General features: G+C 41.6%; 12 protein-coding genes, 1 long non-coding RNA gene and 1 other non-coding gene across 17 annotated transcripts in view; 8 read left to right on the top strand and 6 right to left on the bottom strand.

Moving 5' to 3' along the window:
- Positions 1-38,179: 38,179 nt before the first annotated feature.
- LOC119908987 lies at positions 38,180-43,316 on the top strand. The gene is made up of 3 exons (XR_005445359.1): positions 38,180-38,240; positions 43,074-43,159; positions 43,253-43,316. It is a non-coding gene; the product is annotated as an uncharacterized LOC119908987 (long non-coding RNA).
- A 2,900-nt stretch (positions 43,317-46,216) lies between these two features.
- On the bottom strand, positions 46,217-73,871 carry mtrr (5-methyltetrahydrofolate-homocysteine methyltransferase reductase). 2 transcript variants are annotated; one of them, XM_038726940.1, is made up of 15 exons: positions 73,768-73,871; positions 73,068-73,212; positions 72,731-72,884; positions 72,454-72,571; positions 71,840-72,356; positions 71,648-71,761; positions 71,399-71,558; positions 71,172-71,260; positions 68,286-68,466; positions 64,152-64,194; positions 61,605-61,785; positions 60,792-60,910; positions 54,442-54,534; positions 48,331-48,525; positions 46,217-47,312 (listed from the first exon to the last, which is right to left on the bottom strand). In XM_038726940.1, exons 2-15 carry the CDS (start codon positions 73,209-73,211, stop codon positions 47,168-47,170), a joined length of 2,253 nt encoding a protein of 750 aa, XP_038582868.1. In that variant the 5' UTR covers position 73,212; positions 73,768-73,871; the 3' UTR covers positions 46,217-47,167. The 2 variants fall into 2 exon arrangements, with proteins under 2 accessions (XP_038582868.1, XP_038582879.1); XM_038726951.1 differs by lacking the exon at positions 72,731-72,884 and having other exon boundaries at positions 73,076-73,212.
- Positions 73,872-74,049: 178 nt separating this feature from the next.
- Positions 74,050-80,263, top strand: cct5 (chaperonin containing TCP1, subunit 5 (epsilon)). Its single transcript, XM_038726963.1, has 11 exons — positions 74,050-74,286; positions 74,714-74,774; positions 75,064-75,228; positions 75,878-76,076; positions 77,886-78,078; positions 78,598-78,747; positions 78,841-78,960; positions 79,098-79,283; positions 79,385-79,522; positions 79,688-79,868; positions 79,978-80,263. The coding sequence occupies exons 1-11, from the start codon at positions 74,182-74,184 to the stop codon at positions 80,103-80,105; spliced, it is 1,626 nt and encodes a 541-aa protein (XP_038582891.1). The 5' UTR covers positions 74,050-74,181; the 3' UTR covers positions 80,106-80,263.
- Positions 80,264-80,552: 289 nt separating this feature from the next.
- On the bottom strand, positions 80,553-82,610 carry cmbl (carboxymethylenebutenolidase homolog (Pseudomonas)). The gene is made up of 6 exons (XM_038726975.1): positions 82,452-82,610; positions 82,067-82,281; positions 81,768-81,875; positions 81,423-81,565; positions 81,163-81,254; positions 80,553-80,977 (listed from the first exon to the last, which is right to left on the bottom strand). The coding sequence occupies exons 2-6, from the start codon at positions 82,279-82,281 to the stop codon at positions 80,798-80,800; spliced, it is 738 nt and encodes a 245-aa protein (XP_038582903.1). The 5' UTR covers positions 82,452-82,610; the 3' UTR covers positions 80,553-80,797.
- Positions 82,611-83,172: 562 nt separating this feature from the next.
- Positions 83,173-83,246, bottom strand: trnat-agu. Its single transcript has one exon. It is a non-coding gene; the product is annotated as a tRNA-Thr (tRNA).
- Positions 83,247-84,257: 1,011 nt separating this feature from the next.
- LOC119908938 (E3 ubiquitin-protein ligase MARCHF6) lies at positions 84,258-102,489 on the top strand. Its single transcript, XM_038726903.1, has 25 exons — positions 84,258-84,668; positions 85,227-85,326; positions 90,989-91,062; positions 91,198-91,341; positions 91,955-92,027; positions 92,107-92,275; positions 92,577-92,766; positions 93,658-93,719; positions 95,239-95,271; positions 95,365-95,416; positions 95,700-95,758; positions 95,856-95,936; positions 96,097-96,165; positions 96,532-96,606; positions 97,548-97,682; positions 97,835-98,055; positions 98,801-98,938; positions 99,079-99,295; positions 100,002-100,071; positions 100,311-100,492; positions 100,876-101,010; positions 101,176-101,265; positions 101,456-101,588; positions 101,731-101,866; positions 101,991-102,489. The coding sequence occupies exons 1-25, from the start codon at positions 84,650-84,652 to the stop codon at positions 102,076-102,078; spliced, it is 2,745 nt and encodes a 914-aa protein (XP_038582831.1). The 5' UTR covers positions 84,258-84,649; the 3' UTR covers positions 102,079-102,489.
- On the bottom strand, positions 102,451-103,918 carry LOC119908956 (arylamine N-acetyltransferase, pineal gland isozyme NAT-10-like). Its single transcript, XM_038726928.1, has one exon. It carries the CDS (start codon positions 103,648-103,650, stop codon positions 102,802-102,804), a length of 849 nt encoding a protein of 282 aa, XP_038582856.1. The 5' UTR covers positions 103,651-103,918; the 3' UTR covers positions 102,451-102,801.
- Positions 103,919-104,436: 518 nt separating this feature from the next.
- On the top strand, positions 104,437-115,142 carry LOC119908946 (palmitoyltransferase ZDHHC20-B-like). Its single transcript, XM_038726916.1, has 13 exons — positions 104,437-104,589; positions 106,228-106,254; positions 107,104-107,198; positions 107,295-107,415; positions 107,502-107,571; positions 107,748-107,780; positions 108,331-108,451; positions 109,300-109,432; positions 110,166-110,292; positions 110,564-110,653; positions 110,799-110,911; positions 111,013-111,060; positions 111,226-115,142. The coding sequence occupies exons 1-12, from the start codon at positions 104,472-104,474 to the stop codon at positions 111,054-111,056; spliced, it is 1,092 nt and encodes a 363-aa protein (XP_038582844.1). The 5' UTR covers positions 104,437-104,471; the 3' UTR covers positions 111,057-111,060; positions 111,226-115,142.
- Positions 115,143-121,402: 6,260 nt separating this feature from the next.
- Positions 121,403-130,080, top strand: slc51a (solute carrier family 51 subunit alpha). Its single transcript, XM_038726892.1, has 8 exons — positions 121,403-121,792; positions 124,433-124,584; positions 124,717-124,790; positions 125,047-125,205; positions 127,387-127,498; positions 128,032-128,178; positions 128,370-128,475; positions 128,568-130,080. Exons 1-8 carry the CDS (start codon positions 121,717-121,719, stop codon positions 128,714-128,716), a joined length of 975 nt encoding a protein of 324 aa, XP_038582820.1. The 5' UTR covers positions 121,403-121,716; the 3' UTR covers positions 128,717-130,080.
- Positions 130,081-131,002: 922 nt separating this feature from the next.
- pdk3a (pyruvate dehydrogenase kinase, isozyme 3a) lies at positions 131,003-142,072 on the top strand. Of its 2 annotated transcripts, XM_038726846.1 has the most exons (13): positions 131,003-131,370; positions 133,810-133,951; positions 134,071-134,142; positions 134,580-134,764; positions 134,863-134,952; positions 136,104-136,181; positions 136,425-136,501; positions 136,620-136,721; positions 136,830-136,937; positions 137,081-137,194; positions 138,313-138,356; positions 139,375-139,451; positions 141,422-142,072. In XM_038726846.1, the coding sequence occupies exons 1-13, from the start codon at positions 131,268-131,270 to the stop codon at positions 141,454-141,456; spliced, it is 1,227 nt and encodes a 408-aa protein (XP_038582774.1). In that variant the 5' UTR covers positions 131,003-131,267; the 3' UTR covers positions 141,457-142,072. The 2 variants fall into 2 exon arrangements, with proteins under 2 accessions (XP_038582774.1, XP_038582781.1); XM_038726853.1 differs by lacking the exons at positions 139,375-139,451; positions 141,422-142,072 and having other exon boundaries at positions 131,005-131,370; positions 138,313-139,217.
- A 751-nt stretch (positions 142,073-142,823) lies between these two features.
- pcyt1ba (phosphate cytidylyltransferase 1, choline, beta a) lies at positions 142,824-153,110 on the bottom strand. 2 transcript variants are annotated; one of them, XM_038726878.1, is made up of 8 exons: positions 152,654-153,110; positions 148,041-148,140; positions 146,191-146,307; positions 145,888-146,039; positions 145,109-145,187; positions 144,862-145,004; positions 144,299-144,487; positions 142,824-144,098 (listed from the first exon to the last, which is right to left on the bottom strand). In XM_038726878.1, exons 1-8 carry the CDS (start codon positions 152,732-152,734, stop codon positions 143,874-143,876), a joined length of 1,086 nt encoding a protein of 361 aa, XP_038582806.1. In that variant the 5' UTR covers positions 152,735-153,110; the 3' UTR covers positions 142,824-143,873. The 2 variants fall into 2 exon arrangements, with proteins under 2 accessions (XP_038582806.1, XP_038582795.1); XM_038726867.1 differs by lacking the exon at positions 152,654-153,110 and adding an exon at positions 151,290-151,441.
- Positions 153,111-155,166: 2,056 nt separating this feature from the next.
- Positions 155,167-213,761, top strand: pola1 (polymerase (DNA directed), alpha 1). Its single transcript, XM_038726833.1, has 37 exons — positions 155,167-155,215; positions 155,788-155,915; positions 156,402-156,498; positions 156,578-156,655; positions 156,790-156,905; positions 157,055-157,117; positions 157,915-158,016; positions 158,106-158,259; positions 158,354-158,513; positions 158,635-158,807; positions 158,928-159,040; positions 159,142-159,255; positions 159,360-159,434; positions 159,532-159,670; positions 159,905-160,059; positions 160,235-160,319; positions 160,478-160,539; positions 160,866-160,955; positions 161,097-161,213; positions 161,297-161,472; positions 161,780-161,909; positions 162,559-162,678; positions 163,674-163,764; positions 163,865-163,989; positions 164,199-164,348; positions 165,374-165,496; positions 180,463-180,495; positions 182,367-182,459; positions 182,553-182,758; positions 182,916-183,048; positions 183,294-183,425; positions 183,638-183,812; positions 184,438-184,619; positions 188,456-188,587; positions 197,313-197,429; positions 204,107-204,203; positions 212,831-213,761. The coding sequence occupies exons 1-37, from the start codon at positions 155,167-155,169 to the stop codon at positions 212,965-212,967; spliced, it is 4,422 nt and encodes a 1,473-aa protein (XP_038582761.1). The 3' UTR covers positions 212,968-213,761.
- Positions 213,762-217,508: 3,747 nt separating this feature from the next.
- Positions 217,509-225,028, bottom strand: arxa (aristaless related homeobox a). Its single transcript, XM_038726821.1, has 5 exons — positions 224,666-225,028; positions 223,761-224,322; positions 222,312-222,357; positions 220,362-220,693; positions 217,509-219,581 (listed from the first exon to the last, which is right to left on the bottom strand). The coding sequence occupies exons 1-5, from the start codon at positions 224,853-224,855 to the stop codon at positions 219,320-219,322; spliced, it is 1,392 nt and encodes a 463-aa protein (XP_038582749.1). The 5' UTR covers positions 224,856-225,028; the 3' UTR covers positions 217,509-219,319.
- A 13,917-nt stretch (positions 225,029-238,945) lies between these two features.
- The window catches only part of hgd (homogentisate 1,2-dioxygenase), an 11,225-nt gene continuing 9,368 nt past the window's right edge, over positions 238,946-240,802 (top strand). Inside the window, exon 1 of the mRNA XM_038726805.1 lies at positions 238,946-239,103. Coding sequence (XP_038582733.1) covers positions 239,086-239,103 — 18 coding nt within the window. The 5' untranslated portion in view covers positions 238,946-239,085. The remainder of the gene's footprint in view (positions 239,104-240,802) is intronic.

Genomic DNA, 240,802 nt, shown 5'->3' with positions numbered 1-240,802 from the left:
AAAGTAAAAGTAGGCAACAAAATGGACTTAAAGTATCAAAAGTTAAGTACCCATTTTGCAGAATGGCCCCCATCAGTGTTATGTTATTTTTATTAATTAATGTGTTAATATATAGGTAGTACTCAGTGGTGATCATTGTAGGTGGAGCCAATATTAACTCAATTCATATCAATGAACTTTTTATCTATCATCAGGTCAAAACTAAAGTTTGTCCAGTACTTTGGTTTATGACCAAATACCTGCAAAACTATCCCATCAGCCTCACCTGTACTTTGTGCTAATTGCTAATTAGCGAACCAAGCTAACGCGCCAAACTAAGATGGTTAACATGGTAAAGATTAAACCTGCTAAACATTAGTATGTTAGCATTGTCATTGTGAGAATGTTAGCATGCTGATCTTAGCTCATTTTTTACTTTTGTAAGAGTTTGTGCTCTATAAATAAACTTAAAACTTGAATTTGTAATTTGCGCTTTGTGTTGTTCCACATGTCTTTCTATTTTTATTTTAATGCACTACATTTCATTTTACTATGTGTAGATAGCATAGGCCTAAACTATATATTTGTTTTACTATAAATACTGTGAATCTCTGGTAAAGTTACTTATTTTCTCATATATTTAAATTTTTATCAGTTTTTATAACGAGTATCTTGACCAGCACATCTTTGATTAAGTGTGCCTACAACAGTGTTTTTCATCTTGAGATGGCTACATGAAGGTAATTAAAGATTGATTTAATCTAAACAAAGCAACCCATTTTGTTGACTTATTGTCTTCTTTGACAGAAATTCACTGATGGAATTATCTTTAAATTGACTTGTATTTCATTCAACTCAGGCTGAATCTTAACTTCAGGTAATTTAGCTCAGAACTGGGTCATTTTAGGGTTTTTCAATAATTTCTCTTTACGTTAAATACTTTGGGAGTGACTGGTCATTAGATGAACATTAAGTATTTGTCCACGTCTTGGTTCACTATAAACAAGAAGCTCAGTGTGATCACCACATCACCATCACTGCATACTGAAAAGTAAAAAGCTACTGAAAGTGTTGTGATTATTTTGATCATCACTAAGACGTACCCAGAGGGAAGCTGCATGTAGTAGGCTCCTGACTGGTGTGATGAACGTCCCTGAATAAGAAAATAAGTAAAAAGAGATTAGTATTTTACGACAGTCAGAAATGTGAGCAGTTTGGATCTGTTTGTTACTTGAACTGTACCTAATTTAAGCATTGCCAATGCTGGTAAAGATTTTGTTGTACTTCAGTTGGGTTTCTGTGTTGAACGGTCCAAGCTGACTTGTCAATTCTACAGAGAAAGCAATCTTGTCTGTAAAGTATTAATTATTTGTGAATGCCAAATTTGTTGATTTTTTGGGGGTCTAGATTTGCCCCCCATCTCCCACTGCCAAAAAGATACATCAGTCTCAGCACTACATGGACTGAGGAGCCTTCAGGTTAATGCTGGGGTGGAGGTGGAGCTTTGGAAAGGCTATGAATAGCAGCAGCATCAGCAGCTGCAGTGATAGCAGCGGTTAAAGGCTATCTTTCAGTTGAGCATTACAGTTACCAGCATGCCTTAGCAAAAGAGTGAGCAGAGCACAGTATGCTTAAAAGAGTGCTGTGCTAATTTAGCATTGCACTCCTATTGTCTACCCCAATGTCTCATTGTCGCACTCATGGACAGTTTTAGAAAAATCGATCAAAATCGATGCAGCTGAACTAGAGATATTATCTTTTTCATGAATTCTTCTTCCTTGTGCAAATCCGGTGCCTACATTACCCACAATGCAATATTTTTCATTTACAAACTTGTAGTTTCAGACCCAGACCTTAAGTGACACTACCTAAGGCAATTTATCATACTTTGCACAGGTTTTGTTTTTTTACAGTCATACTCCCTGAGACCTGTAAACAGACTTTGATGCGTAAAATCAGTGTAGTTCCCCTTTACGGACTCTGCAGCCATTCAAATGGTGAACTGTATTTTTGTTGCAACAAGAAGAGTATGTCATGGCACAGCAGAAACGGTCTCAAGTTGTCCACTTGAATTAGCTGCTTCAGTGGCTGTACAGTTAGTGGGATGTTTATGGACACCATAGTCCCACAATGCAGTGCACAATGGAGACAAGAGTGACACAGTGATTTTTTGTAAATTAATTTGTCTATGTTGCCCACAGTCTCCTTCTGCAGTCGCTCTATGTTATTTGTTTTGGAGCTGCAGTTTGATCGCGTTGCTGTTCAGGTATGCTCTCAGAGTCACCGCTCCCATTTTCTGCTCCTCTGCTTCTTTTTCATTGGCTTAGAAGCAAGTAAATATTTTATAATTTTATTTGTACTAAATACAAGTACAGTATATATTATTAATTGTAGGAATAGTCGTAAAATTAATGATGACGCATTCTAAGAAACATAAAAAGAAACATCAAGGTCAGCAGGTTCTAGCAACTACTGCTATTTTCCTTTTATTAGTGAAGGTCTTTGTATTATTCAGAAAGCTTTTCCTTGAATTACCTTACATTTGATCAGAAATTAAAGTTTAGAAGTATTAGTAAGGCTAGTTATACAGTACTGTGCAAGAGTTTTAGGCAGGTGAGGAAAAAATGCTAAATGCTAAAGTAAGAATGCTTTAAAAATTAGACATCTTAATAGATTACATTTATCAATTAAGAAAATGCAAAGTAAATAAACAGAAGAAAAGGATAAATCAAATCAATATTTGGTGTGACCATCCTTTGCCTTCAAAACAGTATCAATTCTATTAGGTATACTTGCACAAAGTCAGGGATTTTGTAGATATATTGTCAGGTGAGTCAACAAATATACCAAAGAGGTGCTGATGATCACCAATTCAATATTTAGGTAACATATTAATATGTCTATTTTTGAATACCTGCCTAAAACTCTTGCACAGTAGGCTGTAATTCTGAAATTTCAACACCAACTGGTGCCGCTCATTAAACAATGAGTCAGAAAAACATCAGATGCTCTTTCATTGTTATTTAATCTGAAACAGGCCTCACTCATGATTCGGACACAAGCGACACTGGAATAAAGTTAGGTTTTGGGTTGGGTTCAATCAAAATATGGGATACTTTTTGTTATCTTACCTGTTTATGCTTTCTCCAGGTCCTCAATTACCTTCTGGAGTTCCACTTGAGTTTCAGTTGCCACTTTCTGTCCAACACATGACAGTCCTGCTGACAGAACTGGAATTATAGTGGGAAAATGCATGAGCTGCTGATATACATTCAACAGATCTATTCAACAATCCAACAATCTCCAATCTCCATCTCTATTGTAAACACTATCATAACAAATCAAAGCATAGCCTCGGGCAAAAGCCACTTATAATATTCCTGAACTAGAATATTTGAAACAATATTTTAGAAAATGAACAGCGGTGGAAGTCATAAAAATGGATACCTTTAAACCAAACTTCAAACAAACCAAGATATTGACTTTGTGGAAACTTTTACATCACACTTGTATTTCACTGCAGAGCTGACAGTTATAAAGCGAGAAATGTGCCCATATACTTGTGAATCACTGTGGATATTATTTCTGCGTCCACAGAGTCAGGATCCCATTTATTGTCATCCTCAGAAGAATAAGCAATCCTTCAATGCCGTTATGAGTCATCTCTTTCTGATGTTTGTGGCAAAGTGTGCACCCACTTTCCCTCAACCTTACTCATTTGCATCGGGTTGTCCGTGTGAACATAACATTTAGAACCAGTCAAAGAGACATCCTTTTGTATATTGTCTGGTTATAATATTTTAACATATGCAGGATCATGTCATGTGATTGGAATGCATTATTACCACTGGTTATTTTTCAGATGAAGAATATACATAAAATAAACCGTGATAAGCTTATAAAATAGAATACACTGTTAATTAAAGCAGTGTTTCCAACCTTTTTGGCTTGTGACCTCTTACAAAAAAAAGCTGTTTGTAGCTGGGGCACTTTGTCACAGTTCATTTATCTATGAGTTGTCAGCAGTTCTACAATTGTTGCGTTTACACACACACACAAAAACTGAGCTCAGTACCTGCATTTTCTTTCTCCAGCACAGTCATCTTGTTCTTGGTGACCACCAGCTCTGCTCTCTGCTCCTCCACCTTCTTTGACATGTTCGCCAGTTCACTTGTCAGTCACTTCTTTCTTCCTCCGCCTGATCCTCTGCGTCTCTCATTCTAGTCCCCAGGCTCCTCAGCTCTGCCCTTTTGCTCCACCGTCATGGTCTTTAGGCCATGCACTACGTCTCTCAGCACTTTTCAGATAATTCAAGATAGCAGCAATGGAGGGATCGGGCGGTGGAGCCATCCCTGTTGACAGGAAGAATAGCAGTACTTTGTGAGCCACTGAACCCCTGATTCTTACACATTTGAGAAATTATTTTGTTATCTCTGCAGCTCACTTGCCTTATATATTGTACATATATATCATTACACTTGTCGGAAGAACAGTGCCAATAACAAATCTTGTCACTTGCAGTTTGAGAACATAATACTGTCAAAATATGTTACAGTAATATGATGTGCAAATATACAAAAAAGCTATTTGGACTGGGGTGGTGAATCAGTATTGTTGTATTTATTTCTCTTACCCCAATAGATGGTACTTTCCAGGTTGGTGGACCTTACAGAGCTTATTTCAGTGTTTTCCTCTCTGTAGTCCCTTTAAACTTGAGTTTTAAAACATGAAAGTGAGCTGGCGGAGTTTGGGGGCACTGTTGAATGACATTACAAAAATGGCTAATTTAAAAAGCAATACATTTCAGCGATCATATTCAACTCAAGTCTAAAAATCTAATTAAAAGTTAAATCAATAACGCTCTGCACTACTCTGCAATCAAAACGAAAATATACAATAGAAAGCAAGAAATGGTATTCTAAAGTATTTTGGGCTAAATAGAATGACATTCAAAACATATTAAATAAACATAATTTTAAGGTATACACGTTTGACATTTTGGAAAATATGCTTATTTGCATTTCCAAAAATAAAAAACTTTTCCTCTAAACAATAGTTAAAGTTGAAGAAACTCTCTTTGCCTTTATCTTTCCAAGGCAGTTTACGAGGGAGCCAACAGTTTCAGGCCCTGAGCACAAAAGTTACGTTCACAAGTTGAAAGTAAAGCCAGTACATTGAAGTGCTGTGTTCTAGGTCTGGGATATGTACTGTTGCCCTGCCAGCTCTTGTCTAAACAAAGTTTACTGTAGACTTACAGCTCTCAGCTGTAACTAAATCCTGCTCATTGCCACAGGTGAAAAATAGCTGATTACATACTTCATGCTCTTTGTTTATTTGAGCCTGCAAATGTGACGTCATTTGATATTTCCAGGAGTCAAATAACCAACTCCTCCTTCAAAATCCCTTCTTTTACCACCATTACCTGTTGGGCTTTGAAACACAATCTGTTATTCTCGTATAGCAGTTCAGTCTTTGGAGATTTAACACTGTCTGCTATGGCAACACGTGTATGCGATGGGTTTTTTCTCCTACAGTCATTTTCAGGCGCAGCAGGCAGCTGAACCCACTGTGCACAGACATAGCTAGGGACTCACCGGTGAACATAGTTGAGCATTAGCAGCTAAAGAACCAGATGTTTGCCTCAGTTGGTAAAGAGGCCAAAAGCAGAGCAGAAAATATCGAACACTGGACGTGCATTCATCTGGTGGTCAGAAACACAATTCTAAATGAATGGTAATGTTGCTCTGTAACTTCTGAATGTGTAAATAAGCAAGTGTTTGCAAACAAGTTATCATGTACAAAGATGTCAATGCTGTGTGTACAACTTGTTTCTGCTGCCCCTAAGTGGCCAAAAAAAAGCAGGTAAATGTAGAGGAGTAAAAAGCGCATCTTCTTAGTAAATGTATTTAGTTATTTTCCACCCCTGCAGACATCTGTGATACGTTAGACAGCTATATTTTCATGACATCATTCCTGGCACAAACTGATCCTGTTTCAGGGGAGACTTGATTTCAACCCTAGAGGTGTAAATTATTATGTTCAGGAAAGTTTCTGTCATTTTTAGAAAGTTTTTGAATTTTTGAAAGTTCAAGTTCCACCAACATCTTATGTCCCAAACACTTTTAAAAAAAGAGAAAATAAAGATTCCTTTTAATTTCCCCAAGGGACTGTAATTAATTTTCATTCCATTACAACATCCTGTCTCCTGCTGATTTGCTTTTTGCTGTGACCGGTCAAGTACAGAGCGAATGAGTAAAACCATGAAGACTGGCGGTGGCACGTTAGGTAAGACTTTTAATGATGATGTGTGTCATGGTGTTAGCCAAAGACGTCTAACTGTGAAGGCTCCAAGAATGTTTTTAGACTTACAGCCACACATTCTCAGACTCTGATGGCAGAGGACAAGGGAGGTAATACGTGTGAAGTGTAGGTGGTGGATTGATGATGCACCATCTCAGACTGATGTGGCTGCTATTTCATGAATTCCAAACTCTTATAATACTGTTAGTGTGACTGTATCGAAGTGGAATCAAGCAGTATTTGCACAATTAGCTCGTTGTCTTTCATGTGGCAGTGACAGCCTTAAATGTTTACCATTCATTACTGTCTCCCATCTGGAAAATTCTTCACATCTGGTACCTAAGAAGACTTAAACAAACCGAAAAAGTGTTTTCAAATATTATTTGACCCAGGTCTCAGTCTTGGTTGTGGGAGCATGAAGCTGCATAGGAGATATCTCATTAGTGGCAGAGTAGAGGTCAGGGTGAAAAACATTGCACTCGTCACCTGCTGGATGACAAATGAAGCCCTTCATGAGCCACGGGAAGGCAGGGGATGAGATAGAAAAGAAAGTTAGAGAAAGGGAGAAGTCGACAGATAGAAGAGAGTCGGAGGTGGAGAAAGATACAGGCAAAAGAGAAAACAAGACAGAGGGAGTTGCTCTTATTTTTCCCCTTTTCTGCGACATATTTCATTTTTACAAATTATGATTTTTTTGTGTTTTTGCCGCCGTTTTCAGACTTATACAATAGAGGACCAAGCGGGCCTCTGAGGTATGGTTTGTCTGTTTGATTAATGAAAGCACTCAACATAGGCCGTGAAACACTTAAGGGATTCATGCTCATAAGAAAATTGATTACCTTTAACTAGAAAACAATGGAGAGTGAGGAAGTGTAATGACTGGGCACCTGTTTTACTTCACAATCATTACAGGGTCCGGCAAAGCAATCACCATGTGTTGTGAAACTCTTATAAGTGAGAATAATACATCACAAAAACACTCATTTGCTCCGTAGAAGACTGATTACCAGCATCATACAACAAAATTCGACTTTAATATCACATAGACACGAGTCTAGTTCTTTTTGGTTAAAATGAAGCTTTGTTATGCACAGCTATTCTTTTCTTTCAAACTTGGATAACTTTTCAGTAACATTGAACATATGTGAATCTCTTAATTAATCTGTGTTAATGTATACCCATTTCAAAACCAACCCACCCTTCTCTGCTTCTTTACAGCTAACAATTAGAATCAGGCTTTAGTCTGGATTAAACCAACTCTTCATTTCACTACCCCATTAGATTCATCCTCCCTGCTAATGGGCCTTGTGATGAGCTATTGATCTACAGCAAGGTGTCTCAGGAAGTAAGAGAGAGGACTATGCCAGACAAAACAGAAAAATATGCAAAGGAGACAGTCTAAGTTTCAAAAAAAATTTGGATTCACTACTCATAACTGACAGTTTGCTAAGCCCTATCTCTGTTAGTTACTGTTGCCTGTCTGTTTTAGTTTCTAGCCAGGCACACAATGCAGCTTAATGATACCTGTAGCAAGTTTGGCTGCCATAGCTAGAATGTAAACTTGGATGTCACAGTCCTGAATTTTCTAACATAACCTGTAAGCCCACAAAATAACAGATATACCCTTGCCTTTAGAAATAATGCTAAGGTATTATAGGCTAGTGAGCCGGACATGCTAACATTTGAAGCTTACGTTAGAGCAGATACAGTCCCCAGCAGTGAGTAGTGTTCCTGTGCTGGTTCACAATGTGAACAGCTTACCTTTTTTAATAAATGTTAATCAGTCATTAACCCTTCTACCTTAAATGCTAGTTTGTCAACATGCCCTTTCCTTTTCTGCAAACAAATGGTGATTTATTCGACCTTTGACCACCTTGTTGAAGTAAAAGTATGATCAAATATCTACAAGAAATTGTCTTGCTTGGTAAAATTCCTCCTCAGCTATGTGATATCAGTTATTAGTGATGAGGTTTCTTTTTTTCTTTTTTTTTCCAGAAAAGGGTATCAGATACATTCGTGGCAAGAGTGAGTGATGAGGGTAATTAGGATAGAGTTGTCCTTTCTCAACCTCTGCCCTTCAACTTTCTCCAGACCTTTAAGGACTTTATTCTTTTCTGTCTCAGGCCAGTTCTGGATGAAAGATTAATAACATCTATCAGAAGGTTGGGATTATTAATAAGGCTTCAGACTTGTGTGAACTGTCATCCTGGAAGAGAAGACAGGAATGTTTTTTTTACTGTTCCCCCTTACAATGTTGTTTACAGAGCATATTGCCTTTCATCTACAAAGACGATGCCTACATCATAAGCAACTTTGCATGATCTCATTGATTACTTTCACTTGCAACTTGGCGAGACTCCCCCAAACATAGTTTATAGATACAGATGTCCAGGTTCCAATTGGATCCTAGTGGTTCAAACACAGCTCTATTATATTTCCTACAGTTCTCCATTTATTCGCTGTGTGCTTTGCCTGCTGCTTGGTAAGATTTGCAAGGCAGGTGAATTTGATCCCTCCCAGAACAAATTGAGATGTACTGTACTTGCAGCGCTCAGCAGTGGGGCTATCCAGCAGCTCAGAGAAGCCATGTTGCTGACTAGACTTGAGTGCTCACCTCGCCTCACACACCTCCACAATGGACCTTTATTCCCATGAGCTGCAGAGGAATCCAAAGAGTGTACATGCGAGTGCCTCTGCGTGTGTTTTTGTGCATGTGCTGATGTGCTTTTGAGTTTAAAGGGTACATAAAATGTAGATGTAGATGCACTATATATGCGGAAAGTATTATTTAAAGTGAGGATGCACATAATGCGATGCTAAAACAGAGGAGAGGTTTAAGAGTGGGCTGAGAAAAAGCAGGTGCTTGCATCTCTCACAGTTTTTCTCTCAGACAGTGAGAGCAGTGGACAGGATGATTCTGGGTTTTAGACACATAAACACCTCTGAGAGCCAGCCAGGGGCCTCTGAGTTCACAGGATTGATGTTGCAAAGCCCTCTCTCCCACTCACTCTCTCCCATGCACATATACACTGAAAGGCTCTTTCTCAGCCTCCCTCCACCTCTTTCTTTCTCCTGCCCTCCCCACTCACCTTTTCTCATGATTAGATTGACTGGCTTTGTTTTGGGACCAGCAGCTGTGGACTAGAGAAACACTATGAAGGGGAATTGCCTTTAACCGAGATGAGGTTTGTCTCAGCTTGCTGTCGGCTCCTGTTTTAAGCCACAGGGCATTCAACGTGCATTGCAGCACACCGCCTGGCCAAGCGAGGCAGATCACTTTGCTCAGGTTGACTCTATTCGCCTTTATTTGTGCATACCCCTTTTTAGATCCACCAAGGGAACATCAGTCAGAGCCACAGAGCTTGGAGAAGCATCCCTGCATCAGCCACTGAGCTGAGATTCAACTGCTAAGATAATTTTATTAGGAATCTATATTGACAGCAAATTCAAAATCAAAGCACATGATCCACTGTATCTGCTGCTGGCATGACATTGGGTCGTCCTAGAAGTTCTTTCTGTGTGACTGTTGTGGGCATCCTAATGAGGAATGGACACACTTACAGGGCAAACACCACCACAGTATATCAGTGAATTTATGCTCACCTTGCAGGCGGTTGCTGCTACTTTATTTTTTTTTTTTTTTCACTTCCTGGCTTCTTTCCTTGGGATTCATATCAATTTGTCCTCATTTCGCCTCATCCTGTGGTAGTGGTGTGAAAGCTGAGATGCAGACAAGGGAAGAAGATGAGATGTGTGTGTGTGTGTGTGTGTGTGTGTGTGTGTGTTTGTGTTTGTCAGACAAAGTGTGCGTGTGAGAGAGAGAGAGAGAGAGAGAGAGAGAGAGAGAGAGAGAGAGAGAGGCAGTAAGGAGAAAGAAAAGGAATAGATAAATAGTGGAGAGGATGGCAGGTGGAGGGGGGTAGTCTGGGTTTCTTTCCGTGTCACAGGAAGAGTGTCTGGCCCGTAACAAAATGCCAAACAAATGAGGACGGATCAGGGGGCCGAGCGTAAGCCACCCTGAGCCCCCATTACTGGGCACAGAAGACGGATGGGACGGCTGGTCCTGAGAGAGAGAGAAGAGAAACACACATGCATTAATGCACACCCTCACATTTACACCCACGTGCACAGGCCTCAAGGACACCGCCATACACACAAACACACACATATATACTACACACAAAGGCCCAGAGATGGGAAGAAATAGATGGGGGCAAGTAGATAAAGTACCCCAATCCTTGGAGAGGACACATACATGTAAGCTCCATTCATACTGACAGTCTGCATTCAGAATGAAACTCCCCATTGAGGATGCAAAGCCAAAGATATCAGGCAGCAAATAAAAAGCTCAGACACTGACTCACTGTCTAAGACACACATACTTAACACAATAAATGTCTCACTACCAACAGAAGCTGGCTATGCTAATTTGCAGATGGCAACTCATCAACCATGCAGCCTGCAACCAGGACTATATCCAATCATGACGAATGATGAAAGACTATGTGATAAATTTGTATCTCAAAACCAAATTTCAAATATTCATTTGCCATCTCGGAACACTTAGGAACCCAAATTGTTTGCTTGTCTTGGCTTTCATTAGACTCTGTGTTGTCTTTGAAACAATTCGCATCAAGAACACAACAAATAATTTCCTCCCAGTGTTCTTCAACGACTGCAAAGTGTAACTTTATGGGGTGTGACTAAAGCACTTCTTCTTATTAATGTTTCTGGTCAATAGCTTCCATCAAAAGGAGAACAGAGGATCAGAGGAGCAGAAGTATCTGAAGAAGAGAGATTTATGGAGCCACCCTGGCGGTAGTAGACCCATATCAAACGGCATAACGGCAATCAAACCTTTTACAATGGCTGAGCATCAGGCAGTTCTCACAGTGTAATACAATACTAATATCACCCCTGCTGAGGGGAAAGGAGGTCGGAGGGGTTTCAACTTGTTCAGTGACTATTCAAGAGCACTTACACCAACTGCTATTTATATCAAGTTTTAATGGAAGCACACAAAGCCTTATATCAATCCAAGTCAGTAAGGTGCTATTCTTTACAAAATGGTCAGACACTGTTTCTTTGTCACTATGTGCACATTATTATAAGTGGTAATAATTATGGAATTCGGCTGTTGAGATGAAAATTGCTAGAATAAGTAGAAAAATAACTTCCTAACTAAGGCTAAACTGCTGCATATTAACATATCATTTCATTAACCCATTGCCATCATAAATATTAAGGCCATGCTAATTGACTAACCCCCCTCCTAAGTAGCTAACATTAGCTTAATTAGATAGCTATAGCTGTTGTTAATTCAGCAGCTATAAATCAACGGTCACAGGCTACAATGAAGAAGCCTGCTTCTGCCTGCCTCTGTCTGAAATCAAGGATCCCTTGTTTCAAAAATAACTAACATTATTAGTGGCAAATCTGCCCCCCGTTATCATTGGCTCACATTAGCTATGTTTTGAGGCAAAGATAACCCACAACGCTATTATTCCTGTTAAGGTCAGGCATGCTATATGAAACACAGAGAATAAATACATATACAGGCATTGAAGTCAGGCAAATGTAGGTTATTTTAAGCAGGCCAGCAGCATGCTTTATTAGTATGAGCAATTAGTATGGATAACTATGCATGGGAGTTGTTTTGTTCTTCCACCTTTGATAAGAATGTATCAGGGCAGCCAAACCAAAGATAGCAATAAAGAGAGACACAGAGGGAGGTGAAGAGTGTGTGAAGCTTTGTAACCCTTGTTATTTCCACACTAGTCCCAGGAGGCTTGGTTCCCATTTCAATCAATCAATCCCTAATCAAACTGGGAGCAGCAAACATGATGTGATTTGGCCTCTTCACATAGGGATGCTCTAATCACTTTCCCCACCCAAATAAGATTTGGAGGGAGGCCAGAGGACACACACCTCCTCTGTTGCAGAGATTGTCCTCTGAGATATTATCACACACTGTGACATGTCCTACCCAGAGACTCCCAGTGTGTTTTGCAGAGGGCGGTGTCACCACGCATAGTTAGGCAACTGTAAACTTGAATGCAAGGTGATAGAGAACACTGGATGTATTCTGGCAATGTTATCTGTCCTCAGGCGAGTTGGTGGCTATTCAGTGTGTACAGCGCCAGATAGTGGAGGACTGGTGCCGACTGCATAATGGCTGTAGCCTGTAAACAAAATCTGATATATTATTCACACCTTGGCAAAAAGGTGTCCACCCGTGCCTGATGCTGTGATACGGTGACATCTCACATCTGCTATCTAATGAGTCAACAGGGCCGTCTCATCAAGGGCATCAGTCGTTGCCCCAAAGTGGGACAAGAGAAGGAACTACGTTGCCTTAAGGCCAAGCTTCTGCTGCAATAAAGCACAACAAGCAGCTGCAAAGCACCGGGAGAGCACTTAGATCAATCCATTAAGAGACTGAGACACAGCAGGAAATAAATACAGTGTACAGAGAAAAGTGGAGTATAAGAAGGAATTAAAAGTAAACTGAAAGGGACACACAGGAGGGGAGGAGGAAGCAATGAAGAACACAAGCCTACGAGGCAAAACAGGGAAGAAGCAGAAGCAAGTTAGACAGAAAGCCAAAAAATGCCGGGCATGTTAATTGATCAACTCCCTACTCACATTTTCCAGACTCAAAGTTTGTAAAGCAGCCATATTTTTAATACCACAGAGAGTGGACACAGGAGGTATTTTCGATTGGAGTTGTACCACAAAATATGAAACTAATGCAGGTGAGATGTGCATTAAAATGACAAGAAGAGTGTCTGCTGGCACCCTGTCTCGTAAATTATGTTGACCTGAGGTTAATTTGGTAGTTCAGTGCCCCCTGGAGGTTATTACTATATTTCAGCCGTTTAATAACACAGGCTTTGCGTCTACATTTCTACAATATTTTTATGGGAAGATACATTTTGACATATAATTGGCTCAACTCTGTCAGGCCAGAATGAAACCCAACCGACCGACTGCAACTTTAAAGCCCTGACAACAACGGTTGCTTAAATATTTCTCCATAACAATTAATATTCATGACTAAAACGTGCAAAGTCTACAGTTTAAAAAATGTTGAGTATTATTTATTAAAGGTTTACAACTTACCACAGCTTCTTCTTCAGGACTGTGTGTGTGTGTGTGTGTGTGTGTGTGTGTGTGTGTGTGTGTGTGTGTGTGTGTTTGATCATCTTTGATTAACAGTGCTGCCAAAATACGCACACAACCCCACAACTGTCATCGCATTTGGATTTAAATATTGTTGAACCTTGATCAGTGCACCGATGTAGATGAAATCTTCTTTACCCAGTTAAGTTTTGTCTGATTCAAAAACTGTTCAAACTTTGGCAGAAAACTGAGTTTTCGAGTAGTACACATTGCTCCCAGGAAGAAGGTGAAAGACATATTGTTGGCGGAAAAACTGTTATCCCTGTCTCCTTGGTGATGAACTCCTTGTTTGATTGCTGAATGTAAGAGCGAGAAGTTGAGCCTTGAAAAAACACCTGACATTTACCACTGATGGTTTATATAACTGGGCAATATTCTACAATAGAACTCAGTGGAAAAATAACATCCAAGTTTGATAATCTTATATTGTATACGTCTGACTCCTCAAGATCAGTATCACCAAATAACAAAATAGGCCCAGAAATTCAAAGGTGTTTGCAGGTAACCTTGAGTGTTTAAAGGTGGATTTTTCAGTACAGAGCGCTCGTACAAGCACACACTCACAAACAAACAAGCATTGTTCATCCTGTGGTTCTTATGAGGGGTCGTGTGCACCACAGTGTACTTAAACTTTCATAAAGTGCTATGGAAAACAAACACCCACTTCACTCAACTCTCAAAAGACGAAGCATGGAGGGAGTGCAAGCAAAGTGAGCGCCTCATTTATCAAACCCCAGTTGGCCACCGGTGGGCGGGCATCACTGTCAAAAGGCCAATTAACAAGAAGCCCATTGTGAGCACCACAGAGCAGCACAGGAGAGACTAACCATTAGCAGAGATTCATCATTAGGAAATAATGGGACCAGAACAGGAAATACGTCCTCAGCTTCAAATACTGTCAGACGTGAAGGCTATTTCAAGCTTGAGGATAGGTGTGAGGATGTCTATCTTATGATCATGGAAGATGGTATTAAAAAAAAATAAAGATAAAATGATAATAAAATCCTAAATCCTTATGATTACTTTTTTCATTCCTTTTTTGTTTTCTGTTCAGTTTTGTCGCAGTACGTGCAGGTACTGCCTCCAAAACACATCTCAATTACAAGTACACTGTTCAGAATCCAGCTAGAGCAGCTGCTTGATCTCAACATGCAGCTGGAGCTGGAGGTGGAGCTGCAGCATGTCCACCATTGCTCCTTGTCTTCAGCTAAACGTGAATTGTGAAGGAAAATCTCCAAGCTCAGACATGAATACAGGCAGGAAGAGAAGCAGGGAGATTTTTCAGCGGGCAATCAATATAGCACAGAGAATATCTGAAGAGAACAGAGATGGGCTCTGTGCTGTGTCAGCAGTCAGGGATTTTTAGTGTTTTGGGAGACCATTCATTTCATACCATATGTTGCTTGTGAGATTCTTTTGTTCACAATTGACAATAATGACTCCTAGAACCCGTAGGCAGAGGTGGGGGATTTTGTATACGTAACTGTGTATGTATTGTATACTTTCAGAGGAAGCTGTCTAGAAAAATTGTTTGTGAACTTATTTTGAGAACTTTGAAAAATTGTATCTAATGTGTCAAATCATTTTGAACTTATCACTTTAACATTGCTGCACTAACAAACATATAAAAAACATTTCTTAAATTTCTTAAAGTCTTTATGTCATTTATTTGCTTCCACAGTGAAAACATTATGGAAACAGACTTAATGTCAGGATTTCTTAACGAGAACCCAGAAGCAGACCGGAGACAGAGAGCAGTTCAGAATGTTTATTACAGGGAACAATAGGTGGATGGTAAGCAGGGTTAGAGAGGGTGGCGGGCAGGCAGGGAACTTGAGCTGAAGTCCGAGAGGTGGGTGCTGACGGGCAAGGGTTGTGTCCAGGGATCACAGAACCGATGGCTGGTGTAGATGACTAGAGACGGAGAGAAACAAGATTAACAAGGATCAGAACAACAGACTAACTCAACTAAGCAAGTTAACTTGAAGTTTGGCTGGTGCGAGTGCATACACAAATGACACAACGATCCGGTGGCAACTGGATGGCTGGAGGCAGTATAAGAAGGCTGAGATTGCTTGATGAAGAGCAGGTGAGTGAGTGAACCAGATCCGAAGACTCGCCTCCTCTCGCTGACTGTGCAGGGAAAGGGAGGGAGAACACAGACAGACAACACAAAAAAACAAAACACACCAAGCATCCCGCAATTGCACAAAAAGGGGAAAACAAACAAAAGTCATACATACACATACCAAGGCCCTTGGACAAGGGTTTGAGACTAGGGGGATCGTGACACGTAAGCTCCAAGTATATGTGCAGCGGAGGAAGGACGCCAAGGAGCTTTTACAGTCCTCCTAATTACAAAAAAAATCAATCAAGTGTAATCATAAACATTATACTGCACAACAAGACAAAGCAAACTAAAATAACAAGACATGATAAATGAAACATAAATTAAATAGGAAATCAGAAACATTAAAAGGTACCTAAAAACATTAAAAGGTCGAACTAGAAACATACAACGGAGAACATTAAAGATTATGCTTTTTGGCTTTTCCCCTCTCCTTTGTTGAGCTATATATCTTTTTTGTGCATGTAACAGGTTTGCAAAGTGAAAAAGCCCAAAGTCCAGCCCAAAGGGAGTTCCCATCTCCCACAGAAAGCTCTGCTTGAAAACAGCTCGTTTGTAGTCCAGTCCTTTCCTTCACTGTGACGTTACAATAAAAACGCGTCATACAGCTTGCCAAGCGGCTAGCGGGGTCAGGCATGCCCTCAAACCAAGTCTCTAGTCTGAGCGGAGGCCCTTTGATTTTAGTTAAGCCCCTTTTCCACTGCACATTACCAGCTCGACTTGGCTCGACTCGCCTTTGTTTGGTTTTCCATTGTAGAAATGTTGTACCTGTACCTGCTTCCAGGTACTTTTTTCGTATCACCTCACCTCCATTGAGGTTCCAAGTGATGTGAGGGATACGAAAATGTAACATGAAAACACGACAGACTGCTGATTTGTCAGAGAATATTCACTATTCACTGCATCATCATTGCATGCGCCAGACAGAGGCCAGCAACATAAAGTTTTATATTTTACAGTTTTCGTGTGTAATTTCTTCATTAAATCCACTTCTGAGAAGCTTTGAGGTGAGAAATCAGCTGTGTAGATTTCGAATATTGACAGTTTTATGAGAAGTGATGACAGAACAAAAATGTGCTTGAATGTTTTAGGAATTGAGTGGCTGCGCTGTGTAATTGCCTTCCTGCTTGTGCCAACCCGCGGGAGGAGCGTGTGAGGCCGGCCAGCCGCCCGCTCATAGAGCCCTCTGCTCCCGCCGTCACACAGACCACTGCAGCAACAATGACAACATAATGAAAACATAGCTGGAAGGTTTTCATACTGCTTATCTGTCTTCACATTCTGAGTAATGTTGAAACGTTTCAACTTAAAAAAGAGATTTTTCAGCAAGGCAGAATAGATCGGCAACACCGGCAACAGTTCAACGTTTAGTCCCAAAAGAGGGGCCTGGAAATTCACAATCACAACCTGTAAGTATGCTTTATTGGTTGTTAACTATATTTAAAATAAACACAGCAATGTCACGTCACAGACTGTTCAATTGCAGAGTTGTTGTAAACGTTGGCTAACACAGCTAAAGTTATAACTATAATGCTAACGTTCAAATTGTTTGGCATATTTTTATGTAAAATTGAGTTGAAATATGGTGATTTTTGTAGTGGTTTATGGTAAGATGTGGAACAATGATGTTGTGTGGTTGTGGACTTGTGAGTAACTTATACCATCTGTCTGAAGCGGCTTTGATTTGGATCACACTGCCTTGTTGCCCGCCCTTCTCTACTTCTGATTGGCTAGTAGTCCTTACCTGGGAACTGCACATGTGCAACTCCCAACAAAGATTTTGTACAAGTAAGATGCATCACTCTGTAGCTCAAGAGCGAAGTGTACAACACATAGGGTGAAAAGAGGAGCTGCAGCAATGTGCAGTAAAAATATGGTGTTTTTTGAAAATTAAACCATGTAAACCTGTTCTGGTACAACCCCTAAATAAGATTTTGAACCTGAAAATGAGCATAATACCAGCTCTTTAAAAGGGAACAATAAACATTGAAGGAAACTAGAAACACAAAACAGAGAACTAGAACATTAAAAGGGAACTAGAAACATAAAACGGTGAACTAGAACATTAAAAGGAAACTAGAAACATTAAAAGGGAACTAAAAACATAAAAAAGGGAACTAGACCTGAAAAAAGATTAGGAACTGAATCTATGTGCATTTTTGTGTATATATTTTGTCCGATGTTATATCATGGCACCTGGGTGGTAGAGAGGATACAGTTGCTAATCATCTTATAAACCTGAATTCGAGTCTCTGCAGCTGTGTGTCTGGCTTCCACCTTGAAGGGGCATCCCATCAATATGTGGGATTTTGCCCATGTAACCCCTGAGTGGTTTGTCTGGATACCTGTGCAATAGGATGGTGTGAAAAGGGCAGTCAGCAGTTTTTGGGAAGTCAGACACTCCAAATTAAAAGAAAACAAGGGGGAAATGATTTCACAAATGATCTTACAACTCCCTGAAAATCATCTTCCAGCCTTACTGATTGTTCTGATCCCAAGGTGATGAAGCTGCTCACCATATTTATTCAAAAACTTTTAATAATTCATTGATGTAAAACCTTAAAGTAAATGTCGACCACTTGGCCCAGTGCCCTGAACAGAAGGACAAAAAACACCATCCTTTCCAACTTTCTGTTCTCTCAACTCTCACCTTGAGTCAACTCACTGGCTTTCCTTTAGGTTGGCATTGAAAATTAGCTTTTCAGTTAGCGCGTGGGTGCATGTGTGTGTCCATGTGTTTGTGTCGCTGTGACTGGGCTTTGATGGCGCTCCAGGCTCCAGGTCAAGGTTGCATGTTTTGTCCCCTGGAGACACAGGCTGATTAACAAGCTTTGTAGCGTTCCATGGCTCTGTGGGCCAGCACTTCCACGCCGACAATTCAACCAGTGACCACAGACGCCCCATTCTCCTCTGAACAGAGCGGCTCCCATACGCATTCTTACCCCGACTGCACCAGCCAATGCATGCAACTTGAAATTCACCACTCACACCAGCCAATGCAGACTCAGTCTACTCTGTCTCGCTTTTTATCTCAGCCTCTGTACTTCTGTCTGACTCTTGTTGTGCTTCTCTTCCTGTCTCGCACACTTTTGCTTCGTGCTGTTTGTTTCTCTTGTCTACCTCTCTTTCTGTTTTTCTTCATTTCTGCCTGTTTCTCAGAGGTGGTTGTATCTGTCTCTAATATGCACAGCTCTCTCCATCTCTCACACTCTCTGTCAGCAATATAACCTGTCAAAGTCAGTCACAATGATTAGCTGTCAGTCAACCTGGCATGGGCAGGGCAGGAAGCATGCAGCGCATTGAGAAGATGATGCTGTGTGTGCATAAATGTGTGTGTGGTGCAGGGATGTTTTTTTTTTTTTTGGTGAGGGTGGGGTCTGCCCATGTGAGGCCTAAAAAGATAAATAAAGGCAGTGGTGCTGGTAAGGGTGACCTTGCTACACAGCGGCAACATCTGAGTGGCTCTGAAGTAAAAAAGCAACATGAGACAAAAAGTGAGCACAAACGTTTGGGACGAGTGTAACAAAAAGAGAACACTCCCGCAGCGGAAAGTATGTTTGGGGAAAGTTTGGGGGGAAGTTTTAAGCCTGGTAACTTTTCAGGCACAACTCCCATGTGTAAAGACGACAGTACTATAAATACACTCCCCCAACACAAACATAAATGAACATATTGCTGTCATCATATGAAAAAACTTTCATTGCAGTTCTACCGCCTTAAAAATGCTTAAAAAACAGCTCAATAAACTCAACAATACATTAAGCTCAGGTTAAAAACTTCCTAAAAAGTTGAGCTTTTGAAGATTGAAGGCCACCTTTTCTGTGCATTAGCCAGAGTATAAATTGAAACAGGACCTCCAAACCTCAATTACCGGTTCCTTTGCAGTACTGTTCATTGTTCTGCTGACACTCTCTTTTAATTGAAAGGAGGTTCATAGTTTTTCATGGAATATAGTTCCAAATGCGATGATGTCACGAGTGCTCAAGAGGTTCAAATTAGCCTCTCACTCTCACAGATACATACTTCCACAGTGTCACCTCATTACTGTTTGTTTGTCTTTATTGCATCCCAGCCTCTATGGGATGTACACACCATGTTAGGTGAGAATGGAAGAAAGTGCTTTATCTCCTCTCCTTTACACACACACAGACATAAACACACACAGACACACGCAAAGAGAAATCAGTCATCAAGGGGCGTTATAGTGGATATCAGTGTTAACACAAGTAATTGCCTTCCTGCTTGGGAGCTTGTGAGTGTTAATCCAGCTTGACAAAGTTTGCTCTTCAGTGCGTGACTCAGAGCACGGCGCTTTATCGGCACTCGTGCTTTGGCTTCTGTCAGGACTACATCTGTGGCGTGTGCTTCATTTGTCTCACAGCTGATAGGACTACAGAGGGCAACTCACTCTAAAAAATGAAGTGAATTTATCATCTTTGGGAATAGAGAAACAAGAAGTCCCAAAACTGCTGCTATTGAGACAAATTCTCCTTCTAGTGTGCGAGATAAGGAGTATAGTGAACCTTTTTAAAACTCAAATCTCATCAAATAAATACATTATCACATTCCCCTGTTGGAGCAGACAATGGTGGAATTACTATGCCTACAGCAGCTGCAGGGTTTCTTATCTTTTATCCTCACGATAAGATAAAACATTTTCTCATTTCCTTTGTTTTACATTTCACACACTGGAGACAAGGTGATCTCTCCTGGAGGTGTGAGCTCCCATGTTAAGCAGCCTGTTACTGACAGGAAAGATGTCATTCATTATGAAAAATGCTTAATGAGATCTTCCACCGACACCAGCTTGTGATTTGAAACTAGACTATCCCGCCTCTGAATTTTTAATGACAATATTAAATATTTAACACATGAATAAAGACTGAGTTGACAAAGCAATTAGATATTGACTGACCTTTTCAGTGTGTTTAGTATTCTGTATCATTCACTCAAGATCCATTTTATAGCCGCACTGAGCGGTAAGGAGAGGAGTCAGTGGTAAACGTGCCACAGATCTATTCCAATCAATCTGCACCTGAGGAGTCTTGGGGACAATCTCAAAGTTTTCCTGTGTTGGGCAAAGCTTATGCAACAAGGCACTGTGATATGAGATGGAGCAACGCAACTATGAAAAAAATGTCCGCACTGCTGACGTGGAAAGGATTGCGCCAGGTAGTTTCTATCAAGAGCACTCTCGACATAAATTTTGAACCACCTTCAAGTGAGCGGCTGGAGGGGAAATGCCAAGCTCATTATTTTCCATGTCTTCATCATGCCATACTTTCTAAGACAATCACAACGGTGTGAAAGTTCTAGCTTTGTACTATAAAGGTTTCAGTAAGTGGAAATGGTACCTCCATGCAAGAAAAAACAGAGACTTTAATGGCTTTATACCAAAGTGCTGGAATAAAAATACTAATAAAACCCTGTTATATACTTTATGCCATGTGAAGTATAATTCCTACTGATTTACTGCAGTCTTCTTTAAAAACGTGGTGGAAAATGTGCACAGAAAGCATTCCTCATTCTGGGATTTTAAACATACTGGTTCAGGTTTTAGCAGCATTATTTTCACTTACTGCTAAAGTAATAGACAAACCTTGTAGCCCAACAAAGTTGAACCACGTTCATTCTAGTCAATGCTGGTAATAGCCTTGCAGACATGGGAAGCAATTAGACTGGCAGCTCTTCAATTTTCTGTTCTATAGCAACAATTACAGTAAAGTCTCATCATCTCCTCTGCCCTTTGTATAAGGAGCTGAAGGAGGGAAATATAGCAAAGCCAAAGTAATGTCTGAAGGTCGTTGCACACTAGCTGGTCTCCTTCACCTTCACCCAAGCTTCCATAGTGAGACGATGATACTTAAACTGAGCTTGAGATGGGATCAGGAAGACAAGGGAGCAGGCCTGTGTAACTACCAATGACTCAAGCTGACACCAAAGCTGAAGTGGCACCCAAGTATGTGCCAATTTGGCATTTCATATTTGCACAGCAGCATCGACTGTGACACACCACCAGCACATAGGTCGGTCAAATGCCCTCACATACTCAATGGGCAAGCCTTACAGACAAAGAGCTGCATTTCTGCTTAGTGAGGTGGAGGCTAAAAAGCATCCAAGTGGTCCATCCTGAACCTTAAAGAGCTCCAAATGCGACTGGGCTCCCAAGTGGTTCCCTCTGAGCATGCAGTTTGGATGATGAACCAAGAGAGGCCAAAGGCCACTCAGCCTCTTAGCACTGACTTCATAGACAACAGCTTAGGGGCAATTCAGTCGATGGGTTTGAAAGGCTCCCCAGAGAGTGCCTTGGGGGCCACAAGTACCTCCCATTGAGAGGCGGTTGCACGTGTCACGGATCATAACCACCTGAACCCAGGCAGGAAAAAGTTTCTCGAGGGGATGACTGAAGACTGTCTGCTCACCAGAACCCAAGAAGAGATTGCTGAAGCTTGAGGCAAACCCTTTTTATCTGGCAACTCCTTGCTGTGCAACATAATGTCAAACATCTTTGTACATTGGCACTGATTTCTTTACAGAGGACATACCTCTGTTAAAGACCGGCTGTAGCACTGGAAATTATGACGTGGGTGCTGGCACTGGAAGCATCGGCGTCGCCAGGTCATTTTTCCGGGACTTCAGTCCCAGATGTTTTGACTGTAGCCCCGAATGTAACACAACAGCAATAAAAATATTTTCCATGTTAATATGCAATAATCTTCATGATGCAGCCTGTCTCGCAGGTCTTCAAAGAGTGGAGTCAACTCGCAATAATATTGCTACATCTTGTTTGAAGTTCACGTAACGTGACCACCCCAATGTTACTCAGCCTGCTTGCATTTAGAGTAAGCCCGAGAAGAGAGAGAAAGAGACAGCATTTCTCACAGCTTCAAGGCTTGCGACTTCTGAATTGTCACTAGCAAAATTGTAATCAGTACATTTAAAAATAAATGTTGTCGGTCAGCGTCTAGTCAATGTATGTATGTAAGTAGTAAATAAAGGCTGTTTAAGTGTGCCTGTATGGACTGTTGCGACAAGAACACATCTCCTAACACTACTACTAGCGGTATTATACAGGTAACCGTAGCTTATTATTTATACAATATACTGCAGCAAAAAGCTTTACAAACGTGTGTATTGTGCATATACAGACGAATGGAACAGAAAAAAACAACACACCTGCATTGCAGAAGCTTTTTCACAAAAATTTCGCTGATGCTCAAAAGTATGTACTACGCGGTCTTGGGTTGGTGCCAACATGTGAATGCAGTATTCGAGACATTGCAGCAGCTGCTCTACAGATTTGGCTGAGGAACCCTTTTCTCATTGCTTCGCTTAAACGGGTAGTTAGAGTGGAGGACAGTGTGAACACTGTAGTTAAGGAATCTCTGGACATCTGGAAGGGGGGAACAACACTAAAAAACAATGGGGAATGTATCTAGTCTACTAAACCATGTCAAAAAGAGATATCATGTCAAGATGAGAGCGCTGTTGTGTGAAACTGTTAACAAGGCAATATGTGACACAGATAGGACACTATGTTATTCTAGATTTGACAAACAGACAGAATGTGTTAGACAAATGACCTCTGGATGGCGTACCATGGTGCGAATGACAGCGGATAAATATGCAGATGTGAAATCTACTCAACTCGATATAGCAAATGTTTTCCCTGTGAACAATAATGAGTTTCATATGAGTCATGTGTTTTGTTTTTGTACTTTTAGCATTGATTTGTGTGTTTTAATGCTAACCAGAAAACAACATGTCGATGTTGCTGATGTGATATATTGCTTAACTGAATCTTTGGTTTGTAAAAACATAGGTGCGTGTACCGATTTTCTGAAAAGTGTATACTTGTAATCATTGCTGATGGATATGTTGCGTATGTCGCTGGAAACAAAATACTTGAACACAGACGTTGAAGCCTCAGTCTTTGTAACAAAGATCATGGAGGTGGTGATGAGAAATATATACTATGCGACAGAAAACGCAGGGGGTTACGGAGGCATGCAAAAACTTAAAAAGGCCATATTTGACACTACTGGGGTTCGGTATGCAGATTCAGACGTAGAAACCTGGCTCATGAAGCAAGATGCCTATACTCTACACAAGACGGCTCCAGTGCATTTTAAGAGAAACAAGGTTTTAGTGAATTCAATAGATTGGCAATTCTAGCTAGATTTAATCGACATGTCCGCTTATTCTACTGAAAATGATGGGGTACGTTATTTATTAACGTGTATAGATTTGTATTCTAAATATGCATGGGTGCGTTGTTTAAAAAATAAGAGTGGTAAATGCGTCACAGCGTCCTTTAAAGATATCTTAGCTGAAGGTAGAATACCGCATAAAATTCAAACAGATGAGGGAAAAGAGTTCCTAAACAAAGATTTCGATGCGTTAATGAAAATTAATAGTACACTTTACTACATCAAAGGCATCTGTAGTAGAGCGCTTTAACAGGTCTCTGAAATCTAAAATGTGTCGTTATTTAACAGCCAATAATTCTAAATGATACGTAGATATATTGCAGGATTTAGTCACCTCCTACAATCATAGTTATCATGGTAGTATTAAAATGAAACTGACTGACCACTGATATGAGGTGATCGATACTGTAAGAATTTCAAAACTACGCGGCCCTTTTAAAAAAGGTTATGAGCAAAATTATACTGATGAATATTTCATTGTAAAGGAATGCGTGTCAAAGGACCCTGTTTACAGGTTAAAAGACTATGACAGCGAAATATTACAGGGGACATTTATGAGCAAGAGATGCAAAAAGTTCCATCCATCCATCCATCGTCAACCGCTTATCCTGCGTACAGGGTCGCGGGGGGCTGGAGCCAATCCCAGCTGGCATCGGCAAAAGGCGGGGTACACCCATCTATCGCAGAGCCACATATGGAAGAACAACCACTCACACCTAAGGACAAATTAGGGTCACCAATCAACCTAGTCCGCATGTCTTTGGATGGTGGAAGGAAGCTGGAGCACCTGGAGAGAACGTCTCGGGTTACGTATGTAACCCTGGTTCCCCGAGAAGGGGAACGAGACACTGCGTCGGTTACGACACTATGGGAACGCCTCTAGGCGAAGCAGGTCTGAAAGTGAATGAAATCACTCCAATCCTATTGGCTTGTTGCTAGAACGGTAAGGTGTGACGGAATAACCGGAGGAGTATAAAGCACACCTGTACACACTCATCATTAGCTTAAACTATGAAGCAGGCGCTTCAGGCAGGGAGAGAGGTGCGGCGGGCCGACGCAGTGTCTCGTTCCCCTTCTCGGGGAACCAGGGTTACATACGTAACCCGAGACGTTCCCCTTCGAGGGAACTCGAACTGCGTCGGTTACGACACTATGGGAACGAGATACCCACTAAAACGTGCCGAAAACCCCGCCTGCCCCTGTGTGCAATAAAGTGGCACGACTAAGAGGAGAGCGCACGAGTGCCAGGTGCCGAAGGAAGGTCAAGACTGTAAAATCGAATGAATGTGTGCGGAGTGGCCCAGCCAGCCGCTAAACAAACATCCTGCAAAGAGGCCCCGGAAAGGAGGGCTCGAGAGGCCGCCATGCCTCTAGTAGAATGAGCCCTCACAGCCACAGGTGAAGGCAAACCACGCACCTGATAGGCCAGGGAAATAGTCTGAACAATCCAGTTGCTAATAGTATGTTTGGATGCAGGGAGCCCTGGGAGACCCAAAACACACTAGCAGCTGGTCAGCCTTCCTCCAACGGGAGGACCTCAGAGTGTAAATACTCAGTGCTCTGACAGGGCAGAGCAGATGAAGTCTCCCATCCTCCACCGTCACATGAGGTGGAGGATGAAATGCCTGCAGCACTGTGGACCCTGCTGCACAAGAAGGCACTTTAGGGATGTATCCTGAACGAGGGTGCAGGATAGCCCTAATATTCCCCGGGGCAAACTCCAGGCTTTGCGGGGAAACCGAAAGCGCTTGGAGATCCCCCCACCCTCCTCAGAGAGGTGATAGCAAGGAGAAAGGCCATCTTGAGGGTCAAGTGCTTAGCCTCAGCTGACTCCAGGGGTTTGAAGGGGGCCTCAGCCAACGCCCCAAGAACCACTGCCAGATCCCAAGTGGGAACCTTGGACCGAGTCGCAGGTCTCATCCTCCGGGCACCACGGAGGAAACGTACAACCAAGGGAAGTTTCCCCAAGGACCCCTCCCTCAGAGGGGTGTGGAAAATAGCTGCCACGTACACCTTGAGGGTGGAAGGGGAAAGACCAGCAGAGAACCGGTCCTGGAGGAACTCAAGTACCTGAACCACCGGGCAGGTAACAGGGTCCACCGACCGCTCCCTACACCAAGTGGAGAAAACACTCCACTTCAGGCCGTACATCCTCCGTGTGGACGGGGCCCTGGAGCTCAGGAGGGTCTCGACTGCTCCGGCTGTTAGACCCGCCTCTAGGTACTGTGCCCCCTCAGGGGCCAGACCCACAGTCGCCATATGGCGGGGCAAGGGTGAAGAACCCGGCCCTGCGCCTGGGACAGCAGGTCTCTCCTCAGAGGGACCCGCCACGGCGGGCCGTCCAGGAGCGACATGATGTCCGAGAACCACACCCGGGTTGGCAAGAACGGGGCTACGAGCAGTAGGCCGACATTGTCCTGGCGGACCCGCTCCAGAACCCCGGGAGCAGAGCGACTGGGGGAAAAGCGTACAGACGTAGCCTCGGCCACGAATGTACCATGGCGTCCAGACCCAATGGGGCTGGAGGAATGAGAGAAACCATAGCGGGCAGTGCGTAGTCTCTTGAGACGCAAACAGATCCACGTCTATGGGGCCGAACTCTTCGCACAAGAGCTCCACCACTTCGGGGTGAAGTCTCCATTCCCCGGGCCTCAGCCCCTGCCTCGACAGCAGGTCTGCTCCCTGATTCTGCGTCCCCGGGAGATACATCGCCCTGAGCGATAGTAACCTCTGCTGGGACCACAGGAGGATCTGACGCGCCAGTCTGTCCAGAGGGCGCGAGCGCAGACCGCCCTGGTGATTCAGATAGGCCACCACCGCTGTGTTGTCGGAACAAACCAGGACGTGGTGGCCTTGGAGATCGGGCAAGAAACTCCTTAGAGCCTGGAACACCGCACCCAACATCTCGAGACAGTAGATATGCCACTCGGATTGATGCACCTGCCAGGATCCCCTTGCAAAGCGGCCGTCCATGACCAGCCGGCGACAAGACCCTCCCAGCACGGGCCCCTGGGACAGGAACCAAGTTTCCTTCCAAACTAATAGGGAATGAAGACACTTGCGTGTAACCCAAATCAGACGGAAAGGATTTCCCCTCAGGGAAAAACCCTTGGTCCTTAGCCACCACTGCAGGTGTCTCATGTGCAGCAGTCCAGATGGTATTATGCTGGACGCAGCCGCCAGGAGACCCAGCACTTGTTGAAAGTGTTTTATAGTGATGGCGTGGCCTAACTTCACCCCTTTCACGGCAGCCAATATGGTGTCGACACGTGCCGGAGACAATTGTGCCCGCATCGTTGTCGAATCCCATACTACCCCTAGGAACATAGTCCGTTGGGTGGGCGCCAGCACACTCTTCTTTGCGTTGAGCCTCAGCCCTAAACGCAGCAGATGAGCCCGAACGACATCTCGATGCCGAACCGCAAACTCTCGACACTGAGCTAGGATGAGCCAGTCGTCGATGTAGTTGAAAATCCGGATGCCCTGGAGCCTCAGCGGGGCCAGTGCTGCATCCATACACTTGGTGAATGTGCGAGGGGAAAGTGCCAGGCCGAATGGAAGAACCCGATACTGGTAAGCCACACCCCCGAAGGCGAACCTCAGGAACTTCCTGTGAGAAGGACGGATGGAGACGTGGAAATAGGCGTCCTTTAGATCTATCATGACCAACCAATCCTCGGATTGGATGTGCGTCACGATGGCGGGGATGGTGAGCATCTTGAACCTGAATCTCCTCAGAGACCGGTTTAGAACCCGCAGATCCAAAATAGGGCGCAGCCCTCCGTCCTTCTTGGGGACTATGAAGTACCGGCTGTAGAACCCCGGCGTCTCTGTCTGGGGGGGAGACACGTTCCATGGCCCCTTTCCTCAGCAGAGAAAGAACTTCCTGTCCCAACACCGGACCTTGCTCCGGGCGGACCACAGTCCAAACCACCCCGTTGAATTTTTTTGAACTGTAGTCGATACCCATCTATGGCAGTGCGCAGGACCCACGGAGAAATGTTCGTCAGGCTCCGCCAAGCCTCTGCAAAGTCTGCCATCGGAACCAGCCCCTCGGGGCTGGTTCCGATGGCAGATGGTCGGTGTCTCGTGTGATCTTCTGGTGGACCCCTGAAGCCACAGAACGGCAGGGGAGAGCTGCCGAAGATCCACGGTGAGTGAGTCTGGACGCCGCGTGACTGCAGACCCTCGGGGCAGGCAGTACGGCGTGGACTCGATGGTGGCAGGTGCGTCCCGAACGTGTAAACGGCGGGATAACGTCACCCGTTGCCACGGTGGAGGGGACCTCGGTCGGCCTCCGGGGGGGGTGGGGGGGTGCGGGAGGGGAGAAAAGACTCCCCTACCCCGGTCTTCAGGACCTCTTCCCTGAGCTCCGTCGGGACTGGATGACGGTCCTCAGATGTGGAAAGCCGTGTAGAGAAGGGTCTGCCCCATGATTTACTGAGTTCATCATGTAAATCAGGAAAGAATGGCAGAGACCGGCGTGGAGGTGGCGCGTGGTGCTTAAGAAACCTTTCATCAAGCTTACCACTAGCCTGTGGTGTCTGCTCCTCCTGTGGCCAGTTGATGTTGAGCTTAGCCACGGCTCTAGTCACCACCTCCAGCAGCTCGTCATAGTCCGCCTGATGACGCCGCCCTGACACCCGGAAGTCATCGTCCACTATGCTGAGCGCGTCCACCTCCTCTGAGTCGGATTGCTGCAGCGTCTCTGGATCCAAACCACGAGTTGGGAGAAGCCGAGAAACGGGCTCCCAAACGAGGAAAGGAAGCATCGGAGCCAGCAGATGAAGGTCGGGAAAAAGCCTCAGCCGTCCCGAAATCCTCCGACAGATCACGCTGTGAACCCCATGAGTGAAGCCGCCTCAGCGGCCGCAGGGCCCACGCCTCGGGGAGCACACATCCGGTCATCCTCGGAAAAGAGAGCCATGCTGTACCTCAGTACCCGCACGGAAAGGGCTTCGCAACGGGCACAGGCAGCCCCCTCAAGAGCTGCCCAGGCGTGCTCCATCCCCAAACATGAGACACACATCTCATGAGAATCTCCATCCGTGATGTACCGAGGGCAAGAAAAAACACACCTTCTGAACATCTGGTTGCCGGACATGCTGGTAGACTTCTTCTTCAGGTAAGACACACTGCTTGTAGGACTGGAGCTTTCTTCAAACAACATACAGAGCGCCTGCTGAATAGAGAAAAGCTAATGATGAGTGTGTACAGGTGTGCTTTATACTCCTCCGGTTATTCCGTCACACCTTACCGTTCTAGCAACAAACCAATAGGATTGGAGTGATTTCATTCACGTTCAGACCTGCTACGCCTAGAGGTGTTCCCATAGTGTCGTAACCGAGGCAGTTCGAGTTCCCTCGAAGGGGAACCATCAGTCTCCGTAACAGCCATGGTATGGTAAAGTTCTCAGATCAGGAAAAACTCTCCCTATTGTGTACACGACCTGAAGTCTTGCTGCTAATGTTTTATTTTTTAGTTATTTAGTTTAGTTACTAAATACATGTTTAAACACAGGTGGAATTTGGTTTACTCTCTTTTCAACCGGGTCATGGAGTCTTACCTATGTGTGTCCCCCTTCGGCCAGTGACGTCACTACTCAAGAGGAATGCGAACGATAAATAAACACTCGCGCACGCATTTGTAAACATCTTGTGAGCCATCTGTTTTGTGTTCTCACGCATAAATCCATCCCATTCACTAACTATAGGCTACCGTTTGCTCCTCGTAAAGATTAAAAACGGATCTACCCCGTGTCTGATATTACGTTGATCAGATGGATGTTAGGTTTTCTACATTCAAGATTTGCTCTTTCAGCGCAGGCCAATAGGCGCCTGCTTTCAACAGGTTGATGGGCGTATTACTCTCTCCCTCCATGAGAAACTTCGCAGAAATCATATACAACACATTAAGGATGGATCACTAGAAAACATGTCTATATGATGTGGGGGACGTATCCTATTCTTGCACCCATCAAAGCTATAAAGCGGATCAACCCCGTAATAATATGCATATCGATTGACGTCACTTCTCCTCGAGAGCCTTATGTTTTGGTCTCCTCATGCATAATCAGTTTAAAACAAGAACGATAAATAATCACACAGGCATTTGTAAACATCTTGTGAGAGCCATCTTTTTTTGTGTTATATGACAGTTTAACCACTGAGTTAAATCTTGTTGTGTAGCTCCTCTGTCAGAGTTTGTATCCTTTTCTTCCCACAGCCAATGCGTATTAATATTAATTCCACTAACCATTTATAGACAGTTGTAAGCGTTTGAAGGGATCGGATATGGCGCTTCCTCACATAGGCCACATTTCAAGTTGATTGTGATTTATAAAGGGAACAAGCTTACAAGGGTGCATATGCACGGTTTTATAAGTCTGAATATTCTTTTTATGGCGTAAGCCATTTTGTCTTTTGGATGCATGTACACTTTTAGCGAGGTTTCTGGGGACGTTTTTATAATTGAGACCCCTGTTCTGCATCACCCACAGGTTTTTACAGCCCCCCTGCTGCCATACAGGTGGAGTTTAAAACAAGAACGAAAAATAACACTGGTCTATTTCATTGTTGTTTACAACAAGTCACGGGCTATTTCTTTTAACTCATAGCCATCGTTGTTAAGTGCGTGGACTGTTTGTGTAACCTAAATATATGTTTAAACACAGGAGGAATTGATGACCTTAGCCTATCAGCATTAAAGGCCATCCCTCAGACATCCCGTGAGTCATAGGGGGAAGGGAGCTTTGTTAAAAATTACTGAAAATCTCGTAATCTCAATTTGGGGTTGCAATGTTGCGTAGGCTCACATTTGTTGTTGCGGTGCTGTAGCCCCTATGGCGGCGTTGTTAAATGAAAAACCCCAGAAAACAGTCACGTGAAACTCTCCGAAACTTTTGTTTTTGTTTTTGTTTGAGTGCAGGAGCGTACAAAGCTGGCCTTTATTTACTACTTATGTACACCGTTTTTGTTAATACATTGATGACACTTGACGCTCTGTGTCCTGCTGTCTCTGTCCCCCTTGCTCTGAGACACTACTGTTTTACTGTCTCCAGGATGCCTCATTCCCTCTAAAGCAGCTGCGAGCTGCACTTTATCAGAGATGCTGAAGTGAACATTTGTGTGGAATCGTGGTGATATTTCTGTCTGATCACAAGTGTTTTCAGTTTTGGTTTTCTGATGAAGAGCTGTTTCCTCGTGTCATTGAGTAGGCTACAAGTCAAATTATTTACTTATATAGGCCTAAATGTTTTTTAAAAATGGGCCAACGATCGTCCCATAAAGCATAGGCCAATACTGACATTGGGCTTGCCCAATGACATCTCTTATAGCCCCCACTCCCTTCCCATACTGCTTGAGCTGTTTCTTGTGCTGTGGTACCCCCCCCCCCCCCCCCCCAAAAAAAGAATAAGCTACTGATTACTGCATTACATTCTATCATATTTTTATACTCTGAATTGTCACCTGCCACCCAAATTTTGTCCTTACATAAATACATTTCCACCATAAATTGGTGCAGAAAATGTCTCCAGAATTCATTCATTATCAGTAGTAATTATCAAAATCATAATAAATGTAGGCTATATACACTCACCTAAAGGATTATTAGGAACACCATACTAATACTGTGTTTGACCCCCTTTCGCCTTCAGAACTGCCTTAATTCTATGTGGCATTGATTCAACAAGGTGCTGAAAGCATTCTTTAGAAATGTTGGCCCATATTGATAGGATAGCATCTTGCAGTTGATGGAGATTTGTGGGATGCACATCCAGGGCACAAAGCTCCCGTTCCACCACATCCCAAAGATGCTCTATTGGGTTGAGATCTGGTGACTGTGGGGGCCATTTTAGTACAGTGAACTCATTGTCATGTTCAAGAAACCAATTCTGTTTACGCCAAATTCTGACTCTACCATCTGAATCAGAAATTGAGACTCATCAGACCAGGCAACATTTTTCCAGTCTTCAACTGTCCAATTTTGGTGAGCCCTTGCAAATTGTAGCCTCTTTTTCCTATTTGTAGTGGAGATGAGTGGTACCCGGTGGGGTCTTCTGCTGTTGTAGCCCATCCGCCTCAAGGTTGTGCATGTTGTGGCTTCACAAATGCTTTGCTGCATACCTCGGTTGTAACGAGTGGTTATTTCAGTCAAAGTTGCTCTTCTATCAGCTTGAATCAGTCGGCCCATTCTCCTCTGAACTCTAGCATCAACAAGGCATTTTCGCCCACAGGACTGCCGCATACTGGATGTTTTTCCCTTTTCACACCATTCTTTGTAAACCCTAGAAATGGTTGTGCGTGAAAATCCCAGTAACTGAGCAGATTGTGAAATACTCAGACCGGCCCGTCTGGCACCAACAACCATGCCACGCTCAAAATTGCTTAAATCACCTTTCTTTCCCATTCTGACATTCAGTTTGGAGTTCAGGAGATTGTCTTGACCAGGACCACACCCCTAAATTCATTGAAGCAACTGCCATGTTGTTGGTTGATTAGATAATTGCATTAATGAGAAATTGAACAGGTGTTCCTAATAATCCTTTAGGTGAGTGTATATCATTTACTGTTGCTTTATAGACGTACTTTGGGTAGGCGGCAGTGGGGGGTGGGGGTGACAACATGAAAGCTTTCTGGACTGGGCAAAGCCCCCAATGTTTTAAGAGCCTGGACACGCCCCTGGCTGGAAGCAAGTCTGCCTCTTACAGCCTTATTACAGTTTGTCATGGTGGAGAAAGGGGGTAAACTATGCTATTAACTGTAAACGAGATATGTTTGCAATGTTGGATGCTATTTATAAATGCAAACAAACATGTATTGATTAGGCTGGATGTTGTCTTTGCTAAGTTGACGATAAAAATGCATACCTGTTGAAATGATGCTGGCAAAACTCTTCGTCTCCTCTGCTGCCTCTATCACACACACACATGCACACTCCCACACACATGCTATGGCATGTGAAAGTAGAAAGGCCAGTGACATCGGTGGCTAATTAGTGACTTGCCTCATTAGTCGCCTAGTCTCTGTCCGTGGCCCCTGCAATTATCCCTCTCAGGACCACACCAAGGTTGAGGCTCCCTGTCTTTATCTTTCTCTTGCATATGCCCCTCGCTCGCTCTCTTTCTCTCTCCATAGAATACTACAATGTGTGTGGGCAGGTGGGATGTCAAGGTTGTGGATTTTTTATATTTTTCTCAATATTTTAAAAGTAGGTCTTTTATTATGGGGTTATGGTTTAATGCCTTTATGCATTTGCAGCATTGTCATTGTAAGCCTACCTTGTTTTATTATTTCGACAGTCAGGGCAGTTTGTATAAGACTGTTAAAGGAAAATGTCAGAAATTTGGTCCACATATTCAGGATGAATCACTTTCAGGATGACATGTAATAACTTTGGTGACCCCACGACATTCATCTAGCACCACCATCACGTCAAAATATTTAATTTGTCCAAAATAAAGTGAGCCAGGTTCAGGTGTGATGAAGAAGTTTCGGAGACTGATGAAGACTCACACAGCATTTGTTTACTGAGCCTGGCCAGTAAATGCCAACACCAAATCTCAAGAATACTTCCTGTCTGGGGATATTTATCCTTCCTAGCCCTGCAGAGATTTTTTAAGTGTCCAGATACGGTTACTGTTCACCCCTCTATGCATGTGTGAAGACTATTGGAGATTGGTTCAAATCAAGACAGTAAGCTTATCCAAGTTAATCCAAGTCAAATGAACATGTGTTTTTAGCTCAGAGCACCTAATTACAACCTCACAAAGCCACTAGTATGGCACTCTTACAAGGATCTCACAATTAAAAGCGATAGTAGGATCTGTGTTCATATATCAACAGCAGCAGACCTATTTTATATTATTAGAAGCACTGTGGCGTAGGTTTGAGTTTCTTTGCCCTTCTACATATTCAAGTCCCTTTGTTTGTAGCTGTGGAGCTCTTTATTGGATCCAACAGGCCTAAGTTAACTTGCACAAACTTAATTCATGGACATGCTCTTGGTCATACCTGCTTCCAAAAGACTGTTAGGAGGTATACTGCTTTGTGGCCCTCTGAGAAACAGAGGGAAAAATCAATGTACAAATTAAAATAACGTTTTGAAGATGAGGACTGGGTCCTGTGGGGTAAAGGCATCTAGCTCCATTAACCTGAGAGTGACCCACATAAATTGCGAGTATTCGCCAAACTAACTTTGTGCCATAGTTGTCTCTCTGCACTCTAGCCTTTTAGCGTGTATTACTTCTGTAACACATCAGTACCTATTCAGTCAACAAATATTACAAACAAGGATTGAATCAATAAGACATTAAGAAGCCCTGTACAATCTCTCAGCAAGGCTGGGATTTGGAAAAATGTCAGTGCTTTTAAAATTCAGCAAATGATATAATGTGCTCACTTAACTAAAGGCAAGTTTGCACCAGTTTTTCTTCCTTCGGATTCAGCAGAACCAAGCATGTTGACAAGAGCCGGTCAAGGTTACTTCAAGTGGACTGCTAGAGGTATTTATTAAAGTAGCACTCTTCTTATGGTGCAGATAAAATACTGAGCATACACTGGAATATTGCCAAAATATTATTCCACATTATGCAGCAGGGCACAAATGATCATTAGACCTGAGTGCAAACATGAAACCCTTATTATTATTATTTTTTCATTCCACTCTTCTGTGGGTGCTGAATCTTTGATTCTTCATTAAAACTCATAGTCCAATTTGCACTCATTTTTGTCAGTTTGGAAGCGAAAGAATATTTATGGCTTCAGCTGTTTGTTGCCCTCTTTTCCCCCAGTGACCGAGGTCAAGCACAATTTAAAACTAGACTGTTAAATAGGTCGCTGTTGTGGTCCAAGTTTCAGGTATTTGAGTGGCATATTATTTGGAATATCACTGTGTGCATATCTGCCCTTCCATCTCATATTCTTCACCATTCAGAAGAATACATAATTAACTGCCTCTGCTGCTCTGTATGCTTCATGGTACAACAGGTCCAACTCACACAGGGTTAGATTAGGTAAATCTGTTCAGGCCAGGTCTGAGCCCAAGGTGACTAACACACCGAGCAGTAGTATTCTACTAAGCTTCTCCTTCCTGATGCTTGACTGGTTCACTTATCTTGTTAAATTGTAAGTAAAGTAAAGCTACCGAGAGCGCATGCTTCCTCTGGTAGTAGATCTCACATCATCTCAAGTTAAATTCCTCATCAGTCATCAGTGCATGGCAGTGTGTCAGCTTTCAAAGTGCTTGCAACGTTCACTATCGGATGCCAAATACATGTTTATCAAAAATTATGCTATTTTGAAAAGGTTGTATTTAGATAGCACCAGCAGTATAGTGCTCTGCTCTTGGAGTGCTGGAGTTAAAAAGAAAACTGATGTGACAAACATGGATGAGAGATGGGTTGTTTGTTAGCAGTGGGAAAGCAGAAGACTGATCAAACCTCCTGGTGTATGTGAGTCAAATCAAGAAATGCGATGTGCAGCTGGCTCATGGCATGCAGAGGCAGGTGGAGCAATTTTCCTCGCTGCAGTGCCAGACTTTTACATGTGTTTTCAAGAGTTGTTTGCTTTGACAAACAGTCTTGATCCAAATGCTGCACGCTTTGAAACACATTTAAGAGATGAACAAGTGGGCAGAGCAACTGCCTTATCTAAAATATGTGATTGATGAGTGCCTGGACTCTTTCACAAGCTGCAAGTAACATACGGTGGGTAAGCCAAGGTAAAGATGGTAAACACCTGGGCTGCATGTGCTACAAGGATCATGGACCGTGTACTTTATGTAGCTTTGCGTAAAGTACAGCCATAAAAGAACCAGGACATGTGTGTAGCACTCGAGAAGTCAGCAAGGCTTGAGTATGACTGTGACAAGTTTTTTCAAACACGACTTTTCTTCTCCACTGCTGGCAGTAAAGCCCATGTTCCTCTCTCTCCTCAAAGTTTGCTTTTCAAGATACCTTCCAAGAACAACTGCATTATATAGTCCCACTGAAACAGAACCAACCTGAAGGGCGCTCCTGTAAGCATCAAGGAGGGCAAGAAACTGTGAGGATAAAACTGAAACAAAGTTAGCAGGGGCGTTCCCAGGCTCTAGAAACAGTGGGGCTTAGTCCAGCCCAGAAATTTTTCATGTTTCCACCTGTTGTCAATTAACACTGAAAATATTAATTTGGTGGGGGGTCTGGTGGTCCTCCCCCTGGAAAAATTGGGTTTAAAACACTTAATTTCCTGCATTCTGATGAATTTTTCTACACTTTCTGTACAATGTCTTTATTTAAACAAAAGGAAACAAACCATTGAGGTGATCCTGGTGACAAGAAAAATATAGTGTAATATAATGCAGTAAGGCTCTCAGGCATTATATATCGCTAGCTCCTGTGTTTCAGCAGCTTTTCTGCTCATGTTTAAAACTTTTTGCACATTAACAATTTCTCCCAAATATGTGTGTTCTCTGACATTTGCAGAATAATGTTTTGAGACAAAAGCCATAATATTATGAGAAAAACTTGCAATCTAAAGAGAACGAAGTCATAATATTTAAACAAAATCTGCCTGCCTCTCTGCTGTGCATTACCCTGCGTTATTGCTATGCTGATATGGTTATCCGCTTCAGACCGTCTGACAGACCTCGTCTGGGACTGTACTGCTCTTCATCAGAGGAAGAAAACTGAAACTGAAAACACAGAAATCTCAGTGCACCTCTGATAAAGTGCAGCTCACAGCCGCTTCAGAAGAAAACATCCTGGAGCAGAGAGACAGTCAAACAGAGCAAAGTGTCTCACAGGTGTCTGTGTCACGGTCAGGTGTGTCATGTTATTATCTCTACTTTAGAGGGAGGAGGTGTAGTAACAAGTTTGGTAAGGTTAAGGCACCAAAATGACTTGTTTAGGTTTAAGAAAAGATCATGGTTTTGGTTAAAATAAGTATGGTAAGTTATGTTCGTAAGTTCAGTTATGGTATGTATTTGGCATAGGGGCCATGTGTAGTGTTCAGTAGTAGTGGTGTAGTGGTGTGGTGTAGTGGTGAGGTTTCAGATTGCAACCTCTACCTTTCCAAGCATTTGCTTTTGCACATGCTCGAACTAATGAGCGAGCATTCAGCAAGTAACCAAGAAAGCAGGCAAATGGCTCGTTTTTATGGGAGGTTGCAACCCATTTACGAATAGGTAATAAAAAGTAATTAATTTCATTTAAAAACTACATACAGCCCCTTTAAATATGTTAAATAAGTTAACTTAAGTACGTAAGTAAAAATAAGACTTTTGGTTTTAAACGGGACACATAACACTGTTTGTTTGACCCATCTATCCAATCACCCATCCACCACGACCACCTCCCTATGTGGACTTTGTCGTTCTTTATACTACCTAACTTGACATTTTTTTCTCTATGAACCATCTCTGCACAGTAGTCAGTACAGACTAAATGGTGTGAAATGACACGTGAAAAGCAAAAAATGAGTTGCAATAACAAACAACAAAATGACTTAAGACATTGGAGTGTTTATCATACGCCATATCAGGCTGCTTTCTCTTGTATTGCTTTGAAGTGCAGTGCTTTGCATTTTTATATGATGCCTGCTACAAGGTGGTTTGTTTTATTCATCTCCAGAATTATTATGCAAATATTTGCACGGTACTGCAACAGTCTCATCAATTTAACCTGCATTTTATCTTGTCTTAAACCAGAGCTCTCAGCAGCAAATACTTCTTATTTCTAACACTTTCCAGCTCACGTCTGTAAATAGTTGTTATATATTTGTTATCTAACCCCAGACTATACCCTTTCAAATCACAGTTCTCTTTCAGACTGGAGTCTGTTTCAAATTTCTGACTCCACCCTGGCTACCCCAGCCTCCTCTGAGGTTCACTGAAAATATTGTCAGCACTCAAATGTCTCACTCAGTCCCTTCCTTTTCTTGGGGTGAGGTTCATGAGCTTGCATAAAACCCCGACATATCTGTCAGAGGCAGTGATTTATCACAGAACCACTGCCAGTCTGCAGATAAACAGCTACATTTAGGCTTCAGCAGTTGCCTCGAGGTGTACTTGTGTGTGTGGCATGTAAACATGCATACATATGCATGTGCTTCAGCTCTCGAGGGAAATGTATTACAGACTCATACAGCAGATGACTTTTCATTATTGTGATTGCTTTTTCTAAAAAATGGTAGGGAGGCCAACCCACTCAATTTATTAGTGTTGATGACATCCTGTACAGTGAAGAGAAACAGGAGTGTGACTGGAGCAGTTCCCTTGGATCGTGGTCCTCGGGGCCCAGAGCCCGCTGGTTTTTATTCCAGCTATCCAATCAGGGACTGATTTACCCCCAGAAGACACGGGTGATCACAATTAACTGTAATTAACTACCTTGTGGGAGAGAAAATCAGTAGTATCGTGGGAAAGGGAAACAGGATTTAAAACCACTGCACTGGACAGAAGAAGTAAGTATTGTAATAAAGTGGTGTGATAGTTTATTGCTGAAGTTAAAACACAGTACAGGAACCTGACATGAGCAAGTGGACTGAGAGCGAAGCCTCACCAGAAGTGATATATTTGCGTGGAGTCATGACTGCTCCTTAAAATTGTTCGCTTCTGGGCATGTTGACAGAGAAATCGGTACTGACTAGAAATCAATCATCCTGATGGCCTGGATATTGCAGCTTGCATTCAAGTATGACCCAAATATATCACTTACTACGCTGGAAATAAAAATCCAGTGTTCTATTGCAAGTGCTATGGTAGGACAGCTTACACTTTTATTATTCTAATTAGTATACAAGGAATAAACCTTTTTCACGGCAGACATTTTGACTTGCCATAGCAGGCTGTAACTAATAACATTAATAATGGCTCTGTTCTATTGATTTGTCCCAGAAAGCCATGACAGTGAGCCAGAGCCTCTATGCTGGTATACCTAAATGAAATGGAGCCATCATTAATGTTATTAATTGTGTTTTCCTGTTATGAAATGTCAAAATGTCTGCTGCAAAAAAAACCCGTTAATTATCAGAAAAGCTCCACCTGATTAGCCAATTAGCCAGAATAATTGTAATCACCTGAGTGCAGAACTTTTAATAACACAGCCGGTCATCTGGACAAGTTGATATGGATGAGATAATTGAGATTATTATGTTGCAACTCAAGGCTTGTGCTGGTTACAAATTCATTTTATGTCTTTGACCAAAGCGTAACACTCTAAGATCATAAAAGCCATAAAAGGAATTTATGTTTGTATAGTTTTGTGAAACATCCTTTGATGGAATATTTGCATCTTTTGATCAGTTAACTCGTGTATTCAGTTTACAGAGGACCCACTTCTTTAGATACTTACAAATCCACGTGTGACTGTATATGCGAGGCTAGATTGCTATCCTGGCATTCATCCAAATGGTGATAAATGTCACCTAGGACCAGCTAATCTCACCCATATGGCAAGCCGTCTTAACATTTATTAGCCAAGTTCGACTAGTCAGAATTTTGATTTAAGATATCTTTAACGTCATTCTGACTTGTCAAAATGACAGAGATATCTGTAATTCAGTTTTGACCAGTCAATATTGAATACAGATATCAGCAGTGATGACACTGAAAACAACACTCAACTCGTCACCCGTCCTGAATGACAATTCTAGATATCTGTAATATTCTGACTATTCCAAATAATAGTTGCAGTTATCTCAAACGGCATTATGACTAGTCCAAATAGTTGCGCAGGATTTTGCTCATGCAAGGCTTCCCATTGGATATTGGCCCAGCAGAAGCAATGGTGGTTGCTGCTGAGGATAAGATAGCTAGAAAATACCATAACATTGAAAGAGTTTTTCATCAAGGAATTTGTGGCGAAAGAGAGCTTCGTTCACTAGAGAGTTTGTAGCAATGTACAACTCTCAATAGACATTTTTTTCCCCTGTGGTTGCATTGTTGATATTATCCTCTTGTCTTGGTACAAGTCCTGCCTCTGCCAATGTTTACCTCATTCTTACAGAATGTTTTCTTTTATTTTGTTTTTCAGCCATACATGCAATGGTCTATGTATTGTATTATATTGTTGTTGGTTTCTGTGTTGAAAATCCCACAAATTAATCACATATTAAAACATTCTTTTGTGAAAATAATAAAAACAGGCACAATTTTAGCGCAGACAAGAGACAGTAATTACATGCTGCTGCAGATCAAAGACATCAATCTGTGGCCTGCCTACAATTACAGATAACATAATTTCCCAAATGAAAAAAAAAACTTAATACACAACCATGAGCCTAAATTAGGCTAAATAAACATGAACCTTTCTTCTGTTAGTCACAAATATAATGTTAATAGAAGTTCTTTTGATTATTCTGAATAGCGCTTTGGCTGAAAATGGATTAAAAGTAGTCCTCTATCAAAACAGTGCTATTATTTTTTATTACTTTGTAGGCCTTTTTCAAAGAAGACATTTTGACATGTCACAGGAGTTTTTGTTTCAGTAGTAAGGCAAAGTTTTTAAGTATTAAGGGCAAGTTTTGTTAAACAGCCTATTATTTTCAAAGTTTTACTTTTACTTACTGTTTATTTATACAGTAGCTTAATCCTCAATAGCAATGAGGCGCTAGAATCGCAGGGAATAAATTTATCAGGACTTCTTTCTTTTCTCTCACACTGCTTTTGACAATATATATAACACAGCTGTCCAATTTGAGACTCAGTTAAAACTACAATGAGAAAATATTTTGTCAGGTTAACATACTCTCAACTACTCATACTACTATTTGCATGCATCAAGTAAAATATAGAACAGTATAGAAAAATATTTTGTATGTTTTTGTGAAAGATAACATCAGCAGATTTTCACAGCAGCTATATGAGCAGGACCTCTGTTGGTGTTTCCCAATGTGAGGCTGTCCCATAGTTTATCTCCTGTTTATTTATACCCTTTGATAAAAACCATCCTCCAGAGCTACAAGTGTAACTCTTCATTAAAGTGCTACTGTTAGAGGAGTGTCCTTCCTGATCATTACTGTCATCAAAATTACATCATACTAATGTGCTGCGTTTTTGCCACTCCTTTAAAACTAGGATTTTTGACTGCAAATAATATAGTTCTCTCTTATATCAGTGCAATGATGAAAACATCAGTTGCTGTACCAGTTACTTAGCAACAGCCGGGGCGGTGTATTGTAGCACCATCCCGGCTCCAAAAGAAAACTGCCTTGTTTAAGCTCTTTTTAATCACTGGATCTGGATCAAACTCCAGTATAATGGTTCTCTAGGAAAAAAATAGGTCCTTAAGTGAGTGTGTGTGTGTGTGTGTGCCGTAGTTTGATCATTTGATGTAATGCATTTTGTAATAGGATAGTCAAATAGTTTTCTCTTTTTGTTGTGTTTCCTTGCACTGATAAAGTAAAATAATTATGTTTTAACTCAAAGAATGAAGTTGAAACAAGTTATAAAAAGTCAAATTAACTAAAAACAACATTGAGACAACTAGAACTTGAATTTGTGAGTTGAAACAAAGGCAATTTTAACTTGAGTTAACTTGCATTTTAAAGCAGCAGGTGAACATTCCTTTTCCAAGTTAAACTAACTTAAAATGTCTTACGGGCACTGTATGCTTTTGTGTTTATGTATTTATAAAGTTGGTTGGGTTTAGATAATGCACTAATCAGTTTTTTTATGTTAATGTATGAAATGACAGCGTATAATGTGATAGGAGTGGCTCGCGGTGATGAATCCACCGTGGATTATAAACCCAACTCAGAAGTTCCCCTCAGCTCTATGGTTGGCGTTAGCCTCTTTCAGCTCACTGTTTGGTTTTATGGTGCAACTTTAGTGTTTTGGTTCCCCTCTTCAGTCTTGTATCTTGTAATAGACGGCAGCTGTTTTCACCCAAAAAGTTTTCATAAACCCAATGGTCGACACCTGCGCAGAATCAAACGACACAAAGTTAGCGCCTCGCTAGCTGGCTGGCAAACACAGTGGAGTTACTAAGCAGCTAAAGATCAAGTCTTGAGTTGGTGGAGACCGCAACACCTAAAAAGGAGTAAATATTTGACTTAAATTTGTCCGGCTTATATCTGCTCAGTGTTGAAAAAGAAACCTCACACTTTGTAAATGAAGACACAGCCTAGAGACTGTTAGCTTAGCATAAAGACTAAAAGCAGGGAGAAACAGTTCTGACTCCCAGCACCTCTAAAGCTCACAAATGAACACACGATATACTTTTTATTTAATCAGAACAAAAACAGAAGTGTAAAAACTGCAAGTTGTAGTTTAAGTGCCAGACTATTTCTTGGCCAGCAGCAGTAACTTCTTGAAGTCCTCTTGTCACTGTGAGGTTGCCAGACTTCAGTGTAGACTGTATATTCATTTAACCGGACTCTCAAACTAACAAACTGTAGCCAAGTAGTTTAAAACTTTATTTTTCAGGTGGACTCAAAGTCTGTTTTTTTAATGGTACTTTAATAGTACAATAGTTAGTTTTCCCAGTGGTTATGCAGTTTTTAATCTCCACTTTTAATACATGTGTATATCTCTGTGTATCATATTCATTTAATGCCCAATCTCTCAAATGGACAGAAAACATTATTCCTCTGTTGATACAGGATTTGCCTTGAACACTGATATACTGCAGGACAAACAGTTTATGCTGTAACCTATGTAATTGCTCTTCGTACATATAGATTTTTCAATAAAACAGTAATTACTGAGCGAAATCCCAGATGTCCCATTACATGCACATGGGCTGTCACATTGTGGGAAGATGATTAATCACACAAACAGTTGCTCATTTTTAAATACATCCTTAATGCATTCTTTTGCCTCAGGGACTATATATCACCTCTTTTCCACGTTTGGTGTTTGATGAAGGTATAAACTTTTTACATTCCTCTTTTGAACCCTTTTTATTAATGTCCAGTGTGTGTGTGTGTGTGTGTGTGTGTGTTGTGGGGTGACTCTGAGGCCATCTCTGCAGGAGTCAAATCTGAAAAAGGGTCAGGTGATGTTGTAACTCACCCTGGTTCACCTCCCACTGCACTGAAAGCACAGTAATAAATTCAGAGTCAGAGACCTCTTACATTTTCCTGTTGCACTCTTAGCTGTACCTGTTGTCATTCACCATTTTATTCTCACCACCCTTATCTGCTCATCTCTCTCTCCTCAGAGGAAAATCGTTTTCATATGCCTCTCTCAATGCTCCTATATATTTTACCCAATTTCCCTGTCCTAACAGTTAATTTTTCCCTCTTTACAATGTCATTCTACTTTCTGCCTCCCGTTGTTCATCCCTTTCACAGCGTGGTGCGGGGTGTACAGCTGGACATTAATCTGCCACTGATGAGCCCCACTCACCAGACGCTCACGGCTGCTTATCAGGCACCGGGTAAGATTAGGACAGTCACTGGTGCCACAGTGGAGTTTTTATCAAGAGGATGATGAAAAGACTTTGGCTGAAAACATTTTCATTACCTTTCAGATGCCTCGAAAAAGACTAGAAGGCCTGTCAGATTTAATAAAAAATGACCGAAACGGCAATTTTTTGCACTCGTGGTGTAATTATACTAGTTTCTTAGAACTTAATTTGGATATTTTGTTATTTTAATGTCTCTTTGTGCAAAATATGTATCTCCACAGTTATTGTTCAGTTGCACTATGACAAAGCATGTGGAGAATCTGTTTTATTTTCACAAGACCTCTTCATGTGCATCTTTATATAGAGATATCTCCAGAGTTGTATGTATTGATTGAGCTCCATGGCAACACGCATTTAGCATATCCCACACAACACATAAAAAAAGCAAATGTCAAATGCACAGTTTATCCTTCCATCTTGGTCTTATGTGCATCCCCTTTTCTCTTTGCTGAACAGTCTCATCTCAGCACTTAACCTACAATTTGCATAAGTCATTATGGCTGCGAGGAGTGAGGAGGCTATAAATTCTGCTAAGTGTTCATCCATCGTTTGTAGGTTTGAAAATACCCAAGCAATTTTTTTTATATTTCTTTGACTAATGGAGACAGAAAGTACATCCGTCGCTGAAACATAATTTATACATTTGATGAGCTAAGCAGTTTCTACATTATATTTTTTAATTCACGTGGACAGACAGTACCTGACTGGTGCGGGGAATCTGTCTTAACAGGTAACATGTGATTTTGTTTCAAGTTATTCTGAAATTTTTTACAGTATTGTTTCCGTGGCCAGTTGAATCTAACAGAAATATTTCTTTAAAGCCCCCCCGGAGAGCAATGCTTTCTTATTGAATACTTTCTCCTCCTGCCAGCATCAATTACAGCAAATGTTTGTTCTCCCGAATTGGAAGCAGGGGTATCTCTCCCGCTCCATCAATAAACAGAGACCAGAACAACGGTGGTATCTTGCCGTGAAAACAGGAAACTCAATAGAAGCGCTGCAGCCTTTTTAGAGAAACATAGATTTTCCTCCAGCACTCCTGACAGATGCTGAAGTTAAAGTGTTTGTGCACAGCTGGGACTCCGGAGAGCAGGCTGACTGTGTCGCTCAGTGTGTATCTGTGTGTGTGTGTGTGTGTGTGTGTGTGTGTGTGTGAGGCTTGTCATCCATGCCACATCAAAGAGCTGAGTTGACATTCCTGAGTCAGTGACTGCAGACTGGGAACAACAGAGACAGAGTGGAAGTGTCCTTTTTAATGACATAATGCATGTGAGAGAAGAACTTGGAGAAGATGAAGCTGTCCGCACTAATGCGACAAGACTTTCTCCACAGTAGTACAGCTTTCAAAGGGAATGCTTTTTAGAGAAGCTGCAATGTTGGGAACCCACAACAGGGCAAAAGATGGACAAATTATGTTGTCATCTTTCAATGGTGATCCAGTAAGGCTGGCTTAGATTTAATGGAAATTGATCAAATGGAAACATCCATTTTTGAGTTGAACTGAAAAAACTATGCACCTCCTATTACCTTCCCTGCCTTTTGCAACATGCACACACATAGTTACATACATGTTTGCAAAGCTGAATGGCCCAAAGCTTTGTCATAAGGGACAAACACTTCTACTTGTGTTGTTTACTCCTTAACGACCACTACGTTGCAGTCATATCTGCAGACCAAAGCCAACTGAATCGGAGATATTGTCACTCGCCTAATTAAGGCGCAGTTCCTCGCAGAGCTGAGGGAGGGAGCGTTTCATCATCCCTGCTTGTACTTTCTGCACCAAGAAGCCGAATGTTAAGCAGGTCTTCCTAAAAAATCTCTGCGCTCGTTGACATAAAGCGCATCTCCCCACTTGGCTCACTCAACACGTCCATAATAACAGTCATTATCTTCAGCACACATCTTTCTGCTTCATTTAAGCCATTCTTAACAAGGGGTATCTATCACGGAGGTGCTACTATTCTGCGGTCGCACTGACCTGCAGCGCTCTGATTTATTCCTGACAATCTCCTCGGCCCTTTCTTTCGCTTTGCTGCGGAACAAAACCGCCACTGTGAACCTTTTTAATTATGAAGACATAATTTAAAACATCAGATCAGTCCTAGGTCGTCGCTGGACAGGGTGACCTAAGCATCCGGCAGGCTCTCCATCTTATGGCTGAAGTCATTTTTCCAATGGAGATGAGGGCATGTTAATAGGGTAGGTAAATAAGGGAAGTACAGCTCAAAGTATATGTCACGGTTCTAAAATTGTTAACTGATAATGCTCACTCCACTCTGCTGAAACATTTCTTCTTGTTAGAGCATACATGCAAGTTGTTGTCATTTCTCCATCACCAAAGTGGAGTCTTGCATTAAATTTACCATCGTGTGTGAGATGATCGGTGGTGCTGTTAGGCACACACAGCATCATTATTTTGATTTTGTCCTCCTCTGCTCCTGTTGACTCGGCGAAGCAGCAGGACACTGAGTGATGAGGGCGAGGAGATGCACCCGGCTCCGCCTGGACAAACACGAGGACGGCTTTACCTTCCACTACACTGTATTAAACCAATTATTCACCATCAGGGATTGTTTTCGGCGACAGTGAATGTTTTGTTTACTCGGCTCAAAAATGTAGCGAATGAGGGTGTCATCTACGGCACAGGCGGCAGAGATTGTAAACATGTTTTTCTCTCCCCTCCCTACAAGAGGACAAATAAAAAGGCTGCCGTTAGAAGATTTAATTCTGAGAAGCTCTCTCTGGGGCTCTGGAAGCCCATCGCAAAAAGTCTTCAATTAGCAGAATACGCCTTCATCTCCTCACCAAGGTCACCTTTAACAATCAAATTATCTTTAAATTTAAATAAAACAATCACTCCCCGTCAGTCAGAGTTGATTAGTTCCCAAATGAAATCCATTGCCTCTTGAATATGTCAAGAAAACTTACCCCTCATTCTCACTCACGCGCTTCAAATGCATGTGTGTGCAAGGTCATCTACAAACACACTTGTGTGCACACTAAAAGAAAAGCAGTAGACCACAGGAGTTTACAGCTGAAATGTCTTTTAATTCCTGATCACACAAGGCACAGTTGTGTTTGTTCTAACCACAATTTGGGAGATTTTAGTCGGGCTTGGAGGAATTTGAAAAGTCACAGTCTCTGGCAGCTGGGGCAGACAAAACAAAGTTGGTTAGATACTTTTTCAGCTGTGCATTATAAGGAGATTCACACCCTCTGTACTCATTTAACACAGTCTAATGATAAATCACTGAAAGCTTTCCTCATCTCCAAGGACTTCACATAAAAAAATTTTTTAGGATCACATAGATTAGAATCTGTCTTCGTTATAAGCAAAATAGGATAAAACGTACCAGTGTTTTGGATGCAAATGTGACAATACTACATGATACGTGGGTCATGACTTCAGAGGTAGAAACTGTGGTGCATTCAGGTAGTTTGGAATATTCCAAACACAAAAATAACTCAAAAATTGTTTATTTCCTCCTGAATGACAATAAACAATTTACTGTGTGTGTGCTGTTGAAGAACTACAGATTGCTGTGTTGTTTCCATCTGGGTTGGAGTGATCTTCCACTCTGAGTCCCATCAAAATCACTCCATCAGAAGTAAATGACTTTTCCACCACACAGGACGAATGGAGGAGGCTTGTCTGCTCTAAAAGCATTTTCACACACCAGGACCAATCTCCGGCACTATTGACCTGACCAAGGTCGTTTTTGTTCAAACAGCAAAGCCCAAGATGATGTAGTGAACCGATATCCCTGGGTCTGTATGGTACATTCTATCTAGGCAGCATTGGGTGGTGTAAAGCAAATCTAGGCTTCAGCATCCCACAGTTTTAAGGTTCTAGAGGTTATAGCTGAGCAGGCTGAATTTTTCTTTCTTTCTTGTTTGTAAGGTTAAGCTGGGGAAAAAAATAGAAAAAATAAAAAGTCCAGTGAATGCAGCAAAATGCCCTTATCTCGCCATCCGCCGTCAGCCCCAGATGTCCTGTAAGTAGCGTTTCTCCTCTCTCAGCCCCGCCAGTCTCTTCATGGCATCCAGTTGGTCTACCTGAAGCTCTGTTTTGATCATCTCCACCAGGGTGTCGTTCACGTCTTTAGCCATGTTCTTAGCTTCTCTGGTGAGGAAAAGAGCATGAAAAAAGGGCAATGCAATCAACAGGCATGTTTTTGAGACAAGGCCATATTTTGTAAAACCAAGAGGTGCTGCCACAGTCCAGCAGTGTCCTGGAAGGAAATTGCTGAAATCTCCATTTTGCTGTTGAAGCATTTTGGGGCAGATTCAACATCCCGTGGCTCTAAAGTGATCTTCTTAGAGTGTGAGGAATTCAAACAGTTCTGATGTTTTAAAGATCATTTACTCAAAGGTGAGGTAAGAGGCCTGGCAGTGATGATAGAGAGAGAAAGGTGATACTGAGCAATGCAAATGTTGACTTATATGTTTGCTTGGTCTCGTCGTCTTTGTACTGACAGAAAAAATGTGAAAGGAGGGGAAAAGGGGTACATACACACCATAAATGCTACCAACTGTACAGGATGTTGCAACAGTGTGAGGTCAGCAGTAACAAAGGAGTAAGAGAAGAGATATTGGGCGCAGAAAGTTCCTTGTCATTACGCCCAAATTCAAAATATGTGATAACTCGCCTTTAAGCAAGTCACATAGTCATTGCACCTGGCACTGGATGCAGCTCGGCATGTCTTCAAGCAGTTCTTTAGCAAGATATGTAGGTTTTTCTCTTTCTTATAAGCAACAATTTACCCTCAGAGAGAATCCCTGTAAAATACTTATCAGTTATTTGTTTTGATAGTCAGAACAATATTAGCTTAAACAGAGATTATACTCTCATGTCAAATAGGTTTATTGCCAATATTATTAATAATATGTACATTATTGTGACTAGTAATGTAACAGATCGTAATGGTTCTGTAAGCCGTACAGACTCCCTGACAGAGAGAGCTAGAGTGCAGAAAAGAGCTGCGAGTGAGATGTTTCGCAGTCCTTTCACACATTAGTGCCAGAACATGACTCAACCATACCAAGTGCACACTGGGATAAATGTAAAGCAGATTAAAAAATAGAATATATCAGTCAGGATGAATTATGGTTCAAATTATAAGAGGGATGAGATTTCTTACCCGCACACATAGAGATAGCCGTTCTGTTTGAGCAGGATGTCAGTTATGTGCTGGCTGTTGAGAAGCAGGTTGTGTTGGACGTATCTGGGTCGTGCTGCTGAGGTCTTGGTCACCTCTTCCTCCTCCTCGTCTCTGGAGAAACACACCTTGAGGTGGCTCAGGGTACCGTTGGACACAAAGCTCTCCAGCTCCTCTCTGGAAGAAGACACATCCAAACATGTCAGGATGTTTTAAATCCAATTTCCTTCAAGGTTATTCCTGTAATCTTGGGCAGGTTGTTCCGCATTTACAAAACCAAAATTGTCATAACTCTTTGTAAAGCTCAGGAGCCAAAGATTCAGTTTCTGATGTGGAGAAAAGATCATGTGGCAGTGAATGTTGACCAACCTTGACCACCTGTCCACAATTTTATGGAGAGAGAAAGAACATGCATATTTTTATTGTAACTGAATGAAGAAAATGTAGAAACTGCTGGCCTGTTAATGCCAAGTAATTAACCAGGTTTTTCATACTGTTTATCCTTTCACATCCAGTGCTCTCTTAAGATATTTAGCAATAGCTTCAACCGCCTCAGAAGACACATGACCCCCAGAACATTTCCTAAGAACAACAACAAAAAAACAACATCAGGTTAGGTAAAACAGAACACTGATGGCCAAAAGGTCTGAGCAAAACTGAGCCAGACAAACAATTTATTTTGTTTAACGAGAAAAGTGCAAAGAAAATATGGATTTCATAAGCAAGGCTGAGTCACTGTTATAAGCATCTTCTTACAATCAATCCTCCCAGCCTTGCAGTTGGGTGTAACCTTGCTCCCTATCTGTGGTTCGGTTGGCAACTACTCCTTCTGCTTCAGTGTTTTTCACAGGGCCTGGGGTGCTATTGGAAGGGAAGGAAAGAGGAAGGTGGGGAGGGAGTAAGGGTTTACTGTGGCTCAGAGCGGCGTCTTCTCTAAAGTTAAGCAGCCGGAATGAGCAGAAACACACACCGACACCACAGCGCAACACACACACTGATAACAAGTCACGGCTCTGAGTTCATGGGTGAAGGTCTTCGCTTCAGGGGTCTGTTTTGCAGTAACCCCTCGACTAAAATAAGACATTTTCCAATAACACACAGACAATGCGGTGTGAATGCTAAAGGAAGAGATGCATTATGTTGTCTTTGTTCTATGTGAAACATCCAGAGCTGTTGCCTCTCCTGCAATATTTACCTTTGATTAGAGAAAGAGTCGCTAAAAGAAATCTTGTTGTTATGACCGAGACATGTGATTACAAAGTCTGTTTGAACATGAGAGCAACAACATGAATAACAAGGAGAAGCATGGCGGAGTCTAGTTTGTTTTTGACGTCCGAATATGAATCATCATAGACTAACCAGTCAAGTTGCAGTTTACTTCCACATCTGTCCAGACTCATATGTAGTGAATACTTGGAAAGAGTTGAATAAAAAGGTATAAAGTGTATTTTTTGGCTGAATCACTATATTGATGATATGTAGGTATGGTTCCAGTAAATATATTGTTGAAGTGATTAACGAAGGATTTTCATAGATGTGTTGGCTAAACAGGTACACATGTACTTGATTACGATGTAAAGATGGATTCTTATAAAGTATAGTTACACAAAATGCGGTGCTAGTTATTGTTAACTCAGTCAACATGTGTGTGAAATCTGGAATCGTCCAATTAATTCTTAAAATTTTAAGGTCACAATGACCTTTGAGTCCAAAGTGCCTCTCTATTCAGTGTCCAACTAACTGGCAAATCTGTCACATTTTCCCCTTCTGTTGCTGAGTTACGGTGATGAATAATGGCCAATGTTTTTCCCGGACATTATGACGTCACAGTGAAGTAGACCTTTGACATTTTAGGTAAAAAATGCCGTCACTTCATCGTTGCATCCAATTAAAGATCTGTGTGAAATTTTGTCATAATTACCACATCAATTCTTGAGTTACGGCCAAAAACATGCTTGTCAAGGTTCTTTTGAGGTCACAGTGATCTGAACCAAACTGAATGACAATAAATGTAGAAAGTGCTGGCCTGTCAAAGCTAAGTAATTAACAGGCTTTTCATACTGACAGTTTATCCTTTCACATCAAACACTCTCTTAAGATATTAATCAATGGCTTCAACCGCCTCAGAAGACATATGACCCCCAGAACATTTCCTAAGAACAAATAAAACAGAACACTGAAGGGCAACTGTGTCGTCATCATGGTCATCAATCCTTGAAGGTCACAGTGACCTTTGCCCTTTGCCCACCAAATTCTAATCAGTTCATCCTTGTGTCCAAGTGGACGTTTGTGCCACATTTAAAGAAATTCCTTCTAGGTGTTCCTGAGATATCGCATTCATGAAAATGGGACGGACAACGGGAAAACATCTCACTGGCGCTGAGCCGAGGGTTTCTGAGAGCCAAATTCTGCCAGACTCCTCTGTGTGTTTATACACATAACAGCCTGTGGCAATATCCTGGACCCTAAAATGAACCCAGCAGGCCTTCCCGTTATGTTTCCTCTACAGCATGAAATCACTTGCCATAAAGGAGGCAGAGGAATCAGAGGGAGGGGAAAGGATAAGTGCAGCAGAGGGGAGGACAGGCTTGATGTGACAGGCAGGCAGATTGGCATCAACCTCTCACAGGGATGTTAAGTGCCGCGGCTGATTGAGGTGCATCGCAAGCCTTGTTTGTTTTATTTTGCTGGTGGAAAATTCTGAACACCATCGGAGAGCTGGGCACATCCTGTCTCGACATTTTGTAATATTTCAACCCCTACTTGCCCGACTTTGGGTAAGCTTTTCTTAAAAAATATGAGACATAAAAAAAACCCATTTCAAACTATACTAAGCAGGTTCCTGCGTTTCAAGGCAACGGTAGACATCAAATTGAGAGAAATCCAACTGAGATGAATGCAGGCAGGTAATGCAACTGCAAGTATGTTGTTCTCATTCTGCTAACCTATTTAAATTAAGTACAACGCTTCATGGGTGGCTCATAAAACACAGAGTAATCACTTTGGTCAACACTGTGAGGGTGTTCATCAGAGAAGCCCACACTGTGAACAAACACTGCCCACTACCTGGCTGTGAGCTGGTATTTAACTAAGGGATATAGGGGGAAAAAGGGGAACAAACAACATCCTCTGTGATCTATTCTTGTGTCATTAAGGATGCTAATCCATTCACACTATTTAATCCTGTGAAAGAACTCGATCAGTGCACCAGCATCGAGTGCACACATGCTGCTGATACTCAGCAAGAGCCGATCAATTAGTGTGTAGTCAGAAGAGAGTAAAGCCAAAACAAACTGATCAGAGCAATGATTCACTCACAGGTTGATGTGAGGTTAGAATGCTTTAACAAACCAAGAGGTCAATCTATAAAAAGTAGTCTAACATTCATAGAACACTGCCCCCCTTCAATTCCTGTCTACAATACAACCTCATGTCAGTGTTGAGCATGGACACCGGAAGTAGTGGGTCCAAGGGCCATTTGCACCCCCACTTTCACCACTTTCAATCCATTTCCTCTGTTCTTGGCACATTTTGCTTTCTCAATGAGGGCAAGTAATGACCAGGATTTGCTTCAAAACTGAAGCTCAAGGATCGATCGATACAGACTTCAAACTTGGAACCTGTACGTTTTGCCATTTTATGTTGCTGGTTACGGTTTTAAACTTGGCGTTAGGACACACCCCACCTAACGTCTACTGTACTCACACTGGAGCAATGTTGGAGTATTTAATATTGAGGAACAGCCTAGAGAAAGTGTGTGAACGGTAAGCCACATTTGAAGCCAATTACCAGAGTAGCAGGTTGGTTGAGGTAAACAGTTTTTTCACGTTGCTTTTTGTGGACCTTCATATTACAAAGGTAGCTCAGCTGGCTTGTTCATATGAAAGTTTTTTCCTGAATTGGTACTTGTTCATTTGAAGTCTCCGATCTATCTATCACCACACACACACACACACACACACACACACACACACACAGCTTGAAATTAATCCGATGCCCTTGGTGCTGAGCAATAAACCATAAACTCTTAAGGTAATATAAACAGTAGGGTTATGGTTCAGTCGCATTTTATCTAATCTGCACCTAGAACTGAATCTGCTTGTCAAATCTGAATCTTTTCAATTCCCTTATCAAATCTATTTAGGTTTAGCTTTCAAATGCTGCATTCACAGGTTTTTTTTCACAGCAGTGGAAACAAGTTATGAACACAACATTTTATCACCTTTTAGTTTACATGGCAAACTTGTTAGCCAACAGTAGCTCGTCTTACTCATCCAGCCTCATGAAGTAACTCTGCAGTGTTTCCCCTATATGTCGGTTACAGTGTGTCGGCCTCTCAAGACCAAAAAAGTCTGTTGTTTCCCCACCTGCTGGAAAAAATTAAGCCTGTTAGCGCTAAGTTAGCTAACATCCCCCCTCCCCTTCACACAGAGCTGAGCAGGAAAGTTTCAACAGCAGGCTGTGTCTTTTGGCTGCTATGTAACTTAACATTAGCTCAATAGAAAGTAACCGGTAGTTGTATTTTATTACTGCCTACTTGTCCAATGTTGAGAACATCAGTTACAATCTCAGAGTAAACTGGTGTAGCCTGCAGCTCTGTCCTGTACAGACTGGTTGAATTATTTTTCAGATGAGTCTGAAAAAGTGGTTGTTAGGAAAAGAAAGGACGGTGGTGAGTTTAGTAAAGCAAATTAGTGATGCAAACTCGTCCTTTTAAGCTAATGAGGAGACGTTTCTTTTTGGATTTTAATGTGCAAATAAAATGCACCTCAGAAGGGACAAGGTTTCTCATGTTGCACGCAAAAGGCAAACATTAACAATCGTAACAATTCTGAGGTCATATTAACAGGGTTTTAGGGGGTGATGTCCAAAACATGCTGTGCAATAAATGTTAAATCACTGTGGAGAGCATAACCAACCAAATAACTTTCCCCAAATCTAAAGTTTGTAGTTCCTCCCCAGTAGACTGATCTTTTGCTGTCGGTTATTTATTATCTGTCCTGCTTTTCCAACTCTTTGTTCAGACATATGGGGAAAATAATGGCCCAAACCCCCCACCACCCTGACCATGACCACCAACACCAAAACATTCAGCTAAAACTCACATTAACCTGGTAAAACACTAGTTTTAAACTATTCTGATGTACATCGCATGCTCATGGACACAAAGCAATACTGCTGAGACATGTTGTGTTGGGGTTTTATATTCAGACAAAAAATCTGCTTCACCTCCGCTGCTATAACTCCATCCTAGGGGAAACACTGCACTGGCATTCATTTGAGTCAAATTTCTGGTCTCCACCGACCCATGAGGAAATTTATTCTGCGCTTTAGCTGCTAAATGCTACACTATGTTCACAGCTGCCTTCTATGCCTAGAAACGAGGCGGATGATAGCGATGAGTGAGTGAACCCAGCAGTAAAGTTGCCAGCAGTAAAAACCAAAACAAAGAGCTGAAAGATACTAAAATGCTCCACAGTGCTGAAGAGAACTTTAAAGTAAAATGATAACATTTATATTTGAAATATTTCTTAGCAAAGCTTCAATATTCAACATATTTGCTCTTTAGCTAAAAGGGTGAAACTCACATAACCTGTATGCAGCGTCTTGCTTGAGTCACAACTACATGCCGAAACCACAATATGCTGGTGCTCTTGCCCCTTTTCACTCATATGTGAAAAACACGTGTCCTTGGTTAATATAGCTTGAAGGGCAGCAACACATACATTTTACTTTACATCCTTGAGCTGAGTGCTGGAGCTAAAGAAAAGAAAGTAATGGTAAATGCACCTTTCTAGTCTTCATACCACTCAAAGTGCTTTTACACAACACACCTATTCACACTCATATTTATACACTGATGGCAGGGGCTAAGGTGCCAACTGCTTATCAGAGACAGAAATTAACACACACACACACACACACACACACACCAGACACTTGGGGTTCTGTATCTTGTCCAAGGACACTTTGACATGGAGGGGGATCGACAACCCGCCCTACCTCCTGAGTCACAGTCGTCCCTAGTATGTATTGAACATGTGTATGGGGTCTGTCAATAACCACAGATCTGAAATAACAAGCACAGCTTACCTGAACAGGTAGTCTCTGTCTCTGTGGCGACAACCGAAGAACAGCCAGGTCTCGCCAAATGTGGCCTCAGGGTTCTCCCGCCTCTCATTCTCTCTGAAAGTCAAGCAAAGGATGTTAGCGGTCAATCAATACTAACACACGACCAGACCAGATGGAGGAGAGGGAGTCCTTCCTCGCACCAGAGGTTAAAGAAGAGTAGTGACACCATTAAGCACTGTCTGCAATGACAGTACACTGAGAGATGCAATGGCCTAATGCACGGAAACGAGCAGCGAGGACATTACATATATTATTAAATTTCACCCAAACAGAAGGATAGATGCCATCACTATAAACAGTTACTGAAAATGAAACTAGGGCTTTTGTGTGTGTTCAACTGCGCTTGAGTAAAAAAATAAAAAATTAACTGCTCCCGCAAAAGTGATTCCTCTTGTGGTTTGGGAGTTTGGCAAAGCTCCCAGAATCCTTTGCAGGCAATGGCAACGCAGCAGCACAAAGCGGCTCTGAGGATGCCAGTATCTGTGCCGCACACCTGCTGCTAAGGTGACAGCTCTCTCCTAGATAACAACAGTTGACCCCCAACCTTTCATGATGCCATCAGTCAGCAGTCTCTCTAAAGAGGCCGGGGTTATCCGTTACCCCAGTCTGATTGGTGGGGTGACCAACCACGACGAGGGGCTCAGGAATGTCACAGAGAGGCATTGAGACTGGGGCCTTTGTGCTGTGCTGCTGCACTCAGAGGATAAGGTGCTGCTTCCCCTAAGCTCCACCCTTTGATTTTCACCAACCAACTGAATCAGGCTTTGTGTTTTCCAAAAGTCACAAAATTAAAAAAAAGGGCAGCCAACTCAGGCTTGCTGGAGTTGTACATAAGCAATAGTATAATATTGTATTATTACTGTTATTACTTTGAGTAATAATTTATGTCTCAGAACGTTTTTACAAAAAAATCCTTAATTACCTGGTGATAAATTCTTAAAATGACATACACGCCATCTTCCAGAATATATGAATCTGCAAAGATTTTTTTATTTTAAAGGTTTTTTAAAGGCTGGATACAAAACTGCTCCTACTTCACTTAAAACTACAGATGCATCAATGGCAATTTTCTTCGCAGATACGGATTTTCTTTCTTTCTTTCTTTCTAAGAACTATCATTGACAGCACAAACATTTTTGTAACTTTCCTGTAAGGGCCCGTGTCCACCAAAGTATTTTTTTTCTGACACCAGTGTCTTTTTTCAATTCATTCCAATGGGAGCGCCGCGTTTTTACTAGCTGGTAAAAACGCCAGGAGCGTGACGAGGCGCTGAGCGTCTTTTCCGCGCTGTGCGCTGGGCGTTTCTTCCCGGTCGCCGACAGTTGAGAAATGTTCAACTTTGGGAAAAACGCTGCGCTCGTCACTGTCACTTTTTACCCAGCCATCCAATCACAGTGCAGGAGGGGCGGGACAAGCACCGTACAGAGCACATCCGATCTTGAACGAAGCGAAGTGCCTACTCGCCGAGGTGTTTCCCCGCCCGCAAAATCTCATGAACCCACGTACGGACAGGACAGTTTCTGCTCTCATGTTTCAGCCTTCTCTTCATGCAGAGCAAGTGCCAGAGCAAGTAACCCTACATACTTTGTGGTGACATTTTTAAATTCACTAAAATTAAGTAGGCTACCCAACTTGCAACACAACGCCTCCACGGAAATTATGTATCATAGCAACCACCTCGAAAAAAAACACTGCGCCTCCAAAACGCAGCCTAGCGCTCCTAGTTAGGCGTTTTCAGAACAGCAGGTGGCGTTTTCAGCTGGCAAAAAACGCTTTGGTGGACACGGGTCCTCAGAGAATTCATTCTTTTTTTCTTAATAAGGATCCCTTTTAGCACCAGCATGAGCATTTGCTATTCTACTTGGGGTCCATTCAATTGTATGTTCATAATAAAACAGTGACTATTAAATAACTTTCAGATTTTCTGCAAAAATGCACCAGGTTCCTGGACCTTCTCACTCAGCTCAAAATAAAAAGGGTCTCCAGGTTAAGCTACTGAACAGAGCTTTTTTGTACAAATAAAATCCAAATGAATTGCAGATAACAGAGCAATGTTTCCCACAGAATGACAGTGTCGCTGTGGTGGGGGTATATTTTTTAAAATTATTTGAGAGAAGACATTACCCTATTTATAGTAGGTTATTCCTTAACTCAATACTTTAATTCTACTTAATTCGCCACCTTATTTTAGTATTTACTCACAAACTACTTTAATCTGTTGACCTTGCTTTTCCTTTCAGATACACACACCTACATATGTCTCTCTGTGTTTCTCTCTCCCTGTATATCTCTGCTCTCTTGACTTTCTACATCAGCAGTATGTTTTATAAAAGGTGCCCAAATAAGTCATGTTTGGGTTTTTATCCCCGCAATCTGTTTTCACAGCAGCAGGTGAGCAGCGTGTTGAGGAAGCTTGTTGTTAATGACGTCCCCTATAAAAACAAACATGGCACCAAATGACATCGGCACCAAAAGGTGTGCTCACTGTTGCATGTATGTAATCCCAGATAAAGTCCCCCTCTCTCTGCAAAGTGCTAAAATGGGTCGCCAAATATAGCTTACTGTGGCGACCATTAATACCTGGGTAAAAGTAAAGTCGGTGTGGAAAACATGGCTGGCAAGTGTTGTGTCTTCTTCGCTCACGATGAAGACCTTCCAGGCTGACCACACGTCTTTGTGTCTGTGGCTGAGACATTCGTCACTGTCTGTGCTGATGTGTCAGCATCGGTCAAAAGTCACGGCCGATTAAGCTGAAAATGGCCAATTCCAGTCAACAGCCGATCGATTGGTGTATCTCTACTGAAAACTGTATTCTTAGCGTTGGCGAGTGTCTGGAGGTTTCAAGATTTCCCATCACAATTTTGTAAAATGAGTAAAAGGGAGATGTGACAAAAACTTTTGAGAGCAGCTTGTTTAAGTAGTTTATCGAGCAAAAATATAATTTGCAGGTTTCAGATTTTCAAATGTGTAATTTTTTTTTTTTTTTTTTAAATGGCATTATAAATTCAATATCTTCTGGATTGGACAAAACAAGCAATGTGAAGACGCCACATTGGGCTCTAAAAAAAAAACCTTTCTTGTTTACTGACATTTTATAGACCAAGGGATTAAAATATTTATTTTTTTACATAACGAAGAGATCAATCAATTTGTTAGTTGTAGCTCTACACTAATTACCCTTAGTGAAAAAATTAAATCAATGCAATAGTCTGATTTTGAATACTGAAACAAAGCTTCACCCTAATTCTCCATTAAGTTGACTGATTAATAAAAATGCTTTGGAGAATAAGTTTGTTTGAACTTGATGTCTGTGAATGGGGCACAGTAACAGAGCTGTCTGGCTGACTTGATCCGAACACTCAGATCCCATCCATTAGCATCCTGGACGAGATTCTTCTGATCTGCAAACAGCCTCGAGTAAACTCATTTTAGTGGGCTCGTCTCTCTCTCTCCTCTTGCCGCCTGCCCTAAAGGGATCAATACCAATATGAAAAACCTGGATTCCATTCTGAGTAGACCACACCGGCGCCTTTCTCTGAATACAAATCACATCACATCACATCCCCACACTATAACAGCCTGCAATACAATCCCAGGGAAAGACAGCATCTACAGAGCACTCCATTCTGGGGTCGAAATCAGAAGCGGTTGCCTTGCATTGCCATTCAGATAATCAGCAGGAGGGGAAACTGCATGGAAAGCTGAGGTGAGGACTTGGTAAACATCCCAATTATCTTATATCTTTCATCGGTTTTCTTTGCAGCGCCGTGCGAGAGATGCTGATCGGCTTTTTAGGCATAAAAATACAAGAACAAAAAACAAAGCCTAAATACAACAACAGCTTGATGCTTAATCACTGAAATTACGTTGCAGAATTACACCCATATACATTCAACAATTCAAAATGTTTTCATAATATAGGACAATGCTGAGTGGCAAGATGCTGCAGCCTAATTGTGATCAGCTGTCTGGTTAGACTGATAAATGGAAGCTCAATATTTGTTCACACAAAAACACAAACTTAATAAAAGTTGTCATACTGAATGTGCCAAGTGGGCCTACCGGCAAACCTAAATATTAAACTGAGAAAACTGTTATTTTTTTCTAAAAGAAAAGCTTGTTCAAGCTGTTAAGGAGATTAAGGCTAACCACTCAGTTAAAATACATTTGTTTAACTGTCACTGCTGCCAGCTAAAGAGAAAGACACTGAAAATCACATTCTCCATAAAATCCTTCCACGCCAACCACAGCAATCAATACCAGACTTCTGGGGAGCGTTATTAAAATCTCCTGGTACTGCCAAGTGAGCATCTGACCTTTAGAGACGCTTCTTCCACTTGTTACCAGCGCTACAAACTCATACAAAGTACTTTTGAAAACAGCCATCGATTAACAGTGAGGCTGGGAGGCGGGGAGAGGTAGAAAGATCGAAGTGTGCCCATGTTGTTTTGTTGCTAACAGGACCTTTCTCGGGCCTTGAGGCAGATCCGGTGTCCCGGTGACAAACTGGTGATTGTTATCTCCTATCAGAGTGCAGCGTCAGCCAGCAAGGCTTTGTTTGGAATCTCAAGCTAGAGTCTGTATAATGCCGCACACCACGACAGGTTTTTACAATCCTCCAGCACAATACACAGCTGGCAGGAGAGAGCATGAGAGACACAGAGAGGGAGAAGGGACTGAGGAGACAGTCGAGCTGATGAATTGGTTGTTGTGACTTTATACTATATATATATATACTTATAGAGTCTTGTGAAAGAAAAACAAAAAAAGATTTTAAATTTATTCAAAGAAAAAAAATAACATTGGACTCTCAAGGATGCATTTGATGAGAGCTAGTGGTTGTTGTATTATGAAACAAAGCCTTCCTAAAATCATTTAATCTCTGAGTGTTCTGCTTGCACTGACAAGTAGGTCTACAAGAGCAGACCATTAATAAAACACTTAAAAAGTGCATTTTGATATCTTAGATTTTCAAGAGCTGTGTTTGGGTACCACTGTAAGGATCAAAGTTAGACTGATATGTTCATATCACTGCCTTCCACCAGAGTACTGTCCCTCTGGCCTAACCTTGATCATTAAGAAGAGGAGTCTGTCTGCGAGTGGTTTAACAAGGTCAATCCGAAAAACGTGTGGCATCTTCAGTACTCCTGCCTCCCAAAATGCGCGAGCACCTCTCACCCCAGATGACCACTCATCCTCCCACGAAACCTGCTGCAGACAATCCATCGTCACATCAGTCGGTGCCGTGTCACCTCTCTGAGCAATCACCCGCTGATGCCACGCGCAAAAAAACATCAGACGTCCGAGGGATTTAGAGACAATTGGAGTTGACTGGGGCACAACCTCATTTATACAAAGCCACCAAAGAGTTAGACATGTCAGTCTGACTTTCTAACTAGTCATGGTGGATGTGGGGCCTGGTTCAACACACAGGCATGACACTGGATAGAGAAGCCTCACTCACATTAAATCCTTCTGACAGGTCATCGTCTTGCAATCTTGATTAAGCCATCATTTCAGAAACTCAGAAAATTTAACAAAATGTCACGTTTTTCTACCAAATGATAGCACTCTTCAAGCATTTAACTCTTTCAGCAGTGGTTTAACAAGCGGGTGAGAACGTACCTACTCAGCTAACAGTCAGTATCCTCACAACACCTCTTCTGCAATTACAAGCAATTATTTACTCCAACAACGTGTCCACCTACTACTGGAATTTTTACTTTTAAATCAATAACGCTCCATGTGCTGCATTGACTCCTGGCTCTTCATTACAAGCCGAGTCATAAACTTCTGCATCGGAGAGGGCGCAATTTATTCCTGTTGAGACGAGTGAAGCATCTGAAATAATCCCTGACGTGATCACGGCCCACGCTGCTAGATTTATTATGCCTTATGAGATGTACATAACGTCGACTCTCATCGACTTTGAGCGGGGTCTCATTTAATTGTTTCCGCAGATTCCTTGAAAATATGGATAGATGGTGTGCACTTAACATCACTTGAACAATGTGAATATTCATTACTGGGTGCAGAATTTTATCTACGTCACACAGTGCACCAATTAGCATGTAACCTGCGTGTTTCTGATGCTTGATATGAACATTTAGCTGACCTACTTCAGCAGCATATCTTGTAACATGTACAACATTGGCAGGATCAAGTACATTACCACATGCATTTGTTTCCTCATGAAGGAGGCATTTGCAAAATGGGGGATCTCAATATCCACCATGTCTCTCCAACTTGATGAAAATGTCATTTCTTATGTTGCAAGATATTATTGTAATGAAATATTAAATTTGCCATACCTTTGCTGGAGAAATCCAATAAAGGGGGCAACTCCTGTGCCTGGTCCAACCATTATGAACGGCACCGACAGGTCAGAGGGAGGCCGAAATGAGCAGCTGGGTCTCAAACTCACATGGATCTAGGGTCAGAGGTCATTAGCAAGCATTTAAAATAATGAGAGTAATTACAACAATGCTGAGAAACCACTGTGGGCCTACCAATCTATTAATTGATCTACTTAATATTCTAAGCCATACTAATAGGAAAACTCATGAGTTCCAACTGGAATCCATAGAGTCTGTTGTAGAGAGGATTCACATGCTTTAATTTGAATTAATTCTTTAATTAACCGCACACAACTGGCCCAGAGCTTGTTCTTTTTTTGGTGTCTCACACATTAAAATTGAGTTCCTAGAGCAGTTTAAAACATGTAGTAGAAACAGGTTCAATCCCTAAAGCCTCGAGTTCTGCAGTTTCATGAAGACACTGCACAATTATCTGATATTCTGATCCACACTTGCCTTCTATTTTACTCAAGAAGCTCTTCTGTAATATCTGAAGGAGAATGAGCAGCCCAGCTCTCCTAACATTTTTACTGATACAAAACTAAGACAAAGACAAAGAAGGGAGGGCAAAGTAAGGCATAGCAGGATTTCAACCTAGCCAGGAGGTGTATACATGAGTATACTTTTCTCCCTATGAGTGGGAGATTGAAACTATTACAGCACTTGTACGCGCAAATATGAGCACTTATCAGCCAAGACCAAGAAATATATCAGCCAAGTTCACAAATTTACACAATCTAGCTCTCCATTTTCCAGTTTACTCATTACCTTTGGCAGAGCCAGGCTGCCGGAGGATTCAGCCTTCCCAGGGAAAACCAGGACAGGATTGATGAGGTCAAACAGCCAACTGGTACACAAGCCTCGCCTCCCTGCAGGCCGCCCAGAGCACGCTGGGAACTCTACTATGTTAAAGACAAAATGCAGCTTTCCTGGGTGCCTAAGACAGGAGCTATAGAGATGGGACCACAGAGAGTTTGAGATGGAGGAAGACAGAGATAGAGGGAAACAAGAATGTGTGCAAGGCATACAGACAGACACAAGCAGGGAGATGAAGTGAAATACAGAAGCAGAGGGAGAACAGAAGGGTAAAGAAAGGCACAAGCATTACGAGGGAGGATAAATTCTCAAGGACATACAGCAATGCTCCTACAAATGATTCACACAAACTGCCTTTAGAGAAATGTAGTTAAACAACAGCTTTTGATGGGATGCCAATTACAAATATGTACATGACATTAAAATGTGCTAAATTATAATCTACGTCAGTGGCTCACAACCTTTTTTGTCTGACATACCCCTGTCAGATGAGCTCAAGTACCCACTCATCAACACCACCCGTTATGTTATGTGTTCTTCTGAATGGATTTTAAACTGAATGCAATTTATTATTATTTTACTTTAACTATTTTAACAGTTTATCCGTTACTTTTAACTAACTACTATGACTGCCTTACCATTACTTCTAGCTAACTAACATTACTACAACAACTTAACCATTAACGTTACTTTCAGCTAATTAGGCTACTACAACTGCCTACTTTTAGCTAACAATTTCCACTGCTCATCCATTACTTTTAGCTAAGTATTTCCACTGCTCATCCATTACTTTTAGCTACCTATTTCCACTGCTCATCCATTACTTTTAGCTACCTATTTCCACTGCTCATCCATTACTTTTAGCTACCTATTTCAACTGCTCATCCATTACTTTTAGCTAAGTATTTCAACTGCTCATCCATTACTTTTAGCTAACTACAACTTCTTAGCCATTACTTTAAGCTAATGACTTCATCTGCTTAGCTATTACTTGAAATAAACTATTTTATCCATTATTCCACACCCCTAGCAACTATAAAAGTACACCTTAGGTCCACACAATGAAGAGCACTTCATTCTAGAAAAATAACTTAAAAAATACTGCTAGGAGAGAGAAGAAATATCTTTCTTTGTCTGTCTTGCTTCAATAAAACTGCTTCTCCCTCCTCTCTGTTCCAGTCTTCACTGCCAGCTGAAGAAGTCTCACGCTCTCTCATCCTTCATTCTCCAGTTCCTGTGGGCCACTGGAGACCTCTATTGACCACAGCATCAATAATGCAGGCCTCTAATGTCTCTGCACCATCTGATAAACTACAGCCACCCTCTCTCCTGTCCGTACCCTGTCTCTCTGCACAAACATACACACACATTAGCAGCTAAGTGAGGACCTAATGAGAGGAGCGGAGAAGTTTTGACATTGCGTTAGATGTTGCTGTTCCACATACGCTTTAAAGCAAACCTAATGGGTAGTAGCTTAACAGGAAGAGCAAATCAATGACTGGCTAAGTGGGGCAAAAAGAAGGAACACTAGAGCCTATTTAAAATAAGCCCCACTACCTAAAAACAATAGATACAATATTTACAGTGCATTCCTTTGTGCATGTTTTTACACCCACTGTTGAGTGTATTAGGGAATTACATCTATAAATACCCATCCAAACAAAAGCACACATAACATGGACTACAATGTTCAGGGTCTGACAAAGGGAATCCATTACAAACTTTAGAAATATACACACATACATAATAATTATATATACACGTTATAATACCCTATCAAATGACAGATAATTAACCACTGTCAATAGTGCGAGATCAATACATATTGTATCTTGTGAACTCGCCGGTTTTTACTACTACTACCTAATAAAACAACAACAGATTGCGAAATTAGTTTGGAGGGTTACAAGACCAAAATATATGTACTGTACTGTACACTACCACTTAAAAATGGCATTTCACTGTTAATATAATGCATCTTCTCTGGGGCATAACACATTCTATGCAGCCTCTTAAAAAGAACTAACTTAGATCATAAATTATATGAAGATTTCTCAACTTTTGTATGGTGTAGAAAAATAATAATAGATTAAATTTATCAATTAAAAAATTGCAAAGTGAATGAACAGAAGAAAAATCTAAATGAAATCATTATTTGCTAAACACACAAATATTCTATCTTTGCCATTATTGGGAATATAATCAAGTTTGGAATAAGATGGCTGCGTAAGAGAGCCAGATGTTTTAATTTATACGGAAACACATCCAAGTATTCAATTCTTCAATTCATAATGAACTATTAATGTCTTTGTACATTTTCTTAATGTATACTTATTGTGCAGCTAGGAAACATCAATAGAAATGAGGAAGCCTACACAATGATGTGGCAAGAATAAGACAACCACATGTACTTAAAGAATGATGCTAAAAGAGCACATTTGTGCACAGGTTCATGCAGTGCAAAATTAAATCGGCGTTTTTATTCTTCTGTCACCTTACCTGGCTGCTGAATAAGGTCTGGGCTGCAGTTTCGGCAAATGCTCTGAAAGGCAAGCACAACTGTCAATCATCCAGCTGTATTGCTTAGATTTTGTTACACAGACAACCATGACAGAGAGGAGACAAAATAAGTGAAAGTCATCTCGGCCCATTGAGACGTCCTACCTACCAATCTATCCTCCGTAACCCCCACCCAGGTTACAGTCTTGTTTCTAGGACACACTTCTATATTTATGAAATTACAAACTCGGGGTTATGGAATCCCAAGTGTCCAGATGTGGAGCCAGTAGGAAACAGATTGCTTATGCAAACCTTATTTCAATGCCAGCCATGAAGGTGCCCTCTTTTGGGTAATATGTAGTGTGCATTGCATCCGCAAGGATGTGTCAGAGAAATCAGAAAAACTTATAAGAGTTAGAGGTAACTTTTCACCCTGTAGCACCAAGATTAGTCATTTGCTATGCAATATGACCACTACAAACTATTAGTTGTGGGGGGAAAAAAGAGTGATTGAGAGTTCTGTGATGTGCTTGCTATATGTTCCCTTACACTGTATTTGTATCTCACTGATAGATGAACCTGGAAAAGTAAAGCTACACCATATGTACCAGCTGAGGCCTCATAATAACACTTCTTTTGTGCTAAATTGCTTGAAAAGACAAACAGCTGGACGGAATCTGCTCTCTCCTCTCTTTCTGGATTTCTCTGACATCTAAACAGCTCAGGGTGTTAGCGAGACAGCTCCAGACTTTGACGTCCATTTCATCTCTTTGGGCTGAGGATTTTCTTTTCTGTTTTTTTTTTAATGTTGATGCGTGAAACACTTAAGTAAGAAATAAGTTTGAAAGAAGGTTTAGAACAAAAATATTGGCCTTGCCCAAACAGCAGCCTTCCACTACACTTTCAATCAGACTCACTCAGATACTAAACACTCGAAGAAAGCCTGGTATTTAAGGGGAAAAGCCCTTTATCAGGAAAATCTTGTTTGAGGTTTGTACAAAAACCTGGTATTCAAAGAATATAGACGTATACATAATGTTATAACTGATGTTTTTCCCTTTTGGTTATGTATTACAGGAAGACATCTTGTTATATTTTTGATTACAACTAACAATTATTTCCATTGCTGGTTAATCTGCCAATTATGTTCTTAAATAAGTGATTATTAATTCAAGATAAGATATTAGAAGCAAAGATATTAAGTTTACTATCACAGTAGATGGCAAGCAGCAATTACTCACAATTGAGAAGCTGGCACCAGAGAGTGATCGACTCTTTTGCTTGAAAAATGACTAAAACAATCAATTGGTTAACAAAATAAGTGAGCAGATGAATGTTCACTCAATCGATTCCTTGATTAATCAACTAATTTTTGCAGCTCTATTATTGATGTTTGATATATAACTATATTTTGGGCCAAATGATAATGACGATAATGATGAAATAAATCTTGAGAAAGAATCAGGACTAAGCTGCAACGCAACAGAATTCATTATTCGTACTCATAAAACGCCAGTAGGACAAATCATCACATACAACATATCGAACAATCCTTTCTAGTGGAAACACACACCTCTCCATCAGACGGTGTATCCTGTACGTTAACACAATCCTCAGCAGCTGCACGGTGCTCGAGTTTCTGCCCTTCTATCAGAGTGACAGCACATGTCCGAAACAGAGGACAATCAATCCATCATCTCACATCACTGCACCATGATGATACTGCTGGTAGATACAAAGGATAGATCACTTTTAAAACCTCTGAGTGCAAAGCTTTGTCTTCTTCCCCCTTTTTTGCAGTAAGTGGCTTGAGAATACCTCCTAAAATATGTATTTAAAAAAAAAATGGTCTCTGTTCCCAAATAAATACAGTCCCAGGGTCCCCACTATGTTTTCAGAAATGATGATTTTCAGGGGTGTCATCGATCATACTGCACAACAATACAATCTATTCCATCTCAAAAGTCTCTCTGTGCTGCAATTTATATGTAGAGGTACCATTTTAGTTGGGAGAAAAAAAATGAGATGGCAATGTGGTTGAACATAAAAGTTATACTTCTTAAGATATATGGATAGTTTCTTTGGCTGCAGATGGAATTGGGGGAGAATTAAGGAAGCGGTTAGCATTAAAGCATTAAGAAGAATTCCCCTTGACAAGGCTTTTTCTCTTTTTAAATAGCCTACAAATGCAAATTTGGGGTAACATCTCAAAAAAGGACCTGCAAGCTCATGGTTTTCAAACACCATTTTAAAGTTTTCCATGGCATTTTACTGTAATTTAAATGAATAAAGATGGAATTATGTGATATGCAGTGCGTTCTCTGTCATCAGGAAACTTTGTTTTAAATTTCAGGCTTTTCTAGACAGAGGGGAAGCACAGGGAGACTTTAGTTTGCTCTACTTTTTTCTGCAGGTCACAATCGAGCTAAAAGGGAGAAAAAAAGAAGAAGAAAACTGCACCCTGGTACAATTTCATTTGAGCCCTGTGGTAAAGTAAATAAAAAAAGATGCTCATGGACAGCATTCGGCTCCCTGGGGCTATGATCCCGAAGTTTTCATCTGACACGCCATGGACCATATAAAAAGAAAGCTGACTCTAGGAAGTAAGTATCTTTCTCCTTTTATACCCAGTATTTACTTTTACACCCAGCCTGCACTTGGCCAAAGACATATGCGCCCAGACACATCTCTCCTCATTATTTATAGTTTGTGTATAAGCATAAACTCTGATCAGCAAACACCTCCCCTCCGGTCGAGGTAATGAACCGAGAACAGTGCAAAAATGCAGCAGTGCACTTTACCAGTGACAAACTCAAAGAGTCAGAGTTGAACATTAACCTCTGATCCAAACGGACCCTGCGCACTTATGTCCTTGCAAAGCTCAGTGGCTCCCTAGTAAAAGGCTCCCTGTCCCCCAAATAACAGCTGTTGCCCTGAAGTGCCTCCAAGACCGCATTTTTCACGAGGGCACAATTTAGCGATTCCCAATATCTGCATCAGTTCACCACTGAGGAAAAAAAAGAAAAAGGTGCTGTGGTTGGCAAGTAGACCCAAAATAACTGACACTTGGGTAGGCCAGGAGCTGTGACACAGCTGTTTTTAGAGGACAACTTAACTTGTATGTAAAGCTGTAGCCAACTCATTTCACTGTCTGGTAAGTTTCAGTCAAAGCTTATTAGATCTATACTGAATGACCGGCCAACTATCTTAATGAGCAGGGGAGAAAATGTTAGCTTTCTACCAACAGTTGGCTCATAGGGTCAAAGGGGGGACGCAATAGATGGCTGACAGCAGCAAAAAATGATTAACAAACATTATTAGCAGGGAGGGAAATGATGAATAAACTGAGCAAATACCTCTTGACATGCAGCTACATTCTGCCATTATATTCACAGAAACGGCGGCACAAAAACCATATTGGGGCCACATGTATTTAAAAATGAAGCATGGAAATGAGTGTTGATCCTTTGGGGAGCCCTCCGATGTACACTGTCTGACCATTCAGTATAATTAAATGCTCTGACAAACTCTGCCTTGAGACTGGGCTCACAAAGCTTGTTTTCCTGGGGCTACAGTGCCCCCTACTGGACAAGAGCTATCCAGACAGACAAGCAAAACAAATATAATATAGACAGACTTGACATAACCTGAGGTATTTTCAAAAGTGAAGTAAATACTTCTGCAGTAATTTATTCCAGTGATATTTTTGTACAGGTGCAGTCGAAATCCCCACTCTCGTGTGCCCAAATCGCTGCACTACCCTGTTTGTTTCAGGCAACATGAAAGCCTGCTTTTAATTAAGAAGTGCATCTATTAATTTCAATAAAAAACTAACTGAAAAACAGCTTAAAAATATGCCAGCATTAGTCTGTTTTCCCATTAGTCTCTGGATAAATGTTAGGCATAAAATGTACCCATTTGCTATGTGACATGATGAGATGAAGTAAAATAAAAATGATAGAAAATTAATGTGACATTTGATCAGATTTTTATCTTCACACTGGTTCTCAAGCAGCCTGTTATCTAACACACCTGGCAAGGATAGTTTTTACACGATATCCCTGACTACTACAGACAAAGAATTTTGGACTTCATGGCTGACTGACAGAGTGAGATAACAGCAGGCACTCTGACCTATGAGGAGGCTGAGAGGAGGCGAACAGGACGGGAAGACTGCCAGAAGCTCCAAAACGCTGAGGCTCGGATCTCTCACGTACAGGTTGTAGTCTGCGGCGCCTTGTTTACTGCAGAGCTCCTGCAGTCTCCTCTTCTGCACACTGTCCGCCGTGTGATCCACTAGAGCTCGGAGAAATGCCTGACAAGAGAGACAGAAAGACCGAGATAGGAAGTAAAGTCACTCGAAGCTGTTCTGTCGGTGGTAAAGGTCATGGTTTCTTCGACTTAGGTTTCGATTCACGGTAAAAAGAAAAGAAAAAAGGCTTTGAATACATTTTTTAACACTGCAGTCAAAACAAAACGAAAATGCCACATTGCACACAGGCCATATAAAATGTTAAGTCTTTGTTAGTTTTCTAGGATAAACAGACTTTGACACCAGCCCAGTTTTGGAATACAGCCATTTTATTATGCACAATGCACTCTCTGTCGCTGTAAAACTGTTATTAAACTAAACAAGCTGCCTGCTGACTTGAGGTCCATCACAACTGTGTCCACATTCAAAAGCATACTCTAAACTTTCCTATTCCCCCGGGCTTGTGGTTAATTTCTGTGTCTGCATGTGTACTCGTATGGCAGCACTTGTTCCTTGTACAGTCGGTTACATGTGCAGCTACGTGATAGGGCAGCCGTTTCTATTTGATTGTTTTGAGCGTATGGTATGCTCATCTTACCCATGTTCTCTTGTGTATGCCTATATTTTCATATCCTGTCTTTCAATGTAAAACACACTGAGTTTACCATTTAATGCTTTTAACGCAACTGATAAATTAGCAGAGGCATTCTTTTAATCCTTAAACAACATTCATCAAAATGAATGAATGCAATCAATTAATATGTTAAATTTACGGACAACAAGCAACTGTTTAACTGGTATTTCATCAATTATTGTTCATCTTCTCGCAGGCTGTGATACAAATTAGAGGTTTTAAAGGGATCATGAAAAAATATTAAAAATACAACAACTTTTGGAGGGATCCTACTTTATTACACGACTATCAATCACTTGGATACAGTAATCACAACTTCTAGATATTTGTCAGGCTTAATTAGTCTGTATAATTTCAGTGATTCATTATAGTTTATGAGTGCATGTATGTAGGGAGAGATTAGTGACGTATTCTTGTAGCGTGCACTGGAAGACATATTATCCCTATATTCCAATCCAGTGCCAAAAGAATTGTGGATAGCCCGGGTAACATTGATATTTGTCTCAGCAGCGACATGCCAAGTATATCTTTCTGTATTTCAGTTATGTATATTATTAGGAATTGTACTTACTATGAGGCTGAGGTGATTATCTTTATTAGAGTATAAAGATTACAGATGTTGTAAGTGCCTTAGTAAAACAGATTAACTGCTTGGATTACACAGACAGGTGTTGTGAAATAAAACTCTTACTGCCTTGTAAGACTGTAGACAACAGTTTGACCCTATACAATCAATTTTTGTATAGGAATTCAATAACAAAGAGGACAAAATGAGTCTTGTATACAGCAGGGAACTGAACAGATGGTAGCTGTTACCATCAGGATGGACAATATAGTTCTCACACATGATCAATTTCATTTGTACAGTTAAAAAACTTCTCTAATAAAATCAGCACCGAAATCAGAAGCACTGTTTCTCTAGTGTCTCTAATTCATCCTTCTGACCAAACTTACTGCATAACATAACTTTATTTTTTATGTTTAAAAACAAAATGCAACATGTTTTGGTGATGTACTGCGATGTACTGGTGACCTTTCCAGGGTGTACCCCTCCTTTCACCCGACGTACGCTGGGATTGGCTCCGGCCCTCCGCGACCCTGTACGCAGGATAAGCGGTTGACGATGGATGGATGGTTTTGGTGATGTAAACGTTTAGTATGCAGTGTGCCACAGGGGATATTATCTTGTAAGTGCGGTGTGATTTTGGGCCCTAACTTGCACCTGACACAAAGCGCAGAGTCATTTCTAGTTTTGAACCGACGCAGTTGTCATTTTCACGCGCTTAGATCATTAAAATAGGGCACTTTGTGCTTTTAAAGAATGATGCATGCAGAGCAATACTTAAAATGTTGTATTTATTAAGAAGCAATTGGCCTTATTTTGACACTTTACAAATTGTCTTCAATTTGTCAGTCAGTGTGCTAATTACAAAGAACAATAAACTACTGATGCACCTGGAGCCAGAGGGACATTACTGGTTTTCATTTTGGTTGGATAATGTTTTTATTAAATAATTAATTTAACTAAAAAAAACAAGATGAGGGTGTAATTTGGTGGGGAAAATAGCTTGGGAAATGGAAATTAGAAACAGGACAAAGAGTACAGGGTACACAAGTTAGCAGTCACTGTATAGTATTTTAAAGAAAGGTAAAAATGTAAGGGAATCGGGTGAAACTCATTCCAGGTCAAAGTTTTGGCTCTGCCTAAGCTCAAGACTGTGGCCATTTGACATTTCCAGCACCAAATGTGTTCATCTCCATTTGCCACAGAGGTCTAAGAAAGTTTACTCATTATTTCAGCCTCAGACCGACACTTGGTAAATTCAGTCAAACCAAACTATGAACCAATGAAAATCTTTTGGATCCAGACCCTGTGTTGACAGACTATTTGAGTACCCATATGCCTGTTCAGTAAGTAGATCCAAATAAATAAATATTAATTGTGTTCAAGTATTATTGCACGTCCTAATTAAATATAATAGATGTTCTTCCAAGCAATAAAAGCAGTGTGCTTTAGCTGGAGACGACATAACAATGTCTTCCGTTTCACTATGCCGATACACATCAAAAAGTGTCTCGGCCAATGCAGTTTACAAAGTAAGTAGCTGTAGAGCAATGTTTGGACATGCAGTACCTTCTTAGGAACACTTCTGATCTCTAGACACCATGTGAGGAGGTACAGCAGAGAAATGTTCTGGGACATGTAGGATGGCACCTGGGCGCCTAAAACCAGGGAGGAAAGAGCATTTGAGAATTATCACAATAGGGTAGATATGAATGTCACAAACACAAGAATCTATTTGGAAGAAATGCTAAAATGCTCTTTTCAAGAAAACATTAGGTGCTTGTTGACAGGCGCACCTTTTTTCTTAGTGTCTTTACGTAGAGAAATGTGCACTCTATGGTTCCTGTGGTCATTTAGGCCCAATCTGTGGAGCATATCCTCCACCTCTGTGGCCCTGTTTGGGCAGAACACTTCAAACGAATCCCCTGGCTGATAGGTTGTCATCTTTGAGGAATCCTAGGAAAAAGAAGCATCTAAAAGTTGAAACTGCAACTGCTAAAGCTATCTAAATACATATCGCATGTTTAGAAAAATGTCAGGCTTACAGAGATGTCCAGCTCTAAGAGCAGAGCCATCTTGACTGAATCTCCTCTGGTCAGCTGTACAGCCCTGGATATGGGAACCTCATGGAGAGCATCTTTGTTTAACGGTCCAACAATCTGACCAAAAACATTTATTAGATCAGAGATGAAATATGGCAAAGATACTGGTTTTTTATCAGCAGTAGCATTCCTCACCTGTTCCACAGTGTCTACCTCCTGAAGAGAGACATCAAGGTAGGGAGGAGGCAGAGCAGGAACATTAAGAGAAGACTCAGACAGCGGCGGCAGGGAGTGTGTCAGAGAGGCTGCCAATGCAACATCGGGAACTCCAGCATCCCTGATTTGTGTCTCCGGTACTGATGTAAAAACACTGGCAGCACCAGGAGACTGGGTTGCCAACCCAGGGCTCTCTGCAGGAGAAGCTGGCCTGGGATCAGAAACAGCAGTCTGTGCAGCCAAAGATGAAGGCGAAGCAGCAGATGCAAAATTGGAGACCGTCTGTACAGATACTCCGACCGACTCGCAGTTCTGGTGGTCAGTGACGCTTAAGAGGTTTAGTTGGACATCTGGTATGGATGAATCACGAGTTTCCTTTGGTGAATCCCCTTCTTCTCCTTTCAAGTAACCAGTCCTAGCAGAAGCCATTTTTGATAAGGCTCCTTTGATTGCACTCCACAGTCCTTCAAGCCAGGGGTCCACGACCACTTCCAGCCTGGAGAAAACAAAGTCCGTGAGAAAGAAAATGGGTAAGATAAAGGTCAAATGCTGAAAGTTGAATGTACTTGTCTATATTTTTCTGTAGAACTCACCCTACACCATCATCTGCATATCCCGTTGCATAGAACTGCTTGGCTCCAAGTTCCTGTAGACGACGCTCAATTGTCTTCCCACCGTTGCAGAAATTTGCATAATTTGTGTCTCCTAAAGCTGGAGCAGACAGAGAAAAACAGATGACAATTTCTCAAGCCAGTAACTGTGTAAACACTGTGCAGTGCTCTGCATTGTAATGATTGTGTGTTTTGCAAACCAAGTCCCCCACATTGACAGACGCACTGAAAAAAAAGCAACCTCAGACCTAGAATTTACCTAAAAGTGCATACGAAAGGTGTTTATAGTGGTCAGTGGAGAGGGTCTTCTTCTTGATGCGCCTTACAAATTGGAGGGCATTGTCTGGCGGTTCCCCGTCTCCAGTAGTAGACACAATAAAGACCACTGGGGCACTCTCCTTCTCCAAATTGTACTGGAACCAGTTATATGATTAAACAGTGACTTGTGTTTGCACCAGTCGATGTGAAAACTTTAATATCCACAAAATCATCAGGTAATATCACTTCTACTAATATATTATTGACAGCCATGCAACATAAGAGGGGCTTAAACAGCTCTGCTACAAGTATAAAGGGTTTTAATGAGCAATAGCTACCTTCTCACTTTGGTTCAAGCAGCTGAGCTCAGCAACCAGTCCGTGCTCCTCCGCCACCTCAGCAACCCCTTCTGCTATGGACTGGGCCTGGCCCTTCTGAGACCCGTACAGAACCACGAACCGAGGCTTCACTTCACAGGGCATGCTACAGAGTCATGGAAAAAGAACGTAACTTAATTTGTAGATCTGAAACAATTTGTGGACAGAAACTATAAAGAGCTCATGGACCAAGTCAAGTAACTGCTACTGAGAGGATTAAGTAAAGTACTCTGTTGTAGAGCTGTGCATCGTGGATATCTCGGCGGACCTACAAAATGCACATTGACAGCAGGTAACAGACTGTCACAGACCGGCCTTTGCAACATTATTTACCGTGTAACAACTGTCCTGAACGCCACCATGAAGTACACGGATGTTGCGTCACGTTTTGATAACTGTGACTCGAGCATGTTATTTATCTTTGCATAATGTAACGCTAAATGTAAAAACAACCACGTCACAAAGACAGTAGAGTTTAAGAGAGAACACGTTTTTAGCTCACTGTTAGTAACTAAATAAATGACAAATAACAAGCCCTGTTGCCGACATCTGATCCCCGGATGGTGTATTTACGAGCTATCATGTTAAACAAGTACAGATGGTTAAATACCATAAAAAGAAGGCGGCTATATTAAGTTTTATGTTAAGATATACTACCTACCTTTTGAATACAGCTGTGGAAATGCACACAGCCCAGCCAAGTCAGTCCTCATGGAATTGCATCACTGGAATTCACGCGAGACCAGTGAACGTGATCGGAAGAAACCACGTCATAAGAAAACTTCTTCTTTTTTTTTTAAATAATCTGTATGAAAAGCTTGTAATTGTTTCCCCGACTCATTCCATAACGGTTTAATTAAATCTGCGTTGTTTGTCTTGATAAAACGATTGTTTAAATGTGTAATAAAAACACCGTTAATTCTACTTGGTTCCGCCCTCCCCGCCCGTGGATCCTTCCAGAAGTCGCCGGCAGACCCGTGCGGCTTGTAGTTAAGCCACACTCCAGGTTTACATCGTAAAAACTCATCATTTTATCCGTTTAACACGTATTAAGTGTCCTAATCTCACAGTCAACATGTCCGCAATGGGGACACTGGCGTTTGATGAGTATGGGAGGCCTTTCATCATCATTAAAGACCAGGACAAGAAGACACGGTTATCGGGCATTGGCGCATTGAAGGTACGTACAATGGGCTAGTTAGCGGAGCACAGTTGTGGCACGTTGGTTAGCAAATTGCTAATTTGCTGTTAGCTGCACGACGTTAAATACGTTAAACCGGAGACGATATGTGTTGCTAACAAAGGCTATGTTTTGTAAGCATGTGTTCAACTGGAAAACGAAGAGGTTTGTGCAAAACCACAGCATAGCGTTAGTGAAAGGATTTGCTGGTCATGCTAATATTGAGGCCCATGTGCAAGGCGTGTTGGGTGAGTGTTGCTAGACAGGGCTGTGCCCAAAATGGGCTTTATGGATGCGCAACATTTTCATATAAAAGTTTTTTAACTATTTTTTGCAGATGGCAATTTCAATCTGTCTTCGGTTTAGAAACTAAGAATAGGGAATTACTCAAATTGTGAGCTGACATGAAAATGTTTGTGTGTTGCAGTCTCATATTATGGCAGCCAAGGCAGTGGCGTCAACGCTTAAAACATCTTTGGGACCTAATGGTGAGTATAAACCAATGTAGAGCTGTCACAGCAGCAGCAGCAGCTGCCGATGCCACTATTTCAGCTAGCTGTCTCTCCACATCAGACTTCCTGTCAAAACGATAAATCATATGACAAGGCTGGATGAGTGCGTAGATGCTGGCCATCAATATAACTTCTGTATATTGAGCTCGACTTTGTAAATTTGGTATCCTTCCCACATACAGTTGTGTGACAGCTATTGTAATCGTTTAGCCAATATCGCGCATTTCACTTCTCCTGACCCATTTATTAAATTTTTTGCATCCAGGTCTTGACAAGATGATGGTTGACAGGGATGGAGAGGTAACAGTTACCAACGATGGAGCCACTATTCTTAGCATGATGGACGTGGACCACCAGATTGCCAAGCTTATGGTGGAGCTCTCCAAATCCCAGGATGATGAGATTGGTGATGGAACCACTGGAGTTGTTGGTACGGGAAAGAAAAACAAGGGGTTCTTTTTATGGACTGTAAACCTGAATTTATACCTTTCTGCTCTTTCTGGTGGTCTTTAACATAGGGTTCAACATGTTAATTATCACAACATTATACAACCCTAGAGTTTCTGAAAAGGAGACTTTTCTGCACTGCTGTGCAATCATTATAGACCCTCACTTTGAAATGTATTGATAATCGTGCCAAGGCTTGCAATGAAATGGCTCAGCTAGATCATAAAATCCAAAATTTTCAAGGTTTTTTTTTTTTTTTGTAGAAGAGAGAATTATTTAGCTGCTGTTTTACCCTAAATGCAACAGGATTTGCATAATTGCATTTTATCCGGGTACGTTTTTCTTCAGTTATTAATAGACACAAAAATGGTGCGCTACAATATAAAGAACACTATTAATGAGTTTCTGTTAACACCTTCTCATAGTCTCAAAGTCTTGACGATATTGACTTTCTCATAAAAACTTTGAAATTTAAGTATCCCTAAAAGCGTGGATTAGGAATATGCAAAATGTAATTTAGCTAACGTGTTATGAGCAACATTTTTGCAGCTCTGATCAAGAAAACCTGTCAGCCATGTGTAAGTGTTATTGTTAGCATTACTGTCTTACTGTATTTTCCTCTTCCTCTTCAGTGCTGGCTGGCGCTCTGCTGGAGCAGGCTGAGCAGCTGCTAGACCGTGGGATCCACCCCATCAGGATCTCTGACGGTTATGACCAGGCTGCACGCATTGCGGTCGACGAGCTGGACAGAATTGCAGAAACCCTCCCCTGCGATCCCAACAACACAGAACCACTCATTGAGACCGCCATGACAACACTGGGATCAAAAATGTGAGTTTTATATACACAACGGTGTTATATTGCTACAATATAATCAACAACTAATCTAAGAACTATCTTAGATTGCTTTCCATTCCATTACCACTTTAGTAGGAACACCTAGCTAAAACAAATGCAGTCTAATGCTAGAGCCCTGCAATAAATCCTACATTTATGTAGGTTAATATTGGTCATTATATAAATAGAGTACACACAATATTAGAAACATCTGCGTATAATTCGATACGAAATAACAGCACCACTATCTACATGCTCATAAATGACCATACAGTTGAAATCAACACCTCAATGAAGCAGTTTAAAACTGAACATTTTAACTTTCATAAAGGGGAGGATTTATTGCAGGACTGTTATGTTAGACTGCATTAGTTTTACTTAGCAGTACCTAATAAACTGGCAACTGAATGTAGTTGAGTTAATGGTAAGAAATCTGAGGTAGTTCCTGTTAATTTATTGTACCTAATAAACTGGCAACTGAGTGTACAAATGCTCTTGACTATTCGGTACATCAGATGTAAAACAGAAAACTATTAAATCGTGTTTTCACTTGTAAGCTACATTTCTTTAGATTTTGGTATGGACCATTATAGGGGTGGGCGATGCGGCAAAAATATATCACGATTTATTTCAGGCAGGATTATGGTTCACAATCTAATCACGATTCATTTTCATGTTGCTTTTTAAGACTATTTTGTTTCTACGTTATTAGTTTGTTAGTTTAAAAGAGAAAAATAACACTACTTTATTAATCGTATACAATGTTGACCAATGATTCATTCAAATAACAAAGAACTGATTCATTTTATTTTAACAATTTAAAGATTTAAATAGTTGCTTCTGCATAAAAACACGAAGACAGGGACTTGTTGCAGAACTTGATTGGCGTTTTACAGTAGCCAATAGCCTGAATGTACGTTACGCCCCTTTCCTCGTCATGCAGACTCTCTGTGCAGACTGGTTCAGCTCCCAGTGAGTGAACACTGTGGCCGGACCAGAACCCAACACAGCCTCCGAGACAACAGAGAATACAGGACCGAGGTGGTTTTCTTGCCAGGTTTGGCTCTTGGCTCACCGGGTCTGACTCAGCTAATAGTACAGCTTGCAGCACGGCTAACCGAGCTAACTAGCTTTGCAGATACAGTTAACTTAGCAGTTTAGCAAAAAGTAAATTGGATCTGTGATAATATCTGTATCATCCCGGAAATCACCTCGGCCCTGTATTCCCTGTTGGTCCGTGTGTTCATGGCATGTTCACAAGGAGGCTGCTGAGAGCTGTGTTTCGTTACCTGCTCGCTCGGCTCCGGTTCTGGTGAACAATCTGGCAACGCTCACTGATGTTATCCTGGCCTGAATACCTCCAGTGCTTGAGTGGAGGTGTAACGTTAAACACAAAACACTCCCCTGGTGCTCTGAGCTCCCAGTCCAGGCTGAGGAAGCTATTACCACTTGGCTAACTGAGCTAATAAGATAACAGCAGCAAGTCAGCTGCAGTTAGCGGTTACTTTAGCAACATGTAACACTTTCTGTTCATCTTCAGACTCCATAAATCACAGGGAGTTAAAGCAGAGCAGACGGGGAACACGAAGAACTTTAATGTTTGCGTGTGTAGCTACAGAACTAAATTGATACTGTGCATTGTAGCATGATACCAACGATCACTTTGGAAAGGCAGGTCGTGGAGGCATTTTAATTGTTCACGATCTAATATTGTCATATCGCACACCCCTAGACCATGATATAGTCATTTTCTTGTGTGACATCTAAGATATCACAAATTAAAGTTCCACTGTTGTCTTTCAGTATCAACCGGTGCCACAGACAGATGGCAGAGATTGCGGTGAATGCCATTCTCACTGTGGCTGACATGGAGAGGAAGGATGTAGACTTTGAGCTCATCAAGGTGGAGGGCAAAGTAGGAGGCAAACTGGAGGACACACAGCTCATCAAGGGAGTCATAGTTGACAAGGAGTTCAGCCACCCTCAGATGCCCAAGGTACAAACGAGAGAATATCCCTTTCTATTGATGTGATCTGCTCTATCGCCAGTTTCGTCTTGACAGTGCATAGGGACAAATAAAATGTACATGTCTGACATCGGTCTATATAACTGTGCCAAGTATTTTACAAAATTTGTTGATGGAGATTATTTGGTGATTGTTTGAAGTCTATTAAACGGTAACTGCAAGAAGTTAAAGCTGGGATAGGCAGTTTATTTCAGTAGGATATTTTTTTATTTGTTGAAATTCTCTTTACATCCCGACAGCAATAAATAAATCAAATGTTCTGACACAAAAATGAGAAAATCTGGTATCCTTGGCCTTCGCAGGACTGTAATAAGCCCTCTGCCTGTGCTCTCACTGCGCATGAAAGGGTCTTTGAAAGGATATTTTCAGTTGGCCATGGTTAATTGCTTTATAGTGCTGCGGGAAAACTCTACAGGTTTAGACCATTTTCTGTTTGTGACCACTGTAAGATGATGATGCTAACCACAATTCTTTGTTGTCAACACTCAGATTCTGAAGGATGCTAAAATCGCCATTCTTACCTGCCCGTTTGAGCCCCCTAAGCCCAAGACCAAGCATAAGTTGGATGTGACCTGTGTGGAGGACTACAAAGCCCTTCAGAAATATGAAAAGGAGAAGTTTGAGGAGATGATCCAGCAGGTTAGTACTGCAGTGTCGAAGCACTACAAGAACTGAATTCTTCACATCTGCACTGGCATGTGATTAATCTCAAAACTCCTATTTCTCTTTTAGGTCAAAAGTGTCGGCGCAAATTTGGCCATCTGCCAGTGGGGCTTTGATGATGAAGCCAACCACCTTCTGCTGCAGAATGAGCTGCCGGCTGTGCGCTGGGTCGGAGGGCCTGAGATTGAGGTAAGGGATGCTTGTCACATGGTAGAGCAAAATATTTTTCACGTTCTTCATCTCTTATGGCCACGTTTTGCTGATGAGCAGAAAGTATCAAGTAGAAATGACGTTGTTGCCTAATGTCAAGTGTGTTTTCTCTGCAGTTGATCGCCATAGCCACGGGTGGGCGTATCGTGCCACGGTTCTGCGAGTTGACACCAGAGAAGCTTGGTGTGGCTGGCGTGGTGAAGGAGATCTCCTTTGGCACTACAAAGGATCACATGTTGGTTATCCAGGAGTGCAAAAACACCAGGGCTGTGACCATTTTCATCCGTGGAGGCAACAAAATGGTGAGCACAAATGTGACTTTTACTCTATTCCAACGTATCCATTAATGTTTCTGTCCCACTTGGTTGACCTTTTTATTCAAGTTTTTATTCTATCTCATTAGATCATTGAAGAGGCAAAGCGGGCTCTCCATGATGCCCTGTGTGTAATTCGCAATCTGGTCAAAGACAACCGTGTTGTGTATGGAGGAGGAGCTTCAGAGATTGCATGTGCTCTGGCTGTCAACCAGGGTGCAGACAAGGTGAGAAGCACTAAAAGGCAGATACACAATGAATTGAGCAAAATAAAGTGTGGTATTCCTTTTAGGATTGAGAATAAATGTTTGACACTTTTTTTGGCAAACTCTGAATCCACCAAGATGCCGTTTTTCTTACTGCTCTGATCATCTTTATTTCTGCCTCTCTAGTGCCCATCATTGGAGCAGTATGCAATGAGGTCCTTTGCTGATGCGCTGGAGGTAATCCCAATGGCGCTGGCTGAGAATAGCGGGCTGAACCCTATCCAGACCATGGCAGAGGTCAGAGCCAGACAGGTCAAAGAGACCAACCCCTTCCTCGGGATCGACTGTCTGCACAAAAACACCAATGGTAAGGAGCCAGCTGCCAGACAGTGGCAACACTGCACTTCAGTGTCAAAGCAGACACCAGAGAGATGTCAGACCATATTAAATGGCTTTTTGTTTTTCCTCCTCCACAGACATGAAGCAGCAACATGTGGTTGAGACCCTGATTGGCAAGAAGCAGCAGATCTTGCTGGCTACTCAAGTAGTCAAGATGATCCTAAAGATTGACGACATCCGAAGCCCGGGAGAGAGTGAGGACTGAAGGCCTCCCGCAACACTTTCTGAGCTGTTCTGAGGTTTTAGGCACTTCCCCTGAACACCACGTCCAAACCGCACTGCATATTGCTATTTATCATTTCATACAAAATGTTCAAGCTGTTGTAGTAACAAAGTCCCCATTAAAATGTTGGTTCGTTGAAATTTGACTCCATAGCTCTGTTTAAGGCCCCAATGTTGAACCTGATTATGCTGGATCTTTATTTTATTTGTGTATTCCACATCAAGTGTACATTACATGTCTTACAAAACTTGAATATACAAAGTTGGGAAGCTGATGCATAAAGTGTGATCCACATTTATATGAATGCTATTTAATTCTTGCATTCATACCATACAATACCAGGTACTGCAGCCATTTTTGGGGGACACAAGGCAAAAGTGCTTTATAGTTTAACATTAGAATTACAGTTCTTCTGTATCCACATGTTCATACATGTTCATACATGAACCCAGACCCCTAAAATAAAATCTACAATAACATTTGGAAAACTGGAATGTGAAAAAAAATGATTTCAATCACTGTCCTGAGCTTGCTGTAAATAGCATCGCTAAATTTATCATGTTTTCATCTTGTCTGTGAAAGTTGATCTTCTGTGTGTAGAAACGTGGTCAAAAGCACCATTCGTGATGTGTAACTGGCTCTTATCGCTGTGCTGATGCTGCCGACCTTCTCATTTACATGTACTTGTTGAGCCAGTTGAGCATGTCTGCCCTGGCCTCCTGGATGCTGGGTTTGTCTGCGGGGTTGATGTCTTCCCTCTTGCGGTGGACAAACCCATGAGTCTGACCAGAAAAGATCTTCACCTGGTAATCCACTGTGCACTTCTCCTTCAGCTTTGCTTCAAGGACTCTCACCTGGAAGAGCAACAAAATGTGGGAGCACGGGTTGTCAGCAGTTATGACATTTTAAAATGAGGTTCTGCAGCACAGAAGTTCCTTGAGCCAGAAAATGTTTAATCGCTGGTGTATTTTAACACATCGGAGACACATGGATGCTGCTGCAAGGAAGTATCCGGGTGGAGGGGTTCATGCGTACTAACCTGGTACAGTGGGATAACCTCATCTTTCTCTGCAAAGATGAACAGCGTAGGACTCTTCAGCTCATACCTGTCCTCTGTGTCACGAACAATCCCTGCACAGCAGCACCACATAATCCCATCATTAAATCACTGTACAGAAACCAATGCTGCATGCCTGGGGGGGGGGGGGTATATTAATAGATTTTTTTGAAATTGGGAAGACAAAGATTACACTGAAGTGAATTGTGTGTGAAATTAACTTTACTGTAGCAATGATGTACCATAGACTGACACTCCAGTTTTGACCTCTGGGTATTGCAGGGCGAGGTAATGTGTGGCAACCCCTCCCCAGCAGAAGCCCACTGCTCCAATGTGTTTGGCCCCACACTGCTCCTTCAGGAACCTCAGCACTGCATCCACCTCTCTGAGGAGGGAAATACTATGACCAAAACGCCTTAAAACTAGTGCATAAAGGAAAAAGGCTAATAAATGCATGTGATCAGCAAGCCTTTCAAAACACCAGACCATACTGATACTGTAACTGCCCCATTTGATACATGCATACTATAGCTAGATACATTTTCAACTTGGCTGCCAAGTAATCTGGAAAAAAGCTGTTTCGTTACTTGTTTATGTTTGTTGGCTTTTTGTCTTCAAGCCACTGCTCAAATTTGGACCAGTCATGTGATGGACTCCATGGCTCCTTTCCAACATAGAAGTCTGGACAGACAGCACTGCTCAGAGCACAACAATGGCAGAAGAAATCACTGTTAAACTGGCCATAATAACACAGCATATGGAAAAGCTTCTGGGTTAAATAAGTACTCACCCACCAAAATGTCATATAGCCTGTTTATGTAGTCTACTTTTAAAAGCACACACACACACCATTATCAGTGCGTGCAGCATAGTCAGTTTTACTCACATGAATCCATTGGCAGCCAGCATATCAGCCATGTATCTTGTGTTGGGAAGCTGCCACCCATAGATGTCTTGTATGACAATGACTGCCTTGTCAGATGCAGCGGATGGTTTCACTACATATGCTTTGATGTGCTCTATCTGGACCTCCTGGCCGAGCCCTCCATAGTCCATCCGATCACCGATGTCGCAGGGGCATGGCTTGGCTTCATTCGCCATCTGCTGACACACAAGATTTAATTTCTCTGTCGTGCGGTCAGAACTGGGAGTCACATTATTGTGCAACACAATGACAAAGCATTTTGCACAGCTTTAACGTTAACCTTTCCCAGTCTGACGTCTTAGTCTCAAACAAAATAATCTGTAAATCAATTTGCACAGAGACATACCGTGTTGTTTTACCCGAATTCCCGTTGACAGAGGAAACTTTCTTAAGTGTCGTGTAGGGCTGGAAAAGTTGCAGCCAAGTCGGTAATTGTATAGCTGGTGGAATCAGTGTGAAGCTCATATGAAGAAGGGAATTCCTGCAGCGACCTTCAAAATAAAAGCTGTAAGTAAATAACATTACATTTTTTGAGTAGCCAATACAAACAGCACTTAAAGGTGGAGATAAGGACATACCGTATCATAGCTGATGCAAATAGACATGAAAGCATATGGTCAATATGTCTGACATGTGTTTGTGGGACAGCCTTAAGTTCTTTCTATAAACTCAACCAGAAGAAACCACATTGAAAATCACTCCTAACAGATTCAAAATTGATTGATTGATGGGAACAATACGTTAAATTATGACCAAATAAATGGACTGTAAGGACTGTAAATGTAAGGAATGGGGAAAAAATGAACATTTACATATTGTGGAGGTTTTGCTCTGTCTTCAGTGCTGCAGCTTCTGTGCATTTTAAATTCACTTCTAAAGTGAACATTATTTTATCTTTTCTCTGTGTGTGCAGTGTTAAAGTGAATTCTTTTCTGTCAAGACAATTATGCTCCTTCCGGTCCTGTTCCCTTGAAGCCTGGGTTGACCAAAGACTTTTGATTAAATGACAGAAAGACAGTTCAATATTATTATCCTAACTTCTTTCTCCCACGGACGCGCTTCACAAAAGGCACCGCTGGGATTCGAACCCAGGATCTCCTGTTTACTAGACAGGCGCTTTAACCAACTAAGCCACGGCGCCATTAGATACCCCGGATGACGGAGTATTATTTAATCTTAAGGTATCTAATTTACGGTTCGGTAAAATGTCCTTGATACAGTTATTTGGTTTAACATTTAAAAAAAAAGCAGGCATAATATTATCCATATACTTTCACCAAAAACAGTACGCTACATTTTATATCAAATCGGTAACATTTTAACAAGTTATAGCGATTTAGGGTTAAGTGAGGATATAGTAAAACAATAAGTGGTTAATTGGAAGTAAAAAATAAAGCACTAACACAATAGTTACTGGGAACTGAGAATGCCTGCGGAAAAGGTAGAGACAGGAATAAAGTTTTTAATTGGGCACCTTAAATGCAAAATGTAATAAATACACTGGAGAGTAATTAAGGGGAATTGAGTTAAAAACTGATTATTGACATGGTAAAATAACCACAACAAGAAAGAAATTAGAGAGATTAACCCGATGGGCCTTTACAGATGTACTGTACCTCTGCTCTGGTCGGAAATGTTCCAGAAAGGTGGTTCAAAATTGTTGGTTCATGTGACATCCTGCAGATGTCGCAGTTAAGTATGAATAAATATTTGATTTTATATGTATGTGAATATATATTGTAAGGTTGTTCCTTTTTTATTTTTTTTTATTGAAAATGTAGAAAATATACAAACCAGTTAGGAGTACGTAAGTTAGTGTACACATCAATTAAGAAAATATAAAAATAATTTACAATGGTGGAAATGAAACTATAGCACACTTGAATATAGCAGCAGATAATATAGGTAACTCATACTGAAAAACAAGACATCAAGATAAAACAAATGTGTACAGAGTGTAAAAGTGAAGAAACCAACAACACTTTCTGCAGTGTAAATAAACGGATATACTTTATATATTATATAAAATCATTACAATAGATATTTAAAGATAAAAACTACAGATTGTCGTTCACTAACCACGTGACGGTTGTTGTGGAGGTTTCCCTGCCGTAAATGTTGACCCGCTGCGGTAAAATAGAACTCTTGTGACAGGAGCCAGCAGTGACGTTAGCGCATGCGTTAGCCAGCTCAGCTAGCCATTTGTTTCCCAGCTTTCAACTGTCATTTCAGCAACACGGAGGATGTGACGCTTTTTTCCCCAAGTTTGTTGTTTTACATAAAAAATACACTGTGAAAATAAAACATTTCGTTTAGTAGTGGGCACAGACTGGACGTGAGAGGACACAACGGAGAGAGCGCTGGTGTTCAGGCTGTGGGGAAACCATTTTATGATTGTCAATGCATCCGACACAGAAGGATAACGTTGCACTCGTCGTCTCGCTGGCTTAGTCTAGCTAGCTAAACGATATTGTCCCTGTCGTGGATGGGTTCACTGTCCGAAGTACTCCTGGAAGAAACGGTGACCGGTGCTTAGCGAACAACATGGATACGGCCGAAGAAGGTAAATAGCCAAAGGGCAGTGGTTTACTAGCGTTAGCTTCGTCAGTGTATCTCACCTCCTGCCGAGCTGGCCTGCTAGTGTTAACTTAGCCGACTAGCATAGCTCAGTAGCCTGTCAGTGGACTGTGGAGTAAATTTAGGAAGATAGGATATGACTGATGAACGTTGTTTTAATGCAGCCGAGCTCAACATGAGAGCACAGTGTGAAGCAGCGGTGAATTAGTCGAGAGCATAAAGGGACTAGCGCTGGTGATGTCATCAGTCTACTGGTGTATGGCCATATAGGTAAAGTTAGGTAAGCGAAGTTTCTTGTGCAACTCACGTAAATGTAACGTTATGCTTCATGCGTATCTAAGTATCAAACAACAGTAACACTAACAAACGCTTTATACCTCTAGATTAGATACTCCCATCCAAAAGACACGTCTATTAACACAACCAAGCCCCTCTACTCCCTGTCTGCACTTCCCTGGTTTACTTGGCTTTGGCGATGGGTATACTCACCAAATTGTCGTGTGTGTGTGTGTGTGTGTGTGTGTGTGTGTGCGTGTGCGCGCAGCGGACATCTGTCGTGTGTGCCGGTCTGAGGGGACCCCAGACAAACCCCTGTACCACCCCTGTGTCTGCACTGGTAGTATCAAGTTTATCCACCAAGAATGGTAAGTGTGTTTGGCTCTTGAGATGTCATTTCCACCCAGACAAACCCCCCCTTATTAAAAATGTACTGTAGTATGTGCACAAAAAGACCATTGACACTAATATGAGTTATTAGGCTAAGGTTGGACACTATTTTAAGTTTACTTGTTGCATTCGTCACCACAAAAGATAAGCTGCTTATAACTCATTGTGCAGGTTTTATTTAACCTAGTGTAATCTGTTATTTCTAAAAAAAAAACAAATATATTTGCCATGGCAATACTGTATCGATACACGGACGCCAAGTATCGATATTTTAGTATATAAATTGCAGAAGAGTTTTAACTTTTTGGTACTAGAATAATAAAATCTATTGCTTTTTTAGTCCACTAGAAAACTTAACAGGACCATATAGAGGACTGAAAAAGTGATGTGAACAAACAGAGAAATGTATCATATTGGATAAACAGATGTTGACAAAGTTTGACTTTAGGGACCTAATTGGAATTTGGAAAAAGGTAATAAATTGCATTATATCTTAATATATTTAAAATCACAATAAAATCTAATTGCAACATAAATATCGGGATAATATCGTATTGTGGGGCCTCTTGATTCCCACCCCTAATTTACATTTTTCCCAACATAGTTGTTACTGTTGTAGCTCTATTCCACATGAACAGAATTTCTTATGAAACTCAGACTTGTTGTCTTCCAAAAGAAATCTGTGTTACCTAGGTTGCTTTTAATGTAATAGTCTAAAAAAGAAACCAGGATATATGTTTTCATGCTTGCATTTTAATAGGATTAATACAGTATAGTTATTTGTTGTATTGGGTGATTGATGTAATTGTATAACCTGGTGCATATGTCATGCCACATATGGTTATTCCCAAAGCAGTGGCTTGAAATCAGATGTAATTGAAGAACCGTGAAACGATGCAGAACAGGTTCGAGGTTGCATAGTATCCCCGAACCACTGCAGGTATTTTGGAGATGCTCTGCTCTTGTCTAGTGACAAGCGGGTCAGGTGCATGGATATCCCCAGGCAGAAGCAAAGGCCAGGCCTGGATTGTTCTGTGGTAATTGAACCTCAGTCTGTATTCAGACCCCCCCCCCCAAAGCCTCTTTTGTGTCTGAATATTATAGATGTGCTGGGTGTTTGTGTTACCGGCCTCAAGCCCAGGGGAACCTGGATTTTGCTGCGCAGTCCTGGATGGCTGCGGAAGTAAGGATCAGACAAAACAAGTTCATACATAATTGACCAGCTCAAGCGCCATATTTGTTCTGCTTTATCAAAACCACAATCCATTTCCAGGAAATTCTTCAAATTTGATTTTATCATCATTAACCAAAACATATTTCTGTATCAAAAATAAACATAGCCTTTTGGTGATACTATCTTCTGTATCTTCAGTTACTGCTAAAAATTACACAGGATATTGTGAGACTATCTTGGGTGGACCTCGACCCTGTAGGAAGGTCCGGGGCCATGCATTTTAAAGTTAAATACAATAAACTAATGCAATTTAAAAGCAAAATAAATAGGCGAGAACTATTTTAAAAGTTTTGTGCTCTAGTAAACAATTTGAAGAAACAGCAAAAAAGTCAAGTATTTATTTAATGTTTTTAAAGCAACCCTAAATCAAAGAATAATTAGTAAGTTATTTCCAAAACATTTTATCATGTCTTTCTCATTTTATACTTCCTGTGAATATAATCCAATTAATCTTATTTCCATAGGGTATATACATTGTGTTAACACCTCAGTGTTTCCTCTATATTCATTCAGTACATGCTGAATCACGACCGCCACTCCTAAAATTTCCCACTATCATTAAACTATGCGCTACAAATGTGTTTTTGTGTGAGCACGGCAGCACTCAATGCTCGGCTCGCTTCCTCTCCGCGTACTATGCAGAACATACGTGAAAGATGGTGTTATGAGAGCAGCGTAACTCCGAGTTCGGGAGCTGCGTAGCGAGTGTTTGATTGTCCGAGCGGCAGAAATTGACGGTGAACGCGAGCGGAGGAAAATATTCTGGCAGCAAATGTACGGTGTCTGTTACAGTGTGTTAGCTTCTCAAGACCAAGAAAAGTCTGTTTCCCACCGGCTGGAAAAGTGAAGCCGGTTAGCGCTAAGTTAGCTAACATCCCCTCCCCTTCAGACTGCGCAGCTAAGCAGGAAAGCTTCTACAGCAGCTACACAGCTGCTATGTAACTTAACATTAGCTCAATTTATAGAAATTAACTGGAAGCTGTATTTTATTACTGCCTACTTGTCCAATGTTGAGAACATCAGTTACAAACTTAGACTAAACTGACATAGCCTGCAGCTCTGTCCTGTACAGACTCATTCAATTATTTTTCAGTTTTCAGTCTGAAAAAGTGGTTTTGGAAAAGAAAGGAAGGAGGTGACTGGGGAAGCTGAGGTTAGTAAAGCTAATTAGTGATGCAAACTAGTCCTTTTTAAGCTATTGAGGAGACGTCCAGGGTTCCCGCGGCTCCTTAAAAAGTCTTAAAAGGTCTTAAATTGAAATCAGGGAAATTAAGGTCTTAAATTGTCTAAATTTGCTGTAGGTATTAAATTTGCCGATGGTGCGTTTAAGGCTGGTGCGGAAATTGTCACGCACAGTCGCCTGAAACGCATAGCGTGTATTTGTATGATTTTCTTTTAGTATTTGACAATGCGAGACCTCGCCATTAATGTAACTCATGTTACGTTTACGTTAGCTGTAGATCGTCAGTCGTGGCTGCAAGATTGGGAGACACAAGTTAAAGTGGTTGGAAGAAGATTGTTCTTATCGTTCTGTCTAGTTCAAACAGCTGTAGCCTACATCACGTCCTCCTCTCATTTGCGCTGGTCCAAAAAATTATCTATATTTACAGGTTAAAATAACTTTCTAAAGTGTGTCTTTCACCCTGATTTGTTTTCCTTCATGGATTATTTACCTCTCTTGAGCGGTGCGCTTGTGTATTAAATCGGCCGGAAAGTGAAATTTAAGTTCGGTCCGACATCGTTTTCTTGCTACCTTTGATTATAATGTGTAAGTTACTTTCCTGTTATTTTAGTAGTTTATATTGAGTTTAACACAGCAGTGTATGAGTGACGGCTGGGCGATATGGACAAAAATAGTAAAATCATTATTTAATCATTATTTTTATTATTATAAGTTTGCTCCTGAAGAAACAAGATGGTTAATTGTGCTTTTAAACGTTTCTTTATGGTCAGAACACTTGATGCCAAAAAGCAGCCTGATATCAAACAGTGGATCACTTCACAGAGCTGAGGTAGAACATTCAAAACGACAAATATGCAAGAGAAAAATTAATTAATCAGTCCCTTTTCCTCAATAAAATAGAAAATAAAGTGCTAATTTGTTTGTGATTCAAATGAATTAAATCAAATATTTATTGAACATTTGTATATTGTTATTGAGGAACAGTGCATCATGATAATAAACATTATTGTTATATTGCCCCCTAGTTCACATTCACAAACGGACACGATCGGTTCACCAAAAACATGAGCAAGATCAATAATCTACAATGTTTGAGCATGTTTATGCACAACACTGAATGGACACACTGTCCAGGCACCTGTCTGCACTGTCAGACTTTTGGATTTTATTTGCAGAAGACTGCGAGCGGTAGATATTTCCAGCCAAGTATTTGTTGTATGTGGATAGACAATACATTTGCATCCATGTGATCATGGTGTCCCTGACCACATCCAGAGGTCGTTTTGCTGATCGGATCACGATCTGTCCTCAATGCCTCTCGGGTGCATTTACACATGTACTTTCATGTGTTCAAGTGCTACCTGATCACAATCTGGTCACCCAAAATACATTTTAATGCCAGCTGTAAACTCCCTCTATCTTCCCCAAATATGGCATTGCGTCGTTCATTAAGAGATCAAAGAAATTGTTTCAAAATTTGAGGTCTTACATTTATATTTCTTGAGGTCTTAAAAGGTCCTCAGAAGGGAGGAGGTTTCTCATGTTGCCTATTTTTTATATTGATGTCTACAGATAAATGTCAGAAGCTGTAAAATGAAGACACAAAAGGCAAACATGAACAGCCGTACCTATAATGATTCTGAGGGTTATCCTGCCGTTAAGGCTTAGGGGGTGATGCCCAAATCATGCTGTGTCATCACTGTGGAGCAACAGAACCAACCAAATTACTTTCTCCAGTTTGTCCTGCCCCCGCTGCTGAAAAAAAATCCTAGAGGAAACACTGCACCTTATTTTGAAAACAGGACATTGTCTTGTCACATGTGTATCCTCACACTAAATTCACCTAGTCCACCACAATTTGATAAATTATATTGTATGTGGTTCTCGTTTTGCATGCAATGAAGACTTCATAGCCTCACATCAGGTCAGACTCTCATACTGCAACACTTGTATTTGTAAAGGAAATGTGAGAAAATGACAGAATAAAGTCGCTAACCCTGCCTGTCAGGGCTTGCTCTGTTTCATTGCGTTTACCATAAAGGCTGAAATATGTGTGCACCGCAAATGACCACGTGAACTCCAAATTAAATACGGATTCTTTCCTGTAACTTGTTATTAACTTGTTATCCTCAGAGTATTGGTGAAACTAACAACAAGTAGTTTCATTTCAAACTAAGCAGTGAAAAAAATAGGTGCTAACTTGAAAAATACACTCAACACAAACCATGTCCAAACTCAGTCTTTGACCGCTTATATATGCCACAAATCTGGCTGAATGCTTATCTAACTTTGTTAATTTATGCCACATTTTACACACCTGTTGAGCATTAAGGAACAGACATACATTTATCTTTGCGTGACCAACTCAAGCGTCATCTTGATACCAGCCTGCAGACCAACACAGGCATGAGTTGGGTGTTCTCCACTGGACCTAATGTTACAGCAACACCTACTGTCACTAAGAAAATACCAGCAACATTTACACAAAACGATTTTCCCCTCACTGTATTACCTGAGGGAGAATAATTAAAAAGCATCTCCTTACATGTTTAACTAATAATAAAACATGCTATACGTAACCTTGCTGTGTTTATCTTATTTCCTTATGGTTACTTACTAAATTAGAATCAAATACAGACAAACTCTCACTAACACTCAGGTAGCAGGCATTCAGGTTAGTTTACAAATGATTTCATTTACAGATGCATATCAGAATATGTGTTACTGTGTGTTTGTTGATTTTGAGCAAGTAAACTAGATAATATGGCCAATTTCCCACAGAAAGTTCAGCTGTTGTGGAACTGTAGTGCTGATCTTGGTACGACCTTTTCTGAGTTTAGTTATGGGACATCAAACCTTGTGGATTTTTCATCAGGGGGGCTAGAGTGGGAACCTGAAATAATGTAAGTTGATTTGAAACATAAGTATAACCCTGTTCTGTGTAGGTCTTAAGATCCAGTTATTTAATTCTGTCATATGTGTCAGAATGAGCTGGTTTAGTGATCCTCTTACATAACCCAGTTGTTAATCCCAGAGTCTAGCTGGGGTGGCTTTACTATGGGCAACATAAAAGCACACATGTGAGCCTGCATCTTCTCACTGAGCAAGACACACATTTCAATTGTAAGTCGCTTTGGATAAAAGCGTCAGCTAAATGAATAAAGGTAAGTGTAATGTAATTCATTGTGCAATACTTGTGACCTTCTAAAATGTTGCTTTACAGTTTGGTCCAGTGGCTGAAGCACAGCAGGAAGGAGTACTGTGAATTATGCAAGCACAGATTTGCTTTCACGCCGAGTAAGTACATGTGACATTGATGGATCATCCACTTTGATATTAAACAGTCTCAAGTTTGGGGCTGTTGATACATTATATATTATTATCAGATCATTTAAATGTCTCTGATTCCCTCTTACCACTTTTCCTCTTCAGTCTACTCCCCAGACATGCCCTCACGCTTGCCCATCCAGGACATTTGCGCCGGCCTGCTGACCAGTGTGGGCACGGCCATCCGCTACTGGTTCCATTACACACTAGTGGCGTTCGCATGGCTTGGAGTGGTTCCTCTCACTGCATGCAAGTAGCACACACACACAGACACAAAGGCAGAGATAAAATGAATGTGGTTGTACCTTTCTTACAACTCATTCAGTTGTTTCATAGTTTTAATATCCTAAACATTTAGTTTACCTATGTCTTCTCCTCGTAAATGGATTCATCAAAGCAATGAGGGTTAATTGGTTTTATATGATTTTAGCTGATTAGTTGGTTTTATTGATTTGAAAGTAGATTGTGATTATACGGTTAAGTGTAACTGTCCCAGTTTGGGTGAAAGAAGCACCTCACTTCTGTGCACACTTGTAAGCACATTTCCTCTTGTAAGCACATTTCCTCTTTCTGGAGCACATACTACAGTTAGTTATGAAGTGACCTTGACATAAGCTTTACTTATTAGTTCATGTTAACGGTGTAACCATAGACTGTGGGTGTGACACCATCAAGAGAATTACAGCTTTAGCACCACCGTGTGACAGGCAGTGCTGCGTGCGATTCAAGAACTCCCCAAGTACTCAGTGTTAGAAATGTTACAATCTGTTTAATTCTCCTTTTTATTATGTAAGTTAATTCAAAAACATTTGAAATGTATGTAAAATGAGACAAATGTATTTCTCTGGTCTTTCTGTCTCAGGTCGCATCTACAAGTGTCTGTTTACCGGCTCTGTGAGCTCACTTTTGACACTGCCGTTGGACATGCTCTCAACGTGAGTGATTACACCAGCACTACACACATTTCAGCATTGTTTTATATTTATAAACATGTTCATGTTTGTGCTCCTGCAGAGAAAACCTGCTTGCAGATTGTCTACAGGGCTGCTTCGTGGTCACCTGCACGCTGTGTGCATTTATCAGTCTGGTGTGGCTCAGAGAACAGATAGTCCATGGTGGCGCTCCCCAGTGGTTAGAGCAGCACCAGCCACCGCCACCAAATGCAGCAGGACAAGCCAATGAGGTACTTTATTGATAGCCAAGTCATTTCTTTTATTTTTTTAAATAAAAGGTAAACTATTAAAAGGAAGAATTGCTCAATGATACTGCTGTCTGAGAATGAGATGTATATGTTGGTCTTTTAGTTCTTTGTGTGTCTTTTTATTATTGTGTGCATAGACACACACAAGATACACATCTGTTCAGCAGTATCCTACTCTGACATATACCTGTATATCCACTCTGAATCTAACGCATACACACAATCTCACTTACCGTCACCCACCACATATTTAAAGCCATGCATTTTCTCCCCTCACCCTCAGGCACAAGCTGCAGGCCAGGGTGCAGCTGATGAGCCCCCTGCAGCCCAGCCAGCCCCTGCTGATCCACCAGCTCAGAATGAAGCAGAGCCTGAACCCCCTGATGTCCCCCCAGACCAGGGTGTTGACCCAGAGCTGGAAGAAGAGGAGGGAGCAGCAGCTGAAGATGCAGATGCCAACAATGGAGCACAAGGTTGGAATTTGATAAGGAGCTGTCATATATCAACCACACTATCAGAGATGGTCTGTTCCTTTCTGGCAGGTGTAGCTGTAGTATTTATTGTCAGCACTGAAGTAAGAAGAGTTGTCTGGCTATAAAGTGTTTTCTTCATTATATAAATATTGTGCATTTTAAGACATGTATTAGCATAAGAAAATGCAGTGATTGTCTTCAAGAACTGCACACTGTCCATCACACACCACATTGTGTTCTGCAGGACCAGGGTTTATGGAGATATATCGACAAAATTAAAATGCTTATCATCACAACACACTGAGAAAGTGGTGCAGTATGTGCACAAATGAAATGGAGCGCAAGAACAGAAAGTGACAGGGTTTATATGCAAATGCAGCCCAGAACACTAGAACAAACAGCACCGCTGGCATACCTTCCACAGTGGTCTCATTTGTCACTTTATTAATTTGAGAATGATATAACAGTGTGTCAGAATGCTACCTGTAGCACTCATATCACAACAAATGTACTAATTTATTTTGTTTTACTATGGTTAATGGACTGTTTCTGCAGCATGCTAGGCGAAAGGGCTGATAATGAATTGTGATCATATTATACATTTTTCCAGCTGTGGGGTGCCACCACAGCTAAATGAATGCAGTGGAAACCCTCACAATAGCTTGTTCTACACTGCAGGGCCTTCTTAAGTATTGTTTGTTTGTCTGTGTTGTTGCTAAAAGCCGACTCTAAAACATTTGACCAGACCAGACACACAGACCAGACAAACACAATAACAGCACCATTCTGTCTCCATGTGGTGCACTGTAATTAGATGGGATCACTCTTGTGCTCTTTATATTGATACTGCTGCCATGTGAATGTATTTCAAGTTAATGTCTCTCTCTGTAGATGACATGAATTGGAATGCTTTAGAGTGGGACAGAGCGGCGGAGGAGCTCACCTGGGAAAGGGTAACTCTGCATGAAATTCCTGGGCCCCGTTTCAGAAAGCGGGATTAGTGAAAATTCTGAGTATGTTAAGCCTGAGATGAGGGAAACTGAGTTTTCCGTTTCAGAGAGTGAGATCAGATAATCCCTAGATCAGTAACTCCGGCAACTGAGGATAAGTTGGAAAACCGTCAGGTTCTCTTTGACTCCTCCCCTCCCGCGGAGCCTGAGGCGGCTGTCTGACACACCGTTTCATTTCCTCATTCATTCTGTCGATGTCAAATCACATATCTGAACGCATTTACATCTTTAAAAACTTTAAAATCCCAGTTAGATAGGCTATTAGTTTTTTACCCAAACATGATCTTGAACATGACCGCTTTATTATCAATCGTTCATCAATCGTTCATCGATTTATGGATAGCTCTCCGCACATCGTGGATTTATCCTCAGCAGAGAATAAAATCTATGTCAGTCTTTAACGCTGTGACTATGTGAACAATCGCCCTGAAATCACTTACTGTGTGCTAAATTACTGCAGTAATCATTGTTTAATATGTAACCTATAAAACTGATAAATGAACAGTAATCTTTCATATTGTAGGTTAGTCGCACAGATTGGAACATTCTTATCGTCGTTATCAACTAGAGATAATGTGACTATTTCTAAGTGAGGATGACTGTGGTGCAGCTGAAACAAACGGGCCTATATAAGGTTTAAAAGTGAGTTTTTCTTTATTAGCTGCTGATAGTCTGTGTTTCAATAAAATACGAAATGAGCAAGATTTTATTACTGTAAAATAGACGTCTAAAACTTTACTTATAGACATATTTTCCACTGCAAAAAAATTATTAATAAGCTAACCTGCTGGGTGTGACTGTGACTTTACAATCACAGGCCCACGAGTAAATTGTGTCTTATATTTGGTCAATAGGCCTAGCTATTTTCATAATTAGGTAGGCGATTGCCACCGGCATTTTATCCTGTCAGGTTACAGCTTATTAAATATAGCCTTCTTATTTAAAATCGAATGTAATGGGCGGCTGTAGCAGTTAATCATTCATTTAGGAATTTCCAGTCTGTTAAATGACGAATGAGCAACGCTGTGTAATAGGCTAATAATGTTAACGCATTGATCCTTCTTCTACTCCTGCGTCTTAGACCCTATCATGGTCCGCGTTGGCACACATTCATATTACTAGCTCCACCCGATTTAAAATGGACACTCTGCCTTTATTTACCCATTGCCATGGTGATCGTAATATTGGCGCTCCATTGATAATGTCTTTTTTTTCATCCCCATGCACGCGCTTCCATCAGGCTCAACATACTCAGGGTTGACTGAACTTATTCTGATCAGTTGTTCTGGAACCGAAAATTCAGAGAGTTTCCCATCTCAGGCTCAATCAACCCAGAGCTCAGGGATAAACTCAGCTTTCTGAAACAGGGCCATCCCTTGTGCACACTTTACAAAACTCTATTTATTTGTGTTATACATCTCAGCACATGTAATACTTGAAATATGTCCATTTCCCTTTTTAGATGCTTGGCCTGGATGGTTCACTGGTTTTTTTGGTAAGTCTGTTATATAAGTTCTGCTTTTTTACACAACTAATGTTTTGTATGGTGAGTTTGGAAGTTAAAGACTCCTGTGTTTTTGTCTTGAAGGAGCATGTTTTTTGGGTAGTGTCTCTCAACACACTCTTCATCCTGGTCTTCGGTAAGTAGACTAAAACAGAGATATAGGATAAGCATGAAGATTGATTAATTTATTTAATTTATTTCATGATTAAAAGTACAGAATTACGTACAATCATCGAGGATTAACGCACACTACAACCTGCTGTACAGCTATATGATCCTGATCCTTTTCATTATATCAATACCTCAACTTTAACATCTACTGTTATCTGTTATGTAATGACAACAGTGGTGCGGGTTGATTGCATTTTACTTTATATGCCGCAAAGGGAAAACCTTCTTCTTTTTTCCCCCTCATTCAGCATTTTGTCCCTACCACATTGGGCACTTCTCTGTCGTTGGTCTTGGCTTTGAGGAATATGTAAGAAACCGCCCTCATCAAGTCAGCATTATTATGCTATAATGTGTCTCTTGTAATATAGTGAATTACTTGGCTACAACTTTGTTCTTTTCTTCAGGTCCAAGCCTCTCATTTTGAGGGCTTAATCACAACCATTGTGGGCTACATACTACTGGCCATGACGCTCATCCTCTGTCACGTATCCTTCCTGTCTAACAGCATCAATCTGCTGTACTCGACTGAAATGTAACACCTAAGGCAAACGCAATCCCATTGGCTGACAGCGCATGTGAAAGTTATTATATAGTCTCTGCGGGTGTAAATGTGTCAGCAGCGTTGATCCTTAATGGCTGTCTCAGGGGCTGGCTGCTCTGGTCAGGTTCCAGCGTTCCCGGCGTCTGCTTGGAGTCTGCTATATTGTTGTCAAGGTAACGACTCTGGGTGCATTTCTGCTCCTGTGGAAATTGTGTCTGCACCAATCCTTGGTGGAAACATAGACAGAAGTATTCACTCACATTTACCACCTGAACATAACACAGAAGCTGATGGAAACCAATAATTGAATACAGTTTGACCCAAAACCCTCCATATTTAGTCTTAAAGTGCCCTGCCTTAAGGCTGACCTTTTAATAGTATCATGAATATTAATTATGCCAACTACCCCTAAAAAAACTGAATAAGAAAAACATTGTCACATTACTGTATTTCAACACATTTTATAGAGCTTTTAGGTATTTAATGTATCTAAATAAGGTGTAAAGTGTTACTGAAACACATCTCTGCTTCCGTTACAGGTCTCTCTGCTGGTTGTGGTTGAGATTGGTGTTTTTCCACTCATCTGTGGCTGGTGGCTTGACATCTGCTCTTTAGTAAGACTCTTGCTCTCCATCTTGTCCTGACCAGCAATATGTTGGTTTTATTATGTTAAATGATCCCGATCTTGTTTTTGAAAGCGCTCCTCCTTGCTTTTTTTATTTAACTTGAATTGTTAGCATGGTCACAGGTAGGTTCATTTTATTTCTCATCCTCGGCTGTAGTTAAAGATACAGTACCATATTTTACAGTGGTAAAAACCCTTCTGAAACAGTATCTATCTTTTCTACCGGCCTCAAAGCCTTCCTCCAATTTGCTAAAACGAGAGTGGTGTTTTGTACCCTGTAGAGCCGAAGCAGATGTTGTTGATCACACAGTTCATGTATTTAGAAAACAAACTGGCTTGGATGATTGGAGAGAGTCACATATGCCTCTGTGTTGTGGCTCTCCTTTTCTGCAAGGCTGTGTGTGTCAGTGAGCTCTCACTCCTTGACGCTAGCTGGCACAGTAACGAGAAAACAAAGTCCCTCTCCACCTCCAGTGGCCACCTAAGCCTTCCCACCTTTGCTAGTCATTGTACGCCAGTGGGTATATTTTCCCGAGCCTGTCGCTGAACAGGTGGTGCAGCTTAAACAGCCAAAGGAAACCATGTTCCTCCGGCTCTGCAGCTGTTCACCTGTGAATCAAATCTTATTGGCCTGAGAATTGACTCTGCCGAAGAAGCTATCTTTATCATTTCAGTTTTTCTCACAAATCAAATTGAGCTCTGATGACGAAGCTTGTTTGGTCTCTGCAAAAATGCTGTTTTATAAGTTGTAACACGTGTAAAATATAGAATCTAAAATAGCCATCCTATTTAATGGTAAAAAAAGAAGAAACAACAGCACTTACATATGTCATTTAGCCAACTGTGCCTTCATCAATTTAGAAACAACACTGAATTTGAATCAGTCTAAACGCTATCTTTGTGTAACATTTTATTTTCCTCATGCTGCAGGAAATGTTTGATGCCTCCCTGAAAGACAGAGAGTTGAGTTTTAAATCAGCCCCTGGTACTACCATGTTCCTGCACTGGCTTGTGGGAATGGTCTACGTCTTCTACTTTGCTTCTTTCATTCTCCTGCTGAGAGAGGTAAGACCCTGATGCCAAAAAGTAACATTTACTTATTTATAAATGTTCTTTCCTGATTTAGTTTACTGTAGGTTTTTTTTCTCATGATTTACATATGATACAAAAATCTGAATTAAAATGTACTCTAACTTTTGTTGTTATTTGTCCATCAGGTGTTGAGGCCAGGAGTGCTGTGGTTTCTGAGAAACCTCAATGACCCAGATTTTAACCCGGTGCAGGAGATGATTCACCTGCCCATCTACAGACACCTGCGGCGGTTCATCCTGTCAGTGGTGGTGTTCGGCTCCATCGTGTTGCTCATGCTGTGGCTGCCCATCAGGCTGATCAAACTACTGCTGCCCACCTTCCTCCCATACAACGTCATGCTCTACAGGTAGCCAGCAGTCAACAAAATGCTGGTCATTTAGCAATAAACTGTCTGAAATGTATGTGTGAAACCACTTCCTGTTCAGCCCAGATAGGCACAACGTCTTGTTGCAATACATCTTGAAGAGAGGAAATACCAACATGAAAAAAAGAGTTTCAGTGTCTTACTCATTTGGCTTTATGGTGTAAGAAACTCAACATTAAAAAGATGATTTTGTAGCCTGACATCGCCAGATCAATTTGCAAATTAGCGTTCCTCTATACACTCATTATAATAGACCCGACCCGTATTAGATAAACGGTTGTGATTGGCCGAACTGGAAATTTATGAATGAGAAGGACACCAGACACATCTGCCAGAGCAAATAATGCTGATGATACACGGGGCATCTTTTTGAGCAGTGTTACTGGGCAGTCTTGCTAGTGGCAAGTCCTACTATGTTTTGAAGGGATAGCGGCAGAGCGGGGCGGGTAGCGGAGTGGTGGGGGACGGGGATTACGGTAGTAATCTTTAATCATTACCATTGACGGCAACGTTGTCCTGCACGATAGCTCTAAAAGTTGCTCTGTGTATCATCAGCTTAAAACGTGAGCTTGTGGATTCGTCTGGTTCCCAGGCTACTCATTTTGTCAAAGGAACTGAGAACGGAGGCCTTAAGCACAAGAACTGTTCTGTGTGACCATGTAGTTCATGTTCTGGCACACACTGTTGAAATGACTTATTCTGACCCTGTCCACCTGTTTCCCCTCAGTGATGCCCCGGTGAGCGAGCTGTCTCTGGAGCTGTTATTACTTCAGGTCGTGCTGCCGGCTCTATTGGAACAGGGACACACTCGCCAGTGGCTCAAAGGTCTGGTCAGGGCCTGGACAGTCAGTGCTGGATATTTACTGTAAGTGAACAAGTATTAATACACGTTTAATTTTGTTTTACATTTTTGTATTCATGTATTCACAACACACATTTTCTTACGAACCCCGTGATTTTACTCAGATTAGCTGTCTATAATCAAACACCTCTTCACCTCCACAGAGATCTCCACTCCTACCTCCTCGGGGAGCAGGAGGACAATGATGCCAACCAGCCTGTGAACAACAACAACAACCCTCCTCCTGGTCACCATAACAACAATAACAACCCTGCACCAGCCGTTGGCGAGGGGTTACACGCAGCCCATCAGGCCATCCTGCAGCAAGGGGGACCAGTGGGATTCCAGCCTTACCACAGACCCCTTCGCTTTCCTTTCCGGGTGAGAAAGTCCCAACAGTCCACTGCAGTTTCTGGAGGAGTCTCCAGGGAGTTATATAATGTGTTACAGTTATATTTATTTTTGCACTTACTTAATTTCCTGTTACATGGTTTTTTGGTTCCAGCTGACATGTAGACTTCTACAGTGTTAATTATTAGCATTATTAGTGTGATATAAAGCAAAACCACACAGTTGCAAAATATATTTAAGACAACCAGGTCACGTTTGAGTCAGACAGTGAATAAAGCTATAATTTGTACTACAGTCTTTCCATGTAAATGCAAATTCTCTTACAGATTTTATCAAGTCACTCTAGGTGATAACGCACAAAACTAAGTTAGCTGTAGTTTAAATATGTTGACCTTTTTTTTTCTCTCTTTTACAAAAAAAAGACATACTAGGGCCACCTAGTATTTGTGGTTTTACACACAAAATTAGATATGTGCCCACGCTGTGGGTACCACTTACTGTACATCTGAGGCCGTACAACTCAACTCCCAGTTATTACATTCCTCCTCATTCATGTTAGAGGCCTTGATCTGCATGTGCACTGTTATTATAATTGTCCTACATGTTCAAGTGGTAGTTTATAAAATACAGTATAGATACATTTCTACAGTGTTGCAGAGAATGGAGAATCCAAGTCACATCTGTCAAAGCTACTACAGTCACCTTTATTCTAAAATACGTCTCCTCTTTTCTCCAGATTGTGTTGCTCATAGCATTTATGTGCGTCACTCTGCTGTTGGCCAGTCTGGTGTGCCTAACCCTACCAGGTGAGGTGCTAGTTGGCATAAAGCACAACTAGCAATTTTCTACTTTGTAGACCCAAACCATAATTAAAGGGTGTTTATGCCAGTGGGTATGTTTTCCGTGTGTGTGTGTGTGTGTGTGTGTGTATTATGCCTCTGCTGTTTAAGTGCTTCTTTTTAAAGTTCATGCTCAAATAGTAAGTCACTGTCAAGTTGGAAATGGTTGAAAAGTGGTCACGTTTGTTTTGTCACGTGTGTTTCAGTGTTCACCGGGCGATGGTTGATGTCCTTCTGGACAGGAACCTCCAAAATCCACGAGCTGTACACAGCAGCCTGCGGCCTGTATGTCTGCTGGCTGTCTATCCGCGGAGTCACTGTGCTGCTGGCCTGGATGCCCCAGGGTCGCACCGTCATCATGCTAAAAGTCCAGGAGTGGACACTCATGGTGGGTATCTGTGACCAGCCCGTATTGTTGGCAAACGCCAAAACTGGGCAGCAGAGTGGAATGATAATTAGTTGTTCTCTTTCCAGCCATTTTATTATCTTGAACTGGACCAGAATCAATGTTGTTGTTAAACGGTTGGTTGCTCATCACAAGCTCTGTATCCGATGTCCTAGAATCTCCCGGCACCTGCCTAGTAGTAATTTCATGAAGTATAACCTTGTAGCTTCTACTCAAGTAATTAACTCAGCCAGTGCTGCGGCAGTTTTGTCCCATGAAGGAGGACAGTTGTTACCATTAAAGGGGTATAATACTTAAAGTACCACACTTGTTCCCTGAATCTGTCATTTCATCCATCATTTTATGTCTTTGCATTGTTTGTGCAGATTCTGAAGACTCTGGTTGTAGCTCTGCTGGTCGCTGGAGTCATCCCGCTGCTACTGGGCCTGCTGTTTGAACTGGTCATTGTGGCTCCACTCAGGGTACCGCTGGACCAAACACCCCTCTTCTACCCTTGGCAGGTATGATTGTGGGTATGGGTATTTCTGTGTATTACCATCTCCCTCTCCTTTTAGTGGTTAAGTGTTGTTGTCGTGTAATTTAAGTATTATGTTATAATTTGCCCATTGTCACATAAGTACCACTTCTTATATCCATGTTCATCCACTGATCTCTGTTATCTACAGGACTGGGCTCTTGGAGTGCTCCACGCCAAAATCATTGCTGCCATCACACTCATGGGCCCTCAGTGGTGGCTGAAGACTGTGATTGAGCAGGTGGGTTTTAGATGTATTTTAACATTGAACTCAGTTCGTCTTGCTAAACAGGTAATGATCTTACAAGCCTGTGTATTCTCCTTTTGACCAGCAAGTATCCACTACTGTAAATGAGAAATAGTTTTTAGTCTCTTGACTGGATAAGAAACAAACGGCTTACTTTGCACTCTTTCATACTCTTTCATGTCAGGTTTATGCAAACGGTATTCGCAATATTGATCTCCACTTCATCATCCGTAAACTGGCAGCTCCTGTCATCTCGGTCCTGCTGCTTTCTTTGTGTGTGCCGTATGTGATCGCTGCGGGAGTGGTCCCCACTGTAGGTGAGTGTCTGAGCACATGTGTACATCAATTAATTTATTAGTTAAAATATTCGGATCAAGATTTTTTGGACCCAAACTGGAGCACCGCACTAAGAGACTAATATATCAGTGGACACTGAAAGAATGTGTATTGCTTTTGCAGGAGTTACCCCAGAGATGGAGATTCTGATGCAGAGGAGAATCTACCCATTCCTCTTGATGGTGGTCTCTCTTATCGGCATCCTGTCCTTCCAGATCCGACAGTTTAAACGCCTTTATGAACACATCAAGAACGACAAGTACGGATCTGTAGAAACCAAAGTGTATTTTACAATTTGAAGGTCATTTGTGTGAGCTAACAGTTTGCCCTTATGGTCAGAAAATGAATCGTAGTATAAATATTGTGATCTTCTGTCTTTACAGGTACCTGGTTGGACAGAGGCTTGTCAACTATGAACGTAAAGCTGCAAGAGCAAGCTCGGTGCCGCCCCCCAACCCTGTCGCGGAGTAGATTTTTGTCACACATTGCCCCACTTTTTTTGATTTTCAATTCAGTCCCTGGACCGTAAATCCTTTTGAATCTCCCGTGGATCTCAGTGGATTTGACGGATGTCGTTCAGTTTCTTGAATTCCCTTTCGTACCCATCCAAGGTGGGATGGGAACTTCTATTATAATCACGGGACAGCTGAGGAATCCCCCTCAAACAAAGCATGAGGGTGAGGGTTAGAGGTCTGATTTGGAGCTCAACATCCGTTTTGTCATTCACGCCTTTTTTTTGTAAAGTACTGCCTGATAATTGTACATGTGTAAATACTTTGAACGCAGACTTTGTCTTAAAAAAAAAAGAAAAGACATGTATTAATGCAATGACCATTGTACATCTTAAAAGTGTATGTATAATTTATTAAATCAAACTGACAATTTATCTTTTTTGTTGCATGTGTTCTCAAGTCAAGCAAAGTACTACTGTATATATTCTGTAGTAGCCTATGTGGTGGTTGTTTAACAGGTTGATTTGGGTGTGGCAGTGCAATTATCTACACCATACAGCTTTATACACCTTACATGTTAGGAAAAGGGTAAATATCAGTTTTTTTAATTCAAATCTGGGTTAAACATGACTTAAAATCTTGTTGTGTAACATGTATGAACAAAAAAGGTTGCAGTCATCTCAATGAGAAGACATAATGTCATAATCAGGCCTTTGGAGGTGTAAGACATGTGGAAGCATGATTAGTACATGACTGGCGGTGGTGTGATTGCCTCATCTTTTGGTATGAGTGGTGAATCTAGTACAACTCCAAATTTCTCTGCCAGAACACCCGGGATATCCTCATCTCTTAGTTCCCTGGTTGTGGTTTCCAACGCTCCCCCTGTTTCCTCTGTTGGAAACGTGGTGCTGATCAGTCTGCGGCCAATGTAGGTGAGTCTTCCACCTGGTTTCAAAACCGTGCAGAGGGACTTGCAGAAGAAGATGGAGCAGGGGGAGCTCTGGTGGTACTGGCACATCTCCTCAAAGTCCTCCAGATACCGAGGTTCAAGGGTGAATTTGTAGAGCTCCGTCCAGTCTCCATCGGGCCCTCTGTTCTCCTCCCGCTGCCACTCCAAAAAGCACATCCCCGTGTCCTTTCTGATGCGGTACACTCTGTGGCCCTGCTCCTGGGGGCCGCTGGTCTCCAGTGAAAGTGGGGCGCTGAAGCCCGGGACACCGACCCCAACGTCGCACAGCCAGCGCCGCCCCTCCAGGCTCACCATGAGGATCAAATGGTCAAAAGGCGGGCCGTAGTAACCCGTGATCAAATTCTTCACCTGAGCTGAGAGCAGTGTCACCTGGAAGCCCAGCTGGCTGAGCAGCCAGGAGAAGAGGCCGTTGTTCTCAAAGCAGAAACCACCTCGGCGCCGGTTCACTATCTTGTCGTAGAGGAGAGCGGGGTCACGATGAACCCGCCCGCCGCTGTGCACCGTGAGGTTTTCAAACGGCACCGACAGCAGGTGACACGTGTGGACCGAACGCAGCACGTCCAGGCTGGGTTCAGCCGGGCCAGCGAACCCGATGCGCGACAAATATGTCTGCACGTCCATCTCAAAGGACGTCAGCTGTTTGCAAAGGAGTTCGCGTCACTACTTTCACTTTTGGTCACAACTTCCCGGCGACTTAAAGCCTATAGGGCCTTTTGACTAACCAGTTTATTTCCGAGTGTGTTGAGTTTTCTTCCTGAATGAAATTTGGACGTTGCCCTGAGGGCAGGTCCAAAGTACACCGCCTTGAAGTCTCCTGCTCCATAACAAGTATTCAGGTTTGAACTTTTAACACCTGTAGCCTTATTAGGACAACCTAAGGAAAAAGCATTCGTGAAATGTTCCAATCATCTGCCAACTCCTTTTTCCTCCAGACATCAACTTTATTGATCCAAAAATATTTCCTATTTCCTTTACCCATTTTCTTAAATGAAAAAACAGGTGCAATTAAATCATATAAATGGATTAAATAAAAATAAACAAAATAGGCTACATAACCCCGCCCCCCCAAACAAAAGAATAAATTATAAGATGGTATTGTGTGTAGGCATATATATTTTTCTTTTCTTTTTGTGTAATATTAAGGCGTTAATAAACTATGTGGAGTCCTGATGGGTTTTTTTTTTTTTTATTAAAACAGCATATTCCGTAATAAGTTGAACATTTCTGACCAACAAGAACATTAGTGACATGTATTGTAGTATAATCACATGTAGCCTATACTGTTCAGCCTTATGGGGTATTAAAAAAAGTGTATATATGGTAGCGACTACTCTTTATTCCAATTATCTTTAATTAATTACAAAATAAAATTACAGACCATCCCCTGTCTCGTTCCGCTCATGTGACGTCACACGCCGACACTCCCCAGTAGAGGGAGAAAGATGGCGCCCACACACGTACTGAGATGCTGTCAACGGGGTTTAGCATGGATACCTGTGATTTTTATCGCCCTGGTCGTTTGCTGGTCGTATTATGCTTATGTGGTGGAGCTTTGTATATGTAAGTAGACGTCCTGCCGCAGTCCGTCGCCTCTTTAAAGCCTTTAACCGCGGCTGTTTTCATTGTGCTGTCCACAAACACTCCGGCCAGCAGGAAGTAAATGGACCGCGACTCAACAATGATGTTGGCAAGCCTGCCCAAAATCTAGATACAGCTAATTATCTTTTTGCTGCCATCGCTCTGGCTTGCCATATTTTAATGGAAAATGTGTTTTGGACAAAGAGAAACTTTCTATCGTGTTGTTAATATTGCTGGCCGTCTCGCCTGTGTTGTTTTGTGTCGAGCTGAATGGATGGATAATTAAAATGCCAACTAAACTGTATTTGCCCTGCTGACCAGACTCCCCTGGAACTGGGCTACTGCTAATTAGCTTGGCACGGGTAAATAGTTTATTTGGCTCTTTGAGAGGTTTTGTATTGAAGTAGGAGAAAATGTAACATAACAGCTAAACCGAGCAGCCAAATGAATTGAGTGTGTTTGAACTGTGAATGATTTGTAGCTTGGTGTATTTCAGCGGTCCACAAACTCTTTCATATCACAGATACCCCCTCTGGATAAGATTTGGTGTCAGGGTCCAGTTTTATGTTGGTGTACTAAAACAGATGTGTTGTCAAGAAATTACATGGAAAAAAACTAGGTTAGTGGTTCCCAGCCTGTTTTTGGCTTCTGACTCCTTCAAATGAGGAAATATCTGTTTGATCCCAGACTGACACAGACTGTATGACCTTAGTGTGCTCCTGAGTTATCAGGGTTATTATTTAAATAGGGCTGGGCGATATCACCAAAAATGTTAGAACGATAAAAACATTTCATACAATTTGATATCGATAATTATCACAATAAATGTGAAACCATTATTTATTTTAAGTTTAAAGGCGGATTTTTGCTCCTAGGTGAACAGTTGAAGAAATCAGATGGTTCATTGTGTGGTTAACTATTTTATGGTCAGAACGTGACAAACACTTGATATCATACAGTGGATTAATTTACAAATCTGAGGTAGAACATTCAAAACGATTCTGGTAAAATCTTTTTTCCAAAAATATGATTGATAAATCTTTTTTTAGTCCCCTTTCCTCAACAAAATAAATATCTCAATAGAAAATTAAGTACAAATTCATTAGTGATTCAAACGTATTAATCATCTATTGATGGTATATTGAACATTTTTTATATTGTGATAATTATGATTGATTGATAAATTCCCATTTTTCTGAGCACTTGAAGGTCTTTTTTTCTTTCCCACATTTACCCAAAAGTTGAGTGTAATAGTTCATTCTTGACCTAGGAATCCGTAGACGAGGAAATGATCTCCTCACAAGGCGGACAAGAAGTCCTCAAGGTGCTCTGATGACAGTAAAAACTCCCTCTACAGGAGGAAGGTCATGTGATTATGGTTGAAAGCTTCACTGAACGGACCTTTTGAAAAACACAAGAATGATTTTGTGTAACCGAAGTGTTTATTTTTTTCTTTTATTCTTATCTATAAACATTTTGTGTCTTGTGGGGGGAGTTTAGTCCACTGCCAGATCTGTAACCACTGATTTGTTTATTTCACTATATGACTGTTGCTGTTTAGATCAGTTTCCTCCATATCTAACATTGTTTTCTGTTTGTTTGTTTTTTTTCCTCCTACAGTCACCATCCCCAGTAAAGGAGAGCAGAGTAAGTGTCTTTGGGAATCAAAATAATATCTATTTAAAGGAATATTTCACAGCTGGAAAAATGGTCTCTTCATAAAACTGGCCTGTCCGTGCAGTAGAAAGACGCAATTATTATTATATTTTTATTTGGTGCTACATGAGAGAACATATGTTTGAATGCTAAGCCTCATATTTTTTTAGCGCGTTAATAATTGTATGTTTTCACACTGTAACGTTGATACACTAGAAACAAAACACTGTTGCCGTTGCTCTTACTCTACTCACAGATGCTCAGATGCGGCCCAAACATTTGATGCGGCACCACCAGCAATCCTCACCGGCTGGCGGTGCTTGATTTTGGGCTGTGGTGGCCTTTTTGTCCTCCATACACCGTAATTAAATGATAAAGCCCTCCCTCGATCCGACTGTCTGTGAACTGAATACATATAATTGAATACAAAAAAATTTCAGCAGCCATACAGCTGGCGAAAGTGCATTGTTATGATACAAAGCTGGTTGGAAATCGGCAGTTTCCTTTTAATACGTTGTAAATGGAGGTTGACTGGGCTGAGCCAGTTTTCTGTTTGAAATATGCTCCGTGCACTTTGCTAGAAAAGGGGCTGGCACAGACAGCGTACTCTCTCAAAGTGCTGAGGCCGGTCTGCTTGAAGAAAAGCAGCTCCTCATTCAGCATTAGCTTTCCTTTCTCATTAATTTACTATGTAGATGTTTGGTGTTTCCATATATACCAAGGGACAGTGGAAGTACTTTATGTCATTAATGGTAATTTGCTTGTGTTTAGTCTTATTTTACATGTCAGTGTGTGCATGCTGTTGTTGGTCCTGACGCTCTGCTTGACGTTTCCCTCCAGTTGTCTACCTGATCTTCTTCCACCTCTCTTTCATCATGTTTGTGTGGTCATACTGGAAGACCATCTTCACCAAGCCTGCCAACCCCTCCAAAGAGGTACAAAGACCAGATGCTCCAAAACAAGCCTGCTTTGTTGACATAAAGTCAGCTTGATGAATTTGTCTCTTGCTGCTTTTCTTTCCCCCACTCCAGTTCTGCCTGCCCAAGGCTGAGAAAGAGCGCTACGAGAAGGAAGAGAGGCCCGAGTCCCAGCAGGAGATCCTGTGGAGAGCTGCCACAAGTCTGCCTCTGTACACCCGCACAGGAGCCGGAGGTGCGTGTCCAAATGTGAATTAATTTGTCTTGTTTGCACTTCCTGTGTGGGAACTGTCCGTTAACGAGATAACTGTTGTCTTGCAGCAATCCGCTACTGTGACCGCTGTCAAGTCATCAAGCCAGACCGGTGTCATCACTGCTCCGCGTGTGACATGTGAGGAAAAACATATTTACTGAAAACTAACTGTGATTTAAAAATTTTTCTCTTCCCCTCTCTCTCTAAAACAATATTGATCTTTTCCTGTGTTTTGTTGGGGGGTTTTTTTTGTTTATTTTATTTCTAAATCTGTCAACTAATTTTTTTTTTTCTATTCTTTCTGTGTGTGGCAGGTGTGTGCTGAAGATGGACCACCATTGCCCCTGGTATGTAAGACCTGCATATGACGGCTAACATTTCGTTCCTACTTTTACTTCCCTGAGTTAGGATCATTCACACTTCATGCCAAGCATATTGGCAACAGGTCCGTCAAGCTAATGAATGTTTATTCCTTGGTTTATTGACCTTTTTTTGTTGGTCATGGTAAGATGGCAGAACGCACGGGGTTGCTTCATGCAGGTTTACGAGCATAGATCTGATTGCCAGCAGTTCCTTATACTGCAAAAGCCGAACACAATGGCCAATAAAGAGCAAACTGCTTTCTGAACTCGTGTTCACGCTGCTTTTAAGACCTAAAGGAATTGGATTTGTTGCTTGTAATGTTTGGCAGTTTGAACCTCGATTAACCCGTTACTAGAAGGCAACAGGGCGTTCTGCTCTGGTTTGTACCCGAGGAAGCACACGATGTGCCTATTGTAACCAAGAGAGTAACACAAAGCCTCCGCCTCTGGGAAGTTCACGTTAAGATTCCTGCTCAGGGGAAATTATGTCAAAGCTGAACTCCTTTTTTTCTTCTGTTTGTTTGTGTCTCTCCAGGGTGAACAACTGTGTAGGATTCTCCAACTACAAGTTTTTCATCCTCTTCCTGGCCTACTCGCTGGTGTACTGCCTGTTCATTGCAGCCACCGTACTGCAATATTTCATAATGTTCTGGACAGTGAGTAACGATGTGCGGACACGGCATGGAACGAATGCGAGCCTGTGTGATGTTAGAGGATGCAGATCTGGTTGCACGTCGAAGCCTGGATTAGCATCCTCTAAGTTGGTTGCGCATGGTGCTGACCTCTCCTGCGCCGAGCTTGTGCTGCTCCTCTGTTTTCTCTGCCCTCTCTCATCCTTCACCCCCTCGACCCCCCCTCTGTTCTCCCTAGTTCTCGCACACTGTGTCATTGTTCTCCGACCTCTCTTTTCTGTCCCCCTCTTCACTATCAGAACAGTCAGTCACACCACTCATGCGGTTGCAAACACCTCCTCCTTTTCCTGTTCTTTTTTATTTTTTTTTTCATAGCTGTTCCACTTGGATTTCATCTCTTTCTTCCTCTTTCATGCCTTTGTTCTCTCCATTCTGGGCACACTTTGCACATTCACCCACTCCTTTTCTTTAATTTTCCCCCCTTTCACCCAACTTGGCCATGATTTGTGCTTGCCTACTGATTTCTGAGTGCTTCCTCCCCTCCCACCTTTTCTCTCCTGGTGTTGCTAACCAGCCTTGTTTCTGTTTGTACTAAAGCTTTGCCGGAGGAAATCGGCAGAGAACTGCCCAAAGGTAACCCAGCTATCCTCCAAAGCCTTTAGTGTTGCAGTGCCTCACCATCGTTGCCATGGTTTTTGTCGTGCAGTGATGTGGTTCACATGACACTCGTCTTACTTGTTGTTTCCTATTTTTTCCCACTTTCTCTTCTTCCTTTCTTTCCCTAAATATCTTTAATGCAAGATTGTTTTTGACTCCCCTCTCACTGTCTTTTTTTTTTTTTTTTTTTTTTTCCCCTCCTGTCTCTTCCCCAGAATGAGCTGCCAGACACTCACGCCAAATTCCACGTCTTGTTCCTTTTCTTTGTGGCGGCCATGTTCTGCATCAGTATTCTGTCCCTCTTCAGCTACCACCTGTGGCTTGTAGGGAAGAACCGGTCCACTATAGGTAAAACACATTCAACAGGGGTTGAGTATTTCACCAGTTCGAAAACACATTTTTCTGTAGGTTTTTGTCCAGTTTTGATTCTAAGTTGGTTAATGTGACTTTTAAGAAGGTTTCACAGGTTTAAACAGCGTTTGAGATGTAAATCAGTCCCTCCAGGATTTCACAGGCCTTTTTAGGGATTGTTGCTGTATAAAATGGCTGATTTTGTGGCAGCTTGTCTAAAAAATTGCAAAGAAAGTTGCGATGTGTTGTGGCATTTTTAGAAATGAAATTGTGTGGGGTTTTTTTTTTTTTTTTTTTTTAGAATTATAGCTGAATCACTAAACGGTCCCTCCAGGATTTCGTGGGACTAACCCTGTATAAACCAGCTTACCTTGATTATTTCAGCACTTTTGTTTGTCAATAGACAATTTCCTTTTTATGTTCGACCATGATTTCACGTTTTTTTGTTTGTTTGTCTGCAAGTCTGAGACATCGGTATCACACGTCTGCTGCTACTTGTGACAAGCTGAGGTATGACAACGTTTTGTGCTGCGTTCGCAGGGTTTTGTTGGATTTGTGTTAATAGTTGCGATCGCAAAATCCTGGAGGGACTGGTAAATTTGAATTGTTCAAGAAAATGAATTTCCAGATTTGGAAATCACAGCTTTTCTTCCCAGATCCTTCAGTCCTTTCTCACCAAGAGAAATGTTGTTTGTTGTCCTGTGTGTTTGTTGTTGCTCTCTGTCTGCAGAGGCGTTCAGAGCACCAGTCTTTAGGACGGGATCTGATAAGAACGGCTTCTCTCTGGGTTTCCGGAAGAATATCGCTCAGGTCTTTGGAGACCAGAAGAAGTACTGGCTGCTGCCTATCTTTACCAGGTAAAGGACACAAATGCAGAATTGAACATAGAAGATAGAGAGGCTCTGTATCACCAATACTGAATCTAAGCCAAATATTGACCTTGTTTCCTGTTTGTGCATTCAGTGGCTGAGTTTATGGCACATTACAGTACCCAAGGGAAAAATAGAGTCTTCCTTTACATGTGGATCTCCTTCTTTTACATCTCAGGTTACCATTGTTGTAGTTCAAGTGGAAATCTAACCTTCTGCTCCTAATCTGAAGTTTCTCTTTCTTCCTCATTTACTACAGCCAAGGAGATGGTCTGACGTTCCCTGCACGGCTGGTTAATGCTGATGTAGAGCAAGCTACAGTGACCCTGCATCCAGAGCCTGATAAGAGGTGATAAATCTTGGTGTGATAAAATATATATTATTTGATACAAGGCTCTGAAAAGGATTTGTTTTCAGATGAGGTTGTGGATGCACAGTGCATTTAGCTTTATTTTTATAAATTTTAATTTTTCATTTGTTGGGCATGTTTCCAGTGCTGCCGAGGTACCTGTGAGCCCAGTCAGCGAGTCCCAGAACCGCCTCCTGAGCAACAACCAGCATGCCAACAACATCGGAGACCATCTGGCTGATAACGACATTAAATCAGGTGAGCTCTACCAGAGGAGATGATGATGATGATAATATTTCAGACGGAATTCACTGTCCTGTACTCGTCACCTCATCACGTCTTCTGTTTTGGCTTCACAGCTGAAAGTGAAACCATTATGATCTCCGTGGAGAGCGAGTCCTAACCAGGTGAATATGAGTAAACCACGCCAGTCCGTCCATATGTTTGGATATTTGTGATATGTGTTTCGCGTGCAGATTTTTCACATGGAAGTGTTGCACAATTACAGCGTGTCAAATTTCAGTGTAATCAGCGTCTTCGTTTTGTTTGTCCTCTTTTCTTCTCTGCCACAGGAGAAACTCCTCTATCATCTTATACGATGCCTTAAGCAACGCAATGGTTTAGATCGTCACCATGGCAACAGCCTCCCAGCGCAACCTCATCCCCACGAACCCGTTCAGAGTAACTATGGAAAAGCATTATTGGATTTTTTATTTTATTTTTTTTTTTGCCATCACGGCACAGTAATGCATCTTTGGCATCGGCATTTTTGCATGCAGTGCCATGAGCAAGTCTCCCACCCCCACAGGACATGTGATACAAGCTGGTTCCCTCTCGCACCAACACACACACGCACGCGCGCCTACAGTCACACATGTATTTCCTGGGGTATGTTTATTTTTATTTTTATCACAACTGGAGCATTTATTGATGGTGAGAAAATTGAAGAATTCTGGAGGGAATATGAGCTACTTTTGGTGTTTAATGAGAGAACTTTTTGTGCCAAAAGCTTCCTGGATGCACCAGGACTCATTTTATAGGCACAAATCTGCAGTATAGAGTGGGGGACAGGCAGTGTGTTTGTTTTGAACATTTCTCTTCTGTGTTTTTTAGAAAGGCGGTACGTTCCACAGAGATGGAGTTTACCCGTGTGACTTATTTTTTTAATTAGATTATTATTAATTTTCTTTTTGGTCTTTGATTTGTAACTCATAATGTTGGAGCGCATCTGTGCTCTGCACCTTTTGAGACTGATGTTTCCCACCAAATCCTGGACTACAGAAGACTTTACCGCATGGTTCAGTGGACTGAACCAGTGCAAAACAGCTGGGTTTTGGATGCCGTTTTGGATATCGGAGCACAAGATGGCACATTAAGCACTTTGTAGATTATTGATGTCCATCAAACATAATGGGCTGGGGTTTTTTTTGTTTGTTTGTTTTTGTTTTTTATTTTTTAAAACATGTCCAAAAAGCATCCCAGGTATAACAGTTGGATGACCATGTGATCTATGGCGTATTGGGGGCGGGGTGTGTGTGTGTAACAGTTGAAGTGGCAGTCTTTTCTTCTTTTTTTTTTTTAAGAACTAACAGACTAAAAGAGATCGGCTTTGTGTTTTGTAGCCAACCTGTGTTAAAACATGCTGCTTCTAAGTGGACAGTTTGACCTGGGAGATGTATTTCACACAGTGCAATGTGCGGTCTCCGGCACTACCTGTTCTTTAAGACTCCGTTAATTATTTCATATGCCGAACAGTGATTCTTCACCCACCATGTCTACATCCTGTTTTTCTACAGCTCAACCTTTTTACTAAGACATGTCATAAAAACACTCATTGCCAAATAAGGGCTGACCTGTCAGGAGCTCTGACCTCTGAACCTGAAGTGTTTACAACATCTTAGCTTTATCTTAACCTCATTGGCCAATGTCATCATAACCAAATTCTATTTACCAGTTGTTGTGGCGAAATATTTTATACAAGTTTCATCTGTCCCACCTGCCTGTAGTGGGCTATGATGTCCTTGCAATACTAGTGCTGGCCAGCAGGTGGCGTCAATGCTCCTGTTATCTGCCCTCATTCAGAGATGGAGGTTTTTCTGAACTTTATCAGCATGTGGCTCAGGGCTCAATTCACTTTCAGTCTAATTTGCAGGTGCCGCTTTTGTCAAAATTAAATAAAATATTTTCATAATATGTAATATCCATTATTTTCCGGTAATGACCCATGCGTATTTAATTTGAAATGAAAGTGAATTGAACCCATCTGATTTTACTGTAAAATAGAGGTGTCGACTGCAGCTTATGCTCACCTTGTCTACTCTGGAAGTCAGCTCAGTGTTGTGAACTTGAACTGTTCAAGGCTTGTGCAAAAATGTAACTGAACTGTCTTGTGTTAGTGTTGAACATCTGGGATGTGACTGACTTTCAAAGGGTAATTTCTGTTTTTTAGTTTCACATATGTTGGTGTCCAAATGACTAGTAGATACAACAGCGCACCGGCTGCAGTGACTGCAACATACTACATGCTTTAGAGACAGTTGCACCAGTCAAAATGTCCATTAAAAAGTGCTTCTTTTGCCAATGACAGGCTTAGACTGTTATACCAGCTGTCTAACAACAGTATGTGTTGGAGTAACGTTAAGAGAGTCCTGCTAGCTGTTCCTCTATGCGCACAACGTACTCCTGTCTCCAACTGTGACTCGCATTACCACCAGCGTCCTCCTCTTATGAGATTTCAGACCGAGAATTGTCCTTGAGCGAGACTTCTGTTTTCTGGTTAAAAACAAGGGGTGTTACTCGTAGGGATCCTTTCCATGGTGTTGTCAGACACCTCGTAACAGTTTGAGTCTGTCAATGGCAAAAAAGCACTTTTGTGGATGGACTTTTGGCGGGCACAATACATTGCAGCCAGTTTTTTGCTGAAGCCATCTACTGCACAGAACGTTTTGTTCGTACTAGTCATTTTGACAGCAAAAGATGTGAAACAGGTTTAAAAATACCAAAATTATCCTTTTAAGAGGGTCTAAAAAAATATATGTAAAGGAAGAATTTTTAAAGTTGCAGAGAATTTGATTTCATCTGTTCATCCACCTGTGAATATCTGCTAAATAATGGACTATTTTGTCAGTATAACCAAATAACAATTGTTCAGGAATGAGTAACATGCTTTCTTTTTTCAAGGAACTTTAGTATTTATATGCAACTTTCCGATTCACACTGGAGGGAGACCCAGCAAAGTCCAGATGTCTGTCATTGCTCATGTCCATCTGATCCTGTCCTGGCCAGTTGCTGGACGAGCCTCCTACTAACTAGATCCCACCAGACTCCGGTGATGTACAAGTTTACAGCTGTTTCTATCATGTGGAGTGAGTTAGTGGTGTTGTACTGTGTGTTTCTTGGTAATCCTTGTTGTGCAGAATGTACCACAGATGTGACAGATTTTAACGACTGATGGGAGCGTTAAAAAGATCCCGCTCTTTGGACTTGTTATGTTTTATCCTTCCAGTCATGTTTGACCATCTTGAGCCCAGTTGTGTTTATAATCGCTCTTTACAAACAGGTGATTGGATGATGTGTGGATTATACTCATGGTGGCGGAGTATCAGAATCACACTTTGATTTGATCTCAAATTAGCTCCAGATCCAGATACCGTCAGATCACGACCGAAGCCATTTATATGTTCGATCATGTATAGATCATTTTACACCTTTCACTTAAAACATTTAGCTAAAGGAAAAAGACAAACATTGTGTATCACCTGTAAGGAGCCTGGCTCATTCCACTCATCACTTACAGCCACTGGTTCTAAAACATTGGACCTGTCTTCTTGTTGTTTTACAAATTGCCTATATTCTTGCTGTGGGCCGTTTGGCTTCGAGACTAAAGTGAGCGTGTATTTTGTAATGCTTAATTGATTGTTTTGTAATATTGTCGTTTTGGGAGGAAATGCTTCTGTGCAGCCATGAGTTTTACATGTCTGTGTACATACAAAACGTCTAGGACTAATGCTCAGAAGCATGCCGCCTAACTTATGTAAAAATGTGTTTTACCATGGTAAAGGGGCGGGGGGGTAGTGGCGTTAAAACAGACATCGGGGTTTGTCAGCTATTGCAGGTGGGTCATGTTTAACATTAGCTTTACTCTGGTCTGTCTCAACTTTACAAATGAAGCCATAAAACCTCCTGTGAAAATGGAGGAAGGAATTTCAGTCTAGTTTCAGTGGTGATCTTTTAGACTGAATAAAAACATTTTTACATCTGTATTCACATTGCAGATGTAGTCTATCATAACTTGCTTATTGCTACATTTTGCTTTCTTTTTGTTACAATGTCATATTTTACTGTGTGTATATATATTGATAATGTAAGAAAAAGACTACATATATTTTTCTTGTCTTTCAGATTAATTTTACTGTTATTTTGTGAATGAAGTACATGCCTCCACATAATTAACGTGAAAATAACAATAAATGTTTTTTTTAAACCTCCAGTGTAAGTTTGCTCGAGAGTTACAGTTCTCTGCAAAAGTTGTATGCAGGTGTGGCAAAAAAAACGGGGTTAAAGTAAGAATGCTTTTAAAGATTATATTTATCAATTAACAAGTGCTGTGTGAGTGAACAAGAAAAATCAAGAGGAACTACCCCTTTGCCTTCAATACAGCACTGTATTTCTGCAACATTATCTTATGGGGTCATTCACATCACAAGTACCAGAGGAAGCCATGTACACCAAAGCAGAGAGACCGTCTCTCAACAGGGGAGGAGGCCTGACAAGCTACTTATTCCCTACCTACCTACAATGCTGTCCTATGATCCCTTCCTAGGAGGGGATCTCATCTAGCCTCATGTGACAATGCCAATGATAGTTGTTCACACTTGGCCTCAAAGTATATGTTAATAGATTACATATATCAATTAAAATAAAAAGCGAGTGAACATAAGTAAAATCTTAATCGGATCAGTATTTTGTGTGACTACTTTCAAAAGAGCATCAATTCTTCTAGGTACACTTGCACAAAGTCAGGGATTTTGTAAGTATATTTTCCGGGGCTGGTATTTCAAAACTTGTAATCTGGATCAGATTGAACCAGATAAGTATCAAAATCATCTCACTGGCTGTCCGAGTATTTCAAAACATCAGCTGGTTGGATGACGGTGATCCAGATGTGACCAGATAAGAATTTCCAAATGTCGAGTCCCAGCCCACCTGGATTTCAACAACAAAATAAAAAACACATGGCGGCATAGTTCACAAAAGGAGCAAGTGGTAGCACAGCTTTAGCTTCCAAGTGTAAGGATACTTTTGTCTTACATGTAGCATTTTTAAGGCTATATGAATGATAATCAACATGTAATGCGAGCCAGCTACCTTAATTGTCACATACTGAAAACAAGGGCGTAATGATTGCTAATTAAACTTAGTTTGTGCTAACACAAGCCAGCTTTTCTGTCGAGCTAAATTATTATGACCCTGACAAAATGTCTATGAAGATTCTCAGTCATCCAGGTCATAGTTATCCAACGAAGGTTAAAATCAAGGGCAACTGGACTTGGTTGAAGATACTGGAAGACGTTTCGTCCCTCATCCAAAGGACTTCTTCAGTTCTGACTGACTGGCAGGGAAACTCAGCTATTTAACCTCAGTGGGATCGTTGGCCAGGGTCATCGATACCGTTGGTTCGTTAGTGTTCCTTGTTGCTGTGACGACAGTCGTTAGGACTACCTGTGGCCAAGACTGAACGACCATCGTTGGTATCTTCACCTGAGGCCAATAGGTTACGTTTGTTGAGTTTCCTGGGAAGTGATGAAAGGACAGCATTGTAAGTGGGGGATAAGTGGTGGCGTAGACCCCCTCCCCTGTTCAATGACGGCACTAAGACAGATGCTGGTACACCCCAAAGACCGCACACCCAAACACAAGAAAAGCAATCTAGTGTATGCGGTCCAATGCAGTGAGGAATGCACAAACCTGTACATTGGGGAGACTAAACAACCACTACACAAACGCATGGCTCAACACAGAAGGGCCAACTCCTCAGGTCAAGACTCTGCTGTCTACTTACATCTGAAGGACAGAGGACACTCGTTTGAGGACCACCAGGTGCACATTTTAGACAGAGAAGATGGATGGTTTGAAAGAGGTGTCAAGGAAGCCATCTACACCAGGGTTGAGAAGCCGTCATTGAACAGAGAAGGGGGTCTACGCCACCACTTATCCTCCACTTACAATGCTGTCCTTTCATCACTTCCCAGGAAACTCAACAAACGTAACCTATTGGCCTCAGGTGAAGATACCAACGATGGTCGTTCAGTCTTGGCCACAGGTAGTCCTAACGACTGTAACGACTGTCGTCACAGCAACAAGGAACACTAACGAACCAGCGGTATCGATGACCCGGGCCAACGATCCCACTGAGGTTAAATAGCTGAGTTTCCCTGCCAGTCAGTCAGAACTGAAGAAGTCCTTTGGATGAGGGACGAAACGTCTTCCAGTATCTTCAACCAAGTCCAGTTGCCCTTGATTTTAACCTTCGTTGGATGACCCTGACAAAGCAAACTTTCTGATGAAATACTTCATACTTTTATGCTTTTGGATACATGAAAACAATTCCTGGACCTGCAGTTGATTACTGATAATGAATAAAACCAAATAAAGATACCTCATACTCTCTCACCTTCAACTTCTAGAGTACACTCACTCCCACGGTCCCCACTGAGCAAAGCCACTGCTAATAATCAATTAGCACACACCATCACGGGTGAACTTGTACCCTACAGCAAGGTAATACTATACGGAAATGAACATGTAGGCCTAAATGTGTTTTTTTTTGCCAAATGTTTCCAAAATGCACACCCTGTTATAAGTCAATAGCCGTTTTATTCTCCAAAAAGGGATTGTCCCTAATTATAAGGGGCAGGTGACTCAATCCTAATTGATATGTTTGTCTCTCCAAACACCTCTAGATGGACTCCTCTGAGTGTGGGACCTCTCACCAGCTGCATGCTTCCAGACAGGCGAGTCAGCAGCAAGTCAACAGAAGCCACCTGCTCCCACCTCCTAAACCACTTTTTGTCATAATTTTTAGCACCACTGTCAAAAGCAGACTCGAGAACTGTCTCAACTTAAGTAACAAACACTTTATTTGAATTTGCAAACAGGTGATTCGGCGAGGTGTTGGAGCAGAGCAGGTGATAGAGAAGTGTTTAAGTTCAAGAGAAGCAAGTAATTGGAGAAATGTAAATCATTGCAAAATATGGTTAGGCCACACTTAATATTGAAAACACCTGGAAATACAGCCGTAAATACAAGTGTAACAAATGCAGACACCTTTCTGATTCAATTTCTATTATCTCTTGCACTAAAACACTTTCACACTTGAAGGGCACATTCAATTAAGAGTTTAGCTGCTTGTCTAATCCACCTCTGTGTCCAAATAATCCCAAATTCTGGCAGCAAACCTTATTTTTGGATCTGCTTAAAAAAAATCAGATTTTCAGATAAGATCAGAATTCTTGAGTTGGTCCCTGGGTGCTGTACAGTGGCTGCCCACTGCTCCCTTAGGGATGGGTTAAATGCAGAGGATGAATCTCGCTACATGTGACAAATAAAGTGCCTTTTATCATCAGTGAGGAATCTGATTGGTCCCAAATTTATTCTGCAGCATGACAAAGACCCGAAACATACAGCGAAAGTCATTAAGAACTATGTTCAGGATGAAGATGAACACAGAGTGCTGGAAGTGATGGTGTGGCCCCCACAGAGCCCTGATCTTAACATCATCGGGTCTGCCTGGGATTACATGAAGAGTGAGAAGCAACTGAGCCTGCCTCACAGAAATCCACAGAAGGACTGTGGGTAGTTCTCAGAGATGTCTGGGCCAACCTACCTGCTGAGTTCCTACAAAAACTACACTATATGGACAAATGTACTGGGACACATTACTTTTATGATACCCCATTCTAAATTCATAGGCATTAATATGGAGTTGGTCCCCCCTTTGCAGCTAGAGTGTCCGTGGGAATTTTTTCCTGTTCATCCAGAAAAGAATTTGTGAGGTTAGACACTGATGATGGATGAGAGGGCCTGGCTCGCAATATCCGGTATAGTTCATCCCAAAGGGTTTCGACAGAGTTGACGTCAGGGCTCTGTGCAGGCCAATCTTGATCTTTCACACCAAACTGGGAAACCATTTTTTAATAGAGCTGGCTTTGTGGACGGAGGTATTATCCTATTGAAACAGGAAAAGGCCAAACTAAAACTGTTGGAAGAACTAAACTAAATTTGTATAATTGTATAGGGTAGCAATTACATTTCCCTTAACGAAGACCACCCCATGAAAAAACAACCCCTATCAAAAGTATTATGACAGGGGTGTCCCAGTATTTTTGTCCATATAGTGTACACGCAAGTGTTCCCAGAAGAATTGATGCTGTTTTGAAGAGTGGTCACACCAAATATTGATTTGATTTAGATTTTTCTTCTGTTCATTCACTTTGCATTTTGTTAATTGATAAATATAGTCTAGTAACATGTCTATTTTTGAAAGCATTGTTACTTTACAGAATGTTTCCAAACCTGCCTAAACCTTTGCACAGTACTCTGAATGCGTACATGTTTAACCATAAAACACTGATCTGGATAAGCAGACACTCGCTTGGTTTTTGTCTAAAAAAGGGCTTTTTGATTAGACCATCAGACACAAAACCAACGATCTTTGTGGACTGAGTTTCAGAACCCTGACGTTTGCTATCTGTCTAACACACAGGCCCTTGACCTCTGCTGATGAGGCCACTGTTGACTGCTCTGCACATCCTATCAAATCCCTCGTGCTTCACTTAAATTGTCTCTACAAAAGCATCTGACATAGCTGTTTGTACATCATAATTTAGGCATATGTGGACAGAACAGACACCCAGCACATCTCATCTGTTACTACACATCCTGTAGAGCGCACACTGGCCAAGGTAATGACAGCATTACTTATACACTGAGCAATGTAAATGCCAAGTCATGGTAAAATACTGCTGCATTTGATGAAATGAAATTTTCTATGTTAAATTTCTTAACCGAGTTCAAGTTAAAGAAGGCAACCGCTTAAGATAAAGAACATGTAAAAGCAAGTTTATTGTCGGCCTGAACAAGAATCCCAAACAATATTTTTTTTTTTTTAAAACACACACAAAAGAAGACAAAATATAAATGATTTGGGTGAATGGACTATATTGTGCTTTTACCTGTTCAGTCATCTTGAGGAAGTAGACAGTTGTTACAAACCAAACAATACTTACCCCCCACAAGGCATTTGCTTTGTACATTTGTGTTTATATGCTGTCTGTCTGTGTACATGGGGCTATAACCTCCTATAAGACAATAATTTGGGGATCCGATTTTGAGGAAGAGTAAACAGCAAGATGTTAAAAAACAAACAAGTCTAACTTCCGCAAGGCCAAAGCAGCCACGGTTTCACTATAGAGTGCTTTTTTCTGTTTGTTGTGTGCATGTGGGTTCATATGGTGTTTGTCCGTGCCCATGTGGGCCATAAGCTCTGAAGGCAACGACCTCTGTGTCCGTTTTTGAAGGAGAGCAAACAGTGAGTTGTTAAAAACCAAACAAGACTGACCTCCCACAAGACCAAAGCAGCCACAGTTTCACTAAATGCCTTTGGATGGTTAAGCCATTAAAGGGAAATTCTGGGACTTTTGCTGAGTTGTTCCCTTGATCGAGTTGTCTGTTATTTTCCCAAGATGAGATCATATTCACAGTTCTTTTAACAGAGATTAAAACGAAACAAAGGATTGATTTTAGAGTAGAATCTTCCCACAAATGTCTTCTTAACAAAGCTCTGTACATTCTTGTACCCTTTCTATCAATTTCATAAACAGAGGCCAGTCAGGACAAATCCTTTCCAATAAGTCTGGAATAGAAAGGTAAGCTAAGGTGTGCCTTGACGCGGCAGGAAATGAAGTCGCTCAGACTGAAATGATTCAATGGCCATATAAGGTAAGACGGAGATGGGTCATACTGTGCATTTTGTAATTTTGTAATGAAGGGGATAAAAAAAGCTTTACAAACACACATAAGTAATGAGTGACGTGCAGAGGATGTGTAAGTTACATTAATGGATATGAATCCTTGTTTTGATGCCCCACAGCCATCTTCATTCCTTAAATGTGTCTACACACGCAGCTCAAGGCTCAGATCCCCATAACCTCTGACAAGCAAAGTTTGCCTGCGCAGACATGCAGAAACCACAAACAACAAAACCTGATATAGTGTGAAATGGCAGACAGAGGTGATGCTCAGGTGTAAACAGAAGAAGATTCACTCAAATCAAAGAAAGTCAGAGCAAGTTCTCATGAGAGATAACAACTAGGACGCAGGACATATCTAATGAGGTGATGGTGAGCTGCACATAGGCATCATATCAGTAAAATATTAGCTTCAATTCAGTGATGTTTCGGATCTCTAGGCCTCTCAGTGCGCTATTGAAATGGCCACAAAACAGATTTGCAGCAAATGCCTCACATGATGATACCCCTGCACATGTTGCTATGGGAACATGGGGCAAGGGGCGGGGGAGCATGTGATTTGAGAGCCTGTGTTGTCCTCAGGCTCCAGTCCTAAGAAATGCCTGCTCCCATACCACACACGCCTAGCTGTAAACCTCCCCCTCCTCCACCCTGAGCCCCATTATCAATGTTAAGGACTAGAGTGATCACATTAACTCCCTGACAGCGACCGAAGATTTTTGGCTGCCCCCCCCTGCTTTCTTCATAAGAAAATGTGCACGACTGCCCACAAACTTTTTTTTTTACGTCAATTAACAGACGCCTGTCCTATGACAGCGGGGAAGAGGCGGGCCCAGCGATTGCAACAAGTGTTTCGGGGTGCCCGGGAGGCAGATATACCTCTGTGGAAAGTTGGACGACGCTCTTCGGATCTTTGGAGAGGCCGGTCAGCGCAGATCCCGACTTTTACGCAACGAGCATCTGTGAATGTAAGCAGGCCCGAGCACTATACCTGCAAGTTTCGTTTGTGGATAAATCCCGTCTCTAACAGCCAGCATGGATGATGGATCCAACCAAACTATTGACGCGAGCTGCAAGGACATTCCTCCTCTCGCCATCGAAATCATCCGAAGTGAGTATACTGGCTCAGTCCGTTAACGGGCTTCCCAAACGTCTCCAAGTTTTGTCCCAAGGACCCCCCACCTGGTGAGATTATAGAGGGATTAGGCTACCCGAATGCCCCCAGATCCGCATTAGTTATACAAGTGGACTTGCCTACTGAAACCACAACTGGTGGTGACTGATGGATTCCTAGAACTCCCTTTACCCATGGGAGGTACGCTACTGGGATGGTGATCTCCTCCGTACAGCATAGTGGTCCTCTTGCTTCTTTCCTGGGCTGTACCGCTGTAGTGATGGCAGAAGGATCTTCCTTCACATTTCCAGAAACAGACGAGCGACATTAATCTCAATATGCTCTCTGTCCAACCACTGGATTCTTCTAGTGTACTCTGCAGTGTTGAAACAAATTAAGATTAGCCGATGCAGATTTACAACCAAACCAATGTTAGGCTACTTGTTCAGACAGAATACAGTCCTGCGTTGCTGGTTACAGCTTTTGTTTTGTTTTTTAAACAAATGATTGCGCTAATACATTAATCCACTTCACTTGGTGTTATTATACATTCGCGTTTGGGCTTGTGACTCTTGTCGGATTATAATTTTTTCACGTTGCTTTTCACTTCTCATAACACTCCCCGGAGCTTTTGCAGTTGACATCCGCAGCAACAGCAGAGAGAAAATCCACTTAAATGGAGCTAAGAAATATCTTTATGACTGAACTCCTAGTAGGCCTAAATCATCTTAATAAATGTTTGTATGAAAGCACAGTGAGATGTACTGTAATGAATGTTTTTTTTTTTGCTGGTGGTGATCCGTTGCATTATATGTTTTTTATTATTTTACTTTATGATTTTTTTTTTAAATGTGCTCTTTAAACAAACAAAAAAATAGGCTAACATTTTCTACTTTATGATCAAGACAAAATGAAGGTTAAATATTTCCCAGTTTTATGTTGGTTCTACTGCAACATCACTGATGGATGTGTAATCAACAAAGCACCTACATTTTTAATTTGTTTTAAGACAACTTTCCTCCATTTTAAACACAGCCCACTGAAATAATAGGTGGTTTAGGAAGATTTTCTGCTGATTTGTTCACCAGAGAGCTTTGAAGAAGTACCAGATGGATCAGTTTTGCCAGTAAAAACATAATTCAAGTCTCCACTTTACTACATAAAGCCGAATATGTTCTGCACGTGTGGCTGCATAAGATTTCCGATGGCTACAAGCTGAACAAAGAGAACACAGAGGAACTCAAGTAGATAAAAAGTTTAATGAAACATTGTTTAGGGTAAATGTGGAAACCATTCGCAAAAATCTACTGTATCAGTTATTAACTGGACTGATTTAAAAAATGGAACTGCACAAGCACAAAAAGGAGTAACAAGACCATCTACAGATACAAATCATCAGAGTTGAGACCAGAGAAGAAATGATGCAGATTTCCGGAATATCCTACTCAGTCTTAGTCAGCCTTTCCTCCTACTATTTGTTTCATTTCGTACAGCTTTGTCATCGCCTTTGTCCCTTTGTCAAACTTCTGCGTTCCTCAAAAGTTATTACTAGAAATGACACCCACGGCCACTACTTTCTTCCACTGTGCATAACCCAGCCCACATGCGTTGATCATTTCTGGCTGCCTTCAGAACCAAAAGGCAGTGTTTGAAAAAACATCTAATGCTGTCTCATGTGGTACAGCCAATCACCGTTTCCATCTGTGACTTTCAGTTCTGTTTGTTTTCAGGGCTGTAAATAATCTTGTAGTTTGATCATGCAGACCTCTTGCATATCAGATAACATGATGACAACACTCCAAATTATAAAGAGAATCTATTCAGAGAATCTGTGTTTTGTTTTTTTGTCAACATGCACATGTATGGCAACAGTCTGCAATTGATTTCCTGTGTTGCTGTTTTCACTTTAATTTCTTCCTCAAAGAAACACAATTAGAGGGGTCCACAGAACCTACACTCAGGCCTGGGTTGGTCATTACTTTAATGCGTTAGTATTTTCTTAACCGTCAAAATATGTCACCCCAATTTCTTTTTTGTGGCCAAACAAGGACATTTGCTTAGCCTCTGGTTATCATTAGTTTAAACGATGTAACTTATTTTTTGAAGACTGTATCAAGCCCCTTTTCCACTTTAACTTAATCTTGCATAACTTGCCCTCTAGAATGCCGTTTTGCCCCATGATACATGCTTGCAAGTCTGGTAGTTTTGTCTTGTGACCCTTTGCTTAACCGCAAGGCTCTAGGGGTAGAAAGGCTGGCCACTTTGGTTCAGACTGAAATATATCAACATCATGACCATAAAATATTTATCGCATTGACTTTACCTCTAGCACTTTAAATATGTGGTGAACCATTATTGTCATTGTGGGCATGTTAGCCGTGAGCTGTAGATCTTGTTAGGACATGTTTCACTCTTTGCTTCAAGGTCCCTTGTTATTTTGTGGCAGAACTATATTCAGCCCGCCCGAGTAAACACTCCAAGGCCTTGATGCACGCTCCAATAACATAAATACCCTTTACCTTCATAAAAGCACAATCAAGATCATATCAAGTTCTGGAGAACGACCCGTGGGTCTGGAGTTGCAGCTCGAATTTGAAGATAGACTAATTTGCTGTAATTTCCCTTCTCTCCCTCCAGAGTTGGACATCTTTGGCATCATCCTGTACTCCGTGCTCACCTTCATGGCAACAGTGTCCATGCTCGTCTTCATAGAGGAGTGTATCTACATCTATAGGAAAGTGCCCGCCAATAAGAAGAGTGTAATCATCTGGGTGAATGGGGCGGCACCGGTAAGACTGTGGATAGTATGCAGAGAAGACACAGACAGCATGGATATTTTTCACCCATTCCAAGGCACAGATGGTGATCAGATATACTGTATCTTCACATGGTGTTTCCCTCTTTCCCCTCTCCTTTTTCAGGTTATTGGTGCCATGTCGTGTCTGGGGATGTGGATTCCTAGAGCCACCATGTTTACTGATATGACCTCTGCCTGGTGAGTCTTTTACTCACCTTCCGTCTCTGGCTGTGCTGTGTGGTTTTGGGGTTTTTTTTTGTTTACCCACAGAGCTCCGCAGTAACAAATCAGAGGGGAAACTTGATATAGCCTTATAGAAAACACTGATACTATTGTGTAATCTGTGTCTGACTCTCTAAAGTCTCCATGTGCTTCCTCTCTTCAAACTCCTCTCATTCTTTCTTCCATCATTCCTTGTTTCCAATTAGCCATCACTCCTCTTATCTCCCTGCAGCTACTTTGCCATTGTGGTGTTCAAGTTCCTGATCCTGATGCTGGAGGAGGTGGGTGGCGACAAGGCTTTCCTGAGGCGAGCAGAGAGACATAAACTCAAGATCAGCACGGGGCCGTGCTGCTGCTGCTGCCTTTGCCTGCCACACGTTAACATCACAAGGTGAACAATCAATAAAAAGTCCTTACAATGCCTCCCGAGTGTGAACAGCTTCAGAGGAACACTCAGCAGAAGTATGAGGGAGTGTGGCTTACGACAAGAAGCGTATCTTTAGTTTGATAACAGCAGCCAATATCTGCTTGTGGATATCTGCTCCCATTATCCATGGCAGGAGAGAGTTTATTTAATCCCACTGTTAAGGCTCAAGAGTTTTGGTATCAGCTGCAGGGGCAGTACTGTAAATATTTATATAGAAATGTGAAGTTTATCTTTCTTTGCTCCTGTACATAGTTGACCTCTAATTTCACCTCATGTTTTCTGTTTTGAAATCAATTGAATGAAAGTCAAGCAGCATGAAAGAAGTGACTTAAATGATTCCCACATCTCAGCTATACTTAGCAAGTGTTTGTTAAACATTTTGGGAAATGCGCTTATTCGCTTTATCTTGCGAGAGATCGATGAGGAGATCAACACCACTCTCACGTCTGTAACATGTTCTATTTCATCTCTGTCCAAAAACCTTCGTGGCTCCAGCTGCATATTTACCTCACAGACATGAGAGCAGCCTTCTCACTGAACTCTCAGAAACAAAGCGTAAAAGCTGTTCACTCCCACAGTGTGTCGGTGCCCCAATACATGTTGTTGTGCGCTAGTCCAAATGGAGGTGGCGAGCGCAAAGTTAGCACAACCCAAACAGCCACAATAGCCAGGCTTATGGGAAATACACCTGGTTAAAATAACGTGGGATTTTCCTTAGTAGTCCCTGCATTACCAAGGTGGTTAGAGATACATCCTGCAATGCTAATGAGCACAGATCCTGTGCAGCTTCTCAGATGGTTACAATCACATGTTGTTTGAGGGGTCAGCCTAGTGCACGGAGGTCTTTGATGTTGGTTTTCTTTTTGCCTGTTTGAAGATTGCCTAACCTCAGAGATCCTCTGTACATATAGTATTGGATAGCACGCTTTTCTCTGAACGTGGGTTGAACACACTCCTGGCCATTCAACTCTTCCTGGGCGGGGAAGCGTGCATCGTACCACTGTAGACTGGCAATCCCATCATGCCCCTATCTGGCTGAGTACAGAGTGGCTGCACTTTCACTTTGTGTCACAGTTGATTGATGGATCCATTCAGTTTAAAATAAGTCTGAGTCGTACGCTGTTTTTCTTTCCATGCTTGATTTGTTGTGTCCGCCTGTAAGGCAAGGCAAGGCAAGTTTATTTGTATAGCATATTTCAACAACAAGGTAATTCAAAGTGCTTTACATAAAACACAAAAGCAACAGGGAAATATAAAAAAAAAAAGGCTTTGCTTATTTTACTCCTTTGATTCCCCATCTCCCACTCTATCCTTTTTTTTAAACTTAGGGACTCTAACCCTTATTCCTTAGATACAGTCCTCACTGTAAATCCAGATTGTCCACAGTACAAACTCTGGTAAAAGTGGTTGACAGTGGGCTGTGTCAACAAGTTAACAGCTGAGAAAACATGGAATCCAATCCTTGTAATTTTACTCGGCCCTGTTAACTGAAGATCTGCTGTGTGAGATGGTACAATCAAAAGAGCACTCTAAGCTTTTTATAAGAAAAAGAAAACGGGACAGTAAAAGTTACAGTGCAGTGTAAGTTATCAGTCTACTTGTTAAATGCAGTGGTAAAAAGAAAAGTCTTCATTCAGTCTTGCTTTAAAAGAACTGAGAGTAGCAGGTTCAGTCTGTTTAGGCTGTGCACGTTTCTCACCAGAATGATCTGCATGTGGGTGAAAACATTTCAGATGTGTTCATTTCTAACGCCATGCACCACTTACCATAAGTTCAGTCAGTGCAAATCCTTTGCCCACAATGAAGATGACAAGACATGCTTTTTTATTTTTTTCTATTATGCAATGCCCAGTTTCCCGTCAACAAATTAGTCTCAGGATCACCTGTGCTGTCTTGAGAAACAGTTCTGTTTATAAGAAAACGGAGATGTATAAGCGCATCAGGGGGGCTATTACTGGCGCTCATAAAATACATACCCAAGGTCACTTATTGTTCAAAACATCCTGTGTTAATTATCCTGTACAGATTAAGAGCAACAGGGAATTCCACAGTAGACTTTGAATTGTTTTCCCAGTGCATTTAGAGACTAAAACCGTTCTGCCATCAGCGGCTACTCTAAAATAATTTCCCCTTTTCCATTTTCAGGCGCTCCCTCTTCCTGCTCAAACTTGGCTCCTTCCAGTTTGCTCTCCTGAAGATTGTCTTTACCATCCTCTCCATTGTCCTCTATACCAACGGGAACTATGTCCTGGGTGATGTGAGTTGGAACTTCTGGACGGCATGCCATTAATACCCAGTTCTTCTTTCTCTCTTTATGTAATCTATTATCACAAAGTCCTAAATTGATGATTGATCCATTAAGTGTTTACTAATCACATAAACATGAATTTATGATACATCTTGGATTAATTCATGGATTATATATAATATGACTCATTAGTTATGCATGACTTATTATTATGCATTACCCATTTTGCCAAAGAAATTATAGTTTGACAAAATAATTGAAAAGTACTTATAGTGTAAAGACAATAATAGAGGAAGAAAGTAAAACATAGGCTACTTCATCCATTTTATAGATACTTTATAGCTTTATAGACCAATGACATAATAGTGTTGTTGAGAAAAATGAGGAGGGATGAAAGTGACAATTTTTATATCGTGTATTTTCAGCAGTGTCTCATGAATCCCTGTTGTTCTTTTCACTCTCTCTCACTTTTTCTGGTTGCCTTTGCTATCTTCATGGTGTGTGTGTGTGTGTGTCCGTGTGTGTGTGTGTCCATGTTTTAGATGAGCATTAGCGGAGCTGTTATGTGGATCAACCCATTTGTGGGCATCTTGACAATCATAGCCCTGTGGCCTGTTGCAATCCTGTTCGTGCACCTGAGGACTGCCCTACAGACACTCAAGATCATCCCCAAGTACGCCATGTACCAGGTAAGGCACAAGAGACGCTTTAGCACACATGTGCTGGACACTTCAATGCACACAAACAGCTGTGTACACACCTAATGACGGGCAGTAACTAGCACAGCTCATCTATATATAGCTGGCACAGTAGACACGGGAGTTTCCAGTATTGTGTTTGTCAGGTTAAACAGTGTATATGTATGTGTTGTTTTTTGTAGCTGGTACTGATACTGAGTCAGCTGCAAACAGCTATCATCAACATACTGGCTGTTACGGGAACCATCGCCTGCACTCCGCCCTTCTCTGCCCCAGCCAGAGGATACAGTGAGTCAATCCATCCCTCTATTCATTCACCAGGAATGACTCCTTTGATTTAATCTTAACTTTTTCGTACCCTTCCCCCTCCGTCTCCACAGTGATGAGTCAGCAGCTTTTAATTCTGGAGATGTTCATCATCACGCTGGTTACACGTCTGCTGTATCGTCGCCAGTATGACCCTTTACCTGAAGAAGACATCAATGACAACGAAAATACCAAGATGGTTCCAGTGCACGGGTCTGCGTGAGAACTTATCTTGTAGGTGTTCATTACGGGTCACAGATTAGCAAACTCTCCAAAACTGTTTGTGACTGATAGGGCCGCCAACCACACACCTTATCCGAAAGGGATCCAGCACTAATAAAATAAGAGTCCTGGAACAAACTATGTGATTTGGTAATAAGTATAGGGAAAACAGAAAAAAGGGTTGTTGATACTTGAGTTTATTGTTCAGTTTATTTCCAGAGGAATTTCCTTCAACTGCTCAGTTTAAACCCAAGTAAACATTGTTAGGGTTATAGGGTTATTGGTGTGATTAATTTATTGTAGACTAATTTTACACTTACACATCTTCCGCCTATAGCTAGCTGCTGTGCACTGACTAAAAGGCTCTCCAAGTATTAAGTACCAAATGACGTACCAAATTATTTCCCTACGAATTTACACTCATACATATGAGGTCCATTCTAAGAAATTACATAATGGGATCCCAAATGTAATGTGGAACCACTTATTTTTTTACACTGTGTTTTTATGAGACATTATCGCATACATGATGATAAACTGTGTTCCTGTGTTTCTTGTCTTTCGTTTGCATTATGTGTCATAATTATCTGGTCTGGGTCCAGACCTTTGAATCCGCCCACAAATGGAAGCAAATAATTACCATCTACAATGGAAGTATTTTAAAGATGTTCAGATGAAATTTCTAACTCTGTATGATGACTCTCTGCTGTGTCATTTTTACAGTATGTTCAGTTTATCCTATTCAGTTGCCCTGTCACACAGTAGAGTTGAATGTTGTACCGCTAGGTGGCAGTAGAAACCAAGATCTGGTAGATTAACAGCTTCTGTGTGGTATTGGCCTTATTATTATCACCTATGCTACCTTCTGTTATTAATGTATCGGGCAGCTGACATAACAGTAGTCTACCTGCAGTCAGTGTACAGTGTGCACATTAAGCTCCTAAATGTATTCAGTATAGGGTTCATGTTCAGAGCAGAACCTTCTTGTCCAATGAGGCCTTTTGTAGCGCATAAGTACACTAGATATTTTTAACATGTAGGCCCACATCTTCTTTTTTTTAAAGTCTATGATGTATACCAGACGTTTTAAGAGAGTATAACCAGTGACTGTGTATGAATGTGTGTATGTGACAGTAAGTGATGTTGATAAAGCATGTTGACTGACACCTCTCCATCCAATAGGGTTGTTGTTGTTTCTCACTTCCTAGTTTTAAGCCAATCACCACAGCGTGTATAAAAAAGCCTGCACCAAGTGCGGTTGTGTTGGGCCTTTCGAAAGTACGTGCTGCCGCACAGCATCACAGCGGTCCAAATAGGCCGGAAGTCTGGAGATTCAACCTTCAAAATAAAATGTTTTTCCACATATGTTTTGCGGCTGGACCTTTTATACAGTCTATGGGGCTCTACAGAAACTTTTAAGATGTCTGTAGTTTAAACTTACTGATTGGACACCAGTCAGTGTTTTAAGAGCAATCCTTCTACCCTTCATACTTAATATGGTCTTTTAAAATAGGCATCATTCCATGTTGCTTAGGCTAGCCTTTCATAATGGCTTTAACAATGTTGAATAATTTATTAACGCTTGATAGAACAGGATGTGAAAAGTCTCTGTGGAGACAAGTCCCTGTTTTTATTAAAAGGGTATGAGTTTCCTACTTTTAATAAGCCGTCAAGTCTGCAGTAGCACATGTGAGGAGGCAAAGTCATTTAGAAAACGAGTATGGCTGCATTTATAAACATGAACACATTAATATAAAGGTTTTTCACTTTAACAATTAGCAAAAAATATTAATTTGTCATTAACAAAGGGTTCTTATAATAACCTATAAAGTCAGGTCTACATCTGTCATATGTAAAATCCCTGAATGTAATGAAAAACAAGAAACCACAAAATGTTTATTTTTACTGTTCCTATTTACTTATGTAATGTTAAGACATCTTTTTTTTTAATATTAGCATGTTAATACGTTGTCAAATTGTATCACCTATGCCATGATTGTAAATTAAAGTTTGGAGAAAGAAATGCATGAAAAAAGGAAAAAAGACAGGATAGAGCAAGAGACAAGAAAAAACATTAAAAATTAGCTCTACATATAGATTATAATTGATTAATTAAGAAACAATGAAAAATTATTTGTTCACATTAATAAATTCTAAACCATTTATAAAGGATGTCTTATCAGCACCAAATGCGTTATTTACTGCTTTCAAGTAGTTACCACAATGCCTTGCAAAACAGCTACCTGCTACTTTATTTTGAAAAACGTAACCGGACGTCGGCGTTTGATACCGACGCCGTTGAGCCGCTCTGCCTCTCCAGCAATGTAGCTCCGGGAAGCCCTCCTGCCAGCGCATTGTTGATACCATATCATGTAACCTTATGGACATTTATTCATCTCTTCGCTTGGTGGCCGGAGGCCCGCGGGCTGGGACACATGTGGACTGTCCGTGTCGCTGTCAACGTTGTTATCACCTGGGATGAAATGGTCGCGTTTCTAGCACTGAATCTCATTTTCACGTCCAGGTCCAGGCTCCGTCATTAAACTTTCAAAATGAGGATCTTCATGTCTCTGCTGAAGAACGCCAACCCCAAAATCGAGTACTACTCCCGGTTTTCGCCGTCCCCGCTCTCCATCAAGCAGTTTTTGGATTTCGGTGAGTAACGTAAGCAAATGCCCGGACTGACATCTTCAAGGAGTGACTTGCTGATTAGGAAGAGAGCAAGAGGGCCTTTTGTCAGTTCATTCACTGTTTCTGCGGATTTAAAGTGTCGCAGGCGAGCTCTGGCTTGTTGTTATTAATAGCAGAAGTCTTCTCCAAGTTGCCATGAAACATTATACCTTGTTACGATCAGATGAATCATTTGAATCTAGATTTGGTGTTTACTTTTAATAACCCACTCATAACGGCATGTTACTCAAGTTGATCGCTCTGCTTGACAGCTTTCTGTTGCAGGTTTGTTGATTATGTGAAGATGTGACAGACTGCTAAACCCTTTAATGGTCTCCTTTATTTCCTTTGTGCACTTACAACAAAACAATCTTTAAAAAATCTGTCTTATCTAAAAATTTTATTTTTTACTTAACTGAATGCAGTTTTAATATAAGCCTCTACAAAATGCCTGAGAGAAATGTCCATGTACAGAGCACCACATCCACACCTTTTTGTCTTCATTAAAGTGAAATAATGAGCATGAAATGATCAAGTCAAACACAAATAACTTAATATAATCTGATCAAAGTCATCTGTGTTTTGGTGAAACAGCTCAACAGTTGTTTAGGTATTGTGTAGTGGTTGCTCCCTTGTTGGAAAACAGAAAGTAAACACTCCACATATCAGAGGGATTTATCGGCAGCTTCACTCAACTGAAGCACAACCAACCTTTTAACAATATTTCATAACTCAAAATGTGCTCAACCACAAGGCTGAGAAGAACATTAAGGGGTTAATACAGGCAGGTATATCTTCACTGGGACTGGGACAGCAGCATGTACGCAGTGGAGGGTGAACACCCAGCTCATGCTTTTGTCCCAGTTTTTAAATTGCTCAACAAACTTTACTCAGTGCTCACGTTTTAAGTTTGTTTCAATCAATAGGAGCAGATTTCAGAGCAGGAACTGTTGTAGTTGTAGTTGTTGAAGTTACATGAAGGGGCCTTTTGCGTGTGCGGGCTTGCGCACTGGATTTTGCAGTCAATAACTCTGCTGCCGGACTCACTGGCATGAGACTTGAAAAACGCAAGATGACAGTGTTGGTGGCCGCACGCAGGGCTTTTCTTTAATCCCACGCTGATTACACACAGTCATCTCGGTTACATAATTGTGGATTGGTTAGTACAGGAAGCGTGCGGCGCCTGTTTGAGTTAAGAAACACAGCCAGGGTCTTGTCAGCAGTAGTTGTTTGTGTCAGAAGAGCAGCTAATGGTATTGGTGTTCTTTCAAAGGTGCAGCACTGTTTGTGTGTCATTCCCAGGCTGAGTCAGCTTTTGGTGGTTTCACTACTCCATTTCAAAATTAATGACCCCCCCCCCCGTTCCCCTTATATTGCTGAATCAGTGGAAGCATTGATGGGACATTTCCTTTCATTCTGCTGCAAACCCTTCTTTGAGTTGCTGAGCAGCATATTCCCCCCCAACAGATTTTGACTGTGTTTAGCGGTTTATATATAATAGGGTTCATATGCTTCCAAGTGGGTCCTCGCATGCACACACCGAGGCCTGGCTGTTTTGCACATTGTGTTAAATTACATTTTAGTCGAGTTAAGGGTGTAGAAATGCCAAGCTGATCTCCACTTAGTAATTTTTGAGAAAGACATTGAACATTTCGCCGCAGGAATTTGTTTTTTCCTGTTTAGATCTAAAACATAAATCCCCCCTAACCTTTCCATGACTCCTGCTGGCTAACAAGATTTATGATTTCCTTATAGGGTTCAAGCTAATACTGGCAGACAGTAAGCACAGTTCCAGCCAGGTAGCAAAGTTTAAGGTATCATATTAAAGGTTGAACATTGGAACTGACTGCAGCTCCTGACCAGCAGCCTGTTGCACCAGCTCTGTGTAAGTTCAAACGTAGCTTAGTTATATCGTAAATTAGTTGTGATTTGTGGATTATAAAAAAAGCGGTTGCCCCAGGGAGATGAGGTGCAGCATAACTCTAAGTAACAACTAAATAATCACACATGCCCTGGGTAGGGGCTGATTTAGTTGCAAACTAACTAGTTAAGCCTCTTGTGTTGACATTACACCTTGATTTAGGAGAGAACTTACACACAGCTGGCTGTGGCTGATCTACCACGTACAGAATATTTTTTCTTTATTTAACCAAACTTTGTCACTGGGTGAACCTTTGTCAGGAATGTTTTAAGCTTGATAACACTTCCATGTTGGCTTTATTGCATCAGTTTTGGAAGGGTTTGTCATGCCTAAGAGATCCGGCGGGTTTTTTTTCTCCCTGAAAGTGTTGCCTTGTGATACGTAAGTTTTCACATGACAACAACAATACAATCCTGAGTAAATCCTGAATCTCTTGGCAGAAAAAGTTGCAATGAGTGAAAACTATAGTGGTTTGACAAATACTTCATCATTTTCCCTTTCAGGCAGGGACAATGCTTGTGAGAAAACATCCTATATGTTCCTGCGTAAGGAGCTGCCGGTGCGCCTGGCCAACACCATGAGGGAGGTCAATCTCCTACCTGATAACCTGCTCAGCCAACCCTCCGTCAGACTGGTGCAGAAATGGTGAGACATTTCTTGAGAAAGACGCTTTAATATGGCGGCTTGGCGATAAGGATTACAATAGTCGTATTATTAAGAAGCGTGTGTGAAATCTGCCTTTTGACCTCTGTGTGCTTTATAAGGTATATGCAGAGCTTTGTGGAGCTGCTTGATTATGAGAACAGAAAGCCAGAGGACCGTCACGTACTCAATGAGTGAGTAAATGTTGCCTTAATTAATGATTCATAAATGCAAGTACAGTATATGCAAAGTAATAGCTTTGCCAGGCACCCTGACAGCTGCTGTATACAGGCTTTCTGCCTCTCTTCCACTGCACACATACATCACTGCTGACCTTACAGGTGACTGTGTGTATTTATACTATAACAACGCCTGCATGATAAATGGCCACACATGACTGATAAACACAAACACGAATTTGGATAAAGCTGTGTGTTCAGAGAATGCAAGAACTGTTCAGCTCAGTGGAAGTGAAATAACGTTGATACTTTTACTCTTTTACTCTTACTTTTTTAACCTTCAAAAAAGCGGTTTAAATAATTTTTGATGTGTGTCCATGAGATTTTCTAAGCAACAACCTCACTGACGATCTGAAAAAATGATTTGTTTTCTTCCGTGCTCCCATTTTTAGTTTCCTGGAGCTCTTGATTGAGATCCGTAACCGTCACAACGACGTGGTTCCCACCATGGCCCAGGGAGTCATAGAGTACAAGGAGAAGTTTGGCTTTGACCCCTTTATCAGCAGCAACATCCAGTATTTCCTCGACCGCTTCTACACCAACCGCATCTCTTTCCGGATGCTTATCAACCAGCACAGTGAGTCTCCAAAGCCGAATTCTGTTTTATTTGGATCACGAGTAAACCATCTGTCCTGTCTGTGCAGCTAACTTTCACTTCTGTTTCTTATTGTACAGCTCTCCTGTTTGGTAACGACATCAACCCGGCCCATCCAAAACACATAGGCAGTATTGATCCCACCTGCAGTGTGGCTGAAGTCGTCAGTGGTGAGTTAAAGAAGGTCATATATGAATATCATCAGTTAATACGGTCGTTACAGTTTACATCCATATAACTGTTTATAGAGCGCTATAAAAGAGGTGTTTGCTTCTGATCCCCAAACTTGAGACCTCTATTACTATCTTTCCAATCCAGTGACACTCTCACACCCTTTGTCCTTGCAACTTGTTTATTGTAGAATGAAATCGTGTGTGTGTGTGTGTGTGTGTGTGTGTGTGTGTGTGTGTGTGTGTGTGTGTGTGTGTGTGTGTGTGTGTGTGTGTGTGTGTGTGTGTGTGTGTGTGTGTGTGTGTGTGTGTGTGTGTGTGTGTGTGTGTGTGTGTGTGTGTGTGTGTGTGTGTGTGTGTGTGTGTGTGTGTGTGTGTGTGTGGTAACTGTAAAGACAATAAACAAATTATGAAAACATATGAAATTTTAATTTTAACATCTAACATAGTAATGAATAAAAGCAATATAATATGAGATAAACAAGTACCAATAATGACATATGAGGATGAAATGAACAAAGATGTATAACTTCTGAGGAGAAAGCATAACCTAAATAAGGGAGCTTCAATGTTTTACACACTTGGACTGAAAAGGCTCTGTTGCATAGGCTTACTAATGACACACAGACTAGGTAATTTTATGATGATCCCTTACTGACCTGTCAGCGCTCACAGTACTAATTAACAGGAGGGAAACGTCCGAGGCACTTAATTGCTGAAATGTCATTGGTCCAGGGTGACATGAGGGCCGCATGCACAGCGCCACAGCCTGCGCATGCATGTTAGGTGGTGTAGTCTATGGGCCGAGTGGGTGACCTTCTGAACAAGCCCTGTACTGTATTATCTATATGTGGGAATATTTTGTTATTTATGGGATTTTTTTTTTTGTACTATGTTGCAAATATTTGCATAATTCTTACAGTGAACAGAGTTAAAACACACCAGCAACTCTCAGCAGTGACACAAATCAAACAGAACCCCAAGTTCATCTGCGCTAAACGGCCTGTTTACAAAATGATAGTTCTTAAAGAATTCCGGCAGCGTGGATCCAAAGCTGCACTCTTGGTGACCCAGCGAGGAATCCGGATACAAACAATGCGCATGTTTTGCTTCTTCTGCCCTGACTCGCGTTGTTTTCCCCCTCCTATCAGATGCCTATGACACGGCCAAAATGCTGTGTGAGAAGTACTACTTGGCTGCTCCTGAGCTCAAGATTGAAGAGTTCAACAGTAAGACATTGTTTTGCTTTTGCACAATAATCCTTCCATGCATGCATTTCTCCCTCTGATCTGTCACACAGCTGTAGTGAAACAGTGTAGTCTGCTAACAAGTGTATTTAGAGCTTGTGGGTGCAGATTTGGAGCCCACATTTAGTCCTTTAAGGATTACAATGTTCAGTATGTCATTAACTTCAAAAGAACCAGCTTTGTGTTTGTTTGTCTTCTCACACTCCTTTATTTCTTGTCTTCCAGTGAAGGCCCCTAAAAAGCCCATCCAGGCGGTGTATGTGCCCTCTCATCTGTTCCACATGCTGTTTGAGCTCTTCAAAGTGAGCTGCAAGAACCTAATTACTTTGGCGATCTTTAAATGTAATTAAAGTGTAATGTGGCTATAATTCTGTAAGCCTTGCGCTGAGCTGAAATAATGAACTCTGTGGGTGTTTGTAGAACTCAATGAGAGCCACAGTGGAGCTACATGAGAACAGTACAGAGGAATTACCACCAGTAAAGGCTAAGGTCACTCTAGGTAAAGAGGATCTATCCATAAAGGTAAATAAAACACACACACACACCAGATCATTAGATAAATATTTGTGTTTTTTCTCTGTCTGTGTGACTGACTCTTTCGCTCCATCTCCCCCAACGATCTGTCCTCAGATCAGTGACAGAGGAGGAGGAGTCCCTTTGAGGAAGATAGACCGTCTGTTTAACTACATGTACTCCACTGCACCTACACCAAGCCTAGAGCCAGGAGCTGTCCCACTGGTACACACACACACACACACACACAAAATCAAATCAGTATTGACTTTGGTGACCATTTCAAACTTTTTTTTGGCCCATATAGTTGTTATATACGGCATGACACCTGGGAAATTAAATTCTGACCCTCTCCCTCCCCCATACAGGCTGGTTTTGGCTATGGTTTGCCGATTTCTAGGCTCTATGCCCGATACTTCCAGGGGGATCTGAAACTCTACTCCATGGAGGGCGTGGGCACCGATGCAGTCATCTATCTGAAGGTAAAGTGAGCTCGCCAAATGTGGAGCATGTTTTAATGGTTCTCCTGTCTCCTGAAGACATGATACTCAGCTAAGTTGAGTTTAAAAAGAGTAGTTACATTTTGGGGGATACACATTCACCTTTTGCAAGAGTTAGATGAGAAGATTGATACATACCAATCTCAAATTTGAAATAATATGCTATAGCCAGAAGACGCTTAGCTCAGCATAAAGGCTGGAAGTAGGGGGTAGCAACTAGCCAACCGTCTTCCAAAATATATTCATGAATATAATGTAGGTCTGGGCAATAAAACAATAATGACAATTATTGCAATATAATTTTCCTCATTAACAATATAACAAATGTTTGATTTAATTAATTTGAATCACAAACTAATTAGCACTTAATTCTTCTATTAACATATTTCATTTCTTGAGGAAAAGGGACCGAAAAAAAAATTTACTAATCATAATCGTTTTGATTGCCGTTTGATTGAAAGATTTTATCAGAATGGTTTGGAATGTTCTGCCTCAGTTTTGTGAAGCGATCCACTGTTTGGCATGTTCTGACCAAGAAGGAAAAAAATTTGGCTTCTTCAATTTTCACTCAGGAGCAAAAATCATCCTTTAAACTTGAAAGAAATAATGATTTGACATTTATTGTGATAATTATCAATATCGAATGGTATGAAATGTTTTTATCTTGATAACAGTTTGGCCATATCGCCCAGCCCTAGTGTAATGTCATGAATATTCATGTGGATGTCTAGGGAATCTAAGTTACTACTTAATGTTAGTTACTTCAGACTCTTAAACCTCTGTTCAGATTGTCTGTCTGGAGAAATATCACATAATGAAAACAACTCAATGCTGCTGCATTGAAAGACATCAGCATAATTTTCTAAAATCAGTTACTACATCCACACAACCACTTAACATAAAGACTGCAAACAAGGGGGAAGCAGCTAGCCTGGCTCTGTCAAAATGTCTACTAAAAAGATCAAATGTTATCTTTAGCGCCATCTAAGTTTTGGCAAGAAAACAAATTGTCAAATTTCACAAACATCAAACTATTCCTACAAACATGAATGTTAACGTGAGTTCTTGTTGGCTCATGTGTTTTGCTCCTCCATTTAAAGGCCCTGTCCAGTGAGTCCTTCGAGCGCCTGCCTGTCTTCAACAAGTCAGCGTGGCGGCATTACAAGACTACCCCAGAAGCAGACGACTGGAGCAACCCCAGCAAAGAGCCACGTGATGCCAGCAAGTCCAATTACAAAGCCAACAGATAACTCTGCTTGACCCGCTAGCACGGCCCTCTGCCGGGAGCTGAAATGCCCGCACAGCATGAAACATGAAATGTTACCCTCGGGTAAACGCTTGGTTTAGGATCAGACTTGCTTTTACATTCCAGTGGTTAAAGGTTTGGAGAAGATGAATGACCTTGACTTAAATCTGCACCCAGTGGCAATGACATTCATCAGCGTAGCTTTCATTGCCGTGGCTGTCCGAGTTTAAAATGAACCAAATTCTAGATCCCCACTGTCATTTAGTCAAAAGCTGACTTCATTTTCTCCTCCATCTGGCCATTACGTTCAGCTAAATGTCACTGCTCTCTGTGAACTCTGCCCCTGTCTCATGCAGTTTGAGGCTGGCTCGACTTTGCTGACTAGGCCACCACTCCCTGTGGCTGAATAAGCTGTGCACTGCAGATTGAGTGTCTTTCTCATCATCAGTGAAGGCTTGTATTCCGTTTCTCTCTCTTTCTCAAACACAAGCGGGAGTCGGTGATGGAGGGGAGAGTTGAGTTTCAGTGTAAATGGGATGAGATAGAGATTTCCTTCCTTTGGGAGACACTTTTAACTGAACGCACAATTAGGCCAGTGTGCCATTGGCATAGTAAAGACTTTTTTTTGTTGCACTCTATTTAAGCCTGGGAAAATGAAAGAGAGGATTGCCTGTAGATGAAAGAAAATGATAACTCCATTGTAAAAATTGTAGGAGTACATCCTATTTTTAAGAGAAGTCAGGATTTTTATTTTATGTCCCTTACCCTTATCAGACATGTCTGCTTGCAAGCCAGCTCTGCCCCGTCATTTAACAACTACTAAAGGACCAAATGAGCGTCTGTATGATGCTTACGAAGTGCGACCATGCCGGCTTTGACTGTCAAGTAGCTTCAACCACACCAACGTCTTCAACAAGTCAGCGTGGCGGCATTACAAGACTACCCCAGAAGCAGACGACTGGAGCAACCCCAGCAAAGAGCCACGTGATGCCAGCAAGTCCAATTACAAAGCCAACAGATAACTCTGCTTGACCCGCTAGCACGGCCCTCTGCCGGGAGCTGAAATGCCCGCACAGCATGAAACATGAAATGTTACCCTCGGGTAAACGCTTGGTTTAGGATCAGACTTGCTTTTACATTCCAGTGGTTAAAGGTTTGGAGAAGATGAATGACCTTGACTTAAATCTGCACCCAGTGGCAATGACATTCATCAGCGTAGCTTTCATTGCCGTGGCTGTCCGAGTTTAAAATGAACCAAATTCTAGATCCCCACTGTCATTTAGTCAAAAGCTGACTTCATTTTCTCCTCCATCTGGCCATTACGTTCAGCTAAATGTCACTGCTCTCTGTGAACTCTGCCCCTGTCTCATGCAGTTTGAGGCTGGCTCGACTTTGCTGACTAGGCCACCACTCCCTGTGGCTGAATAAGCTGTGCACTGCAGATTGAGTGTCTTTCTCATCATCAGTGAAGGCTTGTATTCCGTTTCTCTCTCTTTCTCAAACACAAGCGGAGTCGGTGATGGAGGGGAGAGTTGAGTTTCAGTGTAAATGGGATGAGATAGAGATTTCCTTCCTTTGGGAGACACTTTTAACTGAACGCACAATTAGGCCAGTGTGCCATTGGCATAGTAAAGACTTTTTTTTTGTTGCACTCTATTTAAGCCTGGGAAAATGAAAGAGAGGATTGCCTGTAGATGAAAGAAAATGATAACTCCATTGTAAAAATTGTAGGAGTACATCCTATTTTTAAGAGAAGTCAGGATTTTTATTTTATGTCAAAGAGAGAAAGCCTTACTTATTTATAGCGTATTTTATGTTTGAAAAAAAAAATCTGCCTTGAAGGCTCTACTGGAACTCAAAGTTCAGTTATAATGGAAGAATGAAGACGTTTTTGCTGAGTATCCTGTTTATATTTTACTACTTCAGTCATAAAAGTTAGCTAAACACCCATCCACAGACCGCTGACCGGCATCACTGACCCTTATCAGACATGTCTGCTTGCAAGCCAGCTCTGCCCCGTCATTTAACAACTACTAAAGGACCAAATGAGCGTCTGTATGATGCTTACGAAGTGCGACCATGCCGGCTTTGACTGTCAAGTAGCTTCAACCACACCAACGTGATGTAATGAGAGGAAATGGACGTGCTGCACCTAACGAGGACATCATTAAACCCGCTTTCTACCCATCGTCTTGCCACAGTGGATGTACAACATGCTCACAGCTCGGACTTCTTAACCTAACAATGCTTCAACCAGTCAGCCTTGTCTCATTTGTGGTGTTACTAATCCTCAGTCTTCTGAATGGGTTTGAACAAAGCTTGTGTATTTTGAGAACGTGCTTTGGTTTTTATTATCACGAGTGAAAAATGACACGAATTGAAGACACAGTTTAAATGCAGAATATAATTGATACCTGACAGGTTTGTAATTTATTTTATCCAGGAACAGAGTCTAAGAACTGCTTTTTCAGGCTTGTTTGCTTTTACTTTGGAACATGATTACTTCTGATGATCATTTAATGATACTTTTTCTTTGATTATTTTAAGTGTGTGGACAGTTCACTTCATTTTCTTTATTTAAACAATATGAAATCAAGCAGTGTTTGGAAAATCCTACAGGGAAAATGTGTTTAAAGGAGCCACTTATTTTGACACACATGGGACTTTGTTAGAGCACTTTACTAACTCTACACATTTATTTTCCTTTGAAATAACTACCATATAATCATTTCAGACCTCTATGAAAAAATTCTTTATAAAAGGAAGATTAATTATGATCAGGTGAGATCCCAGGGCAGCACTTGCACTCTCAAAGCCTTCTTAATAGCAATGTCACTTTTTGGAACTACTGAAAAAGACCAAACTTTAATCAAACATGAACCAAACCTGGTGCCATTTGCTAGGGACTAGATGATTGGGTACTTCAATCATCTGAAATGACTTCCTTTTCTCATCTCCTTCAGCTCCATCTGATGTGAAAAGAAAGGAGTGTAGATGAAGAATTCAGAAAGGAAAGCTTCCTCGTCTCATTTCAGCCTCACTGTAAAATTTCATCACTGCCGTTGTCTTCGTAACCTGCCAGTCCTGCTGAGTGATGCTCGGTGACACACCTGCTGCAAAGGAAGTGCTGTGTTGTATACATGCGACAACAGTCCTCTTGGTTTGAAAGACCTCAGTTAACTCTTAAGGTGTGGTTTCCCTGCAAATCAGTCTTAGTCACATTTGACAAAACTCACACCTTTGTCAAAGTTCCAGTTGTGTGATTTAGAGGCCAGAGGATCTTTAATCTTCAGTAGCTGTCAACCTTTACTGTTAAAGACCGTCTCTGTACCTGTGGTATTTTAGAAAAGATTTGTCTACATAACTATTAATAATGTGTTTGCTGTATTTATTTGCAGCCAGTGTGGAGTGATAGCTCTGTTTTCCATCCCACTGTACCTCCACCTTAAACAGGTGTGTTTGTATGCATGAACTCCTCACTGTGGAGGTGGTCACGTAAATATATGCAATTAATGCAACATCAACATGTACCAAAAAAAAAAAAGTGATAGAGCAGTCGAATAATGTGTCCAGCTCACACTTTCAACCCTGACAATAAAGAAGAATTGCTGTTGTGTGTGATTTACACATTATGTAATTTGATGAGCAGGTGGAATGCACTTTAATTCAAATTCAGTTATAGATTTTTGATTTATTTACATATCAAGCCGTTTGTTCATTAAAATTTCAAAAATAAAAAAAGACACATTCCCAAAGTTTGTACATATAGTGCAGATTAACATGTAGTGCGTACAGGACAGTAAGGTCTCTACATTGCATTAGTATTTATTGTATTAGTGGTGGACGAGGGGTCTGCTGCTGCGGCCTGGCATGATCGAGCAGACCTGAGCGAAAAAAAATAAAACTTGTTACATACATTTCCAATAACGGCAAAGAAAACATTAGGGTGATGCTCCGGCTTTTGAGGACCTGACAGTTCACCTGGAGGGCTTCAATTGGTGTATATTTCAAGTATCATCAGAATCCTAGAAAAGGGCTTGATCTCCGAGTTTGCCGGGTTTGATTAACAGCTGACATCATATTCTAAAGAGCAAAAATGTCTGCTGAACACTGATAGATAAAACGTGGAAAACTGTCCAAAAAACAAACAAAATACATGGCTTTTAATGCTGAAAATCCACAAATGTTTCTACCAATCGATTACCGTGAGATGTGATATTTGTGTGGCCTACTGAATGAGTGTGGTGATGAAGGGTTTGTGTGTTTGTATGGCTTGTGACTACAAATTAGTGATTACATTTTCTCTCTACTGTAGGAGTGGTCTCAAAGACGGTTTACATTCAAGAAGCTAATACATGAAAGCTGTTCTCTGTCTCACCACAATCAAGTTTATTTTAGGACTATCTAACAGTCATTTTACAGATTAGGCGAGACTCAGATCTTGTTGCCATTTTCATTGCAAAACTCTTATTCTCACGTGAACTTAAAAACTAGGATTATATTGTTTGACTTCAAACGTAGCTGTACAGCTGAGGTGATGAAAACGTTTGTTTTCCATATTCAGTTGTATTTCAGTGCAGCTTTTTTTGCACCAATCATCATCAAGTTTAGGAACATACAGGGTGATATCCCCAAGGTTATGATTTTCTGTGGCTCTGTGGATTAGTTTGAATGTGGTAAAGTGGTAATAACTGTACCGGGCAATGCTGAATGTTATATTCTTTGCCAATCCTTTATGCAAAAATGATGCACTGTAGCACTGAAGTAGCACTGACTGTGTTTCACCTCTGCTAATCTAGGGCGTGCAGTGTCTTTTCTTTGTTTCCTAATTCTCTGATGAATTAATTTGGTTCCTGTCGATTCACACAACCTGTTAAACTAAATGTCACACACAATGATCTGTAACTTTGTGCCTATTCGCATCTTGTGGTCACTAGTTACAAGAAATCTTGGCATCTTAAAAAATAAGCTAATCTTAACAGAGTAAGACAAAAAAATTACATGATATTATGAGCAGGCTGTTGGACAGTCTCTATCAGCCCTGGACAATCCAAAGCAAATCCTCTTGAAAGATGCTGCAAGGCATTCTGGACCTTCTTATTTGACACTGTGTACGTAAATCCTCACCCTCGTCTTCCTTTGTCTTTCTTCTGTCTGCTTTGTTGCCCAGACAACAGAGACCGTGATGGCTTCATTGCTCCGCAGCGCAGAACTTCATTTCCCATGATCCCCGTCTGCCTCGTATATTAGCAACTTCCTTGAGGAGAATTGTTTAAGTATCCAGCCGGTGTTTGTAGGAGTACGTGTGTGTGTGTGTGTGTGTGTGTGTGTGTGTGTGTGTGTGTGTGTGAGCAGTTCTCAGGCAGTGTACTGTGAGTGAAGTGTGTGTTTACATGTATGTGTTTAACAGTACAGCTACTTCTCATCTTCGTCACCTTCACTCAAGCTGCTTATAAAGGCAGATGCTCCTTTGGGGGAGGCTGGGGGAGAGGGCCGTGCGGTGTGCCAGCGGGCTGGGGGTGATGGGGGTGAGGGAGAACGCAGCGGGGACAGTTCGCGGGGAGGACTGTTGCAGGGCGACTCTCGGGGAGACAGGGCGTAGGACAGCATTCGTCCACTGCGCTCCTGAAACACCTGTTTCTGTACAGGGTCAGAGGGGAGAGAAAGAGTGAACGTTAGTGCACAAAGGTCCACAGTCTTCTTATTCAAAATATCAGACAATGACTGATATTTCTTTTTGGTATTTGTATGAACAAAGTGATGATATGCAACTTCCACAGTCCACAGATGATGATGGTATTGATGACAACAGTTTTTCCCCTTATCAAAGAGTTACTTACCCAAGTCCCATCGGGTCCAAAAAGTTCCAAGAAGTTGCCGATAAACTCTCTGGATTTCTCTTCCCACTTTTGTATGAGGTCGTGGCTCTTCTCCTCCACGCGGTACACAAAATGTTTGCTCTTCTCCTCAACCGTGCGAACCTTCTCCTTCATTCGGTCCACTTGGTTCTGTAGCCGATACTTCTTCTCCTGAGGGGATTAAATGTTTTTACAAGTCTCACAAATTGAACTGAAGATCCAGAACCTCAATCAGGAACTAATCATTGTAGCCTTATTCATTACCATCATAAGGGGAGTACAGCCAATTTTATGTAACCAGTTACAGTTAAAAGACACAATGTGCTGCATTTCATGATGAATCATGCCCAATTAAATGGATGATAACAAATATTCCGCATGTGATACATAAGGCACTCATCATTTCTTTATTTGAATCAGGGTAGAGAAACAAATGTTTGCCTTTGCCTAAGTGAACTAACATACCCTCTATTTTAGGGATATTTGTCAGGATGCTGTCAGCATTAAACCATTATGGAGACATGTAGAATTGATCATGCTCTTACATTGATGTAGCTAACGTTAAGCTCCTTGGCCGTGTAGCCGCGCTGGAGGTTGCGTCGGGCGTAGACATCATAGTCTCGGACAATCCTGGTAATTAAGTCAGATGTTGAGATTCCCTCTGTCCGTTGTGTAGGCACAAACATACCTGGTTTGCACACATAAAAACACACAGAATTTGAAAACTGCCCACTGTTTATTTTGAGAGGAAGAGCAGAAAGTTATTTTATATGCCTGGCGTCACTCACTGACCTGCCTCCTTGATGTGTTTATAAACGTCCTCGCTTCCTGCTGAGGAGTATGGGATATCATCATGAGCCACAAAATCGATCTGAGAAACAATCAAAGGACATGTACTGTATGGAAGAAAACACTGTACTAGCAGACGGACATAAGGTAAAAAAAATAAAAAAGACTCATATGAACATACATACTGAAATTAAATATCAAGTGTTTGAAGTGTCAAAAAGACCTTGATACATATTGACTAAGTGTCTTATCTTACCTCTAGGAGTCCTCAGTAAATTAAACATAAAAAGTTCTATCAAATTAAAAATAAGATTGAATTAAATTAAAATCAATTTAAAAATGTAATATTAAATTAAATTATTCAAATAATAAATTAACTAAATTAGATCTATATATATACCTAGGCAGTATCTAGATATATATTATACAGACAGCTGAGAGCTTTCAAGTTTATCAGCACTGCAAACTGCATTTTTTTCAGTGTCCAATTGAGTTGTAAGCTGATTTAATTATTAATCATGATAAGAATCAAATGAGGCACATTGTGTCCAGATCTTAGTGATTTAGTGATTTAAGAGTCTTCTGGACTCTAACTTCTCTCAGACTTTTAGTGCTAAAATGTCTTATGAAGTTCTCTGGGGAGTCCTAAAAGTTGGTTTCTCTTAACTCAGTTAGGATCTACCTTTGGCCCTAGTGGGTTTTGTAATAACAGCTCCTGGATGCTACATGCACAGTTTAATGTAAGCAACCACACACACACACACACACACACACACACACACCTTGTGTTTCTCTAGGAACTCCGGTGTGAGAGTCCAGGGTGCGTCTCGCAAAATCTCGTCAACATAGCGACAGTGTCTCAGCGCTTCGTAACGTTCAATCTCAGTCATGACTGTGAAACCCTTGTACTTATGGGTCAGCTCATCACTGCACACTGTTCCAAGCGCATGGAAAGGAAACCCCATAAAACACAAAAGCATATAAATCATTATCAGACAAATCTATATGGCTTTGTGTGTGTACCCGTGTGTGTGTGTGTGTGTGTGTGTGTGTGTGTGTGTGTTATCTCAGTGGCTTTGTCTTACCTCCTACTATGAGGTAGGTGTTGGGAAAGAGGTTCTTCGCCTGCATGAGAGCACGAGCGTGTCCTGAGTGGAACAGGTCAAAGATGCCATCTGCGTAGACTCTGACTGGACGGTCCACTGAAAACACACAACAGCACATTTATCAAAAATAACTGCGGTGTCATAGTGGGAGTAAGGGCTGCAGCGTAAATGCAGCATACTTGTATTTAGACTCCATATTACATATGCCTGGACAGAAATAACAAAATCTTCTTTAAGGACGTTTTTAATTAATGAAAAATAAATGTAGGCCTATTAGTAAAATAATACAAATGTAGCCTGGAGTTGTTAGCCTCAAGCCTCATATTCACTTTACTTGTAGTCTTCAGCTCCAACCAACACTGTATCAAGTGCTCAACTGAGACTCCAGAGGGAGCCACAAAAAGGCTTTCACATATGCAGTACTCCCCAAGACCAGTAAATGAAGAGTAAAATCCCTTTCATTATCAGCATGGCTAGATTAAACCGCTAGGCAGCCCCATTGTAAACATGAGCTGCTATGAACACCTAACACCCAGTTCCTCCCATTCTATTTGCAAAGTGTAGCCTACAGTTTCTCAATGATAGAATACTACCTGGCTCCAGGTGTGTTGTGTGTCCATTTTATTTAACACATTTGTTTAGTAACATGCAACATACAAGTACACAACTAAAACAGTGAAGGCTAAAATTTTGCTTTAGTGGTTAATATTACCAAAGTAATTTCAGTTAAATTAGCACAAAGTACATAGATAGCCTGGAGCCAGGACAGTTATAATCCAGATTTACTGATTAGTTACTGTAATATTATATAGTTAGCATCATTAATGACAGCAGGAGAACTAGGAGTGACTAGAAGTTTTACTATTGACCAACACATATCCATCCATATGTGGTATTATGTTGTTATACCTTCTTAAAAAGGTAATACTACTGTTTGGGTTTAGTGCAATATCATTATTAGTAGCACTGATGATAATACTGCCATGATAAAGAATGTAATGGGAAAAGCAGTGGCAAACACAGGAGGAGGAGCAGCAGTAGTAGAATTTGAATAATACTCGTAGCACCTGATAGTTAAAGTGAAACTTCTAGTTGCTGTAGCAGTGGTAGCATTAGTAATGAGAGTATCAGTATTGGTAGTATTTGTGATGAATGTGTTACTGTAGTAGTTGCAATAGTCATAGTAGTAGTAGAAGTAGTGGAAGCAGCTGTAACAGTAGCTGTAGTACTGTATAATAGCATAAAAAGTAGCATGAATAGCTGTAGCGTTAGCATCAGTTGTAAAGTGTATCATGACTGGAGTAGTAGTTGTAGTAGAAGCAACAGTAGTAGTAGGAATAGTAGTAAGTAGTAGTAGAAAAACTAGCAGTAGTTGCAGTAGAGTCTGCATCAGTAGTAAGCGTATCAGAAGTAGTTAAAAATTGTAATATTCAACAATAGAAGGACTAGCAATAGTAGTGATACCTTCAGTGATAGTAGTAGAAGCAGCTTCCCTAGCAGCAGTACTTGTAGTACAGTATAGTAGTAGAAAAAGTAGTAGTAGGAGCAATTAGCATAACATCAGTAATAGCAGTGGTAATTGTGGTGATAAGCATCAGTAATAATAGTAGTAGTAATTGTGATAGTAGAATCAGAAGTAGACGTAGTTGTAGTACAATATAATAGTAGAAAAAGTAGCAGAAGCAGCAGTACTATAAGTAGCAAATGTAGTACAGAGAAAGGAAGAATTGAGGAATATGATGATGAAGATAAACATGGCAGCTGAGAGAAAGAGAAGCTGTAAGAAAAGGTTTAGAGAAGGAAGCCAAGCAGGAAGAGGTCCACTGTACCTGGGGTTCCTCTGCGGGCCTGAGCGATGGTGAGTTTCTCATGAGGGGCGCGGCAATCACAACTGGTCTCCCTGGCAAAGATGGCAGGCTCTGTCAGAGTCTGAGCCAGAGAGAAGGAGAAAGAGACCGGGTTACGGACCGAATACAGCACAAATATCTTATTTTGGAGGATGGATGAACGAAGGAGACTCAGGTTAGGTTTTACAACCTCTCAAACACCTCAAAGCAGAGCCACCTATCCCTTCAGTGGTACACAATCTGTCTCCTCTTCTCATGCCCATTCCTGTTACAGTAATCTCCATTATGTTATTGACCACCGCTGACGCCTGCTCCATGTTGGAACAATGGATTGAGAGACAGGCAGAGTTGCACTCAGTGTTATTGATCTCATTTGCTTCTGTGTGTATTAATATGTGACAGACAACAAGGACAGAGCTATCGTTGTTGAAGGCAGGAATAAGCTATATTCAAAAGGAAGAATAAGATGGAAGAGGTCACGATTGAGGACAGGGAGAAAACTGTTCTAATTTTTAAGCTACAAAAATGTAAATTGAGCAGATACAGACAGAATAACGTGGGACATGGAAACAAAGACAGACAGCATAAGAAAGGAATATACAGGATGATACTCGTCATAGCTACATCAAGGTTAAAGTGCTGCAGTATGAGCCTGCCTGAAAATTTGTCTTTGTGTGCCATCTGTTGACTGCAGGGAAGATTTATTGAATTTCATTCACACTGATAAAAAGAGAATCCGAGTCGGCAGAGCGCAGAAAACAGTGGGAGTGTGAGAGGAGGAGGAAAAAATGGAAACAGATTCAGTCTCTGTGGAAAAGACAGGGAACTGACGTCAAACATGTCCTCTAGGAAAGGCAACAAAACCAGAGTCTGGCATGTTCCATGGACACAGACAGGGTCAGACCTGTGATCATGAAAGGAGCGAAGTGGCGTTTTATCAAATGAACGGTTCTGAATAGCAGTGCAGGTTTGGAGAATGAGACTTAACAGGTAGATTTTTTTCCCGGGGAAACGTTTTTTGAAAGGAAGAATCTGTGTTTCAAACAGTGTTTAATTTACATATCCTCCAAGTGGCACCTATAATGTAGATAGTTTTGCTTTCAGTAATGAAAAATGACATTAAAAATAAAATCAGCAACATTTTCCCCCAGAAATTGTGTTCCCATTAATCTGGATATTACACAGACCTCACTGTCAACCGTTTTTCAATTGGACTATTTCTTCAAGAGAAGGTCATTTCAGTAATGCCTACAAATATTTTGGACATGTAAAGCGTTTTTTTTTTTTTTGAAATTCTTGCCATAATACTCAATTACCATAAGCCTTTTTGATGGGGAAAGAAACCTGCCTCACTGAGGACAGATGTGTCATCTATGTCTGCATGACAGGATTATCTGTGAACAGGTGACGGCCCCAGATTCATTAAATATTAACACGCCAGGATTCTTTTTGCATATGTACTTAAAAGAGAGCTCTGCTAAGCAAACATAAACATATGGGAGGTGCTGCAGCTCGTTTAACTGTCAACTTCTGTTTGGGACCCTGGAGACCATAGGGGCGTCTTTAGCAGCTCAAAAAACATACTTTAAATTATTTAATCGCTGTGATACTTCATGACTTTTCCTCGTCCTAAGGTTAAAAACAATGGCGGTCTAACAAGGAGCCCAGACATAAGTACACATCACTATGTAGGACAACATACTGTACCTTTCTCTGACTGTGAATGACTTTTTGGCAAATGAAAGGAATATATATAGTTGTTCATGCACAGCCCATATAACACATAAATCATGAAATACCCCTTATTTGGTGTAATAATGAAGCTTTATGCTCATTTATGTATTTTGTCACCTTCATCATTTACACACAACAATGGGGTGTATGAGTAAAGCCATTGTCAACTAAACAAGGGTTTAAAACCAAAGAATTTAGCACTATAAAACAACCTTTTCACCTTAACTTAATTGTGGGAATCCTATTGTCGACCATGCAGGATTCTGCAGCCAAAGTGTGTTACATTTGGACAAATTACACTTCTGGCTCAGTCTTTAAGATCTTTATTTTGAATTATACACCTCTGAAGAGCTGTGGAGGTTGCACTTATCTGCACTAAAAACACACAAAGCAAGTATAAAGATGCGTATGTCGCAATGTGCCCAATGATCAGCTGTGGTTGATAAATTGCCATTTCACTTTCAGTAAATTATATAAATCGCTGCAGAATCTGAGGTGGGGGGGCAGCAATTTAGATGTCTGGAAACAGGTTATTTAGTGTGGACAAGTGGGTTTTAATTGTCATGCATGCGACTGTCTGTCAAAAGTAGCAGCTTATATGAAAGCCTGCAACACAGTGGGAGGTAAAGAGTTACAGCTGCAAGAGGAACAGAACAAAGGCATTAATCTTTAACATTGTTAGATGTGAGACTCCTTTCAATGGTCTCTACATCCCCTCTCCTTGTACATCCAACCCCTTGTTTTTCTTTAAAAAAAACTTGGCTTTGAACATTTTGTCAGGACATGTTAAACATTTCCTGAGCTGCCCTGTCTGTTCCCATCTGAGAGGCGTCAGAATTCAATGCTACAGCCACCAGAGCTACAACAACAAAAGGTTGTGCTGAGGGAGCATCCTCGTCACCCATGATTCCTTGGGCATGGTGAGAACAGAGGGGGGTGGCTTACCAACACTAAGCTGCACATTTAAGCTTTACACGGTAAAGCCAGGGGCCCACGCGGGCCTATCAGGACGAGCGGTCAGTAAAGCCCTCTCTGGCACAAGCAAAGAACATCTGGCATAAGAAGGATTAAATCTGGGGTGGGGGAATAGAGGGACTGTTGGGCATGAGAAAGCTTAGGGGGTTAAGGTGAGACTGCCTCAGAAGGACAGAGAGAGGCGGGAGTGAAGACAGAGGAGAGGAAAAGGCCAGGATTACACCAAAGAAGAAAAGAGAAGGAGAGAGCACACAGGAGGCTCTCCGACCTTACTGCCGCAGTGTCCCTTCAGCAGGACATCCATGCTATGCTGTCCACTGCATGAAACCCCTCCTTCATTCAAACACACACACTTTCCACTCAGTGTTCTGAGAATATCCCACAGCCACATGCTGTGAGGGATCGGTTTCATAACAGGGGAGAGAAAGCCGGATCCTTTGTCTTCCTCTCTCGCCCTGTTACAAGCACCGCAAGACATGAACACACAAGCAAACACACGCACACACTCAAACAACGCCCTACCGTCCGGGGATGGGGGCAGGTGTGTTCAAGCTCCTCCATGATTCCCGAAGACTCATGGGATGCAGCCGTGGTCCCTCTGTTATGTGACTCAGCATCAGTGAGAGGCTGCCTCTCTCCTCACCGCTCAGTCTCTTTCTCCTTCCTCTGTTCCCCCGCCCACTCCCTGCTCTGCCTCTCTGTCCTCTCCTCCTCCTCATCCTCTCTGATCCCCTGCTGCAGAGAGGAGGCAGTGAAGAGGTCCCACTCTGCAGCTATTTCTCAGTAAGGAATGAACTCTGCTGGTAATTTGATGTTGGTGCAAATATAGTAATATAGTTTGACCTTCAGACCTTTGTATAGGCTACATGTTTGCTACTCTCTATTGACAGCTTAACACTGACTTGACTTTGTACTTGAGTCATTAATCTCAAGGCACATCTGGCATCAAAGATACAGATGTTCGGTAACAGAAACAAGGGAAGGAGACACCTTCAGTAGAATACCCTGGTGCCTTTAAGCTGTAGGCTACAGTATTGTAAAATTATGTGAAAGTGACAAAGGCAATACAATTGATTTAGAGACTGTCATGAATCTATTATCAATAACAATAATCCATATCAATTTATGTGCAACTGTAGGGAAATCACCACTCCCCTATTAAAGACCACATGGCACACGAGAAAAGAAATATGTATCTGATTATCATGTCAGACCTTTGTTTGCTGTGAGTGAGTCGCTGTTTAAATAAACGATCTTCGCTCGCAGAGCTGGTGAGCTCTCGCCATGGCGACGGAAAAGAGGAGAGAGCTCCGAGAAAGGACCAATGAGAGAATAGCTACCGCAGTCCGGCAGTATATGCGGCGAGGATTGGTGGAGTGGCCCATAGCACCATCAGTGGGATGTTACAGAGTATTACTAGTAATACAATTAATTTAAATTGGAAGTGAACTGACATCGTTTATAAATGCTGCAAACAGATCTGAAAATAAATATTGCACGTTTGCAAAAAACAAAACAAATAAACTTTACCTAAAATCTCTGTGGTAAGCATGTTAGTTACACTATCAGCGTATTGTAATGCTTGGTAATTAACATGTTAAGTGCCTTGCTGTAGCTAGCAAGTTGAAGATACAGGCTATAGCCGTCGTTTTAGCTGTAACAGTCGCGCCCATGTGTGAGTGGTCAGCTCTGCCTGTCACCCTACTTGACAGATGCACCGTTGGAGTGTGCATTTGTTATTTGGTACAGAAATTCAAACTGGGTATATGTTTCAAACTACACAAACTTGTCTCTTTTCCTTTCCCCCACCATAGGCTGTACGCAGCGACTGGACTGGAATAACTATGCAGGATTTATGAATGTTCTGTGCAGGGATGCGAGCTTACCTTCAGCGGTCCTCTTCTGCAACAAAGAGGCGCAACAGCTGCGCAACACGAACGCGCTCTGATGCGTCGCTGTTTCACCATGGCGTCCAAAAAAAACTAACAACTGTGTAAAGTAAGAATATCTTTTACCACTTGCCTTTCTGTCTGGTTTGCTGTTAAGTCGATGACAGGAGTTCGTCTCCGCTCCAGCACGGCGGGCAAGTGCAGCAGAGCGACTGCAGCCCGTCTGTCCAATCTGTCCAGAGGACAGATCAGCTGCTCACAGCTGATGGGCTGCGACAGCTGTGGGTCACGGTTCATTCAGCCTTAGGCTACAGTAGACTATACGGCTATTAATCTATAGCTACATTCATGAACCCTCTTCCTATTATACAGTGGAGGACATTACTGATGCAATTGACAACTTGTAGTCTAATTTTACAATCAAAACAAAAATGATAAAACACTTTTATAGCTTATAAAGTTAACTTTAAAAATTAAGTAGCCTACCAAACTTAACAATATAGCGTACTCTGATCATGTGTCCAGAAATCCACTAGGCTATGCTATGCCTAGCCACCTGCTGGCCTGTTTGGAGCAGGATAACATTATCATACAGTTATTTGCTACAAAAGCCAATATAGGCTGTGGGGATGAAGGACAAAACACGCTTTGTGTTGTCTTTGTTGGACGCACTGTAGTGTGTATGTGGCCCCAATCTGGGACAGGAACCCATTGTGCCCTCCAAAGTCCAGCCTGGTCACCATGGAAACGGGCTTCATCGCCATGCATAGACATTGCCTTTAAAAAGGAGGGAGCCTGATGGCAATCCTACAATTTAAGAGTCCTAATTAATTAGGCTACTTGTATTATTCCCAGGAAAACACAGACACTATGAACTCACTATCTGGGACATCAGACAATATGTGTCCAGAGAAATATTGTAATTGTGGAAAGACTAGCCCATCTTACAAAAAAGTTTATTTGTTCTACACAAACCTACATATTTCCTACAGAACTTCTTCACATCTGAAACATATTGCAGATGAATCTGACTTTTATTGTAAAATAAAAGTTTCAATAGGCTAGATTTTATTTCCTATTTCCTACAGGCCTAACCTAGGAAGTGGGCTGGGATAGGTAGGGGAAACTAAGAGACAGCTAGATTGTGAAAGTAGTAGCCTAAATCCCTTCCTTCATACCTCCCTCCAAAGCCTATTTTTATGTGCAGTGAGTGCACGGGCAGACAGGTATACAGATAGACAAGACAGGTAGACAGAGTCTATTACAGACAGACACAGATACCAGATTTGTTTTCATTTTTGTGTCAGAGCATTTACTGTCAACAAAAAAGGCTTCTAAACTAAATTGCCAGCTTTAAGGAGTGAGAGTGAAAACATGGTACATTTTTGATTATCTGCATGCCACATATAGGCTACAGCTGTGTTCATGGGGGAAAAATGCTGAAACCACCTCTCAGTTTAGTTTAGTTAGTGCGTTTAATTGTCTAACAAGTTTGGTATGTGAAAAAAAAATGTTTGCAATAAAGGGAAATCCCCAGGACTTTGATGTCATTAATCCAATGAAGGAATGAAAAACCTGAGAACAATAGATTATGGTAAATTGTAGGTGATCTAATTATTGAGGGTGAGTATTGCGTCATATCTTCATGTAGCTATTTTGTAAATAAAATCTTAAACTACAGAGTAACTTACTGGTTATGACAGATAAGCTATATACTGAATTAAAAAGTGCTTTAGAGTAAACATGTCACTGTAAACCAGGGATTGCCAACTTGTGTGCTCGTTTATGTCAGTCGGTAGTGTGCGGGACTCCCGTTAGCAGCGTTGATTGATTCCAACATAGCCTACTGCGGATATTTTTTCTCCCTTGTTAAACAAATTCATTACAAGGACACTTTTGCACAAACTCACAATAAAGCATGTGCTGCAGTGTGTGTGCGCGTCACGGTGTTTGGACCGCATTCATAAACCTATGGACGCTTCATTTCCCTAAGGAAATTCAGGTGAATAGGCTACAATCACACGTTTAGGCTACTGACGGCTTTTTCAGAGGTGTGTCAAGCAAGCCAGAGACTCTTTTGAATGTCCTTCAGAACTTTTCAAAGTTAAAGCTCTCACTAAACTCGCAAAATCGCTTTTATTTTGGAGGCAGAATTACTTTGACGGGTATATTAACTGTAGCTGTCACGACTGAGATCTATTTCAGCACCAGCTATCAATTTATTTATTTTTTATTTTTCTGCTGTCAAAGCAGTTTCGCGGCCAGATATTATTGCTGGCGGGCCACTTCGACCACTGCTGGAGACTGTGGAACAAACAAGTCGGTTAAATTGATCCACACCGCCACCGTGCGGAAAGCCCGGAGGCAGCGCTTAATTTTATTGGCTGACAGCGATGTGATGTCACTTCCTGCATATGACTTTCCCCGGGAAGGCGATTTGGCGCGGACTGTGCTGTTGTTGTGTTGACCTGCTGTCAGTGAACAAACGTTAAAGGCAAAAAGTCGAAGCCATGGCTCCGGTATCAAACTCAGACAAAGACATGGACGTTTCGGACGGCGGTGAGTTCTTGTTTCGCGTTGCTAGTTTGCTGCCTTTAGAGGAGTCGCGTCTGTAAAGCGAACGAGTTAGCTACGGTAACACATTAGCTAGCTTCCACTATCATACTAACGTTACAACAAGGGACACGCTTAGGCCATTAATACGGCATGCGTATTATATACTTTAACTAGCTAACAGGCTGCCATATGTATTTAGGTTTAAGGTTCAAGAGCGGCCAGACATAGCGTAACAAATTTTTAGCTGACTACGATTGTTTTCTAACTTGACCTTGTCTCCACTGCAACTTTCAAGACGCTGTTTGTAAGACAGAGTCATTGACTTGCACTCTCCCCGTATCCATTACAGAAATAATGAGTTAATCGTAACAAAATGCCAACAACGTAGTAAGACTTCTCCTCGTGTGTAAGTTTTGGAGCAGAAGAAACAGTGTTAGTGCGCCTGCTCTCCTCAAACGATTTACTGCAAATTGACATTAGTGGAGTTTGTGCTGGGGCCAAACATCTGCAACTCAAGCTGTCATGTTCGCACCTGCTGCTGCTGCATCATCTTGTCGATGTGTTCCGCTCCTCAGACGGTGGAGGTGATGCCTGTGGTTTGGCAAAGTCTCGCTCCAGACGGGAGAAGAGGGAGAAGGTGGGGAGGAAGTCTGCACTGGAGCAGCTCAAGAAAGCCAAGATGGGGGAGAAGATCAAATATGAGGTGAGAAAAGTGTTGTGCACATCATTCCTAATTGTTTGTATTTAGTTCAACTCCTCTAAAGCCTCATCAACTTACTTGTTAGCAAAGTTTGTACTGACTTGGCCTTTGAGCTACATGATTTCACTCAAGTATGAGCTGTTTCGATTAAAATATTTACTGAATTAAACATTAGACTAATTTTTAAAAACATTTTTTAGGACATTTTCCACTCTAAACAATTGATTAATTGAAATAATAATCACCAGATGAATTGAAAATAGAAATAATCCTCCCTACTGGGCCTTATCTTGTTTTTAGTTTTTATCTGATATTTATACAGACATATAAAAATTGTAAGATTGCAGAAATAACGTAATTTAAAAAAGCAATAAAGTGTACTGTGTTTTTTTCCCCCCTGCTACTGTTATCCAACAGTGAATAGTGCATTTTTGTCTGATATTATTCAGCAATGCTTGTTTCACATGGTCAACTATTAATATTTTCCAGGTGGAGGAGTTAACAAGTGTGTATGAGGAGGTGGATGAGCAGCAGTACTCAAAGATAGTACGAGACAGACAAGAGGATGACTGGATTATCGATGATGGTGAGTCCGAGTCTTCTGGATTCACTGTGGGAATATGTGTGAAGGTGGAGGTCTAACGTGAATGTTTCCCTTCTGTCAGACGGAACAGGATATGTTGAGGATGGGAGAGAAATTTTTGACGATGATTTGGATGATGATGTCGTTGAAAACAACAAAGGTAAATATTCATACAGTATTATGTTATACAAGAATGCACATGTATTTTGAGCGTGGGACAATGGACAGTGAATGGTTTTGTACAAAGAGTGATATATTATATATTTTTTGACAATGTTTTATTTGTGTTTGCAGGAAAAGCAGGTGTTAAAGGAGCAGACTCTAAGAAAAATGTGAAGAAATCTGCCGTAGCCAAGCCCAACACCATTAAGAGCCTCTTCATGAACAGTAATGTGAAAAGGCCTGCTGAGGTAAGACACCATTGATTTGCTTGGGTGATTGCTTCTATTAAAAATGTCCCTTTGTGTGCTCTGTGCGGATCTTAACTTGAAATAAAAGAGATGCTCTAGCCTTCTTTTTTCTCTGGCATTCACCATAAGCATAATTGTGTCTCCTGCAGAAAGACGTGGACCTGTCTAAAGATGACCTTTTAGGAGATATTTTACAGGACCTGCACTCTGAGGTTGGTACCATGTCATCTAGCGAATACAAAACTTCAACATAATTAAGCACAATAGATTGTCAACTAATAGTTTAATGCATCTGACTTTCTCTGTATGAGACACTGAGAGCCTTATTGAGTCGGGTACCCCACATACAGACTTTATGTGGGTGGGACTTTATGTTTGGTGACTTAAAGCATTGTGATAGATGTTATCTGGTATTACGTTAGAAGACATGGACACAGTGTGTATTTTACAAACACGGAGGGACAGTGTTCACACCAGTGCAAATGTCATTCGGAACCACGTTAATTTTGATTGTTTCGATAGGCTAAGTCATCAACAAGCCTCCTCTACATGCGGCACACCCGCTGTTGTGGAAACGGAAGTGCGTACACGCAAATCCAAAAGACAAGTTCTGTGTTTTGTTTTTGTTTTGTGGCGACTTTATAAAGAGAACTGAAGGGAAGGGAGCAGAGTCAAGTTGTGAGTAAGCACTAAAATTAGGAAGAACTAGAATTAAAATGGTGAAATAAGAAGGCAGGTGAGCGTTCCTGTGGGAAACTCTGAAATGTGTTCCTGCACATTGACATTTACATTCAGGCTTTTAGCTGATGTGCAATGATGAGTGAGCAAGTCATGGGCAAAGTGCTGCTAAAATAATTACACCTGTGTCCTTTTTAGTTAGTTTACAGTCACAGTCCGTTAATATAATTTCTCACTCAGTGGTGGTGACACAGTCTTTTTTTTCTCTTCATTGCCAACTTCTGCGCCTCTTTATTGTCCATGTCTAACCTGATATGTTGTGAATTCCCAGAAACCGACTCTTCTGACTCCTCCTCCAGTGGTCACTCTGAAGAAGAAGAAGTCTCTTGGATCCCCCATGAATCCCTTTTCCATCAAACCTCAGATGCCAAAGGTATCCTTTAACCTATCATAATTGAAACTATCATTTCTTGAAAAAAATTTTCAACATGATAGGAAGTATGAATTCTGTAATTGTACTAGGAGTCACCCTCAGTTACGGGGTTAAAAGCCAAAGTGATCAGGCCGCCGCCTTCTGAGCCGACCCCCAGGTCATCAGCCCGCCTCCCTCTCTCCACATCTGCTCTTCCTGAGCAGGAGCAGAAGGCAAAGGTGGAGGAAATGGATGGAGATGAAGGTAAGAAAGACTGAAACAACTGGGCTGGCCTGGTACTCTTTCTCCCTTCCAGCAACAAGGACACACTTACCTTTTGTGACAATCTGTTTCTCAGGGAATGACGCTCTGGCATTTGATGGGGTGGATTTTGATGAGCCGATGGAGGTCGGACTCGAGGAGGAGAAGCCTGCCATTAAAGATGATGCTGAGACTAAAACAGCAGCAGCACCAGTTAAAGTGGAGCCCAAAGCAGAGCCTCAGGACCCTGTCTTATTGTAAGTCTTTTATCTGCTTTATTTGCTTCTGCTTTATTGGGGTTGTAGATACTGTTTTCTGTCTTAGTCTTACAATGCTGTACCTACATTATATACACTGAGCTAAAGACTCCTTTCCCAGGTCCAACAGGATTGGAAGCTCTTGGGGGCAAGAGGAGGAAAATGGAGCCAGCGAAGCACAAGCAGAGATACAGGTTGACTCCAGTCAACTCCCACTGGTGGAGGGGGCAGATGGGGAGCAGGTTTTCCGCTTCTATTGGTTGGATGCCTTTGAAGAGCCCTACAGCCAACCAGGTAAGTCATATTCACACTTGGATGATTATATAGTGGATACTGTCATATAATTCTTTAACCCAAAGAGCCTGTTCAGATTTGTAGAGCACATCCTGATGTTTTAACTTATTTGTGGCCTAGGTGTGGTGTACTTGTTTGGAAAAGTGTGGATCGAGTCTGCAAAGTCTCATGTCAGCTGCTGTGTTACTGTCAAGAACATTGAGAGGACCATGTACTTCCTGCCTCGTGAATATGTAAGTTTCCTGCTCTGCCACTCGTCCCAAGTAATCTTACATGTCAACCCTGTGTATACTTTTGTAGGTTTTAATTCAATTGTTGGGTTGTGTTTGAACAGAAAGTGAACACTAAGACTGGGGAGGTGTCGGACACTCCTGTAGGAATGATGGACGTCTACCAGGAGTTTAACGATCTCTCGGAGAAGTTCAAGATCATGAAGTTCAAGTCCAAGGTCAGTACTCCCCTTGGTTACGGACTGTATATGATTTTCTGGAAAGCGGCAAGTTTGCCATGTTTGTAACTGGTGCATGTTTTTGTTTGTCTTTCTATGTGCAGAAAGTGGAGAAGAACTATGCTTTTGAAATTCCTGATGTTCCCAGTCAGTGCGAGTATCTGGAAGTCAGATATTCTGTGAGTAGAAGTGTTCATGTGTCCCAGGCCTAAAGCTGCTTCTTTTTTTTCTTTTTTAAATGATAACCTAGTAATGTGGTAAATATTGTTTTTGCAGGCAGAGTTCCCTGCGCTGCCTTCGAACCTCAAGGGGGCGACCTTTTCCCACATTTTTGGAACCAACACATCCAGTCTGGAGCATTTCCTACTCGGCAGGAAGATTAAAGGGCCTTGCTGGCTGGACATCAAGACACCACGTAAGAGGGGATTTTGCTTTGTCCAGAATATTTAAAGATAATTATTTTGTGTTAGTGAAACTGATTTAACATCCTGCATTTAGTTAAAACATGAGTAGTATTTTAGAGGTAAGGGTGTTTGGTAGCACTTTCATGTTGGAACATTTTGTGTGAGCTATGAGACGTTTATAAAGACAGTATTTTGAACTCTGCACACCCCTGGAAAATTCACATGTAGCCCCTTGTGTCTGTCAGAGCTGATTGGCCAGCCAGTCAGCTGGTGTAAGGTGGAGGCTCTGGCCCTGAGGAGTGACCTGGTCACTGTGGTCAAAGACCTGTCACCTCCACCCATCACCGTCATGTCCATAAGCCTCAAGACTATACAGAACCCCAAGACACACCAAAACGAGGTCAGGACACTGCCAGCTGTACACGCAATCAAATATACTGTTTCCCTTTTTAGCCCCCAATGTACTGGACAAGCATAGAATGATTTCTTATTTAGCCATGTTATTAAATGGTGTGCTCAGACAGACTGAAGTAGTTAGTGAGCGAGGACGTGATGATATAATTGTTCCTCTGCAGATTGTGTCCCTTGCTGCACTAATCCACTATCAGTTCCACACGGATAAAGCTGCCCCCCGGCCCCCATACCAGAACCATTTTTGTGGTGAGTTATTTACACCCATCTGATTGAATGTTTTCAATTTAATGCATTAATGCAATTTAGTGGAAATGAGTTGTAAAATATGATGGAAAGATGGATCTAGATCGATGGATGGATATTGTTGTCATATATTCTTTCTTCATATATTGTTGTCTTTGCAGTGGTCAGTAAACCGGCCGACTGTATCTTCCCCTATGACTTCAAAGATGCTGTGAGGAAGAAGGTGGGTGGCCATGTGGCGGTGGAACTCAGCTTGTTGGTATCGTAGATTCTTTTACACAGAAACAGGAACCACTTTGTTTTGATCATTTCAGAAAATATTGGTTTACGTATTTACACGGTTTTACAGATGTAGCTGTGCGAGGAAATTACCAGCTGATGATTATGAACAGCACAGTGTTAAATTTCATTCATATGGCACTTTAATATAAGCAGATTCAACAGTACAGATAATATGTACTAGAAGTCAATTTTATTAGAATTGATGGAGAATAACATTTCTTGACTGTATGTGGCCAAAACATGGACCTGACTCCCTTCCTCTCTTAGAATGGGAAAGTGGAGATAGCTGCTACAGAACGGACTCTGCTTGGCTTCTTCTTGGCCAAGATGCACAAAATCGACCCAGATGTGCTCGTGGTGAGTAGAACCTGTTGGGATTCATTCTATTACACTTTTCTGAATGGATAATAGAGAAATCTTTAGCGTCCATATGATATAGGATGCCCTGATAGCAGAGGTGAGCGGGTAAAAATAAGTATGCTTATTCTTTTCCTCTAGGGTCACGACATCTTTGGTTTTGACCTGGAAGTGATTCTGCAGAGGATCAGTGTGTGCAAGGTTCCCCACTGGTCTAAGATTGGACGCCTCAGGAGGGCAAATATGCCCAAACTAGGGGTAAAAAAAAGCAAAAAGTCTTGAGAAACATAAGGTTCTTCTATATCATAGTGTACATCACTAAACGTTGCTGTACTTGGCAGGGTCGCGGTGCCTTTGCAGAGAAGAGCGCAACCTGTGGTCGTCTGGTGTGTGATGTGGAGATCTCAGCCAAGGAGCTGATTCGCTGTAAAAGTTACCATCTGACCGAACTTGCTGCACAGGTGCTGAAGACGGAGAGAGTCACAGTCCCTCAGGAAAACATCAAGAATCTCTACAGGTTGGTTTGTCCTTAAAGGGTGAGTTTAGGGCTGGACAATGAAACAATAATGGTTATTATCCTGATATACTTTTCTGCCATAACAATATAACAAATGTTCGATAAATATTTGATTCAAGTAATTTGAATCACAAACGAATTAGCACTTAAATTTTCTATTAAGATATTTATTTTGTTTTATTTTGTACCTCATTTTACTCATGCACGTGTTTTCCCATCAAATCTGGGTTTTTTGTGGTTTTTTTTTATTTAACCTTAGTGTCGATCCAAAAAAGGCTTTTGTTCTCAGTGTGTGTTTGTGTTTCAGTGACTCTCCTCACCTGCTCTACCTGTTGGAGCTGACATGGACAGACGCCAAGCTGATCCTCCAGGTCATGTGTGAGCTCAACGTGCTGCCGCTGGCCCTGCAGATCACCAACATTGCTGGCAATGTCATGGTAACTCCTTTCACCTACATGAAACCACCACTTACTGGTGCAAAACAAAAATACAGTAAATGTTTTAGAAACACAGTTATTGTTTGATTTTATTACTCAGTTCAAACAGAAAACGCAGACGGCAATTTAAATAGCGCTCGCGCTGGATGTTGTGATACTATCATCTAAATTACTGACACAATTGTAATGCATCTGCCTGAGCTGATTTAGGAATCACTCTGGAGCAAATCTGTCTCAGAATCCAAAATGACCAACATTATTTGAAAAAAAAGCATTTTAAACACACAAGAAAGAAGAAACAGGGAAGGGCGATCTTTGAGGTTGTATGGTTGAAATATTGAAAATTGAAGTGAGAACCAAAACACTCTGGAGAGAAAAACAATTCTTTGTTGTCTCGTGAATGAAGAGAAAACAATGGAAGCTTTAAATGTTAAAGCCTAACAAGGGGTAGCGCAACATTATTTTCATAGCGTGTTTCAGAGGAACCGCAAAATACAAAGCAGCGGGGTAAGATGACATTTAGACTATTGATCGAATGGGACATAAAGATACCATCACCCCTGTGCTTCAGGTTGACTATTTTCCTTTTGGAGATTTAATTGGCTTCCTGCATCAATCACTGGATTTTTTTCCTGCTTCTTCCCTGCAGTCTCGTACTCTGATGGGCGGTCGCTCTGAGAGGAATGAGTTCCTGTTGCTTCATGCTTTCCACGACAAAAACTACATCGTCCCTGACAAACCCTCCTTCAAAAAGGCCCAGCTGGAAACGGTAAAGTCCTCACACAATCTCACACCACTTGTTTTTGTAATTTACACAGGTTGTTTTTTTTACAGGCTCAGAATGATGCGGAGGTGGTACTACCCTGATCACATGCACACTTTTTTACAAGCAACGTAGTTTAAATAGTAATGATATGCTTCACAATTATCACATTAAAGCATATTTAAAAAACAAATAAACAAAAAAAACCTGTTCAACTTTAAATTAAATACAACTCCCAGTAATCGTTACATCATACTGAATATACAAAATCTTTTAAAACAATTCGATTCTGCTGGCAAAATATTATTACACAAATACAGGTCTCCTGTATTTGAAGCGTTTATGTAAATGTAAAAGTAATCCCCTCTTACACTCTTCCCTTTGTTTTTTTTCTCAGTATATGTGGTGTGGTAATGAACTAATGACACGTTCTACAGATGTCTGTTTGAACTTTTGTATTTGATAAAGTGGGGAAAAGTTGATTTAAAAAAAACAACAACTTAAAAATACTTTATTTCCTTCCATTTCACTGGTGTAAACAAACGCACTCTGGCTTTGTATTCGCTGTCCAGCATGGCTTTCAGTCACAAAATTAGAGGTGTTTAGAGCAGCATTCACAAACGCAGACGGTATTTTTAAACATCTGCTGGCTACATCAAAATACATTGAAACAACTAACACTGGGGAAAAGCTGGAAACATTGTTTATTTATAAAAGCGCAGCAGTCCAGCCAAACAGACTTTTGCCGGCACACTCTACTGATTACGATACAGCGTCAACACATCAGTGTTAATGCCCCAATTGCAGTTACAAATGACAGATATCCAAAAGTTGTATCGCATGATAGAAAATACCACAAAGACACCCATCACCGGTTTGTTGAGAGCTGGAAGCGGGACCAAATCTGACAGAGATGGCCACCTCGGGATTTTCAATGCAGGAAAAACCCTTTGTACAGTCATGTGACAAATGCTCTTTTTGCTTTTGCTCCTGTGTCCCAGGTGGAGGGGGAAGAAGATGTGGATGCAGGAAAAGGCAAGCGGAAGAAGAAGGCAGCCTATGCTGGAGGTCTGGTGCTGGATCCTAAAGTTGGTAAGTCTGGGTTTTTAGTTTAATGTCTGCCTTTCTGTCTGTATTTGTCTCATTTGTATGTTTGTTCACATATTCCTATAACCTCCCTCTTTCTCTAAAGGTTTCTACGACAAGTTTGTGCTGCTGCTTGACTTCAACAGCTTGTATCCCTCAATCATCCAAGAGTTCAACATCTGCTTCACCACTGTGCAGAGGGAAGCTTACAACGCACAGAAGAAGAATGAGGTGTGTGTGAGCACTGTTTGTTAATATGTTTACTTTAGGAGCAGACCTGTTTGTGTAAAAATCTGTGAGGTCCAGACATGATTTATAGATTGATCCCAATGCCCAGGTAAAGAGGCGTTAATAAAAACCATCATGCATGCTCCCCTTTTTTTTTTATGCCTCGGAGAAAAGTTCAATCTCACTTCCAGCTCTTGTTTCCTTTTTAACAGGATGAGGAGTCAGAGGAGATTCCAGAGATCCCAGATTCTAATTTGGAGATGGGAATCCTGCCCAAAGAAATCAGGAAGCTGGTCGAGCGGCGTAAACAGGTCAAACAGCTCATGAAACAGCAAGACATCAACCCAGACCTCTACCTGCAGGTACGCACGCACACAGATGCTGCACATTGCTGTACAGTATTTGTCTGTTTATATTGAACGGTTATTATTTGACACTTTTTTTCCTATTTAAACTTATTGATCTAAAACATGCAATATAAAGTGAGGTCTACTAATGTTGAGGCAGTTTAAAAAGTTTGTACCGTGCTCCTGTGGTTGTATTTTTTTTGTTGTTTATGGTGGTAAAACGCATCATAACGTCCACAGTAACGTCTCACGCTTCTCCAGCAGCATTATAAACTTCTCTGTCCATCTGTATGCTTACTCTGTTCCCAACGACCGTTGATTTGCCAAAGTCCTTTAAATTCTAAAGCCACACAGCAAGTAGTGTATTTATTTAACCATGCGTTAGTGAAATGATGACTGTTTGGATCATAGTGAGCATTCAGATGAACAGCAGTTTGGCATCTTCGAGTTCATTATATTGTCACGTGCAAATTGCTGCATAAAGACACCAAACAACAGATTTATTTAAATAGACAATGATATACATATAACCATACACGTACAATGTTTGTTGTTGATTAATCGATTAGTTGTTTGGTCTGTAAAATGTCACAGTAGTGAAAAATGTTTCCCAGAGCCCTAGGAGAGATGTCCTCAAATGTTTAGTTTTGTCCACAACCCAAAGATATTGAATTACTGTCATAAAGGAGTAAAGAAACCAGAAAATATTCACATTTGAAAAGCTGAAATCGAAGAGAAAAAAACAATTGATAGTTGACAAATAATCAATTAATCGACCATTTGCTGCAGCTTTAATAGGCTGATAGGCTCTGTGATGACAGGTGTGGTTAACCATCAAACCCACCCATGATGCTCAACATCATCAGTAGCCTCGCACCAGCCTAATAATTATTATAATAATAATAATTACTCTCTTCCTATTGTCATCCATTATATTTACCATAGAGACAACTAGTATCAAATCTTTATAACCTAGGAGGTGTTGGGGGAATATTTAAACCTTATTTGTTTGGCCTAATTTGAGTGTGTCTCTGCATCAGTATGACATTCGCCAGAAGGCCCTGAAGCTGACTGCTAACAGTATGTACGGCTGCCTGGGATTCAGCTACAGCCGCTTCTACGCCAAGCCACTTGCTGCCCTGGTCACACACAAGGGTAGAGAGGTGAGTCAAATTCTGGTCTTCAGGGTTACCCCAGTGCAAACAGGAGAGGACAATAGGAATTAAAACACTTCCATTTTCATCCACAAGAGGGTACTGCTGCATCAAATTCCACATTGTGCACAGTTCCTTCCACTATTCCTGTCTCTCTTCCCATCTGTTTTCTCCCTTCTCACATTTGTCATCCTTTCTCCCCACAAAACGATCTCTTTCTCCCTCAGACTGTGCCCTTCCCAGTTATGAATATGATTTAGCCTACTTTGCCAAATCAATGGTGAAAAACAACGTTAGAGACCGTTTATGTTGTAATGAGAAGTTTGAGAATGTTTTTGCTTCATTAGGAAACAGATTAGACTCTGACGGGCCGCACTGGACTGGGTAAATGGGAAACTGGGAAGTGGTAATTTTATAATATATAATTTAATATCATAAGCATTAGTATAATAAATAACTAGGTAGCAGCAAGTTGCTAATGCTAATCAACATTATCAGGCACCGATGTCTTTTTGGCTATTTGCCAAACTATGAAAACCACCAATGGAATGGTAAAAGTAGGCTTTTATTTTGACCTCTACATCAGGGGTCCTCAACTACATTTGTTCAAGGGGACAAATTTTTCTAAACAGACACTGTGAGGCTCGGAAATGATTGCCATAAGCCTATTACTGTTTTATATTTTCAACTTTTGCAAAATTAACGTTCTTATTAGCCTATATCAGTGTGAACAGACTCCTAAAAAAACATGGTAGGCCTAGGCCTTAATCCATCCAGTAGCCTATGTAGATATATAGTGTATAATATGCAGTGACATAGGCCTACTTACCTAGAAAATGCTCTCAGACCGCAGCCAAGGAGGCTGTTCACTGATCAGTGACAGTTAAAATCTGTAATTGTAAATGTTACTCTGATTGGCATAATATATCAATCAACCAGGTTTGACACTATTATGCAGCTGCACCGTTATTGTGCATGAGACGCCTGTAGTTACTGGTGGTAACAGCACATGTCTTTTGATACTACAGGGCAGAGTCTGTGGCAGCTAAACAAACTATTGTCGGGTAGTTCTTGGTATTTTCTATAATTATGTGGGTAGTCTTGATCTGACTTTATGCTGCACACAACATCTGAAAACAGTTAAAGCGAAAGGAGTTGATTACCTGGCTGAGATTGTGGAGGTGTGCAGCCTGTCGCCTGCAGCTCTTTATCTAACAGCTCACTGTGTCTGCTGCTCCTGACTGCAGCATTACTGCAATATTTCAAACTGGTCCCTGTAGACACATTTTTGATGAATGAGAGCAGTCATTGCTAATCTCAATTACAAACAGATTGCATTTCCTGTGACTACTTCAAAATAAAAGCCAACATGTGTTTCACCAGTTGAATGCTTTTAATGTGAAGCTGCAGCAGCAGGAAATTGTCAGTTCGCATTAGCATTAACTTAATTCAGAAATTTTCACAGCTCACGCTGTATCATAAAGCTGTTCTAAAGTTCTATTGCACTTGAAGCCAAAGTGGGTGTGAGTTTTTCATTGCGCTTTTTTTTACTTAGTAATGGATGTGATTAAAAATGTAGCGAAGTACGATACTTTGAACAAAACATACTTAAGTAAAAGTAAAATTACAGATTTAAAAAACTACTTTAAAGAGTATACAAAAAAGCTACTCAATTACAGTTACATTTACTTTCCACCTCTTATGAAACAACATCGGCGTGCACTCTCAATAAATTGATGCGAAGAGTCATGTGCAGTGCATGACATAAACGGCTAAATCTGGCATTGTAACTGAACACCACACGCACGCTCTCTCCCACAATGCCAGTGGTAGTACTCATGTTCATTTAATGAGCTCTAACATCCTCAGCAGAGGCGTCGAGCTTTGCCTCAGGGGAGTCCTTCATTAAGATCCCCTTACACACTCATTGTGCTCCCTAATAGAGGGCAGGGCAGCAGCTCAGTGTGTGCATGTGTTATTTTGCGAGTCCATTTGTGCCTCCAGTCAAGCTCGTTGTTCAGCTGACAGAGCTGCATTGTGAAAGGTGCACATTTGATTCAGTCGGACAGGTGGGAGTTTCTCTCTCCTAAAGACTTACTGCTTGTATCTTTGTCAACAGCCAGAGGTGGACGGGTTAATTACATTTTACCTCTTTTATTTTATCCAGAAAGCGTCACGACTCTCAGCCACAAACGGCTACATTTCCATTGTCTGAAATGGTGACATTACTTTTCAAGTTGTGTGCAGGCGTGTTGAGCTCAATATTTGTGGTGGTTACTTCAAGTCTGTATTCCTAATAGTTTAGGAGCTTGAATAAATCACCTTTTAATATAATATTTCGTTAGTAGTCACCCAACATGTAGTTAGTTAGCATTACACTACTTTAACTGTTCCTCAGTATCCGATCCGCTTGAGTAATCATTTTAAAATTTAAAAAAAACGGCACAAAACATCAAACAGCTCTTGTAGCATAATCCAAGTGTTTTGTAGCCGCACAGTAGCAGTTTAGTTTGAACGTTTTCTGATTATACCGGACAGGAGTTAGCAGGGTGCACAACTGAGCAGATTGTTGCACAACCTTCGTACTTCAGTAGTTTGACAATATGCTGACATTTTGTGTGTATGTGACATTGGAGTGTTCATCAATCAAATAAAGACATAAATATGCATGTAAACACTGAAATATATAAAGGCCATCTTAGGGAACAAATGAAAGACAAGAGTTAAAGTGGAAATGTGCCTTCTCTATAGCGCTGAACAATTAATTGAAATCTTATCATATCCTGCAAAAATCACACCATAATTGTTTAAATATCGCAAATCAAATCGTAATTGCAATATCAGTCAAAATAAACACAATTAGATATTTTTTCAAAATCGTTCAGCCCAACTTATCTATCATATCTGACACCGATTTGGGCAAATCACATTGACTTGTTTGAAACCTAAAAGCTGAATCTTTGCTAAAACTAAAAGGCAAATAAGGGGCCTTTTTATGTAATGGGTATAAAGTGAGCATTTAGAGAGCCAGCGTGCTGCGGCCTTTTGTACAATCTAAACAATCATTTTTGTTTCTGTTTTATAAACAAACTTCTAGTCAGGAATAGCAACTATTTTGTTGACAGTCTAACAGCTAGATTTTAATTTATTTACATTTAAATGTTTTCAGATCATTTAAAGCTACTCTTGAAACCTGCTGATGGCCTACTTTGCCTCAAGCATTTTCTCAGCCTTCTGAAGTTACCCAGTATGCTCAAGGGACAGTCAATTGGGTTGTGTTTTATTAGGACTTTACTGCATTAGTACATTGCATACAGTGTGGAGTGATATGACCGATGGGAGAGACGTGCATGAAAAAGGTCATCGGTCAGATCTGAACCCACTGCTTGCTTAGGACATAGCATGGATCCTCGACTCGCTGAGGTGGCAGAGAATCCCCCCTTTGCACAATCTTATAGTGTTTTGTTTACTTTGTATCCATGATCCGAGACCCACATCTATTTATACTGCAGGTTGTGTGTTTGGGGAGAGCACGGCATCAACACAACCAGGACGTCCCACTGTGAATAAGACACTGTAAATAAATGTGCCAGAGGATAATTTAGTGCTATCAGAAATCTGTATTTGTTATTTATTGATTAGATGTTCGGTTTAAATCTTTAAATGAAACCCTGAAGTTACCCATTCAGTATCTCCTTTATGATCCCTCTGCAGTTTAAAGCTGCAGCCAGAGATGTTTTTACGTTACACAGAGTCACTTTTGTTTGTGTGAAATTTCTGTCATTATTGATGAACTACTGTCCAGCCGCTGCTAAGTGTTCCGTAACCTGGATGGACCATACCAAAGTAAAGCCAGCGCCTACACTGGCAGGCTGTGTTCCCAGTATATGGGTCATCACGCTCTGACTCCCTGTTTCGGGCAACAGTTTAAACAAAATGAAGCAGTTTTATTGAATTTGTATGGAGCCCTGAAGTTAAATAACCGTAAGCCGAGTAGTTATTTCCGACTCCAGCGAGCCAGAAACGCCAGCTGGCATTTATAGCGGGGTTTCTAGTGTATTTGTGGGTATTGCTTGTTGCACCCACACCACCCCACCCCCCTATTTAATTGTCACATTTGCACTCTAGTTTCATATCATGATTTAGGAGGCTTTTTATTTTTGTAATTGTAACACGTACACTGACCACTTCTCTTTCCGCAGTGTAAATCCACCCTCGCCCCTCAGCGCGTTCCCATCATCTGTTTGGACGTGTGTGCGGATGAATGTGCATGTGTTCTCCGTATTTATTGATTGGCTTAGCTCTCATCTTTCTCTCACTCTGGTTTTAACCCCCCCCCCCCCCCCCCCAGGGCAGGACAGGTCAGGCCGCAGGCCACAGTGGTTTCTCAGCCCAGGGAGGGTTGAGATGAGAGTGGCTTAGAAGGGGATGACAGACCCTTGGCGTTGGCTCTTCTAAACAGACTTTTCAAGTTAAGAGGGAAAAGCCCCCACTTAGCTCCCCTCCTGCCTCTTGTGTGTGTTTCTTGAGTATGTCTTGCGTTTATCTTTGTCTGCACGTATGTGCTGATGTACATGTGTCTATGCGTGTCCGCGCACAAGTGCTACTGGCTGAACTCTGCCCTTTGTCGGGGGACCATTTGTTGTGGCCCTACTCTGTCCTGGTATGTGAGGGTATTAGGGGGGTGGGGGTGAGGGGGGTGATGGGTATTAAGAGGAAGGTGAAGGTTTAGGATTACACAGCCACAGATTGATGTCCCCCTCAACCCCTCTGCGTTATTTCGGGTTCTTTTGTATGTTCGCCAGAGAACAGTTGGGTGCAGAGAAGCAGATATTTGAAACAAGGCAACTTGTGCATACGGTCATAACAGGCTGAGAAATGCATTTGTCAAGCCAGGAAGACTTTTTATTGTCCACTGAACCTGGCTGGTGGATCTCTGAGCTCAAGAATTACACTTAGAGAATGGAGGAATCTTAGCATACATTCATGTATATCAGAGATCAGTTGCAGGAAAATCTCTACAGCATTTGGCTGGTTGTTGGTGCTAATTTCCTATACTGGTGTTAATGTTGCTGGTCATAGCAAAGGGCAGCACAAAAGCCGCTTTGCCTGGAGTGTAGTTCATCTTTGGTGTCTTTTAAAATGTATGTTAGGACACAGAACAAATTTTTTATGATGTGCTTTTGTTTAGAAAACGCGTAAATCTGTAAGTGTTAAGTGTGTGTTCGCCCTCCTAATCGAGTGATGTTAACAACAGAGACCGGTGGAAGCCCCTGATTGTTGGGGAACGCAGATTGGTTTGACCTTTGACCCCTCTGCCAGCCAATCTGACAACCATTAGCAGGTGTGTGTGTGTGTGTCTCAGGATGGAGGATGATTCCTGAAAGCCATTCTGCTGTAATTGAGTCTCTGTCCTTGTGTTTAAAAACAGCCTGACAGGAGCTCGTAGTTGACATTATTGGGTGGCATGCGGGGTGAAGGATTGAAGCGGGCTTGGGTGACAGAGCCGAGGGTGCAGAGAGGTCAAAGTTTGGTTTAGGTTAAACCTCTATGTACTTGTGTGTGTGTGAGGGTGCGTGTGCTTGTAATGATGTCTAAGTAAATATTGTTGCCCCTGGCGTCCCTCATTCAAGTTCTGTATCATTCCTCTTGTCTTAAGAATCACAAATCATTTCCCCGAATTAGACACAGGAATACCTAAACCCCCCTATCATGTCTCATCTGTGTTTGTGTGTCTGTGCTGTGGTGAGGTGCAAGTAAGTATTGTTGCCCCCATTTCTTTCATTCAGGATCTCAATTGCCTCTGCTGTCTCAGAATCACAGGGGTCATTTTTACATTTCCCTGAATTAGACGTAAGAATACATAAGCCTGTGTGTGTGTGTGTGTGTGTGTGTGTCAGCCCATGCTTGTAAAGCATGCTCATGTCTGGGGAAATGAGGGCTGCATGTTTCCATGGTCCTGTAGTCCTCTTAAAGAGCTGGCTTTACTCCTGATAGGAGAGGACTTAACAAATAGTCACATGGGAGCAGCGCTGCTATTTTGGCTACATTAGCTTGTCTGTGAGGGCTGACAGTGGACAGGACATGGTTTCACAATCTAAACTGCGACTTTAGTAACACTTACTAATGAGGCCATGTGAGACCAGGCTAATGGCAGGGATTATAATTTATTAGGGATTGATCTGACATATGGTGTCTTTATCAGGGCTACTGATACAGTTGACTATGAGAGGATAATTAGTACGTGGTTTTAGCTGACTTGGCAAGTAGGTGATACATATGTTCATTTCTATTAAAACCTTATCGTTTCTTGATTTATAGCCTATTGAATTTGATCCTCTAATTTAGTGCATTGTCGGGATGATGAAGGCATCAGTGAAATGACATCATGTGGCTGTAGAGAGCGGTTGGTTTCCTGTTTATAATTAGTCAGTTAACAGGAAATTAACCAATGACTGTTTTGATTATTGATCATTTTTTGTTATAATTTATCATGTAAAAAAACCAATATAATTTTATACTCTTTTTTTTTAATCACTTGGTTAATTGATAAGAAAAACAAGCAGTCCAGACACTGGTAGTTTATTGTGTCATTTGTGAACATTGACATATCATCACATTTTAAGTTGATAAAACTGAACCTATTAGCCAACATTTGCTTGTTTACCCATCCAGCACTTACAGAGCAACATTATAATTTATTTAGAGTCGTGTTTCGGACCACCGGATGAATGTAAGTCCACTACTCACTCTGTTTTAGCTCCTTTTTTTTTAGTTTCTGCCAACTCCTGAGGGAAATATCTGGCTCTTGAGCTGCTGAGTGCTTCTCTATGTTCGTAATGATTCGGTGATAGTGAACCAAAATGGTGAAGTTGCCAGCGTGACGGCTGAACAATGAGCTGAAACTTTCTGTAAAGCTCGAAAAAGCTGAAAGCTACAGAGATAATTCACCATCATGAGCAAACCCCTTCGCCTCCTCATTTGAGACATTATTATAGATGATTTAAAGTTCAGTTAAAAATATACAAAAATTAGAACTGACTCAGTGTGTGAGAATGAGCATCATTCTGTGTAATGACAAAGGTCATTTCATCATCCTAACTATCTATTGGCTGCAGTCCCAAATACCACATATTAATGAACCTTTTTGACCAGCTACACATTCATGGCTTATTTGCCTGACAACATTTTAATAATTCATTGGTGACTACTTTGAATGTGCCAGTGTGAAGTGACTCATCAGGAGGTGGCCTTTCCAGCTATTAAAGTACCGTGTTTTTAATTGGCCAGACAGCAGGAGGATTGTTGTCCTTGTCGAGTTATTTGCGATGAACTCCGGCGTTTGTGATCTCACCTGGTTGTATTAAATCAGACTCAGCTTTACAACAGATTGACCCACCCAGCAGCAGACATGAGAACACAGCTATGGCATCTGCCAGGACAGGGGTCGTGTGTGTGTGTATGTGTGTCTTTGCGTGTCTTTGCACTCATGCATTCTTGCTTGCAAGTGAAATCATTTTAGTGAAAGAAGCGTTTTCATTCTCTGTGTGTGTGAACATGAGAGCTTACACTAGCAGAAGAGAAGCTGTAAATCTTTTATGGATCTTTGTGTGTGAGATTGTGTTAGTGAAAGAGGGGGTCTTTGTGTATGTGCACGCATACTCACCCCTTGTGTACGTGTTGTGCGTACAACCCCCCTCCCAGCTCTGACGGTGGTGTGTTCCTCCACAGGTGCTATTTCAGTCGGCCGACTGTCATCCCAAAATGCTTTTCAGCTGAGTGCTTTTCAAAACAATCGTCACTGGTGCCCCAGGCTCTTTTTACAAGGGCCCTCTGCCGCGCTGAGGTTTAACATGCTACCTCTTATCTGCTGATCAGCGAAGGGGTGTATGGTACGTGTGTGTGATGGTAGGACTTGGATGCCCTTTGGATGAGCAAGCAACTTTCTCATTTGTCTGCTTATCATTCTGTCAGAAAGGAAGCAATAAAGATATACAACCTTTAAACCGTTTGTCACTCAACCAATGCAGGCCAGTTAATTTAAAATGACAGCCTGGCACAAGACAAGATATATTTAGAAGAGGATACATGAGAGAAACATGACAACAAGACAGGTAAATCCCTAATGGATAACACCAACAAATAGCTGAGCAACAGCTGGTAAAAGGTGGATACCACAACAAGGCAGAGCCGATCATGAATTAGCATGACATGGTGCAACAATGTACAGCTAATGGCATGTGCAGATACACAGTAGCACATGAAAAAAAGACATGAAACATAAAATAGATGGCATTGTGTTTAAATGTAAAAATATGAAACCTCCAATCCATTTCACTTAATATCTGTCCTGAAAATCTTGATCTGCGTTGATTCAACTGCACTAGTCAGCTGGACAAGACTTGTTTTTCCATCATGGACCTGTGCTCTTGTAGTTGTCCGCCTCGTTCACTTCATGGCAGCTTTGAGTGTTACAGACTACGGCAGCAACACTTAACCCAACTACATCTTTTAGCAACATTGGCAGGGTCAGGCGCCCCGAGGTCTGCATCCTCAAGCCTCAAGGCAGATTGTTGGGTACATTATGTCTTAAAAATGGGCAGTAAAAGGGAAAATGTCACCTGTAAGCTGTGCAAGTCAGTGGTGAAATACAGCAGGGGACACAAAAACTCTTCACAGCACTTGCATGTACTGGTGAGTCTGAAAAAGCTACAGATTGCACTGCCTTGAAGCCACAACCTGCTGTAATTTGCTGGCTTATCTAAAAATGTTTTAAAAGTGTTACTGTCTGATAATTTAGAAGGCATAATGTACCTTTTGAATATAAGGATGTTTTGTGTTTTATCAAACAAAGTCTGCTGTGTTTACAGTTTGGTTCATTTGATTTTGGCTGGTTTGAAACTAACTGGTCAGGTCCAATCAACCGCTTCCAAGCAGACTCCTTATGTGGTGATTTTAGTGTGACATCAAAAGCTAAACTACTAGATTCATTGTTGGCTTGTTTTAGTAGTATGTGGTTGGGGAACAGGTATGCAGAGCAAACCTCTTCCGGTTTTCTTTTCTCTCCTTACTCCTGTTAATGCACTTTATGCAATTTATTGTTCTGCAAATGTTCTTCATTTATAGCCGTGTTTCCATCAATGTTTTTTAATGTGCATTTTGAAGTATCGCATTAGAAAAGGTTGATGGAAAAGGCAAAATCCTTAATTTCGCAAAAAAGTTTACATGTTCGCTTGAAGTTGTTTTTTGCCTTTGTCAAAAAAGAGTAAATGCACTAAATGGGAGATGGAAACACTCTTTCTGACGTAGCAAACTTGTAACTCACAACTGTTCAGCTCTTTCTGCTGCCCGGTTGTACAGTTGTGCATGCCTGCCGAGAATTTCATGCACCTCGCAGCTGGTAACGCTCATTTGTGCTGAGAAAAGAGGTGGATGCAAATCTCGGCATGTAGCCTTCATCATCTGTTCTGCCGAATTATGCATTCGCCTCTTAAATGTCTTTTTCAGATACTTGCTCTGCACACTGATCAAACGTGGTCATCACCGCATATTTTTGCTGAATCTCAATGAATGCTACTTCTACTTTTAATATTAACGATTACACATTTCAAAAGTATGCTTAAAATTTGCATGACCATTACATGGACACATGGCTATTGTCTAAAGAAATGTGCGCAATGCTACAAGCATGCATGCATGCACACAGTGGAATGCATTGAAGATGGGATAGGGATTACATTTGTCCTACAAGAAATCCTCTGTCCCGATCCTTCAGCCTGCAGGAGCACTTGTCAGTGAGCCGCTCAATTACTGTCCAGTGTAATTACACTGTATTAACACCAAAGAGCAGAGGAATGAAAGAAGCAGGGACAGAAGAAAACTGAGTGATGTTTTACCGTGTGAGGAAAAAGGGAATGGAAATGGTAATTGGAACAGATTTATAAATGTACTGAGTAGAAAATAGGGCAAGAGATTGACCTTGACTCGTTGTAGATATCAAACTATTAAAATTGGACTAGAATGTCGAACCATACCTCACAGGAATGGAAAAATATAAAATTCTAGTATTTTTTTATTTCACCATTTTAATTCAATTCAGTCCACTGCTCACGTTGCGTTTCCTCACACACACGCCTACACCTCTGGTCTGTTACTGCAAACACACTGGCGTGCCCCACCTCTTTCTGTCTGTCTCTCCATGTATGTATCAGCTCTGATGACTTTCTCCAGTATGTTTTATAAAGTTGCCGAGAAGACACAGAACTTTTGGATTTTTCCACCCGCAATCCCATTTACAGCAGCAGGTGCGCTGAATGTACAGGAGGATTGCTAATGATATAGCCTATCAGAGAGAGAGAGAGACTTTGGATCAAAGCGTCAGCTAAATTAATAAATGTAATGGTGTGTTCACTGTTGCTTTACCCAGTCCGTGCTTCTAAAATATTCGCCATGTACGTGTCTTGCAACACCACATAACATCTCTCTGTCTGTGTTTCTCTGCAAAATACTAAAATGGGTCACCAAATACACCTGAACGGCCGTTAATATACCTGCCTGACCAAGTAATGTCTGTGTGTGGGGAACACTGAACAGTATGTCGAAATTCGTCCCAGAGCCCACAGTGATGTTTTCAAATATCTTGTTTTATCCCATTACCACTTTAAAACCCAAACATCATAGAAGAGCAGGAAAACAAGAACGTTTTGATAATCGACAAGCTGGAAATAGTGAATATTTGCTAAAGGAAAATTAATTACACCATAAATCGGTTAATTATTGGGTGTAGATTAATTCCTGTCACTCAATTAATTGACTAATAGCTGTTCTACGTTAATCCCTTTTGGATAATCTGGTTGGTCAGTTGTATTGCTAAAGGAAAGTCTTCTGTTAAGCTTTTTCAGTTGTTTGCCCCAGTATGATTGGCATGCACAGTGGTGAGTAGCGTAGTCACCAGAGGTCAGACACATGAACACTGTTTTTACCCCCTGGGACTATATGTTTGCATTGGTCCATATAGTATATGTGTGTTGGTATGTGTTTAAAGATGAGCGCTGACACACCCACCCTGTCAGTTGCACACTTTGCGTCATGGTCAAACGGCTTGTCTTTCACACGGTCCATTCTTCAAAGCAGTATGTCCTGCTGGAAGTGACAGCATATGGAAAACCTGTCTAAATGAGTCCACACATCAATTACATCAACACATTCTCACCTCGCTCGACTCCCCAAGCCCCCCCGCCTTGCCTCACTTTGCTTTCGCTCGTCTTTCCCACGTCTCTCTATTCATCACTTCTCTGGCCTGTCCTTCCGTCTATTCTGTGATCATTCCAGACTCCGCTCGTCTCTCTCCTCTACCAGGGCTTCTCTTTTACTGTTTTTATCCCTTGTGAAAAGTGTTACTGATGAGCCTATATCCTATGATGACGGTTAGATAATGTAATGTAGATTTGATATAGCATTAAGAGATTTTGCCACAATAAAACACTGTGATAAATTATTACAGATACTGTTTATTTGCCCACCCATATTTTAATGTTTTAATGCAGAACAATGGCTCAGAGCAACACTAATATTTGCAGAAGGGACTGGTTCTTAAGCTACCATATGCACAATTTGTAGGACATTGCGTGCTTCTTGTGCAGGTAGAATTGCTCAAGCTGCAGCGTACCCTGGTTGTTACACTTCTGATGACCCTGTACCTGATGTCTCTGGTTCTTTGGAATAATACCCAACAAGATGAAAAAGCTTCACCAAAATTGGCCAGTATTTGGCTCCCGGTATTGCTGCTTTCAGCTTTTTCAAGAATCTCTCAACAATTTGACTTCACACTTGAACAGTTCTTGATATGCAATGGACAGTCATATAGGGCTGGGCCAAAACTGTTCACAATAAAATCACGATAAAAACATTTCATACCTATCGATAATTATCACAATAAATGTCAAATCATTATTTCTTTCAAGTTTGACTGGAAATTGAAGGAACCAGGTGGTTAATTGTGTGGTTGAACCTTTCTTTATGGTCAGAACGTGACAAACACTTGATGCCAAACAGTGGATCACTTCACAAATCTGAGGTAGAACATTCAAAACAATTATATCTTTTTCTCAAAAATATGATTAGTAAATCTTTTTTCAGTCTCTTTTCCTCAAAATAAACATCTTAATAGAAAAATTAATTACTAATTCATTCGTGATTGAAATGAATTAAATCAAACATTTATTGATGACATTTTGAACATTTGATATATTATTGAGGAAAATTAAATTGCAGTAATTATTATTGTTTTATTGCCCTATGTCATACACACATCTAGACCGAGGTTCCTTCCTTTTATAATTAGATAACGCTTCTATAGAGATGAGAGATGTTTTGTACCAAATTTGGTGACGATTGCTGAAAATGTGTTGGAGGAGAAGTGACAAAACAGAATTGCAGAAAGTTGCAGATGCAAAAGGGCGTGGCTTATCTGAATAGATTTGCCTGGACTCACATAATCCAGGATTAAAAATCAATCAATCAAATCAATCAAAAATTCAAAAGTTACAGGCCCGAAACATAAAGCTAGTTGTCATAGCTCCAGACTCCATCTGGGCACTTCTCTCCCTCGGATCCTCACAAAAGCCCCTTTTCCACTGAAATAGTACCAGCTCGACTCGACTCACCTTTGTTTGGTTTTCCATAGTGTAAAAGTTGTACCTGTACCTTATAACACCTTTTTTTTGTATCACCTCCGTCGAGGTTCCAAGCAAGCTGAGGCGATACTAAAATGTAACGTGAAAACACAACAGACAGCTGATTGGTCAGAGAGAATGGTCACTGTTCACTGCATCATCACTGTGCACACCAGACAGAGGCCAGCAACAGAATGGTTTTATATTTTACAGTTTTTGTATGGAAATTCATCACTAGATCCACTTCTGAGAAGTTTTGAGGTGAGAAATCAGCTGTGTAGATTTCAAATATTGACAGTCAAAAATGTGCTTAAAAGTCTTCGGAGTTGAGGAGCTCCGCAAGTGACGGCGGCGGAAGCCTGCGCTCACAGAGAGCCCTCTGCCCCCACCGTCACACAGGCTGAGGCTGTGAGGTTTTCATACCGCTTATCTGTCTTTATATTCTATATAAGTATAAGTAATGTTGAAATGTTTTAACTTAAATCAAGGGAAAGCTGTATCGAACGCCGGTGTGTGTTGCATTGAAAATTACGTTGCTGCAGTGTGTGGCATTGCTATATCGGCTACATTGAGGGGTACTATCTCTGGGTACTATCTGCAGTGGAAAACGGAGCACGGCCAAGGCGAGGCGAGTTGAGCTGGTACTGGTAATGGAAAAGTGCCAAAAGTGAGAAGTTGATGAGATGAACGCGAAGAGAAAATCAAAGGCCAGACAGAGATTCCTTCCTTCCTTCCTTAGTTAGATGATTCAATTATGCTCTGCCATTTTGTGCACAATTTCACCTTTTTAACACACTTTGTTATGTGTTTCACGAGAAATTTAAACCAAACATTAGACGATTGAGTGCAGAGACAGCTGTTCCTTGCTCAAGAATTCCTCAGTGGCATTTGTTTTAGGGACAGAAGAACATCCTGTTCAGTACCCTGATTTTCCCACCCTGGCCTTTACTCCACTATATCTGCAGGCCTTGTGTTATGTTTCCTGCTTTACTTCAGACTCCAGCCATTGTTAGCTTTAAATACAGTTGGTCAACAATGTGTTAAAAGAGAGTCAGTAAATTTGACCTTGTGTGCAACTGAATGAGCGCATGTGTACTTTACTCAGTCCTTACGTTTCATTTAGTCTCATCTCTTAACAATGAATTAGTTTAAAACTTTGAAGATTTATCTAGCTGTATACTCCGTCCTAAGACTTATTTCATCTTCCTCTCTCCCTCCCTTCATTTCTCTCCTAAACTAGCAGGAGGCAGGCTAGTCATTTTTTCTGCATTAAAGCTTAGCAGCACAATTTAGTGCTTTGGCCAAGTGTGTGTGTGTGTGTGTGTGTGTGTGTGTGTGTGTGTGTGTGTGTGTGTGTGTGTGTGTGTGTGTGTGTGTGTGTGTGTGTGTGTGTGTGTGTGTGTGTGTGTGTGTGTGTGTGTGTGTGTGTGTGTGTGTGTGTGTGTGTGTGGTGTGTGGTGAGACTTGACCTTGACTGCAGTCCCTAATGGAGGAGGCTGTTCGGTGAATGACTCAAACTCCCCCCGCCGTACAGTGGTATGTAGCAGCCCATAAAGCATGCTTAAGTCCCACTCTGGTTTCAGGGAGTGGGCCCCCCCATCCTGCTGCCGTCCGACCCCGCCCCTTCCTCACACTCTGAAATAGCCACGTCCTTGTCCCCACATGGAGCACAGTGTGAGTTGCGGTGTGTGTATATATGCGGCCGTGGTTGATTGAGGAGCAGATTGCTGGTGACAGGTCACACTGCGTTCCGTCCCTCCGACCCCCCAGATTAGCCACCCGAGGCCCCCACCCCACCCTGCCCTCCCCTCCTCTGGGCCCCCACCTGTTTGGATCCCTCTGCTGCTCAGATCTCTCCCTCGTACACACACACATACACACACACACAGAGTGGACAACCTGCATTAACAGACTTCTCTTATTTGTCCGTCACTCACTCTATGGGTGATAAAGGCCATTACGAGTCATTAAGGTGTGCATGTGTGTTGGAGTGTGTGTGTGTTGCCCGGCTGGGGATGTGTGTGGGTTGAAAAGACGCCTGTCACAGCACGCTCTCATAATTGCCCTCTTAGCCAATTATCCCCCATTTAAAAAGCAAGTCACCTGCTCTGCTCCCATGTCCACACAAATGCACGCACACACACCACACATACACACAGAATAAATAACATAGAAAGTTAATCATTGTTTGTTCCTAAGTGGTATGTTTGTTTACTGTGCTTAAATTCTGTCCATGTTGTAATGCTTTCTGTTGTCTGCGTCTGTCCGTATTCACACTGTTGTGTCTGCTTTCTCCTTCAGATTCTGATGCACACCAAGGACATGGTTCAGAAGGTGGGTTATTAACAAGCTCTTGGTTGTCCTGATCAGTTAATGAAACACAGATCTAGTCAAATACATTTGAAGTGGAGCTGAAGGATTTGACCTAAAATCTGTATCAGGATAAATTGCTGATATTGTATGTTCTGGGGCCTTACTACAGACTGAAATCCCATCTTATCTCAGTTTAGGATGGAATCTGTTATTATTGAAACTTGTTTCTTAAATGCATTTAGGAAAAATCCTGTTTTATCTCTAGGATGGGAATTTAGCTATTACACACCTGTCGTCAGTTAAATCCAACTCGCTAAAATTGAACATCTGTCTTTTGTTGTCCATTATAGCAAGCTAGCTAGCCAGAGACAAGTGAATGAGACAGATAGGATGAGATATACCCATAAGTTTAGGAATTGCTTCTGGAATTTGTAAATAAACCATTGCCGTTTTGGCCGCTAGTGAATGTTACTTCAAAGCGCGGGGTATTTCCGGTCGGCTCGGAGGCATTGCAAGGCTACCCAGCCGACCAATCACAGAGCGTACAATCCACGTCGACTCGATGTGTAGTTACATTTTGGAGGAGGTGCAAGTCAGGATTTGAGTATAAATTGCACTTAAGGCACACTTGTGAAATACCAATGCTGTCTGATCAGCATCTTGATATGCCACACCTGAGAGGTGGATGGATTATCTCTGCAAAGGAGAAGTGCTCACGAACACAGATTTTGACAGATTTGTGAACAATATTTGAGAGAAATAGTTTTTGTGCATAGAGAAAGTCTTAGATCTTTGAGTTCAGTTCATGATGAAAGGGGCAAAATCAAAAGTGTTGCATTTATAATCTTGTTCAGTGTATATAGATACATTGAACTGTGGGCTAATTGATCTGTCATTGGTTGTTATTGATGATTTCAGTTTAAATGAATCTGATTCAGTCAATTGAGATAGAAGGTCCACTTAGTGTAGTAAGAGAGAGTAATTTTATTCATTAAAGCTCCCTCCAGCCAGTTTTAACTGCCGGTTTTGGTTAACGTTCTTTCTCAAACAGAGAATGGGGGTGTGGTTAATAGTCGGACGTAATCAATTACCATGACAACCAAAAACTGACCGGCTCGAGTGTTCACTAACAATATTCTGTGTTAACATCACTACACTGTAAAGTTTAGTACACTTTACTGTCTGGCAGGAGTAGCTGTTACTTACCCATGATAGAAACTAATGTGCGCAGATCAGCTGTTATCAATCATACAGTCGATGGTCTTGTCACGCACTGCACACGATAACTCCCACTACGTTTTATGGTGCGCTTACTTTACCGCGGGGGTGGGGGGGGTCTCTTACCCTGTTGAACTTTATGTAAAGAATTCTGATACCATTGCCTCCGCCGATGCATTGGTAAAACGGCCGGTAGTAAAATGCATGTTGCAGACTCTAAAAAGTGAAAGTGCGACGCGTGCTGTAATTTCTAAGTAAACTACATGATAAATTGGTTAGCTAGCTCAAAACGATGTTTATTGGTTTGATGCTCTGACTTAACGAGGCGTGACAGTTTTTTAACGAGGCATGACAGTGCGCCTGCGCAATCTTGGAGAATGACGTATGACTTATGGAATTACTATAGTCATATGTCTCCACCCTGTTTTAACAACTAAGCAACTTTTTCAGCTTTGAGCACAAAATTCAGCTATTTGGCGAACTATGTTGGTAATCAGCATTGTAAGGAAATGACCCAGAAAAATATCATAGAAAGGTCAAAATACACTGGAGGGGGGCTTTAAATACATCTAGTTTATTGTCCAGCTCTAATTTGAAGCATTTGAAGCTAATAAGTTGTCTTGTCTTCTATAACAGTTTTTCTTCTTCTGTCATTTTCCTCATGTGTGACTCAGATGAATCTGGAAGTCATTTATGGAGATACTGACTCCATTATGATCAACACCAACAGCAGGACTCTGGAGGAAGTCTTCAAACTTGGCAATAAGGTGTGTGGAGGCAAAGTTGAATTTTCCTTTCCATCAGTTGTTTTGATATTTGACATTTTCACAAAATGCACATGTGTGTTTTATTATTCCCAGGTGAAGGCAGAAGTAAACAAGCTCTACAAACTGCTGGAGATCGACATTGACGGTGTGTTTAAGTCCCTTTTACTGCTGAAGAAGAAGAAATACGCGGCCTTGGTGGTGGAGAACCATGGTGAAGGACGATACAGCGTCAAGCAGGAGCTCAAAGGCTTGGACATCGTCCGCAGAGATTGGTGTGACCTGGCCAAGGAATGTGGCAAGTACGTTGAACCAAACAGATTTGTGATCTTTTCCCCCATGTTAGTATTAGCATGCTAACAATCATACAGTTACTTTCCCTTTCCAGTGTATCAGACATTGCAGGCGACTATACATTGATCTCTCTTTCCCCGCCTTTGCTTTCTTTTGCTCTTGCAGCTATGTGATCGGTCAAATCTTGTCGGACCAGAATCGCGACGTCATTGTGGAGAACATCCAGAAACACCTGGTGGAGGTGGGAGAGAAAGTAGCAGAAGGAGCTATACCACTCAACCAATATGAGATACACAAGGTAAGGACATGGCTGCATGTGTGTACGTTTCCACTCTGTCATCACTTACAGCTGCACTTCACATGTACACTGTGTAAAACTGATCAACAACCTGGTTGCAAATACGTAATAGAATACTAAAGCGTGTAAAGACAAACCAGCTATGTCAGGTTCAAGCAAATGTTTGGATTATTCAAAGGTATTTGATGTTAACCGTCTGTTCATTGTCGCTCTCTTTCCTGTCGCTGTCATACTCTTTCCTCCAGGCTCTGACTAAAGATCCTCAGGACTATCCAGATAAGAAGAGCCTCCCTCACGTCCATGTGGCTCTCTGGATGAACTCCCAGGGTGGTCACCGGGTTAAAGCTGGAGATACAGTCTCTTACATCATCTGCAAGGTGTGTGTATATGAGAAAGAACTGTCCCACTAGTTGTTTTTATAAATACATTTCACCACCTGATCAGGATTAAAATCCCAGCATGCACTGAACATAGATTGATATATACCAATTTAAGAATATCCAAAGACAGATTTTTAGTGTATGGACCTACAGTATAAAGACAACAAGCTACCGGTCACAGAACCGCGTGTCTTTTCTTTCTCCCTTAGGACGGCTCCACGCTGGCAGCCAGTCAGAGAGCCTATGCTCTAGAGCAGCTCCAGAAGCAGGAGGGTCTCAGTCTGGACAACGATTACTACCTTGCCCAGCAGATCCACCCTGTTGTGTCCCGCATATGTGACCCCATCGAGGGCATTGACAGCGTGCTCATAGCCACGTGGCTGGGTAAGCGAATGACAGGTTTTGGTAGTTTTATTAAGAGTGGGTGGCCCAACATGATTCTGGTGTTAAATTATGACTCGAGGAATTTCAGGTTGCCTTTAAAAATGACAAATTATACACATTAGCCAAATGTTCAATGAAAGCAATTAATTATAATTAAGTGAGTGAAATGTTTTTAATTTGTATTGTTAACAGTCAACTTGCATAACACTTGGGATTACAGTAAATGACTTATCAGAAATCTTGTTTGCCGTTTAAAGACGTACTATTTTATAAATAAACTCTATCATGAGGTATTTGAGGGGCACAGCTTACTTTGAGTGATAGTATTAATCCCTCTTTATGTATGTGTTAGTATTAGTCACAATTCCTGTTTTATAGTCTGTTGACAGCTGAGGCAGCCAAACATAGAAAAGCTGTCATACCTACCTTCACAAGAGCCTCATAAAAGTACAAAATAGATGTTTCATTGTTGTCTAATGGCCATAAAATTAAGTGGTTTGGCTGGAAATTTCCAAGTTAAACATTTCTCGTAATTATTGTTATGTTAGTGTAAAAAAACAAAACAAAGACTAATGCGACTGGAGAAAACAATCTTGCGGTGTTAATTGTCTTTTGTCCATGCCAGGTCTGGACCCCAGTCAGTTTCGGGCTCAGCAGCAGTACCAGAGGGAGGAGGAGGCTGACGGCATGCTGGGAGCTCCGGTCCAGCTGACTGACGAGGAGCGCTACAAAGACTGTGAGAGGTTCACCTTCACCTGCCCTCAATGTGGCACTGACAACATCTACGACAGTGTCTTTGAAGGAGCCGTGAGTAGATGCACGCAGTGTTAGCTATCACAAAAGTCCCTCATTAAGCTTCGGCCGTGTTTTTACATGACTCCTGTGGCCGTGGAAAACATTTCAAAGTTGTTTATTCACACATTAACAGAATTCACATGAAGCGTGCAGCTGCAGGATTTAACAAATATTCTGTCATTGATTACTCATGGAAAAGTCTAAAATGTTGCTTCAGCCCCACATGATCATTAGGTACAACTAGCTAAAACTAATGCAGTGTAATCCAAATACATAGAAGGGTTTCTGTTATTTAGCCTGCCTTCATTGCTATAAATGGGGTGGACAAACTACATCTTTCAAAAGGACCGTACAGTTGAATCAGTAAAAACAATCTGTAGAACAAATTATAACCTTCATTTATTAACACTGCTGTTTTAGACTGCGTCCATTTTTTGGTAGTTGTACCTAATAAACTGGCAACTAAGCACATATTAAATCTCTGTAACTTAAGCTGCTGCAGAAGAATAGTTTGTGGAGTCAGAGATGTTCTTGTGTGCAGCACACACACTTGCATAACTTCAGAGACACAAAGAAACCCTGAAATGAAAAAGAGAAGATTGCTTTTATCACCAATGGTGTGTTTTCGCTGGTGTAATGGATTAATTGGTGGACACACAGATAAAGTGTCTGAGAGTGGAAGAATGGTGTTTCCGAAGGCATTTCAGTCAAACTTCCTGTGAAGGATTCATGCTTTAGTCATCCTCCATATTGTGTCTCCGTCTGTATTTTTAGACAGCTGCCTGGCTCCAACACGGACTCTGTTTTCATTGGCATAGTTTGGACTCCACAACATGAAAAGCCTTCCCTTAACCCCTACTGCTCTATGAACACACACGCACACACCGATCTCCTACCATTTGTCAGTCCAAGGTCGTGTGTGTGCGCGTGTGTGTTTGTGTTATCAGCATCTAATGAGGAGCAGGGCACACAGCTTTTTCTTGTCTGAAAGACACTAATAAAACTGACAACCCTCTGTCCTCCGCTGGCAGAGAGAACTTGCAGTAAATAAAAAAGGAGTGTTATATACACACACCATAAAAGGTTGATCTCATTACACACTTCAGCGCGTACACTGGTATGTTTTACATAGAGGCATACACACTCGCACTGGAAACATACACGAGAAGCTGCGCTTGATGTTTTAACAGGAGAATATGGTTTTGAAATGTTGGTGCTGTCAGAATAATTTAAAACTTTAGACAAAACTAAACAGGATTCGTCTGATTACTGGTGTTAATTTTCCACCATGCGTCAGAGTCCAGTATGCACGCGCACACAGAGAAACTGATAAGGCAGGAAGTTAATTGGGGTGGTGAACATGGTCTAACAGCTCAGTGAGAGGGGAGGACAGATGGGCCTTGGACTCTGCCACTGACACAGAGCCAGAGATGGTAGGAGGAGGCGGTGATGGATGATGGAGGACAGACAGAGGAGGAAAGTTGTTTGATGGGGGTTTTGCAGCAGAGGGGGATGAAAAGATTAACTATGGAGGGGGGAAAGCTGGATAGAGCTGCAGGGATTTCCTTGGGTTCGGTTGTAATAGAGCGTTGGGTATCCCACATTGTGCAGTTAAATCAGCATGCTGTGAAAGCTGCACATTATCAGACCAAGACATGGATGAAAGCAGTTAGGGCGGACACTTGACATCATAAATGTTTTTTAAATTGTTTTGTAGAGGGCTGTTTAAAGCGTAGACATGAGGTGGTACAGATGACAGTTGGTTGGAGGAGCGATGAATGTTAAAAGATACGATTTGAACTTTTCTCACAAGTCTCGCACAAACACAAGACACAAGCTACTTTGGAGTGTTTCATATTTTCAGTTAATTGCTCGGCCGCAAAATAACTGGCAAGTAAGTGTTGTATAATTTTTACAGATCCAACTGGTTTGGGAGGGAGAAGTCTGTTATCACAATGAAGTTTGGAATGAAACAAGCGAGATAAAAAGAGTAGGAGGGGAGGACGCTTTCATCCAGAGCAGACGGGGAAAGGGAAAAAAAACAGGAGGAAAGAGGAAAGGAAGAGGAGGATAGACTGAGATGGAGAGGGTTAATGTGTGTAAGCTGCACATCAGGGGAGTCAAATGAGGTGACTGACTTGAACTGGCAGAAAATCTGGTGTTTTTTTCCAAAAAAGAATGATGTAGGGAAACAAAAAAGATGTGTGTGGCTGGAGGGGGGTGGGGGTCACATACATACTTGTCATGGACTCCGGTGCAGAAACATGTTTTGCTGCTGTTGAGTTCATGTTTAAAGCTGTTAGATTTAATGTAATCGTTACATAATATGGCTACTTTCATCATTGCATTAACTACATATAAAACAATTTAGGAGTATTGAGGTCATGTTGACCTGTTGTGGGGTTTTTTTTTTTTTTTTTTTTTTAAACAGTAAAATGTTAAGATTTATTGGACCCGGGGGTGCTTTATGCCCATACACCTTCCACGCTTGTGCCATGTTCTTTTTGGAGATTTAAAGGTAATGGCCAAGTTTCTGTCACCTTTTCTGATTTTGGGGTTAAAAATGCTTCTGTGATGAATCCATGTGCACAAATATTTCTGCACAGGCTATTGCCTTCATGAAATCTTGTGGGAGTGAGCTTGTAGTAAATGTTTCTCCCCTGACAGTTATTGCACCTACTGTCTCAAAGCACCAGACTCCATCATGTGAAAGTTTTTAAAAATATTTAAATTAGATTTACATGACAAAATATGGGGCTTTTGCCAAAGATTGTATTGTACTCCTAACTTCCCCTGTAGAGCTGGTTACAGTGGTCATCGCTATCAATGCTAATACAGTAGATTTGAGAAGTGGGAGGAGCTATTTCGGGCGGCCCTGGTTCAGGAAGTATGTCTCATTCATTTTCTCCAAGTGTCTCACAGTTGGAGCACACTCACGGCCCTGGATGGTCCGCAGTTAAACAACTGTGTAAGAAAATAACTGCTTCTTTGATAAAATGTCAAAGGAGCAACCTGTGTGATATGTAAACTACAACTCTCAAGGTGCATTTCCATAAGAAAACATAATTACAGAACATAATATTCTGTTACCTAAAGGCAAGTGGACGCTAATGGGCTGGGTTATACTAGAAAAGAAGTGATTTGTATGGCGTGTTGGAAGTCTCAAGTATTTATAGTTGTTCTGAACGTCGACACTCAAAGCGGGCTGAGAAGCCAGCCATCGCAGAGAGGGGGAGATTTGTTTAAAAGTGGCTATTTCTAATTCAGTCCCTCCTGCAAGTCATTCATTGTGTTACATTTGTGTGTTTCTAGTAACATTAACAATATATATGTTAAACATTTTAAACGGGAGTCAGGAGCCGGAAAAATACTTCTGGAACAATCCCACAAGTTTGCAACTGTGAGTTTTAGTGTGGTTACCAAAATGAGACCTTATTAGTAAACAACACTAAGAATCTAAACAAGCATGTAAAACTTTCAATATGTTTATGTCACTTCTTCATTTATAAAATTGATTCTTAATTTTTTTATTAAAGTAATACAGCTCATTGTCTCAATACTGTTATGGTGGCCAACTCATGGCACCCACAAATTTTATTTGGTCATTTATCTTTTGCTGATTATTCAGCTGCACATGAATGCAGTATTGTACAGAGCACTTTTAACTGTGTTCAGTGCCGCCGTGTGAAAACATCTACAGTATTTGTGTGGTTGGATTGTACACAAACATTACTGTCACCTGTTTTGTATTCATGTATTTGGAACAAGATGGAAGGGTTTTTCCTTGATCGCTACATCTGATGATACTGTGTGTGTACTTTTGTTCTGACACACATTCTCTGTTTCAGGGGTTAACGTTGGAGCCCAGCTTGATGCGATGCTGTCACATCCCCTGCGGGGGCCGTCCTGTCGACTACGCTGTCAAGATCAGCAACAAACTGCTACTTGACATCCGTCGTCATATCAAAAAATACTACTCTGTGAGTATTGCTGTGTTTGTCCGCCAGTTTGCAACCCTGAGTGAGGTTTTGATAATTACTATGGATTCTTTCAATAAAACTCTGCTTAACACACACTCAAAAACGCAGGCACACACATTCACAACATTCATGTATTTGCTTTTTCACCACCTGCAGGGCCGCAAATGGACTTGGTTTAGTTTTCATGATGAATTGCTCCTATTTTTCCTCCTTTTTTTTTTTTAAACCCTTTTTCTCAAATGGTACAACTTAGTTGAACTTGCACTTAGTTCACAACTTTCTTCAGACCATGTGCTTTATTTGATTAAAATATATACAATATAAAATAAAATATATAAATCTTTGGTCCACAAATGTGACATTTAAGTTTTAACGTTGACAGCATTGTGGTTGTTTGCCACCATCTATCAACACAATCCTAAATTAATTAAATGATTGCATCAGCTGACAAAATACAAGCTCTAGTGGTCAGAGAAACTGAACTGTATGTTATGAAGTAGTCAAAACCTGTGAAAATTGGCCTTTCACAAAGTGTCTATAATAGTGTTGGACTGTATTTAACACAACGTGGGATGCAACAGATGCAGTTATGTTAAGAGAAGCGATCAAAAAGATGTTGGACGAGAAATGAAGGAAACCTCAGCAGGGCACTGCGCTGACATTTTCAACCAAAGAGCACATTCTGCTTGCAAAGTGAAAAGAGCACAGGAACAATTTGAGGGAGCATGATCTATAAAAAAAATACTTAAATGGTCATTCTTACTTTGAATACCAAGTTTAACATGCCCTCTGTCAGTTTTTTGATAAGCTGAAATTTAAATGATATATCTGGGAGGACTGGGTTATTAGAAGAACTAAAAATACAACAAATCAAAAGATTTGACTTTAAAGATTGAGCAGATTTGTCTAAGTAATACAGGGATTCTCTTGGCTTGAAATAATACCCACGATGTTGGATTATAAGATTTACAGGGTACATTATTTTCGCAATTACACACACGGTAACAGGCCGCCTCAGGAGCATGTATGCAAGCTGTGAAAATATCAATCATTGGCTCTCTATGTTGTTGGTTGTTCAGGTTTTCAGAACTAAAGGCCATAAATATGTTCAAATTTGCATAGCCACATGATCGCACACATGTTGGATACACACAAATACAGAAATGTCATTACGTTATTAAATTCTGCTACTTAGTTTTTTGTTTTTATTGTTGACTTATTGATAATTTTATCTAAATTGATAAGTTAATTATAAGTTTCCGCACTAACCTCTGATGGGCATTTGTGAATTTTTTTATTTATTAATTTTTTTTTTTAAAGTTGCTGATTTTGTCTGTCAAAATATATTTATATTGATAATATATGGGACGTTGTAACCTGCAAATATTTAATGTTAAATTGTCATACACTTTGTGATGGCACACAGGATTTCCAATCAGAGGCAGAGCTTTTGGAGTTTTTCTGTACATTGACTGCGTTACATGAAAGTTTGTAGACATTGTTCCCAGAGGATATATCTTAATGGCGTTGGTAGTTCCCCGAATCTAGCGCCAAATCTCAACAGATATTGTATGGATTGGCACAAATGTTTATACAGAAATTTTCTTTAGAGCCCGACCAACCGATATGGGATTTTTAAGAGCGATACCGATATTCCGAAATATCGTCCGATATTTTATTTTTTTTTAAATCACGTAACTTAAACAAAGATTATGTCGTAGATTTATTATGTGTAGTTATGAGACCTCGCCAAGATAACATAATGCAGTTTAAAAATTTGCTTTTTTTATTGTTAAAAATAGTACTTAGAACAAAAGCTGATTTCCGTATCTTACAGTGGATTTGTGGTATGTTAGCTCATATCAGCCGATTATATTGGCACGCCGATTTATTGCGCCGGCTCTAATTTTCTTCTAGCATGGCAAGAGGTTCAGATTTGTAGTTTGGAGTGAAAATGAATGGATTGGATGGATTGCCATGAAATGTAGTAGCTGCATTGTTGATCCCTTAACTCGTTAATAGCGCCACCATCAGTCTAATGTCTCCAGTACTTTGGTTTATGATCAAATACCTGCAAAACTAATGACGTGCCTAACGTTACAAATCATTGTCATCGTAAAACACTGAACTAAGGTGGTGAGCATGGTATGTGTTATCTGCTAAATGTTAGCACTGTCACTGTGACCATACTGGCATTAGCATGTAGCCCAGAGCACCACTGTGCCGAATGTTGCGTTCCTCTTACCTCAGAAGTCGGAGCTGTTAATGACGTCACAGAGAGTTGACAGCGTTCCAGTAGAACAACAGATTTCATTTGGAAAACCAAGATTGATACCTCTGCTATTGTTGGCAATATCCACCCATAACAACGCATTTTGAGGTATTTTGTCTGCAGACAGGACTGTGTGTATGACTGATTGTGTGACAGTATGATCAGTAAATTACTTCAGCTTCTGATTCTTCCACTACTGTAAGTCCGGTAGCATCCATCTTGGATTTTGAGGTTGGGGTTTGTAAGTTCTCCCGACTTTCCGAGTCGGAAATCCAATTAAGGGGGCATACCTGTTGAAATTTCTTGGAACTTCCCATGTCAAATGGATATCGTAAATCGGTAAATCGCATAGATCCTGATCCATCTCGTTTTGTGATCTATTTAGCTAGCAGATGGGCCTAACCAGTAGTCGCATTTCATAAATATGTGACATTTCCTCTATTTCCCTGAAGGTTAATGTTTATTTTTCTTCATAAAAGTCTTAAAGTCATAATTCCTTATGATGTTAGCTGAAGTTTCAGGCGGGAAACACTGCAGGAAACCCCACACATTATCTATTTCTATTATATATTTTTGCGATATAGTTATAAACTGTTGTGTATATTTCTGTGAAAATATATAGTGTACCTGATGATGGTTCTACTTTTAGGTTGCTTTTAAAATTTGCCCATGCAATGTTGTTAGATATCTGCTGACTGAGCCTGGAGCAAAACAGTTTACAGGGCCCGTTGTTACAGTGCAGACTGAGAATGAAGTAAACTGGATGCCTGTGTTGTCTCTCTGTCTCTCTGTCTCTCTCTGTCTCTCTCTCTTTCTGTCTCTCTCTCTCTCTCTGTCTCTCTCTGTCTCTCTCTCTCTCTCTCCCCTCCCCTGTTAGCTTCTAACACCTTGGTCTTGAGAGAGAGGAATGCACTGTCTGTAAAAGTAAAAGTGTGTGTGGGGTGGGGGTTACTCTCCCACAGTGCTGAACAGAAATCAATTAGTTTGGTGAATGTGTGGGGAGCGAGTCCCCCTCAACCCCTTTGTCACGATGTGTGAAACAGCTGCTGCCACTGAATACTTACACCTCACACAGCAACACACACTCTCACACACACCACTGGAGGCTGAACAGCAGTAGACAAGGCGCACACACACACACACAGCGGGGCAATGAAGAGGGGTAATATTGTGTAATTAAGGATTCCTTTCAGGCCGAGGGAGAGTTCAAATAGAGCTGTTTGTCTGGCCAGATAGACTGAAAGCTCTGCACCTCTGTGTGTGTGTGTGTGTGTGTGTGTGTGTACGCCAACATACATGTGTGTGTGTTGGCGTCCTAAGCTAGGACCACAGAGACATTAATCATTAGTGAAATTACCTCCTGCCCCCCCATCCCTACCATTATCAATAAACCAGCACCCTGAGAATGGGCAAACATTTGTCCCCCCCCCCCCCCCCCCCCCTCATATAAACGCACACACTGTTGTCATCCCTTCCTCCTCTCGTCCCGCTGTCTTTGGCAAAATGATTCGCTTCTTTCCTGAACCACCCAATTCTCTCTTTTTTTCTTTTTTTACCCCTCCCATCTAACCACCGTTGCCATGGCATTTAACAAATTATTGCAATTACCCTCGTCACGCGGGTCGCCCCTGGAAACGGGCTGAGGGGCAAGAGAAGAAAGGGGGAGGCAGAGAGAGAAAGGGTGAATGAAGACCAGAGAAGGTGATAATCCTGTTTTGAACAAAAGGTCAAATTGTTGAATAGAGAAGCTTTGATTAAGCGGAGGAGGTACAAAGTGGAGCCGTTTGAGCTCTATTCAGTGTGTGTGTGTGTGTGTGTCAGAGAGAGAGTGTGTGTGTGTGTTTGTGAAGTAGACCGATTTTAGTCTATTCACTTCAGAGATGGAAGTGTTGACTGCTGAAGCACAGAAAACAGTTAGAGCTCTTTCTGGTACTTCTGTGTGTGTGTGTGTGTGTGTGTGTGTGTGTGTGGCAGGTGGATTCCTCTGGTAAAGGAGTCATCCCACAGAGGCCTCTCCCCTGTGTTAACATTCACAATAAAGCTGTTAGTCGGTTAATAGATTAGTAACTTAACAGAACATTCATCTGTTGACAGCGTTACTTCTCAGATGTACATATTTTGTCTTTTGAGAAAGTAAAGGGAAGATTTTTTGGTCTTTGGACTGGTTCCAGGTTTTCAAATGTGAGAATTGCAGCCTCTCTGACATTATAGTAAAATCCTTGTAACCTTGTGCTCTTTGATATTTCGAGGAGCACTTTTCACTATTTTCTGTCAATTTATCAACTAATGAATCCATTAATTGAGAAAAGAGTTAACATAATGAAAATCGTCATAATCAATCAGTCTGTCTGTTATCAATCATGAAGCGTTAAAAATGCCCATTGCAGTTTAACATAGCCAAACGTGATGTCTTCAGATTGCTCTTTCGTTTGACGAGCACTTCTTGCTCTGTGCTGCATGTCTTGCTCTACACATGACTTGAATGATTAATAAATTATCACAATTGTGATCAAACTAAGTCATTGATCAACTAATTGTTGATCAATGACTGCTGTTCTTGTAAGGAGTTCAAGGGTCAAAGACGGCAGCACTGATACTGTAGAGTCGTTTGCAAATATCACTCTTTGCCATATAAATCCCTGAAGCTCCAATAGAAGGAGTACAGTAATAAAGAGGACGTTAAAGTATCAAATCCAAAACTGCAAGAGTGAGAGGGTTTTGGAAGCGACGAGAGAGTTAAAACAACCAAACAGACGAAGAAGAAGAGAGAGGGTATATTTCGTGGTGGGCCCTGTCGTGGCTTGGTCTTGCCTCTGTTTGGTTAAATTATGTGGAACTCATTTGACGTCTGCATTCAGTGTGTCAGGTATCCACTGCTATAATTATGCAATTATGAGCCTTTATTCTCTCATGTCCAACTGTACACCCCCACCCTCGCTCTGCCGAAATGCCTCAATTAGATTTTTATTTTTTTTTCCCTCCCTGTGTCTTTCCCCGTGTGCTCTTTGTTTTTAGCCCTTTCTGCGTGGCTCACACGGGTCCGCTGCACTCAATTTATTTTTATTTTTCTAAGTGTGTGTGTGGATGGGTTTGGGTCACAGTAGCAGAGCACAAGGGCATTGTGGGTGGCTTTTTCCCTCCTTTCAGCTTTCTCAGTATGTGTCTTGAGTCTTGGATGTGTCTTATTAATTCATTTTATTGCATGTGAATGGAAAATGATTAATATGTTTGTGCTTACATTGAATGCTGTGTGTGTGTGTGTGTGTGTGTGTCCGTCCGTCCCCCATGGGAACAGCAATGTGTGCCAAGGCTTGTGTCATAAGAAATACACACACACAAAAAAAGACAGAGATCGAGTCGCCGCCCATTTTTAAACGCTCTCATACTCCTTATCTCCCACCTCCACAAACCATTGTCCTGCATATGTCTTTATCAGAGACGGTGGAGCAGTCTCATTTCCCATGATGCTCAGCTCTTTGTACAAGAGTGGCAGAGGTGTTTAGATAATTAGTCCTGGAGCTGGGGTTTGTGGGTAAAGCTGTGAACTCTGGGACTTTCTAATTGATTTGGGACTTGTGTGTTTGATTTTCATTTAGAGGAGATTTGCTGGCTGTGTGTGTGCGTGCAAGCAGCTGTGTGTGTAAGCTGCATGAAGCTCTCCTCTCCCTGTCTACTCTTACATTTCCTGTTTAATTGCATAATAAAGAAAGAAAACATTTACAGTTTAATGTGCAGTATGTTCTTAAATCCCTACTCCCTACTCTACACTAGTGGAAAAAACAGATAGTAGTTGATCCATGTACAGAGCCCCCCAGCCACCACTAAACCACGGATTAATTGTAAAGTTTAGCCATTATAGTGTAAAAAAACATTTTCACACCATGCTGTGTTTAACTCTGAAGCGCAATGATTGGGTTAGAGGAGAGCAACTGATTTAAAAGCTGTCACTTTCAACTCCATTGAGGGGAAACCCTGTAGGCTGTGACTTCTTCAGTGGTGTAGCTGGGACACTGGGCTTGCTTGTCATCATAAAAACAGATCATCAGATTGTGATGTTTACTGCAGCTACAGTAATACCTGCTGACTTCCCTCCGACACACAACTCCGGCTTGCTCCTCGGAGGTTACTTTGCCCATCTGTGGCACAGCAGCCTTCAGTGTTGGTAGATTCTTACTCGTGACGTGTAACGAATCAGATCAGTGTTGTGGGCAGGACATTGAGCGAGACCACAGAGATGCAAGTACGTACCTACTTAAATACCTAATAGCCAAATAGTACCTAAATAATTTAACCCTAACCCTTTTTTTTTTTTTTTCATCTGAGAAATGATCCGAAACGTGGGTTTTGTGATCTGTCGCATTGCTACTTTACACAATGAATCCGTCTTTAAAATGCTTTCACAGGTCTGAACATGAATGGAAATCATTGTCTACATGTTGCGAGACTGCAGGAAAAGTTCTAATAGTAAAAGAAGAGTCTGGATTGCAGGTTAGGCTACAACATGACTTACAACTTTGTCAAAGTTCTTGTGTGACTGGTTGGTTGGAGTCCACAGCTCAGCCCGGGTAAGACACAGTGACAGAACTTAAGTAAAACTGCCGTTTACCGTCGTCCCCATATGAGTTTGAACAGTGTTTTAAAGAACAATGGGAGGGAATTGCAGTGTCCAGGTGTGTGTCAAGGTGGTACAAACCCATCTAAATAGAACTTGTTGCTAAAGTGCCTTAACTAAATAAATACTTATGATTCATAACGTACTTTAATTTTGATGCATTTATTGAGTTCTTGTTGATCAGTGTCGAAGTGATTCAAAGTAATAAAATTATGAAAAAGTTCATACATTGATAGATTTTTTTTTTTGTTATAGAAACATCTTAATGATCTAGTTAAAAAAAAATAATAATAATTGTGCTGCATGTATAGGATTGTGTCTTTAAAGAGTCAATTTTGGTGGTAACCGCTAACCCGTCCTTATAACCAGTTTGTTCTTGGCATGAAAGGAAAAGTGTCTATATACTGTGGAGTACAGCCGTAAAGAAAAAAACAACAATCTTTACCAATTCTTTTGTAGCTGCTGCTCAAAACTGATCAGCAGACGAGACAAAGCCAAAGATAAAAATCAATCAGAGAAACTCTGCGTGCCTGTATGTGTGAGGGGGATGTGGATACAAAGACAGGTGCAGTGGTTTATTTTGAGTGAATGGAAGGGAGGAAGGATGGATGGATAGATGGAGGAAAGCAAATGCATTGATGGTGGTGGGTCTTATGCTCTGTCATTAGTTGGGCATTAACCCCCTCCCCCTTAAACCCCCTTAGTAATGACAGGGCACAAGAAGCAGTGGGGGTGGAGGGGTCTGGAAGAATACGGGGAGATTGAGAGGGTTAGACCACAGCACCTGCCCAGGGTCACTACCTCAGCCCAGGGGGTCCTAACTACTGCCGTTTTGGCTGTCCACTGCTCTGCCTGTGTGACAAGTGCTCACAGACCAGGACCCCAACAGTAGCAGCTGTAGATACGGTCAAATGTAAAGAGAGAGAGACAGCAGGTTGGGATGTGAAGTCAGATGTAAACCTCTGTTCTTTCTCAGCCTGTCTCTTGCAGTTGTTTTTATTTTACATCCATTCTTTTTCTTCCTCCTCCGACTACTTTTCTTGTCAGTTCTGTTGTGCAGAATTAGAGCAGCTAAATGGAAGCAACAATTTTCAGCAACATTTCCTCATTACCACAAACCGTTTTTGAGGCAACAAAAGTTTGTTTGTTTGTTCAATTTTTAACAACACCTTTATCAATAAAAAATGGTGACATGAAAACATTTTATAAATAAGTAATCACGTAGGGTAGTAAAGGCGGCTTTGAGTTGTGTGTTGTTTTTTTTTGGTGCCCTTCTGTGTTCATCTGTCAGCTGGAAGCGCAGCGTAGTCGTGTGTGTGTTTTCAGATATTTACATCAGGAAACCCATGAAAAAGCTAGAATTTAAAGTAATTTACAGTAATGGGTATTCAGGGAGTAAATGCTCTGAAAATCATAGAAAGGGAATTAATAAATGGTTTTCTGTGTTTTTTTTTTTCTTCAGGGCAGCCAAAGCCTCAGCAGGAAACCAAACTAGTCTAAGATTAACAGCTGAGGAATGACCTAATGTGTCGAGATACAAATAAAGATAAATTTTATGAACCATTTTTCTGTTCATTGTTTAGTTTTAACCTTTTAGTCTACATTTTTCTTCCAAAATATTCGATAGAGTGCCAAAAACAGCAAATCCTCACATTTAAGAAGCTGCCTCCAGCTAATCTTTTGCAGTCTGAAATATTAAACACTTAATCAATTATCAAAATCATTGCCAATATAATCTCTGTCAATCAACTGGCTTATTAATGGACTAACTGTTGCAACTCTGCTGAAGTGTGAAAGTTTGACTGTTGTTGGAAGTAATGCGTTTGATGTTTCTCTCATAGGGCTGGCTGGTGTGTGAGGACCTGGCCTGCCAGAACAGGACCAGACGCCTGCCCATCGCCTTCTCCCGCCATGGACCCATCTGCCCCGCCTGTACCAAGGCGACCCTCAGACGCGAGGTAACGCCACCACAAAACACTCACGAATCATGCACTCCCTCTATTTAGTTAAAGAGATGGCACGTTGTTGAATTCTGTATGTTCTGTCCAGGTGATGGTGCTATGGAGCTGAAATCTCTCCTCTCATATGTGCTGTACATCTTTACTCATTAGTATCACATTTCACCATATATACTCTAACACACACACACAATGATGAAAGTAATCCTCTCTTTGTCGCCCAGATTCTGTGTGTTTGTGTGACAGTGTGTCCGTGCACCCACATGCCTGCCTTCAGGCACTAAGAGCTGGTTGGTAGTTAAAGCATTAAAAGCATCTGTCTGTCTAGCTCTGGTAGCCGCCTTATGAACGCTTTGTTAGCCTGACCACTGGATTTAAAAGAAACACTCTCCCTTTCAATTTGAGCATGACGGTTCAATCTGTTTTTTTTGGTCCTCTTTCCCTGTCCCCATTCTTACCAGTCCTGTCTCAACCCTTGCCTTAACTCTCTCTTGTCAATTTTTGTTTCTTGCGTGCTCTGCTCCTACCTGCACCCACCTCCCCCCGCCCCGGCTGCTTTGCCGTGTCTGACTCTGTGGCGACAGGTTGTAAACCAGAAGGCCAATTTCTGCTGTCACTGTAGCCACTTAGGCGGCCATTGCTGTGCCTGAGGGCCGTGGCACTTTAAACTGCGGGGCTGAATAAAACATTTAACTCTCCATGCTCACTCATGCACCCTTTCTCTACCCTAAAACCTGCAGCCTCTCTTCATTTTACCTGTTCCTCGACCACACCGTTTGATCTCTACACATACTCCTTTCATGTACATCTAAGGAAGACTGACGATGCTGATAATCTATAAAAAAAAAAAAAAAAACAACTCAGAAAAGTTTGCAAGGTGCCTTAACACAAAGGTACGGTATAAAATAGAGCAATTTTAAGCAAGAGAATAATGAAACACTGACAAAATCTAAATCATGTCTGAGAGAACCAACAATGAGGACAACAGGGGTCAGGCTCAGCATGGTTTACACAGTGTTAGGAGAAACATCCATGTGGCGCTGTGTGAAATTTAAGCATATAAGAAATGTAATACAACTTTTTTTTCCAAACGCCATCCTGCTTTGGCAAAATCTTTGTTTTTGCTGCAGAGACGGACACACGAGTTGTAACAAATAAACCACCTAACAGAAGTACTGATAATGTACACTGCAGCACCCTTTAAGTTTAAAGGGATTCCCAAAGGAGAGGAGCAAGGTAAACTGGTAGAAGGAGCTTCAGTGCAGCTATTTTGAATATCGTTTTTACTCTGTCTGCTTGGCTAACAACTATTGGGCCGCTCATGTGCTGATCTAGATAATAGCGGATTTAAAATGTTATTAATTCACTTCATTTACATTAGCCAATTCATTCATTCAAGTTCATTATCCTTTTATATACCTTTGACTGAATTAATAAAATAGAGGCCCTGTGTCTTAGCAGGACTGTGATGGCAGTCATAGGGGGCTCCATCTGGTTGAAGGGTCTCTGTCCTCAACAGTATGCTGATTCGGTCTTGTTAGCACCATGCTACAACCTACTGCCTGCTACAGGGAATAAACAAACAGGCGGCACGCAATGTAGACACTGCTGTAGTTAACCAGCAAGGCATGAAGATCAGTTTGCGAAAATAGAAAGCATGGAGTTTGTGCAGGGATGGTGTCATAAATTCAGCTCGTCTGATATTTCAGTACAGAAAAAGGCTTTGAAATCAATCACGTAGGCAGCCTGGGCGAGAGTTCAGAAGGCTCTCCTGATTTACCTACTGGCTGCCATTATACAGCAGCGCTGCGGCCACAAAGGACTGACTAAAGCTACAAATATATCTGTTCATGTCATAAGGAAACATAACGTGACTCATTAAGACGCTTATGTGAACAGCTGAAAACCACAACCCCAACGCCGTTTTGCTGTTTAAAAGGGTTTTCTTTTTCTTCCCTTTATTGTATACCAGCTGCAGATAATTAACAACTTAACTAGTCTTTAGTGTTTATACCGACACACTACAGGCTCTTTGAAATACCTTGTTAACAGAAAGAGCTGCTACGTAACAATACAGCAAAGAACCTTCCTTGCCGGGGAGCCCTTAAGCAAGGCATTTAAACCCTACTAGATGTTGCTGACCCTTTCATCTGACCCCTCTCTGAGAGGAATTGGTATAACAAGATTGATATCAAGCTAACGCTGACTTTCCAGTATTAGGTAACACTGTTATCTGAATCAAGCCAGTGCATGGAGATTAATAGCCCAGCGGTTTACATATTAAATTGCTGCCAATTATGCAAAGTACTCAAGAGGCCATTCATGGCTGTTTGAGCTGGTGGTGGATGGACTGCTCAAACAGCTAGGGAAGAAGATGAGACATCTACCAGTCCCCGCTGAGAGGTCTTTTTTTAGTAAAGTTTTTTTGTTTGTTGGAAGCGCCATCAGATTTCTGTGCATCCAGCCAGACTCTCTGGCTACATTCCCCTTTCTGCTTTTTTATCTGCCAGTATCATCATAGATTATCGAGCTAATGTCAGCGCCAGCCAGAAAGACAATCAGGGTTTCTTTCTTTGTGTGCGCCGTACACTAAAAACACTTGTTTGTGCCAGAACTTTTGTAAAGGAGCGTCTCGTTTGGGACTCTGAGCTTCCTTTTTTTGTCGTGCGTCATGGTATGTTTACCATTGATGTGGGTGCTGCCTCTCCTCTCTTCTCCTCACTCCATCCCTCTCGCTCTCGCTCTCTCTCTCTGTGCGCCTCTTCCTTTTACTCCCTCCCTCCCTCTCTGGACACAGATTCAGAGCGTGATCTGATCTCCATGTAATGGGAGAGTAATAGGCACTCTGCCTTGATTGGTTGGTAATTTGGGGGAGTTATGCACAGGTGCAATTTGTAATATTTTCAGTAAATTAAATTTCTTTCTCTTCCTCTCTCCCTCGCTCTTCATCTCTCCCTCTCTCCTCTCCCTCCCTCCAGAGCGCTTAACTCAAATGGGCTATTTTTTCACAGTGTCTCACATCTCTGTCCTGACTTTCCTTTTCTCTCCCCCCCCACCCCCCTTTTTTTATTCAATGCTTTTCTTTCCTGCTCCTTTCTTTTCATTTTCCTTCCCTCCCCTCCCTCCTTAGCTCTTAGACTCATTCTCTCTTCTGCTGGCTTGCTCTTTCTCTCCTCCTCTCACCCTCCCTCTCTGTCTCTCTTTTTCTCCCCTCGTTTTATTGATGTACGCTCAGGCGCCCATTAGAGCTCCCTTTTTCCCTCTAGTGGAAATTGCAGCATGTTAATTTTCACACAAATTACGGCAATAGCAGGTATCTCTATTTGATACATTATAGCGGGAGCAATCAGAGATAATTGAGTGCCTTTCAGAGGGAGACGGCTGCATTCACTGCCGGCTCAAAGCTGCCCCATTATCGCCTAATCGCTCTTTAAACACTGAATTTTGCCGAACAAAAATTCTTGTCATAATTTTGCTTAAGTGTATTTGGAAATCACAGTCCTTTGAGCGAGGATAATTGAAATCAAATCCCTTTCACTGGAGCTGACATTTCTACATTTCCCTCCAATTGAAATTAATTTCAAAAATTGAGCATGAATATCTTCAAATAGCAGGCAATTATGCCTTTCAATGGGGAGAAATTACCGGTGCTGAATCGTTGGAGGCTTGCGGGCGAGAGCACCAGTTAAATGCCTTTGTTTCCCGCCGTGTTTGCCTAGTAAAGATTTACATATATTGACTCATTATGGTGTCTTGTGAAGCTGATCGGCGTGACTACCACAACCGGCAATAACGCTCATCGCATCTAAAAAGCTCAAGAGTTTTAAAGCCTTGTGGCCTCACAGCTGAGGGAAAATGTATGTTTGTTTCTCTCCGTCTCCCTCCCTTTCTCACTCCCTCTCTCTTTCTGCAGCTGCAGTTGCGCGAGGGCTCGGATATTGTGGCTTCAGTATTTACACGGCGTGTTTGCGGCTGAGCCGTAGAAGAGTATGGAGGGAAAAAGTGTGCGTCGCCGAGGCCTTGTTTGTGTCACCGTTACAGCGATGTTTCCTTCTAAGCCGTATCCATGTCAAGGCATGAATGGTGGTAGTTTTTCTGCAGCTTGCACACTTCCCATCCACTATAAACTGTGTGTTTTTGTTTTTGCACTCTTCCCTCACATGCACACACAGACGTATTGTCTGACTGACTACCTTTTCATTAACTGCTTCACTGGTGTACTTGAGCGACAGTGTAGTGTGCAAAAGTTATTTGGAGGTCGGATGTGTGTGTCTTCGTGCATGTGTGTGTGTTTGTGTGTCACCTAAAAGATAGAGACAGGTGTTTTTAAGACTCTGGAAGTCTTGAGTGCTCGTTTTATTGTGTGAGACATTTTAGACTGTTGCTCTGTGATTTGGATCAATTTGTGCGATTTAGCCTCTTTTTCTTATTTCGTACTTTTTCCTTTATTCTATATATCCTGTCTCTATTCTTTCGTCTCTATCACGCACATTTCCATCTTCCTTTTTGGCTTAACTGTGTTTTGCGTGTATACATGCAGCAGGATGTGTATATGTGTGTCGGTTAGGCGGGGTGGGGGGGTTCAGTCGGGGAAGAGGGAGGCAAAGGAGCAAGGGGTACGAGGTGGGGGCTGGGGGGTCCTACGCTCCCGGGAGAGAGGCAATTTCACAGCTGGTTTGCTCCTTAGGCAGTCAGGCTGAAAATGCTGCAGATTTGTGGAGCAAATTGAAATGGTGTCAGTGCAGGAACAAAGCGCCGAGCTGAATGACGAGGTAGGCGTGCGTGTGTGCGTATGTGTGTGGCAGTGTGCGCGTGTGAGAGAGCGAGTGAGGTGGGGTTGAGGGGCTCTAAATTCAATAACAACCCTGTAACATTTTAGCCACGCCTTTCTGACACCTGTCAGTCAATCAGTATGCAGCGACTGGCCCGCCCACAATCAGCGTTATATTGTTTGAACGTGAGTGTTGAGCACCCGTGTATGTGTGTGTGTGTTTCAGGAAGAAGTGGTGTGCCGACTGAGCTTGTTCAACCTTGGCAACCGTAACCGAGGCTCCATTATGGGATGTGCATGGTTTGGTTGTTGACTAGGCAGTGCATCAACGGTCAACAGCTGTGTGTGCCATGTGGGCAGCCATAGAAAGCCATTAAACACACACACACCGCATAGTTTGCATTTAGTTGCATTAGATACTCTCGCCACTTGATTATGCCACAGCAGTAAAAACTGAAATTACAATTACGCACATTGCCGTTTGGCAGGTATAATGGGCACACACAAACTCCCTTCACACTCTCTCTCTCTCTCTCTCTCTCTCTCTCTCACTCTGACACACGCATACACACACAGATACTGACACAGGAATTGTCAGGGGATTCTTCCTGGTGGTAATAATAAAGCACTCGGCGCACACCTGATGGCAGTGTGGGGTCGGGGCTTAGCGTGCCCTCTCCAGCATAGCAGGGAAATGACGAGCCAATAACTGCAATTAAACATGCAGTATAATGGCTAATCAAATTGACAGCCTCGGCTGTTCGCATGCCTCTCTCACAATGGCTTATCACAACAAACTATTATGAGGGAGTGTATTTCAGGCCTGATCCCCTCTTTTCTTTCTCTCTCTTCCTCACTGTCTCTTGATTCTCTCCCTCTCTCTTTCTGTATCTTTACCCTTTCTCTTTTGCTGTTTTTTTCTTCTTCTCTCTTTCCCTCCCACCTCTCTGTCTTGCTCATCTTCTCCATCTCTTTCCCATCTCTCTCTCCCTCTCTCCCTCTGGCAGGCTGTCGTGTGGCTCCAGTTAATTGCAGTGGAGATTAACAAAGCAAGCAAATTTGTTTTCTTGCTTTACTGTGTCACACAGAGGAAGGGAGATGTTTTCAATGAGTGGGGTGCACATTTTGTAGAGTCACGTTCAGTCTACCTGTTTCTCAAACTGGTAAACGAGGTTTATTAATCTGTTTTGGATGATGTTGTTTTTTTTGCCCTGTCATGAACTCTCCACTCTCATTAGAATGAAAAAATGGGGTTTAATAACTTACTTATAAAATGGATTAGCAGCATTGTTTTATCCAGTAAGTGGTGACATACTGTTAAGAGTTTCTATTAAACAAGGTCAAGGGGAGTTTGAAAAGAGAGAGGAGAGTAACGCTGCATTCACGCCATGTCAGCAGAATCGATTAGAACAGAGAAATCTTTAAAAGATTACTCCAAATTCACACAAGTAAGGTGCAATTTAAGATTATTTTCATTATTGAATCATCTGCAGATTTGTTTTTCAATGACGTGGTATATTCCTTTGTCTATAAAATATGAGAAGGTACTGAAACACAACTTCCCACAACCTAAGGGGTCGTCTTGTTTTCAGTGTTTTATCAAATAAGACGAAAAAGCAGCAATTTTCATAAACCATTTGATTAATTGACTTATCGTTTTAGTATTGGCACCAAAGCTGCCTATAAATTGGATTGGGTATTCTCATTAAATGCAGTTTTTCTGTTAATGCTACAATAAAATTCAATTCATTCCACTGAATTGAAGTATCGAACAATGTGAACGTGGCATTAGTATTAGAAGAAAAGTAAAGAAAGGAGCCGTTTTCCACACAAAATTAGTTTGTTCGTCAGGTTTTCAATAACCAATGTTTTAATCTGCTTGTGTGTGTGTGTGTTTTCTCTACAGTACTCCGAGAAGGCCCTGTACAACCAGCTCTGCTTCTACAGGTTCATCTTTGACTGGGACTATGCAGCTGCCAAGTTACTACAGGCTGATGAGAGAGGTAATGCACACACATACATGTTACTGTACTGAGGTCCTCTTGTACTTTTGAAAGTATTTTTCTGTTTGTGACAGAATTCATTGCTAAAGTTTTGTGCAAACAGAAAACAGGCCTGATTTTTTTTTAATCATATTTTATTAAATGTTTTTTTGTTGCTGTTTTTATTTATTCTGCTGTACCACCTTTGAAACTGAAATCAAGTGACTAGAGCCGCTATTGAAGTTTGAATTTTGATGTCCTAACAATGCTTTCTCACAAATACACATACAACATAGCATTAGCAATCAATGGCTCAACGTAAACCTTTTACCCAGGCTACACTTGCAATATTCCCCAATGATGTGACACACTCACGCGTGCACACACACATAAACGTAGCGGAGTATGGGCATTGGATATGGGGAGGGGGGTTAAGGACATTCAGCTCCTCGAGTCGACAGCCCTAATTTAGGAGACGGATTCAATCACACACACATACAGAATGCAAAACGCTCCAATCACTGGAAGAAAGAAGGAAAGAGCCCTCGATCGCTCTCCCTCTACCCCTACCCTCACTGTCCATCTCTATTGCTTTCTCTCCTTTGCTCTCTCTCTCCTTTCTCTCTCTCTCTCTCCCTCTCCCTCTCTTGGACAGGCACTCGTTTGGCTGTGTTGATTGAAAACAGGTTTTAGATTTGGGGAAATGATAGGGGGAGTAATGGGCGCGCTGACGAAAGGATAGCCCTTCTCCTATAATGGGACATGGAGCGTATATTTCCCCCCTTGGACTCAAATAGACGCTACTCCAGCGCTCTGGGCGCGCTCAGTAGGCGTCAGCCACAAGGCCTCTTTACCCATAGTTCCCCCTGATTGATGTCACTTGATTAGAAAGGGCCGCTGGGCCGAGTGATTTATTTATTTGATTAAATATTTATGTATGTATGTTATTTATGTATGTATGCCTGAATGCTGTGAGTGTGTGTCAGCCAGGACGTGAGCGAGGCAGGGAAAGAGTGAGACAGCAGAGGTAAATATAACGTGTAATCAACAGATGACCACTCAGAAGATGGAGGGAGCTGAAATAGAGGGATTGGACCAGTGTAAGGGGGGGAGGGGGGTACTAACATGATTATAGCCTCCATTTTTGCTTTCTGTTATTTCTGTCTACCCAGATCCAAGAAATCATCACCAATCAATTCATGACTCTCCTCCTTTCTTTATGTTCCTGAGCTCTGCAGTGTGATCTGCGCCGGGCTTTCTCTTCCTGGGTTTCAGTCTTATTTTGTCTCTCACAACACAACGTCACACATTCTTTACTCAGTGGTAAAAAAAGAAAAAACGTGTTTGATTACCACGCTATGAAAATTGCTCGGTATATCCTGTACACCATCAACCAAAGTTAGCAACAGTCTCCCAGACACAGGCGCAGCGTGCAGTGTGGGTTTGTTTTGAGTCAATGAAAACATGGCGGAAGGCAGTGAAAGCGCTCTGCAAATTTTTCAGCATAAACCTTCAGAGTACTAAGTCAAAACTGTGGTTGTATTTTGGTTTTTAACCACATATCTTATGTCATCTTCGTGACCACCACCCACTACTTTAAAATGAATGCTAGGTACCTTTTAGCTCAAATCATGATGTGTGGACTTGGGAATGAGGGAAAACGTCATTGTGTGTCTGTCAAACTTGCTAACAGCTTGTAAACTGAAGCTCTCTCTGTTACTTTTTCGTGTAAAAACAGTTGTGGGATGGGAAGTTGTTCTGCTGCTGTATGTGTCATGTGTCTGCAGTAATTGTGCGACCATCGCACATGATAACATGTTGCATGGTTTAGTTACCCGAACAGCATTTCTTGTGTATTTAAAACCTGGCAGTCGTCAAATTTGTTATAAAAGTGTTCCAACAGGAGAAACGCTACAGATTCAAGCAACAAGACTCCTCTGTATTTATGTGTCAGTTGTTGGGCTCATTGAATATAATTCATAACTTTATACCGTCTTTAATGTTAATGCACATTTGATATGGTTTTCATATGTTTACGGAAGGTAGTGGCTGTTATTTAAAAAAACAAAAAACAAATTTCATGCTGTCTCTAGTTACGTGGTTGTGAAGCGTTTTGTAGTCCACCGACACCAGATCAGGAAGCAGACATTTCACATGGTTCTGTCCGTTTTCTATTTCAAAACCAGTCCCACTTCAAAGTGGTAATCTTGCAAACAATGCTGTAGTTCAGTGGTCCTCAACATGGAGAGCTTGAGTCCCCCTTATGCCACATTGTTCCTGGTTGCCTATGTTTATGAGTTGTAAGCGTGCAGCGAATGAGTGATTTTGGCTTCCCAGATTGGTTTGGGGGAAAAAAACACTTATGACTAATATATTTAATTGGGAGGTTTAGGTATTCTTAACCTTAGAGATTAGAGAGACATTTGACAAAAACAAAGATCATTTTGTATAATAATATATATAATATAATAAAGATTAAATGTCCCCTAACGGCAATTTGTCTTACAGCAGCAGTCAATAATAAATGCACAGAAGATCCATCCAATATAGACACAAACACAATACACAATTACATACAGCAGCGAATCCTATCTACAGTCAAAGTTTAAAAAGTTTAAAAAGCCCCGTTTTGTTCATCAGCTCGTGTCCCCTCAGATTTTTCTTGCAGCCTGCAGATTTTTCTGCAACCGGCCGTTGGCACTCATTGACAGATACTGAAACTTTTTTTAGATTTGTTTCACACGCACAGTAGTGGAGTTCATTTTAAATCAGATTTATTACTTGTGCATGTGTGTTTTGGTGTTTAAGTTAAACATCTGAGGGTTTAAGCTACTGTAGAAAGCAAATAAGCTGCAGCTATAGACTGTCAACTGGTGGTTCGGTGTGAGTTTCCCCTTGAGATGGTAAGAAAAGTGTCTCAGATTAGCGCACAGGACAGAAGGTTCTGGAAGGATTGGATCGCCCACCAGCTGCGGGCTTTAACCTTTAATAGCAGACTAAATTAATTATATAACTGAACGGAAACAGGCATAACTCTTTTTTTGTAAGTACAGATGTCCGTATTCGTACAAAAATACATGATACTGATACTGGATGATAAGATTTGACAATTCGTAATACTAAGACGGAGATATTTGAGCCCACAAATAATGTCTCATGTTGTAGTTCTACAACCCCGAAGGTGGCATGGGTGTCTTTTATCCAGCCAGGAGGTTGTATTTATGGCAGATCTGGGTCACTGTTGTTGAGGAAGGTTTACAGTGTGTGACTTTATCAGTTCATCTTGTGTTATTAAACAGTGTCTCCACCAAATTATTAATATCTGACACACACTCATGCCTCTGCTTTCCTCAAACAGAGGCGGATGCATGTATACACACACACACTCATGCTGCTATAAAATATAGGTTTATGGTGTTATCCTTCCGTCCTGGGGCCATAATACCCCATATTACTGCATTACACACCCAGGGGCCACACTGCTCAGATTACAGGGAGGAGACTTACAATCCTATACACCCTACTCTACTCTGTTGTGTGTGTCTGTCCGTTGAGTGTGGTCCCCGTGGGAGCGTGTGCACATATACGTATAAAAGATTTACGAGCATTGTTTGTGTATGTACACCATGTAAGCTTAAAATTGTTGTACGGTCTTTCTGGTGGTGATAGTGCTGTGTAGGGAATGTAAATAGCTTCATCTGCTACTAGAAGAGCTGGGTAAACATTATGCTGGCAACATGAAGTTTCAAAACTATATTTATATGTGAATTATTAACTGACATTATACTAATACTGTATGTGTAGCCAGAGCCTGATGCATCTTATTCCCCTTTGACCTCATTGGTGCCTAACACACCAATGAGCCGCCCTTGTTGCACTGAGTGGCGTGTTCCTTCATCACGGTGAACATGGACACTGTGGTTTCCTTTGATTTAATCCCACAGAAGACCATCCTGCGGCTGCTGTAAATACTTGCTAACTCGCCAGGTGTGTATTAATCCACGGCTGAAAACCACAACCAATGTCTGAAATTTACTTTTTGACTCACCGGCTAACTGGACTGATAGATGGGTAAAATCCACCGAACAAGCATATTTTTTACCAGCCAAAATAATGAATTGCCTTTTTGTGTTCAGTACGGCCTTGGGATTGAGAGTGGTGTGAAATTTCCCTTCCCCTTGGTTCAGTTTCTTTTCACACACAAAAAAATGAAAACCAAACCAAATCACGAAAAGCCACGTAGCTCTAACTGATACATTTTAGTTTGCATGTCATGACGTCCCCGCCCGCCACACATCTAACCGATGAGCTCTGTTCAAAGTGCACCTTGCTACGGGAGCGGTTCAGCTCAAACCTTCAGCGTACGTTTTGTAGTTAGGTCAGATCGAGGTCGCGTCATGTTCCCACTACAAATTAAACCCTCAAGAATTTGTGTTCAGATCTACCCAAACAAACCTCTAGTTCAATCGGACTACACAGGTTTGAAAATGCTCTGAGAGCCCCGGGGCTGAGAAACTGGACTTGCTCATTTATTGACAGTGACAATGTAGGACATCACCAGCCTCATCCCTTATAAAGGTTGCTTTGCCATTGTTTACTAAACTCATAAAAATGTCATTATATACAGCAGTACCTGTACAGCCGTATTGTTCAGAGGATATTCTGGGTATTTATGGTTCTGAATGTTTACGTGTGTACTGAACGCACACAATGAAGCACAGTAAAGTGAAATAGCTGTACATAAAAGAGCTCTGAGTCGAGACTGAATGTAATTTGATCAGCTTGAATGTATGCGTGCACTGCAGTGCTACAGCGCGGTTGTGTTGTGAGTGCACGCGCGCACATTTGCGAGCCAGCGCCTGTCTTATCTACATGTACATTGCATTTTTGTGCCTGATTGCTGCGACTGAGTAAAACATGGAGGTAATTTCATCCGCTGCAGGAGATCTCTAATAGATTATATACACACACACACAGAGGCACACACGCTATGAAAAAAAAAAAAAAACCAAAACTTGCTGTCCGTTCCTTAGCTGGGAACATCCCGTATCAATGACTTTCAAATCATTTCATGTCTCTTTTCTTCTCTCCATCTCCCCTGGTCTCCCTTTTTATGCCCCCCCCCCCCACACACACACACACACCTTCCCTCTGTCTATCTGTTGCCTTTCTCTTTCCTCCATCACCCCTCCCCTCCAGGTCTCAATCTTGAGTGTGGGCAGTATGATTGCGTGTGTGAGCAATAATGTAATTTTGCCGCATTGATAAAATATAAATTGTCCTTGAGCTGCGCTTTTCTAATGATCCATTTACCGACAGCTTCCCTGCCACCTCTCAGCACTCTGCATTTGGTCCTCTTTTACCATCCCACTCCTCTTCCTCTCTCCGCTCTGTCTTCTTTCTCTTCTCCTCTTTTCCTCCTCTCTCTCTCTCTCTCTCTCTCTCTCTCTCTCTCTCTCTCTCTCTCTCTCTCTCTCTCTCTCTCTCTCTCTCTCTCTTCATCTGCCACGCTCCCCTCCCTTTCTCCGGCGATACAAAGCGGGGTGGCAAAATCCGCGGGTGCGATTGTCAAATCAATTATTCATTCTGTGCAATTACACTCACACAAAGAAGTTTCCCTGTGCTCCGAGTGGTGATTAAATTAACTGCTATTCCAGCTGCCCGTCGCCACCAGCCTAATAGAATATTCATGGAGGCGGCCGACGGAATGGCCGATCTCCATTAACTTCATCATGCTCACTTAATTACAGGCTTGTTATTGTATTTACACCTAGTTAGAGCGTGCAGAGCCCCGATCTACTCGTGCCCAGCACCGCCAGAGTATGCGTGAGTGTGTGACAACACCTAGTTAGAGCAAAGATAACCCCTGATACACTCACAGTGCGCATGTATGTGTGTGTGTTGGACTCCATGTGACTGTGTATGTGAGGAAGAGAGAGATTATACCTAATGCAATTAATTAGGTTTTGAGATCTATAGCTGCATTTGAGCCGACAGTATGCTTTCTGTCCATACGTCATTTTCCATCTTTCATTCCAGCCGTCATCTTTCTTTCTTGTTATTTCCACTGCTCGCTGCTTTTTCTTCCACGCCTCGGCCTTCCCAGCAACGCCGTCTCCCCTCTCTGCTCTCCTTCCGCCTCACACGCGCTCTTTAAGGGAGGCTATTTATTTGAACTACACTCCCCACTGTGCTCCGACTTGCAGCAAGGTCTCTCCCTCTTTCTTTTCCTCTCTGCGACTCTTAAATCATTCTTTTATCTGTTCGCCACACAGTGATTGAGGTGGAAAAGGGAAAAGAGGAGAGGAGGGGGGGAGAATTATTTTCTCCTACCTTTCAGAAATGATGACATGATTGCTTTCGCTTGATCATGCATCATCACCCTCCTTCTATTCCCCAGATAAATAGACTAGTTTGTCTCTCCCTGCCTCTCCTCTCCCCTTTTCTCCCGCCATCCCTGTCCTTGCTAACATGAGGATTATCTGGTAATAGTTGCTGCTGGCGTTTAAGTCAACCACACCATCGTGTGTGTGTGTGTGTGTGTGTGTGTGTGTGTGTGTGTGTGTGTGTGTGTGTGTGTGTGTGTGTGTGTGTGTGTGTTACTTTGTCACATGGATGTTTTTTAGTTGCCATGACTGTGAGTTAGTGTGCTTTTTAAGTGTTTAACTACCATCAATCGTCTGCGTGTATGTTCTTTTAGCGTGCGTGCGTGCGTGCGTGCGTGCGTGCGTGCGTGCGTGCGGCCTCACTGTTGATCTGTGTGTATCTAACCTTTGTTCGCTTGGGCAGTCAGTAGGCTGGTATTTATCCAGCAGCCACTAATGCAGCAGGCAGGAAGGACGAGACAGGAGATAGGGCAGTGGAGATGGCGAGGACATGACAACCGGCCATATGGCTGTGTGTGTGTGTGTGTGTTTATATACAGTATGTGATTTAGATAAATAACAGGCTAGTGACTAGAAGTTTTTCATTTGTTTGCTTGTAGTAAAACACTTTTCATAAAGAGCTCTGATGACTGTTGCATTGCTTTTATTATTGCTGTTCAACATTTGGAGGACAGCTGAAACAATAAGTAGGACAAAAATTTGCCGCCAACCATTTTGAAAAGCTATTAATCAGTCGTTATTAAGCAAAAATACAAATCCAGCCTCTCATATGTGAAGATTTGCTGCTTTTCCATTTTCTAACATTTTAATTGAATATATTTGGCTTTTTTGAGCGTGCCGGACAAAAGAAACAATTTGAGGATGTCTCCTTGAACTTTGGGAAGTAGTGATTTAGCTGCTACACAGTCAACAACTACTTAATCTGCAGTATTTTCTCAATTAATCAATTAATAGCCAGGTCCACAAAGTGTCAGTTATATAATGACGCCTTCAAAAAGCTTGTTTTGTGCTACTGATAGTCCAGAAGCCAAAAATCTTCAGTCTAGTTTCATACAAGACAAGAAAACAGCAAATATTCACATATGAGAAGCAGTGAAAAACCAGTGAACTGTGTTTTAGTTCGCTTTAAAAAATGACTCAAATGATGAAACAATTATCAAAATAGTTGGCAATTAAGTGTTCTGTCGGTTGATTGTTTTAGTTCTGGTTACAGCCCTAACTAAGAGCACTATAGTACTCATTTTTTGTGGTAACTAGTAATATCATGCATGTGTTCATTAAAAATGTTTTTAATTTCTACAAAGCTGTTGCACTATATTTATATGCACTTTAATTACAATATTCAGTCCTCAGACTTTCATCAGGTAACATGCATATACGCAGACAGCACTGTTACCATAAACATAGGCGGGAGAAAAGTATTAATCATTTATACACAAATATATCGTATGATTTGTATCTCTCAGGTTCATCCTTTGTATTTGTTTGCTTTGTTTACCAACATTTTGTTCGATATGAATGAATCTAGATTAATCCTCTTAAGTCAGATCAGCCACAGACAAAACAAAACTTTCTCTCATTTAAATTTTTCTTCACCAGTGACTGCGATATAATTTCTGTTGTAGCACGCTGCACTCTTTGGTGTGATGGTGTGTCATTACTTGGTTTCATGGTACTCTGTCTACACTTGACGCTCAGTTTAATGTTGTAAAGATTTGGTTTTGGTGGCCACCCTGCCCACGATAGCAGCTCTCAGTCTTCTCTCTGGCCTTATTACGGCCCACCTGAAGGGATAAAAGGGACAAGATATTGACTTCATGCTCTCATTGGGCTTTTCTATCGATCTTATGGTTGTGTGTGTGTGTGTGTGTGTGTGCGCACACATGCTGCCATCGACCCCTCAGTCCAATTCTGCGATGCCCCTTCTGGCCCTCAAAGTGATAGCATTACTGGCAGATGGCATTGGATCTGTTGGCTCTCCAGTTAAGGGTGAAATGCTCCTCAGTGTTTATTAGTGATGAGCACAGCCGGTGAGCACTCTCTGCTGCTCTTCCGGTAGGATTTGCTCTTCCAGTAGAACCTAATCATAGGAACGGGGTGGAGGGTCAGAGTCATCATTGGTGAATCATTCACTACTTTGAAAAGCACACGTCACAGCAGCCTTGTAGTATTGACTTTGATGCAGTTGAGGAACTAAATGATCTTCCATTGAGCTCTGGCAATGATATCCCTTCTCTGCTTTTCCTTTTCCTTCGCCTCCAGCTCGGACAAAGCTGTGGAAAGGAGTTCCAGATGTGTATCGCAGGCTGAAGGAAGTGCCAGACAAAGCCTTGGCCACCAGTGGCTACTCGGAGATCAACCTGGCCAAACTCTTCCAGGCCTTCACTTCCCTCAAGTGAAACGGCGCACACACATCTGTACAGACGACACCGCTAAGAGACTCTGACATCTGACCTCAAAGCCGGAGATTTGCACATTCAACGACATCTGTTTTCTCGGTTATTGGTTTCCCAAATAGCTTAGACTTAGGCTTTGACCTCATAACCCCCTTATCATCTTTAATGAACCTAGTGGGCCTCTTGTAGTACTGAAAACCCAATCACACCTTTCCATTCCTTTCCATCCCATCACCCTGCATCTATATGAAAAAGGGGAGTAGCAATCATACACATGTGTGTGTGCGCGCGTGTATGTGTGTTACAAAATCCTCAGAACAGCCAGTATACTCCAAAAGCCGCTAATTAGCCAATGATAGTGACCCCGGCCACTAAGACCACTGGATGCCTGCAGCGATCGGACACTTGTTCTGATTACCACCATTCATCCTGGGTGTGTACGTGTGAGTGTCAGATCACAGGATGAAAGAAAGGAGTGTGACGGAGGCCACACGTTCTGCTCCCTCGCTCTTTTGTCTCGGTATTGAACAGCTGATCTCCTTCTCCTCCACAGCCTCAGTTTAACTGATGTCATTTCATCCCTTTCACTCTGTTTCTTCGTCCCCCCTCCTCTCAGCAGATTGTGTTTTAATGCCTGTAATTTTCTATGTATCCGACTTGTACTGCTGGGGGGGTGAGGGGTGGTATGTAATGATTTCTTTTGTAATGACAAGAATATTTCGTTTTGGGTTCTTCAATATTGATGAGAACCTTTTTTTGATACTGAAACCTCAATAAAAAGCTAAATGGATAAGATGTTAATCTTGTGTTATTTGCAACATGTGGGGGTGAAATGTGTGGATGTATGTCCTGTAGCGTCTGCATATTTCTTGTTGCCCCTGCACTCTGTAGCACAACAAACATGCCACAAAAGTGAAGTTTATTAAAAAACAAAATAAAAAAATATGACCAAACTCCCCATTTCATACAGTTGGGGACATCTTGGTAGGTAAATCAAGCATCCCTTCACTTTATTTGACACCACGTTTTAAGGACAGGCCTTGATGTTCAATATTTTCCTTAATCTATAATAAAAGCTCAAAACCAATCAATCCTTCTAACAAGCATTGCCTGTGTAGCCGAAGCCTGGTACAGTATATATTATCTGTGCCACAGAACTCCATTATTGTCCCCAAATTTTTATAACTACTCGAATAAGCCACGTTGTGGCACAGGGTGACATGTTTCTTCATTACCATAAACCTGAGTTGATCCCACATACACCTGCTGTAAATACTCACCAATACACCAAATGTGCATTATTCCGCAGCTGTAAATAACCCCCCAAAAATTACACACTTGACTCCCATTTGAGCCAAATCCTCTAAAAACTACAGTGCTGTGCTGTTTTAGCCAGGGACAGGCAGAGAAGTGATAAAGTATTGAGAGATGGACAAAAACATCCTTCATCCTCTAAATAAACGGGTTTTACTCTATTTCAGGTAAATAAACAGCTTTTTTTGTACTGAGGGATTTAAGTAATTTTTAAAAACAGGTGAGCGATATAGATGAAATCTATTTTAGTGTGCATTCTTCTGAAACTCAACTGCGAACTGTTGGAGTAAAAACATCGTGTTTGCTTTTGGCTAATGCAGTGACTGTCAGGTCATGGTGTTTCTTGACATTGATGCCAACACAAGACAGGTTGCAATAAAGCAGCAGAATGCACACAGATATTAAAGGGATTGATATCTGAAATGCAATGTGTGCTAATGGTTGATAATTTATATTGTCACTTCACATAGTCACACTTTCTAAATACTGTATGTGTTTCCTCTGCTGTTAGTCTGTAACTCACTGCATGAAGTGTTTCACCATTTTCCATCCAAGAACTCTCCTTTGTGTTAATACAGTCCAGGTATTTATCCTTTTTTTTAACTCCATCCTGCCGTGTGCATTTCCATAAACACTGCACGCCTCACAAATCACTTCAAACCACTGTGACTTGTGAAGGCAACCTTAAGTGGGTTGAACACTTAAACCATGATTCACTATGCAATGTGTGTGAGAGAAAGTGTCTTGGTGCATTTGAAGCCTATTGCTCATAACTTAACATATTTATTAAATCATATCAGCGCCACTACCTCTTCCCCCACTGTTGCAGTGCCTTCTCCTGGATTTAATCAGCTCCAGCTCCCAGTAGATGTGCACCGGCCTGCGATTCCCACTACCAGGCTGCAGGTTTTTTAAGTGAGGGCCCCGTTTTGTCCTCCCAGTTTGGAGTAAACCCAGTCAAAATGAGTCTCCGGCATTAATTCGACCCTGCTAAGCTAATAAGGTCGAACAAGTCTCTTTGTATTGTCGCGTTAAGCTTTATTGCTTGTCGTTTTGACCAGCGCTGGACAAGGTAGGCTTTGATGAGGGAATTAGTCCCCTATTCTGTCCCCGTTATTCATAGCGCGGCGGAACATTCAAGCACCAGAGAGGGTGTCAAAAGGAGAGCCGGTCCTATTGCAAAGTGTCTCCCTTGTTGGAGCTGAAAGGGCGGTTATGAGACGATAAACCGCTTAATACACTGAGCTAATTGGATGAGAGCAAGAGAGACGGGGAATTAAGGGGCCAACCGAGAGGGGAGCGGAGTGCCATGGCCCTGCTATTCAGGTCTTTCATCGGGGCCGGTTCTCCGCTTGGGGTGGGGAGGAGGAGAGGGCGAGGAGAAGGGGTGGGGTGGGGGGCTGTTCATCAAAGCGCCTTTTAGAGCTCCTCTCCCGGGAACTGAGTGAGGACTGATCCGGCTGAGCCTGTGGAGTGATTGGGCCTATTCTCTCAGGCAGGGACGTGGTGGGAGAAACGAGGCCCGGGAGAATCCGAAATCATGGGCCAAATCAAGTCCTGCAGCTGCGGGGGAATGGCGGTGATGAAAATGGTCATGACAAGCCAGTGGGTGGACATTTTCTGGACACCTGAATTCAACCTGTGAGAAGCGGGCGGGGTATTAAGGCCCAGTGCACTGACACAACCCACCAAATCACGTCCATTTTTCCCTTCTTTTTGCAGCCAATTTGCTAGAAATGATTGGACTGTACCCGCTCCCCCATTTTTTATATCAACATTCATTATCATGATCATTCATGCAACAAGAAGCATCGTAGCCTAATCCCAAGTGCAGGCCTGTCTTGAATGGAAGAGCATCCAACAAGTGTGACTTTGTAAATCCAGAGCTGTTGCGCTGCGGCAGCATTTCAAATTTCTCGCCTTTTTGCGCTGCAAAGAAAGTTTAAGCCTCGCTCCCAGCAGGTCACCCCGCCTCCCGGCATTCCCCAAATATTAGGGACAAATTGGTTTGCCATTCATTAGTTATATTCACAATAAGATTAAAACTCCCCGGACAATCTCATCAAAACCCTATAGGGCCATACAGGGGGGGAAAACACACGCTCCAGTGGGCTCAAGCGAAATAAAAGGAATTTAAAAAACATAGAGCTCACACATCGTGGATCGTGGTTTGGAGAAAATTGTTTTTTTTCTAATCTTCTTTTTTCTCTACCCCTCTGCTTTTATTTTATTTAAAGAAAATAATAATTTTGCATTGTGTTCCAATGAGCAGCTGGGTGACTTCGTGTGAGGCTGTGAGCTTGCGCGTTATGGATAAATGAATGTAGCTACAGGACCGTCTCTCCATCGCTCCCTCGTCGGATCTTATTCCTGCTTGTTTGGGCTAAATTGAGTGATTAACAGGTGTAGGACCCGTAGACCTGTAAGACAAAGAGGGAATAAGAAGAGGGTTTTCACAGACGCGGGCAGTAAAAAGAAGGGCCTACATTAATCCGCGAGGTAATTTCACGCGATTTGGTCGGGCACCAAAGATGGGTCAAACTGAGGAGAATAACCATTGATTGCTGTAATAGTCCTGCGTTAGTGGTGAGATCCAATGGGGAGGGGAGGAGGGGGATTTGGAGGAATTAACTCTACGAGGTGTGTGAGTGTGTGTGTGTGTGTGAGAAAGCCGTTTGATGAAGTGGTTTGTTACTTCATTAATGACAAAGAGAACTCGCTTCCATCGACATGGCATTACAGATGTTAAGACCAATTTAGCGCCTTTAAAGGGGTTTAAAGGAAGTTTTGTGACACCCCCCCCCACACACACACACACACACACACACACACACATAAAGTGGGCGATCTAATTGAAAACCCCTCGTCTTTGTCGCGCGTTTCACATGTTGGGGATTAAGCTCATGAATATATGGTCAGTATTTTGTCAACTCCGCTGAAGAGGATAGACGCACGCAGCGCCCTGGATTACACACCTAATACATTTCCCCTCATTGAGGTGCCCCCATCTCTGCTCTCTGCAGCGACAAATTCCTCTTTGAAAACTGTTTTCATCCTCCTCAGCAGGCAATTTGAACATCACACTAACTGTTACTGAAGTTGGTATGCATCTATTTTACATTCCAGTAGGATATTATACTAGTCAATTATATTAAATGATGGATTAAAGCAAGTTATATAAATTTAATTTTCTTGCACAATTATTAATTAATTTAAGACAGAAAACACACTTTCTTTATAACACCTTTTATTAATAGTTCTATAATATTCTATTTCACATTGTTTATTTTTCCTGGTTTAGGCCTATGTCAGTCCTAAGGGAATTTGAAATAATAAAAGATAGCCTAACTCATTTTACCAGTGTAATTTATTCAAATTAGCATTATTAAACCAGGAAACTTACAATCACTTGAGAAAAAAAACGTTCCTTCACTCAGTTCCTCGGGGGGAAAAGTTTTGACATAAATAATTATCTAAAAACCTAATAACTCATAAACACAGGTGAAAGTATACACAGGGCGACATTCATTAAACACTACACCGAGTGCAAATAATCAAAACAGGGTCTCCTGAAATATACACGACCTTGTTTTGAAAATCATCCTTTTTTGTGGTACTTTTTTCTCCCCCCATTTTTACACAATATGTACAGTTTTCTTTCACACAGTCACGTCATTAGAGACACATCTCGGATCTCAGCTTTGCTCGCATGTCCTGGAGTCAGACTCAGCGGAAGTGTGTGTGTGTGTGTGTGTGTGTGTGTGTGTGTGTGTGGGGGTCGCAGCAAAATGTACAGAAATGTGGCGCTGACACAGGTGGAAACAACCTCAAATAACTCCGGTTTGATTCGGAGATTTAAAATAGATATATACAGTGGTGTTGCTGAGTGTGACTGGTGGGCAGGCGAGCAGATGAGAGGAGGCAGGCGTGCAGAGAAGGCTATGGAAGGTCTATGGACAGTTTTCCTTTGGTTCGGGGTTTGGGGGGTGTGGCTCCTCCAACTCGCTTTTATTATAGTCGCAGACTGGCTCAGCCCACATCAATGCATACAGATTAAGCAGTGTTAATGTTGAGCACTCCAGTTGTCCACATTTGAAGTAGCACAAGAATCCTTTCTAAAAGTCGGGGTTCCCCTGCGGTTCTTCGGCTTTCTGTGCGTGTGTGTGTGTGTGTGTGTGTTTGAAACGACAGATCCTTATAGCATAAAAGTGGGCTATACTGTTACTGAAAGTATAAAAGGAAAAGTGCTGAATGCCCCTGTGAGTACTACTACAAAATTAATATTATATATTTATTATATTACTGAATTCTTATAACTGATGCTTTCAATTGGCATGTTATTGTTGGTTGAGGTGAATTTAATTTTTTCTTTTACAAACTTCAATTAGCTAATTTGTGACTGACAAATAAATGTAGTGGAGTAAAAAGTACAATATTTCTGTCTGAAATTTAGTTTAGTAGAAGTATAAAGTGGCATCAAATGGAAATACTGGAGTACAAGTACCTCAAATTTGTACCTGAGTAAATGTACTTTGTTACATTCCTCCACTGGCACTGGGTGTACTTAGTATTTTTTGTGTATGCACGTGGCACACTGCCTTATGAGCGCTTTAAAAAAACTATGATAATGTACTTGATTTATATAATTGATGTAATTTACTCTCAAAATTTTTAATCTATAGTCAGAAACCTGTTTTTCAACTATGTTTAAATATTGTATTTTTTTATGAAAGTGAAAAACTTGAAGTTACTGGACTGTCTCTCAGAAAGGTGTGTGTGTGTATGGAGTGTAAAAAAATGCTACAATATCTGTAATTACCAGACACACACACACAAACACACATCTTTTTTTAGCCAGTGCTCTTTTGAATTTGGTCGTGCTATTTTGTTGGGGAAACATGAGGTAACAGGGATGTTTGAACAAGGGGACATCAGGACATCAGGCTCCAGAGGTATGAATGGGTTTTTTGGAACGGGGAGGGGGTGTCATGGAATGGGACGTAAGCCCGGGACGGGGAGGCCTAGAGCTGGTGTTGAGTGTTCAGCACACCTCCTTCCCTGTGGCTCCGTTGGGCAGGATGTTAAGCTGGGTAAGCTGAGCCGAGTGTTCCTTGGCCTTGAGGCGCAGCGCTGCGATGCTGGAGGCTCTGCGGTCTGCTGAGGAAGAGGGGCCGGAGGAAGAAGAGGAAGGGTCGGGAAGGACGGGGCCCGTGTGAGAAGGGTTCTCTACAGGAGGGGCAGGCTGACGTAGGAGCGCTGCAGCGGTGGAAGCACTGGTCAGGGGACCCATACTGGAGAACAGCCTGAAAGAAGACAGACATTTAACAATCTGCAGCATTTAGGGACGCCACACATGTTATTCAAGTTTAAATTAATAGTGTATTTTTCAACTGGCTCTTTGCTCACTACACCAGAGAGCAGTGCCGACCATATATGCTGTCAGCACTGCTATATATGTATATGATAGAAATGCTGTCTACCTGTTAATTAATATTTTCGACATCTCTCCAATGTATTTTATTTCCTCTTAGTTTCTTCAGTTTGGCTGCAGTTGTGTTAAACCTCCTAAATAGATTTATATAATCTATTACATGCTTACAGCTCTAATATAAAAGCTAACAGAGACCACAAGGTTTAAAATGCTGTATAATAGAGAGGACAAAAGCAAATGAGAAGCTAATTGTGGCATATGGAGTGTGCGTCGTCACCCACCCTCACAGCTTGTCTTGCAGGATCACACATTTGGTTAATTTATTAAGGCATTTGACAGAGTGATTACACACCACTGTGAATGGTTAACAGTATAACATATTGGTAATTAGACACTGAGATAAACAGTAATGCAGTGTGACTGAGGATCACTGTCTCAGCCATTAGAGTTGCATGTGTTGGGAATTTTTAAGCTTGGTGCTGCTGTGCATTTTGCCTTACAGTGATGTGCTTGAATTCAAAATTATAGTAATTTCCTGTGAAATACAGGGATGAATGTGGTGTCCTGCAGGTACAGACATTGGTGGTTTCTGGTGAAAATAAGTGTAAAGAACCAATAACAGGTCCAAGGGAGGTATGTGCGTGCAGCCTACCTGCCAAAAGTAGGCCCAATGAAGGCAGGGTGGCGAAACATGGCAGCCGTACCCAGGAAAGTGCCCAGGCCGAGTGGGGTGGCCAGGGGTGGAGCGGAGCCATTGTGGGGTGGCGGGGCCAGGCCCGGGAAGGCAGCGGCTGCTGCTGCAGCCGCTGTCCAGGCGGACTCAAGGGCAGGGTGGGGGTGATGTGGGAAGGGCCCTCCCTCCAGGTAGTGGCTGAGAGGGTGGCCCGCTGCCAGGGGGCCTGGGAACGGCAGGCCTGACGGGTGGGCCTGCACCCCGGCCTTTTCACGCTTCCTCCACTTGGCCCTGCGGTTCTGAAACCACACCTGAGGGCAGACAGAAAATGAGGGAGAAATGAATATGAGCAGACATGGCAGTTATTTAATTTTCAAGGAAGGTTCTAGGAAAATAGATGTGGCTTATAAAGGTGTTTAAAATAATAAAAACAGCTGAATCAACATATAAATAGGCCAATATGCTCTTCTCTAAAGGACAAGAGGAGGGGATGCTCTGTTGGAGACAAGTCACACATGCTCTCTCCTGCTATAAATAATTAACACTATAACTCCCAGTCCTACTTATATCACTGCACTGTTTCATTGTAATTAACGTGACTAGCCTCTATTGAAAGTTGTGTCAGTGTAGTCTAATGGTTGTCTAGTTCCGGTGGTGGCCAATAGGCGGAAAGTCAGCGGTAATTACATGCAAGGTAAACCCTGCCGCTCACGGTCGCTTAAATCTACTTTCTGTCTAATTAAACCCCCTCGTCCCCGTCGACAGGGTTTCAGGGTGGGGAGAGATAATTAAGAGCGGTGTTAACAAAAGATCTAGAAAATTGCCTCTGAACTGGCTCCGATAACAATCAATGCGCTTTAAATTAAATTCTTAGGCGATGTAGAACAAGTGACTTCCACCCAAGAGAGTATTTAACTTTCCCACGCAGCCACTGTTGCCCAGTTTGCACTGCAGAAGCACGGGGCGCCCAGAATGAGCAAAATGTCAACATGAGGAGAGGGATTGAACCAGCGAGCTTGAGCGACAGGCACACACACATACACACACACACATTATTCCCAGAGGGCTGTTTAGCATTACACAGCCCCTCGGGAATTTATGAGTTTTTATCACCTCCTGATGGCGCCCGTTAAGTGATTTGTTCACCTACGGCCCCTAAAGAGACATCTGTTGTTTTACCGTCGGCCATAACCTCCCGGAGCTTCCACCGTGTTTGAACTGTCTCTCTGGTTATGAGCCCGGGCTTTCGACATGCAAGCCACGCTTTCAGTGGAAGGCGGAGAAGAGAGAGAGAGAGAGAGGGAGGGATGGGAGGGATGGAGAGAGTGCGTTGAGGGAGGGGAGGGGGGCAAACACCTTTAATGGTCTCTCATTCGCTCCCAAGTGCAAAGCATCGGATCAATGCAGGTCTATTGCAATCACATAATGGGAAATCAAATAGCATTATCCCTCCCCTCTTTCTCTGCACCCCCCTCCCTTATTCTCACATCTTTTGACTCACGCACACACATGTCGGCCTCGCCCCCTCTCTGTCCCCTCTGATGGGAATCCAAACACCATCTCATCCCGGGAATATAGACAGTGTTTGCTCCTGCACTAAGTGAGCTTTTTATGAATCGCCAGCGTCGGCTTAATTGCCACTAAAACGTCCCTCGTTCGCGTGTAATAACATTCAATAACAGGAAAGACCTTCCCTGCGCGGCGACTGGGGCCATTTAACACATTTTTACTGTAATAAATTACTGCCTCAAATTGGCCCATAATCGCTGATCCTCAATCAGTGACGCATATCACCGGTTATTATCCAGCACTGCGCACCAGGGACATTTATATAGAGGACATAAAACATTAGAGGGTGCTTTTCCCCCTATTTGATTTACAAGCCACAGGCTTCTCTTTTCAGATAAAGATAAACAGAGAGCCACTTACTTGAACACGGGCCTCGGTGAGATCCAGACGCATTGCGAGCTCTTCTCTGAAAAGAATATTTAAAAAAAAAAAAATTGAGAAGGAGGAAAGGCAGAGAGACAGAAAGAAAAGATTCAAGGTTACAGGCCGCCGTTTGGTAGCAACGGAGAATTGCTGTTTTGTCCCCTCCTGTTGTTCACTGTCAACAATAGACGACGAAAAATAGCCTTGATTTTTCCCCCTCTCTCTCTCCTCCTGGCATGGGCTGCAGAAAGACGCTATAGCCATATTCTATTTTCCCTGTCACGGATGGGTAGAAATAGGCCTAGTGATTGTTAGATTTTCCTTAGCACAGACCTGTCACTGTAACAACATAATGGTTGAAATAATGACACCTAAACTAGCCTGCCACAAAGCAATTGACGCTCCCTTCAGCTGCAAGATGGGCTTGCAGTGTAAATTAGACCTACAAGTCGCCTTAAAGGTAATCGATTAGAAAATATGAATAATCCCAATGGACGGGGGGGGGGGGGGGGGGGTCGAAAATGTAGGTAATTGTGTCTTGTGGTGTCAGAAAAGCTTCAATTTTCAAATTTCGGATGTCGCAATAATTTATTTAGTATAGGTGACTTTATTTTGTTTTGTGGACCTGCTACATAAAATCCCAATAATGTTATTTTCTGAAACATTTCTAGCAGCACAAACTCCTCAGAAAATGCATATAAAACACTCACTGTGTGCGCGTGCGTGTGTGTGTACGGCCCTTGGGCTTGAGGTTAGGCCTTGAGGTGTTTTTTTTTTTGCCACACTGTGTTCAGTATCACGTCCAGCAGGTAACATGATCTGCAGCGGTTAATTATTCCTCCTGACAATAACACCGCTGTCATCAAAGGGAGAGGATCCAGGTAACAAAACGTCCCCATTGTTAGCACTAACAGGCCTGTTGTGATCGCTTATGCAAGGCACGGGTTCGGTGTTTTATGGGGTGTGATCCGCACACTGGTCCAGTTAAACACGCTTGGCATTACTGGGACTGTTACTGGAAAATGTTATGGGGTCGGGGAGTGTTTATTTAGAAATAAATTAATAAAGCAATTAATTATCAGGTTCATCCGCGGAATTGTGTTAGAACGCGTTGCACGTTTCATGCATTTCTTGGATTTTATTTGATCTATGCTAACAATTTAAATAATTATATCTATTATTATTATTGTTGTTGTTGCTATTATTATTATAAGACACAATTATTGTAGTCTAGTGTAATTCTAGACGTTTTAAATGCATGTAAATAAAAAATCCTAGGCCTTCGATTTGTCGTTATAAAACGGTCCTGCAGAATTATTATAGCCAAATAATAACAATATAGGGCTAATCATAATGATTATTTATTTTAGACACATTTTTTATTTATTTTAGAGCGAAGTTTTCCAGACTTAAAAGTTAAAAAAAAATGGATTAGAATTTTTCTACCTGGTGAAGACGTCGGGGTAGTGTGTCTTCTGGAAAGCCCTCTCCAGCTCCTCCAGCTGGTAACTTGTGAAGGTAGTCCTGTATCTTCTCTGCTTCCGCTTCAGCATCCCTTCCTCCGAGTCACTGCCCGCCGACAGACACACGCTGTCCTCCCCGTCCCTCACGTCCCCATCCCCGGCGTTCAAGCTCTCCCTCTCCTCGTCCTTCGGGGACAGAGCGGCCGCGTCCCCGCAGCTCTCCTCCTTCCCCGCGTCCTCCTCGAACTTCAACGGGCCGAGCTCTACCAGTCCCAGGCTGCCGTCCTCCGAGCCCTCCCCGGGGCTCTGGTCGCCCTCTCCCCGGCTCAGTGACGCGTTCTCCCGGTAGGATTTGCTGCGGCTGATGCTCACCTGCGGCGCCTGGCTGATTTTCAGGCTGTCGCTTGCTTGCTCCAGGAGGAGCCGCTCCCTGTCCAGCGTCTCCGCGTGGTCGTGGATGTATTTCCCCCCGGGTCCGTACAGCCGGCGGAGCTTGGGTGGCAGGTGCATGTCAGCGCTGAGAGAAAGGGGGTCTTTCGTTGGCCCTGAGAAGGAAGCGTGTGAAAAATGTCAAAATAACGAATAGCCTAACACAATGGCATTGAACTGGCTAAGCTAAGCAAACCTTTCCCTGTAAGTAAAGTTTAACACTTTTTGTAGGCCTGTAAAAAATTCTTGTCTCTGAAACGTTTATTAGTCAGCCGTTATGAAAACAAGATTGACCGTGGGGCCTAAATCATGTTGATGCATGAAAAGCAACTCTTCTTGACGCATTAACTGAGACTTTGAGCATACAACTAGCTCAGTTGTTACACCTGTATAGCCTACATTGCTCCCAAAATAACCAATGTAGACTCTCTTTTTGATTTCAGCTTAAAGGAAACTTACTGTCAGCCGTCTTGTCGAGCTCCCCTCTGCCGGGCAGACCTGTCAAACTTTGCGCCCCTATCAGTCTGACCTTACAGGGACTCCGGCGGCCCAGAATGCTGTCTATGCAGTAAGAGGAGAGCAGCGTCGGGGATTTACTGCTCTTCCTCTCTGCCCGGTCGTGGATATCTTCCTCAAACTGACCGCTCATGTCGACGTTTCGGTTCGTCTACTTTCGGTAACGCCAGTCAGTCTCCCGCTCTCTCCCTCACTCTCTCTCGCGCGCGGTGTCCGGTGCTCCCTTCTTCTTTCCTCTCAGACCGGTGTATCTGTTTGAACCGGGGCCGACTCCTCCTCCTCCTCTCTCTCTCTCTCTCTCTCTCTCTCTCTCTCTCTCTCTCTATTTCTCCCTCTCTCTGCTCTTTCGCTCCTGTGTCACCCTCTCAGCTAATGACAGACAGCGGTTTAACTGCCTGGCGCTGCGCTCCGGTGTGCCAGGCGCTTCTCCGCTCCGCGCGCTCGCTCAGCATAGGCTACACGTGTAGGATGTTCCTGGGCGCCTGATTGGCTCGTATGTGTGTATGTGGTGAGAGAGACAGCGCGGAGCTGCTTTATATATATACGATTAAAGTTAATTTGAGGGGAAAGGCAACAAAACCCGACACGGAGTGCCTTTTCCTCCGTGGAACGAACTCAGCAGAGAAAGCTGCTGAAGCAAAGCTCCTGCGGTTTGTTTGTTTGTTTGTTTTCTGGACCGTGTAACGTTAAAAACGTTGATTTGTTTTTGTTTTTTCTTAAACGGAATTATTTGATCATGTAAATATGTGGTAGACGTGTGCAACTGAGTACATAACATCAGTGAAGTGCAATAATAATGTAGACAAAAGGTACACACGCAATAATCAGCACAGGGACTGGTCAGGAAAGAGCAGGCCTTTATTACACAAGATCACAACACGCTTATTTTTCATGGTAAGCGTTTTGATATGTCACTGTCGGAAAAGCACATGTGTAAATAATAAAAATGAATTCCATTTAGCTGCTTCCGTTTCAGGGTCCTTGTAGGCTACATTTAAATACAACAGAGCCATCTTAACGTTATCAGTAACACCTGTGCTTTTCCTGCTATGAGAAGTCATAATGCCTGCTATTCTTTACCTAGTGGTCCTGCACACATGTAGTCTACAGACCAGTTTATTGCACTGTTACGTTATTATTATCATACATGAATACAGGACAATATTAACAGATATATATCAATTAAGAATTGCTTTCAATTAGCACTTCTTAATTGATGTAGGGCTAGTAACCCCTTTTAAAAATGACCACCCTTAAGGAGCCCAATATTTATATAGCCTAGGCCTATAGCCTATATGGACACACTATTATTTTATGTTGTTCATATTAGGCTGCTTTAAAATTATCACACAATAATAATAATAATAATAAAGATTAAATACAATGTAATTATGCGTGCTAATTAAACAGGGAATAGGCCTTTGTTATTTTGTGATGATTTTTGGATAGTCTCAATTACTCACTAGTACATTTATAGGGCCTAGCTACATATTTTTCTTTTTTTCAGGCCACTGTCTCTTGAATCCCTGTGCCAAGATGGAAAAGAAATCTGGCACAGAGTTTGCGTTCAACCTCAGACAGCACCTGCCACAGCCATGTCAGAGATTGAGTCACAGAAATAGAAATATCAACATTGGGATCAGATTTTTTTTTTTTGCCAAAACTGTTCCAGGTTGCAGCGTTTGAAAAATAGTGTGTTTTGACAGCAGAAAAAGAAGCATTAATATGATTAATATCTGTCTATATCAATCCATTTACCCATCCATCCATCAATCCATCCATTTTTTTTCTTGCTCTCCCCCTCTCCCTCCCTCCCCTTCCAATTGGCTGCTCTCTGCTGGAGTTGTGAATTGACTTCAAAAGTGAGGGTGGCGCGACGGTGATGAGACGCCGCACGGGGAGCCGGGATGGCACGCAGGGACTCCGCTGTGGAGAGGGGGAGAGATGGAGAGATGGATCGAGAATGTAATTTTAAATGAAAGTCTATTTAACCCGCTGTGAATGGCATGACCCTTATCCTCGCCTCAGAGCCCATCACTGTTAAAAGGATCATTTTCAGAATTCAATCCAAAAACTTCAGCAAGCTGCAATTTACTCTCTCTCTCCCTCCCTGTCCCTCTCTCTCTCCCTCCCCTCCGTTATGTATCTGCCCGGGCTAAAGCATCGCAGCAAACGAAAAATAACAATAAAATATATGTCCAGACAATTGCACAAGTTACTCTTTTTTTCTTTTATCTATTTTTAAGCGATAGATTTATGACCTTTTTGTGATTGAAACTGGAATGAGAGCGCCATTGATCTGTTTAGTTAAGGCGCAGGCCGCGCTTTATAGATTTAGTGGAGGAATACTCAACTATCTCAGTTTTCAACTTTTTATTTTATTTAACAGGCTCACAAAAATATAACCAACACGGACAGTATGAAATGTATCTGCAGAAATAGCACTTAAGTAGAAAAAACATGCTTTTTCTATGAACCAATGTAGCACATCTCCTGTGTGATGAATTATGTTCACGTTGTCAGACAGTACAAAGTCAGTGCAGCATGTTGTTGTCTTCCGCATTAATAAAACATGCTGCACTCTAATAGTAGGCTATTATAAGCAGATGCACACTGTCACCACACGGATGGTGTCAGATTCAACCCATCCGCAACTTTTTTGTGGTGTCACAAACTTCCGAGCTTGTTTATTTGCACGCAAATCAATGTAATGAGTGTAATAACAATATAAAATGGTATGCCTTTTCCTGCGCGGTCACAAACAGACGTGCGTAATACAGACGGGTATTTACAGTCGCTCTGTAATTTGGGGGCCACAATTTGATTCATTTATCCGCACACTGTTATTAACCCTGTGGAAAAAGAGATGTCAGCCGCCATTTCAGCCAGCAGGACATCCGCGCTTTGTTTAAATGCACTAATTACGCGCGTACATTAGAGAGGGACGGAATAGTCAGAGCGCAATTTCTACATTTTAAATTTTCCGTCTATTTGACGTGCAGGTGAAGAGATGGTGGAGAGAGGCCGCCTTCCGTTTCAGCACCACTTCCCCTGTATTTTACATTGCACCCCGACTTGATGATATCCCAGGGGAAACACCAGGTTGCATGCTTATGTTCGTTTAAAGCTCACATGCTGACGCGGTGCCATTGTGTGTTAGACACTAAAAGCCCACAGGTCTTTCTGACGCACCTTTGCCATTCATTTTAAACATATGCAAGTCAGAAGGAGGATCTGTGTATTTAAAGCATGCTAAGAACACATATAGCTGCTGAATGTTAACACCTTTCTCTTAGATGCTGCCTCGTCTCCCTTGCAGCCCATGTCTCGTGCTCTCCAGTGAATGCCATGCCATGGCAGTGATACTGTCCATCATTTCGGACCAGCACCTGCTTTGCCCTTACAGGTCATTCAACTGGCGCCATCTACTGAACGGAATAGCGAACTGCTCTGACGGGTAAGATCCAGTTAATACAATGTAAAGACATACTCACACACTTAAAAAATAAATTAAAATTTGTGTGCATGATCGTTGGGAATGAAGTCATTTATTCAAAGTTGACCCCATCTACCTGTAGAAGACAGGTATCATATTTGCACATGCCAGGACAGGCCTATTTTGCTATCATAACTTGTTATCCCACAAGTGTTATCCCTATGCAACACGTGTAAATACTGTTCCCTAACATGCACTAACTGGCTCGTGGCCTTGGTGACGACGACTCATCCTCCATCCTCCCATCCATCCCCTGCGCTCTGACATAATTGGACACTTGCTCTGCTTGAGAGGCCGAGCAGGAAAAGACGGAAAGGAGGGAGAGAGAGGGGGGGGGGAGAGGAAAGAGAGAGTGTGTGTTGGGAGGGTTGGGAGGCTTTTAAGGCGCGCGTAAGCAAAGTTAATTAGCGGTTATTAACAGCTCGCATAATGAGAGCGAGAGGGAGTCAATTTAATGACTTTGTTAGCACGAGTTCAGAGCGACAGGCGATGATCGAAACAACAAAGGCGAGCGCGCACACAGCCATCATCCGTAATTTCCAGCGGTAATGCGGTCTGATCAGAAACAAAGGGTTCTAATTTCGTTCAACTGACTCGATAATTTGTCCTTATGTAAGGAAAATAATTAATGACTTAATGCTTCAACAGAAGTAGCTTTCTTTGGGGGGATTTCGCATGCCTCCTTTGCTAGAGAAGGTCGTAAGGAAATCAATTTCCAGGCCTATAATTATTTACATCATGAATTTAAAACGCGGACGTGTGCCTTTGCTCGCGATTAGTGTGCAGACAAGTGAGAGTCTATTAGGAGAGGGGGAAGGAGTTTCCAAATCTTCTCCCCTCTAACAAATTGTGTGTGGCAACAAATGAGCCACTTGTCATAATGTAGCATTGCGGATTTGCTGTCAGAACAAAGAAAAATGCAGCAGATTTTGAAAGAAATATAGGGTTTGAAAGCCACACACAAACTAGAACCAAACCTAAAGATACATTCAGATCACTCATCAGACCAGGTTTGGGTAACCGAAATCACCTTGGAGATCATCCGAAATGATGGCCTGTACCTGTTCCCGACAATGTACCAGGTTATTGTGGCGACTGCGTTGCAAAATTGTCCGAGGCGTGCGCGTCTTTACGCTTGATTTCATCATTCCACAGATGGATTGAGTTGGAGGAAAGACGTGAGCGCTATTATCGATTGAGAGAACATGAGCCGCCTGCGGGCCACTCTTGGATTCATGGCAGGTGGATAGGTCACCCACACGAGAGTGGCAATTTCGCGGCCTCCATTGTCTCCACTGATTACTGCTTTGATCACAGGAATCAAGAGCCCGAGACTCTCGTAAACCTACTACGGAGTCCAGGAGCTCGTGAGCTGAAGAGGTCATCATCATCATCATCATCATCATAACCGGCATCATCATCTTCGCTAGTTGACCATACAAACCTGGGGTGCCGTGTGTTTTCACAGCCGCGTTGCCCTTTTATTGATTGCGTGCCTTAATTTTAATTCGATTGCGCGAGTGTCAAAAATTCCGCAAGAATCATCCTAGTAATGAGATAATCAAAGTAATATATGCAAATCAGTTATGTTGCCAGCTTATCAAAACCGGAGTGCCCCCCCTTGAGTCTGAAGAAGTCCATTTATTCAGTTAGTGGCAATACCTTGCGCAAATGGCGCGATGCAAATGACAGTTGATTAGACTAAATTAAGAACCTTGTTTCTCCCTGACCTTGTCTGAGTTTTATGTAAATTCTTTTTTTCTTGCTTTAATGTGATAAAAAAAAGAATGCATTTTACACCCTGGCCTTCCTAAATCTGAACAATAATTTCTATGAGAGAAATGGTCAGCCCCAGCTCTGTGTCAATAGCTTGGATGACTCTCTCTGACTGTCTGTCTCTCACAAATCTCAGTATACCTTGACCTCAGTGCAGCTCCCACAGGGACAGAAAGTGTGCTGCTATAACTTCCTTGCTGTGGGGGAGTGTGTCTTGAAGATAGACTAGGTGTGTGTGCCTCTTACTGCAGTCGTGTTTACACGATTATGTGTACTCATGTGTGTACCATAACATATTGTCTTAGGGGACAGAGAGAGTGCAGTTGAGACTTCCTCTCTGTGGGGTGTGTGGGGCCTGTAGATGGGAAAGGAATAAATCCAATATAGATTGCAGGGCTGCGCTGCCTCCCGCTGGGGACCCTCAGACTTGCAGGCCAGGATCGAAGTGCTTTTCTCCCCCTAAATTGTCCTGAGAGGCCGCAGGAGCAGCCAAGCTACACCCCCAACGCTGGGACTGCCTACGACCTAATGATGGTGCTGGGGACAGACACACATATATAAGTGCGTACACAGAGACACCGAAACACACACACACAATCATCCCCAGATAGATTTAAGATCAGTCACGCACTTGCAGTCAAACACACACTTGGACAAGAAAACCACACTGATATAAACACACCCTCCATGTTCTCTGATGTTGAACACACTCATTCCTTGTCCAAAAACCATTCACCTCAAGTTTTCCTCTTCACATCTCAGACCAACCCTCAAAACTACCTAGCTAAACTACTATTTAGAGGAGGCATCCTCACTACCTGTCCACACACTCCAGAGGGAGGGGTGAATAGCATAACTGGCACCACATAAGTGTCTGGACTGATACACACTGCTGCCCTTTGGTTCCCCTACAAGGAAAACACCACCAGCACCCCAATGCCATTACACTTCCTGCCAAACATCCTGCTACTGTCATTTTGGTTCTGTCCAGGGAGCTAATTCTATTTGTGATGAGGTGTCTGATGTGTTGCTGGGTCAAGTCCAGAGACAGAATATCCTAGCTGGACAGTTGTGTTGGCTCAGTATATCTCATTGCCTGTTCACAGGGCATTTTTTGTTAAGCATGCCACTATATGGCTCATCTGTAGAGGGTTGTGGAGGTGAATACAGTAATGATGTAGAACTGTGCACATGTCTGAACTGATGGCTGAGGTGAAAATCAGTATCTACAAACAAAAATGTGTTTTTAGCAAACTAAATGTAACTAATTTGTTTATGAACATAAACTTTATTTTGATTATTTACAGTCTATTGGAAGCATGTTTTGCATGCAAACTATCTCTGTTTTGCTAGGTGTCCATCCATTATTAGAATGTATTATGAAACCAATATAATACATTCATTTACAACTCAATAAATATGTGATTACAAGGTAGCTAATTTTAATCACATCAAATCACATGAAGTAATCCCCTAATGGTGGTTACTGCTACTCTGTTATTAAGCTAGTTGGCTTTTGGGGGAGTCTCGCAAACGATAAGGTTTTTATTCTATCCATCATGACTGGAGTTAGTTACTGTCTCATTTAGTTATGTGGAATGACTAACTGATTTACAGATGACTGCAAGCAGAAAAATCAGTGAGTCTGTTTACTTTTAGCTGTGGTTATCTCTCAAGCGAGTTACCATTTGACATAGCATATTGCTTTAGCTGTCGTTTTGGCTGACTTTCTGATTTCCCACAGATGAACAAACCAGAGTGTAGTTACAGTGGTTTTAATTGGGTTTTAGATTTATTTCGTAGTTATTGCTAATTCAAAAAGCTGTCATAGAAATTAACCATGTCTATGATCATGTTGATTCAGATGAGGCACAAATGTGAAAATTTCCCACTTTCGACTCCTCAGGAACAGTGATTTTTAACCCGGGACAGGCTACTTGGACCCCAATTGTTTGCTTACTTTGGCAGTTACCAGGTGGTATATGAGGAAAAAATGTGATGCTTTGCTTATTTGAAGAAATAGAAATTATGATTTGATCATATGTATTCACAGATTTGTGTTTAGGATGAAAATCAAAACACAAGTACGATTAAAAATGATTTGTGTGATGCTGATCTTTATAGTTATTGTCACAATAAGTTTCCAGCTATATGAGACATGCCTCAGTTTTCCACCAGCCTGTAAGTTGATTAAGACTGCAGAAAGACTAGTTAGAAAAAGCTAAAAGTAAAGGTACTGTAAATGGTTGAAAACAACCAGGTAGTTAGTTAGCAGTAGTATATATGCAAACATGGCCAAAACTACAAAAAATACTATAAAGCCATTCAATCTATCAAAGGGGTATGATAAAGGCCCATCTGACAGGGCTGGTGTTGTACGTTGGACAAAAAAGGTTGGGAACCACGGTTTTAGAAAATCAGTCAAGACAAGTCACGTCTCATCATACATCCTTGGCATTATACATCTTCTTGTCTCCTTCCTTATCCACTCTGACTTATCTCTGCTGTACCATCTTGTATCTTTTCTCTCCTTCCTTCTGTCTTCTCTGCTATTTTCCACTTTGTATTTTCTCCCTTTCATCTCCATCATGCCTCTCTTGTCTCTTGATGCTGATACACCTTTCACCTTGTTGTCATCAGTTTTCCACTTTGGTCCCTGCTATGGTGCATTACATTATGTTCTTCTTACATCAGCCCAACGGTTTGTGGCTATTTTTTATGTCTTGTTTTGTTTAATCACTTGTCTGTGGCTGTGTAGAAAGCAACATTGCTATTCATGTGTACAGTATATGCTCCGCCATAATTCAGCACATGTACACAGCAGCAGAAAAAAATAAAATGCATACTAAATACCTTGAAAGCAAAGACAAACGCATGCAGTATATGAGCATAGGCCACAAACAGATACACAACTAAATCCTTTTGACATCAATAATTGGTAAATCCTCTGATTAACTTGTAAGAATTGTCCTTAGAGTGCTTAAGTAATTGTGTTTGTGTGTGTCCTTTTTTATTGCATGCACCCCCCTCTCTTTAAAGCAGATCTTTATAACCAAGCAATTCCAAAGCAATTTTCTCTGTGGGAGGAGAGTGTAATTTTCTATTCTGTGACACTGTGATGTGTAAGAAACTGGGAGCTGGTGCTAAAAGGCGTCTGTAGTGTGTGTCTTGGTGTGGGTGTGAGCCGCTTTAATGGCCAATGCGGGGCGGGTGGCGGTGGTGGTGAGCGAGTGCATGTCAGGAAGGCCATCATTTAATGACTCCCAAATAGTGCCCTCCTCGTTAGAGCTATCGTCCTGGAAACACGAGGCTGTGAACCAGGAGAGCGCCACACGCTGCAACAGTCTTTTATCTTCATATTAAACCATTTGCATAACATTACCGCGATAGATAGGATTCAGGAGATACTCAACCTACTCAGGGAGAGACAGAGAGGGTATACTACATGTCCTTGCAAATCTAATCAGCGTTAAATGGAGCTGTCAAATGTGTGTGTGTGTGTGTGTGTGGTACTGGATGGCTCATGTCAGGAGTCATTTAACATTAAGTTGCAATAGCGTGTAACAGGGGTGTTATTACAAAATACAAGAATCCAAGCTATTTCTTGTTAGATTTGACATCCAAATACAGCAGTTACCCACCAGTGATACACAAGATAATGCCAGATGGTAACAGCTCAAGTGTCATGTGCCCCACACGCACTTATGTCCTTCACAAAGTTAAGTGTCACTGTTCTTTTCTTGCAAATTGTTCATTTCTTGCAAATTGTTCGCAGTTGCAGCAACTCTACAGAATACAAAGGAGTTGCCAATTAGAACAAATCGCATCGCTACTATTTTTTAAATTGCAGATGTGGTTTCAAATGACGGTTGAATTTTGAGTGATATCAGCAGGCTAACAAAAGACTCACATTCATGTTTTGTGTAGATTCAACGCCTATCTATATTGTATAAAGTGGTGTTTTGCTTTGCTTTGTGTCTAAAAAAGTATTTCTGACAGCTGCTTTTAGTCTGCTCAAAGGAGAGAGGATGAAAGAATCTCATTACTGTAGAGAAACAAGAGCAAGAAAGTGTGTAAGCACACACTAATTAGTTGTTGCTGCTTGCCACTGCCTGATTAATTTAATCAAAAGTACACTTGATCTATATATGCTTACCAGTATGGATGTAGTAGATATGACAAATCAGCACGACAGACTGCTCAAGCTAATTTTTTAACCACTATAACGTGGGCTGTATCTTTCCTTTAAGGTTTGATCATCATTTGAGAATAGCTGAATGAATTCTGGACCATACTAGATACATATTGTGAAGTATACTTTATGTGTGGCATTGCAAAAGCTATGGTACATGCTGGAAACCTCAATACTGACATGATGAGGTACAATACCATTGTGTTGGTCATGTAAAAGGCCCTGCACACCCAAGGTGGTCAACCCACACATGGCAAATGAATTATTTTGCCTGATGAGACCTCTTCTCAGGACTGTGTGGACATTTGCAGGTGTGGTCGATGGACATTTCCAACCTACTGGGGTGGGACAAATTGTACCTTTATAATTCTTATTGGTGCACTGAGTTTGGTCACATAATTCCCAGTAAAGATTCACCCGACGTCGGTCTAATCAACCTGAGGACACCTGTGTGCGTGTGCAGGGCCTTTATTAAAGGATCAAATAACACCACAAGGAAAAACTTGTTTTCTCAGATGCTAATAATAGCATGTAGCTACATGAGAGAGAGAGAGAGAGAGAGAGGGAGAGAGAGAGAGAGAGAGAGAGAGAGAGAGAGAGAGAGAGAGAGAGAGCATTGCACACAGCTTAAGGGCTTGTCCGCGACAACTGAAAGGTCCCTAGCAAAATTGTAATCAAAACATTTAAATATAAATGTTGTCAGTAAGCGTCTAATCAATGAACTTGCAACCCAAACGGTTAACAGTCACTGCAAAGTAGCGAGAGATTAACATGACACACCCTACCGCGACACAGACACCTGCTGTCTCTGTCCCCTTTGCTCTGAGACTCTTTGAAACACTTGTTTGACTGTCTCTCTGCTCCAGGATGCTTAATTCCTTCTGAAGCGGCTGTGAGCTGCACTTTATCAGAAGTGCTGAAGTTAACATTTGTGTGGATTTGTGGTGATATTTCTGTCTGATCACAAGTGTTTTCAGTTTCGGGTTTTCTACCTCTGATGAAGAGCAGTGAGCTCGTCTCATCCAGTTCAGTCCCAGACGGGGTCTGTGTCTGTCAGACGGTCTAAAGGGGGAAACCTCTTACCATATCAGCAGAGCAGTAACGCAGGGTAAAGTACAGCAAAGGGGTAGGTAGAATTTGTTTAAATATTATGACTTCATTCTCATCAGATAATGACTTTATTTCTCCCGATATTACGACTTTTGTCTCAAAACATTATTCTGCAAATGTCAGAGAACACAGATATGTGGAAGAGATTGTTAATGTGCAGAAAGTTTTGAGCATGAGTAGAAAAGCTGCACAGGAGCTATAAAAATCCAGAAGTTTCTGACTGAATTCAAATTAACTAAGCTAATTTATCATTGGGGTGAAAAGGTGCTCCATGCACAGTTAAAAAGACTTTACTACTCCAGGCATGCCTGCATGTATGTAGACTCAGCAGGGATTAAATTAAATGAGAAGAAGTTGATATGCAGGAGAAACATATCTGACAGTTATACTGAATGCCTGAGACCTTTACTTCATTATATTACACTATATTTTTTTATTTTGAATTGTCACCTGCATTTGGGTGGCATGGTGGTGCAGTGGCTAGCACTGTCACCTCACAGCAAGAAGGTTGTGGGTCCAAACCCCAGTTGCCCCGGCCTTTCTGTGTGGAGTTTGCATGTTCTCCCCGTGTCCGCGTGGGTTCTCTTCGAGTGCTCCGGCTTCCTCCCACCATCCAAAGACATGCAGGCTAGGTTAATTGGTGTCTCCGAAATTGTCCTATGTGTGGCCCTGCGATGGACTGGCGACCTGTCCAGGGTGTACCCTGCCTTTCGCCCAATGTAAGCTGGGATAGGCTCCAACCCCCCGCGACCCTGTAAGCAGGATAAGCGGTTGATGATAGATGGATGTCACCTGAATTTTGTGTTTCCTTTTATAAAAATAAAGACATTTCCTCAATAAATTGGTGCAGAAAAATTCACCAGAATGCAGGAAATTAAGTGTTTGGAGCCCAAATTTTCCAAGGGGAGTACCCCCTGACCCCCCCATGTAGTAATTATAAAAATCTGAATAAATGTATTTATATGACTGGCAACCTGTCCAGGGTGTACCACGCCTTTCACTTGATGTCAGCTGGGATTGGCATGGCAGTTGATGATGGATGTATTTATGGCCTATGATATTTAATGATTAAGATGTAACTCAAGGATTTATAGGTAAAGTAGGTATAAAGTTCTGAAGGGGTGGGTGGGGGCTGAAAACAGGTGAAAACATGAAAGATTTCGGGGCTGGGCTAAGCCCTCTCTAATGTTTCAAGAGCCATGGAAATGCCACTGCATGTTGTACACACAGACTCATGAAACAACCTCATGAAACAAAAACTATGCAGATATTTTTTGTTTCATGAGGCTGAGTCTGTATGTACAATCTGTATTTGAGAGTTCTGCCACCACTCCAACATAATGGCGTTTTGTTAGTAGCGCCCAAAAAGCACTTTATCCTGAAATAGTTGTCCCAATTTAAACAGTCCATAGCAAGGTCCAGCATTGCCCAGTCCTGAGAGCAAATATCTGAAAAAATCCATGGCTAGATGGCACTAGGGCTAGGTGGGATGCAACCTTGTGTGTTTCCTTATTTTAGGTGAAGTGACCCTTTAAAGAAGGTCATAGTATAGAAGAAGTGTAAATATTGTAAGTATACAAAAGTCTGTTTACTTGCATGTGCTATGAAAGGCTAAAGATATCATCACATCACAGAATATACTTGTAACTCTGCGTGTGTGTGTGAGAGAGAGAGAGAGAGAGAGAGAGAGATTGTTTATGAATATGGGGATATACTCTGCCAGGTGAGAGTACCATTTACCATCAAGCCATTGAGTTCAGCAGGCATCTAATAACAAAGCATTTATGGCCCACTTACGCATGCATAGATATAACTGTCAGTAGCAACAACAGCCTCCTCTCTCCCATCTCCAGCTATTCCTGCCACTCTTAAAACACACAGGCACCATCCGGATTGGACCCAAATACTCTAGAATTCTATCGTCAGACTCGGGGATGAAATTAAAATCGCTCATTTTCTTTCTCCATGCAAGGAGCAGATCAATTTCCGGAGACGGGGACGTGATATTTTCCTGCCATTGGGCTTTCTCGTCTTTGGCACAGCACCCTGACTGGCTGCCAGCGGGGGGCCCGGGCCTGACTGCACGCCTCGCCGGAGAACGGTTACTTCTGCCGTGGCGAGTTTATTTGCGCCTCGCTATGAGAATTGCCATCATTTACCCTTCTCCAACACCTCCCAAAAAGAAAAGAAATAGAAAAGAGGGGAAGCGAGGCAAGAATGAGAGAGGCGAAATTGATTCTTTTTGATACATGCTGCACGGGGGACATTAGGTACCCCTCGTTTCACCATGTATTCCAAGAAATGAACTGAATACATTTTGCGTAAAGCAATGTATAGGCCTTTTGGTGGCCTTGTACTGTTGTTTGTAGGAAGAATGAATTGCACGCTGCAGCGTGCAGAAGTTATATTATGCCGAGTTTTAAGAGAAGTCAATTAATTATACAGATGTACATGAAAGATTACTCACTTTCGTAACTCAGCGTGTGTTAAGCATGACAAACTTAAGGCCAACTTGATGAACCTGTGGAGCATTAAATCCGGAGAGACGGTGGCCCCAGCGGTCTGATAGATTTTTTTGTCTAGATGTTTGTTATGCAGGACGTGAGGATGTGCATGAGACCAATGTTTGCACAAGCAGTCCCATATAAGGTCGCTACAATTTGCCAGTGATGAAAGTCACTACAGACAAACATTGTGTCTGTTACAACGTTATTTATAGGGTGCTTTTTTGCCCTTACTTCGTTTGCCTACGTTGTCCAAAAATATTTATAGTACTGTTCTTAATTTCGAGGTACTTGTACTTTACCTGGGTATTACCATTTTTTGGTACTTTATACTTCTACTTCCCCACATTTCAGAGGCAAATGTTTGATATCTTTAGTTAGTTAGGCCTAATTTGCAGATCCATATTAATAATAAAAATATAATCAGTAAATAAAGAATGATGTAATATTATAGATTAGATAAAACTGTAATGATCCCTGGGGGGAAATTCACAAGTTACCCACCAGATAAAGTATAAAGTAGTTAAAAATAGCTCCATCTTTCAAAGCTGCAACGTTAAAGTGATGAACACATTCATGTATGAATAATGATAATCTAATAGTATAGGCTGATATATATTATTCTGAAAAGGTCCATTCAGCATAATAAGAACTATTACTTTTGGGCGCCTACTTCATGCAGCCTATATTTTTATGCTAAAAATTAGTAAAAGTTTGAATGCAGGACTTTTACTTGTAACTGAGTTTTTCTACACTGCTAAGTGCACTATGTGAGTACTTCTTCCACCTCTGTCTATTACTACTTATATTTAGTTCATGATACATTTTTTTTAAATTGTTTTTAATAAATATTAGGCTTAAAGGTCCTGTGAGGATTTCAATTGTCAGTACAGAAACCGTTACCTGAGATTTAACATTTCCTTCCCTTGAACTGGATGAAATAGGTTCTACTTGTTACCTGGTTGTTGCACTCAAAGCTTTTAAACGTAGTCGGGGCTGTTGTTTGCCTTGGCAGTGACACTGGTCCTTGTTTGCGTACATTTTGGCCATCCAAACTGTCCTTTACACTTAGCATGAGATCCTGCTGTTGCGTCACGGAGCCTGACAAGGCTTAATTAAACCCATATTGAGAAAGAGGACAAATCCAGCCCCCTTTCCTAGTCAGTTTAAATACCGGCATGCACGCGCCCTGCAGTGGATTTTGACCGCAGAGAACGCGTTAAGAGTCACGCAAAGATAGCTGCACGTCAATTTGTAACCACTGAGACATTTTTTAACAGACAGCATGATGGCTGGACTCAAGGTAAGGCAGCCTTAACTTTATTCATCACTATTGTTAATACTAGAAATGTTTATTCTCTATAGGCCTAGTGCTTAGGAACTGGCTTTGGCCAAGCCCCAAAGTTTGTAAAACTTTGCAAACATGCTGACATTCAGGATTGTTTAGAAACTAAAGGACTGCAGTAAGCGGTCTATATCTTGCACCAAAGATTCGCAAAGTTAAACTGCATGGAGCCCCACCAGTGACTAATCTGTATCAGATGACACCGGCTGGCTGAAGGGCGGTGTTGCCTCCGACCAATCAGAGTGCTGCATTCAGCAGCTGCCCAGATGTGGTCAACAGCTTCACAGAACAAAAATACTTAAGTGGAAAAACACAATTTAAATAGATACACATTTTAAATGTATTTTTTGCAATGACCATTAAAAGTTAGTTCCAAACCTGCAAATCATTTATTCCAGTATTGGATCTCTGTCTACATTAATTGACTAGCTTTTCGATGAAAGCATTGTCAGTCGAATAAAGCGTCGTTTTCTAAACACTAGTTGAGCGTAATGGTTATGGGATAAGGGGAAACTGGAATTGTGTCAGTAAAAGTTGGCAAAACTTTTTACTCAAAAGGATTTAAAACATTTGACTGAATGAACATGAATCCATGCCATTTTAACTTTGTGTTTGTTTCTTTTGCTCCTCTAACGCCAAATAAACGTCTCAGTTGAATAAAATCCTACTTTACATAACAGTCTTTCATGAGGCACAAACTGGAACCTCAAAAACGTCTTTACGCACGCGCTCTAGACGCACCAAGGGCGCATGAACGCGCACATATGGAAACCATCCATGCCCTCTGAGTGTGCTTTCTGCAGACTAATAATGACTCAGCAAGATTTCTTCACATTGTGCCAAGTTCGTGTTTTCCTGTGGTAAGGAAGACATGGTTGCTGGCGATCAGTGTCACTGTGGAAGGATAGTAGAACTGAAAAAATTAACTAAACGTACTGTGAAGGTATGTTAGAGCAATTAGTCTGTTTCTGTAACACAGAAATAATGAATGACTGCGAGGGGGGAGTTTGTTTTATCATGTGAATCAATATGACAACAATTAACAAAAAAACAAGACTTAATGACAAGCCTTCAGAATTAATTATAACCAGCATGAACACATTTATCCTGCATTGCAATGAAGCCGCATGGTGTTTACATGTGTATTTTTTTTTTAACTTTAACATGGCTTAAAGGCAGGGTAGGCAAGTTGCGTCTGATACACTTTTTGTCATATTTGTTGAAACTGTCTTTATACACCAATGCATATTAAAAATTTAAGTGCTCTGAAAAAGAGAGTATAAAAATCGGCTGTCTGCATTCCTCTCAGGGCTGCAGTAAACACAGCCACTCGTTTCATTCGGACCAGTGCCGTTAAATAATTATTTATAATAATTATTTATTAATAATTATTTATTAATAATTATTTAAAGGCCCTGATTCGGACCGAATGCAGTGATTGGCTGGGTGAATGTCACTCTCCCTCGCTACCATGGCTACCAGCAATGCTGCTACAGGAGCTGCCCCCCTGCGCGCACCCGGTCAGCTGTCTCAGACCTGACAAGCGAAGCGGTCAGACCGGAGGTAATATCTGCGTGGCTTTTCAACGACAACTGAGGAACACCAAGGGGATGAAAAGTTACACCGTGGTGGCTTTATTTCTGCTGGACAGGTAATC

This window comes from Micropterus salmoides, unplaced genomic scaffold (genome assembly GCF_014851395.1).
Source record: "Micropterus salmoides isolate LMB-PRFRI ecotype aquatic unplaced genomic scaffold, ASM1485139v1 Ms_hic_scaffold_1, whole genome shotgun sequence".
Taxonomy (NCBI): Eukaryota; Metazoa; Chordata; class Actinopteri; order Centrarchiformes; family Centrarchidae; genus Micropterus; species Micropterus salmoides.
This window is presented reverse-complemented; position numbering and strand designations above follow the sequence as displayed.

Coding starts and splice junctions, on each gene's coding strand:
- mtrr (XM_038726940.1), bottom strand. CDS start 73,211: ATGCCCTGTGAAGTGAAGCCTCGGTTCGTGGTTCTGTACGGGTCTCAG. Junction 71,762..71,839: donor AGGTAGACACTGTGGAACAG/GTGAGGAATGCT, acceptor GTTTTTGGTCAG/ATTGTTGGACCGTTAAACAA. Junction 48,526..54,441: donor GACAGAGACTACCTGTTCAG/GTAAGCTGTGCT, acceptor GTCTTCTTCCAG/AGAGGAGCTGGAGAGCTTTG.
- cct5 (XM_038726963.1), top strand. CDS start 74,182: ATGTCCGCAATGGGGACACTGGCGTTTGATGAGTATGGGAGGCCTTTC. Junction 75,229..75,877: donor TGGAACCACTGGAGTTGTTG/GTACGGGAAAGA, acceptor CTTCCTCTTCAG/TGCTGGCTGGCGCTCTGCTG. Junction 78,079..78,597: donor GCCACCCTCAGATGCCCAAG/GTACAAACGAGA, acceptor GTCAACACTCAG/ATTCTGAAGGATGCTAAAAT.
- cmbl (XM_038726975.1), bottom strand. CDS start 82,281: ATGGCGAATGAAGCCAAGCCATGCCCCTGCGACATCGGTGATCGGATG. Junction 81,566..81,767: donor AAGCCAACAAACATAAACAA/GTAACGAAACAG, acceptor TTCCCTCCTCAG/AGAGGTGGATGCAGTGCTGA. Junction 80,978..81,162: donor AGGTTATCCCACTGTACCAG/GTTAGTACGCAT, acceptor TTGCTCTTCCAG/GTGAGAGTCCTTGAAGCAAA.
- LOC119908938 (XM_038726903.1), top strand. Junction 92,767..93,657: donor TGCCAACAATGGAGCACAAG/GTTGGAATTTGA, acceptor CTCTCTCTGTAG/ATGACATGAATTGGAATGCT. Junction 93,720..95,238: donor AGGAGCTCACCTGGGAAAGG/GTAACTCTGCAT, acceptor TTCCCTTTTTAG/ATGCTTGGCCTGGATGGTTC.
- LOC119908956 (XM_038726928.1), bottom strand. CDS start 103,650: ATGGACGTGCAGACATATTTGTCGCGCATCGGGTTCGCTGGCCCGGCT.
- LOC119908946 (XM_038726916.1), top strand. CDS start 104,472: ATGGCGCCCACACACGTACTGAGATGCTGTCAACGGGGTTTAGCATGG. Junction 107,572..107,747: donor CACTGCTCCGCGTGTGACAT/GTGAGGAAAAAC, acceptor TGTGTGTGGCAG/GTGTGTGCTGAAGATGGACC. Junction 110,912..111,012: donor TGATAACGACATTAAATCAG/GTGAGCTCTACC, acceptor TTGGCTTCACAG/CTGAAAGTGAAACCATTATG.
- slc51a (XM_038726892.1), top strand. CDS start 121,717: ATGGATGATGGATCCAACCAAACTATTGACGCGAGCTGCAAGGACATT. Junction 124,791..125,046: donor ACTGATATGACCTCTGCCTG/GTGAGTCTTTTA, acceptor ATCTCCCTGCAG/CTACTTTGCCATTGTGGTGT. Junction 128,476..128,567: donor TGCCCCAGCCAGAGGATACA/GTGAGTCAATCC, acceptor CCGTCTCCACAG/TGATGAGTCAGCAGCTTTTA.
- pdk3a (XM_038726846.1), top strand. CDS start 131,268: ATGAGGATCTTCATGTCTCTGCTGAAGAACGCCAACCCCAAAATCGAG. Junction 131,371..133,809: donor CAAGCAGTTTTTGGATTTCG/GTGAGTAACGTA, acceptor TTTCCCTTTCAG/GCAGGGACAATGCTTGTGAG. Junction 139,452..141,421: donor CAAAGAGCCACGTGATGCCA/GCAAGTCCAATT, acceptor CATCTCCTTCAG/CTCCATCTGATGTGAAAAGA.
- pcyt1ba (XM_038726878.1), bottom strand. CDS start 152,734: ATGGTGAAACAGCGACGCATCAGAGCGCGTTCGTGTTGCGCAGCTGTT. Junction 146,308..148,040: donor GGCCCGCAGAGGAACCCCAG/GTACAGTGGACC, acceptor GTGTGTTTTCAG/TGGACCGTCCAGTCAGAGTC. Junction 144,099..144,298: donor TTGGACCCGATGGGACTTGG/GTAAGTAACTCT, acceptor GACCCTGTACAG/AAACAGGTGTTTCAGGAGCG.
- pola1 (XM_038726833.1), top strand. CDS start 155,167: ATGGCTCCGGTATCAAACTCAGACAAAGACATGGACGTTTCGGACGGC. Junction 159,256..159,359: donor TCATGAAGTTCAAGTCCAAG/GTCAGTACTCCC, acceptor TTCTATGTGCAG/AAAGTGGAGAAGAACTATGC. Junction 159,671..159,904: donor GCTGGACATCAAGACACCAC/GTAAGAGGGGAT, acceptor TGTGTCTGTCAG/AGCTGATTGGCCAGCCAGTC.
- arxa (XM_038726821.1), bottom strand. CDS start 224,855: ATGAGCGGTCAGTTTGAGGAAGATATCCACGACCGGGCAGAGAGGAAG. Junction 224,323..224,665: donor GCTCGACAAGACGGCTGACA/GTAAGTTTCCTT, acceptor CTTCCTTCTCAG/GGCCAACGAAAGACCCCCTT. Junction 222,358..223,760: donor TACCCCGACGTCTTCACCAG/GTAGAAAAATTC, acceptor TATTCTTTTCAG/AGAAGAGCTCGCAATGCGTC.